The 228,286-nt window shown below is 38.9% G+C and overlaps 3 protein-coding genes across 15 annotated transcripts; 2 read left to right on the top strand and 1 right to left on the bottom strand.

Annotated features, from left to right (window-relative positions):
• The first annotated feature begins 7,291 nt into the window (after positions 1–7,291).
• On the top strand, positions 7,292–135,941 carry LRCH3 (leucine rich repeats and calponin homology domain containing 3). Of its 9 annotated transcripts, XM_037033733.1 has the most exons (22): positions 7,292–7,593; positions 58,913–59,057; positions 61,211–61,337; positions 65,758–65,863; positions 71,763–71,899; positions 73,235–73,344; positions 87,691–87,784; positions 88,693–88,813; positions 91,563–91,711; positions 95,202–95,278; positions 101,749–101,797; positions 102,799–102,948; positions 105,841–105,888; positions 106,828–106,881; positions 114,255–114,326; positions 122,568–122,616; positions 123,259–123,366; positions 124,824–124,942; positions 127,279–127,416; positions 128,320–128,397; positions 131,887–131,943; positions 134,872–135,941. In XM_037033733.1, the coding sequence occupies exons 1-22, from the start codon at positions 7,332–7,334 to the stop codon at positions 134,992–134,994; spliced, it is 2,373 nt and encodes a 790-aa protein (XP_036889628.1). In that variant the 5' UTR covers positions 7,292–7,331; the 3' UTR covers positions 134,995–135,941. The 9 variants fall into 9 exon arrangements, with proteins under 9 accessions (XP_036889628.1, XP_036889620.1, XP_036889621.1 ...); XM_037033725.1 differs by lacking the exon at positions 134,872–135,941 and having other exon boundaries at positions 131,887–134,702; XM_037033728.1 differs by lacking the exon at positions 131,887–131,943 and having other exon boundaries at positions 7,293–7,593.
• Positions 135,942–139,135: 3,194 nt separating this feature from the next.
• DRC9 (dynein regulatory complex subunit 9) lies at positions 139,136–219,962 on the bottom strand. Of its 4 annotated transcripts, XM_037033664.1 has the most exons (11): positions 219,580–219,750; positions 213,545–213,615; positions 212,381–212,645; positions 194,103–194,338; positions 190,812–190,940; positions 174,584–174,665; positions 156,028–156,189; positions 154,711–154,785; positions 141,763–141,894; positions 140,694–140,795; positions 139,136–139,341 (listed from the first exon to the last, which is right to left on the bottom strand). In XM_037033664.1, the coding sequence occupies exons 2-11, from the start codon at positions 213,550–213,552 to the stop codon at positions 139,213–139,215; spliced, it is 1,320 nt and encodes a 439-aa protein (XP_036889559.1). In that variant the 5' UTR covers positions 213,553–213,615; positions 219,580–219,750; the 3' UTR covers positions 139,136–139,212. The 4 variants fall into 4 exon arrangements, with proteins under 4 accessions (XP_036889559.1, XP_036889562.1, XP_036889561.1 ...); XM_037033667.1 differs by lacking the exon at positions 213,545–213,615 and having other exon boundaries at positions 219,740–219,962; XM_037033666.1 differs by lacking the exon at positions 190,812–190,940.
• Positions 219,963–220,032: 70 nt separating this feature from the next.
• On the top strand, positions 220,033–223,411 carry RPL35A (ribosomal protein L35a). Of its 2 annotated transcripts, XM_037033669.1 has the most exons (5): positions 220,043–220,073; positions 220,830–220,873; positions 221,088–221,240; positions 222,048–222,192; positions 223,159–223,411. In XM_037033669.1, the coding sequence occupies exons 2-5, from the start codon at positions 220,863–220,865 to the stop codon at positions 223,180–223,182; spliced, it is 333 nt and encodes a 110-aa protein (XP_036889564.1). In that variant the 5' UTR covers positions 220,043–220,073; positions 220,830–220,862; the 3' UTR covers positions 223,183–223,411. The 2 variants fall into 2 exon arrangements, with proteins under 2 accessions (XP_036889563.1, XP_036889564.1); XM_037033668.1 differs by lacking the exon at positions 223,159–223,411 and having other exon boundaries at positions 220,033–220,073; positions 222,048–222,492.
• Positions 223,412–228,286: the final 4,875 nt, after the last annotated feature.

The following is a 228,286-nucleotide window of genomic DNA, read 5'->3' as shown; positions in this document are numbered from 1 at the left end:
ATCTTAGTTAAGTGATATCCATCATTCTAAGATGCGTGTGCAGAATCTTTTTGAGGTTAGATCTTATTTTAAAGTATATTTTATTGATTATACAATTACAGTTGTCCCATTTTTTTCTCCCCTTTATTCTACTCTGCCCTGTACCACTCCTCCCATCAGCATTCCCCCCCACCCCAGCCTTAGTTCATGTCCATGTGTCGTACATAAAAGTTCTTTGGCTTCTCCATTTCCCATACTATTAACCTCCCCCTGTCTGTTTTATGCCTACCAATTATGCTTCTTATTCCTTGTATCTTTTCCCCCATCCACCTGTCTTCCCCTTCCCTGCTGATAACCCTCCATGTGATCTCCATTTCTGTGATTCTGTTCTTGTTCCAATTGTTTGCTTAGCTTGTTTTTGTTTTTTAGGTTCAGTTGTTGATAGTTCTGAGTTTTTTGTTATTTAACTGTTCATAGTTTTGATCTTGTTTTTCTTAGGTAAGTCCCTTAAATTTATCCAGTAAGGGCTTAATGTTGATGAACTTTTTTAACTTGACTTTATCATGGAAGCACTTTATCTGCCCTTCCTTTCTAACTGATAGCTTTGCTGAATAGAGTAATCTTGAATGTAGGTCCTTGCCTTTCATGACTTTGAGTACTTCTTTCTGGCACCTTCTTGCCTGCAAGGTTTCTTTTGAGAAATCAGCTGATAGTCTTATGGGAACTCCTTTATGGGTATCTCTCTCCTTTACTCTTGCTGCTTTTAAGATTTTCTCTTTATCTTTAATCTTGGGTAATTTAATTATAATGTGTCTTGGTGTGTTCCTCCTTGGGTCCAACTTCTTTGGGACTGTCTGAGCTTCCTGGACTTCCTGGAAGACTATTTCCTTTTCCAGATTGGGGAAGTTCTCCTTCATTATTTCTTCAAATACGTTTTCAGTTTCTTGCTCTTCCTCTTCTTCTGGCACCCTTTTTATTCGGATGTTGGAACCTTTAAAGTCCCAGAGGTTCCTAAGCCTCTCATTTTTTTTTTCTTCGTTCTGTTCTAGTTGAATGTTTATTTCTTTCTTCTCTAAATTGTTGATTTGAGTTCCGGTTTCCTTCCCTTCACTGTTGGTTCCCTTTATGTTTTTATTTATTTCACTTTGCATAGCCTTCACATCTTCCTTTATTTTGCAGCCATACTCAACTGTTGCTGTAAGCATCCTGATTACCATTGTTTTGTACTCTGCATCTTGGTTATTTCTTTGTCACTTAGTTGTTTTTCTTGATTTTTTAATATATTCTTTCATTTGGGCCATATTTCTTGTCTCAGCTAGCCTTAGGGATTCGCTGGGGTAGGGCAACCCACATTGCTGTGTGGTGGTGCTGTGTGTATGGGAGGGTTCAGAGAGGGAATATTGTTGCTTGCTGGGCCCTTGCCCTTTTTTCAGTCACTTCCTCTGCTACCCACAAGCAAATTGGGCCCTTCTGGTGCTGATTCTCAAGTGGGCTTGCATACATTCTAGGACCCTGTGGATTTCTCAAACGGAATCTCCTGTGAGGCCAGGTGTTTCTCCTAGTGCCTCAACCCCCACAGATTTTTATAGCCAGGGTTTTTTGAGACTTTAGTTTTCTAAGCTGGAACCCCGGGTTGCATGGTCTGTCTTGGTGTCTGATTGTTCTTCCTGCTTTATCTGCACTTGAATGTGGGACTGCCCGGTCTGCCAGCCTCCCCCTTGTCTCACATCCTTTCCACCCCTTCTACCAGTCTGGATGAATGTTGCTTAAACTCCTTGTTTGTCTGACTTCCATACAGTTCAATTTTCTGGCAGTTCTGGTGTTTTTTTGTTTTTTAATTGGTTGTCCTTTTTGTTGTATGAGGAAGCAAAGTATATCTACCTATGCCTCCATCCTGGCTGCAAGTCTGAGGTTAGATCTTTAATTCTTAGTTCATAATAAGCTGCTCCTGTGATTTGGACACCCACAGAAAGTAGTGGAATGGTGTGAGGCAGTCAGATATCTAAGAAATGGTAGTGCTTAGCATTTGTGGTATTGTAAGTAAGTCTGCCAGTGGTGATTATAAGACTTCATTACTTTGGTATTCAAGTTATCTTGACAGACTTATTAGAAAAGACTAGTGTTCCCAATCAGACTATGTATTTTTTTCTAATAGGTATAAACTTCACTTTTTTTTTTTAACAAAAGGTAATTTCAGAAGCATAAGAGAACATTTGCTTTTGAACAAGGTGATAAACAGGTGTCTTGTAAGAAAGAAAAGATCACAACATGAACTTTTCCATTCAAATTTTTAAAGCTAATGTAACCTAAGTTGGGCGCTATTGCCTTAGGAAAAGGAAGGGGAATAATGAGGTGGTAAAGGAAGAAACATAGTCAACTCAGTATCACACTGGAAGAAGTAGAGTCAATTCTGCTTAGCCTCAAGTTTACAAATATTCTTAAAAGAAGTTGTTGCACTCAGTGTTGAAATTTATATAACTATAATCCCAATATAGTTCCTGTACTTGAAATGACTGTAGGCTACTGGCTGCTCTGCCCTGGGGTCCAAACTACCTCATCGCAGTTTTCAAATGGTAATTGTATGTTCCTATGTCCGTTCAGATTCCAGGGGAGTTTAGGTTCAGCTCATTGTCTTCCAGAATGTTTACATCACAAGTGGCAAACACAAGGCCCAATCTGGCCCTCCACCTTGTTTTATCCAGTCTGGCAAGGTACCTTGTTTCTACCTGGTAGCAGCACCAAGCTCTTGCTTAACTGATAAGGAGTAGTTATATTTATTCAGCCCTAAAATTACATTTGGCCCTTTGAGGGCAACCTTGAGGCTGGTGTGGCCTCCCAGAGAAAATGAGTTTAACACCCCTGGTTTACATTATTGCCACCACTATGGAGTCAAGCTGACCAACTCGTTTTTGCTCACTTGTATAATTCTAGTCTTCATAAAGTATTTTTCCCACAAATGTGCAGTATTTCTAACAAAGGGGTTTGCTTTTTCTGCATTACTAACAGTAATGAAGATACCTGCATTGGAATCACAAACTATTCCTCAAAAAATATGTCAAAAGTACTAGAAAATGTCATTCAGGCAAATGATTGGAATAGCAATCTTGGGGAGGGGATATTAACTGTGAAACAAAAATATATGAAACATCCAGATGCTGAGCAAAGGGCCTATACTACTAAAAATGTCCAAAAATATCTATTGCATTAAACATTCCAAAAATGCCTCATCTGTTGTTTTAACCTACAGATTCTACTAACTCATATAATTTGATTAATAACCTGTGAAGTTAAAGTCTTAAAAATGGCACAGGCAAACATAGCATCACTTATTAGTATAGAATATCACAATTTTAATTATAAGCAAATCATGAAATACTTCTGAGTATGAAGAAAATAGGCTTCATTGCCCAATGGTTATTTTTTGTTAGAATAGACATGTATATCATATTTTGCTGTCAATAGCTTTACAGTTCACACAAAATACACAGTGTCAGGGCAATTTGTTTTTGGACGGGATGGATTTTTCTGTTTATTTACTATAAGGAAAGAAAAGTGGGGGGAAATTGCTGACTTTGCACTAAAAAGAATTGATAACATACATTCTGAATTCAGGCAGTATTAGGGCAGAAAATGATTTCTTCATTTCTGATCAGTATACCTTTGAACTTTCATCAGAATTACATGATTGCTTTTTGCCACTGTAGAAAAAGAAACGTGATTTAAGCTTTCCTTTAAAGAGAGTTCTTTTTGCATAGATTAATTTGGAATTTGTCCCTTTTTAAAAAAGATACCAATGAGCCCAGGCATTTACAAGAATTTTGGACTATTGTGGACCATTAATAGGGATTTAGAGATTTGCTTGTAAATTGACGACTTCTAATGTTTCTTTTTATTCCCTGCTTTTACAGTTTATTATCTGAAATCTTTTCAACATAAAGTTTGATAAAATACGGAAACGTAATACCATTCTGGGATTGAAATTCCTTGTTCTTAGTGTCTTCAGGCATTTACAGGTGTTTAAAGACGAATAGAAAACTATTTCCTTAGTATATATGTGTTGAATTAATACATCCATTTTTCCCTAGTGAGGAGAAAAATCACATTGTCTAAATTTTGTACAAAGCTTAAAAAAGCCAATTATTAATGCTTACTAAAGGAGTCAGAAAGGGAAGGACCAAACGTTGACTATATTCAACAAACCAATTTCTGTGCTTTACATTTGAAGAGATTAGAATTGACTGAGATTTTAACCCTAGTGCTTTGAGTTTATAAAAGTAGAGCCTTAAAGGAATGACTAATATATTTTTAGTGAGTAGAAAGGGAGAAAGGCTTTATTTCTACATGATGTAAAGCTGGAGAGAACTAGAGATTTGAGTAAAACCTTTGCTCCTCACTTTCAGTCTATAAAACAGGAAGAAGCAGAGGCATTCTCTGTATATTTCTAACATTAAATAACTCCCACTGCCTATTTTTCAACTGCTTCCAGATTACAGAGCAGTGGAATAAATTATAGATCCCTGTAGCCCTTTTGTTCACAGCTTTTTTGCTGCTGTTTCTCATCACTTTTATTTATCACGAGACTGGTGAACTTCCCACAATGCCTCCATTTCTTATATCTTGCTCTTGAAAGATGATCTTGCCACTTGCTTTATGAAGAATACTGAAGGAGTAGAATGAGAATTTCTTCATATTTTACCTGTCCTTTATAAATGAAACCTTAAGTCCTTCAAAGTCTCAAAAGTAAGTCCTTGATCTATCTTCCAGCTTTCTTTACCCAGGACTTACTCTAGTATAATGGTGTATGTATAGCACCTTCATTTTCCTCATCACAGGCCTTTCTTTTGGCCTTCGAATATTTACTTACTTATTTTCTCAAAAGTTGTAAAATTTTTAAACGATTTTACTTATGTATTTGTAGAGAGAGGAAGGGCAGAAGAAAGATCTGGAGAGAAACATCAATTAGTTGGAACAGGATCAAATCTGCAATCCAGGAATGTACTCTAACCAGGAAGTGGACCTGTGACCTTTTGCTTTGCAGAATGCCACCTAAGCAACTGAGTCACGCTGCTCAGGGCTATAATTCTTTTTTCTTTCCTCCCAATCTTCTTTCCTGTATTTCTACATAACCTCTAGTTTGTTAGTACATAACCCACCTTCTGTCTCTGCTTTTTTCTACTATTTTCTAACTCCTGTTAATATGCTCAGCCCTGCCCTGGCTGGTATAGCTCAGTGGATTGAGCGTGTGCCTGTGAACCAAGTGGTAGCGGTTTGATTCCTAGTCGGGGGACATGCCTGGGATACAGGCCATGTCCCCGGCTCGGGGAGGGGGGATGAGGAAGAGGCAACCACAGGTTGATGTTTCTCTCCCTCTTCTTCCCTTCCCTTCTCTCTAAAAATAAACTCTTAAAAAAAGGTTTGCCCTCTTGAAGAAAATATGCTCAGCCCTGAGTTACGAAAGATGGAGTTTAATGTACTAAGGACCTTAACATCTAGTTGAATGGTCAAAAAATCAGTCTATAAAGTTGGGCAGAAATGCAGAGACCACAATTTGTATGGAATGTTGTTATAATGAGATGTACTGGTAAAAAGGAAGAAAGTCATTACAGAGGACTTGTCAGAAGAGTTTAGTGTAAATGTGGAAAGTAATAGGTAAATATAGATGATATGTAGTCCATTTTAGAAAGATCTGGCAACTATTTCTATAGCATTGTAGCATTAGCGTGGAATATATAATTATGCTTTTAGTCATTGTGGTTGAAATACTGCCTCTCTAAATATAAAATGAGAACCTACTCTTAGTTTAAAATCTTTCTAAGAGTAACAAAATTTTAGGAATACCAGAATGAAAACCAATTCATGCATTGGATAAATGTTACTTGCCAGGAATAACAAATATCAATATATTATTTATATTTCAGTGACCCATGTTCATAAAGAACACAGATAATTGAACACAGAACTTGTTGCTGAAGAACCTAATGTATAGTCTTGAGTTCACAGAACTCTGAGTAGTCCTTACTAATTGTCTTTGGCACCAAGATTAAACATTTTGACAATCTCTTCCAATTAGTAGTTGGGGAAAATGCTAATCAAGGTTTCGTGAAGATTGAGGCCTTGAATGATTAGGATTTCCCCGACATTACTTTCATGTTTTCTGACATGATCTTTGGCCCATGGCCCTGATGTTCTCCACATGTACCATTATAAATCATACCTGGTTTTGGTCATGCTGATTTTCCTCACAATCTAACTTTACTCCCACCTTCCAGCCTACCTCATTGAATCCAGATTTGATTCAAAACCTCAGCCGTCCATAATAATAGATTCCTTTCCTCTGAATTCTGATTGATAATCACACCTCACACTTAGGCCTTTTTTGTGTCTTGTTTTCTAATTGTTCTGTCTGGATTCTACAAATACATTATAATCTCCTAGGAAAAGTGCTGTATCTGACAGCCTCTTCTATTTCCCACAGTAAATATTTGATGATTGGTTGAATATTGGGGAAATTTACATGATATAGCAGTAATAGCTTTATTAAAGACACCCCCCTCCAAAAAAAACACCCAAGAACATGCTAGACTGCAATTTAAGTGAAGTCTAATTGGCTTAAAATGTGGTATTTTCCACTTTTTTGAAACTACATAGTTTCTTTTTTTTTTAATCATTTTCTTCAGTTCTACCTTTAATTCTCACATTTAAATTACGGGCAGATTATTTGCTCAATTTTGGTTGCAAACCAAAATTTTAGACCCTAATGCTGTTTATGCTCCCTAAAAGTTTGCCTAAAGGGATAAGTACTATTTAAGACACTCATTTTAGTTTTGTTAAGAACTATTTCATAAAAATAAAGGAGGGCTTACAATATATGTGTGAAACCTGTGGAGTTTGGGAGCCAGTCTAGTTTTTATTTTTCTGTCAGGCAATAGTAGTGAATACATGCGCAAGTCTCCATTTGGATCATTTGGTGTACAGAATAACAGAAGTTGGGAAATGTTTTATGTCACATCCCAGCCAAAGTTTCTGGTAGCAAGTGTTAAAAAACCTTAATGCTCACGCTAATCCAGTACTGAGGGAAGAAAGCTGGTGAGGAGTGCTGTCTGAAAGATTTTTGCAGGGGCATTTTAAAAATGTACCTGGAGCCTAAAGGAGCAGTGGCCGCTCCAGATTTTTGTTTTATTTTCCTTTGAAAACCTAGTGGGCGGAGGCAAGTGACTAGATGCACACAGGGGCACCGCAGCCTGTCCATCAAGGGAACTGTCTGGGGTCTATAAATTTCTTTCCCCGCCCAACCCATCAGGTCTGTCCGCGCATGCGCCGAATCGCAGGGTCTGGTAGTTGTCGTCTGGGAAATGGCGGCAGCGGGCTTGGTCGCTGTGGCTACAGCTGCAGAATATTCTGGCCCAGTAGCGTCGGGAGGTAGCCTTTCCGGTGTTAACTGCGGCCCAAGCTCTGGGGCAGGACCCGGTCCTGGCCCAGGCTCGTGGAGCCGCTCCCTTGATCGAGCGCTGGAGGAGGCGGCGGTAACCGGGGTGCTGAGCCTGAGCGGCCGGAAACTGAGGGAGTTTCCCCGCGGAGCGGCCAACCACGACCTGACGGACACCACTCGGGCGGGTGAGCGGGACTGGGAACATCCCATCTGACGGGAGGCTCTGGGTGCGGCAGGAGGCCACCCAAGCTGGTGGGGACCTCTCGGGTAGTTGCTGCACTCTTCCCATAGCTCCCCGTCAGGACCTGCGTAACGGGAGAAGGCGACTGCCCCAACCACTCCCCAACTCCGCTTCTGGGCCTACGGGCCAGATCCTGAGCCCTGGGAGGGGCGGACAGCAGCATCTTTCAGGGAAGACTGTAGGGGATTGATGGGTGGTGGTTTACTCTCCCAGAAAATGAACTTCAGTCCTTGCCGAGATAGACTCGTGCCCCACCCCGGTTTCTGCTAAGATCAGGGAATCTAGTGCGCTCTTAATTAGATCCGAGTAGCATTGGTCACTGTATGATCAGGAATGTTTCGATCTCAGCCCTGGTGTCTTTTCGAGAGTGGTTTTTAACATGAACCCAAACGTAACTGTGCTTTTGCCACCTTCATCTAGTTGACTTACCGAATGATCTTGTTAGTGTAACTAGAGCCCACCCTCCGACTTCCACTTACTCGTGCCCCCTCTCTCTTCATAACCCCCACAAAAGTAGAAAACTACTTCGAAAAGATAAAGGTTACCTACCATATAAGTATTTCATGCTTTTAAAAAACAAACATTTTGCTTTATACCTACTTTTGAACCCAGGAAAGGGAATAATGAATTACCTTTAGGTTTTCTTCGTTGTATAGAGCTATTGTAGAGAGCAATGTCTGTTAACTGAGGTGTTCACCATAATGTTTCTCTTGTGTTTAAAATACATCTCCTCAGTGTAGATTAAAAACCGAGTTCACCATAATGTTTCTCTTGTGTTTAAAATACATCTCCTCAGTGTAGATTAAAAACCGAGTCTATTCATGTTCTGCGCAAATAAAAGGAAAAAAATTCCTTAAACAAGTTTGAGTAGTATAATTAAATATTTTATTTTCTTATAGTGTTTTTGCAACCAAAGAATGTATAGTGTTTTGTGTTTTAGTTATTCCATTTCTTATTTTAAAATCTTTAACACCATCCTGTGTTTGTACACTGATTAAGGATTGATAAGTAGTATATATGACTCAGTCTTGTTAAACTACTTCAGGAATCTTCTTTCCAAAGAAACTTTTGCTCTAGTGTAAAATGGAAGAAATTAAATGCTTGCTTATTAAATCTAATCACTTTTTGGAAACAGTTGTACTGAATATAGTTTGTATTTTTTAGTGAATGACATTAAAGTTAAACTTTATTGCTAAGGTGAATATGAACAACCATGCACCCTTTGCATGTGTTCTGATAGATTACATCTAAAGTTGTCATTAATACCCCATATTTTTTATTCTCTTCGGGAAATAGCTGTATATTCAGGGGATAGCATAGCAATTTCATATTGGTGTGAATCATTTCATATTACTACATTAAGCCTGAAGCTAAACAACAAGTTGATTGCAGTAGTTTATCTAGTTCATTATCTTACCAGCATTTAAACAGTTGTAAGACCAAAGTGTTTTGCCATTAAGAAATATTAACTAACAAAGAAAACCCACGGGCATTTATGAAGACTTGTAAGTAATCCCAATGAACTTTTTCTTGTGATCTGAATTTTGAATTTGCTATCCATGTTTATTATTTTAATAGTTTATATATAAACCATATTTTTGGTTGGTTGATATTTTATCTGGTCAAAAGGTATAAATGGAAAAAAAGACTACAAAGTATTTTATGACCTATTATGCTAAATTCATTTTAATATGATAGAAATGTCACTTACTAAATATAAGAAGTCTTTGGTGGACCTTGGTAAGTACAAAAACACTGAGTTATTCTCTGAATCATTTTAAACATAATTTGATGTGGATAACATCATTTATTGAGTTTTAACTGTTTGCTATTCAGTGTATTAGATGTTTTAAAATACATTGTCACGTTAAATGTATAACAACCAATGGATTAAATATTATGATCCCCACTTTACATATGAGGAATTACTTAGAATTTACAGTGAGGAATCACTCAGAGAAAGTCCTGTTAACTAGTAGTGGTAGAATTTCAGCCAAGGTCCATCTAATTCTTTTCTCTCCACTATACCTCATAGCTTAGTTTCTTATGTACAGACAGTTATTACCATTCTATTTTTAAAGACAGTGAAACTAAGGCTTGGAGAGAGAAGATAGTTTGCTCAAGGACCTGTAGCTAAATGCCAGGGAAGATGGTTTTAGCTAGTTCTTGAGCCTAATTGGAGGTAGTTCCAAAACCATAGTCTATCTGTTATACTAGGAACTTCTGAAACTGGAAAAGTTGGTAGTTGTGCTGCCTGTCACTACCAGAACCAATAAGTAGAGACAAAGATTAAATCTTGATGGGCACTTTATTCAGATGCCAGCAATCTGAGAAGACAGCGGGTTATGGGCCCTCAAAAACAATCTTAATATATCATCTCAAGCTGACCTTTTTATAAGGAGAAGAAAGGGTAGGTGAGGGGTTTGGAAAAAAGCTTGATTGGATCAGAGTTACAGTCAATTGGTGATTTTCCTAGTACTTCTTTATCTGTTCATCAACCTTTCTTTATCTGTGTTATGGACTTCCTTCTCTGGAACACAGTGGCTCAGATACCATCTCCATTACATGCAGACCCCCTGGGGCGCACCAAGGTTGAATTGCTTGTCTACCTCTTTGGAGTCATGTGGTCATACATTCCAGTTCCTGGAATAGCTTTCCACATGCATTAGTCACTTAAGCCTATCAAGTATTACTGAAGCTAAAATCTGTAACTCTTGAGTTCCTCTGTCATGTTGATGAAGTCAGATCCAATTTATGTTAAAATGTTTTGGTTAAACCCTACAGGAAATTTAAAGCCAAAAAAATTATTTGAAGGTGCATATAACAAATTTGCCACCTATTTTATTCTTTCATAATGTATAGGATGTATCTGGTAGAGCTGGTAGGTATCCTGTAAGAGCTGACATTATAAGAAGCAGCACAGCCCTGGCCTGGTAGCTCTGTTGGTTAGAGCTTCATCCTAATATATCAAGTTTGCAGGTTTGATTCCCAGTCTGGGCACATATAAGACATAACCAAACAAATGAGTGGAACAGTAAATTGATGTGTGTATCTCTCTCTTCCTTCCTCTCTCTTAAAAAAAAAGAAAAGAAACAGTCCATATTATGCATACTGTTTATAATTTGACATGGTTAGAATTCATCATGGAACATTTTCTGGTGGTTTTCCTTTCCTATTTGTTTTAAAAGATAGAGCTTTAGGGAAAACAAAAAGGGAAATACTTGGGAATGAGTGACTTGATTCAGTGGACAAGGAAAATCTTAGGAGAAATCACAGAAGACTTTTGGAGTCAGAAAGGATGTAGCTTTGTTTTGGGTTGGCATAAATGAGAAGGAAAGCCATTCCAGGCTCTGATGGACATGCAAACCATCTTAGAGTATAGGGCACAACAGATAATTTTGCTAATCCATCCCATGCATACCCCTTTCATCTGATAACAATACCGTACACTCCAGTTTTCCTAGGGAATCACCCCTCTCACTTACATGGATTCCACTCTGACACAAGGGTGTACATGTGGTTCAGGCCTAGCCGATCTATGTTGTCCATCCCACTGGCCACAGTGTTTGTTCAGAGAAGGGTGTATTTTCCAATCGGCCCACATGAGTGTTAATTCTGAATTTTTTATTCAAACTGTTGAGAAAAAGGCATGCTTTGAACCCTGGGGTTGCTGAGAGCATAGAATGAAATCCTGGAGCTTGCCAGTAAATGGAAAACAGAGCCAAAAGGAAGAATGAAGCCAAGTTCTAATGATAGCATTTGAGCCTTTGGATCTGTATATACCTTTGAATCAGTAGCCAGTTGATGCTAACCTTGGACTTTCAAATTATGCAGACTAATAAATTCCCTTTTCTGCTTAATTTGAGTAGCATTTTTGGATACAGAATAGGAGTCCTGACTAATACAGTAAGACTACTCTTGATAATGTAGTGAGGCCAATTTGGTCAGAATAAATGGTTGGATTAGGGAATATAAGACATACCATTTGCTTATGAGATAGCTAGATTGATGATAGGTTTGGAGACAGTAAGGCTACTCAACATTGATTCATTCAACAAAAATTTATTTACTAAGGGATTTTGGCAGGTGTAAATATAGTCAGAGGACCAAGACACTCCCTGCTTTCAGAGAACTAAAGGGCCCCTGGCTGGTGTAGTTCAGTGGGTTGAGTGCCAGCCTGAGAAACAAAGGGTCGCTGGTTCGATTCTCAGGGCATATGCCTGGATTGTAGGCCAGGTTCCCCAGAGCCAGGGAAGGCATGAGAGGCAACCACACCTTGATGTTTCTCTCTCTCCCTCTGTTTCTCCCTCCCTTCCCCTCTGTCTAAAAATAAATAAATAAAATCTAAAAGTAAAAAAAACCATAAGGAAGAGTTTACCTGATTTGAGTCAGGAACTCTTCATAAAAAAGAAAGAACTTAAGGGATCAATGGAGGAATAAATAGATGTAAAGATTAGTTGTCTAATAGCAAAATTTGTATGTTAGGCATTATGCTAGGTAATATAGGGGAAACAAAAATAAGAGGTTTCTACCCTTTAAACATGAAATCTAGTAATCTGGTTATGTGGCTATGATAATAGTCCTAAACTATCAGGGAATGAAAAACAGATTGTGCTAGAAAATAAAATATACAAATGCTGATTGGATTTATTTTTTTTAAAAAAGTCAGTATATCAGAGATGACTGAGCTATTGGAACCTGGATGACTAGGAAGGTTGTAATGCTACTGATAACAGTAGCTAACATTTATTGAGCTGTTAGCATATTCCAGATATTGTACGTGAAACTGTGTATTTAAAACATGCACATACAACAACCATATGAGTTATAAGTACTATTTTCAACCCCTTTTTACATACAAAAAAATGAAGACACAATCTGATCAAGTTTTTTCAGCTAATAACTGACAGAACTAGGATTCAAATTCAGGTACATCTGATCATAAAATATGGCTTTGATCACAAGCCATACTAATGAAGAAGTTTGGTACACATATACATAATTTATCTGGTTTGCTTGGTACCTTTAAGAGGCTGGTAGCACATCTAGTTAATCATGTACGGCAAATAAAAATTTAAATTTGGAACTTAAAGAATGAAGTCAGGCCCTGGCTGGTGTAGCTCAGTGGATTGAGCATGGGCCTGTGAAGCAAAGGATTGCGATTTGATTCCCAGTCAGGGCACATGCCTGGGTTGCAGGCCAGGTCCCTAGTAGGGGACACATGAGAGGCAACCACTCATTGATGTTTCTCTTCCACTCTTCTTCCCTTCCTTTCTCTCTAAAAATAAATAAATAAAATATTTTTTAAAAAGAATGAAGTCAGGGATACAGCATAAATTTGAGAGTCACAATGAAGAATTTGAGATGCTTGGAGGAAAAAATGTGGAGAGTGGAAAAGCTGGTCACTGACAACTGTGGAGTACACCAACATTTAAAGGGGCAAGAAGAGGAATCAACCTGAGGAAACAAGTTTCATAACTAGTCCTGTACTATTAATAGAATTCTGAGAATCCTAAAACTGAAGGAACAATAGTAACTACCTGAGTTATTTCACAAATGAGAAGCAGTCTCAAAGAGGTTAAATGATGTGTTTGAGATTATATAGTGTGATGCTTTTTCACAGAAGACAAGTAAGAAATCTCTTCTTAATGGAAGACAAAACAAGAAACCAAGGACTCATCTTGGAAGGAAGCATAAGGGGGAGGCTAACATTGCATACACAAAAAAAAAGAAAAAAAAAATGATATGTAGTGGGTGAGCCAAAGTAATGCAATCCTATTGAAGCCATGAGAATTGAGACTTTCAGTAAATGGATCCTTATTTCCTAGGTAAAGAGTGAGGACTGCTAAAAGACCAGTTAATTTTTCAAGGAAGCAGTTTGCAACCCACAGTTATGGTTTCATTAGTCTTGGAAATATATACTGACTGGAGTGCCAGATCTTAAGTGGAAATATATTTTTCTTCATTCCTATTTAATCAAACACAGTAAATGTACAATGAAATTTTCTAGAGTAGTACTGTCCAATATGGTAGCTACTAGCCTTAGGTGGATATTAAAATAAGTTAAAATTTAGAAATTTGGTTCTTCAATGCACTAGCCACATTTCAAGTGCTCAGTAGCCACCTGTGTTATAGTGGATAAAACATTAGATCTGCTGTCATGTAGGACAGCATAGATAATAGAACCCTCTATCATTTCAGAGAGTTTTATCGAACAGTAATGTTGAGGTATACAGTCTTGAATAGAAATTTTCTTCTATATTATTTTACAAAATACTTCTTTTGGCATTGTTTTTCTATATCCATGAAAAACAAGCCACCATGGGGACTATAGTTGAAAACATTATTAAATAATGGTTGAGAAGACAGAGGCAAAGGGAAGAGGTGGCAGCAAATGGAGGCCCTATCATAATGAAAAGATCCTTGCTAGCGTCTTAGGGTCAGGAATGATACTTAATTTTTTATTTTAGAAATATAGTTAACAGTGATTGCCCTTTAAGCATGTCATCTTTGTTAATAGAGGCATTGACTATATATTTGACACTTTTACCATCCACTGATACTATGTGTTTAAATATAGAAGAATGTTTTAAGAGCATTGGAAATGAGGAAAGACTAGAAAACAAAAACTATTTTGATTACTCAGATTAGTTCAACTTAGTAAACTTTAAAAACTACTCTGATATTAAGAGTTATACACCATCAGTACAGTGTAGAAAGTTGTAAAGAAGACAACTTACCAGAGATAACTAATAGTAAACAATGGGTTGAAGTATTCTAAATTTTTTTCCATGAGTATACACATTCTTATTTAAATTGTAAAAATGGGATCACACAAAGGCTGTTTTATCATCTAATTTTTTTTTTTACTACATGAGAGACAATATCAGGAAGTAGAGATCTGTAGCATTATTTGCAGTAATTTATCCTACTGGTGCCCATTGGGATTTTCAACTTTCACTATTACAAATGGTGTTGCTGAGAATGGTTTAGTATGTATGTCTTTGCAAACTTGTATTTCTTTAGGATAAATTCCTAGAAATATAATTGATTGTTTAAAAGATATGCACAATTGTAATGTGTTTTTATGTTTAATTTTTTAAAAATTATATTTATTGACTATGCTACTACACTTATGCTAATTTCTTCCCCTTACCCCTGTCCACCCAGCACCCCCGACTCCTTCAAGCAATCCCCACACCATTGTTCATGTTCATGGGTCATGCATATAAGTTCTTTGGCTACTCCATCTACTATAGTGTACTTTACATCCCCATAGCTGTCCTGTAAATACCTGGTAGTGGGGCCTAATGTGGTAGGTGTCCTGTAGGGTCCAGTGGCACAGCCTCCCCTATCACCCAAGCTGGGTACTCGAGATGCAACCTCCGTGTAGACTGAGTACACCCTCCTCTTGTAGTTGAGCCTTGGTTGCTATTGGCAGATAAGTGGGAGGGATTTACACAGGCCAGTTAGCTGCTAGTATTGGGAGTGACCACTAACCACCAACTTGCAACCTCTGAGGAGGATCAGCTCTGCAGGGGTAGGATGGGGTGCTCCATCATGGTCTGTAGCTGTCCACTGAGTACACTGGCCCTGAGGTTGCCTGGGTGCTGCAGGCCAAGATCAGCCCCCTGACCTGTGTTTTGTGAAGGGCCACCCTGCCTGAGCTATATAGCAATCTGAGATGTTTCCTACTTGTCCTGGGGTTAGAGATTCCCAGGTGAAGCCACGCTGTGAATCTAGGCTCACTGCTGCTAGTGCTGGACCTGGGACTCACTGAGGCCAGCTGTTGCTTTTTTTGAGAGGAAGATTTAGGAAGTTGTACAGCATGAGCCAAGACCAACCAAGATCAGCCATTCATATGGAAAAGGAGCTTGGGGGGGTAGGCCCATAAGTTCAGTGGGGCAGAGTCTCTGGGGATCTCTATAGCTGATTCAACAGTTTTAGCCAGCTTGATGGAGTCTCAGATATGGCCCCCACTGCTGGATCTCTGGCTCTGTGTGGGGGATGGCTTAGAAAAGGGACAAAGTTTGCAGAGTTTGCAAAGGGACAAAAGGTGCAGAGTTTGAAGTTACCTTAGTGGGGAACTTGAAATTAAGACCTGAAATTTTCTTAGGAATTCCATCCTACAATGGAATTTTCATTCCATTGTTTTTTCAATCGTATTTTCATCCTTGTTTTATGATCCGTGGATTTAAACGACCAGCCATTAGGGAAGATCAAAACCAAATAAGATTCTATAATGTTTATACTGTTGGTTTTCTATAACCCACCCCTATCATGCATATCTTAATATCAGAAGTATGGATAATACTATCTTTAAACAATTTCAAGTTTTTTATTCTTATAGGGTGATGGAGAGAGAAGGAGGGAGAGAAATATCGATATGAGAGAGAAACATTGATCAGTTGCCTCTAGTATTCACTCCTACTGGGGACCAAACTCAAAATCTAGGCATGTGCCCTGACCAGGAATTGAACCAGCAACCAACTGAGTCATACCATTTAGTGTTATAATACTACTTTTTGTGACAAAGTTTCTATGAATATATGCATATTGCATTGAAGTATGGGATGCTAAGAACATATCTCAGGAAACTGCATTTAACTACCTCCCATATTTTCAGCCACATGCTTCTTCCTTTCTCTTATGCCTGAGAAACAGTACAATTCTTACATTGTATTAACACAATAGGAAAGACTTCTGTTACTTATGTCCTTCCCCTCCCCTTCCTGAAATGCGAGTGTGCTTTATAAAGAGAGGCAAAGGCCATGGGAAAGATCATGGCTATTGGGTACAAAGGCGTCTGAAATAAGATTTAAATTTATGTTTCAGATAAAAATCTGAACTTTACTGGCATTGTTTTTAAAAGAGGAAGGGTAAATAGTAGGATGGTGCCTTTAAGAAGGGTGTGAAGATGAGTCAGATGACCACAGACTCAGTGTTGAGATCAGAAGAATGGCAAGTGTTGGTGCCAAGGATTTTCTAGGGTTTATTTCTTTATACATTGGCTGTATTTAGGGGCAGAATGGTTAATATTATCTCATAACATGAAATACTACTTTTAAGTAGTAACATACATGTTTATTTTTCCCCCGTTCACCTATAAAACAGTTATTCATCAAGCATTGAAAAAATACATGGTAAATATGGCAATTCACACAAAGGAACATTATTTTGAATTCCTGAAGTAACCAGCAATATCAAATGCCACTGCTATTAATTTTATAATAAACTAGTCCAAAAAATTTCAGGTAATTCCTTACTCATTTTTAACTTTATTCCTTGCTCTTACAAATTTCTAAATTTTTATTGTCAGGTAGTCTAAAACCAAGCATTTTGACTAGTCTATGATATTTCTTACAAAAAAATAGGTAATAGTGCTCAGGTAGCTCAGTTAGTTAGGGTGTTGTCCTAATACACCAGGGTTGAAAGTTTGATTCCTGGTCAGGGCACATACAAGAAGCAACCAATGAATGCATAAATGAGTAGAACAACAAAGTGATATCTCTCTCTCTCTCTCTCTCTCTCTCTTTCTCTCTTTCTCTCTTTCCCCCACCCCTCTCTCACTCTGTCTCTCCCTTCCTCTCTCTGTAAAATCAATAAGTCTTTTTAAAAAATAGGTAATAGATTTTCTTGGTAAAAACGGGTTTTTGAAAAATGATCTGCACTTCATCATAGAGAGTGAAAAGGTAAGCCACAGAGTAAGATATCCAATAAAAACAACCAACAAATGATATAAAAATATGTATATAATCTACCAACAAGTAAGAAGACAATGCAATAAGGAAGTGAGAAAACACTTGAACCGGAACTTTTAAAAAGGCATATCAGGCCTTGGCTAGTGTGGCTCAGTGGATTGAGTGCCAGCCTGTGAACCAAAGGGTTGCCAGTTCAATTCCCAGTCAGAGCACATCTTGAGTTGCAGGCCAGGTCCCCAGTGGGGGGGTGTGAAAGAGGCAATCACACAATAATGTCTCTGTCCCTTTCTCCTTTCCTTCCCCTCTTTTTAAAAAGAAATAAAATCTTTTTTTAAAAGATTCTTTAAAAAAGAATTCCAAATGACAAAAAAATATGTGAAAAAAAATACTCAACCTTATTAGTAATCAAAGGAATGGAAAGTAAAACCAAACCAATGTACTACTCGAAAAGCTGACAACACCAAGGGCTGCAAAGAAAGTAAGAACGTTGGGGACACTCATCCACTGATAATGGGAGTGTGAATCGATAAATTGATTTCGTAAAATACCTAGTATCATTGAGCCCTGACCGTCTTGGCTCAGTTGGTTGGCCATCATCCCACAGAGCAAAAGGTCACCAGTCCATTCCTGGTCAGGGCACATGGCCTAGATTGTGAGTTCAGTCCCTTGTAGGGGGTATATGAAAGGCAACCGATTGGAGTTGTGTCTCACATCAGTGATCCTCCCCCACTCTTCCTCTCTCCTTTCCTATCTAAAAATTTTAAAAATCTTTTTTTAAAACTCATTTTCTCTTTTTTAAAGACTTTATTTATTTATTTTGAGACAGAGGGAATGGAAAGGAGAAAGGGAGAGAAACCTCAATGTGTGGTTCCCTCTCATGGGCCCCACACTGGGGACCCGACCCGTAACCTAGGCAAGTGCCCTAGACTGGGAATCGAACCAGCCACTCTGCTTCATAGGCAGGCACTCAATCCACTGAGCCACACTAACTAGGGCAGGGGTGTCAAATTCATTTTCACTGGGGGTCACATCAGCCTCCTGGTTGCCTTCAAAGGGCCAAGTGTAATTTTTAGGGCTGTGTGAATGTAACTACTCCTTAACTAGGGGCAAGGAGCTTGGCACTGCCGCCAGGTAGAAATAAGGTGCCAGGCCAGATAAAACAAGATGGAGGTCCAGATTTGGCCTGTGGGCCTTGTATTTGCCACCTATATAAGCTAGAGCAAAAAAATCTTTTTTTTTTTAGATTTTATTTATTTATCTTTAGAGGGGAAGGGAAGGAGAGAGGGAGAGAAATATCAATGTATGGTTGCCTCTTGTGTGTCCCCTGCCAGGAACCAGGAACTGGCCTGCAACCCAGGCATGTGCCCTGACTGGAAATCAAACTGCGATCCTCTGATTTGTAGGCCCGCGCTCAATCCACTGAGCTACACCAGCCAGGGCGCAAAAAAATCTTTAAAAAAGAAAAACACCTAGTAACATTGAGAACACATACTCTATGACCCAGAAATTCCAGACTCTGAGACATCTATCACAACAAAACTTGTGTTTATGTACATGGGATATATGTACAAGAATGTTTTTAGCATTGTTCATTATTTGATAAAATAGAAACGATCTTAATGATCATCAGTAGAGTAGAAAAATCAGTTGTATATTTATTTATATGACTACTGCAGTGAAAATGAATGAGCTACAACTATATGAAATTACATGGATGAACCTTGGAAACTTGTTGAGCAAATGAAGTATGAAGAATAATATGTCATACAAATACATTTAAATAAAGTTCAAAATGCAAAATTGTACATAAGTGCTAAAATTATTAATGGAAAAAAACAAGGAAATTACTAACATTTAAGTCAGAATAATGTTTATCTGTATGGAGGGGAAAATGTTAAAATCTGGAAAGGAGCCCTTGGCCAGGTAGCTCAGTTGGTTGGAGCATCTTTCCAATGTCACGGTTGGGGTTTGATTCCTGGTTGGGGCACATACAAGAATCAACCAGGGAGTATGTGAATGGGTAGAACAATAAATCAATGTCTGTCTGTCACTCTCCTTTTTTCTAAAACCTGTAAATTAAAAAAAAAAACTTGGAAAGTGGGCAGCAGGATAGGGGTGGAAGCGTATTTCAGAAGTACTGGAAATGTTCTGTTCCTTAACCTAGGCTAATCACCTATATGGTTGCTCACTTTATACTTTTTTAAAAATTTTATTTATTTATTAGAGAGAGGGGACAGGAGAAAGAGTGGGAGAGAAACATCAATGTGTGGTTGCCTCTCATGTGTCCTTCACTGGGGACTGGCCTGCAACCCAGTGATGTGCCCTGACTGGGAATCAAACCAGTGACCCTTTGCTTCACAGGCCCGTGCTCAATCCACTGAACTACACTAGCCAGGGCTCACTTTATACTTAAAAAAAAAAAAGATTTTATTTATGTTTTAGAGAGAGGGGAAGGGAGAAAGAAAAAGAGGGAAAGAAACATTTATGTGTGAGAGAAACATCATTTGATTCCCTCTTACACGCCCCCTACTGGGGACCTGGCCCATGACTCAAGCATGTGCTCTGACCAGGAATTGAACCTGCAACCTTTTGGTTTGCAGGACTAAATCCACTGAGACACCCAATCCACAGAGGGGCTATATTTAGGGGCTAAATATAGCCCTACACTAGTAGGGCTATATTTCTTTTTATGAGTTGGACATTTATGATTTATTTATTTTTTAAAAAATATTTTATGTATTTATCTTTAGAGGGGAAGGGAAGGAGAGAGGGAGAGAAATACCAGTGTATCAGTGTATGGTTGCCTCTTGTGCATCCCGTGCTGGGAACTGGCCTGCAACCCAGGCATGTGACCTGACTGGGAATCATCAAGCCGTGGTTGTTTGGTTCACAGGCCTGTGCTCAATCCACTGAGCTAAACCAGCCAGGGCTGATTTATTTACTTTTTAAACGTACTTCTTTGTTTAGGCTTAGTCATTTATTTTTAACTCGTGTATTGTGGTATTTCTTTTTTAGCTTCTCTTTCTTTTTCCTGTTACTACCATCTCCCTTTCCCCAATTGAGTGAGCACTTCTTTTTCTTGCTTCCCTAATACCATGTGTACGTTTTTCTACTGTTACAGTGAATAATACTATTTTTCTCATACTACATTGGGAGCTCCTTGAAGGAGATATGTTAGTTTTCTCTTGCATAGCAAATAATTATAGATTTAGCAGCTTAAAACAACATCCATTTTATGTTACAGTTCTATAGGACAGAAAACTGGATTCAACTGAGTTATCTACTCAGGGTCTCACAAAGCCAAAAATCAGTTTGTTGGCTAGGCTGGGCTCTTATCTGGAGGTTTTGGTGGAGAATTTGCTTCCAGGATCATTTATGTTTTGGCAGAATTCAGTTCTTTGAAGTTATAAAACTGACGTCTTTATTTCCTTGCTGTTGTCAGTTTCTGGCTGCTCTGAGATCCTGGAGGCTACCCACATTGTTTACCACAAGGTCCCCTCCTCCTCAGGGTTGTTAATGTGGAATCTCTGACTTCCTCTTTTGCAAGCAGGCAGAGGGCTCATCTGCTGAGATTGGGTCTAGGCAGGTTATTTAATTCAGAGTCAGTTGATTCGTAACCTTAATTATAGCTGCAAAATCCCTTCTGCCTAAGGAGGAACATAATCAGAATATTATTTCATATTCACAGTCCCAGGGATAAGGGTCAGAAATATTAAAGTGGGAAGACATTTTTGGATTCTTCCTACTAAAGATGGTTCTCTCTTGCTCTCTTTTTATTGTACGACACCTAGTACAATGCCAGTGTCCTTTGAGTGTTTACTGAATGTATGTTATGTACATCCGGTGAATGGGTGAATGAGAAGGCGAAAACAGAAAATGGTGAAGAGCCTATTCACTTTCTTAGCTTTGGAAGTAGAGACAACTGACTTTTGTGTGACTGGGTTTAATGGGGACCCTTGGGGCTTTAATGATGGTAGAATTCAGTCAGAACATTATCAAGGATACCAGTGAATAGGCTTCCCTTTGATGTCAAAAAGTCAGGCATTCAAACCCTTTTTAATTGGTGTCATAGAGGATAAGAGAGATGATTTACATCTACAAAGAGTCAGTTCCCCAAAATGTAACCAGTTGCAATGAGAATTTTTAGGTCTTTGAAAAATTTCAAAATAGGGCCTTGATTTGCTAATAAAAGAAATAAATTTTAAACCTCTCACAGTGAAGTAGGCTTCCTATGTATATTCAGTATTTATAACTATGATAATTTTGAAGGCCTCAGTTGTCTGAGAAATCTTAGCTTGATAACTATGTGGTGCTTTTTCTAGCTTAGTAACATTGTGATTTCTGGTCACTTATTATCAGGTGACAGATGAAGCCTGTAAGTTTTCAAAATTTACTATGCATAAAATCACCTGTGGCACTTTTTTTAAATGTACATTCCTGATTCCAGACCTAGAGAGTCTGACTGGGGAGATCTGGGGCTGGGGGCATAAGCTTCCTTTTTTAAGAAGCAGCCTGATGTGATGGTTCTAGGTACAGGTGGTCTAAGAACCTCCAGTGGGAAATTCTTGCTTAGACTTTTGCTACTTTACTCTAAAATGGAAGACAATTTTACATACCTTAAAAATATCTTGATTAGGTAAGCCAGAGAATTTTATTCAGTTGAAAGTGCATTTTTTAAAATGTAAAGCACATAATTTATTTAGCAAAAGTGGACACTTTGGTATAAACACTTGAAAGTCTGGTTTGTTTGTTTGTTTTAAAGAAGAGTCACTGAAGAACTGTGTTGTTAAAGTGACAAATAGATAACCAGTTTACATGAAAAATAAGGTATGAAAGTTGAGCTTGGTTAGTCAAGGTTCTCAGTTACAAGCAACAGAAACCAGCTGTGGTTGTGAAAAGCCCACAGACATCTCCGGGAGGATTGGAGAACCAGGCTGGAAGGCTAGGTAACCAGGAACAGTGTCCAAAATCATGGGATAGAACTTGTGCTCAAAAGACGCTACTAGAACTGCCACTGGGGATAGACTCCTCACTTGCACCACCAACACCAGTATACTGGACACGACACTCCAGCGCTGGAACCTTAGCCGCCACTTCCTCTGGGAATTGGAGTGTATTGTTACCACTGTGCTTTCAATTCTAGGTTAGGAGAGGGCGTGTCTGCTTTGGGGTATTTAGATTATATGCTTGTGCCCCTCACAAGAGAGGCTGGGAAAGCAGTTATACTGTAAGTGGCATCTTTTTAGCTTCTATTGAGTAAAGAACTCTGTTTCATAAAGTATTGGATTCTCCAAATGTAGGAATAATGTTTACATCCTGGCCAGCCTTAAAAAAATGGCACATGCCCTGGCTGGTATGGCTCAGTGGATTGAGCATGGACCTGTGAACCAAAGGATTGAGGTTCGATTCCTAGTCAGGGCACATGCCTGGGATGCCGGCCAGTTCCCAGCAGTGGGGTGCATGAGAGGCAGCCATACATTGATATTTTTCTCCCTCTCTCCTTCCCTTCCCCTCTAAAGATAAGTAAAATAAAATCTTTTTTAAAAAATGACATGTGTTTATTACAAGTTGTATTTTATACTAAAATCAAGTAACCAAGTAAGTCTTTAGTGGATTGTATGATTTCATAATGCACAGTAAGCAAGCATTAAATGATAGGCAATTTACTGACTGTAATTAGTGTAATTTTTCAACAGCCAAACTTTCCATTTCTTGGTTCAGTAGGGAAAAGGGAAAAAGATATGTTAATTAGACTCCTTTTCCAGGAGTACCTCAGTTTTCCTTTTCTTTCTTTTCTTTTTTAAATTCTGAGAGTACCTCAGTTTCTCTTTAAGATCTGAAGTCTGCATTAATTTGTGGAGAAGAAAAATGAACAGTGTCACCTACCCTCTGGTCCTTCAAGCAGCTGCAGTGTCCCAAACCCAATACCTAGAGATAGTATTCGTTTGTCATTTTAGCCATTTTATTATAGATGATTGTGTATAGTAAAAAATTTTGACAACAGATGTAGTTTATTTACATTACATGCATGTACTAATGTTTTTCTAACAGAGTCCAGTGGATTGTTTTGTATATTCCTTGGACAGTAGGCTCACAATGCTTGCATGGAGACAATTGATTCAGATAGTGGTTAGCATCTTAGTGATCTTTAAGTAGGAGAAAGGGGATTTAATAAGTATTTGAAAGCATTGTACATTATACTTTGAGGCAATATGGGAACTGGGAGACCGTCTAAAGTGTGGAGTTCAAGTATAGAGAGCTATAACCTGTTAAGGAAAAGATATTAGAAGACAAAAAGTGAAGAAATTTCAAGAAGTGCTATAGATATGGAAGATTCCTTATTCAGAATGTAAAAAACAAATTAACATGCATGGGCAGATTGGAGAACCAGCCTGGAAGGATAGGTAACCAGGAGAGGATAGATAACAATTGTAGGATAGTAAAGGTGAGCTATTTCCATGGATTTGATATGAAGGGGTGGGTAGGGGCCATGTTATGTTAGGAGTAAGATGATTTGGATGTTTTAGTCTTGATTCTTTACTATTTAGTTCTTTAACTTAAATCAGTCTTTACTCATTGAAAAAATGGCAGACTGGATTGGAGCTCTTAAGATTTAGAAGGCCTAGAGATTTGGAGCAATCTCCTCAGAGGTTGTGCTTTGCCCGGGTATGAGTTAAATTGTGCCTCTCCCCCAAAATAGCTTCAACTAGAATCATCTTTGATTCTGTGATGTATTCATTTAACAAATAATTTTAGCCATGACCTTGTACCTGAGGTCCAAACATATATTTAGTTGCTTGCTTGATATTTTCATTAGATGTCTAAATAGGCATTTCAAATGTACCTTGAGCAAAAAAAGATTATTGATTTGTTTCCCCTGCTCACTTCCCCCTAAAAAAGAAGTAAAAAAGAAACTAACAAACATTAAAAACCTGTTCTTGTAGTAAATACACTATAATTTTTTGTACTGAACTGGAATGCATCTCCCTTAGTGTTGAATAATTAATGTCACTACTCCACCATCCAGCTACTCAGGCAAGTAGCTCAGGACTCAAAGCTGGAAGTCCTCCTTTATTCTCTGTCATTCCTCCAGTTCTCCTCAGTCTAATAGCAGATCATATCTACTTCAGCGTATCCTAAATCTGTTCACTTCTTTCCGTTTCCCCTGCTAAAACTCTAGCCCAAGCTCCTTGATGTGTTGCTATCAGTTAATGCAGTAGCCTCCTAAGTAATCTTCCTGTTTCTACTCTTACCTACCACTTGTAAGCATTCTTTATATAGCAGCCAAAATAGCATTTCAAAAATCTCAATCAGATCATGTCATGCCCCTTTCAAATCAGACTAACAAAATCCTATAGTACTTATTCACTGCCTTTTTAAATGAAATTTAAATGCCATAACCAGGGATGAAAAAAGTCTGTGTGTGACCTCTACCTACTTCTTAAGCCTTATTAACTGGATTTGTTCTTGGACCTAGCTTATTAAATCTTAGTTCAGTTAAACTTTTCTTCGTTCTAGTCATTAAACATACCAAACATGGTTTTCCTTCATGACCTTTGTACTTCGTATCCTCTATTCATGGAATGCCTTTTCTCCAAATCTTTTTGTGACCATGACTGTGACTGTATGTTTCACATTCTTTATATTTTAGCTCTACTATGAATGAGTACATAAAAAGTACTTAAAGAGCAATTCTTAGCTCATAGTAAACAAATAGTAAACGTCAGCCTCCTCCCACTCAAAACTCACCTCTTTGGAGGGGTCCGTGATACAACCTGGCCAGGTGCCTTGAGCCACTTTAGTGTTCTTCATTTCCTTCATAGTATGTCTCTGTTTGTTGTTTACTCTGTTATACTGTAAGCTTCAGTGGAGTAACAACCTTTTCTGCCTCCATCTCCATAATTTAAAATAGTGGGTGTCATGTAGTATACTCTTAGTAGACTTTTAAAGAAATGAATGAGTGATCTCTTACTCCATGTGTCTATCATAAACCTGACTAGGTCTGCTAGCATTGAATTCTTTTAGAATTGTTGTTTTGATGTTTGAAAATCATTATTTTGCCTTCAATTTCCCACTGGGTATAGCTTCTTGCTTGGCGGGGGTTTGTTTGTTTCTGATTTTCCATTTCAGCACCTTAAAAGTGGTATTACATTGTCTTCTGACTTTCATAATTTCCGTTGAAAAATCAGCCTTCAGGATTCTTTTGTTCATGATGTTCATTTATGTTCTAGTCTGGGCTACCAGCATTTCCTCTCCTTCATACCCAATATAGTCATATTTTATGTACCATGTTATTATATATTATTATATCAAACTATATTTTGAGTTAAAGTACTAGCAAAAGTTTTAGAAGTAACATTAAAATGCCAACTTGTGACTGTTCATTTTCAAGAAATCTCATTTGTGTGATGCTATTGATACCATCCTGAATTAAGCTTCCTCAATATAATTAGAGTAATTTCATGTGTATTCAGCAGATTAATCAAGACCAATTTCACCCAACATTTTCTTTTTTTAATATATTTTATTCATTATGCTATTACAGTTGTCCCATTTTCTCCCCTTCATTCTCCTCCACCATGCATACCCTCTCCCACCCACATTCTCCCCCTTTAATTCATGTCCATGCGTCATAAGTTCTTTAGCTTCTACATTTCCCGTACTATTCTTGCCCTCCCCCTGTCAATTTTCCACTACCATCTATGCTACTTATTCTCTGTACCTTTTCCTCCGTTCTCTCCTCCTCCCACTCCCCTGTTGCTAACCCTCCCTGTGATCTCCATTTCTGTGGATCTGTTCCTGTTCTATTTGTTTGCTTAGTTTGTTTTTGTTTTAAGTGTGGTTGTTAATATTGTTAGTTTGCTGCCATGTTACTGTACATGTTTTTATCTTCTTTTTCTTAGATAAGTCCCTTTAATATTTCATATAATAAGGGCTTGGTGATGATGAACTCCTTGAATTTGATCTTATGTGAGAAGCACTTTATCTGTCCTTCCATTCTAAATGGAAGCTTTGCTGGATAGAGCAATCTTGGTTGTTGGTCTTTGGATTTCGTGACTTGGAATACTTCTTTCCAGCCCCTTCTTGCCTGTAAGGTCTCTTGAGAAATCCCCTGACAGTCTGATGGGAACTCCTTGGTAGGTGACTGTCCCCTTCTCTCTTGCTGCTTCTACGATTCTCTCCTTCATTTTCATCTTGGCTAGTGTAATTCTGATGTGCCTTGGTGTGTTCCTCCTTGGGTCCAACTTCTTTGGAATCTCTGAGNTCAGCCTTCAGGATTCTTTTGTTCATGATGTTCATTTATGTTCTAGTCTGGGCTACCAGCATTTCCTCTCCTTCATACCCAATATAGTCATATTTTATGTACCATGTTATTATATATTATTATATCAAACTATATTTTGAGTTAAAGTACTAGCAAAAGTTTTAGAAGTAACATTAAAATGCCAACTTGTGACTGTTCATTTTCAAGAAATCTCATTTGTGTGATGCTATTGATACCATCCTGAATTAAGCTTCCTCAATATAATTAGAGTAATTTCATGTGTGTTCAGCAGATTAATCAAGACCAATTTCACCCAACATTTTCTTTTTTTAATATATTTTATTCATTATGCTATTACACTTGTCCCATTTTCTCCCCTTCATTCTCCTCCACCCTGCATACCCTCTCCCACCCACATTCTCCCCCTTTAATTCATGTCCATGTGTCATAAGTTCTTTAGCTTCTACATTTCCTGTACTATTCTTGCCCTCCCCCTGTCAATTTTCCACTACCATCTATGCTACTTATTCTCTGTACCTTTTCCTCCTCTCTCTCCTCCTCCCACTCCCCTATTGCTAACCCTCCCTGTGATCTCCATTTCTGTGGTTCTGTTCCTGTTCTATTTGTTTGCTTAGTTTGTTTTTGTTTTAAGTGTGGTTGTTAATATTGTTAGTTTGCTGTCATGTTACTGTACATGTTTTTTATCTTCTTTTTCTTAGATGAGTCCCTTTAACATTTCATAAAATAAGGACTTGGTGATGATGAACTCCTTGAATTTGATCTTATGTGAGAAGCACTTTATCTGTCCTTCCATTCTAAATGGAAGCTTTGCTGTATAGAGCAATCTTGGCTGTTGGTCTTTGGATTTCGTGACTTGGAATACTTCTTTTCAGCCCCTTCTTGCCTGTAAGGTCTCTTGAGAAATCCCCTGACAGTCTGATGGGAACTCCTTGGTAGGTGACTGTCCCCTTCTCTCTTGCTGCTTCTAGGATTCTCTCTTTCATTTTCATCTTGGCTAATGTAATTCTGATGTGCCTTGGTGTGTTCCTCCTTGGGCCCAACTTCTTTGGGACTCTCTGAGCTTCCTGGGCTTCTTGGAAGTCTTACTGCCTTTGCCAGACTGGGGACGTTCTCCTTTATTATTTGTTCAGATACCTTTTCCACTTGTTGCTGTTCCTCTTCCCCTTCTGGTACCCCTATAATTAGGATGTTTGAACATTTAAAGGTATCCTGGAGGTTTCTAAGCCTCTTGTAATTTTTCTGAATTGTTGTTTCTTTATTCCTTTCTGTTTGTTTTTTTCTTTCTTCTTTCTGGTCCACTCCCTTGATTTGAGTCCCAGTTTTCTTTCCATCACTATTGGTTCCCTGTATATTTTTCTTTATTTCACTTAGCATAGCCTTCATTTGTTCATCTAATTTGCGACCAAATTCAACCAGTTCTGGGGGCATCCCGATCACCAGTGCTTTGAATTGCGCGTCTGATAGGTTGGCTATCTCTTTGTCGCTAGTATTTGTTCTGGAGCTTTGATATGGTCTGTCATTTGGGCCAGGTTTTTTTAATTTTCTTTTGTTTTGTCCTGACATGCCTGTTACGTAGTGAGGGGCGGATCCTTAGGTGTTCACCAAAGCGGGCAACCCATGTCTCTGGGTTGTGACAGTATGTGGAGGAGGGGTCAGAGAGGGAACAGTGGCACTTGCTTTGCTTTCTGCTGGATTTCAGTCCCTTCCTCTGCTTCCCAAAGCAAACTGGGCCCTTCTGGTGCTGGTTTCTGTGTGGGTGGGTTTATGTATATTCTCGGACCCTGTGGGTCTCTCCAACGAACTTTTCTGTGAAGCTGGGAGTCTCTCCCGGCACCTCAATCCCCATAGGTATTTTCAGTTGGTGTTTTGAGGCTTTATTTCCCTGAGCTGGGGTCCTGGGTTGTGTGGTCTGTGCCGCTCCCAAGTTTCACCTGATTTATCTGCTGGCAAATGTGTGACCACCTGGGATCTGCAAGCCACCACTTTTTTTTTTGCTGAGACCCCTCTCCTCTGCCCGGTACCCGGACTCCCCCCTTTCTGCCGGTCTGGATGAATGTGTCTGTTTAACTCCTTGGTTGTCGGATGTCCATACAGTTCAGTTTTCTGTCAGTTCTAGCTGTTTTTCTGTTTCTAAATTTTTGTTGTCCTTATTTTGGTTGTGCGAGGAGGCACAGTGTGTCTATCTATACACCGCCATCTTGGCCAGAAGTCCAAGATTTATTTTCTTTATCAAAGGAATGTTTATAGTCCATGTGCATAATGACTTTCTAGCAAAATGTATTTAACATAGTAACTAATATAATAACTATTATTTAAATTTGATATGAAATAATAATATCCAGAATAAATGATACTGAATTATTTCATATAATTATTTCATGCTTCGGTGAGCAATTATGGTTTTTGAAGAATAAAATATATTCCTTGCTGTCTTGTCCAAAAGCAATTTACTTTGCTGGTATGAGTCATACCTTTTGGTTTTTCTTTAACTTTGTTAATATTATTATTAGAACATGTATCAAAAGTTTCAGTTATTTTCATTTTCATATGTTTTCTGGAGTAAGAAACCTTACTGCAGCATACAACTATATCACTGTTGCAACTTCATATTAATTCTTAACTTGCAGTAAATTATTAATAAATGTTAGTCCCCAGCCTCCCTCAAAACTCACCTTTTTGGAGAGGTTCAAGATAACTCCTGTCCAGGTCTCTTGAGCCACTTTTCTTCAGTGTTGTTTTTCATTTCCTTCTTAGTATGTTTTGCTAATGTGGGCACACCACAAACACACAGAGATAATTACAGAATACCAATCTGTTAGCTTCTCCAAGAAAAGCAAAAAATAAAACCTATTTCTCTTGTTTGTAAGCATTCAAATTACTCTCTTGGACTAGAAATCCTAGGCACGCAGTACCAGTGCACAATTCTGTTGGACATACAATTAACTTACCACAGAGCACTGATTCTTTTATCCTCTGTTAGGTTGGAGTTGCTCAAGAAACTGGACAGACACAGCAAGCTAAGAAGAGCAGAGTTTATTAGTGGGGATTAAGGGAAAGGGGAGCCAACTGAGGGAGGTTAAGAGGAAAGTGGGGCCAACCAGAGGAGGTTGGGACTTGTGGGGGAAAGTGGAGCCAAACAAGGGAGGTTGGGACTCGCTCAGTTGTTCTTAGATCAGGGTTTTAAGCCTGCACTTGGGGTATTAGAATCTGATTGGCTAGAGCTGGTTGCTGGGTGAAAGCTGTATCCTGTTATGCTGGATAAGTCGATCCTAGACCCTAATCTTCCTGGGTAGGGTCTGCAGGCAGCTTCCCATAGTGCCATTTTCTCGCCTAGTGTCTTTCATTCCTCCTAGGCCTGCCTAGATCTAACACCCCCTAGTAATTAGTCCTCTTTTTCCCTTGTTATTGAATTTATTGGGTAACACTGGTTAACAAAATTATATAGGTTTCAGGTGTCCAATTCTACAATATATCCTTTATATATTGTATTGTGTGTTCACCAACTCAAGTCAATTCACCGCCCATCACCATTTGTTTGTTCTCCCTATACACTCACGCCTTCAACTTCCTCCACATAGATTACTGATCATAAAGTGTGATTCATAGACCAGTGGCAACAGCATCACCCGAGAAATTGTTAGAAGTACATTTTCTTGGGTCTCACCCATGACCTATGATATCAGAAATTCTGGGGACGGGACCTAGCAATCTGTATTTTAACAAGCCTTCCAGTCAATCTGATACATGCTAACATTTGAAAGGCATTACCATGGAATATAAAAAAGCTAATGATTTACATAGTAATAAAATTTCTCCATCAAATTTAGAACATCGGTTGATTTGAATAGTTGATGAGACTTACAGTTGAGATGGAGGTGGAGGCAAACAAGGCTTACCTCTTTGCACAACCACGTCAAAATTACAACTAAACTGTAGTAAAACCACTACTCACAACTGTCAGAAATTGAGTTGAATGGAAGTTGGACAGCTATAGAACAAAAGAAACCACATCCATCAAGGTAGGAAATGTGGAATGGGCTGGTCCCACACTAATGTGTGGTGGATAAAAATTTGGGAGTGATAGCTTGGGGGCAAGGAGTTCCAACCCCACAAAAGGAACCCTCAGCCCAGAGTTCCAGTACCAGGAAGATATGCCCCCAGAACTTCTGGCTGTAAAAACCAGCAGGATTGGAGTCAATAAAAGAAACTGCTGGAGTCCCAAGCAGTTTTTCTTTTTTTTTTCTTAAGATTTTATTTATTTATCTTTAGAGGGGAAGGGAAGGAGAGAGGGAGAGAAATATTAATGTATGGTTGCCTCTCGTGGTTCCCCTGCCGGGAACTGGCCTTCAACCCAGGCTTGTGCCCTGAGTGGGAATCGAACCACGATCGTCTGGTTTGCAGGCCCGTGCTCAATCCACTGAGCTACACCAGCTAGGGCCCAAGCAGTTTTTCTTAAAGCAACTGCACACACTACTGAGAATCACTCCCTCTGAGGTCCAGCACCAGGGTGGAAGCTTGAAAGATACCTGTGGTATATGGGAAGGAACGGAAGTGTCTGGCATCAGGCCAAGAGCTGGGAGCTAGCTTTCTCCCATACAGAAAGGCAGGCAGAGGTCATTGTCCCTTTTCTCCCACAGAGCCAGCATGCTGGTGCCATATCTGAGACACCATCAACTTAGGTAACACGGTTGGCCCCACCCTGCTGAATCCATGAGGCTCCACCCCAATCAACTTACCTGCCCTTCAAGCTGTTAACAGTGGTTTTTCATATGAATGGCTGGTGTTGGCTCATTCTTCACAACTTCCTAAATCTTGTCAAACAAACAACAACCAGCCTCAGTGAGCCCCTAGATCCCTCTGGCTAAGTGGCTCTAGGCCCAGTACTAGCAGCAGCCAGCTTTAGATCACAATTTGGCTTTATGGGGGAGCCTCCATGCCCAGCACAAGTAGCAGCCATTCCAGCTTGCTTTATAGCTCATGCTGGGTGGCTTGGGACAGAACACAGATGGTGGCTGACCTTGGCCTACACCACCCGGAAAATACCAGAGCCTGTACATCCCGTGGACAGCTACAGACCTCATCAGAGCACAGTCACCCTACCCCTGCACAGCTCATCCTCCACAGAGGGCAGAGTTTGGTGGTCAGTGGTCACAGCCAATCCTTGCAGCTGACTGGCCTGGGTAAATCCCTCTCATTGACCTGCCAACAGCAATCAAGGCTCAACTACAAGAGGAGGGTGTATTGAGCCCACATGGAGCACGCAGCTTGAGCCCCTGGCTTGGGTGGAGGGGGAGCCTCTATAGGACACATTAGGCCTACTACATTAGGCCACACTACCAAGACAGGGTGTCATAGCAGCTCTACCTAACACATAGAAACAAACACAGGGAGGCTGCCAAAATGAGACAGAAACATGGCCCAAATAAAAGAATGGTAAAAACTCTACAAAAAGAACTAAACAAAATGGAGATGAGCAATCTATCAGATGCAGAATTCAAAACATTGGTTATAAGGATGCTCAAGGAATTTAGTGAGGACCTCAACAACATAGAAAAGATCCAAGCAAAAATAAAGGATACAATAATTGAAACAAAACAATACAAGGAATCAACAGTGGAGGGATGAAGCTGAGAATCAAATCAATGATAGAATGTAAGGAAGCAAAATACAACCAATCAGAACAATAAGAAATAAAAATTCCCCCAAATGAGGATAGTGTAAGGAGCCTCTGGGTGCTGTAAGCATACCAACATTTGCATCATAGGGATGCCAAAAGGAAAAAAAAGAGAAGGAGCAAGAAATTGCAAATCTATTTGAAAAAATAATGAAAGAAGCCTTATCTAATTTGGTGAAGTAAATAGACATGTAAGTCCAGGAGGCACAGAGAGTCCCAAACAAGATGGGTGGAAATAGGCCCATTCCAAGACATCATAATTAAAATTCCAGATGTTATAGGTAGAGAATCTTAAAAGCAGCAAGAGAAAAGTAGTTAGTTACCTACAGGGAAGACCCCATAAGACTGTCAGACAATTTCTCAAAAGAAACTTTGCAGACTAGAAGGGATTGGCAGGAAATATTCAAAGTTATGGAAAAGCAGGGACCTACAGTCAAGATTGCTCTACCCAACAAAGCTATCATTTATAATTGAAGTACAGGTAAAGAGCTTCCTAGACAAGAACAAACTAAAGGAATTCATTGTCACCAAACCATTATTATGTGAAATGTTAGAGGGACTTTTTTAAGAAAAGGAAGATCGAAACTATGAACAGTAAAATGGCAGTAAACATGTACTTATCAACAATTATAAACAAACTAAGCAAATAAGAACAGACACAGAATCATGGATATGGAGAGGGTTTTAATGGTTGCCAGATGGGAAGGAGGGTCATGGGAAATGGGTAAAAAGGTGAGGGAATTAACAAGCACAAATTGGTAGTCAAAGATAGCCATAGGGATGTAAAATACAATGTAGGAAATGGAGTAGCCAAAGAACTTACTCATATGGCTCATGGACATAAATAATGGTGTGGGGATTGCCTGAGGGAGTAGGAGGTACTGGGTGGGGGGGCAAGGAAGAAAAATTGGGACAACTGTAACAGCATAATCAATAAAATGTAATAAAAATATTTTCGACTGTTGACAAACTAAGGAATTTATCTAAATTTTTAAGCTCTAATTTTGATTGTCCAATATTTAAAAGATTTTATGGTTACAACTTTGCATTTGGAAATCATAGTATGTTGGTTTCTGCTGTGTGGAAATTTTAAACAACCCATGACACTTTGTTTGTTTTTTTAATGTATTTTATTGATTATGCTATTACACTTGTCCCATTTCCCCCTTCATTCCCCTCCACCCTGTACACCCTCTCCCACCCACATTCCCACCCTTTAGTTCAAGTCCATGTGTCTTAAGTTCTTTAGCTTTTACATTTCCCGTACTATTCTTGCGTTTCCCCTATTTTCTACCTACCATCGATGCTACTTATTCTCTGTACCTTTCCCCACTCTCTCCTCCTCCCACTCTCCTGTTGCTACCCCTTCACGTGATCTCCATTTCTGTGGTTCTGTTCCTGTTCTATTTGTTTGCTTAGTTTGTTTTTGTTTTAAGTGTGGTTGTTAATATTGGTTTGCTGTCATTTTACTGTACATGCTTTTTATCTTCTTTTTCTTAGATAAGTCCCTTTAACATTTCATATAATAAGGGCTTGGTGATGATGAACTCTTTGAACTTTACCTCATCTGAGAGGCACTTTATCTGCCCTTCCATTCTAAATGAAAGCTTTGCTGGATAGAGCAATCTTGGCTGTAGGTCTTTGGATTTCGTGACTTGGAATCCTTCTTTCCAGCCCCTTCTTGCCTGTAAGGTCTCTTTTGAGAAATCCCCTGACAGTCTGATGGGAAGTCCTTGGTAGGTGACTGTCCCCTTCTCTCTTGCTGCTTCTAGGATTCTCTCCTTCATTTTCATCTTGGCTAATGTAATTCTGATGTGCCTTGGTGTGTTCCTCCTTGGGTCCAACTTCCTTGGGACTCTCTGAGCTTCCTGGATTTCCTGGAAGTCTATTTCCTTCACCAGACTGGGGAAGTTCTCCTTTATTATTTGTTCAAATACCTTTTCCACTTGTGGCCGTTCCTCTTCCCCTTCTGGTACCCCTATAATTTGGATATTGGGATGTTTAAAGATGTCCTGGAGGTTCCTAAGCCTCTCCTCATTTTTTTGAATTCTTGTTTCTTCATATTTTTCTGTTTGGTCATTTCTCTTCCTTCTGGTCCACTCCCTTGATTTGAGTCCCAGTTTTCTTTCCATCACTATTGGTTCCCTGTATATTTTTCTTTATTTCACTTAGCATAGCCTTCATTTGTTCCTCTAAATTGTGACTAAAATCAACCAGTTCTGTGAGCATCCTGATCACCAGTATTTTGAACCGTGCATCTGATAGTTTGGCTATCTCTTGGTCGTTTAGATGTATTGGCTCTGGGGCTTTGATCTGCCCTTTTGTTTGAGCCTTTTTTTTTTTGGTCTGGTCGCAACTGTTGCCTATGAGGTAGGGAGCCTTAGGTGTTCACCAGGGCGGGTCAACACAGGTTGCTGGGTTGTGACGCTGTATGTGGGGGCCCGGTACATGAGGGAACAGTGGGGCTTTGCTCCACTCTCTATTGCACCTCAGTCCCTTCAGCTGCTTCTCCCAAGCAAACTGGGCCTTTCTGGTGTCGATTACTGGGTGGGTGGGCTTGTGTGTGTTTTAGGACCCTGTGGGTCTCTCCAGGGAACTCTCCTGTGAGGCTGGGAGTCTCTCCCTGGGCCTCAACTCCCACAGGTATTTTCAATCAGTGTTTTGAGGCTCTATTTCCTGGTGCTAGGACCCTGGGTTGTGTGATTTGTCTCACTCCCCAGTTATCTGTGCACGAATGTGAGACTGCTGCCTGGTCAGCCAGTCTCCTAATGCACAGTGCCCCGCTTCTCAATTGCCGCCTCGCTGGATCTACCCGTTGCCACCCCTTGCCTGGGTTCTGCCAGCCGCCACCTGGGTGCCCAGGGTCTGCCCGGTGATGTCCTGCGCGCTCGAGGTGCCTTGTGCACCCCGTGTCACCGATTCTTGTGCTGGGATCCCTCTCCACTCGTCTGCCGGACTTTGGCCAGCCTACTGGTCTGGATGAATGTGTCTGTTTTATCTCCTTGGTTGTCGGACTTCCATACAGTTCAATATTTTGTCAGTACTGTTTGTTTTCTTGTTTCTAAATTGTTGTTGTCCTTATTTTGGTTGTTTGAGGAGGCACAGTGTGTCTACCTACTTCTCCATCTTGGCCCGGAGTCCCACACTTTGTTTTTAACTGAAAAGCTGCCTTTTGCTTTTTAGGAACCATTGCAACAGTGTGGGATAGAGAGATACTAGTAAAGCTTTGATCACATTATGGAAACATTTTATTAAATGTTTTATTAAATACTTTTTAAAATTATATTAATGTTCCTGCAGGTAGATAAAAGAATAAAAATTCCAGGAGAAAGTGGAAGGTAGGCCAGGCAGCATGAGTAAGACTCAAAAATGTAGCTTCTGTCTCTTCTCACTGTAGGTTTTCAGCCTTCCTATTTTCAGAGTTGAAGAAAAATTCAGTCCAGTGACATGGCACAGTATAAATATATTCATATCATACTTATATAATCTATATCTATGGCTTTTAAAGGTAATATCTGGTGAGAATCTCTGCCTGAAGAATTAATAATGCTGTATAATAACTGTATTACATAGTATCATTTTTAAAGTCCCTGAGTTTTACTAGGCTATTGGAGCTGCCTGTTAATCAGGTACTTACTTTTCAGCATTTTACAATAATAATTTATGGTATAATACCTTTAGTGTAAGTTCACTTGTGCATGAGCTTTGAATTCAGAGAAATCTTTGTCTGAATTTTAGTTCACTTAATAGCTTTGTGATAGGCATGTTTCCTGATTTTCCTAAATGGCAGTTTCCTCATCTGTGCAGTTTCCTCATCTGTGCAATTGATAAGGAAGTTTTATCAATTAAATGCATTGTAGCCATATGGAGCAATTAACAAATGTTCCATTGCTTGTATGTGCTCAGCAAAAAGTACTGGTCAAAAAGTACCTCCCTCCACCAATTAGCTGCTTTTACTTTTTTTCTCCCTTTTCTTCATGTACTACCAAAATTATTTATTTATTGAAAAATGTGTGCTTATATTTTAGACACTGTTCTAGGCATGAGTGTGGCTTCCTAAAGTATCCTTTTAAAATCTAAGGCAACCCTGGCTGGCTCAGTCAATTAATTGGAGCATCGTCCCATGCACCAAAAGGTGGCAGGTTTGATCCCCAGTTGGGGTTCAAGGGAGGGGCAACCATTCGAGGTCTCTCCCCATTACTCTCTCTATAATCAATAAAAACATATTCTTGGGTGAGGATTTTTTTTAAAAAGCTTAAAATCTAAAACCAATTCTTGTTTGCTATAAAATATTTCTATTTTTTTCATATTTTACATTTCATTATGGAATCCTAAAATACATATATACATAACAGTATTAAACTGACTTACTGTACTGCTATAGTTCTAAATTGATATGTCCCCCCCAATATAGAAGGTAAAGATGGTTGAGTTGTTACTATTAGTAGTTGGTATCATGGTTTTTGTTGAATTTTTTTCTGTAATGTATTATTTAGTTTCCTCCTTGAATTATAGTTTAAAAGTTTTGTTTTGCTTTGATTTTTTTGATTATCAATATGACTGTGCACAGGGATCCTGGCAGCTGACCCTTTAGTTCTCTCCACTGATCCACCACCCCCAGGATGTCACACCACTCTAGTTCCCTGTGCCCTCCCTCCACCAGAGTCCAGGGTAAGGGGCTGCAAATGAAGTTTTGTGCGTTGGCCCTTTAGAAGGGTGTCTGAGTCTCCAGCTGTCTTCTTGGTAGACAGAACCTCCACTGTGTTTCATTAGCAGTTGTTATGTGGGCACTTTTCCTGGTTCTCGTGCTCTAGGCTGGGGAACCCTGCTTGGGGTTTAGACCCCACACTTCTCAGAGAAGCTCACTCCCCCAACTCCTAGCTGCTGAGATACCCCTCCGAAACTTTAGCTGTTGCCTGTGGGAGCCCAGCCAACCCTCTGGTGCCCTACACTTCCTATCAGTCTCGATATGGTAATGTGGTTTCTTCCGTAAGGCCTTCCTTATAAGGCTGTTCTCCAGCCTGTCTTCAGTTGGTTATTCAGGATGATTTTTTTAATAGTTTAATTGTAATTCCTGTTTGGTCATTGGTGAAGGTTGGTGTAACTTCCACTTACTCTGTCGCCATCTTGGATCTCATAAAGATTTCATTTAAAACTTCAGGAGCAATTCTTTATTTTAGTTAACCTGTAGGTTTTTTATTATTTAAAGTGAGAAATTATCAAATAATTTTATGTTTGGCAGCACAATTTTTAGTCATTAACAACGCCTTATACTCATGAAGTATCTTTTTCCAAAGAACAGACTTCTCATTCTTTTCAATTACATAACTTTTACCTTTCACAGTGAAGTGATTTTTGTATCATTCAAGTTGCAGCATTTGTCACCAACAAAGCAAGACTAGAACCCAGGTCTTCAGACTACAAGGATAGTTCTCTTAGCTAAACTAGAGTTCTTTGTTTGATTTAATTTTTCATTCCTCTTGTTAAATTTCTTTAATTTTTTCACGACCAGCTTTGGAAATAATGTACTAAATTTTATCAGCCTACATACATTTTTTAGCATCCCACTCTCTTAGGATATGTGGAAAACATAACAGTGAAAAAAAGCTATTTTTTCAAGTTCTTCGTTATACATTGCTTTTCTCAAGCAAATATATGCAAACTGATAAAGCATGGTATGTGGACTTTCTTAGACTTCAGCATTGTTTTTCACATTTTTTCAATTACAGTTTACATTCATTATTATTTTGTATTAGTTCCAGGTGTACAGCATAGTGTTTAGACAATCATGTACTTTACAAAGTGCTTCTCCTGATATTTCCAGTATCCTACATAGTTATTACAATATTATTCACTATATTTCCTATGTTGTGTAGGCTTTAGCATTCTAGTAGCTTTTCTAGTAATTCTTGTTTGTTTGCCTGTTTGTTAGTTAAAGCACCCAGGTGCAAACCTTGACTGCTCCCAGGCACCAGGTAGGTGCAGGCTCCTGGCCAGCAACTCTATGGACAGAAGGTTAATGGAAGGGCAGAAAGGTAGACAGTGCATCATGGTATAACAAAAATGAAACCTTTACTTTGGCAATAGGAATTCACATTTCAAAAGCTGATGGTTGTCAAGCTGATCTAAAAGACTTTATGAGGCTGGAAAAAAAGCTGTTTTTTAAAAAAAACTTAATTTACTAATTCACAATGTGTTTTCTTTTTATGTAGCCTTTCATTAATAAGTGAAGTATGTAGATGATTGTTTTTGGATTGGTTATCTTCTCCAAATTGTGCTGGAAAACAGTGTTCATGAGTACTATTCCAAGCAGGAGACAAAAAGGGCTACTACACTACAAACTACACTACAAAGGGCTGCTACACTACAAAATAGTGTAGATGAAATGAAAATAACCTATATTGCAGTGAAAAATAAAAATCCATTCACCCAGAATTAGCTGTGATGAAAATAGATGGCATTACTTACACTTTGGTCAATCTGTATAACCAAAAAAGAAGAAGAAGCAACTTTAGTCTTTTAATGATAAAGGAACATATAGAAACACTGTATGTTCCTTTTTCAGATTTACCCATGCAAGTAAAATATTAATATTCACAGGTATTTTAAAATGGGAAAACAAGTTGCTTCTAACAAGTTATTTTTCCATGTTAGTATGTTAAAAAAGATTTTGCAGTGCATTCATTTAATCTGGTGATCTTAATTTTAACCTATTAATCATAAATTAAACCTCATTGCAAATCAATTCTTTATAGTATCATGACCAGATTTTCTAATCCTAGTGAAGGCCACAATGAAGTAGCCCAGACATCCACGATTAAAGTTTGTTGTGATGAGATTTTAATAAATTTTCTCAAAGTGTTCATAAAGTTCTAACTTTTAAAATGTTACAGAGAAACATATGGGGGGTATCATTGAACCATTTAAAAATGACTGATTTCTCATCATAAACTATGCTTTTTATTTTCTAACGGATTAAAACTAAGACTTGCTTCATAATGAGGTATATTTGGCATAATGAGGTATATTTCTATAAGTGCTACTACATGAAAGTAAAAATAAGGGGGGAAATGATGCATTCATAGCTTTCATAGAAAAACACATATTTTGAGTCATATCATGTGGTCGTCATTCTGTATGAATTCTAATATTATAAGATTTTTTTAAAGTTTATTTTTAGAGAGCAGGGAGGAGAGAGAGAAAGAGAGAGAAACATCCATGTGAAAAACATCAGATGGATGCCTCCTGTACATGCTTTGACTTGAAACTGAACCCACCACTGAGGCAAGTGCCCTGACTAGGAACGGAACTGGCCACCTTTTGCTTTTTAGGACAGTGTCCAACTAATTGAGCCATACCGGTCAGGACATGAATTCTATCTAGTATTATAAACAAAGTAAGACATTAATGGATTTTTCTCTAATTGCTTTTTTCCAATATTGCTTCAGAACTCAATTATCAGCATCCCTATCATTGAATCCCTGCGTCTTTCTAATTTACATGGTTTCTGACTTTCAAGGTTGTAAACTGTAGGGACTGGATGTTGAAGTATTTGCTTCACTGAAAAGTCAGATAGGTTCATGGCATGTTCTCTTGAAATGTGCCTCTCTCATTTTTTTCTCTTGTTTCAATAATGACACCACAGTTATGGTAGTATTAATTTTCATCTTCTAATGCAGAACACTTAAAATTAACATCAGTTTGAAAATCTGAAAATTTTTTCAGTCTTTGAAATTTTGCAATAAACCCTATATGCTCCCATTATTTTCTTCCTCTAAGGAATCTATGACAGGCAGTTTATCTTTTCTGCCACTCCAAACTACTTGGGAGTGGACAAAGGCCTGTGTCCACTAGTCCTTCTCTGATATCGCACCAGCAGGAAGGTGGAGGGCACCTCTCTACATGGGGGGCCAGGGGGCCACATTACCTTCTGACAGGCTCAAAAGTCCCAGTTTCCTACGTGGCGTTCTTTGACACCACAGCAGTAGTGACTGGAGAGGAGCCATGGAAATGGCCAAGGTACAGCCTTGCAAGGGTGGAAGCTTGGCTCCCCACTCAGCCTTTGCTGGGAAGGATAGGGGGTGAGGCTTCAGTTTCTGAGGTATTTGGCTAGAATAGAGCAGTTATTGTCTAAAAGTTTTCTGGGTTTTTTAAAAGATTTTATTTATTTTATTTTTAGAGAGGGGGAAGGGAAGGAGAGAGGGAGAGAAATAGCAATGTGTGTTTGCCTCCTGTACACCCCCTACTGGGACTTGGCCCACAACCCAGGCATGTACCCTGACTGAGAATCGAACTGGCAACCCTTTGGTTTGCAGATAGGCACTCAATCCACTGAGTCACATTAGCTAAGGCCTAAAGGTTTTCTGTCTTAAGTGGTCCCTTTCCTGGTCCTTTGGCTATAGGGAGTCAGCTTTTGTTGGGGCTGTAGTGTTTTGTTTTATCTCTGCCCATTGGCGTTTCTGGGTTGCCAACTTAGAGTCAACATCTCCAAGTCTAGGATGTGAGAGGCTAGAGGAACCCAGGGAACTGATCACTATGATGTTCCTTGGGTTCTGAAGTCCCTAGTGATCTTCTTACAACACTTTATAGCCTTCTGACATTTGTTTTACATATAATGGCCAGGGTTTTAGTTGTACTTAGCAGGTGGAATAGGAAAAAGTACATCTGCTCCATCTTCCTAGAAGCAGAAGGCACTACTTGGAATTTAAAATTATATAAATTTATTGCCTTTGATGAAAAATTAAACTCTGAAAAGAAAACCTACAATTTACATAAAAATACTGTGACTATAGAATGAAAAACATTAGAAAATGTTCTCATTTCTGACCTCCCTGGGTTACATAATTTTGTTAATAGTTAAAATTATTTTTTTAAAGATTTTATTTAATATTTAGAGGGGAAGGGAAGGAGAGAGGGAGAGAAATGTCAGTGTGTAGTTGCCTCTCGTGAGTCCCCTGATGGGAACTGGCCTGCAACCCAGGCATGTGCCCTGGCTGGGAATCGAACTGCGATCGTGTGGTTTGCAGGCCCAAGGTCAATCCACTGAGCTACACCAGCCAGGGCAAGAAAATTATTTTGATTGCATTCTGTCTCAACAAAATTTTCTGGGGAATGGCACAGCATTGAAAACACAAAGGAGCCCTGGCTGGTGTAGCTCAGTGGATTGAGCGCGGGCCTGCGAACCACACAATCGCGGTTCAATTCCCAGTCAGGGCACATGCCTGGGTTGCAGGCCAGTCCCCAGCAGGGAATGCATGAAAGGCAACCATACATTGATATTTCTCTCCCTCTCTCCTTTCCTTCCCCTCTGAAGATAGATAAATAAAATCTTTAAAAAGAAAACACAAAGGAAATGCCTAAATATAGAGTATGTTTTAAATGTGGCAAATTTAAAGAAAGTTTAAGAGTGTAGCAAACATGTCAGTCATTACAGTATCTTCCCTTAATGGGCAGCTGTTTATATTCTTTCTCCTTGGTATCTGTTAGCTTGTGGGAAGCACCATGAACAGTAATAGTTTTTGAGTCTTACTTAAAATAATTACTTTTATATAGTTCTTTAGGGACTTGAACTTCCCTAAGAATTTTATATATTATTGATTTAATTATCACATATTGAATGTGTTTTAGACATTTTTTTATAATTTGTATTTACCATTTCTTTACATGTTGAAAGATAGTATTCCCATAATATGTTTTTAGAGTTTACCTTGCTCAGTGTAAAAAATCTCTTCTACAGTACATTTATCACAATCTTTGGCCCTTTTAATATTAGTAGTAGTGATTGACCTCATAGAAAGTACTGTATATGTAAAGTACTGTATATATGAGTATTGCATAATGGGCTTTATTTGGTAAGGATGATGTCATTGCGTGGGATGGCCTGAAGGAGTTATTAGAGAAACATAAGACTTTTGACTGCTAGCATTTTTTAATAAATGCCAAACTGTTGAAAACATTAATTTGTGTTTGGACTGGAATGAACCTAGGTTTTCCTGCCTTAGCTCGAGAGATTTGAATAAATTCTACTATCATAATTTCATAGCTGAATAGAATGAAATATTAAACATTTTTCTCAGAAAAAATGTGGAATCAGGAAGAAGTTAATAAATAACTGACATTCTTTGTTACACAGTTTTAAGTCAAACTTTTAAGGTTTGACTTTCAAGAATACTTTTGAGTTTTTGTTTCTGTAACTTATGTATTATTTAGTACTGAAGTGTAAGATATGGTTATTAGAAAAGTCCATAATCTTACAGGGAGATTTTTATAGTGTATATCAATAAGATTACATTTATTTTTTTAATTTGTGTACTACACATTTGATTTTTTAAATTGTGGTAAAATATAGGTAACAGAATTTACTGTTTTAACCATTTTTAAAGTGTAAGTTTAGTGGCATTAAGTAAATTCATATTGTTGTGCAACTGTTAACCCTGTATCCATCTCAGGAACTTTTTCATTATCCCAATAGTAACTCTCCATTAGCTTCTTCACCCACCCTCTGGTAACCATTCTAGTTTCTGACTCTTTAATATACTATTCTAGGAACCTCATGTGGAATCATACAGTATTTGTCCTTTTGTGTCTGGCCTGTTTCACTTACAGCACAGTGATTTCAAGATTCATCCATATTACAGCATATATTAGGATTTCATTACATTTTAAGACTGAATATTATTGTGTTGTATGCCTATACCACATCTTGTTTATTCATCCGTCTGCTAATGGCCATTTGGGTTGTTTCCTTCCACCTTTTGTCTATTGTGAATAATGCTGCTATATATATTGATGTACAAATATCTGTTTAAGTCCTGCATTCAGTTTTTGGGGGTATATACTCAGAAGTATAATTGATGGATTATATGGATTATAAACCTAATTTGATGTTTAATTTTTTTTAAAGAACCATGGTACTCGTTTCTGTAGCAGCTATACCATTTGTATGCTCACCAGCAATGCACAAGGGTCCTGGTTAATCTATATCCTCACCAACACTTGTTATTTTCTGGCTTTAAAAAAATAATAGCCACCCTGGCCAATGTGGCTTATTTGGTGGGGCATCATCCTGCAAACCCAAAGGTTGCCAGTTTGATTCCAGGCCAGGGCATGTGCCTGGGTTGCAGGTTCGGTCCCCAGTTGAGGACATGCAGGAGGCAGCCAATCAGTATTTCTGTCTCAATCAATTTTGTTTCCTCAATTTCTCCCTTCCCCTCCTTCAAGAATCAATATAAGTTTTTAAAAATTTCAATAATAATAGCCATGCTAATTCATGCAAAATGGTATCTCACTGTGGTTTTGAATTGCATTTCCTGGATGATTAGTGATGGTGAGTGTCTTTTCATGTGCCTATTGGCAATTTGTATATCATTGTATGTTTTGTATACTATAGCAAAATATAACCAGAGACATTGAAATTGGGAACAAACTGACAGTAACTGGAGGGGACAGTAAATGGGGGAGAAAGGGGAGAAGGGTTTTCAGGAACATCTATAAAGGACACATGGGCAGAGCCAAAAAGGGTGCGGAGATTGAGGGTAGGAGGTGGGGATGGCTGGGGTGGGGAGAGTGGTGGGGGCAAAATGGAGACAACTGTATTTGAACAACAATAAAAAAAAAACTTGAAAAGGAAAATTGTCTACTCAAGTCCTTGCCCATTATTTAATTGGGCTGTTTGGATTTTTATTATTGAGTTTTAGAGTTTTTAAAAATACATATATATTCCATTATTAGATTACCCATTTTATTTTTAATTTATGTTATAGAGGGTTTGTTAGTGGTATAGGCATAATCCGACCTAGTCTATCGATGTTTCCTACATTTCTTCTACTACTAAGTGTGAATGCTTTCTTATGATTCCCTTCATGGAGCCCATATTTTAAAAATTAATTACCTACCGAATAAACTTTGATTATTCATAAATAATTTCCAATTTAATAAAAAACAGAACATCTAATTAGAGATTTGATCAGCATGAAATATCCAATTTAATACCATGTGTTAATTCTAGCAAATACACTTGACCTTTGATAAGTCAGGTATTGTGTTAGATGCTAAAGACAAAAGCTCTTGGTTTCAGGGAACTTAAAATCTAATGAAGAATTATAGTATTGTGGAAATTACTACAGTAGAGTAATGGAAACACAGTGGGAGAATTCTTTAAGTGTCTAGATAATTCATAGGAAGTATAGTGAGAGTATGCTTGAGATGGCTCTTGAATGATGAGCAGTTTACCAGGATATTAATGTTAGGATGGGCGGGGTAGGACAAAATGGCAGCTGGACTACAACCTGGAAAAGACGGCTGACGTCAAACCAGGGAGCCGAAAGCGTGGGCTTTGCCAAAACGGATATCCTCCGTATAGCAACCTGAGCCCGAGGAAAGTTACCAATAATATGTTGCCGCTTTGTTCAAAGGGGACCAATCCGCAGCTCCCACGAAGAGAGCCGACCAAAATAAAACCCCACCATATTCCCTGCTCGGGCGTGACTGGCCTATCCCCACTCTGGACTGGAGAACCTCGCCTGGGTGCGCAAACCCCAATAAAGCTCTATACTTCCTAACTTTGTGGCTGATTGGCATTTCTTCCTCAGCAGAGCCTAAGAAAACCTTTCAACTAAGACTGAGGAGAACCCAAAGTTCACTGTTACTTCCTTTGAGAGGGTCCCTAGGGTTAAGCAAGAATCACTGATACATATGACTCTGCTGGGAGGGAGAGAAAGCCAGCCCTTGTGAATAAGAAGTTAAGAACATTGTAAGCTGAGCAGATAGCCTAAAAATGTCCTATTGTATATATACTTGTATAATAATAAGCAATACGTGATGGCCAAAACATATTTTTTTTAATTAAAAGATTTGGGAAAGATACCTTTTGGTCCCTTTTCCTTCTGTACTTTAGGTAACCTGCTTATACATAAAAGCTGAAAACACTCAGGGATAATCTGTATAGAACTAAGTTCAAGCTGACTTACTGTGTGTGGTATGGAAAACCTAAAATTCAAAATATTTCTATTAATTAATTTCTATTAATTTTTATCGGTCAAACTGAATTTAACTTATTTTGGTTGTGAATCAGGTGATTACTTTTAATAGAAATGTTACCACATCACCATACTTTGCTGTGTATAATGTGTACTTTTTTGCCCAAATTTTTGAGGGAAAATAAAGTTGCACATTATATGTAGGTGGTATCTGAAATACCTTGTATCTGTTCTTGTGTTTTATAGTTAGTTGTTGCATAAAATTTCTTGCCTCATAATATGTTAAAAAATAAATGCTAAAATTCCTTTATAATACAAAAAAAACTTAATCTAAATATAAACAAATAATTGAATTAAAAAGTTAAAACAAAGGTTTTTTGCCTGAAGGTTTGGGCCAAAAGCGTGGATGTGCATTACACACAGCAAAATACGATATTTCTTCTGATGACTTACATGAAAATAGGGAGAAGAGCAGAGGGGCAGAGGAGAGTATGAGTTAGATAAGAAGGGTCAAAGAAAGCGAGCTCAGGCGGCCATGTCAAAGTCAGACACAGCCTGAGAAAAAGGTTGCTTTCTGGCCGGCTGCTAGAAGAGGTGAGAACAGTGATTATCAGTTTGACCACATCCAGAAGAAAGGGGCAACATTGAACAGACTTTTAAGAGCAAAGAATTTATTGAATCAAACATTGGAAGATTATTTAGAGATGTACAATTAGCTTCTTTTAAGAGATTTAAGTTAATAAATTATTTAAATTATTAACAAGTTTTGTGTTGTACAGAATTAAGGTTTTTCCATTTTTCTTTTTGCCACTTGATGAGAAGTAAGCAATATCACGATATTAAAATAATTATATTCTTTTTCTGGACCTCATGACCTTCACTGAGAAAATTAGCTGGGAGTAAAATGCCATGTCAGTTAAATAAATGTTTTCTGAAAGTTTTTTTCAGGTTTAAGAAGCCACATTACTGTTATTTCCTTGGGCTTCATGTTTGTTCCCCCAAAGTAGGAACCAGCTACTTCTAATTCATAAAATCATAAAGTGGACTTCCGCCAATATGGAGGCATAGGTGGAAACACTGTGCCTTCTCCCACAACCAAGTTTGGATACAACAAAAGTTTTGGAGAACTAAGACACACCCAGAGACCAGAAAACCGAATTATACGGAAGTCCGACACTACGAACCGTTCAACGGGGACAGTAAGAGAGGCAGAGCCAGCAGCGGAGCAGGGTCGGGAAGGACAGACCTAGGAGCGCAGGCAGCCCAGACCTAGTCGGGGTGCGGGGCACATTTGCACACTCAAGGTCGCACATTCGCGCGCAGTGAGACGGACCACGCAGGCCCCAGGGGGTGAACCCAGTGGTGGAGGGCTGACAGCGGTGGCACACTCGAGTGCAGTGGAGCGAGGCGCATGGGCCTGTTGGTGGTGGCTGCAGTGCCGGTGGGGGTAGCGGCAGCAGGCGACAGAGGGAAGCCATTGTCCCTCTTTGACCCTGCCCCCACATACAGTGTCACAACCCAGCGACTGAGTTGCCCTGCTCTGGTGAACACCTAGGGCTCCGATCCTGCTACTTAATAGGCAAGAACAGCCCAAAAGATGGCACAAGAAGAACTCAAAAGTCCCAGAGCCAATAACTCTAAGCAACCAACAGATTGCCAGCCTCTCAGAAGCCCAATTTAAAACACTATTTATCAGGATGCTCACAGAATTGGTAGAGTACAGTCACAAATTAGAGGAACATATGAAGGCTAAACTAATTGAAATGAAGGGAGATGTCCAGGAAACCAATAGCGATGGAAAGGAAACTGGGACTCAAATCAATGGAATGGATCAGAAGGAAGAACGAAACATCGACCAGAAAGGAATGAAGAAATGAGAATTCAAAACAATGAGGAGAGGCTTAGGAACCTCCAGGACATCTTTAAACGTTCCAACATCCGGATTATAGGGGTACCAGAAGGGGGAAAGAAACAGCCACGAGTGGGAAATGTATCTGAACAAATAATAAAGGGGAACTTCCCCAGTCTGGCAAAGGAAATAGACTTCCAGGAAATCCAGGAAGCTCAGAGAGTGCCAAAGAAGTTGGACCCAAGAAGGAACACACCAAGGCACATCATAATTACATTAGCCAAGACTAAAATGAAGGAGAGAATCCTAGAAGCAGCAAGGGATAAGGGGACAGTCACCTACAAAGGAGTACCCATCAGACTGTCAGCGGATTTCTCAAAAGAGACCTTACAGGCAAGAAGGGGCTGGAAAGAAGTATTCCAAGTCATGAAATCCAAAGACCTACAGCCAAGATTGCTTTATCCAGCAAAACTTTCATTTAGAATGGAAGGACAGATAAAGTGCTTCTCAGATAAGGTCAAGTTCAAGGAGTTCATCATCACCAAGCCCTTATTATATGAAATGCTAAAGGGACTTATATAAGAAAAAGAAGATGAAAAATATGAACAGTGAAAGGACAGCAAACACACAGTTATTAACAACCACACCTAAAACAAAAGCAAACCAAGAGGACAGCTAGATCAGGAGTGAAACCATAGAAATGAAGAACACATGGAGGGTTAGAAACGGGGGTGGGAGGAGGAGAAGTGGGGAGAAGGCACAGAAAATAGCATAGATGGTAGGTAGAAAATAGATGGGGGGAGGGCGAGAATAGTGGGGGAAATATAGAATCTAAAGAAGTTGAGACACGTGGTTATAAACTAAGGGAGGAGAAGAGTGGGGGAGGGAGTGTGCGGGTGGAGGGGAATGAAGGGGGGAATAGAACAACTCTAATGGTATAATCAATAAACTATATTTAAAAAAAGAAAAGAAAGAAACAAAAACAATAAAACATAAAGTTATTGAACAGTTAATGGGAGAGACAGACTTAGGAAAAAAGTACCTCTTAGCATGCTTCTTACAGGCCCAAAAAAAAAAGAGTAAAATACAGTCATTGAAAGCATTTCACCTGAAGTGCTAGAAATGGAGATTCTGAAATATTCTAGGAAAGGATGTCCAACCTGTGGCCCAACACAAAATTGTAAATTTACTTAAAACATTATGAGATTGTTTTGTGATTACTTGTTGCAGTGTATTTAATGTGTGGCCAGGACAACTCTTCTTCCAGTGTGGTTTAGAGACACCAAAAGGTTGGACACCCCTGTTAGAGATTAAGAGGGTAAGAAATAGTAAAGTTATTTTGTTCGATTGATCTATGTGTCTGTTTTTATGCCAGTACCATACTGGTTTGACTTCTGGTAAAGATGGCAGCATGTGTAAACATGACTTGCCTTCTCACAGAACCATATCAAAATTACAACTAAACTATAGAATAAGCATTATTCAGAACCACCAGAAATCAAGCTGAATGAAAATCCTACAAATGTGGAACACAACAAGGTAGGTAGGAGTGGTGGACTTATGGAATAGGCTGGTCCCACACCCACAGTAATGGATAAAAATCAGGAGGGATATCTTGGGATCTAGGGTCCTAGCCCCAAATCAGGCCCCCCAGTCCAGGAAGATAAGTCTCCATAATTTCTGGTTGTAAAAACGTAGTGAAGATTGAGGTTGCAGAAGACAGAAACTGCTGAAGTCAGTTATTCCTAAAGGGCCCACACACGGACTTACTCAGACCTGCTTCTGAGCTGCAGTGCAGGGCAGGAGATTGAAAGAGCATCATAGACATACAGGGTGGAACTACAGTGTCTGGCATCAGGGCAAGAGCTGGTGGGGGCAGCTTTTTCTAAGACAGAAGTGCTGGCACAGGCCATTGTTCCTTTTCCGAGCCCATCTCCCACAGAGCCAGCCAGTGGGCACCATATCTGAGACTCTATCAGCCTGGCTCACATTGGTTTACCCTACTCTGGTGATTCCCCAAGACTCTGACCCACCCAATTTTGGGTCCACCCAAACTGTTTCCAGTGGCTTTTCAATATAAAAGGCTTATCTTGGCTCATGCTTCAGATTTCCCTAAATTCTCTCAAACAAGCAGCACCTGGCCTCAGTGAGCCCTGTACCTCTTGCTAAGTGGCCCTAGGCCAGGTACTGGCGGCACCTGGCCTTGGTTCACAGCTTGGCCTTGCTTGGATACCTCTAAGCTTAGAACAAGTAACAACCATCTGCTGATTACATTGTAGCTTCTGTCAGTTGTTTCCAGGCAGAACACAGGTGGTGGTTGACTTTGGCATGTACCTCCTGAAAAGGCCCCAGAGACTGTACACCCTGTGGACAGGTACAGACCATACTGGAGCACCATCACTGAACCACCTCCACAAGCAAAACTCAAGGGGATGGGCTCAGTGGGCAGAACCCTGTTGAGGTAAGTTCTGCTCTGTGGAGTCAGTCCTGCATAGCTGATCCTCCACAGTGGTCAGAGGTTGCTGGTCACTGGTCACAGCCAGTCCTTGCACCTGATCAGCCTGGGAAATCCTTCCCATTGATCTGCCAAAAGCAGTCAAGGCTCACTGCAAGAAGTGGCTATACACAGCCCACACAGAGGCTATACCTTGAGTACTCAGCTTAGGTGATAGTGAAGGGTGTACCACTGGACTCTATGGGGCACCTACTACATTAGGCCGCTCTACCAAGTCTGGGAGTGGTAGCAGTTCTACCTAATACATAGAAGCATAGAAACAAACACAGGGAGGCTGCCGAAATGAGATCAGGGGACATGGCCCAAATGAAAGAACAGAACAAAACTGCAAAAAAGAACTAAAGAAAATAGAGACATGCAATCTGCTAGGTACAGAGTTCAAAACAGTGGTTGTAAGGGTGTTCAGTGAACTTAAAGGAAGAGCAGATGAACTCAGAGGGAACTTCAACAGCATAAAAATGACATGGAAACCCTAAAAAAGAACCAGTCAGAAATGAAGGATACACTAACTGAAAAGAACCATTTACAAGGAATCAACAGTAGAGTGGATGAAGCTGAGAATCAAATCAAAGACTTGGAATATAAGGAGACAAAAACATCCAATCAGAACAGCAAGAAGAAAAATGAATCCAGAAAAATGAGGCTAGTGTGAGGAGCCTCTGGAACAACTTAAAGCACACCAAAATTAGAATCATGGGGGTGCCAGAAGGAGAAGAGAGAGAGCAAGAAGTTGAACATCTATTTGAAAAAGCAATGTCAGAAAAACTTCCCTAACTTGGTGAAGGAAATAGACGTACAAGTCAAGGAAGCACAGAGAATCCCAAACAAGATGAGCCCAGAAAGGCCCATCCCAAGACACATCATAATTAAAATGCCATAGGTTAAAGACAGAGAAATTCCTAAAAGCAGCAAGAGAAAAGCAGTTAGCACAAGGCAGTTCCCATAATACTGCCAGCTGATTTCTCAAAAGAAGCTTTGCAGGCCACAAGGGATTGACAAGAAATATTCAATGTGATGAAAAGCAAGGACCTACAACTAAGACTGTTTTGACCTACAACTAAGACTGTTTTACCCAAAAAGCTATCATTTAGAACCAAAGGACAGATAAAGAGCTTCCCAGACAAGAAAAAGTTAAAGGAGTTCACCACCACCAGACTAGTATTATATCAAATGTTAAAGGGTCTTCTTTAAGAAGAAGATCAAAACTATGAACAGTGAAATGCCAGTAAATACATTATCTATCAATAATTGAATCTAAAATGCAAAAGAAACAAACAAATAAAACAGAAACAGAATCATAGATACAGAGAATGTTGTAATGGATTCCAGATAGGAAAGCTGTCAGGGGAGTGGTCACAAAAGGTGAAAGGATTAAGTACAGTTGGTAGTTTCAGAATAGTTACAGGGATGTAAAGTACAGCATAGGGAATATAGTAGCCAAAGAATATACATGTGTTACCCATGGACATGGACTATGATGTGGGGATTGTTTGAGGACGTGTGGTTCTCAGTGGAGGAGAGCAAAGGTAGAAAATTGGGACAACTGTAATAAACACAACAAAACAGTTCAAATTAAAAAGTAAATTCTAAAATACCACACTGTTTTAATTACTAGAGCTTTGTAATTTAGTTTGAAGTTAAAAATAAATGCCTCTAGTTTTGTTCTTTCTCAGGATTGCTTTGACTCTTCAGAGGGGCTTCTCTTTTTGTTTATTTTTGATTTCATACAAATTTTAGGATTATTCTATGCCTTTGAAAAAAGCCATTGAAATTTTAATTGGGGTTGCATTCAATATATATATTGCTTTAAGTACTGTGAACATTTTAAAAATATTATTTTTTCAATCCATGAACATGAAATATATTCCCATTTATTTGTGTCTTCAGTTTCTTCCATTAATGTCTCACAGTTTTCAATATCATGTATTTCACCTCCTTGGTTAAATTTTTTTTCTGAGTATATTCTTTCTGATGCATTTGTAAACAGGATTGATTTCTCTTTCTGATAGTTCGTTATTAGTGTATAGAAATACAATAGATTTTATGCATTGATTTTGTATCCTGCAACTTTATTGAATTTGTTTACTTTCACAGTTTCCTAATGGAGACCTTAAAGGTTTCCTATATAAAATATTATGTCACCTGGAATTAGTGACTGTTTTTTACTCCTTTCCAATTTGGATACCTTTTCTTGCTTTTTCTTACATAATTGCTGTTTAGGACTTCAGTACTATGTTGAATAAAAGTGGTGAGAGTAGACACCCTCATCTTGTTTCTGATTGTCGAGGAAAGGCTTTCGGCTTTTTACCATGGAGTATGATGTTAGCTGTGGGCTTCTACACATACAACCTTTAGTCAGTTGAGGTATGTTCCCTCTGTACCCTTTGTTGAGATTTTTTAAATCATAAATGGATGTGGAATTTTGTCAAATACTCTTTCAGAATCTATTGATACCATTTGGTTTTTATTCTTCATTTTAATAATGTGTGTATCACATTGACTGGTATGCTGAAGTTGAGCCATCCATGCATCCATGGAATAAATTTCACTTGACCGTGGTTTATAATTCTTCTAATGTGTTATTGAATTTGGTTTCTTAATATTTTGAGGATTTTTACATCTATATTCAGCTGGGATATTGAACTCTAATTTTCTTTAGTTGCAGGTTCCTTGTCTGATTTTGGTATCGGGGTAATGCTGGCCTCTTTAAATGAGTTTGGAAGAGCTTTATCTTCTTTTTGGAAGAATTTGAGGATTGGTATTAATTCTTTCTCAAGTGATAAAATTCATTACTGAAACTGTCAGATTCTGGTCTTTTGTTTCTTGGGAAGTTTTTGATTAGTGATTTAATCTCATAGTAATAGATCTGTTCAGAGTTCTTATTTCATTAAGATTCAGTTATGGTAGATTGTATGTTTCTAGGAGTGTTTTCTTCGAGGTTGGCATGTAATTGTTCATAGTAGTCTCTTGTCATCCTTTGTATTTCTCTAATATTAGTTATAATGTCCTTTTAATTTCTGATTTTAAGTCCTCTCTTTTTACTTACTGAGTCTAGCTAAAAGTCTGTCAATTTTATTCATCTTTTGAAAGAACCAGCTCTTAGTTACATTGATCTTCTTTACTGTCTTTTTAGTCTCTTTTTCATTTGTTGCTGCTTTGATCTTTGTTATCACCTTCCTTCTGCTAATTGTGTAGTTCAGTTGTTCGTTTTTTAAGTTCCTTGAGGTATAAAGCTGTGTTGTTGATTTGAGACTTTTCTTGTTTCTTAAGGTAGACACTTATAACTTCTTTCTTAGAAATGCTTTTGCTGCATCTCACAGATTTGGTATGTTATATTCCCATTTTTGTTTGTCTCAAAGTATTTTTTTAATTTTTATTTTTTAATTAAAATTTGTTAGGGATGACTGGTTGGTTAATGAGATTATATAGGTTTCAAGTGTACATTTCTGTGATACATGATCTATATATTGCATTGTGTGCCTACCACCCAAAGTCAAATCATCTCAAAGTATTTTTTTTATTTCTCTTTTAATTTATTCATCCATTGGTTATTCTGTAGCATGTTATTTGCTCTCCACCACCAAATGTGAGAATTTTCTAGTTTTCTTCATGCTATTTTTGGTTTTATATCATTGTTGTTGGAAAAAACACTTGATATAATTTCAGTCCTTTTAAATTTATAAGACTTGTTTTGTGGCCTAATGATCTGTCCTGTTAAATAAATGTTCTAAATGCACTTGAGAATAATGTGTGTTCTATCGATTTTGAATGGAATATTCAGTATATATCTTTTAAGACATATGTTTTAACAGAAGACAGATGTTTTCTGCCCTGGCTGGTGTTGCTCATTGGCTGGTGTCGCTCATTGGATAGAGCACCAGCCTGTGAAACAAGGGGTTGCTGATTCAATTCCCAGTTAGGACACGTGCCTGGGTTGCAGGCCAGGTCCCCAGTGGGGGGGGGGGGGGGGGGCGGTGTGAGAGGCCACAACACATTGCTGTTTCTCTCCCTCTCTTTCTCCTTTCCTTCCCCTCTCCTTAAAAATAATTAATAAATAAAATGGCTTTTAAAAAGACCAGTGTTTTCTTACTGATTTTCTATCTGGATATTTCCATTGATATAAGTGGGATATTAAAATCTCCTAATATTATATTTATTTCTATTTCTCCCTTTAACTCTGTTAATATTTGCTTTATAATTTAGATGATTCTATATGGGATGCACAAATGCTTACAAATGTTATATTCTCTTGTTCGTTAACCCTATTATCATTATATAACACCCATCTTTGTTTGTTATTACAGTCTTTGTTTCTAATTGGTCTTTGTTTTAAAGTCTATTTTGTCTTTTATAAATATAGCCACTCTAGCTTTCTTTTGGTTTCCATTTGCATGGAATATTATTTTTCATCCCTTCCCTTTAAGTCTGTGTGTCCTTGCATCTAAAATGAGTCTCTTGCCCTGGCTGGCATTGCTCAGTGGTGGGAGTGTCATCCAGTACACCAAGAGGTTGGGGGTTTGATTCCCAGTCAGAGCACGTACCTAGGTTTCTAGTTCAGTCCTAGGCTGGCACACCTATGGTAGACAACTAATAGATGTTTCTCTCTCTGAAATCAATAAACATATTTTTAAAATAATAAAGTGAGTCTCCCGTAGCCCTGACCCACATGGCCCAATTGGTTGGAGAGTTGTCCCATGACCCAAAAGGTCGTAGGTTCTCAGTTAGGGCACAGGCCTAGGTTACAGGTTTAGTTGCCAGTCGGCACATATGAGGGCACTGATTGATGTTTCTCTCTCACATTGGTGTTCATCTCCCTCTCTTTCTCTCCCTTCCCCTGTCTCTAAAATCAATGAGCATGTCCTTGGGCAAAAATTTTAAAAATGTGAATCTCTTGTATACAATGTATAGATGGTGTTATTTTATCTATTCAGCCACTCTGTCTTTTGGTTGGAGAATTTGGTCCATTAACAGATAAAGTAATAATTGATAGGTTTGCATTTGTTGCTATTTCATTAATTGTTTACTGGCTGTTTTTTGTAGTTTTCTATTCCATGTCTTGGTCTCTTGGTTTCATGACCTTCTTTAGTGGTAAACTTACATTCCATTCCCTTTGTTTATTTTGTGTATTTACTATAGGTGGTTGCTTTGTGGTTACCATGGGGCTTATATATAACTACTTATATCTATACCGGTCTATTTGAAGTTGATAACAATTTCAGTTTGATCCCATTCTAAAGCTCAACATTTTTACTTTCCTCCCTACTTTTTTTTGATGTCATACTTTGTATGTTTTTAACCTATGTATCCTTTATTGTTCTAACCATAGTAATTTTTACTGTTGTCATTTAACTTTCTAACTAGCTTTATAAATTATTAATCTACCACCTTTACTATATATATTTACCTTCCTGGTGAGATTTACTTTTCCCAGTGAGATGTTCTGTCATTAATTAGAATTCTTTATTTTCAGCTTAAAGAAGAACCCTTAACATTTCTCAGTCAGTTTAGTGATGATGAACTCTTTTAGCTTTTGCTTCTCTGGAATTTTCTTTATATCTTGTTTAATTCTGATTGATAAGTTTCCAGGATAGAGTATTCATGATCGATATATTTTTTTTGTTGTCATTGTTCCTTTCAGTGCTTTGAATATATCATGTCACTCTCTTCTAGTCTGCAAAGTTACAAAGAAAAAAATCTGCCGATAGCCTTATGGGGGTTTCTTTGTACCTAACAAATTGTTTTTCTCTTGCTACTTTTAATAGTTTCTCTTTGTCTGTAACTTTTGACAATGTAATTTTAATTCATTTTGGTGTTGGGCTCTTCGGGTTCATCTCAGGAACTCTCTGTGCTTCCTTGGACCTGGATGTCTGTTTCCTTCTCCAGGTTAGTGAAGTTTTTTGCCATTATTTTTTCAAAGAAAGTTTTTGCTCCTTTCTCCTTCTTCTTCTTTGCAACCCCAAAATGGAAATATTAGTCTGTTTGGTGCTGTCCCATAAGCCCCTTAATTTATCATCACTTTTTTCATTCTTAGTTCTTTTTGCTGCTGATTGGGTGAGTTCCACTGCCTTGTCTTAGAGTTGACTTATTTTGTATTTTGCTTCATCTCATCTGCTGTTGAACTCCTGTAGTGGAGTTTTTTTTTTTCCAGTTTGGTTATTATATTTTTCATCTCAGTCACTTCTATTTGGTACTTTCTTATTTATAATTTCTATCTCTTTGTTGAATTTGTCACTGTTTGTTCATTCTTTTTCACTAGTTCGTGAGCATCTTTATGACCATTACTTTAAGTTCTTTATCGGGTAAAAATGGCTTAACTCCATTTCATTAAGAATTTTTTATAAAGGTTTTATGTTATTCTTTCATTCGAGACATATTGCTTTATTCCTTCACTTTGTTTGACTCTCTGTGTTGGTTTCTTTACAGTGGATGAAACGGTCTCCTCTCCTAGTTTTGGAGGAATGGTGTCATGTAGGAGGTGAACATTGTCGTTCAACCTTGCTGCAGCCCTGTTGTCTCTTAAACTTTTGTGCTTGTCCAAGCAGCCTATTTTATTTTTAACAGCTCCAAGTAGTTTAGGATGTGCCAAGACCTGTCAGCATCCCCACAGGGACGATCTAAGCACCTAGATTGAACTTCTGTGGAATCCAGACCCATAGGCAGCAGCTTTTAAGAGCATGCAAATATATACAATCCTGTTGGACCACAAGTATAAACCTTACTTGCTAGGTGGTCTGGCAGTGTTTCCTGGGTGGCAGTTGCAAAAACTGGGGCTCCACATGAGTGTATAAGCTCTTTTATGAGAGATACCGGTGAGCTGAAGCAAGGCAGAGAGGGAGCACCAGGATGGTATCCACAGCCTACATTCATGGAAGACAGCTCCATAGTCTACTATATGTATGCCAGACCTGAAGTGTGCCTCTTTGGCCAAAGCTACAGGACAAAGAAGCAAAGAATCTTTCTGTACAGAAAGACTGGGTAAGTGCCTCAGTCTGCTACCTGCATAGTGCCCTGGTGATGGCCACCTGCCGAGAACTCCCTTTCCAATTGCCACAGTCCTGTGGGACCCAGAGCCAGTGATCAAGGGGTGCTGCTGGGTGGCAGCTGCAAAAAGCAGGGCATCAATTGATAAAGCTTCTTTCCAGGAGACACTGGCACTCCGGAGTATGGCCAAGGAAGAGCATGAATGTAATGCCTGCCCTCCAAGGCCTGAGGAAAGAATTATAGTCACACCTTGAATGTGTGTTTAAATTAGAAAGCTACCCTTAAATTAGACCTATGATGATTAGCCATAAGTCTCTTTCACAGAACGACAGAAGCCCTTGGGTCTGTTGCCTCTTGCTGTGTCCTGTGGGTGGGAGCTGTTTAAAAATTATTTTTTAGTCTGCTGCCCATGAGCATTTACCCCACTGTCAGCCAGAGGCAGGCAATATAGAGAGTCCCCTGTTACCAACTGCCAGAATTGGGGCACTAGGCAGAGGTATGAGTTCCTTTCTGAATGACACGATTATTACAGTCCTATGAGACCAGGAATGCAAGCTCCCCTAGTCTCCAGAGCCAAGCAACCGAGAGTCATTCCCTGGGCACTGCTGCAAAGATGGGCCACCAGATGCATGTATAAGCTCCCTTCTAGGAGATATTGGTGCTATGGAGCATGGCAGAGGGAGAGTGCAAAGAAGGCTCACGCCAGTCTCTGTCTCCAGAGAGTATTCCAGCGGAGTCGTACATGTGTATGTTAAATTAGATGCCTGCTCACAGGAAAAGTGATCAGATATGTGCTGAGCTACTCAGTGTGACACCAGAAACTAGAAGGTAGTAAAATAACATTGTACATGTTACTATGAAAAGAACTGCACCTGTTCCTAGCCAAAATATCATTTACTTGCTGTGGTGAAAGCAAGATATGCGGGAATAGGTCCATTATTATAGATAAAGGAAAAGTTCTCAGTAAAGGATTCTCACCAAATAATTCCCAGCAAAGACTTTGAGATAGGGCAGAAGAAGAGAGAAAACAGTAATGAGCAGATGAATTTCACAATATATTTTATTAAATCTAAATGGGTAGTGGTAGAGTGACTGTATTTCAGCCCATTTCTCTGTCCTTTGCATTTCCTGAAAGTTTGCAACTGATCCAGAAGCTTGATTAGACTAGGTCCTTGTCTCTTTAGCAGGACCATAAGTGATGTTCTGTTCTTTTAGTGGGAGGCATATAACTCATGATTGTTTCTTTGTAAAGATAATAGCCATTAATACTCAATTCTAGATCCAGTCATTTATTGAGAGTTGCAAAATGGTTATATTCCACTATTATTTTTCATTTACAGCTAAAACATATATAAATAAATCTCTTTTCTCTTTGGATGCTCAGTAATACATAGAAGAAACACAAAATAGAGGTTTGAATTTTCCCCTTTATCAGTTTACAAAGTAATGAATTGGTTCTCTATTAGCTTTTAGGGGTGGAGAGGGGATGTGTCATTAAATGCTCGTATGATTCAGTATGTGTTATAGTTTTCAATCTATTACAATTATCTTTACTGAAGCTCAGATTGTCTCATTTTTGGCCAGTGGGAGCAAAGGTGGTTCATGAGTTCCTTCACATAACCCTGGTCATCTTGACTGGTAAAGAAAAGAACAGTATTTTTTGTTTGGTTTGGTTTCGCTTTGCTCTTTAAAAAAATCTCGGGATGTTGGCTGCTTCTGTGAAGGCAGGTTTTAGGGATCCATTTGTTTCCTTGGATACTTGGTACTTATATGATCTTTGAAATAATTTGTAAGGCAGATATGCCTTAGAATTTTGTGTTACTTGCAAAGAATAATGTTTTTTTTAATAATTTTATTTATTTATTAGAGGGGAAGGGAAAGACAGGAGAGAAATATCAATGTATGGTTGCCTCTTGTGCATCCCCTGCTGTCAACTGGCCTGCAACCCAGGCATGTGCCCTGACTGGGAATCAAACCACGATCGTCTGGTTCACAGGCCCGCGCTCAATCCACTGAGCTACACCAGCCAGGGCAAGAATAATGTTTTTATTTTGTAGTATATGTGGAGACTCAAAAGGAATCAGCATTTCCCAGCAATAGGTATAGGGGCATGAGTTCAAGTGGTTTATTCAACTAATAAATATTTGAATGTTTATTCTGGATCAATCCTTACAATAGGAGCTCTTGGTAATTCAAACATTCCCCAAACCTGCCTATTTAACGTATTAATATAATAAGTAGCAAGGATTGATTTTAAACTTAATTTATTTTTTCTTTCAGATCTGTCACGGAATCGCCTCTCAGAAATTCCCATAGAAGCATGTCACTTTGTTTCTCTTGAGAATCTCAACTTATATCAAAATTGTATTCGGTATATACCAGAGGCAATCCTAAACCTACAGGCTCTGACATTCTTAAATATTAGGTAAGATGTTGTTTCCTTTTTTTTAACATTTGGTTTTATGTAGCCTTTTCAAATTTCTGTTGCCTTTCACTAAATTTTGTATTACCTATTCATATGAGCAATTTCTGTACATGTTCTTAGGCTAATTTAACGGTATTTCCTGTGTTCCTCTAGTTTTTCCCTCTGTCTTTGAAATCGTGGATAAACTCTAATGGCCATTAGCCTAGTAGGCTTGCAGCAATCTGGTAGCAGGGGTTCTACAATGACATTTTCAGATAAGCTTCATCAAATGAGAATAGTAGACCTGTAATTACTTTGGTTCTTCTGATTATGTGTTTTGTATATTCAGTTCTGAATGTATAAATACATCGACTCATGTATTCCATTTTTTCATATCTTACAAGAATTCTCCTGTTACTTTATTATAAAAGTTATACGTGACTTCCAGCTAAGATGGAGGTGTAGGTCGATACACTTTGCCTCCTCCCACAATGAAAAGAAGGACAATAATAAAATTAAAAACAAAAACAACCAGAACAGCTAGAACTTGAACTGTGTAAAAGTCCAACAACCAAGTAGTTTGAGAAGAAACATTCATCCAGACCTGTAGGAGGGGCGGAGACAGGCAGCCGCAGTGAAGAGGACGTGCAGCAAGGTAGCAGCTGGCAGACCAGGCAGTTCCACATTTACATGGTAATAACCCAGGAGGAATAACTAGGGAGCAAGACAGACTGCACAACCCAGGGTTCCAGCTTGAGGAAAGAAAGCCTCAAAACCTCTGGCTGTAAAAATTGGTGGGGGTTGCAGCAGTAGGAGAAATTCCCAGTCTCATAGGAGAGTTTGTTGGAGAAACCCACGGGGTCGTAGAGCATACACAAACCTACACACCTGGGAATCAGCACCGGAAGGGCCCAATTTGCTTGTGGGAAGTGAGGAAAGTGACTGAAAGCTGGTTCAGAGCTGAGCAAGAGACATTGTTCCCTCTCTGACCCCACCCCCACATTTTGCTCCATAATGCAAGGAAGTAGGTAGCCCTGCCCTGAAAAAATACCTAAGCTACAATGTAGAAAACAGACAGGGGGAGGTTAAGAATTGTATGGGCAATGGAGAAGCCAAAGAACTTACATGTATGACCCATGGACATAAACTAAGGGAGGGATTATAGGAGGGTGGTGTAGAGGGTATAGGGCAGAGGGAAATAAAGGGGAGATTAAATGGGACAATTATAATAGCATAAGCAATAAAATATACTTTAAAAATAAAATAAAAGTTATAAGTTCATTGAAGAAAATTAGCAAATGAAATATCCTTTTTTAAAAAATGTTTTATTGATTATACTATTACAGTTGTCCCATTTCCCCCTTCATTCTCCTCTACCCTACACACCCTCTCCCACCCAAATTCTCCCACTTTAGTTCGTATCCAATGTGTCTTAAGTGTTTTAGCTTTTACATTTCCCATACTACTCTTGCTCTCCCCCTGTCTATTTTCTTCCCACCGTCTATGCTACTTATTCTCTGTACCTTTTCCCCCTCTCCTCCTCCCACTCCCTTGTTGCTAACCCTCCATGGGATCTCCATTTCTGTGGTTCTGTTCCTGTTCTAGTTGTTTGCTTAATTTGTTTTTGTTTTTGTTTTAGGTGTGGTTGTTAATAATTGTGAGTTTGCTGTCATTTTACTATACATGTGAAATACCCTTTTGAAATATTTTTACATGTAATCATTTTATTGTGCAGTAGATTACAAACACTTTTATGTTTATAATTCTTTGGAAAGAAGAGAATGATAGTTATTCACCCTATTTTTAATATATAATTTATATAATATATAAATCATTTTCTTATATAAATGTAACTTCATTAAAATAATATGTTGAGCACTTTATTATTGACAGAGGTGTTTTATCGTAGAAGAGCCCTGTAAGATTAGATAGAGGAGATGCTAAGATTCTTAATTTACCGAAGAGGAATCTGTGTAAGATGCAGGTAGGTTAAATGTTGTGCCTAAAAATTAGAAAGCTGACAAGAAAGGAAATGTAGGCTAGAACTCATCTAAAATTCTGTTTGTTCCTTGTAAGTCTTATATTTGTTATTTTACTGAGTAGAGAATAGCAAAGATGGAATTTTTTTCTTTAGTGAGCCCTGACTCTTCTCTTTTTTTCCTTACCCGTTTTAGTCGGAACCAACTGTCGACACTGCCAGTACATTTGTGTAATTTACCACTGAAAGTCTTAATTGCTAGTAATAACAAATTGGTCTCACTTCCAGAAGAACTTGGACATCTCACACATTTAACAGAACTTGTAAGTTAATATTTTATGTTTTGATTGTCCCACATATATATGTCTATAATCATACCATAATCTTTTATGTGGTGAAGATTTATTATTAAGGTGTGTTTTGAGTTATTTTCAGGTATTCATGATGAAGTTTCACTGATGGACCAGTACGCAGGTGCTTCAGCATAGGATGCTGAAACTGAAAGTTCAAGTCTGTCAGGCTCATATGGCGTGGGCAGAGGTCATTAGAATTAGGTTCTCACTGGTATTAAGTGATTTCCATGTTACTGAACTATTGAGGGATAAGTTAATGAGTCATTTGAACTTTTCAAATAAAATCTTGTTCATAACATCAATATTCCAGTTTTTGGTTAACTCCTATGGGAAATGGAGACTACAGAGGTCAGGCTTATATTTTTTTCTCTTATTTGCTATATACTCTGAAGTAAGCTAGTTTTTACTGTCTTCTATTTCTAATAATCTTAACCTTCCCCTACCACTGCTTATTACTCTTGAGTACTTAACGTTCTGAACATGGCAATAAGACTTTTCTCTTTTAATCACCACAATAACATTATTAATTGAGTACTATAATTATCGTCATATTACAACTGAGGAAACTAGCACTCAGTTGTTATTTGCCCAGGTTGTCATAATTGAAGTAGAAATTGAGACCCAGAGCCTGTGTTCTGTGTTTCTGAAGTGCTTCAATATGATTATGTCCATTGAGATTTGGGAGTATAGTTCCATGTAGGTTTATTAACAAAGATGAACATCATAAAAAATAAATACTGTACACATATAACTTAATTGGATCACTTATTAGCTGACTTTTTAAAGTAAATTATGAATATAAAAGGTAATGTAAAAATTCACAAATACATTAAATCTAGATACTAGACCACTGTTTATTTAGAGCCAGTTAGACGTAGAAAGTAGTTCAAAAATTTATGTTTGTTGGCATTTCTTCAGAGCTTGGGTTAATAACATGAATGAATAGTAAATTATACTCACAATTCAAATTCTGATTTTCAAATTATTAAAATTTTCTCTTTCTACTTATTGAATCTTAAATACTTAAAAGATAGATATGTTTGCAAAAGGTGCTTTTAGCTTGCTTCAAAACAGGTGAATTCATAATCCTCAGTTATGAAAACAGCTAATGGGAGAGTAACAATTAGTAATCCTAAAGCTTCTGGTTCCCACTTGACAGGCTTTCTGCAGTATCTTTGTTACTTTTTTAGTGAAAGTAAACTGCTATTTCAACACACATATTTTCTGAGAGAAATGTTATAGATTGCTATTACCTTCTGGCTCAGGCTCAATTTTCCTACCCTTTTAATTTCTTTTAAAACCCTTTACCTTTGACTTCCGCCAAGATGGAGGTGTAGGTGGAAATACTGTGCTCCTCTCACAACCAAGTTTAAAGTCAACAAAGTTTCAGTAACAAAAACGCAGCCAAAGCACAGAAAATTGAACTATACGGAAGCCCAACAACAACGAACCATTCAGCCAGACCTGTAAGAGGGGCAGAGCCAGCAGCAGAGCAGGGTCAGGCAGGACAGATCTCCTGACCCAGGCATGCAGGCAGCCATGGGTGAATCCCAGGTGTGGGTGAATCCCTGGTGTGGGGTAGCAACAGGTGGACCCAGTGAGGGCCCAAGGCGGCAGGCTGACCGCGGTCACACATTTGCGTGGAGATAAACCAGCGAAGGAGCAAGCAGTGAGACAGACCACACAGGTCCCAGAGGTGGGAAGCAGCAGAGGGGACCGCCATTGCCCCTTTTGGACCCCGTCCCCACATATAGCATCACAACCCAGCAACTGGGTCGCCCCACCCTGGTGAACACCTAGGGCTCTGCTCCTCATGTAACAGGTGTGAACAGACCAAAATATGGCTCAAGAAGAACTTAAAGCCCCAGAGCCAATAACTCTAAGTGACCAAGAAATAGCCAACCTTTCAGATGCACAGTTCAAATTACTGGTGATCAGGATGCTCACAGAACTGGTTGATTTTAGTCACAAATTAGAGGAACAAATGAAGGCTAAACTAATCGAAATGAAGGGAAATGCACAGGAAATCAATAGTGATGGAAAGGAAACTGGGACTCAGATCAAGGGAGTGGACCAGAAGGAAGAAAAAAATGAGCAAACAGAAAAATAATGAAGAAACAAGAATTGAAATAAATGAGGAGAGACTTAGGAATCTTCAGGACATTTTTTAATGTTCCAACATCCAAATTATAGGGGTACCAGAAGGGGAAGAGGAAGAGCGACAAGTGGAAAACTTATTTGAACAAATAATAAAGGAGAACTTCCCCAATCTGGCAAAGGAAACAGACTTCCAGGAAATCCAGGAAGCTCAGAGAGTCCCAAGGAAGTTGGACCCAAGAAGGAACACTCCAAGGCACATCATAATTACATTAGCCAAGATTAAAATGAAGGACAGAATCCTAGAAGCAGCAAGAGATAAGGGGACAGTCACCTACAAAGGAGTACCCATTAGGCTGTCAGCTGATTTCTCAAAAGAGACCTTACAGGCAAGAAGGAGCTGGAAAGAAGTATTCCAAGTCATGAAATCCAAAGACCTAAAGCCAAGATTGCTTTATCCAGCAAAGCTTTCATTTAGAATGGAAGGGCAGATAAAGAGCTTCCCAGATAAGGTCAAGTTGAAGGAGTTCATCATCACCAAGTCCTTATTATAGGAAATGTTAAAGGGACTTATCTAAGAAAAAGAAGATAAAAAAGATGAACAGTGAAAGGATAGCAAACTCACAGTTATTAACAACCACAGCTAAAACAAAAGCAAACTAAGAGGACAGCTAGATCAGGAGCAGAACCATAGAAATGGAGATCACATGGAGGGTTAGAAAGAGGGCAGTGGGAGGAGGAGAAGGGGAGAGAAGGTACAGAAAATCAGTAGCATAGACAGTAGGTAGAAAATAGGGGGGAGGGCAAGAATAGTGGGGGAAATATAGAATCTAAAGAACTTGAGACACGTGGACATAAAAGGGGGAGGTGGTGGGGGAGGGGGTTTGCAGGGTGGGAGGGAATGAAGGGGGGGAATTGGAACAACTGTAATGGCATAATCAATAAAATACATTTTTTAAAAAAAACCTTTACCTTTGATGTCTAGAGCATTACAGGAGGAGTCCAGCCTCTGATTCTACTTCAGTTATTCATAGAAAAAAATAAAAAATAAGATTATTTTCTCTCAAAATATTTTGGGAAAATTTTAAAATAATGTTTGAAGCTCATTGAATTTTTTGATAAGCTATCTTCTCTAATAGTAGGTCTATTAATATTTTCTTTTTACTTCTATATTGGAGGAATTTTAAGTGTTAATATGACACCTTGACACTTGTGATAACATTAGGCAGCTTCCTGCTACTGCACATAGGTTTACAAATCATTCTGGCTGGTCTCAGAATTGTGTAATCCTAGATACCCTGGGGTTGGAACCTAAAGTCAGTCTCTTTTCAAAACTAGTGGAATCAGAGTCAAGCTATTACCAAGATACCAGAACACCTGTGTAATATGTCTTGAAATCAGTTAGATCAGATGCTATAATAAAACAGTTTCTGTTTTTCCCATACCTTTTTTTTTCTTTTAATTTTTGTTTTCTGTTTATTTGTTTTCCTGGAGAATACCCCACGAGCTATTCCCATACCTGTTTGAGTTATGTGTAGTTAATTATTTTCTCCTCACTTTCAGATTGATCAAGAATGATTTATCTTCGGTGTATTTTTTTTAAGATTTTATTTATTTATCTTTAGAGGAGAAAGGAAGGAGAGAAGGAGAGAAATATCAGTGTATGGTTGCCTCTCATGAGTCCCCTGCTGGGAACTGGCCTGCAACCCAGGCATGTGCCCTGACTGGGAATCGAACCACGATCATGTGGTTCACAGGCCCGAGCTCAATCCACTGAGCTACACCAGCCAGGACTATCTTCAGTGCATTTTTATATTATATTTTTGAGCAGCTAAATATGTATTTTGAAAATAGGATATTCTTTTAATTAATTTTATAATAACTTTTATTTTTTCTTTTAGTTTCTTTGGAACAAAATAAAAATATTATCCTAAATAGATGTTTTTATATTTTTCCTATTTTTCTTTTCATCAACATTTTTATTTGATCTGATATTCTGTGCATTCTATGTACCACTTAAGTCATTTAATTTTAATTATCATAAAATTAATGTAGATATATATGAAATGTATAGAATTAGTCAAAAGTCTTTACATTTTTATAATTCAGTGCCACTCACTACAAACTATGGAATTATTCTTGGACACAGTCATAATGTTTTTATAACTAGGAGGAACTGCAAGTATTCAGTTTATCAATAATTATCTTGTTCCACCTTCATTTTATAGATAGTTTAAAGCATGCTGGTTTGGAATTTTAGAATAATTCTTTACTTTGTATCGTTTTGAAATAGGATGTAAGCTGCAATGAAATTCAAACAATACCTTCCCAAATTGGTAATTTGGAGGCCTTAAGAGACCTTAATGTAAGAAGAAATCACTTAGTACGTTTGCCTGAAGGTAAGAAATTGGGATATAATTATTTTATTATTATTTGACTTTTCATTTTAAATATCTCTCCAACTTACGGGCAGAAGACAAAAAAGTATAGGGTTACAGCCAGTGTTAGAAATTTAATGGTCTATTTAGTATTACCTCTTCAGTTGTGAATTTTAAAAGTTAGACTCTTCAATGAAAGGTTCCAATAACTATTGACTACTGATTGTATTTTTAAACCCTGTCAACTGATGTAATTGATAATTCAGGGTCGGGTCTCTGGAGATTTTAGTAAGCATAACTACTTGGGAGAAATATAACATATTTTTGATGAGGGGATAGTTTCATATAATGAAAAACATTCCTACAATTAGCTCTGACTTAAAAGTGGACTTGATTTGAACCTGATAACTCTATCCTTCACTGAAAATGTTCAGATAGAAGCTAAATGGCCATTTATTGGTGATGAATAGATTGAGAGACTATACAAGCTCTAAGCTCCGTTATTTAAATGCTAAAAATGATTAAACAAGTTAATTAAGCATAATTAGCAATCTTTTAAAATACAAATTTATGAAAGAAAAAGGTATAATAGAAAGGGAAAATAAGAACCATTATTTTATTAGATCAGATATTTCTTTAATATTATTATGGAAAATTTCTCATTCGTAAGTGAGAGCACTGAATCACCAGCTACAACAGTCATCAGCTCACCGCAACTCCTGCTTCATCCGCACTCCCATCCACTCTACCTTACCCTGTCCTCTAGATTAGTTTGAGACAACTTACAGAAATTCATCTGCAGACATTTCAGAATGTTTATCAGAAAGATGAGGAATATTTGAAAGGTATTTTCATGACATTGATTCTCTAAGTTCTTTGACAAAACATGACTTCTGTTATATACTAAATATCATGATGCTTTTATTTTACTGTTGAATCCAAATATTTATACCAGTTTAATGCAGTATGATATTTACTGGATATTAAATATCATACATTAGTATGATATTTAGTTCTAACATACCAGTGTAGCTTTGTCATTTTGGATCCAAAGATCTTAGAAAGTGACTTTTCCAGTCCACTTTAATATACTTACTGCAACCACACTACCCTAAATCCTGCATTTCTTTTCTCTCAGCTAGGCTTGTTCGGTTACCCTGCACCTTGTATCTTCAAAGCCTTCCTTATTTTTTCCTATTTCTGCCTTCTGTCACCTCAGGAATGTGAATGAAGGCCTCAACAGAACTGACCAAAATCATAATACAGGGTCTAATATGTTCCTATATTATATTTTGAATGTGTATTACCAAGAAAATTGTGAAGTTACCAAATAGTTTTAAATGTTTTTTTAAAAGATTAATTTGAGAGAGAGAGAGGAAGGGGTAAGGGGCAGATAGACAGACAGACACATCGATTTGTTGTTCTACTTATTTGTGCATTCATTGGTTGCTTCTTTTATGTGTCCTGATCAGTGATGAACACGCAACCTTGGGATATAGGGATGATGTCGTAAATAACCTACCCAGCCAGGGCTCAGATGGTTTTTTAAAATCAGTTTATCTTGTAATCTCAGCATATTCAGTTAAACTGAGATAGCAGGAAAGCTTTATTCCAACAGCTGCACAAGTTAGAGTGGAGGTTCACGTTAATTAATTCAACATTATAATTCAGTAGATAAAAGATTGCATCCTTTGTTATATTGCCATTTGATTTTAAATTAATTATAATGTTTTTCAAATAATATATTATCCAAAAAGCAGATAGTATTGAAAAGCTTAAAATAAATAATAGCATTTCCCCCACCTCAACTATCTCCCTCCCCAATTTCAGTGGCCAGAAATTCCTTGGACACTTTCTTCTGGTATTTGTTGAAATATTTCTGATGAACAATGATGCTTTCACATCATTATTGCTGAATTTACCAACTTTTTGACACTTTATGTCTGTTTTCTTTAACAGTAGATGAGGATTAAACTTTCTTATATGATCACCATCATACCTCTACTTCCCTCTTCACATCTTCCCAGTGTAATTTTATTACACCTTTTAATTAAATTGTTATTCATTGTTTACATTATTACAGCTATACAAATATTGTTCCCTGTGAATTAATGTACTCTAATTTCATTTTCTTCCTTGTACATCTTGTTTTTGTTGTTTTTTTTTTTCTGGAGTTAATAATTTTTTTTAATTTGCTTGGGGTTTTTTAAGTACCTATCGTTAATTCTTCCATTTTTTCCAAGCAGCCTAATTAGTCAAACTAATCAGATCACCTATCATTTTTATATTCCCTGCATACCTCCCTCATTGATCCTTTTTTTCTTTCTCTTTTAGTCTGGGCTACTTGTGCTGTTATTGCTGCCCAATTTTCTTTGTTCTATATTGAATACTCTTATTCCTGGGCTCCATGTCTTTCTCTTTCTTACTTTTTAAAAAAATTTAAGCTTTATTGAGGTACAATTGACAAATAACTTTCTTACCTTACTCCTTCAGTTTGCTAGAGAACATCTTCTAGTAGGAAAACATTTTTTGATACTTCACTTGAAATATCTTTATTCTATGCTCACTCTTTTTTTTTTAATTTTATTTATTTAGAGGCGAAGGGAAGGAGAGAGGGAGAGAAATATCAGTGTATGGTTGCCTCTCATGAGTCCTCTGCTGGGAACTGGCCTGCAACCCAGGCGTGTGCCCTGACTGGAAATTGAACCACGATCATCTGGTTTGCAGGCCTGCACTCAATCCACTGAGCTACACCAGCTAGGGCTCTATGCTCACTTTTGATGAATAATTTATTATATATTCTAGGTTGAAAATTATATTCTTTCAGAATTTTTTAGTCTCTTTTCACTTTTAGCTTTTACTGTTAAAAATTAATGGTTGAAAATTTGATGCCATTCCTCAGGAATCTGTTGTGTTTTTCTCCTTTGATTGTATATATGCTGCCTCCACCACTCCCCGCCTGGGTGGGGGGTGAGGAGGGGGCCACAAGGCCCTGCCTGCTCCACTTTTTCTACCTTGGAACTATAACATAAAAATCATTTGTTCAGTTTTTCAAGGAAAATTAGAAGAAAATTTGATGCTATTCATAATTCCAGTCCATTTTTTGTGACCCATTTTGTTCTTCCAGAAGATTTTAAGATCTTCCCTTTTTTCTTACTGCTCTGAAATTTATGATGATGTGCTTTTAGTTTTTTTGTTTTATTTGTCTTGTTTTGTTTTATTAGAGAGAGGGGCAGAAAGGGGGAAGGAGAGGGAGAGAAATGTCGGTGTGTGAGAGAAATATCAATTGATTGCCTCTTGCACTCCTCCAACAAGGGACCTGACCTGCAACCCAGGCATGTGACTAGGAATCAAGCCAGTGACCTATTGCCCTTTGGGTCAATGCCCAACTCACTGACCCATACCAGTCAGGCATGAGTTGTTTTTTGTTTTGTTTTGTTTTTTTCAAAGATTTTATTTATTTCTTTTTAGGGAGAGGGGAAGGGGGGAAGAGGGAGAGGGAGAGTATCGATGTGTGAGAGAAACATAGATTGGTTGCCTCTCACAGGCACCCCAGTACCTCACTGGGCCCACAATTCAGGCATGTTTCCTTACCAGGAATCAAACCTGCAACCTTTTGCTTTGCTAGACAGCTCTCAGCCAGCTGAGCAATGTGCAGTCAGGGCAGTATGAGTTGTTTTAATTCAGTGTACTAGATACTTGGTGGATCTCTTTTCAAACCAGATATTCACATTCTTCATTCTGGAAAATTGTCTTACATTTCTCTTTTTAAGTACTTTTTTATATTTTAAATTATCATACAGTAAAATTGATTTCCTGAGTGGGAACAATGCAGTTCTATGAATTTTAACTCATTTTTTGTGTAACCACCACCACCACCACAGTCAGGATACCTAAGTATTCCATCACTTCAAAAAAAAAAAACTCCCTTTATAATTACACCCACCCCTTACGTCTTACCTCTGGCAACTGTTGATCTGTTCTTCATATTTATAGCTCGTCTTTTCTAAAATATCAGATAAATGGAATTACATATGCATCTTCCAGTTGACTTCTTTCACCTAATTTAGAACTTCCCCATGTTTAAGGTTTCATTTTCCAGAAAATTTTCTTTCTCCCATACACCTGAAATTGAGCACTGATACCTTTCAGATGATCATACATAGTCATGTTAAACTTCCTAGTTATAAGGAAATTAATAAAATTCCTTGAAGGGTTTTCCCCAGGAGTGAAAAGTGAGATAGGTTGCAGGCTCTTGGTGGTCAGATCTCAGTTTTAATGGGTCTTGGTTCTGTTCCTCAAGGGCATTCAAATGTTTATTCATGTGTTTTAATGATAGAGGAGGTATGGGAGCCATTCTGCCAAAAAGGTCTCGTGCCTTTCCTGCTGAATTATGTCACTGAACTCTGAAGTGATTTTGTTTCATGTTATAAGTCACACATGTCTTCCTAGAGAATGAAGAAAAAAAATGTGTAGTATACGGTAGTTTCCATGCATCTTTCTTTTGCAGTGTGCTTAGTAATATTGCCAGTTCCTCCAGCAACAGGTTTTGATTTGAGTTCTTCAATTTCTTTATCCAATACTGTACATTTTAATTTAGCTTTCTGTATTGGCATCATTTACTTCTTGGCAAACTTGATAATATTTTCCTGGGGCAAAGTTCCAGCCTTCTACTCCTCCTGAAGCCTATAGGTCAAGCATTCTCTCTGCTTTAGACTTCGCGGTTGTAGAGGTGGCTGTTGAAGCCACCCCATCTTGGAGAGGATCATCTCTTCATAGCTGCAGCCTGGCAGCTGAGCAGTCACTGTGACCACACGGGCCCCACAGCTGGCCACTGCCGCCTCCGTATCTCTGACTGTGGGCCACCTCTCCATATATATATGTATGTATGTATGTATGTATTTTTGGTGGTTTTCTGTCTTCTTTTTCCTTTATTCTCTCTTTCTGGATTTTTTATGAGTTGGAAGTTGTAGCACTTTAATTGATCCTGTGAGTTTTCTTATCTTTTTTTGTTTATTTCTTTGTCATTTTCTCTTACGAAGTGGTATACAGTCTGACCATTCACCTGACTTTTTAATTTCTGCCATCATATTTTTCATTTCCACTAATGCTTATCATTGTGATTTTTTTAACCTTTCTTCTTTTAGTGACTCAGTATCTTACCTCTCTGAAATTAGAGTTAATAGTTCCAGGTTTTCAAACTCTTCTGTTTCCTATATATTACCTGTTTCTTCTGAGTTCCTCTTTTCAGTTGGTTTCTGTCTTCCATGTTGGAGGCTTTTGTAGGTGACTGTGGATTATAAATTGTCAGTATAGAACCAGTTAGAAGTTTCAAGCATACTGGGTAGAAATTGTGTAATTGTAATAAAGCAGCAAGGTGGCTCCTTCAGGCAGGGTGGGGACTGCCTACGATCTGAAGGTCTTTTATATTGGACTATATAGATTCTCCAGAGAATGATTTATTTCTTTTATCTTGTTGTGTATATTCCTAATTTCCGGCATTTGAGAGCTGGGGTGGGGATGGGGTTGGGTAGGAAAGTACTAAGGTCTTGCCATTAAGTGTGTAGACATTCACTTAAATTTTCCATTTTAACTAGCAACTCATCCTGACTTTCCATTTTGCCTGGGGTCCCTGAGTTCAGAGCCTTTCAACTCAGTTGCACTAGGGAATAAATTTTTGACTTCATTGGTGATTGGAGACCAATAGGACCCTAGCTGTGAGGAGTGAAACAGCTTGCTTTTCATTAGATTTCCTGTCTGTAAGCATCTAAATTTCGTTTTATACTACCTTGCTGTATCATTTAATTACTAAGAAAGAGTAGAAGTAAATACTTATGTTAAATCCACTAACTAGAGGCTTCTGTTAAAATTGTCTAGTTTTGAAATATTAATTGTTGATTTTCATTTCATGTCTTTGCAGAGCTGGCAGAATTGCCTTTAATACGTTTAGACTTCTCCTGCAATAAAATTACAACAATCCCTGTTTGTTATCGGAACCTAAGGCACCTACAGATGATTGCCCTAGATAACAATCCATTACAGTCTCCTCCTGCACAGGTAAACCATCATTGATCTGAAGTATGTTATGAACTTTTTGAGCAAGGGATGAAACTTTAAGTTATATACATTTATCTTTTTGTTGGAAATTAAGTTCTTTTATGATAAATGCACACACTTAGGCATTCATTAGAAGCTTTGACCAGACAGTGAAAGATACCGTTTCCAGAGTGCTTTTTCCTTTCATGAAATTGACATTTTAAAAAAATTGTAGGATTCTTCCTTAAAGCTTTTTCTAGCTTCCTATATCTCCTCTCTCATTAAAACACATGAATAAACATTTGAATGTCCTTGAACAGAACCAGAACCCATTAAAACTGAGATCTGACCACCAGGAGCCTGCAACCTATCTCACTTTTCACTCTGGGGAAAACCCTTCAAGGCATTTTCTAAATGAGTGCATTTTTTTCTGATGAAACTTGATTGTAGACAATGTAATTGCTAGAGACAAATAAAAATACTTAGCTTTCAAAACTAAAGATTACTAGTACATTTCTTCCAACCATTATTTTTATACCTTCTCATTTTCTAAAATCTCAAGTTTCTGTTTTATTTAGTTTGGTCATTTGTTAGCAATGACTGAAATAAATCTATTTAATAAGTATTTATAAGGTAGTGTTACATATAGATTCTAGATATTATACAATCTGAAAAATAGGTTCAGGCTGTAGCTCTTTTACTCTTCAGAAACCAGTCGATGGTACAGGCCTCTGTATAACTTGATGAGGCAGTTAAACCTCATCACTATAGATGGTTCTCATAATCCTTAAGTATGTTTTGACTTCTGGGACATAAGTCGACATGTAGCAACAAAAATATCTATAGCTTTAACATTTAAACATTTCCTGCTTTTCTCTCTGGCAGAAATTAGGATTGAAAACATAATTGTACATGATTGTTGAATTCCTGAAAGCAAAAGTTGCTGATATAGGCTGGGGTGGGGAAAGTGGAATTAAAGTGATCAAATAAATAAAGAAATAAAATTTTAAAAAAGGAAAAAAGTTGCTAATATAATCCATGTGGGTGCAGTGCTTTAAATTCCTGGCTCTGCCTAATTAATCAGTGTGATAAGTTTACTTGATGTTCTCTTTGTAATCATAAATTATTTTATGCATTACTGAAACTTAGTGTCTGTAAAATAAAACCTATATTTATATCACTTAAATACCTAAAATAAATAATATAATTTGTTTAAATGAGTATTAGATTTTTAATATTACTGTATTTACTTAATAGAAATGCCTTCTATTTCCAGTTTTTTTAAGTAAAAAGCTGATTTTGATTAAAAGGGGACACATTTCAGATGAGTAATAATTTATGTGTTACTTTATTTAGATATGTATAAAAGGCAAAATCCACATATTTAAGTACCTGAACATACAGGCTTGTAAGATTGCTCCAGATCTGCCAGATTATGATAGGAGACCCTTGGGTTTTGGCTCCTGGTGAGTACGTTCTATCATTTGTTTGTCTGTTTGTTTGCTTATCATATTCCAGCTCACGAGAATCAAGTACATTAGAACCTTATATCTGCCTGAAGATTTTACTAAAGGGAAATAACCTATTTTGACAGTATTTTTCTCAGAATCCTCATATTAAGTAAAATGTTGATGACTTAGATGTGGAAAAGTGTAATTCTAATCGGGGTTTCTCAGCCTCGACACTGCTTATTATTTTGGACCTGGTAATTCTCTGTTGTGAGGAGTTGTCCTGTACATGGAAGGTATTTAGCAGCATCCCTGCCTTCTGTTGCACTCTCCCAGTAAGACAGACAAAAATACTAATATCTCCAGACACTGCCAAGTACCCCCTGGGGAGTTCTGCAGTCCAAAACCACTGGTCTGATTGACTTGGATGCTGACCTTGGCTGTGCTGTTAACTAGGAAACTTTGCTTCATTTTTCCCGTAGGGGGTGAAGAGGTTAGGTTTGATGACTCTGGAGGTCACTTTAGGATCCTTTTGGCTGTTAGTTCCTCAACTCTGTAATACCTGACTTATAAGGTTATCTACTTGGCATTCCCAACCATCTGGAACAATCTTAAATAGCAGTAATTAAATTCAGAAGGCTTTAAACAGGCAAAATTGATGTATCAGTGAAGGTGAAATAACATTCATAGACCTTACTCAAAGGAGAACCTGTACTAACTTCCCTTACAGCTTGTCACATTTCCCACAAAAGCACAGTCCTAATAAGCTTGCTTCTTGTTATCTTAACAAATTTATGTTTTAGTAGAATTTGGCAGGCATATGAAAAATATAAAAAGTAATCTGAGGGAAAAAATAAAACTGTAAACAGGAGATATATATTAAGTGAAAAATTCAAGTTAGTGGTTAACTCTGAGAGGAAGGAAGATTAAGTGTGAAAGGTGTTGAGGAGTCTTTAAAGGTATTAATCATGTCTTATGTTTTAAAAGCTATGTCTGTTATATTCTTTTTTATCTCTGATACATTTCATAATTTTAATGAGATATTTGAAAACAGTGAAGCTATAAAACCAGTAATTTGGCACCATTTGGAATATTTGCAAAGAACCTTCCATATTTTAAGTTATTACTACATTTTAGCACAGTATTCATGCTCATTAGGAAAATGCTGCCCTGGCTGGTGCGGCTCAGTGGATAGAGTGCCAGCCTGCGAACCAAAGGGTCACTGATTCGATTCCCAGTGTAGGGTACATGCCTGGGTTGTGGGTTGGATCTCCGGTTGGGGGCGGTCACATGTGAGAGGCAACCACACATTGGGGTTTCTCTCCCTCTCTTTCTCCTTCCCTCCCCCTCTTTCTAAAAATAAATAAATAAATAATTTTAGATAAAGAAGATACGAATGTTTATTAAGGTCTATCACTTTCACTAAAGAGAAATATGCCTTAAAAGTTTATTTAACCAGAAATTACTAGAATTAAATATTTAAATATTTATGGTATAAATGGATAATCTCAAGCTATTTGAAAATTATACTTACATAGAACATGATTTCTCAAGTATGTTGAGTATTCCTCCAAATGGGTTTGATTTCTGTGCTTTGCCACAAACTATGCCTTTCATACTCATCCCTAGCACAGCTAAATGTTTGGCACACACAGGGGATACTCAACAATGTTTACTGAGTGAGTGAACAGTCAGTTTGGTTGCGTAAATGTTAATTCCCTCCCAGCTTTCCTCTCCTTTAAAGTTATCAGAAACAACTTGGTGATGACATTCTGAGTTTTTTAGTATAGCTATTAGATTGAATTTGCTTACATACTATAAAGGATATTTAAAACACTCACTCTAATGTGGTTGTAAAAGCATATGGTAATACAGGTTTTAGTATTTATACAAAAACAAAAGGAATCATTAAAACCACAATAAAATGGACTTCTAGTCAAGATGATGACATTGGTACACACGGCTCACCTCCCTGTACAATCACATCAAAACTAAAACTAAACTATAGAATAGCTATCATTCAGGGCGATCACAAATGGAGTTGAATGGAAGTCTGAACACTACAGAATTAAAGAAACCAAGTCCATCCAGATTGGTAGGAGGGGCAAAGACCCTGAACAGGCTGGTCCCAAATCCACGTGTGGTATATAAAAATATTAAGGGATGTCTCAGGAGTGAGGAATTATAGCCCCATACCAGGCACCCCAGCCCAACATTCCACTTCCAGAAAGATAAGTCCCCATAACTTCTGACTGCAGAAATCAGCATGGGTTGAGTCAGTGGAAGAAACTTCTGTGTCCTGAGCAGTTCTGCTTAACCAGTCCACACACAGACTTATTCAGGCTATCTCGTTATCTCTGAGCTCCAGCACCAAGGTGGCAGTTTGAATGGCACCTGTGCTATACAAGGAGAAACTCAAGTGTCTGGTGTCAAGACAAGAACTGGGGGAGAGAAAGGCCGGCAGAGGCCATTGTCCCTTTTCTGAACCCTCCACTGACACACAGAGCCACAGAACTAACAGGTAGGTGCCATATCTGAGACTCCATCAACCTGGCTAGCACTATTTATCCTGCTCTGAAGATCCCCTGAGACTCAGTCCCACCCAGGGAAACCCAAACTGTTCACCTTGACTTTTCCATGTGAAAGGCTGGTCTTGGCTCATGCTTCACAACTCCCCTAAGGCCTAATTAAATAAGCAATAGTAGGTCTCAGTGAACTCCTAGCACCCTCCTCTTGCTAAGTGGCCCCAGGCCCAGTACCAGATCACAGCCTAGATTCACAGCTTGACATCACCTGGGAGCCCAGCTCAAGTAGTTGCCATGTCAAGTTGCCTTATAGCTCATGCAGGGTGGCCCTGGGCAGAACACAGGTAGGGGCTGAACTTGGCCTGCACCACCCGGAAAACCCTAGGGCCTTTGTACCCAGTGGAGAGATTACCATCCTCCTGTGCCCCTGCCCAGGTGATCCTCCACAGAGGGTAGAAGTTGGTGGTCAGTGCTCACAGCCAGTTCCTGAAGTCCCTCCCATTGACCTGTCCACAGCAACCAAGGCTCAAACACAAGAAGAAGGTATACTCAGCCCATATGAAGGGCATAACTCAAGTTCCCAGCTTGAATGATATGGGACGCTGTGCCACTGGACCACAGAACACCTACCACATTAGTCCACTCTACCAAGACAGGGTCATAGCAGCTCTACCCAATACATAGAAACAAACACAGGGAGGCTGCCAAAAGGAAGAGACACAGAAACATGGCACAGATGAAAGAACATCAAAACTCTAGAAAAAGAGCTAAACAAAATGGAGATAAGCAAACTATCAGTTGCAGAGTTCAAAACACTGGTTATAAGAATTCTCTAGGCACTTAGTGAGGACCTCAGTGGCATAAAAAAAAATTTAGTCAGAAACGAAGAATACTTTAATTGAAATAAAGCACAATATTTTCAAATATATTTGAAAATAGAAGGTTTCTATTAGTGAGAAAAACCTTCACTAATTTGGTGAAGTAAATAGATATACAAGTTCAAGATATGCAGAGACTCCCAAACAAGATGGATGCGAAGAGGCCCACTTCAAGACACATCATAATTAAAATGCCAAAGGTTAAAAATGAAGAGAGAACCTTAAAAACATCAGAGAAAAGCAGTTAGTTACCTGCAGGGGAGTTCCACAAGACTGTCAGCTGATATCTCAAATTAAGCTTTGCATGCTAGAATGTATAGGAAAGAAATACTCAATGTCATGAAAAGCAGGGACCTACAGCCAAGATTGCTCTACCCAGCAAAGCCATCATTTAGAATTACAGGGCAGATAAAATGCATGAGACAAGAAAAACTAAAGGAGTTCATCATCATTTATATATTTGTATAGGGTATATAAAATATTTCCTTCAATTCCCCATGCACTAGTGAATAACTTCTGTCTTCCTCAATGTGGTACAGATTAGTGAAATTGAATTATAGTTGGCAATAAATTTGTTTAAAATGCCATCATGGAATCAGAAAATTTTGGTTCTAGCTGTGAATCTCATACTTTTGGGGAGTTCACTTAATCTCTTCAAGACTCAGTTTCTTCTATATGATCTTTACTCTGTTTATACCCTAACAGTAGTTCTGAGGATCAAATGACCTGTGTGTGAAAGTGCTCTACTGATCAGAAAGCCTTATAGAAATGGAAATATAGTCGTTATAATTTTAGGTGTGTGCTGTGATCCAGAACCAATTTAGTCTTCAGTGTCCTGTTTTACTAAAGAGAATTTTTATTAATTCTCTAGCTCTTCAGGTATCCAACACAAATCAGGTGCTGTGGTACTTTTAGTCCTTATATGTAACTTTCTAAATATTTTTGTGTAGCCCTGGCTAGTGTAGCTCAGTGGATTGAGTGCGGGCCTGCGAACCACACGATCGCGGTTCGATTCCCAGTCAGGGCACATGCCTGGGTTGCAGGCCAGTTCCCAGCAGGGGACTCATGAGAGGCAACCAAACATTGTTATTTCTCTCCTTCCCTTCCCCTCTAAAGATAAACAAATAAATCTTTAAAAAAATAAATAAAAATAAATATTTTTGTGTAGTATAAAATGAACATACAGTCTTCCCTAAATAATTTTTTGAAGATCACAAATGTTTTACTCGTTTCCAGGTGTAAATGTTTCCAACCCCTTTCACAATTGGCATTGCTGTGATAACGTTTTCATTTTATACAGTGGCACACATATTTCTCAATAGTGAACTCCAGTGACCTGTGCTTTTTTGTTAAGATGATTTTAAGCAGATTTGTATTATAGACCAAATATATTTATTTATGAGGTCATGACAGTGAAAGAGAACTGAAGAAACACTAAGCTGTTGATAAGAAAAGTCCTGACTCTGTACCCCCAGTAATGAAATTAATTCTCTACAACAAGCCTGGGCTAGTAAAAACAATGACCATCACATTTGTATTCTTAGCATCTGGAACACTGCCTTGCATTCAGTAAATGTGTAGTGAACTAACTCAAATGAAGCTTTAGTGACTTGTTATAACAGGAAATGTTCTTTATTAAAAGTGCATTCTTGCCATGGCTGGTGTAGCTCATTGGATTGAGTGGGGGTCTGTGAACCAAAGGGCCACTGGTTTGGTTTTCAGTCAGGACACATGTGTGGGTTGTGGGCCAGGTCCCCACTGGGGACATGTGAGGCAACTACATACTGATGTTTCTCTTCCTCTCTTTCTCTCTCCCTTCCCTTCTCTCTAAAAATAAATACATAAAATCTTTTTTTTAAAGTGCATTCTTCATAGATTGATAACTAACTTTTAATTAATGCTTTGTGCCAATCTGGGTTTTTGGAAGTCCTTAACTTATATTTTCTCAATTACTCTTATTTATTGAGATTTCATTAATTTATTTTTAGAGAAAGGGGAAGGAAGGGAGAAAGAGGGGGAGAGAAACATCATTGTGCGGTTGTCTCTCATGCATTCCCTACTGGGGACCCACCCCGCAACCCAGGCATGTGCCCTGACTGGGAATTGAACTGGCAACCCTTTGGTTCACAGGCCAGTCCTCTATCCACTGAGCCACACCAGCCAGACTCAGTTACTCTTTACAGCAACTCTGCAAGGGAAAGTGTTGTTAACCTTTTTCTTTTTGTTAATTTATGAGAAAACAGAAGTTGTGATAAGTTAAACAAGGTAAAATCATATGGCTAGTGAATGATGGTACCAAGTTGTTAGTTTAGGTCTGTTGAACTATTTTAAAAGTCATGTTTGAAACTCCTCACTGCACTATACTGATTTCACAGTTTATCTTCCTGGTCCAGAGAAATCACTTATGTATTTGAATCAAGGTAGTTTATTAGAGAGATAGGACTTTCTGACAGGGCACAGCTGGGGCCTGGCTGGCAGAACTCAGGGTGGCCCCCTAAAGGGCATAATTATATGTAGGGTGACCATCTGTTCTGCTCTGCATGGGACTAAGGGGTTTTCTGGGCATAGGAATTACAGTGCTAAAATCAGGAATATCCTGACCTGATTATTATCCAAACCTGGAAAATTAGTAAACCTGTATATCTTACTTTAATCTTATTAGTTTAATCTTTGAGCAAGAGCAAATATGTAGAGAACTGGTCACTGAATAAAATAAAATAGCTTAATGAAAAGAATGTATTAATTTTATTTATGCTACCCACTGAGAAATACCACAGTAAAGTTAGGCTTATTTTGATTGGCCACTTGATAGAAAATACATTACACTGTATAAACAGTATCCTCTAGAACTCTGAATATCTTTACTTGAAAAACTTAGAGCAATTCTCGAAATACACATATTTCTTTTGGCAGCTGCAGAAAAGAATTTTTAATTATGTGTAAATACATATTTCATTGGAAAGCTTTTAAAATTGTATACCTTGGCCTGACTTTGCTGTGATTAAAACACTCATAGCTCCTGTCGTTAAGATCTGGATTCTAAAACAAGCATATGAGCAGATGTATCATATCAGCATGTTTAGTACATTGGATACATAGGTCTGTATATTGTCACATACAAAGTAAGATTTTTTTTTTAAGATTTTATTTATTTATTTATCTTTAGAGGGGAAGGAGAGAGGGAGAGAAACACCATGTATGGTTGCTTTTCGTGCATCCCCTGCTGGGAGTGGGCCTGCAGGGAACCAGCCTGCAACCCAGTCATGTGCCCTGACTGGGAATTGAACCGCGATCCTCTGGTTCGCAGGCCCGCGCTCAATCCACTGAGCTAAGATTTTTTTTTAATGTTCAGTTTTTTACTTTTATTTTTAAATCTTTATTTATTTATCTTTAGAGGGAACAGGAAGGAGAGAAATATCAATGTATGGTTGCCTCTTGTGTGTCCCCTGCCGGGAACCAGCCTGCAACCCAGGCATGTGCCCTGACTGGGAATCGAACCGCTATTCTCTGGTTCGCAGGCCCATGCTCAATCCACTGAGCTACATCAGCCAGGCCAGTAAGATCTTTTTTAAAACCCTGATGTTAAACTTTCCCAAGTGCTTTTTTTCTTTTTTTTTAAAGATTTTATTTATTTCTTTTTAGAGGGGAAGGGAGGGAGAACAAAAGGGACAGAAACATCAACGTGAGAGAGAAACATTGATCAGTTGCCTCTCTTACACACGCCGACCCAGGACAGACCCGCCAGCCTTTCACTTTGCAGGATAACACTCAACCAAGTGAGCCACCCTGGTCAGGGCCAAAGTAAGATCTTTATCAGTAAAATAATTGACAAGTTATAAAAACTGTCTTGTAGTCACATAAGGCTTTTTTTCTTTTGTTTTTAAGTTGACATAAAGCTTTTGCTTTATATGAAAAGCATGTGATTAGATTTGGTAACTTTGTTTTATAAAGATTAAGTGACTTCTTTGTGCTGATAGTTTCTAAGTAGTAAAATTGATACCTTTTCTGTGAAATCTAAGTGCATGGCTCTTTCCCTGTACCTTAAATTCTAAATTATTGTGACAACATGACATAATAAATTTTTAAAGTTATGTACACGAACTATGTAAGAATATACAGATTACAAAATTGAATACCAGAAGAACACTTTTGAATTTGTACATTGCAAGGTATTTTTCAACCTAGGCAGGCTTATTAAATAAAATGCTAATAGACCATTGAAAAGTAGACTTCATTATGTTTTAGGTTTCTAATTAAGCTAACTTTTTAAAAATATATTTTGACTATGCTATTACACTTGTCCCCGTCCCCCCCTTATTCCCCTCCACTCTGCACAATCCTTCTCACCGACATTCCCCACCGTTAATTCATGTTCATGGATCGTACATATAAGTTCTCTGGCTTCTACACTTCCTATACTATTCTTAACCGCCCCCATCTATTTTCTGCCTTCCATTTATGCTACTTATTCTCTATAACTTTTCCCCCTCCATGTCATCTCCATTTCTGTGATTCTGTTCCTGTTCTAGGTGTTTGCTTAGTTTGTTTTAGTTTTTATCTTTATTTAGGTTCAGTTAATAACTGTGAGTTTGTTGTCCTTTTACTGTTCATAGTTTTTTATCTTTTTCTACGTAAGTCCCTTTCACATTTCATATAATAAAGGCTTGGTGATGATGAACTCCTTTAACTTGACATTATCTGGGGAGCACTTTATCTGCTCTTCCATTCTAAATTATAGCTTTGCTCACCCTGGCTGGTGTAGCTCAGTGGATTGAGCACGGACCTGTGAAGCAAAGGTTCATTGGTTTGATTTCCAGTCAGGGCACATGCCTGGGTTGCAGGTCAGGTCCCCAGTAGGGGAAGCATGAGAGGCAATCACACATTGATGTTTCTCTCCCTCTGTTTCTCCTTCCCTTCCCCTCTCTCTAAAAATAAATAAAATATAAAAAAAATAAATGATAGCTTTGCTGGATAGAGTAATCTTGGATGTAGATTCTTGCCTTTCATGACTTTGAATACTTCAAAGTATTAAGAGTCTTGCCTGCCAGGTTTCTTTGGAGAAATCAGCTGACAGTCTTATGGGCACTCCTTTGTAAGTAAGTGTCTCCTTTTCTCTTGCTGCTTTTAAGATTCTCTCCTTATCTGTAATCTTGGCTAATGTAATTAGGATGTGCCTTGGTGAGGTCCTCCTTGGGTCCAGCTTCTTTGGTACTCTCTGAGCTTTCTGGACTTCCCGGAAGTCTGCTTCCTTTGCGAGATCGGAGAATTTCTCCTTCATTATTTGTTCAAATAATTTTTCAACTTTTTACTCTTCCTCTTCTGCTTCTGGCACCCCTATGATTCGGATGTTGGAACATTTAAAGATGTCCCAGAGGTTCCTAAGCCTCTCCTCATTTTTTTGAATTCTTGTTTCTTTCTGTTCTGATTGAATGTTTCTTTCTTCCTTCTGCTCCAAACTGTTGATCTGAGTCCTGGTTTCCTTTCCTTCATTGTTGGTTCCCTATACATTTTCCTTTATTTCACTTAGCATAGCCTTCATTTTTCCCTCCAATTTGCAACCATATTTAACCAATTTTGTAAGCATCCTGATTACCAGTGCTTTGAATTATGCATCTGATAGCTTGAATATCTCTTCATCACTTAGTTGTATTTTTTTCTGGAGCTTTGACCTGTTCTTTCTTAAAAAAAAAATATATATATATATATATATATATATATATATATATATAATTGGTTATGCTACTACAGTTTGTCCCATTCACCCCTTCACTCCCCTCCACCCTGCACACCCCTCCCCCACCATTTCCCCCCCTTTCATTCATGTGTCACCAGTTCTTTAGATTCTGTATTTCCCATAGTACTACTGCCCTCCCCACATGTCTGTTTTCTACCTACCGTCTATGCTTATTCTCTGTACCTTCTCCCTCCCTTCTCCTCCTCCCACTCTCCTGTTGCTAACCCTCCATGTGATCTCCATTTCTATGGTTCTGCTCCTGATCTAGCTGTCCTCTTAGTTTGCTTTTGTTTTAGATGTGGTTGTTAATAACTGTGAGTTTGCTGTCCTTTCACTGTTTATATTTTTTATCTTCTTTTTCTTAGATAAGTCCCTTTAACATTTCCTTTAATAAGGGCTTGGTGCCCTGGCTGGTGTAGCTCATTGGATTGAGCGCGGGCCTGCGAACCACACGATCGCGGTTCGATTCCCAGTCAGGGCACATGCCTGGGTTGCAGGCCAGTTCCTAGCACGGGGACTCACAAGAGACAACCATACATTGATATTTCTCTCCTTCTCTCCTTCCTTTCCCCTCTAAAGATAAATAAATAAAATTGTTTAAACAAAAATAAGGGCTTGGTGATGATGAACTCCCTGAACTTAACCTTCTGTGAGAAGTACTTTATCTGCCCTTCCATTCTAAATGGAAGCTTTGCTGGATAGAGGAATCTTGGCTGTAGGTCTTTGTATTTCATGACTTGGAATACTTCTTTCCAGCCCCTTCTTGCCTGTAAGGTCTCTTTTGAGAAATCTGCTGACAGTCTGATGGGAACTCCTTTTGTAAATGACTGTCCCCTTATCTCTTGAATTCTACTGCTTCAAGAATTCTGTCCTTCATTTTAATCTTGGCTAATGTAATTATGATGTGCCTTGGTATGTTCCTTCTTGGGTCCAACTTCTTTGGGACTCTCTGAGCTTCCTGGATTTCCTGGAAGTCTGTTTTCTTTGCCAGACTGGTGAAGTTCTCCTTTATTATTTGTTCAAATAAGTTTTCCACTCATGGCTGTTTCTCCTATCCTTCTGGTACCCCCATAATTTGGATGTTGGAATGTTTAAAGATGTCTTGTAGGTTCATAAGCCTCTCCTCATTTTTTTTAATTCTTGTTTCTTCATTCTTTTCTGTTTGCTCATTTTTTTCTTCCTTCTGGTCCACTCCCTTGATTTGAGTCCCAGTTTCCTTTCCATCACTATTGGTTTCCTATGCATTTCCCTTCATTTCAATTAGTTTAGCCTTCATTTGTTCCTCTAATTTGTGGCTAAACTCAACCAATTCTGTGAGTATCTTGATCACCAGTATTTTGAACTGTGTATCTGAAAGGTTGCCTATTTCCTGGTCACTTAGAATTATAGGCTCTGGGGCTTTGAGCTGTTCTTGAGCCATAATGTTTTGGTCTGGTCGCAACTGTTGCCTATGAGGTGGGGAGCCTTAGGTGTTCACCAGGGCAGGTCAACCCAAGTTGTTGGGTTGTGACGCTGTACTTGGGGGTGGGGTCAGACAGGAAAAAAAAATGGCACTTTGCTCCGCTCTCTTTCAGATTTCTGCCCCCTCTGCAGCTTCCCACAAGAAAATTGGGCCCCTCTGGTGCTGGTTCCTGGGTCTGTGGGCCCTTGTACTCTCCAGGACCCTGTGGGTCTCTCCAGTGAGCTCTCTCTGAGCCTGGGAGCCTCTCCCGGCCCCTAACCCTGAGAAAGTCTTTCCAAATGGCGCTTTCAGGCTCTAATTCCTGTCACTTGGGCCCTAGCCTGAGTGGTCTGTCTCACTGTTCGCTCCTTCACTTGGTTTATCTGCACGTGAATGTGTGACTGCGGTCAGCCAGCCTGCCCTGCACCCTCGCTGGGTCCACCAGTCACCACCCCATACCTGGGATCCACCGACCGCTGCCGCCTACGCTCCTGGGTCGGTGGGACCAACAATCTTTCCTGCCCGGCCTGCTCCGCCGCTGACTGCACCTCTCTTACCAGTCTGGCTCAATGGTTCATTGTTGTCAGACTTCCGTACAGTTCAATTTTCTGTGTTTTGGCTGCGTTTTTGTTACTAAAACTTTGTTGTCTTTAAACTTAGTTGTGCGAGGAGGCACAGTGTTTCCACCTATGCCTCCATCTTGGCCAAAAGTCCTGACCAGTTCTTTCATTTGGGCCATTGTTTTTCTGTCGGTGTGCCTGTTACATAGTAAGGGGTGGAGCCGTAGGTGTTCACTGGTCAGGGAAACCCACATTGCTGGGTTGTAACGGGGTATGTGGGGCAGGGTCCGAGAGGGAACAGTGTTGCTTTCTCTGCTCTCTGCTGGTTTTCAGTCACTTCCCCTGCTACCCAAAAGCAAATTGGGCCCTTTTGGTCCTGATTCCTGGGTGGGTGGGTGGGTTTATATTCCTTCTAAGACCCTGTGGGTCTCTCCAGTGAATTCTCCTTTGAGGCAGGGAATTTCTCCCAGTGCTGCCTCAACCCCCACAGGTGTTTTCAGTCAGAGGCTTTGAGGCTTTATTTCCCCGTACTGGAACCCTGGGTTTTGCTGTCTGTCTTGCTCCCAGTTATTTCTCCCTGTTTATCTGTACGTGAATGTGAGACTGCTCAGTCTGCAAGCCACTGCTTCTCCCAGTCTCAGCTGCTGCCTGGACGCAAGTCCTCTCCACCTGGCTGCCTGTCTCCGCCCCTCCTACCAGTCTGTATGAGTGTTTCTTCTTCAACTCCATGGTTATCAGACTTCCATACAGTTCGATTTTTTATCAGTTCTGGTTGTATTTTGTTTTTAAATTTGTTGTTGTCCTTTTGGTTGTGCAAGGAGGCACAGTGTGTCTACCTATGCCTCCGTCTTGGCCAGAAGTCTAAGCTAACTTTTTATAGTATGTTTAAGAACAAGTGAAAACTAAAGCTATAAAACTTTGACTTGGAATAGGCAGTTGTTTCTGATGACACAAAGCAATAACCATAAAAAAATGAAATGTGAGATTTCATTAAAACTCTTTAGATACATAAATAAAAATAAAAGCATCTATCATGAAAAGAAAATACTAAGAAAATGAACAGGTAGTTCAGACCAGTGTGGCTCGGTCGGTTGGTTGGGCATTGTCTTACAAAGCTAAAGGTTGCTGGTTTGATTCCCAGTCAGAGCATGTGCCTAGATGTTTCTCTCCTTTTTTCTCCCTCTCTTACCCTCTCTCTAAGATCAAATAAGTAAACTACTCAAATAAAAAAAAAAGAAAATGAACACAAAAACCACAGATTGGGAGAAAATATCTGTTAAATATATATACAAGAAGGACTTGTTCCCAGTCTAAATTAATGTTTAGACAAATTAATGGTTGAAAGACCAACAACCCAATTAAATAATGGACAAAAGACTTGAACAGACACTTCACAAATAAAGATATGTAAATGACCAATGAGCACACGTGGAAATGCAAAATAAGTTACCCCTAGTAGAATATCTGAAATTAAGACTGACAACATAAAATGTCAGTGAGTTTGTGGAGCACTGGCGCTTTGTCACATGTGGCGTCTGCTTTGGCAAAACTGACTTGGCATATTTTTTAATACAGCTCTACTGAGATATAATTTTCAAATAATAAAATACCCATTTTTAGGTGTGCAGTTCAATTAGTCTTAGTAAATCGATACAGCCATGAAACTAGCAATACACTCAAGATATGTAATATTTCCATCACTTAAGTCTTGCCCATTTGTGTAGTAAGTTTTTCCCCTTCCCCTTTGCCTCAGACAACTACTGGTCTTTCTGTCTGTGTAGTTTTACCTTTTCTAGAATTTCATATAAAGGAAATACAATATTATGTACTGTTTTGTGTCTGGCTTCTTTTACTTAGCAAAAATATTTTTTAAAGTTTATGGATAACCGCATTTAAAAATGGACAAAAGATTTAAACGTTTTACACAAAAAAGGTAAACAAATGACTAATAAGCACACAAGAGGATAGTCAGTGTCACTAGTCATGAGAAAAATATAAATTAAAGCCACAGTTAGATAATACTTTACCCTCATCAGAACAGCTAAAATTGAAGACTGAGAATACAAGTGTTGGCCACTTGAACTCAAATACACTGTTGGTGAGAATGCAAAATGTAACTACTGAAAACAGATTGGCAGTTTTTTTTAAAGTTAAATCTATATTTACCATATTATTCATTCATTCATTCAGTGCATGGTATTAAAAACCTCAAGGCTTTCACGAACATGATGTTGAATTTAAAAAAGAGTACATATAATTCTATATTTATGATTTCTTTAATAAGTAAAACTAATTGTATTACTTTTCTGTGGCTGCCATAACAAACTACCAAAACCTTGGAGGTTTAAACAAGGCAAATTTATTATCATACAGTTCTGTGGGTCAGAAGTATAAATCCTGGTCTCAGTAAGATGCTGGCAAAGCTAGATGCATTTCAGTGCCTTTTTCAGCTTCTAGAGGCTGTTGCATTACTGGCAGTTGGTCCCCTTCCTCCATCTTCAAGTGAGCATGGCATCACAATGACCTCTTCTGGTTCCCTCTTCAAGTCTTAAGGACCCTTGTGATTACAATGAGCCCATTCAAATAATTCAAGATAATCTCCCTATTTTAAGATCATCTGATTAGCAACTTTATTTCTATCTGCAACCCTAATTCTCCTTTGCCACGTGAAGTAACATGTTTACAGGTTCTAGGGATAAGGTCTTTGGCATTTTGGGGGACCATTATTCTACCTTCCATACTAATGTAACGTGGAGATTGCCTCCTAGGAGCACACAGTGGCCAGGTGAGGAAAATTGAGTGGGAAAGGATGGATATGTAGGAATTTTCTGGCAAAGTAGAAATATCCTGTATCATGGTAGAGGTATATGTTATTACAAGGGTATCTTTATTTGGGGTGAGTGCATTTCCGTGTATGTGAGAGTACTGTTAAAAACAAATGAGAGGGACATTGGGAGTAGGTGGAAGAACAGATGAAACAAAAATGGCAGACTGTTAGTTTTGAAGCTGGGAATAAGTACCTGGGAGCTCATTATACTATTCTGTTTATTCTGTTTTAATTTGGAACTTCTCATATTCAAAAATGAAAAGAATGCTCATTTAATTCTAAATAGTTAAGTCTCTAAATGCCATGAAAATATCTGTTTATAAAATTGAATCTAATTTGTTTTAAATGTTAATTTTAATATCAAACTTTGCAGTACTAACTAACATCTCTTCTTGGCAGCCACGAAGAACTGTACTCAGGTCGCCCTTACGGAGCTCTGGATTCAGGTTTCAATAGTGTTGACAGTGGTGATAAGAGATGGTCAGGGAATGAAGTAAGTGTGACTGTCTTCTGCACTTTATAACTCCTAATTAAGAGAAAATAAAATGATGAAAATGAAAAGTTCCATAATTGGACTCAGTTTTCTGTATTCCATAAAATACAGAAAAGCCAAGATAATAGTAAAAATCCCACAGAGTCATACCATCCAAAAATGGTATTTTTTTACCATCTTTTTACCATGTGTGTTTTGCATCTTTATTACCTCATTGTGTTGTAGAAATAGTTTTATATCCTAAAAACCTAAGCGGGAACTGAGTCAGTAACAACTAATGGGTAATGAGGTGGGAACCTTAGTGAAGGATATCCACATGCTCAAGATAAACAAATTTCTTGGCTCATTGTATCATATTTCTCTTTTATTTAGTTATTAGTATTATGTTTTCTCTTTTCAAAAATTACTAACATACAATATTTTAACTATAGATTGGTTTAAATGATTAAATAAACTCTTTTTTAGGAAGATTTACTATTCATAACATTGTTTCATTGGGAGTCCAAAGCAATTTCAGACAACCGCCAATTTGGAATTTGGAATTGCTTCTATATTTGTGTGGGTTGGTGTCTTCATAATTGTGGCTGTATCCATACAGGTACATAGATGTACCTGTACTTTAAGTTCATGTACATATGTATACATACTCATAGAGTCATATATGCTCTTCTATTCCTTCTTTTAAATTGTGGTCAAATACACATAAAATTTATCATTTTAATGTGCCTATTTTAGTGGCATCAAGTACATTAACATTGTTAAGAAATTGTCACCATTGTGCATAAGCAGAACTTTTCCGCTGTAACTTAAGTATAAATTTTAATGAGTTTATGTTCTATCCGTGCTTTTAAATACTTTATTGTGTAAAATTTAGGGTGATGTTTTTTAATGTTTCTGCCTTTTTTAAGCCTACAGATGAATTTTCAGATTTACCTCTTCGAGTAGCGGAAATTACTAAAGAACAAAGACTACGAAGAGAAAACCAGTACCAAGAGAATCGCAGCAGTTTAGTAGTAACAAATGGTGGAGGTAAACAGTTCCTGATTGACATCTGAAGTCTTTATAATGACTCTAGTTTTTTTTAAGTTTTATTTTTTTAATCTTCACCTGAGGATATGGATTTGAGGGCAAGAAACATGGATGTGAGAGAAAAACATCCATTGGTTGCCTCCTGTATTCACCTCAACTGGGAACCTAACCCATAACCTTTTTGGTGTACCTGATGATATTTCAACGAACCAAGCCACCCAGCCAGGGCCAGTATAACTCTTTCAAGTGGTCTTTTCCACACCTACTCCTTTGGTTTGTGTATCTGTAGATTCTTCAGCTCTTAAAAGGCTTTCTCTTCTTGCCCTGGCTAGTGTGGCTCAGTGGATTGAGTGCTGGCCTGTGAACCAAAGGGTCGCCAGTTCGATTCTCACTCAGGGCACATGCCTGTGTTGCGGGTCAGTTTCCCCAGTGAGAGGGGTGTGTGAGAGGCAACCACACATTGATGTTTCTCTCCCTTTCTTTGTCCTTCCCTTCCCCTCTCTCTAAAAATAAATTAATAAAGCATTTTTAAAAACAAACAAGACTTTCTCTTATCGTATGATTGCGAGAAAATTGTTTTCTATTGGGATTAAACTTGGATTTCTCTGTGTTCAGGCTCTCAGTTAAAATACAGTGTTTCTTTCTTGTTTTTATTTTGGGAGGAAACTTTATTAATGACGGTTTACCTGGACTAGACCTTTGTTAACTTTGATTTAACCTGGATCTTCTTTTGGAGTACTATTCTCCTATTAAAAGACTTTTTTTGTGTATGGTCATCATTTGACCTCCTTTAGGAATTCAGTGCTGTTCTTCATTACGTTTTCTTTCATCTGGAATTGTGCTTTTCCAGGGCATCTGAATCTGAGTTTTCCTTATTCTGATATTTAAAAATTTGTGATTTAATTATTTTTCATTTTTAATTGTTTTTATAGCTCATTAACAGACTTTTTTGCTTCTTTGTGCTTTTGAGGTAGACTCTTGATTGTATTGTTCTATTTAATATTGCTTTAGTTTGAATTATCAAATCCTAGTTAAAATTTGAGGGTTAGCTATAAGGGAGAAATGACTTTGATTTTCCAGAAATCCATTATATTATCTGAGAAGAGCTTTCATCTCTGAATCATGATTTCAAAATCAGTGGTTTGCCGACATTTTTTCTTACCATATTATATTCTTTTTTTTTATTCCTGTCATTATTTTATTCATATATCAGTAGTTTTCTTTTTAATCTTGCTTGTATGAGGTATCTTTCTCATTGGTTCATTTCTGACTTTAAAATAATGTCTGTATCTGTGATGTCCAGTATGGTAGACACTAGCCACATGAGATTATTGGGCGTTTGGAATGTGGCTTTTCTGAATGGAGATGTACTGTAAGTATAAAGCTTCAGATTTTGAAGATTTTGCATGAAAAAGGAATGTAAAATATTAGTTATGTTTTATATTGATTATATGTAGTAATGATAATATTTTAGATATATTTGACAAAATAAAATATATTATAAAATCACTTTTTCTTTTGACTTTTTAAAAACGTGGCTACTAGTTAATCCAAAATTACATTTGTGGTCCACTTTTATGGCTTACATTCTATTTCTCTTGAAATGAAAACATGATGTTGCTTTCTTTAGAATTAGTCATAACAAAATGAATTATTTATTTAGCCATGCAAGTTTTAGCACACTGGAAAAAATGCATTTCTGTACCTGGTTTCTAATGTGGGTGTACTTATTAATATTAATAATTCTGGTAACTCAAAATTTATTTTTGTATTAACTGCAGTCATGGAATTTTCCAGACACCACAACGTATAGGCATTCTGTAGACCATCATACAATAGTAACTGGGGTTTAATACATCTCTGAAGAAACTATCAAGGAACTAGCAAGTTTTTTTTCCTAGTGTGCTATTTTAATAGGCTTTTTAAAATGGTTACTTTCTAAATTTAAAAATAATGGGGCTTTCCCACACTTAATGATGTGGTTAAATCTTATTTATATGCTTTTCCTCACCCCAAAACATTTTGAGAAGGAAAAATTTCCCAAACGATTTTCTTCTATTCATAAACTATCTAAAATATCTATAGTGTGGACTTCTAGAAAATCATTTTTTAATATATTTTATTGATTATACCATTATAGTTGTCCCATTTCCCCCACTTCATTCCCTCCACCCTGCACATCCCCTTCCCACTAGAAAATAATTTTTAAAATAGAAAACTTTTGTTCTGGTTATGGACACCAGGTTTTATAGGAAGGGAAACAGCAGTCAGTATCTATTTCTTCATCCTCAAGTTTGCTTTCCTCCCATTCTTTCTCTTTTCTTTTGAGTTGATTGTGTTAGGTTTCACGCCTTCCACCTTTTCAAAGAGAGAGATGTTTACACCCCAAATCTAAAATGTGGTGAAAGAACCTAAAAGATGTACCTTTTGATGTTTAAAGTTATTCTTCCTTTATTTGTGTCACAAACTCAGGATTGTCTTATTTAAAACAGTAAAGAGCTATCCTAAGGAAAAAGACATTATCAGAGGTCTGTATTCCAATAATTACCCTTTAGTGCCCTAGGGCTAAGATTTGTCTGGAGCCTATTTTTGTGAGTGGTCATGGGCTAAGTAATGAAGGCATTACATAATGTAAATTCATTCTGCTTTCAGAATAGAAAATGTTAGGGAAGAGGAAAGAATGCAATTTAATATCTTGCACTAGCTCTCTAATGTGAATGTTTTTTTCCGGTGTGTGTGCTGTGGACAGTGGAGCACGATCTGGACCAGATTGACTACATTGACAGCTGTGCCGCAGAGGATGACGAGGACGAGGCGAGGCAGCCCAGGGGCCTGGACTCAGGCAGCCTCAGTTCACAGTTCATGGCCTACATTGAGCAACGGCGAATCTCTCATGAGGTAGTACACACATTTAAGCCTACCGGTGTTGCTGTCCCCTAGTAAAAGTAACTTATGGAGGTATAAATTTCTGTCATAGTAGTGATTTGTTGGTTTAGGCTTGATTATTTGTTTGGTTTTCAGTTCCAATTTCATTACTAATTTTTTTTCAGATTCACTTTTTAAAAAAATCAGACAGTAGTCTCAAATAGGGTTTAAATTTATTTTTCAAATAAAAGGATTTTAGAATTTTGAAAAAGGAATTGAAGGTGTCCTAATAATATCCTATGCGTTTGAAGAAAATGCAAAGGAATATGATGCTTTTCACTGTTCTTATTGCTGTTTTTAATAATAGTTTTTATTATTATATTTTTTCCATTACCATTTATCCCCCTTATGCCCTCTTTCATACCCATCCACCTCTCCCTGGAAGCACCACATTGTCGTCTGTGTCCATGAGTCCTTTTTCTTTTTTTCTTGATCCTCCACTCTTTAATCCTGCCTCCAGCTGTCATCCTTCTATCTATGAGTCTGTCTCTATTTTGCTTGTTAGTTCAGTTCATTAGATTCCACATGTGAATGAAATCATATGGTGTTTGTTTTTCTCTGACTGGATTACTTCACATAGCATAATGTTCTCTAGGTCAATCTGCTGTCAAAAAGAGTAATTTTTCTTTTTTATGGCTGAGTAGTATTCCATTGTATAAATGTCTTATAGTTATTTTATCTACTGGTGGGCACTTGGGCTACTTCCAAATCTTGACAATTGCAAATAACGCTGCAGTGAACGTAGGGGTGCTTATATTCTTTCAAATCAGTGTTTCAGGTTCCTTCAGATAAATTCCCAGAAGTGGAATCACTGGGTCAAAAAGCAGATCTATTTTTGATTTTTTGAGATATCTCCTTACTGCTTTCCACAGTGGCTGCACCAGTCTGCATTCCCACCAACAGTATAGACAGGTTCCCCTTTCTCCACATCCTCACCAGCACTTGTTTGTTGATTTATTGATGATGGCCATTCTGATAGGTGTATTATTACTAACTGATAAATCATGCTTTGATCAGTAATTAAGAATTGTACCAAACCGATGACTTTTAGAGCAACATACAAACTTAACTATAGAATTTTTTTTTGTCAGTTTACCCTCCCCGCAAATCTGATTACTTGGGGTTGGATTTTCGGAAGCTGGGGGCACGAGTTGTATGTTTGGAATGGGGAGTTTTCTGTCCCTGATGGGAGAGTCCAAACATCAAAAAGTAAAAAGAATGCCCCTGGATTGTTTGTTGTGTGCTTCATTCTAATCCATTTTGAGTCAAGTTGCTTCTTGGTACTGGGTCAGTTACTTTGCTAACTTGCCTGTTTCTCACACTTTGTTCTGGATGATTATAGCCATTATTCTATTGTCTTAATAGGTACAAATAGAGATCTAGATCATAAAACCTTTCCATTTTCTGAATAATTTACACAGTACACACCTTTGTAGACCAGATAGCAGTGGGTCCTCCTGACCTTCTACGATGGTGAGACTGCAAGTCAATCCGCAAGTGGGGTAGGGGAGGAATAGTTTGATGAGGCATTTCATTGGGCCAGAAGTGGCCAGACCCATGGAATTTTTATAATGAGCTTAATTATATTGGAGCTTTTATGCTCAGTCAGAGAGACTATGAATTGTTTTCCATTAAAATTCTTGGGTGTCTCTTAGAGTGGAGCATTGAGTTGCCTTATGAAACAAATGAGTGTTCAGTCCACTGCAGACTCTCTGCCAATTCCCCAAGGGTCTCAAGTAGAAACAGCATTCTTCAGTGTATCTAGTCAGCGTAATAAAATGGCTCCATTCGTGTGTGTGTGTGTGTGTGTGTGTGTGTGTTGCTGATGTCTGGAGTCAGTCCCAGGCTCTGAGCAGGGGTTGTTGAGAAACACTTGGGCCTTTTTTGAGAATCAGGAAATAGAGAATAATCACTTCAAATGGGGCATGTTATGGAGTGGTATTATCATTCTTTTAAAAAATCCTTTGGGTTTCCTGTCTGAAGGTGAAGACACTCATATTTAAAGTTGGATGAAGTTACATAAACCAAAGTCCTGCAACCCAAAGATAGTAGTGTGTAATAGGTGATTAATGAACCCACTGTGGTTCAGGCTATAAACATCCCTGTAAGAGCAACTAATTCACAATAAAGTGAAAATTAGGAATGCACACTATAATTTTAAAGGGAATCTTTTTTCTTGTGGTCTTTCTCTTTGATCACTCTATGGTTAATTAGGCTATATAAATGAGGTATTTCTACTCAAACTGGGTATAATACCTCTCACATACATAGAAGTACTATGATAAAATAGGGTATGATTTGCACTTATAGAATATGACATCTTTTAAAAAAAATTAAACCAGTGTCACATTCATTTTGTTGTGAAAATTCCATCTACCTCTTGGCAATACTTTCAGATAACTGTAGTGTACAACGGGATGATAAGTCACTGGTGGTTACACACTAGGAGAGATTTTTGCTTATTTTTTAAAAAGCCATACTGACTGAAATTAGAATAATAATTTTCTCATCAGAATTCTAAAATTGTAACTCATTTTGTATGATTCTCATACCCAGACAGCTTTAGTGCTTTGCAGTAACTCACCAAAGATTTTCTAGTTATATGTGATGTACCTGCTTTTTGGAGCTAGACCATAACTAGCTTTACATTTGATTTTTAGATACACTCTTTAGATAAGTTGTTTTCTTTTTATTCAAGAATACGCATTTTGATGATTATTTTTAGTGTTAAAATAAGATTGCATTGTTTCTATAAATTTTCATTTGACAAAATACATGCTGTGATAACCTTCAAGTTTCTTTGATTTATAATTTTATTTTTCAGTATGTGGTCCATATCACTTAAGTCAGTTTAATTTTCCTCAGTGATGTTTTTTGAAATGACCTTTACCCTTTAGTTTATAAATAAATTACCAGTATTTCTCATTAACTAATATTTTACCATCAAAAGAAATGACTTTTTTTTCCTTATCTTGCTATTTCACCAACATCCCAGGACTGTATGTATGACTAATATAAGTAACAATTTGTGATGATGAAGAAAAAATGTGATCTGCCCAGTGAACTCCCTATTACTGGGAGGGTAGGTAGGAATTTCTCTTCTAGGTGGAAGTTTGTACTAGGTGATCTCTAAGATCCTTTTCAACTCAAATATCTTATCTTGCATTCATACTGTATGACCACTGTAATTTACATAATGCAGTGTGAAGGAAACCTACTTTTTTGAAAATAAAATAAACATTTTTGTATTATGAGTAGTTTTGTGTTTACCAAAACAGTAAGATCGCCTATAATGCTTTAAACATAAAAATTTACATTTGAAGGTTCTGTTTATAATATTTTTAGTGTAATATACATGCCTCTAAATGCCAAGTTGAATGTGCATTGTGTAATCACAGCATTCTGGGTACATATGTGAAATTGATTTCTTTTGGGTTTGTTTTTGTTTTGTTTTTTGGTGTAGGGTTCACCAGTAAAGCCAGTACCCGTGAGGGAGTTTCATAAAACAGAAGACATGAGAAGATATTTACATCAAAACAGGTTTGAAAAACCAATTCTATTCATTTGTTTCTGTCGTAAAACTCAATAAAAAATATGAAATGATTTTGGTTTTATATAGATCTAGGTAGAACAAAGATCCTGTGCATTTTAGATACTGTGTATTTAGAGCTGAGTGATAATGTGCCTTTCAGCTCACGTAACAACAAAACTGATTTATTGATTCTAAATTCAGATCACCTAAAGCATTACCTAAAGGATTATTTGATTTGAAAATACTTTATAACAATGAGGTTTTTATGGTGCTGTGTCTGCACAAATACAGCTAAATGAAATTTCCAGTGTTTGCTCTTTGCTTCCTCTCTGTTGTTACGATCTCTTTAAAGCAGCAGCCTTGACATGCCTGTTCTTAAACAGTGGTAAATTTCCTCTGTGGAAGCGTCATGCGTAGTGCTTTACTTATACTTGACAGGGTATTGTGGTTGTCTAGGTCACTGAGCCATAGCTGGATATAGAAAATGGAGAGAATAATTAAAGAAATTCATAACTTGTGAATTTCCTTTTATAGTCATATCAGTCAGTTCATAGCAATTTAGTTAAATTTTATATTTTTGGAATTTATCTCAAAGTGGTTTTTGAGTTGCCAGGTCTACTTATACTGAGGGTATGGTCTTCTGAGAATCCAATTTGATGCAGGGATTTTCTGTTACACATTTCCACATTGGGTGGGCGTAGGCTCTACCTCCATCCCTCTTAGTTCCTACATTCATCTTCAGTAAAGCTCAAGATCTCCAGAATTTAGGAGAAACCCTCAAGGTGAAAGCCTGCTGTTTTTTGCTCAGTTGCCTTATGTATTAGTTTTATAATGCTAATGTAATAAATTATCACAAATTTAACAGCTTAAAACACACTCATTTATTATATCACAATTCTGTTGGATAGAAATCTTGACAGGATTTTCTTGGTTCTCTGCCTGAAGTCAAGGTTTTGTCTGGCCTGGATTCTTATCTAGAGACCCTTGGGGAGAATCCACATCCAGGCTTGTATAGGTTTTCGGAAAAATTCAGTTCCCTGCAGTCCTAGACTAAAGTCCCGTTTACCTTGTTGGCTATCAGCTGGGAGTTATTTTCAGCTTCTGGAGTCCACCCACATTCATTGGTTCATGGCTCCTTCTGTATCAAGCCAGCAATGGTGAGCCAAATTCTTCTCACATTTTGAATCTCTTTGGTTTCCCTTTCTGCTGCATCTTATGAACTCTCTTGCCTTCCTTTTCTTTTAAGGGCCCGCCGTGTGATATTAGACCCACCTGGTAATCTCATTTTAAAGTCAGCTGCTGAGTAACCTTAATTTCATCTGCAAAGTCCTTTTGACATGTAGTGTATTTATTGGAATAACACCAGGTGAGGAGATCATAGGGGCCAAAAATCTGCCTATCAAACCTTAATCCAGAGTTCCTATTTTTAAAAGAATCCACAGTTCTTTTTAAGAATCTGTGTGTTCTTTATTTTTAATGGCACTTCAGCAGGATTTTGAAAATTATTTTATTCAACATTTTCTTTTTTTTCTCTGGATCCCAGCTCTTTTTTCCTTTTTTTTTTAAAGATTTTATTTATATATCTTTAGAGGGGAAGGAAAGGAGAGAGGGAGAGAAATATCAATGTATGGTTGCCTTTCATGCATCCTCTGCTGGGAACTGGCCTGCAACCCAGGCATGTGTCCTGACTGGGAATCTAACCACCATCATCTGATTTGCAGGCCCGCACTCAATCCACTGAGCTACACAAGCCAGGGCTTATTCAACATTTTCATTGAAAGAGTCATTCAATGTGTCTAGTCCGACATAGTGCAGCAAACTGAAGCCATGATTATAGTCATCCTTCATTATCCAGAGGGGTCAGTCCCAGGACCACTTCTGACTCCACAGTGCGCCAGTCCTAGTTGGCTCTCTGTATCTCCAGGTTCTGCACTGGGGTTCTAGCCAACCAGGGATTGAAAATGGTTGGATCCTGGTGCAGAACCCAGAGATGCAGAGGGCTGACTGTGCTTTTAACTGAGTGTTTGAAATCACTAGACCTTAGTACAGTTTCTGGACAGGAGCTCAGTGGTTTATCTAAATAACCAGTTTAAGCTCTCAGATCAATGCATACAGCTGACCCTTAAAAAACATAGGTTTGAACTGCATGGGTCCACTTATATATGGATTTTTTTCAATAAATACTTGTTCTGTTTTTGATTTACAATTGGGAGTTCACAGATGTGGAAGGCCAACTTCATGCACTGATCTATGCCATTTTATGTAGGTGACATGAGCATCTGCTGATATTGGTATCAGCTGGGGAGGGCTGGGGGGTGGAACCAGTTTCCCACAGATACTGAGGGATAACCAAGTTTTGGCGGTGTCAAAAGTTATAGGTGGATTTTTTCGCCCTGGCTGGTGTAGCTCAGTGGATTGAGCGCGGGCCTGCGAACCAGAGGATCGCAGTTCGATTCCCAGCCAGGGCACATGCCTGGGTTGCAGGCTGGTTCCCTGCAGGCCAACTCCCAGCAGGGGACACATGAAAGGCAACCATACATTGATATTTCTCTCCCTCTCTCCTTCCTCTCTGAAGATAAATAAATAAAATCAAAATAAAAAAAGTTATAGGTGGATTTTTGACTGCAAGTGAAGGGGGTTGGTGCTCCTAACCCTCACATTGTTTAAGTGTCACCTGTGCTTCACTTAATTAGTTAGGTATTTGCTCAATATCTTATGTGCTACTCTGTGTGCCAAGTACTTTTCCAGGTATTGGGAAATAAATATGAACTGTAGTCCAAAAGTTCCCATCCTCCTAGAGCTTATATTCAAATGGAATTACATTAATTAGAACCTAGAAAAACAGCCCTGGGTGGTGTAGCTCAGTNAGCCAGCTGTTTTTTGCTCAGTTGCCTTATGTATTAGTTTTATAATGCTAATGTAATAAATTATCACAAATTTAACAGCTTAAAACACACTCATTTATTATATCACAATTCTGTTGGATAGAAATCTTGACAGGATTTTTTTGGTTCTCTGCCTGAAGTCAAGGTTTTGTCTGGCCTGGATTCTTATCTGGAGACCCTTGGGGAGAATCCACATCCAGGCTTGTATAGGTTTTTGGAAAAATTCAGTTCCCTGCAGTCGTAGACTAAAGTCCCGTTTACCTTGTTGGCTATCAGCTGGGAGTTATTTTCAGCTTCTGTACTCCACCCACATTCATTGGTTCATGGCTCCTTCTGTATCAAGCCAGCAATGGTGAGCCAAATCCTTCTCACATTTTGAATCTCTTTGGTTTCCCTTTCTGCTGCATCTTATGAACTCTCTTGGCTTCCTTTTCTTTTAAGGGCCCGCCGTGTGATATTAGACCCACCTGGTAATCTCATTTTAAAGTCAGCTGCTGAGTAACCTTAATTTCATCTGCAAAGTCCTTTTGACATGTAGTGTATTTATTGGAATAACACCAGGTGAGGAGATCATAGGGGCCAAAACTCTGCCTATCAAACCTTAATCCAGAGTTCTTATTCTTAAAAGAATCCGCAGTTCTTTTTAAGAATCTATGTGTTCTTTATTTTTCATGGCACTTCAGCGGGATTTTGAAAATTATTCAACATTTTCTTTTCTTTTTTTCTGGATCCCAGCTCTTTTTTCTTTTTTTAAAGATTTTATTTATATATCTTTAGAGGGGAAGGAAAGGAGAGAGGGAGAGAAATATCAATGTATGGTTGCCTTTCATGCATCCTCTGCTGGGAACTGGCCTGCAACCCAGGCATGTGTCCTGACTGGGAATCTAACCACCATCATCTGATTTGCAGGCCCGAACTCAATCCACTGAGCTACACCAGCCAGGGCTTATTCAACATTTTCATTGAAAGAGTCATTCAATGTGTCTAGTCCGACACAGTGCAGCAAACTGAAGCCATGATTATAGTTGTCCTTCATTATCCAGAGGGGTCAGTCCCAGGACCACTTCTGACTCCACAGTGCGTGAGTCCTAGTTGGCTTTCTGTATCTCCAGGTTCTGCACTGGGGTTCTAGCCAACCAGGGATTGAAAATGGTTGGATCCTGGTGCAGAACCCAGAGATGCAGAGGGCTGACTGTGCTTTTAACTGGGTGTTTCAAATCACTAGACCTTAGTACAGTTTCTGGACAGGAGCTCAGTGGTTTATCTAAATAACCAGTTTAAGCTCTCAGATCAATGCGTACAGCTGACCCTTAAAAAACATAGGTTTGAACTGCATGGGTCCACTTATATATGGATTTTTTTCAATAAATACTTGTTCTGTTTTTGATTTGCAATTGGGAGTTCACAGATGTGGAAGGCCAACTTCATGCACTGATCTATGCCATTTTATGTAGGTGACATGAGCATCTGTTGATATTGGTATCAGCTGGGGAGGGCTGGGGGGTGGAACCAGTTTCCCACAGATATTGAGGGATAACTAAGTTTTGGCGGTGTCAAAAGTTATAGGTGGATTTTTGACTGCAAGCGAAGGGGGTTGGTGCTCCTAACCCTCACATTGCTTAAGTGTCACCTGTGCTTCACTTATTTAGTTAGGTATTTGCTCAATATCTTATGTGCTACTCTGTGTGCCAAGTACTTTTCCAGGTATTAGGAAATAAATATGAACTGTAGTCCAAAAGTTTCCATCCTCCTAGAGCTTATATTCAAATGGAATTACATTAATTAGAACCTAGAAAAACAGCCCTGGGTGGTGTAGCTCAGTGGATTGAGCATGAGCTGTAAACCAAAGGGCCACCAGTTCGACTCCCAGTCAGAGCACATGCCTAGATTTCCAGCCAGGTCCCCAGGAGGGGCCACCTGAGAGGCAACCACACATTGATGTTTCTCTCCCTCTATTTCTCCCTTGCCCTCTCTCTCTAAAAATAAAAATAAATAAAATCTCAAAAAAGAAAGAAAGAAAATACTAAGAATGTTCTCACACACACACACACAAAGAATCTAGAAAGACAAAATTACTTTGAAATGACTGGAACTCTCAGACTATCAACACCTGTCTTAACCCCCCAAAATCTTATCAGTCTTCCAATTACAAATACTAAAAGGAATCGAGGCAATTTAACACACTGCTACTTGCCCATTAGTCGTTGCTGAAAAGAAAGTTGCTCAGTTTTTCGTCTTAATTCTCTTTTCCTTCCTTCACCCACTACGTACATTGCTTCCTACTTTCCCCTTCCTTATACACATAGATACCTGCCTGCAGGATAATAAAGGTAAGGAGATAAATTATGATAAATTGCTAGTTATTTGCCAAGGTGAATTAAATAAATATAAAGTTAAAACTAACAAATATTATCATTTTTAAAAAAGGGTTTACTTATTTGAATGGCATCTCAGGAGAGATGATAGTATCAGGCTAGGTCTTGTAAAGTTTATTAATTTCTATGAGAAGCAATATAGAATTAAAAAACATTTGGCTAATAATCATAGTTTAAATTTCCATGTCCTAAATGTCAAAAAGTTACTGTTGCAACATTGTTAGTTTTAAAAACATACATGAGTAACAGAAACTAGAAACACTAAATCCAGTTTAGGAAAAAAATAAATATGAAACTATAGGAATTAACACTGACAAAACCAGACTAGTTTTATTATTTCTTAAGTATCAAATCCGGTTTCATCTTTTTTCTTAAGAATAAAAACTGCCCTGGCTGGTGTAGCTCAGTGGATTGAGCGCGGGCCTGCGAACCACACTATCGTGGTTCGATTCCCAGTCAGGGCACATGCCTGGGTTGCAGGCCAGTTCCCAGCAGGGGANGTAGCTCAGTGGATTGAGCGCGGGCCTGCGAACCACACGATCATGGTTCGATTCCCAGTCAGGGCACATGCCTGGGTTGCAGGCCAGTTCCCGGTTCCTGGCAGGGGACGCACGAGAAGCAACCATACATTGATATTTCTCTCTCTCTCTCCTTCCCATCCCCTCTAAGATAAATGAATAAAATCTTAAAAAAAAAAAAAAAACCTTACAGAACCTTTACTTTTGTTATTAAAATTTCTTCATCAATTAAAAATGGGAGGAGGAATACTTTACAAGTACAATTACCGGGTTCTGTAGTAATCCAGATTTCTGTTGATAAATGACTTTCTATATAAAACAATCTCCATTTACATATATCTTGTTTCAGTCATGGTAGTAAAGGAGACAATAGTTATTTGTGCTATAAAGAAATGATAGTGTTTGAAAAGTGATCTCAAATGACTGTTGTCAGCGCTGGCTGATCACAGACAGTTGTTAGCTGTCTGCACCTCGGTCAGTGATACCGTCCTGTGAAATGTGAGTTGGAGACATCAGGTAGTTCTGTAGCTTCATTAGTGACTTGGGCTCAAGTTTACAAAAAATTCATTTAGTCTTTCAGTGCTGACTAGACAGTTTGCGTACTGATTAATAGAAAGCTACATTAACAATGAAGTTTCACTTGTCTTTTATATCTGTTTCTCTTATCAAAGAGTTTTTTCTTTTTCTTTTTTTGGGTCAGGGTTCCAGTTGAGCCATCTCTCTTGTCACTATCACCAAGTCCCAATCAGGTAAAATTCATATTCTCTGTTAGTTTTTATAATTTTTAAAAAACTTTTATTAGTATTTATTTTATGCTGAACTTACTCCCAGGTCATAAGCTTTTGTTTCTTCAGTTACTTCCGAGATATCTTTTTCTTCTGTCCAACTTCCTCTTCTGTTTGAGGAACAGTCTTTACTTTTTCAGGAAGGACCGTCTCCGTGTGGCAGAGAAAGCTCACGTGGGGGTTAGTTCGCCCTTGAGCTCTGAAAGTTCTTGGGAGCTTTGTTTGCCTGGATATGCTCAAGGACCAGAGAATCTCCATCTAAACCCTTAAGTTCAGCCTTACTCTGCACTTTTAAGCACGTGCGGCAAAAATTCAGCACTCTTTTTGCGCCACCAACCTTGTGTCCGTGCCCACTGTTTGGCCCCGGGCACACCTACCAGTTCCACCATTGTAGTGACGGAATGACATACACTGCATCTTCAAAGTGACGTCTTTCAGATTGTTGGTGTCTTTTTGAATATGCATGCCCTTGGTGGCCTGGTAGATTCACAAATGTTCTTAAAGCGAACATAAAGACTTGAACCTCTTGATTGGTGTGATTTTGTAGGGTTTTCTGGGTCAGTGAATAGCAAACTATTTTTAGAGGTTATCTCTGGTCACTTTTGGGAAGAGCAGTTTTGATCTTTTTTAACAAAGATGGTTTTCTTCTTTTATGATTCTTAAATTACTATTAGTTGTTAGATATCTATGAACTTCACTACCCTCCTTTTCAGTCATATAGTTAGTATAACATGTACCCCTGGTACTTGCTAACAATGTTTTAGATACCAGACAAAATAAATCTTTACCCACATGATGGCTTTATAGTACATATAAGAACATAGTGCAAAAATGAGGAAAAATTTGCAGTAAACCCATTTAAAGAAATGCTAGATGACTACAAAATAAAAGTTGGGTCAGTAGTAGTTCCCTAAATTGATGAGTTGATACTTATCCTCACTTGCACATGCAAACTTTTGTTTCAGCCATCACATACAGACTTCGAACTTCATCGGAGGAGAGAACAATTAGTGGAGCGTGCTCGGAGAGAGGCACAGCTCGCCGCCTTACAGTATGAAGAGGAGAAAATAAGGACCAAGCAGATTCAGAGAGATGCTGTCTTGGACTTTGTCAAGGTGAGTCCTTTGAATTCATTTAATAATATTCCTTCTCAGTCAGGGCACATGCCTGGGTTGCAGGCCGGTTCCTTGCAGGCTAACTACCAGCAGGGGATGCACAAAAGGCAACCATACATTGATGTTTCTCTCCCTCTCTCCTTCCCCTCTAAAGATAAATAAATAAATAAAATTTAAAAAATCAATAATAATAATATTCCTAAAGTTTCTTAGAAGTGCTTATTTGTTTTGCTGAGGCCATCATTACTTATTGTCTTAATTAAAATGTCAACTTTTATCCCCTCATATAAGGAATCTTGAGTAAATAGTGTAATCTTGTCCTACTTATGATTAGATTACTTGTCCTCATGTAGATAGGCCTGAGGACAATTAGACGGGATGCTGTAGCTCTTAGGACAATAGTCTCTTCCTCGTAGTTAGGGATCACTTTACTGTCCAGCTGCCATTTTCTCAATCTCTAGCGCATTAGTAGAGATCAGTAATATGCAAATGAAAGTGTCATGCCTATGTAAAGCATCGTTAGCTAACCTATCTCTAACTTCTTCAATCTGCCCAATACCAGAAATTTGTAAGACTCACGGGCCTTTAGAGTCATCTTTGATTCTTTCCTTTCTGTTCTCTCTCCATGCTTAAACTCAGTTATCAACTCCTGTTAATACTTTTTCTTTTTTTAACATTTACAACCTTTATAGTTGCATCTAAATTTGTTGTGGTTTTTTTTTTTTGCCTGAATTGCTTATGTCATTCTGTTCTGAAATTATCTTGGACTTTTCCTTCATAATTAAATAATTATTTGTATTCTTGTTTGTTTAATATCTGTTTCATTTATCTGTGAACTTAGTGAAGGCAGGGACCATGCCTGTCTTGTTTATTCACTGCAGTGTCCCTAGATATTATCCAGTCTTAGCTGAGAGTAAAGCTCAATAAATGTTTGATACATGAAGGAATCACTCATGTCCTCCACTTTCCCTCCTGTGTTTCTTAATTCTAGCCAAAGACCATCTTATTTAAGTACCATACACATGAAAAGTTCTGTTTTTTCCCAAGGTATCAGAGAGGATGATAATTTGCTTAAGGTTAAATACTTAGCTAATAAGTGGCAAAGCAAGGATTCTAATCAAGACAGACTGAACAGAAAATGGAAATAAGGTTGATGGAAAAGAAATAGTTTCTTTAAAAGAAAAAAAAAAAAGGCTGGCTCCGAACCCTACACCGTGACCATAACGCTATACTAACTGGCAGTAAATAATAATGGCTACCTCATACTGTGTTCTACGTGCTGTTCTGTGCATTTTATATAAACTCACTTAGTTTGCCTTCTGGAGAAGTCATAGCTACTAAGACATAATCACATTATAGATAGTCTTGATTAAATGTCAAATTAGAGTTTAATCTTGATCTGTTAGGCAGAAAAAAATTGTAAGTACTTAAGCAGAAAAAAAACCCAGGAAAGATACTTCTGAAAACCTAATGTATTGGTATTGAATATGTTAGAGACTAAGAAAGGAGGAAATTGAAATGGATAATAAGTATAATAATTAGACTAGGGTGCAAATTAAAGGCATAAAACTACATGATTTCTAAGTTTCTAAGAAGAAACGGTGTTGCATAGCAGTAAGAGCTTAAAACCAGAAGTATTTGAGTTTGAATCCAGCTTCGCTCCTTAGTATATGCTTCACTTTTATAAAGTTACTAAACCATTCTGCACCTTTAGTGACTATTTCAGAATTATTATGGTACATCTAATATTTTTACTAGTATGATGAGTGCTACACACCCACAACAATAACAGATTTTAAAAACTGAAGGAGAGATTTCAAGAGAAACATCATCATTTCCTGTATATAGATGTGTAGTGAATGTTGACTAACTCATTGAAGATGATGGTGGGGAGTGGAGTCCCAAAGCAGGACTTTTTCCTTACCCTCACCTGAAGGCCTTCCTTCACTGCTTTCAGAGGGAGAGGAAAGGAGAAGGAAGAACATTGATGAGAGAGAGAAGCATCAATAGGTTGCTTCCCATACATTTTCAGACCAGGGATCAAACCCACAACTTTTTGTTTACAAGACAAAGCTCCAACCAACTGAGCCACAACAGCCAGGGCAAGATTTTGAGGCAAAAAAAAAAAATTGGTTTTAATAAGAATCTAGAGTCAGAAGACATGGGTGCAAATCTCAGTTATGCTATTTACCAACTTTGCAATCTTGCACATATCACATAACCCCTCTTGTCCTTAATTTTCTCATCTTTAAGTGATGATGATGTTTCTCTCACAGAGTAAGAGGAAGAATCACTTGAGATACTGTATGTGAGAACACATTGTAAAGCACTGACTATACAGATGGTATAATATTGTTTTTTAACATAATAACAAATTAGCAAATTGGGGAAAAGAGCCCATTGGTTTTGAAAATGGTAAATTGTGTTGGACGTGTTGAACATGAGGTAAGAGTGGAGTTTCCAAGTAGAGTGTTTCCACAGGCAGTTGAAGTGCAAATGTGAAATTTGGCTGATAGATGAGAGCTGAAGCTCTTAGCATTCGGCTGGTGCTTGAAGTCATTAGAGAGAGAACAATTTCACTGAGAGACTATAGTGAGAGTTCACCACTTTGTGAATTTGTTTGTATGCATGTATATATAAAATAGATTTATAAATGTCTTTTTGTAAATGCTTATAGACATAAACATACTGTTTGTCATTTTACTGCCTTGCCTCATTTCAACTGTAAGCTACTTAAGGAAAAGAGCAATATTTTTTAACTAGTAAGTGAAGAAAAATGTTATGCACAAGAGATACAGAAATTAGTACAATTATTTTAGTAAATAGAAGTTATCATTTCTAGTGTTAAAGATTCTAATCAACTTCCCTTTTTGGGGGGCTGGGGGTCTATAGCAAAAAGCAGCACACAGTCCACAAAAACAGCCCCCCTTCGATGGCGAGGTAAGTCCATACAATCACCATTACTTTGGAATTTTTTATTTCAGTGGAAATGAAATGTTTGGCTTGTGATTATCATGTGTTTTCAATGATCTAAATATTGCTATTTTCTCTTTTCTCCTCACAAAATTCTGTTTATTAAGGGGAAGAAGACACAGGCCAGGGAGTTTATCAGAATCTGTAGATCAGGGATTTTTTAAAGTATACACTTCCATCTGGAGAGTATTTCCCTTCCTTCCCCACCAGAGGTATCATCTCCCTCGTCCATTTTGGAAGTCTATCACATAGTGAGAACTAGTCCTGAGAGAGAGGCGTATCCAGCACAGGGGGATGGTGTCAGTATTTTTAAAAAACTCTACATAGTATTTTCAATTTCATCACTCATTCCCTAAGTGTAAGTGTTGTTGATTATACTTGTCCACACTGGTTAATGCGCTCTTCCTTTTTTACCCCATATTTCCTTCTTGATGGTAATTCTGGAGAATTCGTTATCTAAAAATGAAAGCTTCTCAGGAAAACAACAATTCTAAAATTTTCAGTTATACTCTTGTTTTGTCCAAGAAAGGTAATCAAGAGATGCATAGACTAGAAATCATGTCTCTTGAATTCATTGTTTTTATTTGTCATTGGCTCACTAAATAACAGATTCTGGCTTTCTCTTCTGTGAACAAAGAATAATTAATTCCTGTTCCCACTTTGGTTTAGAAAGTTTTTAGGCAATAAGATCATACTTGAAATTGTTCAGGCTCTTTGGAAGAAAATCATTACTTAGAACCAACTTATTAGCTATTGTGGTATATGAATTTCAAATTATATTCCATGTGGTCCTGTATGTTAGCATCTTCACAAGTATGTCTTAATATGTCTCTTTGTGTATTTGTGAACTATGTCATGTGTGTGCAGTTTATTTTTGACATTGCTTCATTTTCTCCACCTCTCCAGTGTCCCTTCCCATCCAGAAGGTCTCAACACACTGATGATAGTGCCTTGTTAGTGGTAAGAACCTTGCACAAAATGGAGTTTTAAATTGCTGTGTCTAGAGATTGGAGAATAGCTATTGTATTTCTCATTCAAAAGTGATCTAAATAGCATAAAACATGATGGGCATCATTACTAAATGCTTTATACAAAATGGCTAGAACTATTTTCCTCCATTACTACTCATGATTTACGCAGTGACCCAGTGTCCTGAAGCTATGGCTGAAATATCTTTGTTAATGTTTTCAAAAGTAAAATATTTGCATTGAGAACCATATTGACTTTGTATGTGTGTTGCGAGTTTTTTACATGTCATTTCTAATTCCAGGTGCACTTATTTTACTAATCATTAATTCAGCTAATGAGTCACATGTGTTAAATGGGTTTCTTTACTCTGTGATGCTAATTATATAACTGTGTATTTGGCATCCTATTTTGTCATCTATCTTATGCTACTGAAAATCTCAAACTTTAAAAAATGACTTACTTAATCTCAAGATTATCCCTCCATGCCTATTTTTAAACTCTGGGAAACATTAACTTTTGGAATGCTATCTACTGATCATTTTTAACACTGGTTTACTTTTATTCCCTGTTTATCAGCTGAAAATCAGTATAACATGAGAACTTTATCAATAGTTTTATTTTTATCAGGCTTGAAAGATAATTCTAACCATTTATATAATTTTTCTATCATGTCGGGGGCGGGGGGGTTCACAGTAGTATTGAAAATTAGCAGTTCAATAGTCTGCTCTCCCTGTCAGCTCCTCTCTTATGTGCTAGTAACTGCCTCCGTTGTGTGTGCTGCTGCATGAACTGTGTACTTAAGCATGAGATTCCTATTATGTAAACTTCCATTGTCTGTTCACATTTCTGTGTTCTGAGATCATCATTTCCTTTGAAATAGGAAAAGCACATTTTAACTGGGCAGTCTTCCAGATGAATGAAGCCAGCAGCTTCTGGAGTTTCAGTGGAAGTTAATTGACATGAGAGGCAGCTAGTTTAAATTAATGCAGGAAAATATTGAGTGCCTGTGGTGATTTGGACACGTTAGCAGAGTTACCTGATTCACTCCTCACAGCAACTTAAGGTTAAGCTTATCATTGCTTTATAGATGATTACTGAGGCACAGAATGTCTTGTCCAGAATGTAGCTACTAAGTGCTAGGCTGGGTTTAAATCTCAATCTGGCTGACAAAAACCTTCATTAAACACCACGCTGTATTCCCTCCCACACTATAATGGAAAATTAGGGAACCTAAGACAAGGTTTAATAACACATATAGTAGGTAATATAAGTCTGAGTTTCCAGACTTTTTATGTCGAGGAAAAAGTGGAAGTTGGAAAAACAGCAAAATCCCCTTCAACCATTTCAAAACACATGCACTTGTCCTTTAGTTATCAGCATTCCTGTGTCACCTGAAGTAGATGGTCTTTACTCTTTCTGCCATCTTGGAGTCTGAGAGGGCCTGCTGGGAACAGGACTTCTATAATGACAAATACATCTGGAAAGGTGTGGTCAGGGACATTTTTGCTGGCAGTATTCGAGGTCTCTGTACCAGAGGGAACACATACAGCTTTTCTTAAAATTGAAGGAGTTAATGGTCAAGGAGAAACTGAATTCTCTCTAGGTTAGGGATGTGCTTATGTATATGCAGCAAAGAACAGCACAGTGACTCCTGGCAGCAAACCAAACAAAACCAGAGTAATCTGGGAGAAGGTAACTCGTGCTCATGGAATCAGTGGCATGGTTCGTGCTAAATTCTGAAGCAACTTTCCTGCTATAAGGCCATTGGACACAGAATCTGTGTAATGTTGTACCTCTCAGGGACTTAAACTTATTGAAAACTAAATAACCCTGGCTGTTGTGGCTCAGTGGATTGAGTACCAGCCTGCGGACTGAGAGGTTGCTGGTTCCATTTCCAGTCGGGGCACATGCCTGGGTTGCAGGCCAGGTCCCCAGTTGGGAGCATTTGAGAGGCAGCTGATTGATATTTTTCTCACACATTGATGTTTCTCTTCCTCTCTTTCTCCCTCTCTCTAAAAATAAATAAACATTTTAAAAAGAAAAGAAATAGTGCTGGCTGGTGAGCCAAAGGATGGCCAGTTCAATTCTCAGTCATGGCACATACCTGGGTTGCAGGTCAGGGCCCCAGTAGGGGGTGCCTGAGAGACAACCACACATTGATGTTTCTCTTCCTCTCTCCCTCCCTTCCACTCTCAAAAAATAAAATAAAGTTTTTAAGAAAGAAAATGGATTTGTTTTCTTGTAAAAAAATGCAAGGTCCATGTCACATATTTTTGAGTGCAAACTAGTGTCCAACACTGCAAAAAAAGTCATATTTTAAATCCTACCTTTGATCTTTTCAAAATTACTCTTCGGGTGGCTTCACACAGTAAGATAAAGTCCATATTTCTTAATATGGCCTCCAAGTTTCTTAGACTAAAATCCAAACTTCTTAACATGGCCTGTAAATTCTTGCATATTCTGACTACTGTCTACCTCACCTCTGCGTTCATGCTATGCCAGTAGTTTCCAGCTTTCCAAATCCAGCAAGCCCTTCCCTACCTACCTTTGCACATGCTATTTCCTCTGCTTGGAATGCCTCTTCCACCCAGCATTTACCCCATGGTTAATTCTTTCTCATCTATCTGGTATCAGCTCAAATGTCACATCTTTAAAATGGCTTTTCTGCAACTCTCCACCCTCAAGTCAAGTTTATGTCTCTATTATTAATTTTTATAGCACTTTTAGATAGGTGTTTATTCTTATTCATCTCTCCCTTGTTAGACTACAAGACTATAAGCTTCATGGGCCCAGGGATATTCTTTGTTGCATTTACATGTGTATATTCAATCTGTATCATAGCTGTTGGGATATATTATGTGCTCAATTAGTATTTCCTAAATGAACCCGTAAATGCTATGCATCTAATAATCCTCATTAAATTGTTTCATGATGAAAAGGTCTGCTGATAAAGCAAGGTAAATGTTGAATTTGAATAATTATAACAATAAATGTATTGAAATTTAAATAACTTGAAATACAGAATTTGAAATAAGTATTAGTAATAGTTAATATCAGTTATTCTAACATATTCTCTTTGGGCTGCTCTTCAAGTTTCTCTGGCTTTCTTCTATGTCCCGTCTGCATCGGTATTCCATCTCTGCCTACTTTCTCTTCCCTCCACTCCCTTTTTCCTTCTTTGCCAACATAGTGGCTTTTATCCTTTTTATATTTGAAATTGACAGTAATTCTGGTACATTTGATTATAAGGAGGCCCAGGAAGTCTCAACAGGTAACATATACACATTGTATTGCTGCCATCACATCTTGCTCTTTGGTATATTTCTTCATTTTTTTCTGGCTTAAGGTAGGTTATGTTGCAGTGTATATTCCATACATGGGGTGTGGGGAGACATTGCTGTATGTCATCTCTCATTAAAAGTAGTTGTATTTATTTTATTGATCACCTACACACCTTTTTTCTAAATACTTACATATGTTTTTGTTCATCTAGCCCATAATTTATATATTTGTGACCCTAAGTTAAATTTCTCAAAATTATTTAACTAAGAAAGCCTTTATTATCATTAAGCTGTTGAAATTTTGTTGTCTTTTAATAAGTACAATCTTATCCAACACCCTTGGTGAAAGTCCTGTTTTCTCTGATTTCCATTCCCCACCAAATGAAAAAAATTATCATGTTTTGAGCAGCTTTTATCTGTAAATCAAAATTGTGTACAACAAATACTAATACTTACTCTGATGTATCTAGCTAGTTGTTTGCAGGTTGGTGATTGGATAAAGGAAAAGGAGAATTCTACTTAACCTCCTGTAGGTAATTTGGACTTTCTCAGAGGCAGAAATAATATGCCTTAAGGGGTGATACAGAATTCTAATGTTTCGTCTTTTAACATCAGAGCTATTAAATTGAATTTGGATTAATACTGAAAAAATATTGTTCTTCATACTAGTTTTACTCAGCTAAAATGACCTTTTTGAGTCAAAAAAAGAGATGGATGTAAAGAGGACCACATCAAGAAACATCATAATTAAATATCAACATTAAAGATAAAGAGAAAACCTTAAAAGCTCCAAGAGAAAAGCAGTTATCTATGAAGGAGTTCCCATAAGATTGTCAGCTGATTTCTCAAAATAAACATTGCAGGAAAGAAGGGACTGGCAAGAAGTATTCATAGTGATGCAAAGTAGTCTAAAACCCAGATTACTATGTCCAGCACAGCTATCATTTAGAATCAAAGGGTAAAGTGCTTCCTAGACAAGGTAAAGCTAAAGGAGTTCATCATCACCAAACCATTATTAAATGAAATGTTGAAGGCACTGACAAAATTATGAACATTAAAATGGCAATAAATATATAACTCTCAGCAACTGAATTTTTAAAAATACCCAAAGAAACTTCCAGTCAAGATGGAGGCACAGGTAAACACAGCTCACAACTGCAGCAAAAATTACTACTAGACTACAAAATAAATATCACTCAGAATCATAAAATCGAGTTTATGGAAGTCTAATAACCAAGGAAATGAAAAAGCCTCATTTATCCAGATGGGTGGAGACACAAAGATGTAAAGAGGTGCAGAGATGTGAAACAGGCTGGTCCCACACCCGTGTGTGGTGGATAAAAATCAGGAGGGATACCTCAGGAGCAAGGGATCCCAGCCCCACACCAGACCACCCAGTCCAGAGTTACAGCATCAGGAAGATAAGACCTTATAAATGTCTGGCTGTAAAAACCAATGTGGACTGGGATGGTGGAAGAAATCGGAATTCTCAGGACTGTCCTCTAAGGTCTGCAACAGACTTAGGACTTAATGCAAACTCACTTCCTCTGGGGTTCAACACCAGGGCAAGAGCTTTAAGGGCAGCAGTATAATATGGGAGAAGTTACAATGACTGGCATAAGGGCGAGTTCAGGTGACAGCTTCCTGCTGGACAAAAGTCCAGAGCCCAGGGGGGCAGTGTTGTCCCATATGAGCCCTTCCCCACACAGAGTCACAGAGTGGTGACACGGCTTGCCCCACCCTGATGATTACCTATGGTTCTGCCACCCGCAGGTTACCAGTGCGCTTTTCTACAATAAGCCACACAACTAAGACAGGAAGGATGCCAAAATGAAGAGATAAACATAGCCCAAAGGGAAGAACAAAAGTCCCCCCAAAAGAACTAAACAAAATGGAGATAAGCAACCTCTCAGATGCACAGTTCAAAATACTGATTATAAGGATACTCAAGGAACTCATGGGGTACTTCAATGGTGGGAAAAAGACCCAGGCAGAAATGAAGGGTACACTAAGTGAAATGAACAATTTACAGGGAAACAACAATAAAGTGGATGAAGCCAAGAATCAAATAAATGATTTGGAACATAAGGAAGAAAAAAACAACCAATCAGAGCAACAAGAAGAAAAAAGAATTTAAAAAAAAAATGAGGACAGTCTAAGGAGCCTCTGGGACATCTTCACATGTGCCAACATCCNCCAAAATGAAGAGATAAATAAAGCCCAAAGGGAAGAACAAAAGTCCCCCCAAAAGAACTAAACAAAATGGAGATAAGCAACCTCTCAGATGCACAGTTCAAAATACTGATTATAAGGATACTCAAGGAACTCATGGGGTACTTCAATGGTGGGAAAAAGACCCAGGCAGAAATGAAGGGTACACTAAGTGAAATGAACAATTTACAGGGAAACAACAATAAAGTGGATGAAGCTAAGAATCAAATAAATGATTTGGAACATAAGGAAGAAAAAACAACCAATCAGAGCAACAAGAAGAAAAAAATTAAAAAAAAAATGAGGACAGTCTAAGGAGCCTCTGGGACATCTTCACATGTGCCAACATCCAAACCATAGGAGTGCCAGAAGGAGGAAGAGCAAGAAATTGAAAACTTACTTGAAAAAAATAACAAAAGAAAACTCCCCCGTATTTGGTGAAGGAAATAGACATGCAAGGCCAGGATGCACAGACAGTCCAAACAAGATGGATGCAAAGACACACACTCCAAGACACATCATAATTTAAATGCCAAAAGTTAAAGAGAGAAACTTAAAAGCAGCAAGAAAAAAGCAGTTAGTTCCCCACAGGGGAGTTCCCATAAGACTAAGCTGATTTCTCAAAAGAAACTTTGCAGGCAAGAAGGGATTGGCAAGAAATATTCAAAGTCATGCACAGCTGTCATTTAAAATCGAAGGACAGAGTGCTTCCTAGACATAGTAAAACTAAAGAAGTTCATCATTACTAAACCATTATTATATGAAATTGTTAGCGACATATTTAAGAAAAAGATCAAAACTATGAAAATTGAAATGGCAAATTCACAACTATCAACAATTGAATCTAAGAAACTAAGCAAACAAGCAGGACAGAAACAGAATCAGATACAGAAATCATTTGGAGAGTTAGCAGTTGGGAGGGGAAGAGGGAGAATGGGAGAAAAGGTTCAGGGATTAAAGAACACAAGTTGGTAGGTGCAGAATAGACAGGGGGATATTAAGAACAGTGTAGGAGATGGAGCAGCCAAAAAACTTATATGCATGATCTGTGAACATGAACTAAGGGGGAAGATTGCTGGAGGGAATAGGAAGTACCTGGTGGAGGGGAATAAAGGGGAAGAAAAAAATGGGACAACTGTAATAGCATAAACAAAATATATTTTTAAAAAACTTAAGCAAGCAATGGAACCGAAACAATCATAGATATGGAGAACATTGGGATGGTGGCCAGGGTAAGGGTGGTCTGGGGAAATGGGGGAAGAAGGTGACGGGATTAAGAATTACAAATAGGTAGTTACAGAATAGGCAAGGGGATGAAGAGCAAGTATGGGAGTGGAGTTGCCATAGAACTTGTATACAGGACCTACAGACATGAACAAAGTAGGGGGGATCGCTGGAGGGAGTGGAGAGTGCTGGGAGGGGTTCGTAAGGGGTATAAATCAAGACAACTGAAATAGCATAATCAATTTTAAAAAGCCTGTTAGACATGAAAAAATAAAATGAGCTCTTTGGATTTTTCTCTTATGTCATAGATACAGCACAGGACTCATTAGTTTCAAGGCTTTTTTACTAAAAAAAAATTGATGTTTCTTGTTTTATTTCTGTGTAGAATTGTTTTTAACATCATGCTTTTCATTTCTTGATGTGGTATAGGGTATTGAAATAGTTTGAATTATACAAGTGGAAAACTATTTTATAAGTTATGTCCCCACCCCCACAAATATTCTCCCTGCCCTAATATCTTGGTAAACCATTTGAAAGTTTGTCAACTTTTCCTTTTATAATTTTACTGACCAAATCTGCCTGCCTCCTTGCCTGATGTTTTGCTGACAAAAATTCTGCCTTCTGTTCTCTTTCTCTTTTGAAATGTAGTCGCTGTCAGGGTTGAATCAGGTGGGCTGTGCTGCTACCCTGACTCATTCGTCTGCCTTCACACCTGTTAAGGTATCTTTTGTTACTGTGATTCACCAGGAACTCGGGAGGGGTTACAGACTGCAGGTCTTAACTTTTCCAATGGATTGGTCTAATAGTAAGCAGTCTGAAATCTAGGATTGCATGAAATACATTAAGCTTATAAAACTGTTTGAGTTTAACATTAATTCACTTGAAACTTTTTGAAAGTTTTATCATGCCAGAGATAGTCATAAAGACTTAATTCTTTATATTTTGATTCTAATTGAAATGTCATTCTAGTTTTCCTATCAATGGTTATTCTTTTGTCATGAGTCATTTTATTTTGGCTTTGATGTCTAATGTACCTGTAAAATATTTTGAGTCCTAGTCTCCAAAACTATTTAAACTGCCAACACCCTCTACAGTTGGGGTCAATAAGCTCTGACCCCTAGGACATCTGTTTTGGTAAACGGTTTTACTGAATCCCAGTTATTCCCTTGTTTATGTGTATTATCTGTGGCTGCTTTTGTGATTAGCCACAAATCTGCAATAGTTGTGCCAGGGATCTTACAGTGTAGAGGCCTGAATAAGGACCCGTAGTATATTATTTTTTTTGAAGGCTTCGAGGGACAGTAATTTCATATGTGTTACCGTATGATACATAAGAAGTGATTAATTGTCCTCACTGTCAAGATCTTATCCTTTTTTAATTCCTGTCTCCTCTTTTTTTTACACTTGATTCTTCCTTCCTTTCCAGTGTGGAGATTTTCTAGTAAATAGTAGTCTTTATGTAAGAATCCTTCTATAGGCCCAGCAGAAGTAACGCCTGCTTGAGTGTGGTTGGGAGGGTAATGATATGGATGTAGTAATTTAGTTTTAATTTGAACATTTCACCTAAAATATTCTAGAGTGTGCTTGATTGTGATATTGTTATGATGTAGAATTACATGCAGCTTTTGTATTAAAAGATTTTGTAGTGACGGAGGGGCATTACTTGTGCCAGACCCTATTTGAAAACTATTACAATGCTACCCTTGTCTGATCCCTAAATAAACTCTGATCCTTTTACATGTCTTTCCCAGCCTGTCATTCCTTAGGAACTTTCACAAGTCTCTGTCTCCCAGTTTGGCTCCACAGTCCCCAACTACAAGTATGTCCATCTTTAGAGTTTGCCTGGTGCTGAGCATGAAACGAGGGTCTTTCACGTGTCTTACTAAGCATTACATTGGCTTTTTCTGTTTTGATACTCATTTTGCTCTGTGTCTACTATAATTCTCAAATGTTTTAGTAATATACCTAAATGACAGTTTATTTCCACATCTTGTATTTTTTTGTTTTCCAGAATACTTAATTTTGCTTTTGAACACTTTTACTTCTCTAATTTACCAGAGTACCTTAAAATTCTACTTCATGTCCTTCTGAATGCTGACTCCAGCTTTATAACATCTGTAAACTTTATAAAACCTTTCTTTGATGCTACAGGTACACGAATCACTGGCGAAGAAACTCTGTAATTCTCTTCTGTGTTAACCCTTTGCTAGTCTGCCTCCATTAGGTTTCTCATTTGAGCAGCAACAGAGAAAATTATTTGAGGGACTTTTTCAAGATTCTTTCAAGGAAGTTATATAAGTTAGTAGCATTCTAATTGTGGAGGAGAGAAGTGAAATTCATTATACTCAATGGATACCTGAGGGCATTTGGGCTTATTCTACTGAGAATCATAGTTGAGAAAGGCCAGATGTCAGTGAGCTGAAAATTGTGTGATGGTCTACCGTTCTGTCTGACCTGCTGCACTGTGAAGTGATTAGTTTAAAAACATTTAGTCTTTATTTGTTGATACCCCACAAACTTTACAGCAGGTATACGCTATATTTAGGAATAATTTTATTTCTTTTGTTGCTTAACAAGTCATAAAAGTTGGCTTCATATTAATTTCCCTTTTTCCTCTTCATTTTACAATAGTTCTCCAATTTAGTCAATGGCTTAGAAGTGATTTGAATGAATTATTTTAGTATCCTAGAATGCAAGTCACTGAGATTTATAGTTTTAATAAAAGTACATTTTTAAGTCATTTTAAAAGTTGCCTCTATTCTGACTTTGTTTTTAATTTTAAGTATATTTTATTGATTATACTATTACAGTTGTTCCTATTATTCCACCTTAGCCCCACTCCATCAGGCGATCCCTACACTATTGTTCATGCCTATGGGTCATGCATATAAGTTCCTTGGCTACTCTGTTTCATATACTGTACTTTACATCCCCATGGCTATTCTATAGCTACCCGTTTGTACCTCTTAATCTCCTCACCTCTTCACCCAGTCCCCCACACCCCTTCCCATCTCGCAACCATCAAAACACTCTCCATATCCATGATTTTGTCTCTGTTCTTCTTTTATGCTTAGTTTCTTTTTTAGATTCAATTGTTGATAGAAACATGTTTAGTGCCACTTATCATTCATAGTTTTTATCTTATTTTTCTTAAGTCCCCTTGACATTTCATGTAATAATGGTTTGGCGATGATGAAGTCCTTTATTTTTTCTCTTGTGTGGGAAGCACTTTATCTGTCCTTCCATTCTTAATGATACCTTTGCTGGATAGAGTAATCTTGGATGTAGATCTTTGCCTTTCATGACTTTGAAAGCTTCTTTCCAGCCCCTTCCTTGCCTTCCAGGTTTCGTTTGAGAAATCAGCTAACAGTTTTATGGGCACTCCTTTGTAAGCAACTGTCTCCTTTTCTCTTGCTGCTTTTAAGATTCTCTCCTTATCTTTAATCTTGGCTAATGTAATTATGATGTGCCTTGGTGTGTGCTTCCTTGGGTCCAGCTTCTTTGGGACTCTCTGAGCTTCCTGGACTTCCTGAAAGCCTATTTCCTTTGTCAGATTGGGGAAGTTCTCCTTCATTATTTGTTCAAATAAGTTTTCCACTTGTTGCTCTTCCTCTTCCCCTTCTGGTACCCCTATAATTCGGATGTTGGAATGTTTAAAGATGTCCTGGAGGTTCCTAAGCCTCTCTTCCTTTTTTCTGAATTCTTGTTTCTTCATTATTTTCTCTTTGGTTCTTTCTTTCTTCCTTCTGCTCCAAACTGTTGATTTGAGTCCTGGTTTCCTTCCCTTCATTGTTGGTTCCCTGTACATTTTCTTTTATTTCACATAGCATAGTCTTCATTTTTCCCTCCAATTTGCAACCATATTTAACCAATTTTGTGAGCATCCTGATTACTAGTGCTTTGAATTGTGTATCTGATAAGTTGACCGTCTCTTTGTCACTTAACTGTATTTTTTCTGGAGCTTTGAGCTGTTTTTTTCATTTGGACCATTTTTATTGTCTCGGAGCACCTATTACATAGTAAGAGGTGAAGCCTTAGGCGCTCACCAAGGTGAGGAAACCAATATTCTGTGTTGTGATGCTGTATGGGGGAGGGCGGCGGTCCGAGAGGGAACAGTGATGCTTTCTCTGCTCTCTGTTGGTTTTCAGTCACTTCCCCTGCTACCCACAAGCAAATTGGGCCCTTTTGGTACTGATTCCTGGGTGGGCGGGTTCATGTACCTTCTAAGACCTCGTGGGTCTCTCCAATGAACTCTCCTGTGAGGCTAGGAGTTTCTCCCACTGCCGCCTCAATCCCCACAGGTGTTTTCAGTCAGAGGCTTTGAGGCTGTCTGTCTTGCTCCACAGTTGTTCCTCCCGGTTTATTTGCACAAGAATGTGGGACTGCTCAGTCTGCAAGCCACTGCTTCTTCTGGTCCTCCAGCTGCTGCCTGGCTGCAAGCCTTCTCCACCCCGGCTGCCTGTCTCCGCCTCTCTTACCAGTCTGGATGAATGTTTCTTCTTTAATTCCTTGGTTGTCAGACTTTCATACAGTATGATTTTCTGTCAGCCCTGGCTGTTTTTTATTCAGTTTGTTCCTGTACTTTTTTGGTTGTGCAAGGAGGCACAGGGTATCTATCTACGCCTCCATCTTGGCTGGAAGTTTAAGCTAACTTTTTATAGTATGTTTAAGAACAAGCGAAAACTAAAGCTATAATACTTTGACTTGGAGCCCTGGCTGGTGTAGCTCAGTGGATAGAGCACAGGCCTGCAAACCAGAGGATCATGGTTTGCTTCCCAGTCAGAGCACATGCCTGGGTTGCAGGCCAGTTCCCAGCAGGGGATGCACAAAAGGCAACCATGCATTGATGTTTATCTCCCTCTCTCCTTCCCCTCTAAAGATAAATAAATAAATAAAATCTTTTTTAAAAAAACTTTGACTTGGAATAGGCAGTTGTTTCTGAGGACACAAAGCAATAACCATAAAAAATGAAATGAGAGATTTTATCAAAACTTTTTAGATAAATAAAAGTAAAAGCATCTATCATGAAAAAAATACTAAGAAAATTAACAGGTAGTTCAGTTGGTTGGGCATTGTCTTACAAAGCTAAAGGTTGCTGGTTTGATTCCTAGTCAGAGCACATGCCTAGATGTTTCTCTCCCTGTTTTGAAGGGAAACACTTTATCTGCCCTTCAATCCTAAATGATAACTTTGCAGGATAGAGTAATCTTGGCTCTAGGTCCCTGCTTTTCATGACTTTGAATATTTATTGCCAATCCCTTCTTGCCTGCAAAGTTTCTTTTGAGAAATCAGCTTATAGTTTTATAGGAACTCCCCTGTAGGGAACTAACTGCTTTTTTTCTTGCTGCTTTTAAGTTTCTCTCTTTATCTTTAATTTTGGCATTTAAATTAATGATGTGTCATGGAGTGGGTGTCTTTGCATCCATCTTGTTTGGGACTGTCTGTGCATCCTGGCCTTGCATGTCTATTTCCTTCACCAAATATGGGGGAGTTTTCTTTTGTTATTTTTTCAAGTAAGTTTTCAATTTCTTGCTCTTCCTCTTCTCCTTCTGGCACTCCTATGGTTTGGATGTTGGCATATGTGAAGATGTCCCAGAGGCTCCTTAGACTGTCCTCATTTTTTTAAATTTTTTCTTCTTGTTGCTCTGATTGGTTGTTTTTTTCTTCATTATGTTCCAAATCATTTATTTGATTCTTGGCTTCATCCACTTTATTGTTGTTTCCCTGTAAATTGTTCTTTATTTCAATTAGTGTATCCTTCATTTCTGACTGGATCTCTTTTATGCTGTTGAGCTTCTTAAGTTTCTAGAGATCCTTATAACTGATGTTTTGAACTCTGAATCTGATAGATTGCTTATCTCCCCTTTGTTTAGTTCTTTTTCTGGAGTTTTGATCTGTTCTTTCATCTGGGCCATGTTTTTTTGTCTCATTTTGGCAGCCTCCCTGTGTTTGTTTCTATGTATTGGGTGGATCTGTTTTGACTCACTGTCCTCGTAGCCTTGCCTAATGTAGTAATTGTACTGTGGGGTCCAGTAGCATAGCCTCCCAGATCACTCAAGCTGGGTACTTAAGGTATGTCCTTCATGTGGGCTGCATACACCATCCTCTTGTAGTTGATCCTAGACTATTGAAAGCAGGCCAGTGGAAGGGATTTACCCAGGCCAATCAGCTGGAACGACTGGCTATGACCATTGATCACCAACCCCCACCCTCCATAGAGGATGAGCTGCCCAGGGGCAGGGCAGTGGTGCTTCATTGTAGTCCATAGCTGTCCACTGGGTGAACTGGCTCTGGGGTTTCCCTACGTGGTGCAAGCCAATGTCAGCCCCCCACCTGTGTTTTGTCTGGGACCACTCTGCATGAGCTATAAAGCAATCGGACATCGCTGCTACTTGTGCTGGGCTTGGAGATTTCCAGGTGAAGCAAGGCTGTGTGTGAATCTAGGCTGGCTGCTGCTAGTACCAGGCCTGGAGCCACTTAGGAGAGGTAAGGGGGCTGGGGGGAGGCTCACTGATGCCAGCTGTTGCTTGTTTGAGAGGATTTAGGAAGTTGTAAAGCATGAGCCAAGAGCAGTCATTCATATGGAAAAGTCAAGGTTAACAGCTGGGTGGGCCTGTAAGTTGGGTGGGATGGAGTCTTGGGATATTCAGGGCAGGACAGTGTTAGCCAGGTTGATGGTGTCTGGGATATGGCCCCCACCTGCTGGGTCTATGGCTGTGTGGAGGACAGCTTAGAAAAGAGACAATGACCTCTGCTGGCCTTTCTTTTTGGGAGAAAGCTGTCCCCCCAGTTCCCACCTTGATGCCAGACACTTCAGTTCCTCTCTGTATGCCACTGGTGTCTTTAAAGCTGCTGCCTTGATGCTGGAGCTCAGAGGGAATAAGTCTCAGTAAGTTTGTGTGTGGGTTATTGAAGGGGAAATGCTTGGAACTCTAGAATTTTTTTCCATCCACTCAGTGTTCTTTGCAGCCAGAACTTATGGGGAATTACCTTCCTGGCACTGGCCAGGAAGGGGGGCCAGTGCTAGGGTGGGAGGCCTGGTGTGGGGCTGGGACTCCTCATTCCCTAGATACCTCTGCTGAATTTTCCCGTTCCAAGTTTCTGCCCCTGCCAATCTGGTTGGACATGGTCTTTAATTCTGTAGTTGGCAGACTTCCATTCCACTCAATTTCTGACTGTTGAGTGATGGCTCTATATTTTAGGTGTAATTTTGATGTGGTTGTAGAAGGCAAGCTGTATTTACCTTTGCTGCCATTTATTGGGACATCTAGTTTTGGTTTTCATTACTCCCATGTTTTGTAAGTAGAGAACATTTTCTACTATTCAGTGGAATTATTTTCAACTCTTCTCTCATCTGAGAGTTGCTTATTAATGTTTTCCCTTAATTCCTTAGCCTAACTCCTACTAATAATAAATATTTTTAATATTTTAAAAATATTCTTATTCTATATTGGAATAATCTTCACTTTTTTTCTGTTTGTGCCATTGGTCCTGGAACACATCCTTGTTTAGCTGACTAGCGTTCTCCTTCCTGTCTCATATTCTTAGAACAGAAGGATAGTCTTTTCCTTATAAAGACATCCAGGTTTGGCCCTGGCTGGTGTAGCTCAGTGGATTGAGCACGGGCCTGTGAAGCAAAGGGTTGCCGGTTCGATTCCCAATCAGGGCACATACCTGGGTTGCAGGCCAAGTCCCCAGTAGGGGATACATATGAGGCAACCACATGCTGATGTTTCTCTCCCACTTTCTCCTTCCCTTCCCCTCTCTCTAAAAATAAATAAAATATTTGTTTTAAAGGCATCCAGGTTTGCTTCATTGCCTTCATTACTTTCACTAGTTCTGTTGTTTTTTAAATTTATTTAAATTTCCATTTCATCACAGCATTCTAAATTTAGTGTATTGCTGTCTATAGACTTGATGAATGTGTTTTTTAACTAATGAAGAAGCAATACATTGCTTCACTAAAAAATGCAGCTTGCTCTTTAAGTCATAATTCTCAACCTCAGATTATCAAACCAAGGAATAGTTACCACAAAACTGTCTTTCAGATCAGTCCAAGAATTTACTTAACTGTATGGCTTCTTTCATTCATTCATTCATTTTAGTGGTTAAAATTCCCTGTCAGTAATTTCATCAGACTGATCTCCAATTAGATATAAAAGATTTCTGTAAATATTGAAACCAGAAAAGAGAAAAAACATGGGAGCAGATATGTGTGTATATTTTAAAGTCATTTTGTTAGTTCAAGAATGCGTTGTAGTTATTATGAAGTTATATTTAAATTGAGTATAATTAGATGTAAGACCTGAAAAATTGTTATTCCAGCTTTTCTTGACTCTGTTCCCCTGCCAAGTCTGCAACATCTGTAACCCAACCAACTGGCACTTCTTTTTAAATTAACTTAACTACATTTTGGTTTTTTAAGGTAAACTTTATACCAGTTTACCTAGCTCTTCTTCCTTTGTTCAGTGAATTTAAAACATCTTGGACTCAAGTACTAGTCTGGGAATACAGCTATCTATAACACCTTATTTCCCAAGTGAAACGAAGAAACCTTCATCACTCCTTAACACATTAAATTTTATTCTCTAGAGGAGGGTGGGGGAATACTTTAGAAATTATACCAGAAAAAATACCGTAAAATAAAATTTTATTCTTTCCTGTACATTTATTTCCCAGTAAAGTTTTCTGCCTTACGGTGATCTTTTTTTACAAGCACAGGAAAGGCTATTACATAATAGGATTGTCTTTAGGGGCTGCAATACAGAGACCTTGTGTTCTATAGAACTAAGTTAAAAATTTGGCCTTTGAACAAACAGAATTCATACATTAGGCCAAATCATCATTTCTAGACTTAATTTTGAAGGAGAGTTGCATGGATTTTTTTTATAATCCCAAAGTTTTCATTAATACAGAGAGTAGCTCTTCTCGAATAACAACTAGTTTTCTATTTCTCCACAGAATGATGACAGACCTAGTGCTGTATCAAGTTCACCTACAACAGAAACAGGTAATGGACACAAAGGTGCAATTCACCACATCATGATTATAATTCTTTACCAGAATTTTCCTGATAAAGTACTTTTTTTTTCAATTACAATTTACATTCAGTATTATTTTGTATTAGTTTCAGGTGTACTACATAGTGACTAGACAATCAGATATTTACAAAGTTATTTCCCTCCCAATATTTCAAGTACCCACTTAGCTGACAAATCACCTATCATACCTGTGGCTTCCTTTCCTGAGATGAGAAATCAGATGCAAAATTGGGAACTTTCTGCACATTGTCAACTTTTTAATTCAGCCAGTTGTTCAACCATTCAGCAGTCTGACATGAGCAAATGCCGGTGAGCTAGTGGGGCTGTAGGTCTGTCTGCAGGAGACCACGTTCAGTGCGGTAACACTCATTCTGCCTTTCCTGATACACCAAAAATAACATGACAGTTAAAAATACACACAGGCAGCCTTCCTGCTGACAGGGTTGCTTTCTGTACCCCATTTTGTATTAACAAAATTATCTTTTTATATCATTGCCGTGTTTGATTTTATTTTTTATTTTCCATTTATTGAACTTGGGTGCAATGTGTCTGTTACATATTTAATGATTTTCTATTTCTGTTTATCTAATTTTCTTTCTTTGTCAATTTAGTTCATCATTTCCCTGCATATCCTTTTCCTGCTGCTATGCAGAGAAACCAACCCCAGCGCCCTGAGAGCTTCCTTTTCCGATCAGCTGTCAGAGCGGAAACAAATAAAGGTGGGAGCTTGTGACTCAGAGCTGTCACTTTGGCAAAGCTTTAAACTCTGCACTTATCTGCACTCTCACTGACGTCAACTTGGGAGACTTCTTTGAATTTGTTTTAATTAGAAAGTTTCTTTGTATCATCTAAAAGCAGGTTATAGTGTTTTAACAAATAAAATTCTTTCCAGCCTTTAGAGAATGTTCGTCCTCTCTATAATGAGCTCCATTTCAGATTTTTCTGTTAATAAAATCTGTTTTCTGTGTTCTTAAATAAATGAATCAGTAATTTTTTTTACATCTACTTGGCCCGATTTTTTTTTTACTTAGTATGACAAATTTCTGCCCCACCCCAAAAGAAGTTGTCTGAAATTAAAAACATAGATTTTACATCTAAAACTACTTTTAATGTAACTATATTAAATGCACTTGCAGTGAGATGTAAAAATCAAACCAGAGACCTACTGCTGATGGGATTGTAAATTAGTATGGAAAACTTTTTACATTACCTACTAATGTTAAACATTTGTATATGCTATGACTAGCAATTTTGCTTTCTGAAATATGTACACATGTATACTAAAAGATACATACAAAATATTCATAACAACATTATTCATAATAGCCCCAAACTGAACATCTATCGATGATAGAATGTATAAAAAATTGTGGTATATTTATGCATTGGATACCATATGAAAATGAGCAAATTAATATATATAACATGGACAAATCTTATAAACATAATGTTGATCAAAAGAAGCAGACACAAAAGCATGCATACATAAATACAGTTGCATTTATAAAAAGTTTAAGCCCTGGCTGGCATAGCTCAGTGGATTGAGCGCAGGCCTGCAAACCACACGATCGCGGTTCGATTCCCAGTCAGGGCACATGCCTGGGTTGCAGGTCAGTTCCCAGCAGGGGACTCACGAGAGGGAACCATACGTTGATACTTCTCTCCTTCTCTTCCCCTCTAAAGATAAATAAATAAAATCTTAAAAAAAAAAAAAAGGTTTAAAAATGGACAAAACTGACCTGGTGTTCGAAGTCAGGAAGTACACAAGTTACCTTTAGGTACTGATGGGTAGGGAGCTTGAGAGGAGCTTCTAGATGTTGGTAACGTTGCATTTATTGACCTGGTTGTGTTCACTTTGAGAAGACAATTTATTGTGCTTCTCCCTTAGGATTTATGTGTGATTTTCTATGTGAATGTTATTTTTCAATAAAAACATTATCAGTGGATGTAATAAAACAAAAGTGGTTGAGCCAAATGCATAATGGACATTTGTTAGGGTTTCTTTTTATACTGTTTTCACTTTGATTTTGTATATTTGAAAATTAGCATAATTAAAACCTTTTAAACAGCATGAATCCTGAAGTAGAAAGTGCTGTACTTGCAAGGAAAGTGTGATCAGGTGGATCAGAGTATTTTTCTGACACTGGCAAATCACCTACATGTTAATGTTCCTTAGGTCATGCTTCACCCCTTCTTTCGTCTTCTGCACCTACTACAGATTCTACAGATCCCATAACGAGACAGAATTCAAGGCAGAGAGAAGAAGAACTGGAATCGATAGATCAGCTACGGAAAGTGTGTATATTACCTTCACATTAGTTTTTCTTTTTTTAAAAATATATTTTATTGATTATACCATTAGTTGTTCTATTCCCCCCCCTTCAATCCCCTCCACCCGCACCCTCCCTCCCCCACCATTCTCCCCCCCTTAGTTTATAACCACGTGTCTCACGTTCTTTGGATTCTATATTTCCCCCACTATTCTCGCCCTCCCCCCTATTTTCTACCTACCATCTATGCTATTTTCTGTGCCTTCTCCCCCCTTCTCCCCCTCCCACCCCCCTGTTTCTAACCCTCCATGTGTTCTTCATTTCTATGGTTCCACTCCTGATCTAGCTGTCCTCTTGGTTTGCCTTTGTTTTAGGTGTGGTTGTTAATAACTGTGTGTTTGCTGTCCTTTCACTGTTCATATTTTTTATCTTTTTCTTATATAAGTCCCTTTAGCATTTCATATAATAAGGGCTTGGTGATGATGAACTCCTTGAACTTGACCTTATCTGAGAAGCACTTTATCTGTCCTTCCATTCTAAATGAAAGTTTTGCTGGATAAAGCAATCTTGGCTGTAGGTCTTTGGATTTCATGACTTGGAATACTTCTTTCCAGCCCCTTCTTGCCTGTAAGGTGTCTTTTGAGAAATCCGCTGACAGTCTGATGGGTACTCCTTTGTAGGTGACTGTCCCCTTATCCCTTGATGCTTCTAGGATTCTCTCCTTCATTTTGGTCTTGGCTAATGTAATTATGATGTGCCTTGGTGTGTTCCTTCTTGGGTCCAACTTCTTTGGCACTCTCTGAGCTTCCTGGATTTCCTGGAAGTCTATTTCCTTTGCCAGACTGGGGAAGTTCTCCTTTATTATTTGTTCAAATAAGTTTTCCACTCGTGGCTGTTTCTTTCCCCCTTCTGGTACCCCTATAATTCGGATGTTGGAACGTTTAAAAATGTCCTGGAGGTTCCTAAGCCTCTCCTCATTGTTTTGAATTCTCATTTCTTCATTCCTTTCTGGTGGGATGTTTTGTTCTTCCTTCTGGTCCATTCCATTGATTTGTGTCCCCGTTTCCTTTCCATCACTATTGGTTTCCTGTGCGTCTCCCTTCATTTCAATTAGTTTAGCCTTCATATGTTCCTCTAATTTGTGACTTTGTTCCTCTAATTTGTGACTATAATCTACCAGTTCTGTGAGCATCCTGATAAATAGTGTCCTGAATTGTGCTTCTGAGAGGCTGGCAATTTCTCGGTCACTTAGAGTTATTGGCTCTGGGACTTTGAGTTCTTCTTGCGCCATCTTTCGGGTTGTTCGTGCCTGTTCCATAGCAGGATCAGAGCCCTAAAGGGTTCAGTAGAACAGAGCAACTAAGTCGCTGGGTTGTGACGTTGTATGTGGGGGCGGGGTCAAAGAGGGACTATGGCGTCCTGTGTGCCACCTGCCGCCCCGGCCCTCACCGGTGCCGCAGTTGCCGCCATCACCGGGCCCACGTGTTTAGTCCCACTGCACGCAAGTGTACCACCGCCGTCAGCCCTCGCCCCCTGGGGCCTGCGTGGTCTGTCTCACTGTGCGCGAATATGCGCCCGCGGTCTGCCCCGCACTCCAGCTGGTTCCCGTCTGCCTGCGCGCCTGGTTCGGGGGCCCTGTCCTGCCCGACCCTGCTCGCTGCTGGCTCCGCCCCTCTTACCGTCCCCGTTGAACGGTTAGATGTAGTCGGACTTCCGTATAATTCAATTTTCTGTCCTTTGGTTGTGTCTTTGTTTCTCCAAACCTTTGTTGTATTCAAACTTGGTTGTGGGAGAAGGCACAGTGTTTCCACCTATGCCTCCATCTTGGCGGAAGTCCTGCATTAGTTTTTCATTGATATTGCTATAGTCCATAATCTTGCAATCACTTGTTTACATGTCTTATAATTTCTAATAGAATTAAGAAGTGCCCTTTGTGTGATGAATATAAAAGAAATTTTGCTGTTAAGGAAATTCCTTTCAGCTCTTTACTAGGAAAATGAGATGGGTTATTCTATAAAGCTTAATCCTTGGTCCTACTCATTTGATAAGTATTTTGTCTCATGTATAGAATTCTTATAAGAGTACCAGTAATTTATATGTATGTGCTCATATACATATTATACATCATATATAGTGTTTTTTTATTTTGGAGTTGAAAGACAGTCTAGTTTTTTTTTTTAACAGAAAATTGTAAATGGATTCCTCATTGTATTTTGCACCACTATGACCTGATTGCCACACGTGTAATTGTTCTCCTTAACCTGTTGACTTAGATAAAAGGCTAAAACAGGGACTATCAACTTGGTATTTGCATTTTATCTTGATTTCTAATGCAATATATTACATGTTCTGTTCTTTTAGCATATTGAGTACCGGCTGAAAGTATCTCTGCCTTGTGATCTTGGAGCGGCTCTGACTGATGGTGTTGTTCTTTGCCATTTGGCCAATCACGTGCGGCCTCGATCTGTCCCGAGTATTCACGTTCCCTCACCAGCTGTAGTAAGTGTGTAACATTACAAATGGTGGCTTATTACGTATGACGGCAGGCATTGTGCAGAATGCTAGAGATACAGATACGAGTAGTGCAGTCCCTGCCTTCCCTTCACTTCTACTAGAGAAAAAAGGGCCCATAAATAATGACCAATAGCAGTGTGGTAAATGTAACAAGGTGGGTGTATAAGAGGTTGCTATAGGAATACAAGAAATGGGCCACTTAATTCTGCCTGAAGAGTTCAGAAAAGCCTTCCCAGAAAAGGTGAAATTGTAGGAATTCTGACATAGTATTGCTAAATTTGAAAGAAAAGATCATGGCATATTCAAGGAATTTTAAAGTTGTTCAGAACAGATCATACACAATGTGTGGGTGCAAATGGCAGGAGATGTAGTTAGAGAGGTAAGCCTAAGGCCAACACCTATATTTGTAAATAAAGTTTTATTGGAACACGGTCCCGTTTATTTGTTTATATATCATCTCTGTTGCTTTCAGGTTCTTAGCAGAATGGAGTAGTTGCAACAGATCATATGCCCCCCCCCCAAGATTTAAATACTTATTATCTGATATTTTAAGAGAAAATTTGCTACCCTGGCCAGATAGCTTGGTTGGCTGGAGTGTCATCCTAACACACCAGGGTTGCAGGTTCGCTCTCTGGTCAGGGCACGTGTAAGGAGCAACCAGTGAAAGCATGAATGAGTAGGACAACAAATGGATGTTTCTCTCTCTCCGCCTCCTCTTGTTCCCTTTCTCTCTCTCTAAAATCATTTTTTAAAAAATAGAAAAAGCTTGAGTTTGCCAACTGTGTGATCTAGAACTTTGACTTTATAAAGCAATTGGCAAGAATATTTTTAAAGTTAGCAAAATTTTTAAGACTTTGCTAGTAACACCACGTTTTTCTTGCTTTGTAGCCTAAATTAACAATGGCAAAATGCAGGCGAAATGTGGAGAATTTCCTAGAAGCTTGCAGAAAAATTGGTGTACCTCAGGTAATAAATTTATCATGTTTTATATAAACTGCCTAAATGGACTTGGGTGTTATTTTCCTAAAATATTTCAGAAATGCAACATGATTTTGTGTTATTAGATTCAATCAATGTACTTTTGAGCAGTTTTCATAATTATTTGCAAGGACCAAGCAAAGAAACCATACACATATAAATTTAAATACATTGTAATAATTCATGCTAAGTAATCAAAATAGATATTCTGATGTTTTCTGAAATACCCCTACATACTATTTGACTTGTAAGAATATATCTTTATATATAGTAGAGTCTGTGCTTCAAAATAAGTGCATCTCAGATTGAGAATGCTTCAGTTGGTTTCAGAATTTTTAACACTTGCTTTAATACTTTTTTTTACCTGTTTACTTTGAAATAATTTTACACTTAGAGAAATTTTTGCAAGAATATAACAGAGGCCCTGACTGGTACATCATCCCACAAACCAGAGGGTCACCAGTTCTATCCTGGGTCAGGGCACATGCCCGGGTTGCGGGCATGTGAGAGGCAACTGATAGATGTTTCTCTCCCTCTCTTTCTACCTCCTTTCTCCTGTCTCTAAAAATAAATAAATAAAATATTAAAAAATATATATCACAGAGAATTATTGTCTGCACTTCACCCAGGTTCCTCTACTGTTAACACTGACATGAAGATAGTGTTTTGTCCAAACTTGCAAACACTGGGACGATTCTGTTAACTAAATAGCTGAACGTGCTCAGATATCCCCAGTATTCCCACCAAGCTCTAATACTTTGGAACTTACCACCCAAGAGGCCATTTCTAGGCACTTGTCCTGCTGTTGGGATCTATTTCCTCCAGCTCCTTCCGTTACAGCTTTACTGCCCTTTAGTAGTACAAAACATTACACTTTGTAGATGTGATTAAGGGACATGAACTTGATACACTTTCTATTCATTTAGCCTTTTTAAAAAACAATTCTGTTAAACCAACCAAGCATGGTACTTTTGGTATTCTTAAGAAATACTATATTTAATGAAATCAACTTTAGAGAAATAAATAATTTGCTGACATTTGATACTTTTTTCATTAATCACAACCATTACAGTTCCTGTCATCATATTTTGTCCAACCTTCAAGAAGAACATGATTCTTCTACCTTCTTAATTAGCTGTCAGAAACGTAGTTCTGACCCTGCACCCAACAACTACTGCACTGTTTCCCCTGAAGCGAAGCCCTGTCCTAATAGCTGTCACAGCGGTGTCGCCGCTCTCTTTATCCCGTTCACCACTGCTGTCTCGTAACTGACCGTGAGTGAGGAGGTCAGAGCCCCGTAAGACCAGTGAGTAGTTTCTCCTTCAGCGCTCTCACATGCTGCAAGAAAGAAAGAGCCCAGTCCACAGAACATCTTCATTAGACAGTGTAAATTCTCGGGGATTTTTTTCTCCTTTTATTAAATAGATCATGATTCTACTACTTACTTTTCACTTTTGTGTTTTTTAACTGAATTATAAAAAGCATTGAAGTTTACATTCAGTAGTAGTTAGCAAGGACCTTTATTGTTCCTATGAACAAATTCAAATTTTTTTCTCATTTTTATATCATATAGTTTTCTAAAGGCTCTTTTTAGAAAGCCTCTCTTTAGAAAGGCTCTTTTTTTCATCTCTTTTAGAACAATTTTTAAACATATAGCCAGTAAAAGAGCATTAATAAATTGTCTAAACAAATAGCATGCATTTTCTCCATATTAACAAGCAAGTTCTAATATTTGTGTGTACGTATTATATTAACATGCCGTTGTCCCCTTCTACCTACTGAAGATGCTCACTCCTACCTGGTCATCACGTTACGCTGGTAATGGCAACTAGAAAAAAGATATGAGTGAATGAAAAGAGTCACTGCATCTGTAGAGGGAAGAGTGCTAAACGTAGCCCCAAACAGCAAGACGTGGGAGCAGAATTAACCTTTGTGAAACTGGTTTAAAGTACTGTTTACCAGTGTTTCTTGTCTTGGTGCCTGTACTCTAGGCTTTACAGAACCATCTTCTGTCCCAGATTTAAAGTCCATACACTGGAACTCTTTCAGAATGTATTTGCCAAGCAGTGGTTAACAGTATGTATTATGGGCCAAGCTTGCCCCTGTTCCTATCTGACTTGTGCTATTTGAAGGCAGGAGAAAAAAAAAAAAAAAGACCGTGTGGGTAGATGGGGGTTCTTGACACATCCTTCCTCCTTCCCCCCACTCCCCACTAGAAAGGGGAAATGGACGCGCCACACAGGCCGCCTCTTCCTCTCCTGCCTTCCACCCTCGTCTCTCCCACCACCACCACTGCCGCCTCTTGTCAAGGGGTTCCTGTTAGGCTGCTACTTCTACAAAAATTAGTCAAAGCAGAGTGAGGGAAAATGAACAAATACACAAACTCATAGGTTCAAACTAGCATTCTCAGGTCCCTCTGCTACGGGAAGAAAGGGAAAATCTATGCCTTTTCTCCCTTTGTTCTCCCCTGCTTCTGAGTATTCTAAATTACCCCCAAATCACCAACCACTCTTTCTGTCTGACTTGTAAAGAAAATCAAATGGTGGATGTAAAATTTAATATTGTAAATACCAGATTCTGTGTATAAAGGCAAACAATTTCCTTTCTCAGTGTGACTTCTAGAGTGTTTACAAGGTAACTATGAATGAAATATTAAAAAAGTTGACTTAAAAACCTTTGATGAGGTTGGACATATGGCTATTCTCTTTATTATGATGCTTTTATTAAATGTTACATTTAAAAAAACTATAGTGGGGGATAAAAATTTCTAGGTGAGATCAGTATCTTATGTCCTAAAATAATTTGTTATGTGCTGAATATTTTCCCATTGTCAAGTCCAATAATGTATTTATTTATTTATTTATTTATTTATTTATTTATTTATTTAATAAGCTGTGACCCGGAGGGTTTGGGTGATTATCTGTAGAGCCCCTGGTGGCTGTAGGTTCATCTGGACGTGTTAATGCACTGGACGTGGTTCAGATGGGTCTGCCGTGATTCCTGGAGGGATGCCAAGCCATCTAGTACACCTTACTTCCAGCTAGGAAATTTCTCTGATCATTAGGCTTTCCTCCTTTTTGAGCCATTTCAATTTATCTGGCTTTGAAAACCTCCCTCTCAGCCTGCACCCAGGTTTTTTCCTTGCTTTCTGAAAAAAAGGAGCAAGAATTGAGAAAGAGGTCCGCTCCTGCAGACCTCACTGTTCTCGGGCTTCACAAGATCCTCAGCCGGCATCCAATGCTGTTCGCTGTGTCCCAAGTGTTCACACTGGTCACCAACCAGCCAGTTTTATTCAGCTGTTTTGTACACGGAGAGTTCTTTGTAATTTTTTCAGCATTTTAATTCATCATAGTAAAAAATGTTATATGTTTTTTTGAGTATGATTGAGATGATCTATTGAATTCTATATTCAAATCTGTATTTCTGATCCACTGACTTTGTTTTTCTGTTTTCCTTTCCTGCTCACACTTTGGACAGGACAGTCTTTGTTCCCCTTCTGACATCCTTCAGCTAAACCTCAGCGTTAAGAGAACTGTTGAAACACTACTTTCTCTTGGGGCACATTCCGAAGAATCCAGTTTTGTCTCTCTGTCTCTCCAGCTTTTGGGTTTTGTGGCATTTTATTGTACTTTAATGCTGACTCTCTGTATGCTTTATTACGGCATCTTCCCCCTCTAGCAGAAAGATTGCATTCCCATGGTTTTCTACCTCATTCCTGGGCTTGGTAAAGGAGGTTTGTTTCTTTGTTCAGAAATATCTACATAGGTGCTTTTTTCCTGGCCATCAGAGAACAAACTAATAAAGTAGATTAATATTTTCCTCATATGTCCAGGTGAGCAGCCCATCACATTAGTTAGTGAGCATTTATGAGCACTAACAAAGAGTAAAAGACCAGCATTTTTTCTCCTGGTGATTCACCTATTCTCCCGGCCTCTGGTGGTGTTTCCATGAAGTGCTGAAGCATTCCTATTAATACCATCCTGAGCCTGTTCTTAGAATATGACTAAGAACTTTATTTTCACATTACATAATAAAATTCCCATCTGGCCATTTTTCCATGCCTGAACACCCCTTAAGCGTTGAAATTGTAAGTCGCTGAACATTTTCAACAGCTGCTCATAAGGAAAAGAATCGTACCCTTTCTGGTTTGCAGGGCATTTGGTCACCTAAATCCCTGCATTGAACTGTGCCTGGAAATCTCCCTTTTGGCTTTCTGGGCATCTGGAAGGCACTAGTCATTTAATTTTTAAAATTTTAATTTGGTCCCAAGGTCATATAGGTTCTCTATCTCAATGGCTATTCCGAGCCTGACGTGCACATTTCAGTACACGACAAGCAAATGGGCTGGAGCTGCCTTTGCAGGGGTGGGCACCTGTCCAGATTTACTGTGTGTTTTTCTTTAACTAAACTTCACTTCTAGAATCCTATTGAGAATTTAAAATCGTAATGTATGTCATTGCCAGTACATTTGAACCATCTTAATAGGTGAACTTGTATTTCATAGGCTGTTGAGGAGATTATGGCAACAGTAGTAAGGAAAGTGTTAGGCAGCGGTCTGTGTTCTGTGCCCAAGGCAGTGAAAATTGTCACTTCACACTGCTGGTTAATATATTAGCTGCTAGCCTTGATGCTTGAAACTACTTTATAATTGCACATTCTAGTTCTCGTGAATAGTGTTTCTGAACATTCAGGGCCCTGAACTCTGTATCAAAGTTGGCCAACCGAACACAAGTATGAAAGGGATATAACATGCTGTTGCAGGAGCCAGCCTGATTGCTTCCATTTTCTTCCAAATTAAATGAAACAGTTACCACATTAAAAAAAGTGTTTACTGCTAAGCTAAAATATTGAACACTGTGTTGAAAACTTTAGTTTTATACAGTAATAATGCCTTTCAGGGTTGGGGAGGGGATCATGTTTTTAACATGTTTCTGAGTCAGGGATCATTCAGTTTTGTAGACTCGTTTCCCTTTAAAAAAACACCTGATAAAAAATACATCGTCTTGTGTGTGGTTTTGCGGGAGTAACTGTGCATTCTTTTCAAAATACACAGGTTCCCTCTAAGCAGCTGAAGGTAACCCTACATCTGGAGAGCATGGCCTCTGAGGACATGTCTCGGTCACAGGCCACACAGGCCGCAGGGCCACCGCCGAGAACTAGGTCTCTGCCAGGAACAGAGCACCCTGACCGTCCATGTACATGTAGTTAACCCTTACTCGCAGTCACACTCAAAGTATTTATACAAAGTTGATAGTTTTATAAGAGCAAAAGACAGCAGTTACCTTGTTTTATCAGATAAATATTTTTAAAAGAAATAAGCTTAAGGACCAATAACTGCTCAGAATAAAATACTTGGTATATTTTTTTTATCGCAACTTATTTTGTAAGTCTTCCTGCTAATATAGTAAGTGCCAATGAAAAGCTGAGAAAAATCCAGTTATCTTATTTAATATGTACAAGTTTTTTTAAATGAAACCAGAATTCCTGTGTCCTTTGTGAGAGCAATCTCTTCTTTCTGAATGTTTAGTGTTAATAGAAAAACCAGTGGTAGGTGTTATTCTTAACATATGCCTTTTTCTCTTACAAGAAGGATTGACCAAACAAATTAATCAGAGAAACAAGATAGAAGTATTTCACTTCCTTAAGCAAACATGTAAATGGTTTTAAAATACATGGTAATTAAGTTATTCCTGACTAAGCTCACATAATTCTCCAGTATAATTTATTTCATTAAATACCAGCAGGATATGAAATACTTTATTTTTTCAAATACAGTTTCTTTTTTTTTTTTAATTTTATAATTTAGACTTTCAACTAATTCAGCTAATTCAAATGCAGTCCTTCCATGCATTACCCAAGGTAGGGGAAAGTTTCTCAAATAAACCTTAAGGGTACACTTCAGTTTCTTCCCACGATCCCTGCCCAGTGCGGGGGCTCTGAGTGGGAGAGCCCTGCTTTCGGTCACAGAGCAGGGCCTCCCTGCCCCGTGCAGTGTGGGGATGGCATGAAACAGGCTTGCATTCCTAGGGCATGTGGCTTCCAAAGTGCTTTCTCCTACCATGTTATATCTTTGCAGGCTGGAGCCATCTATCTGGAATAATGTGTAACTTTTCCTATTTTCACCATACTGATCTGCATTGCTTGTATTTATCAGGAATGAAGAATGTTGCTTTCGCTCCATAGTATTCTGTTTATCCTCTGTTGTATATGTAAGTGTATCTAACCCATCCATTTTCCACTTTTCAAAATCGTCTGTATGTACTTTCGGTTATGTTAATAAAGTGATACTGTCAGACTCTGTGTAGTTCATATGAACAGAGGTCAGTTTCCCAGGTACTGACTTTTCATATCTCAGTTGATTATTATGAGGGGGGAAAGAGATGCTTATTTTTTCTTTTCAGTTCTGTGATGTTCATCCTATTTTCTCTTGTGTTTGTTTTATGTCACATTGTACCATTTCAGGAGCAATTATGTTTGCCTCTCCACATTTTAGAAGAGAAAGGTTTGAGCCAGGTTGCAGTGACGGTCCAGGCTCTCCTGGAACTCGCCCCACCCAAGCCGCAGCCGCAGCAGTCTGCCGTGTGAGGACCTCCCGCACACTGGGCACTGACTGGCCAGAACAGAGCAGGACAACGTGATTGCTGCTGCCCACCATCTGGGTAAAGGGACTGTTTCCATGATTCCTAACAGGAATATTTTGCTTTATTTCTCCATTTTAGGGGAGGTTATATCCATTTCCATTGAATTGTTTTGAAGACATGGTTTTCACAAATAAAACTGAGTGCTGTCATTACTGAGAACCTAACACTGAGGCCCACATGGGCAGTGCTTTCCCAGAGAGTAGGCTTTTCCCCATGTACCAGAAAGATCTTCTCAGAAGGCTATTTAGCTCTCTTGAAGGCACAAATATGCTATTCTGTTTGCCTGTTTCCAATACCTATAGGGTCAACTGGTGTCTAAACTTGATTGTTCAATAGAATGTCCTGGAGCATTTGTTAAAATACAGCTTCTCATTCAGTAGGGCTCAGAGTGAAGCCTGGTTGTCTGCGTTTTCCACAGACATTCCAGGTATTTCACAGAATGGAGAGCACTGTTCCAAACTAGATGTTTGTATGATTTGGGGGAGTAACGACTCCACTGTGTTTTTCAGACACATTCAAAATCAAAAACTGTATTATGACTACTTGGGCAGTTCTGTCCCAGGCAAAACAATAACAGAGAACTGGGGGTTTTTGAACAAAAAATCTTTTGTCCAGGGTAAAACAAAAACAATGTAGAAGGTCTAGATTTTGCATAATAAAACAGTGAAACAAATACAGTTGTATTTAAGGCCAGTGTCCTAACCCCCCACTGCAACCCCAGCCTACCACACTTAGGTGTGGTTCCACACCCTCAGGCTAGTGGAAGGCACTGCTCAGCATCATGGGCGTGGGCTTCATTGAGCCCCACCCCCCTCACCCCAAGCCGCTCCCAGGATACCTGGACCTGTCAATACCTTCCAATCAGCCGTGCACTTCCAGCTCCCTAACTAATGGGAGATTATAAAAGCAAAAGTAATAAAGGAAAAGCCAAGTTCCTGTGGCTGAATTAAAGCACTTGTGGCATCTTAAAAATGGCTTGCTGTCTTCTCATCTAGCCCCACCACTAGCGTGTTTACTCAACTGTGGGTGGCATAAAAGGGCCCAAGGTCCCCCACAACACAAGACACAAAGCCAGGGGCCTTTATCCAAGCCATGTGGGGAGACAAAAAGTTCAGGCCCCTTGGATCTTTCTTCCCTTGTATTTTGAGCCCCTTTCAGCTGTCAGTGATGTGTTTTGGTGCTCACTGCCTTTATAAACCAAGTGAGTAGGGTTAGTGAAGATACTAGTTATCTAGGTTTTTTTCTGTTAACTGTTCTGGGTTTCCTTTACCAACACATGCATTTGAGCATAATGTTCTCACTCTTTTTATCATGTAGATGTAGCATCTAAAAGTAACTGTAGATAAAAGTTGAGTATCTGGTTAAAATAATATTCTCTCCTTGTTCTCACAAGGAAACAAGTTCATCACAACATTGCCACTTGTCCAAATTTAAAATTCTGTAACACAAAACATCTGCACTCAAAACCCAATGCTTCAGGGTCCTCACAGAAGTAAAGTGTCTTTTAAAGTGTCAGACTCTAAGCCAGTCTGACTGGCTCTAGAGTCAGACTCGTTGTATTTACAGTTTCAAACACATCCACTAATCACAGGCTTGTTTACAATTTACTGTGTGTATTTTTAAACTATAGGTATTTTCCCTTCTGGTCAGCATTAAACTTCAGTACAGTCTCCAAATTACAGAGGGCTATTTGAATGAAACTGAGCAAAGGACAGGACTGTCATGAAGTGTGCAAGGAATAATCCCAGAAGACATATATAACACAACATTCAGAACATTTGCAACTAATTTTCCTAGAGGAGTAAATGGAAATTTCAACTTATTTCACATTTTACATATAGCATGAAACTTCATTAATGAATTTTTATCAGACTAATTCATATTTACATTTGAATTGCTAGAAAAAATTGTGTGCAGTTTTGGTTGGTGATGAAAATATTGAATATATTGAATTTGTCAAGATGCAAAAACAAGTCATGGTTTTGTTGGAAATTTTTTTGTATTCAGTGTTTGTACCTTTGGGTTTTTTTTATTTTTTTAACTTTATTGAGGTATAATTTATATGTCAACAAAAATCAGTTGCCTTTAGTAATGTTCAACTTTTTAAGTTGTACCTTCGTTTAACTGAAAAGAAGGTCTAACATTTAGCCTTGCTAGACTCCACTGTGAGATGAAGATGACTCCACCCAACATTTATGGAAGAGCCTCCTGCTGAACAGCAGCCTTCCCCGTGCTGCTGGGAGGGTGAACGAAGACAAGGCTGCGCGCTCGCCTGCCAGGGCCCCTGCCTGCCAGCTGCAGAGACAGGGAGTAAGTCAGCAGGTTTCCAGGCTTTCAGACTCATTCCACTCCAAACCTTTTGTCTCTGGAAACAACTCCTGGGAGGAGGGGCCTTTGTGTTTGGCTAGAACAGAACAGGAGGCTTCTTGGTAGGTCACTTACTTTAATAGCTTTTTGAAATACAGCCTGAGGCCTAATCAAGGAATCTCATTTCTTTTACTTGCTTGGCAGTGACTAATGATGTGTGACTATGCTGATGAGTGTGATGAATTTTTAAAACCCGAGCACTTAAATGGTTATAGAAATGAAGGAAAACATGGATATTTACAGGCCTTGCTACATAACACATTGCAGTGAAATGGTTTACAGCAGATTCATTTTATTTCTGAAAATGTTGTAAACATGTAATTAGTAAATGATTTGTAAAACGTCCTGTGTTTGTATGTCTGTAAATATGATACATAAGTTGTAAGTATAAATATGTCAATATCATGTATGTTATTTTAAATTGCCTTTTTGCCACCTTACACTTGACATTAAAATAAAAGCCAACACTTCAATAGCATGAAATAAAGCCTGGTTTGAAAATGTTCATATTTAAAGCATGGTTTTCTTGGGGAAAATGAAAGAGTATCTAATTCCCCAAAGGAGCATCAGATCAGCAGAAACTGAGTCCTCATAATAAGCGCTTGATCAAAATGTTCTTTTTAAAAGAAGTACAGCTGTCCGTAGTGCCCTGTATTGGAGTTAGATGTAAGGCTTACGAGTACGTGAAATATGTGTGACACTTTTGGACAGTTTTCCTCTCAGAAACTATCAGTTGTGCCATTGGAAAAGCTTTAGCATCCCAAGATACTCTGTTTTGATTAAGTAAAGCAAGAAAGACCCAGCAGGCACATTCTTTTATAAGGGGATGGGGAGAAGAACGGACCGTCAGGCACAGGCTGGGTATTTTCACATGCTGCATCACTTTTACTCAGTACCCCCCATAAGGTGAGAACTGTTGAGTAAGCAAAGCAGGTACAGACCCTAGTGTCTCGTTTTCCAAAGTATTTCCAACTCTGACGTGTGTGGTTCTGTGGGTTGGGTGTTGCCCTGCAAACCAAAGGGTCCCCAGTTGGGAACAATGAAAGGCAGCTGATCAATGTTGCCCTCCCTCTCTCTCTCCCTTTCCCTCTCCCTGGAAATAAATTACGTCTTTAACAGAAAATCTCCAAACTAGTCTTCCAGTGGACCAGTGTCCCTATGGTTACCATGTGTGGATTATCCTGAAATCTCATTTCTATCTTGTATTTATAATTTATATTCCTACCTATTTCCCAGAAAAGGAGCTGACGCAGCTCATAAGGTATACATTCCATGCCACCACCAATCCCCGGTAAAAACTCTAAAATGATGATCTAAGATAGGAAAGAACCAACCTTTAATAAAACTTCACTATCTAAGTATAATTACACTGGACACTTTATAAATGTCATCTTGTACTTCCTACTGGACACTTGACTTTTGTTCAGAAGTTTTTTCCCTGTTGACCAAATGAAATCAGAATCAGAGACGTATTATAGGAATTACAGAAGCTTTAATGTGTCACTGTTATAAACTTTTTTTTTGTAAGAAAGGGCAGGAGGAATCTTTACAAGGCTCCTAGAAATACTTCTTCCCAGCAAAATTTTTTTAAAATATGAAAAAGCCCTTAATCATATAATCCTAATTTGGGGTCTGAAAATTAATATGATGGGCAAAGTGAAATAACAAGGCCACACCTGGGACTATCCAAATAAGAAACGACCTATAGATAAGAAAACTGATGATGAAAGATGTCTCATTCCATTCAAATCCTTCCTATCCTCGGAATACCAGAGGAAAAGAAAATACTTGGTCTCTATTTCTTGCCTCTCCGCTTGTCCTTGTCTTTACCTTTTGGATCCTTGCTATCATCTCTCTCCTTCCTAGGCAGACTGAAACTGCCAATTTCATTCCGTATGACGGTGCCTCGCCACCAGGCCTGGAGCTGGAAGAGAAAGGGAGTGAGTACAGATTCTAGTGTGCCTGCCTGACAAGCTGCATTCTTTCTACGGAAGGGAATTGGTTTCTAACAAAGTCACTTCTTTCCAAAGAATGGGCTGACACGTGGTAGCAGCACGCTCTCCCTACGGCAGTGTTCGAAGTTGTGCGGGCTTAAACCTTGGTGGATTCTGAAGTTTTCAGGAAACAGCAAAAAAGGAACCATTTTTTATACTTAGAAGCCCGACTCCCTTGTACTTCTGCTCTTTATGAACGTCCTTTCCTGTATCTAACAACCAGTGGGTCCAACAGAGGTGTGAGTTTCCCTGGATTCGGTCAAAACTGCGCAGATGATCTGGGTTACTTCAACACCCTTCCTGATGCACATCATATCTTTAGTGATTGATTAAAGGATCAATACTCCTATTTTCAAAAAGCAAGTTTGTAATAGCTACCTTGGAAATCTTAGTCATTAGACACAATTGTTCTGAATACAGCCGGGGCTACTTTAAAATCACACTAAGCCCTAAAGACTAGAAGCAAACCCACTATGAAAAGGAAAGAAAGGTAGTCCTCAGTGCTTAGATTTTTGCTCTCAGTCAAGGCATCCCGGCAAACAGAAAACACCAGAGGAGTTCAATAAATACTAACTATATCTGCCTCTCCTAATGGCGAGCTCAAGTTTGGATCTGAATATCTGTCCTGAGTGTACTTCAAAGCTTACTTTCTCAATCTACCCCTAATAAACATCCCAAACCAAACTACAGTCTGCATACATTTGATCTCAGCAGATCTCTTTCAGAGATAAAGACAATCCTGTCTCTGTTTAGTTGGTGTTATTTTTGCTTGATAGTTCCTAGAATCTGACCTGCCAGGTCAATAATCAATTACATATAGAAGTTAATGTAAAACTAAACTACCTCTTTTCTAAATTTATCCCTTCTACCTTTTTTTTTTTTCAAATGGCTTTTATTAGAATCTAGCATATAGGCTAAGCTGACTTTTATGTTGTACTTTCAAAAGCAGTAGGATATCAGAACTCCTTCCAGAGCTATTTTGGTTAAAAACAGTATCCTTAAATTTGACTTCTGGGCACAAACTCTATGTTTTGCTTCCACTGCTAGTCACCGCTTTCCCGCCCCCAGGATTAAGAGTGGGGGGCATGTCTTCTTCTGTTACCTGTCTGCACCACCAGACTGTGTTGGCAAATTCCAGTAATAACAAAGGGCATGTTTGTTAATAATGATCACAGATCTCCTGTTCTGTATTTGATAATAAATGAGAGGTACTTTGCATTCCTCAGTGTTACACCAGCTGTAGAATCAAAGGGGCCCCAAGATGCCAATCACGGCTTTCTACCTTTATGGCGCTCTTTAATTCCAGGAGAGCCTGTTCTACATTCTTCCTGTTCTTCTCCTTTTCCATACGATCTTCAATGATGACCTGTTCATACTCTCGTATCTGCAAAAGTAGACATTAATTGTGTTAAAGGACTCTCTTGGCTAAGCTGTGACCAGCCAGCACTGCAGTTTTAATCAAAATGTTAAAATAAAACACACCAAATCGAAAGATAAACCACAGGAAAAAAAGGACTGGATTCCTATGTTATAAATATTCATGTACTGATTTTGGAATTGTTCCCAAGTTTGTTTCCATTTAAATAATTCAAATTTGCTTTAAAATATTTCATAAAGCCCTGAGTGGTGTGGCTCAGCTGATTGGGTGCCACTCCACAAAGCAGAGGGTCACCGGTTGGATTTCAGGGCGCATGCCTGGGTTGCAGGTTCCGGCCCTGGTCAGGGTGCATGTGAGAAGCAGCCAATCAGTGATTCTCTCTCACATCGGTGTTTCTCTCCCTCTTTTTCTCTATCCCTTCCCTTTCTCTATAAAAATAAATAAAATCTTTTAAAATATTTCATAAAAATAAAATACGAATTAATGCTGTGATTAATGACCTCAAAATAATGTAGTTTTTTTAGATGCCGTGATAGAATGTACACATCAGATAGTAGCCATCTTTTAAAAAAGAAATTTGGGAAATCCTGCATTCTGGGATAAAGCCATAATCAGAAGCATTTGGGAAATTTTAATTTACTAATCGTCTTCAGAGACCATAAAGTAGAAATTATAACAGTATCTGTCTCAAGAGGCTGCTGTGAAGGTTGAAGAACTTGTACATGTGAAATACTAATTAAGCGGCTGTATAGAGTGAGCACTACCCAAGTGTTGGCTACTGCCGTTACTGTCCCCACCAGATGTTGCTGTCGTCCTCATTACCATCGGCATCATGATCATCAAAACAGAATCCCACTGGTTGACAGGCAAACCTCCACCCTGTGATCAAAAACAGCCTTACCCAGCTACTTCAGCTTAGCTACCACCCACTCCTCAGTGCTGAGCCTTACGCGTTGAAACACTGCCTCCTTACCATCTTTGCAAGGTCTTGGAGGTGTGCCAAGTCACTGGCCTTCGCAGATTTGAGAGCATTCAGTTCATTCTGTTTCATTTCTGTGTCCTTGTCAAATTTCTCCATCCAGAACTCTAGCTTCTCCTCAAGTTTCTATTTGAAAAGAATATTAAATATGGCTTCTGCCAGACACAAAACAGTAAATGCTGTATAAAATCATTTATATAAAGTTCAAGAACAGGCGAAACTTTCCTATAGTGATTTAAGTCAGAACTGTGGCTACTTTTGGAGGGAGGATTAGTTTATTGACTGGCAATGGGGCATGAGGGGACTTCCGGTGTTCCGTAAATGTGCGCTCTCTCTCTCTAGGTGCTGGGTCTAGGGGCATAGATACATAAATGCTCATTAAACTATATACTTAAATGTGTACTTTATGTGATTCAATTTAAAAATGGAGAAGACAGTCTCTTCTGTCTGATAAGAGAAGTTGCACTGAAGAGGAAAGGAATAGAGTCAGTAGGAAATTCTAAAGGATAAGGAACAGCTTCAGACATCTCCTTGACTGATAACACTAAATACTAGTTGAGAAGGGTGCAATGTCTTCAAAACTCTAAAAGGTAGTAAATGTGATTCTAAGATTCTATACCTAGCCAAACTAGCATGTGAATGTAAGTGAAGAATATACTTAGTCTTTCTGGAATAGTGACTCAAGAATGTACCTTAGCACAACAAAATGAAAGCTTTATGTATAAGAAATGGGAGAAAAACCAGTAAAATATTTACTTAAGTGGTTTCATATACTTTTTAATAATAAATCAAAATCTGGGATTAAACTCTCCAATTGGGCCGTAAAGTCTAATGGAAAGAGCAGAAACAAGGTCTGCAAGTAGACTGCCTACGTTTAACTCCCAAATGTGGCACTCAAATATATTCACTTAAATTCTCTAAACCTCGGTCTCCTCATCTATAAAATGGAAAAATATAATGAATGGTTTCAATATGCAATAAAGGGGAGGAAGAGAAGTAGTAAGTGAAAGCTTTCCCCTAATAAATGTAAGAAGATATAGATATTAACTCTACACTTAAGAGAAAGAACCAAGTACAAATGTGTATGTTAAAAATATGGGGAACTTCCAGCCAAGATGGAGGCATAGGTAGATCCACTTTGAGCATGATCACAAAACAGAGGAAATTGTGAAGGCTATGAAAAGTGAAATAAAGGAAAACGTTCAGGGAACCAACAGTGAAGAGAAAGAAACGAGGACTCAAATTAACAATTTGGAGCAGGAAGAAGAAATAAACATTTAACCAGGATAGAATGAAGAAACAAGAATTCAAAAGAATGAGGAGAGGCTTAGGAACCTCCAGGACAATATTAAATGTTCCAACACATTTGTTCCAAACAATTGTTCCATATGATTCCAATGAATCACAGGGGTGCCAGAAGGAGAAGAGGAAGAGCAAGAAATTGAAAGCTTATTTGAACAAATAATGAAGGAAAACTTCCCCAATCTGGCAAAGGAAATAGACTTCCAGGAAGTCCAGGAAGCCCAGAGAGTCCCAAAGAAGTCGGACTTAAGGAAATCACACATCAGGATACATCATAATTACATTAGACAAGAATGAAGACAAGGACAGAATCTTAAAAGCAGCAAGAGATAAGGGGACAGTCGCCTACAAAGGAGTGCCCATCAGACTGTCAGCTGATTTCTCAAAAGAGACCTTGCAGGCAAGAAGGGGCTGGAAAGTATTCCAAGTCATGAAAGGCAAGGACCTACATCCAAGATTACTCTATCCAGCACAGCTACCATTTAGAATGGAAGGGCAGATAAAGTGCTTCCCAGATAAGGTCAAGTTCAAGGAGTTCATCATCACCAAGTCCATATTATATGAAATGTTAAAGGGACTTATCTAAGAAAAAGAAGATCAAGCCCTGGCTGGCGTAGCTCAGTGGATTGAGTGCGGGCCTGCAAACCACACGATTGCGGTTCGATTCCCAGTCAGGGCACATGCCTGGGTTGCAGGCCAGGTTCCAGCAGGGGACTCATGAAAGGCAACCATACATTGATACTTCTCTCCTTCCCTTCCCCTCTAAAGATAAATAAATAAAATCTTTTTTAAAAAAAAGAATTGAAGTTTTTAATTTTAAAAAAAGATCAAAACTATGAGCAGTAAAATGACAATAAATTCATAGGTATTAACAACTGAACCTAAAAACAAAAACAAACTAAGCAAACAACTAGAACAGGAACAGAATTACAGAAATGGAGATCACATGGGGGGGTTCTCAGCTGCAAGGGAGAGGAAGGATAATGAAAGAAAAGGTACAGGGAATAAGAAGCATAAATGGTAGGTACAAAATAGGCAGAGGGAGGTTAAGAATAGTATGGGAATTGGAGAAGCCAAAGAACTTATATTTGTGACTCATGGACATGAACTAAAGTGGGGGAATGCAGGTGGGTTGGGGTATTCAGGGTGGAAGGGAATAAAGGTGGGAAAATGAGAAGACAACTGTAACAGCATAATCTATAAAATATATTTAAAAAATAAAAAGATGAAATACTGCCATTTACAGCAACATGGATGGATTTTGAGAGTATTATACTAAGTGAAATAAGTCAGACAGAAAAGGACAAAAGCCATATAATTTCACTCATAGAATATAAAACAAAAAGTCACAAACTACCAAAACAAAATGAAAACTTTACATACAGAGAGCAGGATGGGGGTTATGAGAGGGGAAGGGGCTGGGGAGAGGGTGAAATGGGTAAAGGGCGTCAAATACATGGTAATGGAAGGAAACTAGACTTTCGGGATAAGAATACAACAATGCACAGATAATGAAATATAAAATTGTACACCTGAAATTTATATAGTGCTATTAAATGATGTTACCTCAATTTTTTATATTTTTATTTTTATTTCTTTGGATTTTATCTATTTTTTAGAGAGAGATGAAGGGAGGAAGAAAGAGAGGGAGAGAGAAAATGATATGCGATGATACACGTACTCCCCCACCTGGGGACCCAGCCCGAAATCCAGGTATGTACCCTGACCAAGATATGAACTGGCGACCTTTCGGTTCACAGGCTAGTGCTCAGCCCACTGAGACACGCTACCCAGAGCTTACCTCAATTTTTAAAAGGCACAAATAAGAATTCAACAAATCCCAACAAGCATAAATCTTACATTTCACAATCTGAGACCACAGTGGAAGACAGCAATGGTATAAACCCCAAATGGTGGCTGTGAGGTTAACAGCAGAAACATCCCAGGGTCATTATGGGCAAAAGACAGACTCCGTTCTTCCCACTGTTCAAAGACACATGAGAAACACTTGTTCAAATTACTCCTGGGTAAAAAGGAAGCAACTTGTAAACTACACGTTATGATGCCTACAATTTACCGTTAAAGCCATGAAAAAGATGAAGGATTAATGGAAGAAGAACATATAGATATGTGATAAAGCAAAAATAATAAAATGTTAATGGCAGAATCTACAACTAGAGGGTGGGTATATGAGTGTTCAATGTAAGATTCTTTCAACTTTGTATATTTAGAAACATTCATAATAAAATTCTGGGGGAAAACAAAAAAATGACAAGCTATTTGGAAAAGAAAGACAATGTAGCATTTTGTAGCAAAACCTGTAGATTATAGCCAAACACTACTTGGAAAATGTTGGTTTACATACATTTACTAGAAAATGATAAAATTTGAAAATAAATGAATTGAGCATTTAAGAAATTAGACTATGACCTGGCTGGTGTAGCTCAGTGGATTGAGCGCGGGCCTGCGAACCAGAGGATCGCAGTTCGATTCCCAGTCAGGGCACATGCCTGGGTTGTAGTCCAGTTCCCTGCAGGCCAACTCCCAGCAGGGGACGCACAAAAGGCAACCATACATTGATGTTTCTCTCCCTCTCTCCTTCCCCTCTAAAGATAAATAAATAAATAAAATATTTTTAAAAAATAAAAAAAAGGAAATTAGACTACGATTTGCAACATAAGCTTAAAGAAGGTACAAAATTTAACTACTCAAAATTAATTAAAAAACAGTATAATTTCCAGTAAAGATGGTGGCATAGGCAGACATGGCCTGCCTCTTGACAAAACCACATGAAAATTACAACCATCACTCAGAACCATCAGAAACCAAGTTGAATGGAAGTCTCACAACTATAGAATTAAAGAAACTACATCCATCCAGACTGGTAGGAGGGGCGCAGACATATAACAGGCTGATCTCACACTCACGTGAGGTGGATAAAAATTCAGGAGGGATATCTCAGGAGCAAGGAGTCCCGGCCCCACATCAGACCCCACTACCCTATGGCCCCAGTGTCAGGAAGATAAGTCCCCACAACTTCTGGCTGCAAAAATCTGTGGCGACTGAGTCGGTGGAAGAAACTTCTGGAATCTCAAGCAGATAGACTTAAAAACCCACACACATGGACTCCCCTACTCAGACTTACTCCATCTGAACTCTGGCACCAGGGTAGCATCTTGGAAGGCACCACTGGCATATGGGGAGGAAATGTATCTGGCATCAAGATTAGCAGAGGCCATTATCCCTTTCCTGAGCCCTCCCCCAACACAGCCATGGAGCTGATAAGCTGGTTCCAGATTTGAGACTTCTTCAACCTGGCTAAAACTGTTTGACCCACCTATGAGATCCCCAAAGCCTCTACCCCACTTAATTTACAGGCCCACCCAGGCTGCTTTTCCATATGAATGACTGGTCTTGGCTCATGTTGCACAACTTCCTAAATCCTATCAAGCAACAGCCACTTGCCTCAGTGAGCCTTGCACCTAGCACTAGCAGCAGGCAGTCTAGATTCACCACTTGGCTTCGCTTGGGAATCTCCAAGCCTGGTACACATAGCAACTACCTCAGACTACTTTATAGCTCAGGCAAGGTGGCCCTGGGCAAAACACAGGTGGAGGCTGACCTTGGCCTGCACACCTGGGAAACCACAGGCCACGCACCCAGTGGACCGCTACTGACCACGTGGGAGCACCATCACCCTGCCCCTGCACAGCTGATCCTCCATGGAAGGTGGAGGTTGATGGCAAATAGTCACAGCCAATTCCTGAGCTGAGTGACCTGGGTGAATCCCTCCCATTGATCTGCCAACAGCAACCAAGTCTCAACTACAAGAGAAGGGTGTACCCAACCCACATGAAGGGCTCACCTTGAGTACCCAGCTTGGATGATAGGGGAGGCTGTACCATTGTACCTTTGAGGACACTCACTATATTAGGATACAACACCAAGATAGGGAGTCAAAGCAGCGCTACCTAATACATAGAAACAAATACACAGAAGCTGCCAAAAAGAGGAGACAAAACTACAGGGCCTAGATGAAAGAACAGATCAAAACTCCAAAAAAAGCTGAATGAGATGGAGATAAGCAATCTATCAGATGCAAAGTTCAAACGTGGCTATAAGGATGCTCAAGGAACTTAGTGAAGACCTCAACAGCATAAAAAAGATCCAGTCAGAAAAGAAGGATACACTAATTGAAATAAAGAATAAGTCATATGGAAGCAACCGTATAGTGGATGGGCCAAAAATCAAATCAGGAATTTGGAACATAAGGAAGAAAAAAAACCAACCAATGACCTTTTGGCTTTTAGGCTAGCATTCAATCCACCAAGCCACACCAGCCAGGGTAGAAGTTCCCTTATTTGATAAAGTTTATCTACCATAAATCTACAGAGCAAACCTCACTTAATCCCCATTTGTGTCAATATCAATTTATTGCCTCTCAACTCCAAATTCATTCTTCAATGGATAGTGTAGGGAAATTGGGTGCTTGCTCTAAATGTTGCTCTTTTGCCAGCTGGAGCAATGTTAAGTTTTGTCAGCAGAGGGCACTGGAGGGAAGTGACAGGAGAGCTTCTCTCCCTGGTTCCAGGGTGCTGCTGCTTTTGTGCCTGGAACACGGCTGACAGGGGAATGGCTGACAGTGGCATGTGTGTGGGACAGTCATGACACTTTTTCACTTAGTTCTGCTGACACAAGAGCGTTCTTGCTTGCCAAACACAATCCACAGTTCCCTGATTGCTAGCTTTGTCTCACTAGCTGTGAACCAGCTCTGACCCAGGACAACAAAGCAAACCTCTCTGTTTATTCCTTCCTTGGATACTGGCCTTCAGCCATAAGGTGTTCTTTAGATTCTTTTATTCTTTCTTTGTAGCCAGTCTCTCATTATCAATTTAATGATTCTTTTGCCACAGGTTCCCTGCTCAAATTACTGGTCTGGTTTATGTCACCTAAGTAGACCATAATGATACAGAACTGGTACCAAAAATAGAGTTTATTTCCCGCCTTCTAATGCACGTATGCCTTACTGGGGCATCTAAAATTCTTGCTACTTCCTGTTCATCACAATCAACAAAGTGCCGAGGACTAGGAGGATGTTTTGTGGAAAGTCAAAGCAAGCAATTTCTCTACAGACCACGTTATGTGGAGACCAGGACTCACATAATAATAGCCCTGATGTCAGAATATGAGGGTGTACTGTTGGCCTTGCCAGGTACAAGCAAACTACTTCTGGAGGTTTTTCTCAAACTGGTGTGGACACAGGGGCTTCAGTCAGGTTAACAACTGCCTACCAAATGACAGTGGTTGTTAACATTTTCCCTAGTAAAGATAATAACCACCTGCTTACATTATTTAGAAGAGTCCAGTCAATCTTCAAGATCATTCAACTGCAAAGGTCAAACAGCCAAATTAAATGTAGATGTGATAAGTATCACTACCTCCACTTCCCTCAAGTTTGATGTTGGCACTGATTTCTGCAGTTACAGCAGGGAAGCAGCATACTTATGATTTATGATCTTGGTAGGGAGGGAGTGTTCCAGAGACTTCTACTTGGTCATAACTACCATAATGTCCTTCACTCCATGAATCAGAGAGAAATTCTGTCTCTTGCCAAGTATGTCTATTGCAATTATATATTCAGTAACTGAGGAAATAACCAAAGGGTGGGTCCATAGAATAAGTGGTTCCAGAATAAATCAGACTAAAGACTCCGTCTAGCCCTGGCCAGTGTGGCTCAATTGGTTGGAGCATAATTCCATACACCATAAGGTTGCAGGTTCAATTCCCAGTCAGGGCACATACCGAGATTGTGGGCTTGATCCCCAGTAAAGGCATGTACGAGAGCAACCAATTAATGTTTCCCCCTCTATCTCTCAAAAAAAATCTTGAATGAATAATCTGAACAATAGAATTTTCTACCTTAGTAAACTACAAAAAAGCCCTGCCTGGCATGGCTTATTTAGTTGATCTCATCCCACAAACTGAAAGATTGCTGGTTTGACTCCTGGTCAGGGCACATGCCTAGGTTGTGCGTTCAATCCTTGGTCAAGGCACATACAGGAGGCAATCAATCAATGTTTCATCAATGTTTCTCTCCCTCTCTTTCTCCCTCCCTTCCTCTCTCTTTAAAATAAACAAAGAAAATACTTTAAAAAAATAGAAACTACAAAAAAGTCACGGCTGAGTAGCTCAGTTGCTTAAAGTGTCATCCCAATATACAAGGTTACGGGTTCAATCCCTGGTCAAAGCACATACAAGAATCCACCAATGAATGCATAAATTCAGTGGAACAACAAACTGACATTTCTCTCTCTCTCTCTCCCCTTTCCTGTCTCTCTAAAATAAATTAATGAATAAATGAATGAAGTGAAAAAGAAACCACACACACACAAAGACTCCATCTATCACCCGACCATTTTGAGTAGAGGTCACAGTGCTGTCTTGGGTCCCCAGGAATTTGCATCAATTTGGAGCCAATGTTGAGTGATCTCAGAAGGTCTGGATATTTTCTTCCTTTCCAGTGCACAGACACTCTACTTACAGTCACAGATCCCTTTGGGTAAATCTTAGAGGAAAAGTCACAATATAAACTTGCAGCAATCCTACAGAATTCATCCTCAGAGGAATGTGTCCCTTCAGTCAAGAGACTCTGGGTCCATGAACTGACTTAGTTCTGGAAACTGGGTGAGAGACCATGACTCTTCGTTGTGGTGACTTCGAATCAGGTTTTTGGCTACTAGACTTCAACTTTTTTTCTGTTACGTGGATCAAGTAATGCTTTATCAGGCTGACATTTATTTTGTTTCTTGGGATACCATAACTAATTAGCCACTGTCAAACATCCCAATGGGCAAAGGCATTTTGATAATAGGTACATCCTGCTGCCCTTTGTGGTAAATGTGTCCGCCTTGTCTTCAGCAGCTCAGGGCGGCAACTTGTGCTCTGGCATGTAGGACCCCGTCATCCCCCCTGAAATCAGGGAGCTCATATCAGTGATGATTTCACCCATGATCTTACCTGGTCTGCATGGAAAGGAAATTGCAGAGCTTTGGAAGGATGATAATATGCTCCTCTTCCAGTGTATTTCTCAGTGGCTTTAGTAAAGGAATGTCTTCTAGGAAGAAGTGTCTCACAGTAATTAGTTAGAGGTGAGTGTTTGGTGGCAGACTGGTAGACAAATAAGATTGGTAGATTCACTCTGAGAGGACTCTCAGAGTCCTCTGGATCTCTCCAGATCTCTGGATTCTCTCCTCATGACACAGCAGGAAAGTTCTGGCATCTCCACTTCACTAAATGTGGGCCACTGTTGAGTCCAAGTTTTGGTTACCCAACCAAACAAACGGAGTCACTTCGAGATGCACAAGCTAACACATTAAATCCAGAATCTCTAGTAAGTATACCATTATCAGTGACCTCAACCCAATCTGGTGTTATTCCACCTCTTTGGTCTAACACCCTTAGAATCCATCCCCACATCTCCCAGGTTTTTGCCAATGTATGTTAGCAAGGTCTTGTATTTCTTCTGGTGGGTAAGCGATTTCCTTCTGATTTACAGTTATTTGGGTTACCTGTTCTCCCCAGAACTTGCTGAGATATTACCCTAGTTACGGATCCAGGGACAACAGGGATAACTGTGCTAGGTCGTGAGAGGGAGCATTCTTTTCAAAGCATCAGATGAAGTCATTGTTACAAGGAAAGGAAGACTGCTCTTCAGACACAGGGGGGCAGCCTAATTCCACCGGCAAGTCAGAGACTAAGGGGTTCAATACTGTCAGTTATATCTGAGTGCAACCAGATATTCCCATTCCAGGTTTCAAGGTCCCATTCTTTCCCAGTGAAAGCCCTAACTTGTACATGAAAAACCTGACATGACTATCAACTCATGTAACTGAACTACCATTAAAACCAATAATAGAAAAATGGGGCTGCATTATCACTACTATTAATTAACAATGCATTTGACATTCTATCTATAATATAAACCACCAAATGGAGATAGATATATAAATAATGAAAAGGACAATATAATATTGTTACTACTTGCAATCAGTAAGATTTTCTACCTAGAAAACCCAAATGAATCAACTGAAAAACCATTAAAACTGATATGAGGGGGCATAAAGATTCTAGAACAATATAAAAAAGTGTACAGTCTTTTCATATACCTTGCAACATGTCCAAGACACATGTCCAAGAATGTTTAGCACTGTTTTAACAGAAAAACTCAGAAACAACTAAATGTCCACTGACAGGAGAATGGTCAAGTAAATGTTGGCATATACTTATGAGATATTATACAGCAGCTGTACTGACAAAGAAAACATTAAAAAGGCAAATAAGGGACTTCCAGCCAAGATGGAAGCATGGGTAGCCACACTGTGCTTCCTTGTACAACCAAAAGAAGGACAACAATCAATTTAAAAACAAAAACCAACCAGAACTGACAGAAAATCAAACTGTATGAAAGTCTGACAATGAAGGAGTTAAAGAAGAAACATTCCCCCAAACTGTCAGGAGGGATGGAGACAGGCAGCCAGGGTGGAGATGACTTGCAGCAAGGTGGCAGCTGGTGGACCAGGCAAGGCGGTGACTGCCAGACAGGGTGGTCGCACATTTGTGTGTGGATAAACCGGGAGGAACAACTGGGGAGCAAGACAGACCAAGCAACCCAGGGTTCCAGTAAGGGGAAATAAAGCCTCAAAACCTGTGGCTATAAAACTCTGTGGGGTTGCAGCGGTGGAAGGAACTCCCACCCTCACAGGAGAGTTTGTTGGAGACACTCACAGGGTCCTAGAACATACAGAAGCCCACGCACATGGGAATCATTACCAGAAGGGCCCAATTTGCTTCTGTGTAGCTGGGGAAGTGACTGGAAACCAGCAGAGAGCACAGCAAGCAGCATTGTTCCCTCTGAAACCCGTCCCCCACATACAGAGTCACAACACAGCAACAGGGGTTGCCCCGCTCTGGTGAACAACTAAGGCTCCACCCCATACTATGTAACAGCTGCTTTGAGACAAAAACAATGGCCCAAATGAAAGAAAAGATCAAAGCTCCAGAAAAAATACAACTAAGCAACAAAGAGATAGCCAACCTATCAGAGGCACAGTTCAAAACACTGGTAATCGGTAATCACAGAATTAATTGAATATGGTTGCAAACTAGAGGAAAAAAATAAAGGCTATGCTAAGTAAATAAAAGAAAATGTACAGGACACCAATAGTGACAGGAAGGAAACCAGGACTCAAATCAACAGTTTGGAGCAGAAGGAAGAAAAAACATCCAACCAGAACAGAATGAAGAAACAAGAATTCAAAAAAATAAAGAGAGGCTTAGGAATCTCTGGGACAACTTTAAACATTCCAACATCTGAATCACAGGGGTGCCAGAAAGAGAAGAGGAGTAAGAAACTGAAAACTTATTCAAACAAGTAATGCAGGAGAACTTCCTCCATATGGCAAAGAAAATAGACTTTTAGAAAGTCCAGGAAGCTCAGAGAGTCCCAAAGAAGTTGGACCCAAAGAAGCACACAACAAGGCACATCATAATTATGTACCCAAGATTAAAGATAAGGAGAGAATCTTCAAAACAGCAAGAGAAAGGGAGACAGTTCACCTACAAGGCTATTGTAGAGTTCCTATAAGGCTATCAGCTGATTTCTCCAAAGAAACCTTCAGGCAAGAAGGGGCTGGAAAGAAGTATTCCAAGTCACGAAAGGCAAGGACCTATGTCCAAGATTGCTCTATCCAGCAAAGTTGTCATTTAGAATGGAAGGGCAGATAAAGTGCTTCCCAGATAAGGTCAAGTTAGTTCATCCTCACCAAGCCCTTATTATATGAAATGTTAAAAGGATTTATCTAAGAAAAAGAAAATCAAAACTATGAACAGTGAAATAACAACAAACTCCCAGCTATTAACAACTGAACCTAAAACAAAAACAAAAACAAAATAAGCAAACAACTGGAACAGGAACAGAGTCATAGGAATGGTATCACATGGTTATCAGCGGGGCAGTGGGAGGGGGAGAGAGGGGGGAAGGTACAGAGAGTAAGTAGCATAGATGGTAGGTACAAAATAGACAGGGGGAGGGTAAGAACAGTATAGGAAATGGAGAAGTTAAAGAACTTATGTACGACCCATGGACATGAACTAAAGTGGGGGAATGCGGGGGGCAGGGTGTAGGGTGGAGTGGAATAAAAGGGGGAAAATGGGACGACTATATTAGCATAATCAATAAAATATATTTTTAAAAGGTAAATTAAACAGGGTCTGCAACAATATATAACACGATCTCATTTACTTGGAAAACAAATATAAATACTAAAACCATGTAAGTAGGTAATATAGAAGTATGTATATTGAAAAAAACGTGAAAAAATCTTTTTTAAAAGGGAGCAATTAAGAGAGCTTTCAATTTTTAAAAGTTACATATTTCTGTACTTTTCAAATTTTCACATAAGTATTTGCATATTGCTTGTGCGCTGGGCTGAAGATCTGAGAAACACTGACTTTCTCGACTTTCTAGCCCACCATTCGCTGAATCTGCCAGTTCATCTGACTGTTTTCAAACACCTGCTGTGTCTTAACACTTGACTCAGGTAAAATGATACATAATTCTTAAATTGCAGGTTACAGGCCCCTGATTCTACTAGCCTACCAGACATTTTCTTCAGCAAATGTCTACAAGATAGGATTTAAAATTCTTTTCTTTAACTACAAATTTGGAATTGTTTACTGAAAATTCATTTTTTCCTTATTCACCCAACAGGGATATTTTGAAATCTCACCTTGGTTTGCTGTTAGTATTAGAAATACTAATTAAAAACCATATAATTCACACAAGAAGAAATAAAATGAGTAAATAAATATATGGAAAAGTGGTCACATCTCTTAGTTAGCAAAAAATGCAAAATAAAGAGTCATTAAGTCTGCAGACTTAATATCTGAAATGGCTAGTGCTGTTGAGGATACTTGAAAGCAGTGCCCGTACACACCGCTGATGGCAGTGCGAGTTTGAAAGCACTAACAACACTAGCAACTCACAAAACACCAGTCTCTCTGGCCTCATAATCTCGTGCTTGAGGTTTACTTTGGGTAAATAACTGCAATGACGAAAAACAGTTACTTGGCAAAGCTTTCATTACAGCATTATTTATAATGAAACTTTGGAAATAACCTAAATATCTAAAATAAAGAGGTTTACTTGTTAGTAAACCACGGTATAACCAAATTATAAAACCATTTAAATTTTTTTATGAAGAGACTGATTACATGGAAAATCTGAGTAAAAAAGTGATTGACAATTTAAAAAAAACTTCCCTCAACCAAGAATGTTATTTTTATAATTTAGCAAAGTCATATTTTAAAATTATGATGATGAGGGCAATAAAAGAACAAGAAAAGTTTTCTATATAATGCTACATGATAAAGGCAAAAGACAAAATTTTTTCTCTACTCAAATTACACCTTTATAAAATATTTATTCAGATGAATAACTTTAAAAGAAAACATGGGCCACAGCTCATTCGTTAGGCTGATAGAATTAAGATTGATTTTTCTTTCCCTAAAAAAAATGGTTTCGCTGTCCTTGTTAAAAGTTGAATATACGCATCAGAGGATAAAAAAGTTTAGGTGACTCACCTGCTGCTCCTTTCGAAGGAATATTTCAATCGCTATATGAATCTGGTTCTCTTCTTCGGTTTTCAACCTCAGTTTCTGTGAGAACGATAGCCAACATCAGGACTTCTTCCCACGGGAGTTGGAGATGAGCACGGCTCAAGGTCAGAGCGGCTGCGACAGCCGCCCAGGTTCTCTCCGCCTGCGGGAATCCCCGGAGCTCCGCGCGCTGCTCCACAGCCGCAGGTCTGCTCCCCCCCTCAGTGCTCACAAACAGCGCTGAGCTGGGCCGGGCACCCTGCTAAATGCATGCAGTTGCCCAGAATAGGAAGGACCAAAATCCTGTTGCCTGGAAAGTGCTACAAATTTAAGGAGAGAAACAATGCTTCCCAGGGACAGTTTCTTAGGCCTCTAAAAAGAAATTCCAGGGTGCAAGAAAAAAGTTTGCTGTCAGTCTTAAACCACACCTGGGGATTGAGCTCCAAAGAAGTAGAAAGCCCAAAGAAAAAAAAAAAAGGAGTCCTGCGCAGACAAACTACTGAGTTTGCTCCTGATCGCCTCCCTATTGTTCTTTTAGCCATTGTTAGCTTTCATCCTCTAATGAGGATCTAACTACTTCTTTGGAGCTCAGTCCCCAGGTGTGGCTTAAGACTTGTTTCTTTGTCCTGGTATTTTTCACTGTGATTTCTCATTTCTATAAATGTAGGTTTGAGTGAGGTTCAGCTCTCTAGATTTTGTATTTCTTAGTGGCAGGATAAAAGACACTGGTTGAGTAAGGAAAGCAGCAACAATACCCTGCAGTTACTACCTATCTTATTTTGCTCTCTTCCTATAATTTCCAGGACAAATGACAAGCGGTTTTACAAAATAAAGTGACCAAAGGAAGAAAGTACAACCAGTTTTCCAAAAACAAGAGATTCAGGCTATATAGCCCATCAGAATCTCTGGTTACAAATATGCAAGTCCTCCTTCCACTCTTTTTTTTTTAATTTTTTTATTTATTTATCTTTAGAGGGGAAGGGAAGGAGAGAGGGAGAGAAATACCAATGTATGGTTGCCTTTCGTGCATCCCCTGCCAGGAACTGGCCTCCAACCCTGGCATGTGCCCTGGACTGGGAATCGAACCACAATCCTCTAGTTCGTAGGCCCGCGCTCAATCCACTGAGCCACACCAGCCTGGGCCCATTCTTATTTTTAAACTCAGATGTTAGGGCGGCAGGAGAGGTAAAGCAAAGATGGTGAAACTCTCCCTCTCCCCCCTCCTTCGTTAGCTGAGGCAATGTCAGCAGTGACAGTTCACATGCCACCCATCTGGCTCATTTCTAATGTAGCAGTGATTACCTCAATTTCTTCTAGCAAGAGCTCCTCTGTTTTGTTACATTTTTTCTGGGTCTGAGAAATCTGCAGCTCAGCGTTTCTCTTCATATAGTGATTTTCCATGTTAGTTTTTGCCTTCAGCTCTTGCAACTGGTCCTTGAGGTGAGCAATGTATTCATTCTGATGCTGCAGAGGTGAAGCCAGATTTCTAAGTTAAAATACATTTTACCTCCATGCAGTTCAGCCAGTGGTTTAAGCTTAGCTTTCGTACGTATATATCAACAAGGAACTGAATCTATTTTTCTGCTATCACGTTATGGGAAATTTAGCCAGTAATGATCACAGATAGAATAAATGAAGATGAAAGATAAGTAGTTCTAAGCATCTGGACTGTGAGATTCTTTCCTAGGCACACCATTTGGCTACTCCGTATCCACAAGAATTTCCTATTGCGATCTCTTTCTAGTAGAAAGAACACTGGTCTAATGACCAAAAGACTCAACACTTCACACCCAAGCACCACTAGCTATGTGACCTTGACCAAGTCAGGCAAACTCTCCAAGTCTTACCTTCTATAAAATAGAAAATTAATATCTCCCCTGCCTGAAGAAATACCTCAGAAGTGATTATAAGGATTAAGAATAAGTGTGAAAACTCTTTGCAGGTTACAAAGTAGTTAGCAATTTTACGGCCTCAATAATTATTTAAAAATATTTATTCAGTTGCATGCTAGGTAAATAGTAGAGATCTAACTAGACATAGTCCTTGGCCTCATGAAGTTCATGATTTAGTGGTAAACAAGTGGTTAAAAGGAAACAAACAAATATGTGCAAACGATTTCAAAGACGCAAAATGATATGAAAGGACAGGGCAACCAGCTAAGGGAGAAGCCAACAATGGAGCCCCATCAGGATGGTTTACACAGGGTTCTCTGCAAAGGTCTAAATACGACACCTGAAGGATAAGTGTGGCTGTCACATGGACAGTGGCAACAAGGAGAACTCTGAGGAAAAGGAAATACGTGTGCCAAAGTCCCCAGGCAGCGAACACCTGGATATAATCCAGGGACCAAAACAAAACTCTGGAGGCTCTAGCACACTGGTGGCTGACAATCAGAAAAGTTGAGATTGGAGAGGTAGGTGAAAATAAAACATGCAGAACCTTGGAGGCACTGATTAAGAAGTTTGAATTGTCCTGGTTTGTGTGGCTCAGTGGACTGAGCACCTGACTGCAAAGCAAAGGGTTGCCGGTTCAATTCCCAGTCGGGGCACATGCCTGGTTGCAGGCCAGATCCCCAGTGAGGGGCACGTGAGAGGCAACCACACAATGATATTTCTCTCCTTCCCTTCTCCTCTCTCTCTAAATAAATAAATCAATTAAATAAAATCTTAAAAAGAAATAAGCACATGAAAGGCCTCACTTGTTTAAACAAATAGAAGAAGTTTGAATTGTATTCCATGTGCCCCTGGAAGCCTTGGAAGAATTTTAGTCAGGGCAGTATCATCCGGTTGTTTAAAAAGAATCAAAGAGTGAGTAATTTCAAGGAATTAGCTGACAGCACAACAAGTAAACACAACTAGTAACAAAAATACATGGCTCTAATCACTGGTTTATGTTTCTCCAAATATCAACCAACTTTAACTTACAATGTAAACTGAGCAGAATTGGTTCTAAGTGAGTATTAGAAGAAATAAAGTAGAAATTGGTTATGATAATCCATAATAAAAAGACAACCCACTTTAAAGAATCATAGATCCCTAAAATTAGGCAGAAAGGAATTCTTCCAGTCATTCTGTCTAACTTCTTGGTGTAACTCTATGGAATCACTCCAACTGTACAGCACTTACTGCAACTATATTATGGCCATTCCAAAGAGACATGCAGCTCTGGCAGAGAACACGCTACAGGCCCCAGTCAATAATACATGTCATAGTATTTCATAGGCTTTTACACTCCATAGGGTTGTGGGCAAATTACTTAACCTCTCTAAGACTATTTTCTCTTCTGTAAAATCCTGCCAGTGCCTGGCACAACTTAGATGCTCAATAAATGCTCATTAAATCAATGGTAAGACATGATTTGGGGGCTCACTTTTTCCCTTCCCTTCCACTTTCCCCTTTTCTCCACACTCCTACATTTCCCTTCTCTCCTCTCTTCTAGTTCCAACTGGGATGGCCGTCGGTGACGACGTCTGAATCTCCAGGCGACCTGAGTTAGAGTGAAATGTGATGCTTTCACGTCTTCATCAGCTACAACCATTTTACCTATTTAGTCATTTAGACTTTCTTCCAGGTCCTGCTTATATATCACTTAAATCCGTAAAATCTTTTTCCAGAAAACCTCAGCCCACATAGATAATTGTAGATTTGGGTTTTTTTGTTTGTTCTTATCAGAACCTAATAGTGTTAAACAGCTAGGTATTCTTTAAACAGTTTCCACATAAAAATACACTTTCAAAAACCCAAGACAATGTTCTGGTCAGGTGTTTTTTTTAAAATCAAATGGAATACTAAGTCTTTCAGAGTAACAATATGAAGATCAGAAATACAGAGTTAAAACTCTAGAAGTTTGTCTATGGCAAACAGAAGGCATTACATTACGTAACTGTTAACAAGGCCACACAACATTGGTCCACAATCACACTGTCCCAAGTCAAAGGCATCTGGTTTTCATGTTATTACCATAGGCCTCTGATTACCCTGAGTTCCCCTCTATATTTCTGTCCTACACAAAGTTATGGCCTTCGATGGCAACAGTGTGGAAACAGAAGAGCACTTAAGTACTGACAGGCTAGTGATGGTAAAATCATAATCAAGGCAGACAAATAAATGAACTGAAGTATGATTCTACTTCTTCATCTTCCCAGTGTGCACAAAAGAGAAGAAACGGGTTACATACAGGCCAAGTGTCTTGACTTGTATGCATTCCTTTAAGATTTTCACTATGAAAAGATCTGCCTTCACCACCGGCCACTATCACAACCCTGGTCGTCCACAGTACCTGGAGCTTTCCCCATGAGCAAGGTCTGTGGACTGCGCAGCACACCCACGGGGTTTTGTAGCAGACCAAACTTGACTTCCAGATCCCAAAATTGCCTTTGGACATGGACTTCTGGAGTCGTTACTTGAATTCAAAGAGGGATGATTTAGCAGTCAACCAATTAAAGTTAATAAGGCTCTGATGGCTGCCATATTATTGTGAACCACAGGATTTTAATGAATAGTGTCTGTTTTCAAAATTGAACACAAAGTAGGGACAAGAGCACTGGCTCCTGGAATTTTTGGAAACTACTGTCTGGAGAAGTTGGAACTTGTCTTGCCCTCTTTGGTTGGATAGAAAAAGGAAAATGGGAATGTGGTTTATTGAAGTGATAACAGTCACAGGAAAAAACACAGTTCTGTATTAAATTAACATTTGTATTTGTCTATGTTACTAGAAATACTGGCTGATTCTGTAAGAATCTATGAATAAAGTCTGAGCTAAACAGAGTCTCTCATTCTGAGATGCAGATTAAACGTCATCAAGACCAAATTTCTAAAGCTTCAGACTCTAATTCCACCCACCGCTTTCATTTCCTTTTGAATTATTCTCTTTCCAATAGTGCCAATTCCTCTTTTTTTTCCTTTTGTAAGAAAGTTTCCACACATCTCACTGTTGGCTGATCTCTTCTGAGTAAACTCCTTTCGAAATGTGATGCCTAAAACTGGACGCATTCTCATGGCTTCCATCTAACCACAACAGAGGATAGGGGAGTGTTTTTTCCCTGTAATACCAACACTACACAAATTTCCATAATCACAACAAAGAGAGAGTACTCCAAATGTTTTCACAATGTACGGTAATATGTTGTCATATTGTTAACACTGACGACAAGCCACTAGAAGAAGAAAACACTATGAACGGACGACTCTGAGAGGTTTAAAGAAGACAGGAGGGCACACACCTTTTAAAAATGCTGCTGCTGCAACAACCCGTGGTGGAGCGAGGCCTAAACCCGGGTATTAGGATCTGGCTAAATCTCTAATGAAACCGTTGAAGGCAAGTTAGGTCTTCACAATTCTTAACTTACAAGGTTCTAGCGACTCTAGTTTCACCTTCGCTTCTTTTTGGAGCCACTTCCAAGTTTTAACAATCAACAGCATTTTGAGTTCCAGTGTCCATTATTTATCACATGCCAGCTTTGAGTTGCTCGCAAATTTAACAAACACGCTTTCTATGTCTTCATTTAATTCTTGAATCCATTTTGAACCATAGAGATGATCATGGTCATCGAGCTCATTCTTTTTGGTTCTATCTACCTGGCTCGCCCGAAAGAAATCAGAGTCATCACAGACCACAAATGGCCGAGGGGCCAGAGTGAAGAAAAGAACCAGGTAACGTGCACAGTAGTAATAGAGTGGCCAGAGAAAAAATGAAGTATGGCTTGGAAGGTAGAGTAATTCAGGCCTGTTTTAAGGTATCATGAAAAGCTTCTAGGACAGCGCTAAGCTTTCCAAAGTACAGTCACTGACCAAGGATGGCAATGGGGTTGCTGAATGAAGAACAAAAGCATGAGGAATTAGCGGTGCTGCCATTGGCTTACGGCCACCCACAATCTAGACATTCACATGAACCCAATTCTAAGGAAGAAATATCCATGATTAGCCCCTGCTGAGGAGGAGGTACAAAATGCTCTTGCATCAAGCAGTAGACCTCAAGGAGGGCACTGGAAGAGTCAAAGTTCAAGAGATTGTATTCTGTTTCAAAACCTGTAGTGTTTTCAGAACAAAGAACCAACAAACAAATTTTGGGATAACTATAGCCACAGTATTTTCAATAAGTATAAAAAAAAGAAAGAAAACTTCGGGACTTCCACCAAGATGGAGGCGTAGGTGGAAACATTGTGCCTTCTCCCACAACCAAGTTTGAAAACAACAAAGGTTTAGTAAACAATGACGCAGCCAAAGAATAGAAAATTGAACTATACGGAAGTCCAACAACAACGAACCATTCAACCAGACCAGTAAGAGGGGCAGAGCCAGAAGCGGAGCAGGGTCGGGCAGGAAAGATCCCCCGACCCAGGCACGCAGGCAGCCGGGGTAGCAGCGCGAACCCAGTGAGGGTGCAGGGCAGACTGATCACAGTCACACATTCGCGTGCAGATAAACCAGCAGAGTGAGCAGTGAGACAGACCACACAGGCCCCAGCGGGTGAACCCAGCCACGGAGGGCTGACCGTGGTTGCACATTCGCGCATAGTGGGATGGAACACGCCGGCCCTGGTGACAGCGGCAGGGCAGCAGTGGCGGCAGCGGGAGGTGGCAGACAAGACCGCCATTGCTCCTCTTTGGCCCCACCCCCACATACAGCATCACAACCCAGTGACCTGGGTTGCCTGGCCCTGGTGAACACCTAGGGCTCCGCTCCTCCTACGTAACAGGCACGAACAGTATAAAATGTGGCTCAGGAAGAACTCAAAGCCCCAGAGTCCATAACTCTAAGCGACCAGGAAATAGTGAACATCTCAGATGCACAATTCAAGACACTGGTGATTAGGATGCTCAGAACTGGTTCATTTTAGCCACAAATTAGGGGAACATATGAAGGCTAAACTAATTGAAATGAAGGGAAAGGCACAGGAAACCAATAGTGATGGAAAGGAAACTGGGACTCAGATCAAGGGAGTGGACCAGAAGGAAGAAACAACCAAACAGAAAAGAATAAACAAAAAAGAATTCAAAAAAACGAGGAGAGGATTAGGAACCTTCAGGACATCTTTAAACGTTCCAACATCCGAATTATAGGGGTACCAGAAGGGGGAAAGAAACAGCCATGAGTGGAAAACATATTAGAACAAATAATAAAGGAGAACTTCCCCAGTCTGGCAAAGGAAATAGACTTCCAGGAAATCCAGGAAGCTCAGAGCGTTCCAAAAAAGTTGGACCCAAGAAGGAACACACCAAGGCACATCAGAATTACATTAGCCAAGATTAAAATGAAGGAGAGAATCCTAGAAGCAGCAAGAGATAAGGAGACAGTCACCTACAAAGGAGTACCAATCAGACTGTCAGCGGATTTCTCAAAAGACACCTTACAGGCAAGAAGGGGCTGGAAAGAAGTATTCCAAGTCATGAAATCCAAAGACCTACATTCAACATTGCTTTATCCAGCAAAGCTTTCATTTAGAATGGAAGGACAGATAAAGTGCTTCTCAGATAAGATCAAGTTCAAAGAGTTCATCATCACCAAGCCCTTATTATATGAAATGTTAAAGGGACTTATCTAAGAAAAAGAAGATAAAAAAGATGAACAGTGAAAGGACAGCAAACTCACAGTTATTAACAACCACACCTAAAACAAAAGCAAACTAAGAGGACAGCTAGGTCAGGAGTGGAACCACAGAAATGAAGAACACATGGAGGGTTAGAAAGAGGAGAGTGGGAGGAGGAGAAGGGGGGAGAAGGTACAGAAAATAGCATAGACAGTAGGTAGAAAATAGATCTGGAGGAGGGCAAGAATAGTGGGGGAAATATAGAATCTAAAGAACTTGAGACACGTGGTCATAAACTAAAGGGGGGGAAATGGTAGGGGAGGGGGTGTGCAGGGTGGAGGGGAATGAAGGGGGAAATAGAAGAACTGTAATGGTATAATCAATAAAATATATATATATAAAATTTTTTTTAAAAAAGAAAACTTCAGACTCTGTGTATAAACTGTATCCAAACCTTTGGCTGATTCCTGAACCATAGAGGTGCTAGGAATAAGGCAGCAATTTTGCTATGAAACAAACTGAACTGACATTTGAGTTACTACCCACTGTAAGAGTTTTTAGCTTGAGCCCTGACTGGTCTGGTTCAGTAGTTTGGGCGTCATCCCACAAAGCTAAGGCAAGGGTCATTGGTGCCATTCCTGGGTCAGGTCCCTAGTTGGGGTGCGCAAGAGGCAGCCTATAGATGTTTCTCTTACACATCAATGTTTCTCTCCCTCTTTTTCTCCCTCTCTTCCCCTCTCTAAAAATAAGTAAATAAAATCTTTTTTAAAAAGCTTTTAGTTTGAAAATCTCAGATATTCCATACAGCAACATTTTCACTGATATGTCCCCTAGAGCAAGGGACACAAAGAAAAGGATAAACAAATGGGATCTCATCAAAGTAAAAAGCTTCTGCATGGCTGAAGAAAACATCAGCAAAATGAAAAGAGAACTCACTGTATGGGAAAATATATTTGCCAATGATATCTCAGACAAGGGTTTGATCTCCAAAATATATAAAGAACTCAAATGACTCCACTCCAGGAAGACAAACAATCCAATTAAAAAATGGGCAAAGGACCTGAACAGACACTTCTCCAAGGAAGACATACAGAAGGCCCAGAGACATATGAAAGGATGCTCAGAATCACTAGCCATCAGAGAGATGCAAATTAAAACCACAATGAGATAACACTTCACTCTGGTCAGAATGGCCATCATAAGCAAATCAACAAACCATCAGCACTGGAGAGGCTGTGGAGAAAAGGAAACCCTAGAACACTGTTGGCGGGAATGCAGACTGGTACAGCCACTGTGGAAGCAGTATGGAATTTCCTCAAAAAAGTAAAAATGAAACTGCCTTTGACCCAACAACTCCACTGCTGGGATTATACTCCAGGAATTCTGAAACACCAATTCAAAAGAACCTATGCACCCCAATGTTCATAGCAGCACAATTTACAATAGCCAAGTACTAGAAGCAACGTAGGTGCCTATCAGTAAATGAATGGATCAAAAAAACTATGGTACATTTACACAATGGAATTCTATGCAGCAGAAAGAAAGAAGGAGCTTCTACCTTTTGTGACAGCATGGATGGAACTGGAGAGCATTATGTTAAGTGAAGGAAGCCAGGCTGTGAAAGACATATGCCATATGATTTTATCTATAAATGGAACCTAATCAACAAAACAAAAAAATGAGCAAAATATAGCCAGAGACATTGAAATAAAGAACAAACTGACAGTAACCAGAGTGGAGGGGAAGCAATATAACAGGGCAAAGAAGGGAAAGGGTTCTCAAGGAACATGTATAAAGCATCCACAACAAAGCTAAAGGCACGTAGTGTTGAGGGTGGGAGGTGGGTATGGGTGGAGCAGGAGAAAATGGTGGTGGGAAAATGGAGACAACTGTTTTCAAACAACAAAAAGTGATTTTAAAAAGTTTTTAGTTTGAATTGAACCAAGTCAACTGACTATTAAAACAAAAATATCAATATGCTTTAGAAATAAAACAGAAATTCCCAGCCCGGACCAGTGTGGCTCAGTTGGTTGGAAGATCATTCTGCAAAGCACAGGGTCACTGGTTTGACTGCTGGTCAGGGAACATGCCTGAGTCGCGTGCTCAGTCCTCAGTCACACGCATGAGAGAGGGAGCCCCAATCAATGTTTCTCTCCCACATGAATGTTTCTCTCCCTTTCTCCCTCCCTCCCTCCCTTTCCCTCTCTCTAACATCAGTAAGTGTGTCCTTGGGTGAGGATTTTTTAAACATGCCCGTATGTTGAAATTAGCAGCCAAGGAGTTTAGACAAAGCTCAATAAATGAAACAGAAATACCCTAACAATAAATAAAAAGATAAAAAGTAAGGAGAAGTTCCGGCCAAGATGAAGACATAAGTAGAAACCCTTCACTTCCTCACACAATCAAGAGGTGGATAACAACCAATATAAAATCAATAAACAACCAGAAGTGCCAGAAAATCAAACTGCATGGAACTCAAACAACCAAGGAATTAAAGAAACAGTCAACCAGAACAAGCAGACCAGTAAGAACCTGGGTCAAGGTTGGCTGAAGGGGAAATTGAGACTCGGAGCTGGCTAAAGACTACAGCGGTTGCTGCAGCAACAGAAACTCCCAGTCTCACATGAGTTCTTTGGCAAGTGGGCTAGAGATGAGCCCCTCTCTGGCCCCTCCCCCACAGGCAGCAGCACAGTGCAGCAAGGATGGTTGCCCTACTCTGGCAAATATCTAAGGCCCCACCCTCTTACAACTTACCAGATGTGCCAAGACAAAGAAATATGGACCAAATGAAAGAACAGAGCAAAACTGCAGAAAGAGAGCTAAGCAACTGGGGATAGACAACCTATCTGATGGAGAATTTAAAGCTCAAAGAGCTGGTAATCAAAATGCTCACAGAGCTGATTGAACTTGGTGGAAAAATGAAAAAACAAATGAAAGATAACCAAAATGAAATAAAGCAAAATAATCAGGAAACCAACAGTGACAGGAAAGAATCCAGGACTCAGCAATGATTTGGAATAAAAGGGGAAAATAAACATCCAATCGGAACAGAATGAAGAAACAAGAATTCAAAAAGTGAAGAGACTTACGAACCTCTGCAACAGCCTGAAACACTCCAATATACAAATTATAGGGGTGCCAGAAGAAGAACAACAACAGGAAGAAATTGAAAACTTATTTGAACAGATAATGAAGGAAAACTTCCCTAATCTGATGAAGGAAACAAACTTCCAAGAAGTCCAGGAAGCCCAGAGAGTCCCAAAGAAGTGGGACCCAAAGAGGAACACACCAAGGCAAATCATCGTGAATTTACCCAAGATTAAAGATAAGGAGAGAATCCTAAAAGCAGCAAGAGATAAGGGGACAGTCACCTACAAAGGACTTCCCATCAAACTGTCAGCTGATTTCTCAAAAGAGACCTTACAGGCAAGAAGGGACTGGAAAGAAGTATTCCAAGTCTTGAAATGCAAGGACCTACATCCAAGACTGCTCTATCCAGAAAAGCTTTCATTTAGAATGGAAGGGCAGATAAAGTGCTTCTCAGGTTAGGTCAAGTTCAAGGAGTTCATCATCACCAAGCCCTTATTATATGAAATGTTAAAAGGACTTATCTAAGAAAAAGAAGATAAAAAAGATGAACAGTGAAAAGACAGCAAACTCACAGTTATTAACAACCACACCTAAAACAAAAGCAAACTAAGAGGACAGCTAGATCAGGAGCAGAGCCACAGAAATGGAGATCACATGGAGGGTTAGCAAAGGGGAGTGGGAGGAGAAGGGGGGAGAAGGTACAGAGAATAAGTAGCATAGACAGTGGGGAGAAAATATAGACAGGGGGGAGGGCAAGAATAGTATGGGAAATATAGAATCTAAAGAACTTGTGATACATGGACATGAACTAAAGGGGGAAAATGTGAGTGGGAGGGGGTGTGCAGGGGGGAGGGGAATGAAGGAGGGGACAACTGTAATGGCATAATCAATAAAATATATATTTTTTAAAAGTGAATGACTAGAAACAGATCCAAGAAAATATACTTTAAGTCAAATGGTATTACCACACACACAAAAGGAGTCAATTATAATGATAAAAGGGTCAATTCATCAGAAAACATAATAATAAAGTCTTCAAACATGTTTTTCTTTCTTCTGCTTAAAATATTCTCCTCCTCCTCTTCACCCGGCTAACTTGTAGACATCCTTTAAGCTTCATCTTAAGTATATTTACTATAGGGTGTCCATCCTTGATTCACTACCCTTATTAAAGCTCCTTCCTCTCTCTCTGCATCCATAACTCCCTGTACTATGCCCTAACACAAAACACACATGCAGTTACTTTTCTCTGTTGAATACAGAACATACGTTAAAAAAAGGTGCAAAAAACCCCTGTGTGTCTCAGTTATCACAAAGAGAATTTCACATAACACTCCCAGGATAAGAAACAAGATTGAGATGAGCCCTGGCTGGTCTAACTCAGTGGATTGAGCATGGGCCTGTGAAGCAAAGGGTCGCCAGTTCAATTCCCAGTCAGGGCACATGCCTGGGTTGCAGGCCAAGTCCCCAGTAGGGGATACATAAGAAGCAACCACACACTGATGGTCTCTCCCACTTTCTCCTTCCCTTCCCCTCTCTCTAAAAATAAATAAATAAAATATTTTTTAAAAAGATTGAGATGAAATTCTCATTATATCTTTCCTTAATCACTACTCTCCCACAAAAGTATCTATTATTCTTAATTTTATGTTAATTTTCATCTTAGTCCCATAATCTAATCATTTGTCCTTAAAAACTAGTTTAGTTTTTATGAACTTTCTAAAAATAGAATCATACACTATGCCTTTTTCATTCCTCAACTATTCTCCTGCACATTAAGCTTCTGATGTAGTACCTATAAGTTCATTCATTTCAAGTTTAGTATTCCACTGAATGAACATACAATGTATGATAATCATTTGTTTATATTTATAACTACCAGAAATAATGCTGTATTGGTCATTTCTGTGCATGATTCCAAATGCACAGATTCTGTTGGGTAGAACTGTTGGATCACAGGGTATGCTTATTTTAACTTTGATAATGCTAAACTTTTTCCACAGTGGTAGTACCAATATAAGTGCTCAGTATTAGTGCACTAGAATTCCCATTACTCTACACTGTCAGCATTTGGTATTATAAATTAATACCAGCCCTGGCTGGTGTGGCTCAGTGATTGAGCACCCGTCTGAGGATCCAAAGGTAGCTGGTTCCATTCTCAGTCAGAGTCCATGTCTGGGTTATGGGCCAGGTCCCCAGTAGCAGGTGTGTGAGAGTCAATCACACATTGATGTTTCTCTCTATCTCTCTCTCCCTTCCTTCCCCTCTCTCTAAAAATAAATAAATAAAATCTTTAAAAAATTAATTAATACCAAATATAATGCTAATATAATACAATTATAACTAATCTGATGGGAAGATAATTGTCTTGGTGGTTTCAATTTGCATTTCCTTGACAATTGAGTTGAACTCACTTTCATATGTTTAATGGCCAGCTGGATATCCTCTTTTTGACGTGCTTCTTTATCCTCACGTTTGTTTTCCCATTAGGTGTCTGTCCTTTTTTTATTAATTTGTATATGTTGGCCAAAATGTTTGTGTGTTTTTTCCCCATAAAATAAAAGATGTATTTTTCATTTTCAACAATAACTTTATTGGCTTGGATATTTTAAGTATGTAGGCTATCTCCCATGTGGTATAACACTGATTGTTCTCAATTAATGTTTCAATTTGATCGTTATCAACTTCAAATGGTCTACCCAATCATGGAGCATTATTAGCCTCGAGAAATTTCCAGCACAAAATTTCTCAGACCACTTTTGACATGTTCAGTCAGAGCACCTTCTCCATACACTGCACAAATCTTTTTTTGCATTTCAGTTGCAAAATAATAAATAACAATTAATAATAATAAATAATAAATTATTTCAAAAATTATTTATTATTGAAATAATAAAGCATAACATGCCAAAATGTTGCATATTTTTTCCATCTTCAATATTTAAATGGCTACACAAAAATTCACTAATCTTGATACTTTTTAAAAAATGTATGCTGATATGACAGCAATTTTATTATAATCTAATAAAATTGTTTTGAGTGAAGTTGAAGACAACTAAGCACTACTAGAGCCATCTTACGGAAAAAACCAAATGCACTTTTTGGCCAACCCAATAGAACTTCTCTATATATTCTGGATATAAGCCCTTTGTTGGTTAGGTGTGACTTGCTCTTTCTCTCTTATTGGTGTCTCTTTCTCTTGATGAAAAGAACGTTCTACTTTCAATGTAATCAAATTTATCAACCTTTTGTTTTGTAACTTTACCTTTAGTGACCTGCATAAGAAATCTTTTCCTAAAATCAGGATTGTTTTCAAGACCCAAGATTCAGTATTTTTTAACACAAACATTCATTTAGGATGTGGCAACTGAGTCGAGTAAGCTATAATTGTTAAACAACTTTTAGTTTTTCTCTTTAGTTCTATTGTAGGATGTACTTAGGTAATAAGTATATTTAGGTCAAAGTAGTTTAATTATGTTAAATGTTGCTCTTATACCACATTATACTGAACACTGGATGCATATTGGAAAACATGCTTCTTTTACAAAACAATATAGAAGCTGTGTCTATTAAAAGGCAAACATTTAGCATGTTTGTTAACTCTAATTTCATTTAATAACTTCTAAAGGCATGTAAGTTTAAGCTTTTTTAAAAGTTAATAGGGAAAATTTGAGGCACAATGGTAATACTTTAGGATTTTGGTCTTGGTGTGTATGAAATTCTGAGGCTTAATTTAAATCTTTCATTGTATTTTGATTTCCTTTTGGGCATGTTGTGCAAACTAAAACATGTTAAATAACACTTTTTTTAATGCAAAAACAAACAAAAACCCCTTTCCCTACCCCAAGTCAAGATAATAGTCTCCTACATATCTAGAAATATTATGCTTTAGCCTTTTACATTTAGAGTTATAATCACATGGAACGGATTTTTGTGTACAGTGCCAGATCAGAGTAAAGCTTAACTTTTTTCCATATAGGTACCCAATTCCTTCAGCATCATCTACTAAAAACACCACTACTCTATGGTGCCACCCTTCTCATAAATGTTTCCCTCTATGTTCTGCTCCATTGCTATTTTTCAATCATTTGTACCAATATATACTATTTTTTAAAAGATTTTATTTATTTATCTTTAGAGGGGAAGGGAAGGAGAGAAGGAGAGAAAGATCAATGTATGGTTGCCTCTCGTGAGTCCCCTGCTGGGAACTGGCCTGCAACCCAGGCATGTGCCCTGACTGGGAATCGAACCGCGATCATGTGGTTTGCAGGCCCACACTCAATCCACTGAGCCACTAGCCAGGACAATATATACTATTTTAATTCAAAAAAGCAAGTTTGTTCACTTTGTTCCTCTTCAGTACCGTCTAGACTATTTTTGATCCTTGCCATTTCAATGTAAATTTTAGATTCAGCTTCACAAAATATGAATAAATTAAATAAAATCCAATCAGGATTCTAATTGGGATTGAATTCAATGTATCAATTTTGGAAGAACTGACATCTTTATAATTTTGAGTCTTCCAACCATAAACATATTATATCCCTTCACTTATTTACGTATTATTTATTTTTTCAAAACCATTTTATAGTTTTCAAAGAAATACTGCACATTTTGCAGTTGTTGAATTCACTGTTATTATTTTATATTTTTGATGCAACTGCAAATAATATATATATATATATTTCTTCAATTTCCTTGTCTAAGTCTGAGGCTGATGTGTGTGAAAGATAACCTGATTTTAATATACTGACTCTGGTTCTCTCTTTTCCCCAGTAATTTTATGAACATGCTGCTCCACGGCTGTCTTACGTTGTGTGCGCATATTCAGAAGTCTGACAACAGCCTGATTTTTTCTTTCTTTGGGACTTTTTCATTTTGCCTGGGGACACAATAGGAAGCTTCATAGTTAATGCACTGATTACCTCCTCACCTTCTTTCACACACACAAACATGACCTCAAAATTGCTGGCATCATTTTCTGACCCACAGGTGGGTAGTATCCATGTACCATCTAACTGTCTTCTTATATTCCAACCTTGACAGGACCACTAGTTTTTTAGTAACTGGGGTTTAACTGGATTACATCTTTTTAACAATACTTTATTTCTCCAATTTTAATATATTTTCTTGATTATGCTATTACAGTTATCCTCCTTTTTCTACCCTTTATTCCCCTCTGCTCTGTACCCATCCTCCCACCAGCATCCCCCACTCCCCCTAGTTCATATTCATGGGTCACACATATAAGTTCTTTGGCTTCTCCATTTCCCATACTATTCTTACCCTCCCCCTGTCTATTTTGTACCTCCCATTTATGCTACTTATTTCCTGTACCTTTTCCCCCATTCTCCTCCTTCCCCCTCCCCACTGAAAACCCTCCATGTGCTCTCCGTTTCTGTAAATCTGTTCCTGTTCTAGTTGTTTGATTACTTCATTTTAGGTTTTTTCTTTCTTTCTTTCTTTTTTTATCTCATTTTAGTTTTTGTCTTTGTTTTTTTAGGTTTGGTTGTTGATAGTTGTGAGTTTGTTGTCATTTTACTGTTTGTATTTTTTATCTTCTTTTTTTCTTAGTTAAGTCCCTATAACATTTCATATAATAAGGGCTTGGTGATGATGAACTCCTTTAATTTGACCTTATCTGGGAAGCACCTAATCTGCCTTTTCATTCTAAATAATACCTTTGCTGGATAGAGTAATCTTGCATATAGGTCCTTGCTCTTCATGAGTTGGAATACTTCTTTCTAGCCCCTTCTTGCCTGAAAGGTTTCTTTTGAGAAATCAGCTGATGGTCTAGTAGGAAGCCCTTTGTAGGTAACTGTCTCCTTTTCTCTTGGTGCTTTTAGGATTCTTTCCTTATCTTTAACCTTGGGTAATGTAATTATGATGTGCCTTGGTGTGCTCCTCCTTGGGTCCAACTTTTTGGGGACTCTCTGAGCTTTCTGGACTTCCTGGAAGTCTATTTCCTTTACCAGATTGGGGAAGTTCTGCATTGTTTTCAAATAAGCTTCAATTTCTTGCTCTTCCCTTCTCCTTCTGGCACCCTTATTATTCAGATGTTAGAACGTTTAGTGTTGTCCCAGAGGTTCCTAAACCTCTCCTCATTTTTTTAAATTCTTGTCTCTTTATTCTGTTCTGGTTGAATGTTTATGTCTTCTTTCTGCTCTAAATTATTGATTTGAGTCCCAGTTTCTTTCCCTTCACTGTTGGTTCCATGTACATTTTCCTTTATTTCACTTTTTGTAGCCTTCACTTTTTCCTCACTTTTGTGACCATACTCAGTCAGTTTTGTGAGCATCCTGATTACCAGTGTTTTGAATTCTGCATCTGATAGGTTGGCTATCTCTTCATCACTTAGTTGCATTTTTTTCTGGAGCTTTGAACCATTCTTTCATTTGGATCATATATTTTTTTGTCTTGTCGTGCCTCTTAGTTAGTAAGGAGTGGAGCTTTAGGTATTTGCCACAGCAGGGCAACCCAAGTCACCGTGTTGTGATGCTGTATGTGGGGAAGGGGTTCAAGAGAAAACAATGCCACTTGCTCAGCTCTCTGGCTCTCAGTCATTTCCCCACTACCCATAGGCAAATTGGGCCCTTCTGGTGCTGATTCCCAGGTCGGTGGTTTTCTGTACATTTTAGGACCCTGCGGGTCTCTCCAATAAACTCTTCTGTGGGGCTGGGAGTTTCTCCTGGCTCCTCAACCCCCACAGATTTTTTAAGTCAGAGGTTTTGAGGCTTTATTTCCCTGTGCTGAAACCGTGGTTTACGCTGTCTGTCTCACTCCCCAGTTGTCCTTCCTGGTTTATCCACAGGCGAATGTGGAACCACCTTACCCACCAGTTGCCACCTTGCTGTGAGTTCTCTCTGCTCTGGCTGCCTGTCTCTGCCCCTCCTACTCATCTGGAGGAATGTTTCTTCTTTAATTCCTTGGTTGTCCAACTTCTCTACAGTTTGATTTTCTGGTGGTTATGGTTATTTTTGTTTTTAAATTTGTTGTCCTTTTGGTTGTGTGAGGAGGCAAAGTGTATCTACCTATGCCTCCATCTTGGCCAGAAGTGCAGATTTTATTTATTTATTTTTAGTGAGAGGAAAAGGGAGGGAGAAAGAAAAGTAGAGAAACATTGATGATGTGCAAGAGAAATGCAAATTGTTTGCCTCTGGCACACCCGCAACTGGGGACCTGGCCTGCAACCCAGACATGTGCCCTGACCAGGAATCCAACCAGTGACCATTTTGTTCATAGGCCAGCACTCAATCCACCGAGCCACACCAGTCAGGGTTCATTACATCTTGGTACCTGTTTTTTATTCAAAGGTTTGCCTTGGCGCTTCAACTTCAGGTTCATCTATTCCTCTTCTGATGATCAAAATATCTGAATGATTTGTGCTTTAGTTTTACTTTATGTAAATGTAATTTAAATGTCTGGGAATGTAATAAAAGAGGTTAAGTTTCACAAGCAAATGTTAGCTGTTGTCTGGAAAACTCTATTTTCAACAGGTGTTTAAAGAAAGAGAAAAAAACCATGGTCCTGATAGTAGCATAGGGGAATTAACTGGCAGAGTGCCAAACCTGAAGTTTCCTTTCATACTGTTTGGCTTAGAGGCTTAAAGAGAAATTAATATTCATAGTTTCTATTTTAACAGTCAAGGAAGCTAAAGGAATTTTCAAATAATTGGAGAGTTTTTCAGCAAAAAAGGCTAAGAAACCTCAGAAGTCTACTCAGTATAGAGAAAGCCTAAGCACACACCAGTTTTTGTGAAACCTTTCAGAGAAGAAAAATGGTTTTCAAATATGTAAGCTATAAACAGAGGTTAATAGTAATAATGATGTAAAAATCAATACCAAAATAAAAATCAAAGTTACTTTATAATTAGTAAATAGAAAATAAGAGAGAATGGGAAGCAATATGTTCAGAAGACCTAAAGATAATACCTTGGAATAAAGGCTAGTGAACTTTTTTAGATAATTCTTCCAAATGTATTTTCAAATTTTCTTCTAAATTCCATGTAGGGAATAATAAAGATTCCACGATCTGAAGTATAAGCTTATCCAAATAGCTAAGTAATGATAAACTGATATTAGGCCTTATTTTGTAACTTTCTAAACTGCCAATAATATAAGTCATTCTGATAGAACTAATTTCTAACTGCCTAGGTTGTAGCCCAAACATTGTTCTGCAAGTCAATTGCTTAAAACTTGGATGCATTTTCTTTTTTAAAAGATTTTGTTTACAAATGGTAATGGGAAAAAATACAATACAACTTTCTAAAAATAAAGATTTTATTTGCTTATTTTTAGAGAGAGGGGAAGGTAGAAAGAAAGAGAGGGAGAGAAACATCGATGTGAGAAACACTGATAGGTTGGCTCTTGCACAACTAGTGACCAGCCAGTAACCCAGGCATGTGCCCTCACAGGAATCAAATGGTGGCCTTTCACTTTGCTGGGCAACATATGACCAACTGAGCCACACCAGTCAGGGCATTTTCTTATAGATGTAAACTAGATATAATTTTAGGTCCTAATAACTATAAAAACTCAGTATATCCACTCTGTATTTAAAATGTAATACAAATGGCCTGGCTGATGTGGCTCAGGTGGTTGGAGCATTGTCCAGTAAACTAAGGGTTATGGGTTTAATTACTAGTCAGGGCACGTACCTAGGTTGCAGGTTCAGCCCCTGGACTGAGCCCATGCAATCCCTAGTCAGGGCGCATATGGGAGACAACTAGTCGATGCTTCTTTCTCACACCAATGTTTCTTTCTCTCCTTTCCTCTCTCCTTCCCCCTCTCTCTAAAAAGCAATAAAAAAATTTCACTGGGTGAGGATAAAAAACAATTTAAATACAATTCAAATGACATTATTAACTCTAACCATCATGTATAAGAAGCTTTATAATGAATGTGCTTAATGTCCTACCAAAGACTATAGTCTCCCATCTGGATGGAATGCCTGAGATAAGGTGTCCTGTAGGGAAGGAAAGGGTAGTGTGGTTTGGTGGGATGGGAGGGGTAAGAACTAAGGGCTCCAAAGGGTAGGAGTCTCCCAGAGTTCTATTCTGGACATATATATACTGGTACATATCAGACCAACTCTCTGGTTACTCTTTTTTTCCATACTAAAGGCACCCCAGAATAAATGACAATCTTTCATATGCAACTATTTTTTTTTGGCTTAAGAAAAAATGGTCTCTATATCACTATTTTAGGTTAGTAACTTTTGATATTGCCCAGGAAATTCTTACCTGTACTTCAACCTGCCGTTCTCTTTTGACATTAAGAAGCTGTTTTTGAAGATATTTTATTTGTTTTCTTCCATTTTCTTCTCTAGAAGAAATAGGAACAATCTGTGTTTAGGGCAGTATTTCTCAAACTTCGGCATGCACAAAAATCACCTGGATGTTGACAAACACATTCCTGGGCTCTCCCCTGAGTTTCTGGTTCAGTAGGTCTGGATAGGGCCCTGGAATTTGCCGCTCTCCCAGGTGATGTTCACAGTACTGGGCCATGGAGCATACTTTGTGACATTTTTTAAGACTGATTTGTTTTAATAAATTGAAGGAGGATTTTTGTGGTTTTTCAGTGTTGTATCCAAACTTGCTGCTGTTGAATTACTTATGCTAAGGTCAAGCTCTTGGTTAAACTGGTTATCATTATATCTCTCTATTGTACATTTTCCCCTTTGTAATAATGTGTGGGCTCTTACTGTGACACTGTGCAAATATCTTGTTCCCTAAGCACCTTTTACCTAATGTTTTTAGTAGCACTGTTAACTCTTGATTAAATCATTATCTACTGTAAAAAGTTGCAAAATGGTGAATTTATAATTCTATCATTCTGTCTACGTTTATGAACTGGCATTCTTCTGTTTAAAAATAAAAAGCTTCCCTTTTTCTTCCCCACCCTCCAAAAATAAAATAAAATAGCTGCTGCTAAAAAAAAAAGTAAGGGAGAAAGTACAGGAAGAGGAAAAAAAGCCCTGGCTGGTGTAGGTCAGTGGATTGAGCACGAGCCTGTGAATCAAAGGATCGCAGTTTGATTCCCAGTCAGGGCACATGCCTGTGTTGCAGGCCAGTTCCCACCAGGGAACACATGAGAGGCAACCATACACTGCTATTTCTCTCCCTCTCTCCTTCCCTTCCACTCTAAAGATAAATAAATAAAATCTTAAAAAAAAAAAAAAGAGATGAGACCTGAGACTTCTGGCCAAGATGGAGGCATAGGAGGAAACAATGCCTCCTCGCACAACCAAGGTTAAAGACAACAAAGTTTCAGTAAGAAAAACACAACCAAAACACAGAAGATTGAACTATACAGAAGTCCGACAACAACGAACCATTCAGCCAGACAGGTGAGAGAGGCGGAGCCAGCAGCGGAGCAGGATCAGGCAGGAAAGATCCACGGACTGACCCAGGTGCGCAGGCAGCTGTTGGCGGATCCCAGGTGTGGGGTAGAAACAGGCGGACCCAGCGAGGGAGTAAGGCGGCAGGCTGACTGAGGTCACACATTCGCGCGAAGATAAACCAGGTGAAGGAGCGAGCAGTGAGACAGAACACGCAGGCCCCAGCAGCAGGAAGCAGCAGAGGGCACTACCATTGCCCCTCTTTGACCCCACCCCCACATACAGCGTCACAACCCAGCAACTGAGTTGCCCCGCCCTGGTGAACACCTAGGGCTCCGATCCTGATACGTAACAGGCACGAACAGACCAAAACATTATGGCTCAAGAACTCAAAGCCCCAGAGCCAATACATCTAAGCAACCAAGAGATAGCCAACCTATCAGTTGCACAGTTCAAAATACTGGTGATGAGGATGCTCACAGAACTGGGCGATTTTAGTCACAAATTAGAGGAACAAATGAAGCTAAATTAAGTGAAATGAAGGGAAATACACAGGAAACCAATAGTGATGGAAAGGAAACTGGGACTCAAATCAAGGGAGTGGACCAGAAGGAAGAAAAATAATGACCAAACAGAAAAGTATGAAGAAACAAGAATTCGAAAAAATGAGGAGAGGATTAGGAACCTCCAGGACGTCTTTAAACGTTCCAACATCTGAATTATAAGGGTATCATAAGAGGAAGAGGAAGAGAACTGGAAAACTTACTTGAACAAATAATAAAGGAGAACTTCCCCAATCTGGCAAAGGAAATAGACTTCCAGGAAATCCAGGAAGCTCAGAGAGTGCCAAAGAAGTTGGACCCAAGAAGGAACACACCAAGGCACATCATAATTACATTAGCCAAGATTAAAATGAAGGAGAGAATCCTAGAAATAGAAAGAGATAAGGGGACCGTCACCTACCCAGGAGTTCCCATCAGACTGTCAGCTGATTTCTCAGAGACCTTCCAGGCAAGAAGGGGCTGGAAAGAAGTATTNTTTAAACGTTCCAACATCTGAATTATAAGGGTATCATAAGAGGAAGAGGAAGAGAAGTGGAAAACTTACTTGAACAAATAATAAAGGAGAACTTCGCCAATCTGGCAAAGGAAATAGACTTCCAGGAAATCCAGGAAGCTCAGAGAGTCCCAAAGAAGTTGGACCCAAGAAGGAACACACCAAGGCACATCATCATTACATTAGCCAAGACTAAAATGAAGGAGAGAATCCTAGAAATAGAAAGAGATAAGGGGACAGTCACCTACCAAGGAGTTCCCATCAGACTGTCAGCTGATTTCTCAGAGACCTCACAGGCAAGAAGGGGCTGGAAAGAAGTATTCCAAGTCATGAAATCCAAAGACTTACATCAAAGATTGCTCTATCCAGCAAAGCTTTTATTTAGAATGGAAGGGCAGATAAAGTGCTTTTCAGATAAGGTTAAGTTCAAGGAGTTCATCATCACCAAGCCCTTATTAAATGAAATGTTAAGGGGACTTATCTAAGAAAAAGAAGATAAAAAAGATGAACAGTGAAAGGACAGCAAACTCACAGTTATTGACAACCACACCTAAAACAAAAGCAAACCAAGAGGACAGCTAGATCAGGAGTGGAACCATAGAAATGAAGATCACATGGAGGGTTAGCAACAGGGGAGTGGAAGGAGGAGAAGAGGGGAGAAGGTACAAAGAATAAGTAGCATGGACAGTAGGTAGAAAATAGACAGAGGGAGGGCAAGAATAGTGTGGGAAATATAGTATCTAAACTTGAGACACATGGACATAAACTAAAGGGGGGGAAATGGTAGGGGAGGGGGTGTGCAGGGTAGAGGGGAATGAAGGGGGGGAAATGGGACAACTGTAATGGCATAATCAATAAAATATATTTTTAAAAAAAGAAGAAGAGGAAATAAAGAATCACTTCTATTCTGAGCACTTCACATATTCTTACCTCATGATAACCTTATGAGGTAATCTCTATCACTATCCCTATTTCACAAATGAGGAAAATAGAGAGCTGAGGTAATTTGCTGTGGTGGAGAATGTGCCTCATGATCCTTCCACTACAGGGAGTATAAACAAACAAGGGTTTTAGCTCAAGGCTCTGAAATCCATTACTGTGTGTGTCCTAAGGCCTCACATCCCACTGACTGCACCCAGCCAGTTCTTGAGTGTGGCAGGAATACTAAGGCAGGCTCCTTCTGAGACCATTTTTCTGATGGTTTACTTTGGCCCAGGGGCTTCCTGATGACCTTGCTGAACCATTCTTACACTGCTGAGCACAACTTTCCCTCTCCTGCATTTGGGGACAGTCCAGCATTGGGTGTGAAGTCTCCTTTCCACGTTCTGTCACACAGGTGTTTCTAATCTCATCTGTGTCAGCAGACACAGACCTATCACACTCGCCATGATCATGCAAACAGTGAATGGCACAGCAGGATTCAAACTCAGTGCTGTTTGAATGAGAACTTTATTACTTTATGTTATTGTTTCTGTTTGCTCTCAGAAAGAGAATTCTGTTTATCTCTAGCAATCCCATTACTTAAGTTTAAAACAAACAAAATAAAATGACATAAAGAAAAAACGAAACAACTGTCTTAGGTGGGCTGCTGTAACAAAAATATCAGGGGATCCTGATTAGTTCGGTCATACAACTAATACCATGCAAATCATCCTTTTAAACAGTACACTTTAGTTGTTTTGGTTTATTCACAGTTGTGCAACCGTCATCACTATTTAATTCCAGAACATTTTCATCAGCCACCAAAAGAAATCCTATACTCATTTCTACTCACTCTCCATCCCTCTTCCCTCAGGCCTCTATTTATGAAACTTCTCTTGGATGAGTAGTGGGGGCATGTGGGGAAGGTCAAGGTCTAATAGAAAAGAAGGCTCTGTATAGAGGAGCCTTCTGTATATAAGGGTGCTCCCTCACCCCTACATCCTTGCTGGGCCTGTGTAACCCGGTCTTAGCAAAGAATCCTGCAAAGTCACTTGAGACAGTATCCCCCACTGTTGATATCTGATCACCCTGGATATTTGATTGAATACCTCATTTCCCACCCTTGATGTCTAAGCCCTTGGCCTACCTCAGCAAGAACTTTGTTAATTAGTTTAGCAAGAATCCTCTACCCTTATGTTTCCCTTTAGTAGTTTTCCATCCACTAAATCCCTCACTGCTGTAATCCCCAGCTGCCTTTGCTGAATTTGAAGGTGAGCCTGATCTCTCTCCCCTATTGTGATAGTTTTGACACCTGTTAAAGTAGTTCTGAACAAAGTCATCCTTACCATTTTAACAAGTGTCAGAATAACTTTTTTTCCCTGCCTGACTCACATTCTTTTTTTTTAAATATAGTTTATTGATTATACCATTACAGTTGTTCTATTCCCCCTTCATTCCCCTCCACCCGCACACTCCCTCCCCCACCATTCTCCCCCCTTAGTTTATAACCACGTGTCTCAACTTCTTTAGATTCTATATTTCCCCCACTATTCTCGCCCTCCCCCCTATCTATTTTCTACCTACCATCTATGCTATTTTCTGTGCCTTCTCCCCCCTTCTCCTCCTCCCACCCCCCTGTTTCTAACCCTCCATGTGTTCTTCATTTCTATGGTTCCACTCCTGATCTAGCTGTCCTCTTGGTTTGCTTTTGTTTTAGGTGTGGTTGTTAATAACTGTGTGTTTGCTGTCCTTTCACTGTTCATATTTTTCATCTTCTTTTTCTTATATAAGTCCCTTTAGCATTTCATATAATAAGGGCTTGGTGATGATGAACTCCTTGAACTTGACCTTATCTGAGAAGCACTTTATCTGTCCTTCCATTCTAAATGAAAGTTTTGCTGGATAAAGCAATCTTGGCTGTAGGTCTTTGGATTTCATGACTTGGAATACTTCTTTCCAGCCCCTTCTTGCCTGTAAGGTCTCTTTTGAGAAATCCGCTGACAGTCTGATGGGTACTCCTTTGTAGGTGACTGTCCCCTTATCCCTTGCTGCTTCTAGGATTCTCTCCTTCATTTTAGTCTTGGCTAATGTAATTATGATGTGCCTTGGTGTGTTCCTTCTTGGGTCCAACTTCTTTGGGACTCTCTGAGCTTCCTGGATTTCCTGGAAGTCTATTTCCTTTGCCAGACTGGGGAAGTTCTCCTTTATTATTTGTTCAAATAAGTTTTCCACTCGTGGCTGTTTCTTTCCCCCTTCTGGTACCCCTATAATCCGGATGTTGGAACGTTTAAAGATGTCCTGGAGGTTCCTAAGCCTCTCCTCATTTTTTTGAATTCTCATTTCTTCATTCCTTTCTGGTGGGATGTTTTGTTCTTCCTTCTGGTCCATTCCATTGATTTGAGTCCCAGTTTCCTTTCCATCGCTATTGGTTTCCTGGACATCTCCCTTCATTTCAATTAGTTTAGCCTTCATATGTTCCTCTAATTTGTGACTAAGATCCTCTAATTTGTGACTGTACTCTACCAATTCTGTGAGCATCCTGATAAATAGTGTTTTAAATTGGGCTTCTGAGAGGCTGGCAATCTGTTGGTTGCTTAGTTATTGGCTCTGGGACTTTGAGTTCTTCTTGAGACATCTTTTGAACTGTTTGTGCCAGTTACATATCAGGATCGGAGCCCTAGGTGTTCACCAGAGCAGGGCAACTCAGTCGCTGGGTTGTGACACTGTATGTGGGGGCGGGGTCAAAGAGGGACAATGGCTTCCCTCCGGCGCCCGCCTCCGCGACCCCCACCAGCACCGCAGCCACCACCGTCACCAGGGCTACGCGCCCCGCTCCACTGCACGAGAGTGTGCCACCGCTGTCAGCCCTCCACCACTGGGTTCGCCCCCTGGGGCCTGCATGGTCCGTCTCACTGTGCACGAATGTGCGACCTTGGTCAGTCTGCCCTGCACCCCGACTAGGTCCGGGCTGCCTGCACTCCTAGGTCTGTCCTTCCCGACCCTGCTCCACTGCTGGCTCTGCCTCTCTTACGGTCCATGTTGAACGGTTCATAGCTGTCAGACTTCCGTATAATTCGGTTTTCTGGTCTCTGGGTGTGTCTTAGTTCTCCAAAACTTCTGTTGTATCCAAACTTCGTTGTGGGAGAAGGCACAGTGTTTCCACCTATGCCTCCATCTTGGCGGAAGTCCTCTTCATTCTTTTCTGATTGGATGTTTCCTTCTTCCTTCTGGTCCATTCCATTGATTTGAGTTCCAGTTTCCTTCCCATCACTATTGGTTCTCTGTACATTTTTCTTTATTTCACTTAGCATAGCCTTCATTTGTTCCTCTAATTTGTGACCCAATTCAACCAATTCTGTGAGCATCCTGATCACCAGTATTTTGAACTGTGCCTCTGATAGTTTGGCTATCTCTTCGTCGCTTACATGTTATTTTTTCCGAAGCTTTAATCTGTTCTTTCGTTTGGGCCATTTTTTTTTGTCTTGGTGCCCCTGTTAGGTAGTGATGGATGGAGCCTTAGGTGTTCATCAGGGTGGGTCAACCTACTACTATGCAGGATTGTGACGCTGTGTGTGGGAAAGGGTCTGAGAGGGAACAATGGTGCTTGCTCAGCCCTCTGCTGGATATCAGTCACTTCCCACAAGCAAATTGGGCCCTTCTGGTGCTGATTCCTGTGTGGCTAGGTTTGTGTATGTCTAGGACCCTGTGGGTCTCCCCACAGGTGTTTTCAATCAGTCATTTGAGGGTTTATTTCTTTGAGCAGGGAACCCGGGTTGTGCTGTCCATCTGCTCCCCCTTTGTTTTGCTAGGTTTATCTGCATGTGAATGTGGGACCGCCCAGTCCACCAGCCGCTGCCTTGCCGGCCACTTCAGCTTTGCACGCCCAATTCCACAATCCACGGCCTGGCTGGGTCTGCCAGCTGTCAGCTTGTGTTCCCTAGTCCTCCAGCTACCACCTTGCTTCAAGTCCTCTCCACCCAGTTGTGTTCTCCGCCCCTCCTACCAGTCTGGATGACTGTGTCTTTAACTCCTTGGTTGTCAGACTTCCATAAAGTTCCTGCCAGTTCTGGTTGTTTTTTGTTTTTAAATTATTGTTGTCTTTCTTTTGATTGTGGAAGGAGGCACAGTGTGTCTACCTATACCTCGATCTTGGCCAGAAGTATTGGGTGAATATTTCTTTAACTCCTTGGTTGTCAGACTTCAGTGCAGTTCAATTTTCTGGCAGTCCTCATTGCTTTTTGTTTTTAAATTGTTTTTTATCCTTTTTTTGGTTGCACAAGAAAGCAAAGCATTTCTACCTACACCTCCATCTTGGCTGGAAGTCCATTGGTTGATTTTGTATATGCCCTGACCAAGGATCAAACCCACAACGTGGGTGTATTGGGATGATGCTGTAATCAACTTAACTGCCCAGCCAAGGCCTGTAAGCAATATCAATTTTAACAGTTGCATAATATTACTCATTGAACTATAGACTTTTTGATTCTATAATGCCACATATAGTGACTCAACCTCCTCTGGTCAGGGAATGATAGATTGAGACATACACTGATGGATATTTATATACAAAGATGTACTCAGACACATTATTTGCTATAGCAAACATTTGGAAAAAAAGTTCAGAGAATGATTAAGTTAATTATGGAATAGTACATTTGTACTATTAAATATAAAATTAAAATTAGGTATATATATTTTCACTTTCATAAATAAATCATTTTTCAAAAAGTGAAAAATTTTCTCCCACCAGCAATGTACAAAACTGCTCATTTTATTGATTCCTTGCCAACAATAAATATGTTTTCAATAATAGCTATTATTTTTACTAGGCACTACTTACTATGTACCAGGAATTACCCAAAAAGATTTACATGTGTAAATAAACTGAATCTTCATAATAATTCTAGTACAGAATTTATTATCAATACTAAGGTATACAGGAAGAGTAATAAATTCAAGGAAAAGTAATTCTACCTATGGAGATAAAAATCAACATTTTCTCATTCTGAGCCCTCAGGGTTCACATAAAGAAATTTTATCTTGGTCCCAACACATTTTGATTGTGTTCAATTTTGTAAAGCATGAAAATCTTTAGAATTAGTTGAAAGGCTCAGGCAAGGAAAACTTCCATCAGCATGTTTCTTATTATCATTGTTACTATTCAGAAATTTTCAGTGAACTTAGTCTTAAGAAAGATTACTTAAGGGATGCCAGAAAGCAGAGGAGTAAATAGAAGCTACACTAACCTCCTCCCAGGACCAATCTGCAATTACAACTTAATTGTAGAGAAATCATCCAGAATAACCAACTGAACCTTAGCTGGAGAGAAGACTTATAACCATGAGCAGACTGAAGAAACCACTTCACCACAACATTACTGGTTGGGAGGGTGGAGGAGGCATGAGAGGCCTGACTGGGCCCCCACAAGTGGCAGCTGAAGTCCAGAAAGAATATGTCAGTGGCTGAGGGTTGTCCTTGTGAACCCCAAGCTGGCCTCCCCAGCCTACAGCAACAGAGTCAGAAAGGAACCCAGATAACACTTAGCTCTGAAGAGCAGCAGGGTTTCTGTTTGCCAAAGAGAAATGGCTAGGGAGGCAGAGAGCCTCTTAAAGGGCCAACACAAAAAATTTCCTTTGTAGCCACTTACCATGAGCCCTGGCAGAGGGAGGACAGAGTAAACTAGAGACTCTTGAGGAAACCTGGGATTGGTGGCTCCAGGGAGAGAATTGAAGGAAAAGCTGCCAGGATCCCTGTGTTGAGTCACCCCCATACTGCGGGAGCCATTCTCCTCAGGCAGAGCACTCCCCTCCAAGTGGCATCAACCTGAGGGAAAGCAATAGCTCCGCCCACAGGAATCACTCTGCCCTACCCTGTGGTGCTTAAGCTGGGCTACAGATTACAGTTTGATTACATTAAAATATTAGTTTAACAGCTGATTAGTTTAATGACTAATTTGAAAAATACAGAGAAGCAGCCAAAATGGGAAGACAAAGAAACAGACACCAAATGAAAGAACAAGAGAATTCTCCAGAAGAAATGGAAGTAAGCAATTTATCAGATAGAGAGTTTAAGGTAGTGATTATATGGATACTCAAAAGCATGAAAAAAGACATAGAAACCATAAAAATGAATGAGTCAGAAATAAAAAATTCAATATCTGAAATTATACACTGGAAGGAATGAATAGATTAGATGAAGCCGAAGATTGAATCAATGTTTTAGAAGACAAGGTAGAAAAAAACACTCAAGCAGAGCAGCAAAAAGAAGTAAGAATTGTAAAAAGTAAGGAGAGTTAAGAAACATTTGGGACAACATGAATATCATGAATATCATAACAACATCCATATCATGGGAATATCAGAGTGAGCAAGGGATCAAGAACCTATTTGAAGAAATAATGACCAAAAACTTCCCTATTCTGGCAAAGGAAAAAGTCACACCAGTCCAGGAAGCACAGAATCCCAAACAGGTTGGACCCTAAGAGGCTACACCAAGACATATATTATTAAAATGATAAGGCTTAAAGATAAGGAGAGAATCCTAAAAGCCCCAAAAGAAGAGCAGGTAGTAACCTACAAGGGAGCACCAATTAGATTGGCATCTGATTACTCCACAAAAACATTTCAGGCCACAAGGGAGTGATGTGATATATTCAAGGTGATGAAAAGCAAGGACCTACAATGAAGGCTACTTTACCGAGCAAGGCTATCATTTAGATTATCAAGAATTATCATTTAGTTATTTAGATTCTATATTTCCCATACTATTCTTGCCCTTCCCCCTATTTTCTACCTACTGTCTATGCTATTTATTCTCTGTACCTTCTCCCCCCTTCTCCTCCTCCCATTCCCGTTGCTAACCCTCCTTGTCCATTTCTATGGTTCCGCTCCTGATCTAGCTGTCCTCTTGCTTTGCTTTTGTTTTAGGTGTGGTGGTTAGTAACTGTGAGTTTGTTGTCCGTTCACTGTTCATATTTTTCATCTTCTTTTTCTTAGATAAGTCCCTTTAACATGTCATATAATAAGGGCTTGGTGATAATGAACTCCTTTAACTTGATCTTATCTGAAAAGCACTTTATCTGTCCTTCCATTCTAAATGAAAACTTTGCTGGATAGAGCAATCTTAGATGTAGGTCTTTGGATTTCCTGACTTGGAAGACTTCTTTCCAACCCCTTCTTGCCTGTAAGGTCTCTTTTGAGAAATCAGCTGACAGTTTGACGGGAACTCCTTTGTAGGTGACTGTCCCCTTATCTCTTGCTGCTTCTAGGATTCTCTCCTTCATTTTAATCTTGGATAATGTAATTATGAGGTGCCTGGGTGTGTTCCTTCTTGGGTCCAACTTCTTTGGGACTCTCTGAGCTTCCTGGATTTCCTGGAAATCTATTTCCTTCACCAGATTGGGGAAGATTCTTTATTATTTGTTCAAATAATTTTTCCACTTGCTGCAGATGTCCTGGAGGTTCCTAAGCCTCTCTTCATTTTTTTGAATTCTTGTTTCTTCATTCTTTTCTGTTTGGTCATTTTTTTTTTCCTGCTGGTCCACTCCATTGATTTGATTCCCAGATTCCTTCCCATCACTATTGGTTTCCCATGCACTTCCCTTCATTTCACTTAGCATAGCCTTCATTTGTTCATCTAATTTGTGGCCAAATCCAACCGATTCTGTGAGCATCCTGATCACCAGTATTTTGAACTGTGCATCTGATAGGTTGGCTATCCCTTGGTTGCTTAAAAGTATTGGCTCTGGGGCTTTGGGCTGTTCTTCTTCTTGAGCCATAATGTTTCAGTCTGTTTGTGCCTGTTATTTATGAGGAGTGAAGTCTTAGGTGTTCACCAGGGTGGGGCGACCCAGTTGCTGGGTTGTGATGCTGTATGTGGAGGCAGGGTCAGAGAGGGGCAATGGCATTTGCTCTGCTCTCTCTGGGATTTTAGTCCCCTCTGCTGCTTCCCGCAAGCAAACTGGGGCCCCCTGGTGCTGGCTCTGGGGTGTGTGGGCCTCTCCAACAAAACTCTCTGTGAGCCCGGGAGCTTCTTCCAGCACCTCAACCCGAAAAGTTTTTCCATTTGGTGCTTTCAGGCTTTAATTCCTGTCGCTGGGGCCCTAGCCTGTGCAGTCTGTCTCACTGCTTGCTCCTTCACCTGGTTTATCTGAGTGTGAATGTGTGACCGTAGTCACCCAGCCACCTTACGCCCTCACTGGGTCTGCCCGTTGCCACCCCATGCCTGGGATCTGCAAACCTCTGCCTGTGTGCCTGGGTAGGTCCAGCCACTTTTTCCTGTGCAACCCTACTCAGCCAGCCGCTGACTCCGCCCCTCTTACCAGTCTGGCTGAATGGTTCATTGCTGTCAGACTTCTGTACAGTTCAATTTTCTGTCTGTTTTGGTTGTGTTTTTGTTACTAAATCTTTGTTGTCTTTAAACCTGGTTGTGCGAGGAGGCACAGTGTTTCCACCTATGCCTCCATCTTGGCTGGAAGTCCTAGTTGCGGATTTTAACACCCCATGGACTTCAATGGATACATCTTTTAGGCAGAAAATCAACAAGGAGACAGCAACCTTAAACCATACACTAAATTAAATGGATTTAATTGATATCTTCAGAGCATTTCACCCCAAAGCAGCAAAATATACATACTTTCCAAGTGTACATGGAACATTTTCTAGGATAGACCACATGTTGGGACACAAAACAACTCCCAATAAATTTACGAAGACTGAAATCATATCAAGCAAATTCTATGTCCATAATGCTATGAAACTGAGAATTAATCACAAGAAGGACACTGAGAAGCACACAAAGACATGGAATCTAAATAACATGTTATTAAACAGTAAAACAAGATCAAGGAAGAAATCAAAAGAAATAACCCAAAATCAGTGGGACACTGGGAGTGAAATCCTAAGAGGAAAATTCATAGCATTACAGGCCTATCTCAAAAAACAGTAAAAAGTTTAACTAAATAATCTAACTTCACACTTAAAGGAACTTGAAAAAAACAACAAATAATACCAAAAGTTAGTAAGAGAAAGGAAATAATAAAGATCAGAGGAGAAATAAATGAAATAGAGTTGCCCTAAGAAAAAATAGAAAAATCAATGAATCTGAGAACTGGTTCTTTGAAAAGATAAACAAGATTGACAAACCTTTAACTAGTCTCATCAAGAAAAAAAAGAAAAAGTACCCAAATTAATAAAATCAGATATGAAAGAGAAGAAATAACAACTGACATTAAAGAAACACAAAGGATTGTAAGAAAATAGTATAAACAATTATATGCCAACAAACTGCACATCTGGACAAAATGGATAAATTCCTAGACTTACAATTGTCCCAAAATAAATCAGGAAGATTCAGAAAATCTGAACAGACAGATTATACCTAAATAAATTGAAGCAGTAACAAAAAACTCCTAACAAATAAAAGCCCTGGACCAGATGGCTTCACAGGTGAATTTTAGCAAACATTCCAAGAACTAACACTTCTCCTTCTCAAACTATTTCATAAAATTCAAGAGGAGAGAAGGCTCCCAAACTCATTTTAGAAGGTCAACATTATCCTAATTCCAAACTCAGGTAAAGATACTATAAAGAAAGAAAATTGTAGTACAATATTGCTGATGGACATAAATGCTAAAATCCTCAACAAAATGTTAGCAAACCAAATACAGAAATGCACTGAAAAGATCATACACCATGATCAAGTGGGATTTGTTCCAGAAATACAAAGTTGGTATAGCATTTGCAAATCAATAAATGTGATTCAGCACATAAACAAAAAGGACAATAAAACACATGGTCATATCAATAGATGCAGACAAAGCTTTTGATAAAATCCAGCACCCATTTATGGTAAAAACTCTCAGCAAGGTGGGAATAGAAAGAACATATGTGAACATATGTAAACATATGAAGGCCATATATGACAAACCCACTGCCAGCATCATACTCAATGGGCAGAAACTACAAGCATTCCCCCTTAAGATCGGGAATAAGACACGGATATCTGCTTTCACCTCACTTAATCAACACAGTCCTGGAAGTCCTAGCCACAGCAATCAGACAAGAAGAAGAAACGAAAGGCATCCAAATGGAAAGGAGGAAGTAAAACTGTCTTTATTTGCAGGTGACATGAATACTATACACAGATAACTACAAAGATTCCACCAAGAAACTACTAGAACGGATCAATGAATTCAGCAAAGTAGTAGGATACAAAATTAATATCCAGAAATCAGCTGCATATTTACATGCCAATAATGAACTAACATAAAAGGAAATTAAGAAAATAATGCCATTCACAATTGCTCCAAAAAGATTAAAATACCTAGGAATAAACCTAACCAAGGAAGTAAAAGACCTGTACATGGAAAATTATAAGACACGAAAGAAAGAAATTGAAGAAGATACAAATAAGTGGAAGCACATGCTGTGTTCATGGATAGGAAGAATTCACATTATTAAAATGTTCGTACTACCCAAAGCAATCTATAGATTCAACATAATTCCTATCAAGATTTTAATGACATATTTCACAGAACTAGAATATTCCAAAAATTTATATAAAACCACAAAAGGCCCTGCATAGCAACACTGACCTTGAGAGAGAAGAACACAGTTGGAAGAATCATGCTACCTAATATGAAACTACACTATAAGACTATAGTTATCAAAACAGTATGGTACTGGCATAAACACAGACACATAGACCAATGGAATATAGGGAACCATTTCACATGGCGTGGAAATGTAGCTCAGCCTCCATGTGGAAAATCAGTGTGGAGAGAGTGGCACACAAGACCACGCCCACAGAGAAGTTTTCCTGTGGAAAATCAGGCCTGCATTGTACCTACGCTGCTATGAGACTTACTTCTGCTAAAACTCCCTCACCCTGAATTGAGGCAGCAAGGGCTTACTGTAACTTCCTAAAGTCTGTGCTAAACCTCCCACATATGGAGTGTGACTGGTTCAACCACTTTTGTCCTTGGTCTGCAACATCCTTCTCTTTCAAGTAATTAGTAGCATTCTTTCCTTTGTTATCTGTAAAAGGTAGTCCCCTGCAGTGAACCTGTGCATAGTAAATGAGGACTACCCTCCGTGTAATGTACCCAGAAAAACAATAAAAGCTTATTCAAGCAGGGGCCAGGTCTCAGTCTCTCTGTCTCTCTGTCTCTCTCTCTCTGTCTCTCTCAGAGAGTGGCCATGCCATCCCTTTTTCTCCACAGAATTTCTGTAGTCTCTGTGTGTATCTGTCTTGAAACCACAACACACAGACCCACAGATCCTGCAGGCCAGGATCCACATCAATGAAACAGAATAGAGAACCCAGAAATAAACCTTTATGGTCAATTAATATTTGACAGAGGAAGCAAATACATACAATGGGCTAAAGAGAGTTTATTCAGTCAATGGTGTTGGAAAAATTGGACAGACATGTGCAGAAAAATTAAACTAGACCACCTTGTTACACCACACAAGAATAAATTCAGAGGGGTGGGCTGGGATGTGGGTAAATGGCAGAAAACTGTACTTGAACAACGATTCAAAAAAAGAATAAATTCAAAATGGATCAAAGATTTAAATGTTAAACCTGAAACCATAAGAATAATAGAAAAAAACATAAGCAGCAAAATCCTGGACATTGCTCATAGCAATTTTTATGGGATATATCTTCACAGGCAAGGGAAACAAAAGAAAAAATAAATAAATGGGACTACATCAATCTAAAAATGTTTGCACAACAAAGGAAATGATCAACAAAATAAAAAGACCACCCACAGAATGGAAGAACATATTTGTCAATACATCTGATAAGGGGTTAATATCCAAAATTTATAAAGTACTTACAAAACTCAACACCAAAAAAAACAATCCAACCAAAAATGGGCAAAGGAACTGTATAGTCACTTCTCCAAAGAGGGCATACAGAGGGCCAAGAGACATATAAAAAGATGTTCAACATCACTAATCCCCAGAGTAATGCAAATTAAAACCACAATGAGATACCATTTCATGCCTGTCAGAATGGCTATCATCAACAAATCCACAAGTGCTGGTGAGGACGTGGAGAAAGAGGAATGCTTTTGCAACTGCTGGTGGGAATGCAGATTGGTGCAGCCACTGTGGAAAGCCATATGAAGATATCTCAAAAAATTAAAAATGGCCCCGGCTGGTGTAGCTCAGTGGATTGCATGCTGGCCTGTGAACCAAAGGGTTGCCCGTTTGATTCTCAGTCAGGGCACATGCCTGGGTTGCAGGCCAGGCCTCCAGTTGAGGACGCTGAATAAACAACCACACATGGATGTTTCTCTCCCTCTCTTTCTCCCTCTCTTCTCTTTTCTCTAGAAATAAATAAAATCTTTTTAAAAATTACAAATGGATCTTCCTTTTGGTCTAGTGATCCCACTTGTGGGAATGTATCTGAAAGAACCCAAAACACTAATTTGAAAGAACATAAGCACCTCTGTGTTCACTGCAGCGTTATTTACAATTGCCAAGAAATGGAAGCAGCCCAAGTGTCTATCAATAGACAAGTGGATAAAACAACTAGGGGACATTTACACAATGGAATTCTATTCAGCTATAAAAAAGAATAGAATGTTACCCTTTACAACAGCATGGGTGGACCTGGAGAACATTATGCTGAGTGCAATTAGCCAGTCAGAGAAAGACAAATACCATACGATTTCACTCATAGGTCGAATCTAATGAACAAATTGATCTAACAAGCAAAACAAAGACAGACTCACAGAAGGGAAACAGGATGACAGCTAAGGGAAGGGATGGTGAGAGGTGGAACAATTGAGCAAAAGGGAAAAAAGAGTATAGACATGGGCAACAGTTTAGTGATTGCTGGGGGAAGGGTGGTACAAAGGTCTAAATGGTAATGGAAAAAATACAATGAAGATTAAATTAAAAAAAGAAGAAATGAAAGATTACTGTGGGATATTCTTGATATATTGTACATACCAATCACTGATGCCTAGAAATCTGAATTATTGTCCGAACAGAACTAGGAATATAGCCTGCATTTCTAACTTCTAGTTATCTTCCCTGGGAAGCACAAATTTTATTTGATTTAGAAATCAAGGATTTCTGGTAAGAGTTTTATAACACTTTAAAACACAACAAAGAAAATAAACCTAATATTACTCTGACCTGGCAATGATATCGTAGAAATGCGTTTTGTTTTCCCTCTCTTCACTTAAAGACTTCAGGAGATTGGTGAAAGTGCCTGAATTTTGCAACTCCTGCATGGTATCTGTAATCACATCACTGAGAAACTGCCTGTGAGGAGAAAAAAGATAAGTGAATGATACACGTATTTCCCTACATTCACAAAGAGCTACAGAAGTCAGACAAGTGAAGAACCAGAAGAAATAACAAGTCGGAATTATTTCTGGAACACCAGAATAGTTTAGGATCAGAAAATCTATGACAGAATTCATCACACTAGTACAGGCAAAAGGAGAAAAGCCATATGATCTTTGTAATAATTGTAGAAAAAGCATTTGGCAAAATTCAACACACTGATTTGTAAACAAAAAGCTCTTAAAATACTAGAAATAAAAGACAACTTTCTTAACCCAAAAAAGTCTACATACCAAGGACTGACAAACACTGAATATACAGTATGATTATATATATATATACACACACAACATTTAAAAACATGTAAAACTATAGGTATTGTTTAACTAATACACATACATACCTAAGAAAAGTGTCAGAATTTGCAAAAGAATAATTCTGAAGAGTTTATCTTTGGGGGAAGAATAAGGGGACAGGGACCAGAGGTTTCAATTGTATCTGAAGTTATTTTATTAAAAAAATATTGGGCCCTGACTGGTGTGGCTCAGTGGATTGAATGGCAGTCTGTGAACTGAAAGGTTGCCTGTTCAAATTCCAGTCAGGGCACATGCCTGAGTAATGGGCCAGGTCCCCAGCTGGGGGCATGTGAGAAGCAACCAATGGATGTATCTCTCACATATTGATGTTTCTCTCCCTCTCTTTCTCCTTCTCTTCCCATCTCTCTAAAAGTAAATAAATAAAATCTTTAAAAAAAATAAAAATATTGGGTTAGCCAAAAAGTTCATTTGTTTTTTTCCATAAGATGGCTTTAACAGTGCTTAGTTGTCTTTAACTTCATTTGAAATAATTTTGTTAGATTGTATTCTGACAACTGTCATACCAGCACACATTTAAAAATAACATCAAAACTGGTAAATTTTTGTATAGACATTTTAATATTGAAGGTGAAAGAAAATATATCACATTTTAGCATGTTATGCTTTATTATTTCACGAAAGGTAAAAATACAACTGAAACACAAAGAAAGATTTGTGCAGTGTAAGAAAAGTTGCTATAACTAAGCAAACATATCAAAAGTGGTTTGCCAAGTCTCGTGTTGGGGAGTTCTTGCTAGATGGCAGTCATGGTCAGGTAGACCAGTTGAAGTTGATAGCAATCAAACTGAGACATTAATTGAGAACAGTCAATGTTATATCACATGGGAGATAGCCTATACACTCAAAATATCCAAATCAATAAAGTTATTGGTGAAAATGAAAAATATGCTTTTTATTTTATGGGAAAAGCCATATGGATCGTTTGGCTAACCCAAAAGGAAGCACAAGCAATCATAATGTTAAGATTTGGTGGTTACATTGATATATATTCATTATTTTATTCTTTATATTTTTCATCATTTTTGAAATAGGTCATAATTTTTTAAAATTATTTTTTATCTATTTGATTTCAATTTTGAGGCAAACCTCTGCACAGTCTTTTTTTAAAAGATTTTATTTATTTGTATTTTTAGAAAGAGGGGAAGGGAAGGAAAAAAAAGAGAAACATCAATGTGTAGTTGCCTGTTGCACGCCCCCTACTGGGGACCTGGCCCACAACCCAGGCATGTTCCCTGACTGGGAATCAAACCGGCAACCCTTTGGTTCACAGGCCAGCATGCAATCCACTGAGCCACAGCATCTAGGGCTTAAGTGCAAAACTTTAAAACTGCTATTTAATGTTCTGATATAGAGTCAGCAAGAATTACACTTACTATGTTACATCGTAATTTATAAGTAACAACTCATTCAAAATTCAATAATTTTTTCTTAATAATTAAGTATATTAAAATCAAGAAACTGAACATCTATGAGCCGCACACTAAGAATGAAAAGGCCATTAACTAGATCAGGCAGTTTATAAAGCAGTACACCTTTCTGTCATATCAGTAAATACGGCCCAGACTGATTTTAACAAGAGACATTTATCTTCTTTCTACTGCAGAGGTCTACAAACACTTTCTGTAATGGGACAAACAGTATATATTTTTGGCTTTGAAGGCCATAAATTCTCTCTTGCAACTACTCACCTCTGCTGTTGTAGTATGAAAACAACAATACACAATACGTAAACAAATGGGCAATTATAAATTCCAATACAATTTATTTTCAAAAACTGACTACAGGCTGGGTTTGCCTAGTGGCCCTAGGTAATTACTATAAGCTCTCATTTACCAAAAATCCTTATCATATGTTATACCCTCTTTTAAACTTAACAGAATTTTTGTTAGCAAGTCAGCTGACAACAACACAACAAAATGAATGAGACAGTGGAAATTTAGACTGCCTTCTTTTTAAATATTTTATCTATTCATTTTTACAGAGAGGTAAAGAGAGCAGAGCGAAACAGACTGGTTATCGGTTGCCTCCCTCAGGCCACCATCGGGGAACTGGTCCAGACTTGGTGATGTTTCATTTTGTAGGATGACGCCCAACCCATTGAGCCCAGCCACTCCAGTCAGGACAAGACTGTTTAAAAATCCATCAGGATTATAACTGAAATAAGCCAGTCAATGAAAGACAAATACCACATGATCACACATAAAACTGGAATCTAATGAACAAAATAAACTAATAAATAGAATCAGAGGCACAGAAATATGGAACAGACTTGGCAGCTATAAGAGGGGAGAGGGAAGGTGGGGACTGGTTGAAAGAAGGTGAAGGGATTAGACCAAGAACATATATACATGACCCTTGGACATGAACAACGGTGTGGGGCATGACTGTCGGAATGTGGGGAGGGGGACAAGGAGGGAAACTGAGACAACTGTAATAGTATAAACATTTTAAAAAATCAGGATTAAAACATAGCTTGAAATTTGTCTACTTGAAATTTATGGGTAAAGCATCACAATAGCTACCAATTTGTGCCACAATAATATTGCAAAGTTGCTACTATTCTCTCAATACTTGCTCCCTTACTTTCAATTGTATCACACTTCCTCTATGCAGTGGTTACCTAACGGTAACATCAGCAGCCACTTTGGATGTAAGGGCGAATCTATAAGAGAAGAGAACAGCCAGCCACCCTTGCACCCACCCACTCTTTATCCATCTAAAAATATACTGTTACAATTCCAAATATGTTCTCCTTTCTTACCTGTCAATTTGAATTTTCTTCAGTGTCTCTGTAGTAGTTATGGTCTGCTTTGTAGGTTTTTGGAGGACAAAATCTTGCGTTTTGTTAAATCCGCTGGCAAATTGGCCTCCTTGTCTGATTTCTGGCAGCTTGGGTTCTTCTTTAGGTGAGAATGCACTGGTTATTTTTGAGGTTCCTGAGACCAATGAAGGTTTTTCCAAACTTTTTTCTTCTAAATTCATTTCATTGTTTTTCTTCTAAAAATAATCAATGATGTTCTATGTAAGATAGCTTTTAAAGAGTTAAAAAAACCCCAAAGCTATAAGAGGGTCTCTCCCCACACCTTTCAACCTCATTTTCTTCCACTTGTACTCTATACCAGAAGAGAATTACCCTTTTCTTCAGCCACACCAAACCACATGTGCTGCTGTTTGTATCTTCCTGACTTCAGAAAATATTCCCAACTTATCACCTGGTAAACTTTCAGACTATAACCAAAGGTAAGATTCTTTATAAAATCTATTAGAAACCACTTACCATATTGTAATTACTTGTATAAATATCTCCATTAGATTATAAATTCTACTGCCAAAGCAAAAGTGTCTTAGAGTATTGGTTCACCTTAAATTATTTTTGGTATAAGATTAGATATTAAATAACTGGTCATCTTTATAACTCAATTATTTAGATCAATGCCTAGGGTATAGTAGAGACTTAAAAATCCATTGAACACATATGAATTTGAAATATAAAGAATGAAGTTAGGAGAGGAGAGGAGATGGCGGTGGAGTAGGACAAAGGATTTCGCTTCCCCCACGCGCTGGAGAAAAACCGGGCTGATCTGCAGAGGAACGCAGCAGATAGCCAACAAGGGACCCAGCATATAGGAAGGTAGGACTCCAGAAAGTATAGCAGACACTGAATGACCAGAGGTTGAGGAGAAGAGACTGCAGGTCAACAAGGTAGGAGGGAAAAGTGCAGAGGCTGCAGGCCCTCCACTGGGCCACACCAAGGCCCGGGTGGTCCACCTTGGTCTGTGGGAGCTGAGGGCCGGCAGCAAGGATCCTGGGAGAGAGCCAGTCACCAACCCCCTCCCTACCCAGCCAGGAGCAGATTGAAAAATGCCAGGAGAGATCTGTTTGCTTGGAGAGTCAAAGAGGAGTGGGCATTAGGAAGCAAACCAAAGAGCTCTGATCACCCATGGAATCAGTCTGTGCTGACCAGCCTGGGAGAATTCAGAGACACCCGTGCGTTACCTGTTGCACTGGGCCTGGGCCAGGTCTGCCAGCTCTGCCTCGGACTCAGGGAGCCAAAGGCTGGCAGCAAGGTCTTTGGGAGAGAGCCAGTCATCAGCTACCTCCCTACCTGGCCAGGCGCAGACTGAAAAACGCCAGGAGAGATCGGTTTGCTTGGAGTGTCAGAGAGAGGAATGGGCATTAGGAAGCACACCAGAGAGCTCTGATCACCCGTGGTCGCCAGGGGAGAACTGAGTCAACCCGTGTATTCCACCATAGCACTGGGAAAGGTTCGAACCCAAGCCTTCGAGACCAGGGAAGCCTGGCCAGGAGGGCACCCACACCCTAGACCAGGACTGTAAATACTGAGGAAAATCTGCTCTCAGTGGGGCGCTGGGGAGGGGTGCCAGTCTGGATCTTGGGAGGGCACTGGTGAGACGGGCTGAGTTCACTGAGAAGGGAGGAAGGCCACACTAATCACCTCTCAGACTGCTGCAGCCAGTTTGACCAGCAGAAAATGTTTGATCAGCTGGAAACCAACAAGAGGTTTTTTTTGGGGGGGGGCGTGTTTTTTAAAAATAATCTTTTATTTCTTTATTATTGTTTTATCTTGCAATACTTTTACCCTCTCTTCATCTTTCTTGTTTTATTCCTTCTTCCTTTCTTTCCAAACCTACCTCTTTTCCCTCCCATCTGCTGCTTTTTCTTTTGAACCCTCCCCCAGAAGTGAGACAAAAGACGTGGAATGGCAAAAAGACCAGAGTTAGACTCAAACAGGGGCATCCCAACAGTAGAGACAGAGAGACAAAATTCACTTTGCCATACCAGAAAAACAACAAGTTCCTGCATATTTGTAGCTCTTTAATTATTTTGTCATTATTTTTACATCTTTTATTTTAATAGTATCTCTGTATTCCTCCTCTTTCTGCATAGTCTTCTTTACCTTGACTGGATAATATTGTATCACTTGACAGGTTTCCTCTGTCCCCTTAATCATAGTGTATTGCTAATTTACTGTCCTTTACTTCCCCTTGCCCAGTTAGCACACTACTGAAGGTCCAATACTTTCCAATCTTGGTATATCAGATTCTGTCACACGATTGTTGCTCTAATATTATTGTAAATAATAGCTGTTACATACTATTGTAAAGACTACACAACACCCGCCCCCCAGATCTTAGCCCACTTCATTGTTGCCTGAACTATAATACTGTAGTGGTTAACTCTATTCTCTCTCACACTACACCTAGTTACCATCCTTTATTAGTACCTTACCTCAGAATCTGACCTTCCTCAACCTCACTCCTTTCTAGATCCAAATCACAAACCTTCCATCCCCAATAAGAGACTTATCTTCCTTCCATCCTTTCTAAAAAGTGGCTAGTTGTGTTGAAGATTACAGTTATTGCTGTACATAGTCAGTGGATCCCCTATCCCTTCTCTACCGGCTGCTACTGTAAATATCACAGAATACGCTCCTGCTGTCATAAACCAGTTTGCCTCCCACTCCAACTGATCACACACACACAAACAGAGTAGGTGAAAGTGGTGAACACCTGGATACCCAAAGGAAGAGGAAAACCAACAACAAAGGAACCACCAACAGATAACAACAGAGGAAGGTGAAGGAGGGAACAGAAACCACACAAACCACAACCCAAGACCTATCTGGAAATACAACTAAACAGCAGAGAAACTACCCAGGGCAAACAACTGAACAAGAGCAAGAGAGAATCGTCAAAACCTGTACACGTAGAAGAACTAGCTTCAACGCAACCTGCCCTCACCAGCACAGCAATTTAAAACAGGTAGTGGACAGAGGGACCATCACTTCATCAGCTGGTGGGAAGGATCCACACACACAAAAAAACCAGAAACAACAAAAACCCAAAGACAAACTCAGAGCCAACGTAAAGGACAGCCCAAGACCAGCGAGCTGAGGAAATCAAGGAGACTAGACCACTGAGTCTCACAGATATTATATCACAGAAGTTCACACCATAAACCCAGGAAGCCAGAACAAATCAATTTAAGAAGCTGAAGCTAACCAGAGGAGTCTCAAGAACAATGGGATCACAAAGAAACAACCCCAATGAAAAGAAAGGAGGAAGAAGACTTCCGCCAAGATGGAGGCATAGGTGGAACCACTGTGCCTTCTCCCACGATCAAGTTTGAATACAACAAAGGTTTGGAGAACAAAGACACAGCCAAAGACCGGAAAATTGAATTATACAGAAGTCCCACAACGACGAACCGTTCAACGGGGATGGTAAGAGGGGCGGAGCGAGCAGCGGAGCAGGGTCAGGCAGGACAGATCTCCCGACCTAGGCGCTCAGGCAGCCCAGAACCAGTCGGGGTGTGGGGCAGACTGACCGTGGTCACACATTCGCGCACAGTGAGACGGACCACGCAGGCCCCAGGGGGCGAGGGCTGACGGCGGTGGCACACTCACGTACAGTGGAACGAAACGTGGGCCTGGTGATGGTGGCAGCTGCAGCACCTGTGCGGGCCGCGGCAGGAGGTGGCAGACGGGATGGCATAGTTCCTCGTTGACCCCGCCCCCACATACATTGTCACAACCCAGCAACTGAGCTGCCCTGCTCTCATGAACGCCTAGGGATCGGATCCTGCTTCATAACAGGCACGAAAAGCCCAAAAGATGGTGCAAGAAGAACTCAAAGTCCCAGAGCCAATAACTCTCAGGGACCGAGAAATTGCCAGTCTCTCAGAAGCACAATTCAAGACACTGTTTATCAGGATGCTCACAGAATTGCTTGATTATAGTCACAAATTAGAGGAACATATGAAGGCTAAACTAATTGAAATGAAGGGAGATGTCCAGGAAACCAATAGCAATGGAAAGGAAACTGGGACTCAAATCAATGGAATGGACCAGAAGGAAGAACGAAACATCCAACCAGAAAGGAATGAAGAAATGAGAATTCAAAAAAATGAGGAGAGGCTTAGGAACCTCCAGGACATCTTTAAACGTTCCAACATCCGGATTATAGGGGTACCAGAAGGGGGAAAGAAACAGCCACGAGTGGAAAACTTATTTGAACAAATAATAAAGGAGAACTTCCCCAGTCTGGCAAAGGAAATAGACTTCCAGGAAATCCAGGAAGCTCAGAGAGTCCCAAAGAAGTTGGACCCAAGAAGGAACACACCAAGGCACATCATAATTACATTAGCCAAGACTAAAATGAAGGAGAGAATCCTAGAAGCAGCAAGGGATAAGGGGACAGTCACCTACAAAGGAGTACCCATCAGACTGTCAGCGGATTTCTCAAAAGAGACCTTACAGGCAAGAAGGGGCTGGAAAGAAGTATTCCAAGTCATGAAATCCAAAGACCTACAGCCAAGATTGCTTTATCCAGCAAAACTTTCATTTAGAATGGAAGGACAGATAAAGTGCTTCTCAGACAAGGTCAAGTTCAAGGAGTTCATCATCACCAAGCCCTTATTATATGAAATGCTAAAGGGACTTATATAAGAAAAAGAAGATGAAAAATATTAACAGTGAAAGGACAGCAAACACACAGTTATTACCAAACACACCTAAAACAAAAGCAAACCAAGAGGACAGCTAGATCAGGAGTGGAACCATAGAAATGAAGAACACATGGAGGGTTAGCAACAGGGAAGAGGGAGTGGGAGAAGGGGAGAGAAGGCACAGAAAACAGCATAGAGGGTAGGTAGAAAATAGATAGGGGGGAGGGCAAGAATAGTGGGGGAAATATAGAATCTAAAGAACTTGAGACACGTGGTTATAAACTAAGGGGGGGAGAATGGTGGGGGAGGGAGTGTGCGGGTGGAGGGGAATGAAGGGGGGGAATAGAACAACTGTAATGGTATAATCAATAAAATATATTTTAAAAAAAAGAAAGGAGGAAAACTCAGAAAGAATGCTAGATGAAATAGAGGCAAGTCAGCTATCAGATATTGAATTCAAAGCACTGCTTATCAGGAAGTTCAAAGAGCCCAAAATGAGCTACCAGAAACTACAAGGGAGCTACAATGAACTCACTGCAACCAATATCAACATGAAAAAGGAAATAGAAACTATCAGCGAGGGCCAAGAGGAAATGAAGAATACAATTTCGGAGCTAAAGAACACAGTAGAAGGAATCAAAAGCAGGATCGATGAGGCAGAAGATCAGATCAGTGTGTTGGAGGACAAAGTAGAAAAAAACTCACAGAAAGAGCAAGAAAAGGAAAAGAGGCTCAGAAAGAATGAAGAGGGATTAAGAGAAATGCAAGACAATATGAAATGTAATAATATCCGAATAATAGGGATACCAGAAGGAATCCGAATAGGGATACCAGGAGAAGAAGAGCAAGGAATAGAAAATCTGTTTGAAAGAGTAATGATGGAAAATTTCCCTAATTTGATGAGAGAAAAATTCACACAAATCCAGGACTCACAGAGAGTCCCAATCAAGAGGAACCCAAAGAGGCCTACTTCAAGACACATCATCATTAAAATGGCAAAATTCCAAGACAAAGAGAGAATCTTAAAGGCAGCAAGGGAGAAAAAGGAAGTAACATAAAAGGGAGCCCCAATAAGGTTAGCTGCTGACTTCTCAATGGAAACACTCCAAGCAAGAAGAGAATGGCAAGAAATATTTGAAGTAATGAGAACCAGAGGCCTTCAACCAAGGCTACTTTACCCAGCAAGGCTCTCAATCAAGATAGAAGGCCAAATAAAGAGCTTCCAAGACTAAAGAAGTTTAAAAGAATACGCCTCCACCAAACCAGCTCTGCAAGAAATAGTAAAAGGCCTGCTTTAAGGAAAAGAAGAAAAAGAGAGAGACGGTGAGAAGCATAGGTATAAAAGTAACAATGAATAAGTACCTATCAATAATAACCCTAAATGTAAATGGATTAAATGCTCTAATCAAAAGACATAGAATAGCTGAATGGATAAGAAAGCATGACCCACACATTTGCTGCCTAAAAGAGACCCACCTCAGGACAAAAGACCAACACAGGCTAAAAGTGAGGGGCTGGAAACAAATTTTCCAAGCAAACAGCCTGGAAAAAAAGCCGGGATAGCAATACTCATATCAGACAAAATAGACTTCAAAAAAAGGGCCATAAAAAGAGACCCAGAAGGTCACTTCATAATACTCAAGGGAAGAATCCACCAAGGAGACATAAACATTGTAAATATATATGCACCCAACATAGGAGCACCCAAATATATAAAGAAAATCTTAGAGGGCTTCAAGAAAGATATTGAGAGCAACACAATTATAGTAGGGGATTTTAACACCCCACTGTCAAAAATGGACAGATCTTCCAAACAAAATATCAACAAAGATATTGTGGAACTGAACATCCTAGATGAAATGGACTTAACTGATATATATAGAGCCCTTCATCCCAAAGAAGCTAAATACATACTTTTCAAATGCGCATGGAACATTTTCAAAAATAGACCACATGATATGTCACAAAACAAGCCTCAACAAATTTTAGAAAATTGAAATTATCCCAAGCATTTTCACCAATCACAAGGGACTGAAACTGGAAACCAACCCCAAGAGAAAAGAACCAAAACATTCAAAAATCATGGATACTGAATAGCATGCTATTAAACAATAAATGGGTCAAGAATGAAATTAGGGAAGAAATTTAAAAGTTTCTGGAAAAAAATGAAAATGAACTCACGCCAACCCAAAACTTATCGGACACAGAGAAGGCAGTCCTGAGAGGGAAGTTCATAGCAATACAGGCCTACCTAAAAAAGATAGAAACATTTCAAACAAACAACGTAACCCTACGCCTACAAGAACTTGAGGAACAACAACAAAGACAGCCCAGAGCAAGTAGAAGGAAGGAAATAACCAAGATCAGAGCAGAATTAAATGTCACAGAGACTAAAAGCACAATTCTAAAAATCAATGAATCCAGGAGCTGGTTTTTTGAAAAGATAAACAAAATAGACAAGCCTTTAAGTAGGCTCATCAAAAAAAAAAAAAGAGAGAACCCAAATAAACACAGTCAGAAATGAAAGAGAAGAGATTACAACTGACCTCACAGAAATAGAAAGGATTTTAAGAAATTACTATGAAGAACTGTATGCCAAGAAATTTGAAAACTTAGGTGAAATGGACAAATTTCTAGAAAAATATAATCTCCCAAAACTCAATGAAGAAGCAGCAGAAAACCTAAATAGACCAATAATAGCAAATGAAATTGAAGCAGTAATCAAAAATCTCCCAAAGCACAAAAGCACTAGACCAAATGGTTTCACAGGAGAATTCTACAAAGCATTTAAAGAAGAGCTAACTCCCACTCTTCACAGATTATTCCAAAAAATCCAAAATGATGGAAGACTCCCAAACTCTTTTTATGAAGCCAGCATCATCCTAATTCTAAAACCAGATAAAGATACAACAAAGAAAGAAAACTTCAGGCCAATATCGCTGATCAACATAGACTCTAAAATCCTCAACAAAATATTGGCAAACTGTATCCAACAATACATTAAAAAGATCATTCACCATGACCAAGTGGGATTCATCCCAGGGATGCCAGGATGGTTCAATATTCGCAAATCAGTAAATGTAATACATCATATAAACAAAAGCAAAGACAAAAATCACATGATCATATCAATAGATGCAGAAAAAGCTTTTGATTAGGTACAACACCCATTTATGATAAAAACACTCAGCAAAGTGGGAATAGAAGGAACATTCCTCAATATAATAAAGGCTATAAATGAGAGACCTACAGCCACCATCATACTCAGTGGGCAAAAACTAAAATCTTTTCCACTAAAATCAGGAACAAGACAAGGCTTTCCACTTTCACCACTTCTATTCAATATAGTATTGGAAGTTTTAGCCACAGCGATCAGACAAGAGGAAATAAAAGGCATCCAAATTGGAAAGGAGGAAACAAAACTGTCACTGTTTGCAGATGACATGATAGTGTACAAGGAAAATCCTATAAACTCTACTCAAAAGCTACTCAACCTAACAAACGAATTTGGCAAAACAGCAGGATACAAAGTCAGTATCCAGAAATCAAAGGCATTTTTGTATACCAACAATGAAAAAGCAGAAGCAGAAATCAAGAAAAAAATCCTGTTCAATATAGCAAAAAGAAAAATAAAACACCTAGGAATAAACTTAACCAAGGATGTAAAAGACTTGTATGCAGAAAGCCACACAACACTGGAGAGAGAAATCAAGGAAGACACAAACAAATGGAAACATACACCGTGTTCGTGGATTGGAAGAATTAACATCATGAAAATGTCCATACTACTACTCAAAGCAATTTACAGATTCAATACAATACCTATTAAAGTACCAATGGGATATTTCACAGACATAGAACAAACACTTCAAAAATTGATATGGAACCATAAATGACCCCGAATAGCAGCTGCAATTTTGAGAAAGATGAACAAAGTCAGAGGGATCACAATACCTGATATCAAAGTGTATTACAAGGCCACTGTAATCAAAACAGGCACATAGACCAATGGAATAGAACCGAGCGGCCAGAAATAAACCCAAATCTCTACAGTCAATTAATATTCGACAAAGGGGGCACCAACATAAAATGGAGTAGTAATAGCCTCTTCAACAAATGGTGTTGGGAGAACTGGACAGCTACATGCAAAAAAAATGAAACTTGAGCACCAACTTACACCATACACTAAAATAAATTCAAGGTGGATAAAAGACTTAAGCCGTGACACGATTAAAGTCCTAGAGGAGAACATTGGCAGGAAAATCTCAGATATTTCATGCAGCAACTTTTTTACTGATATATCCTCTAGAGCAAGGGACATAAAGGAAAGAATAAACAAATGGGATCTCACCAAAATTAAAAGCTTTGCACGGCTAAAGAAAACAGTATTAAAATAAAAAGAGAACCAACTGTATGGGAAAACATATTTGCCAATGATACCTCAGACAAGGGTTTAATCTCCAAAATATACAAAGAACTTACACGACTCCACTCAAAGAAGACAAGCAACCCAATTAAAAAGTGGGCAAAGGACTTAAACAGACACTTCTCCAAGGAGGACACACAGAGGATCCAGAGACACATGAAAAGATGCTCGGTACCGCTAGCTATCAGAAAGATGCAAATTAAAACCACAATGAGATACTACCTTACACTGGTTAGAATGGCCATCATAAACAAAGCAACAAACAAGTGTTGGAGAGTGTGTGGAGAAGAGGGGACCCTAATCCACTGGTGGGATTGCAGACTGGTACAATCACTATGGAAAACAAGTATGGAATTTTCTAACTAAAAATGGACCTGCCTATTGACCCAGCAATTGCCCTGCTAAGATTATATCCTAAGAACCCTAAAACACCAATCCAAAAGAACCTCTGCACCCCAATGCTCATAGCAGCACAATTTCCAATAGCGAAGAGCTAGAAGCAACCTAGGTGCCCGTCAGTAAATGAATGGATCAAAAAATTATGGTACATATACACAATGGAATTGTATAAAGCAGAAAGAAGGAGCTACTACCCTTTGCAACAGGATGGATGGAACTGGAAAGCATTATGCCGAGTGAAATAAGCCAGGTGGTGAAAAACAAATACCATATGATCTCACCTTTAACTAGCAACAAAACAAACAAGCAAGCAAACTATGACCAAAGACACTGAAATAGAGAACAGGGGGACAGTGACTAGAGGGGAGAGGGGAGGGAATTTCAGGGGAAAAGGGGGTTTACAGGAACTAGTATTAAGGACACATGGACAACAACTAAGGGGGGGTGGAAATGGGAGGGAGGTGGGGAGCACTGGGAGGGTGGGCTGTGATGGGAGTAAAAGACAGAAAACTGTACTTGAACAATAATTAAATTTTTTTTTAAATTAGGACTTTTTTAAAAAAAGATTTTATTTATTTATTTATCTTTAGAGGGGAAGGAGAGAGGGAGAGAAACATCAATGTATGGTTGCCTTTTGTGCATCCCCTGCTGGGAGTTGGCCTGCAGGGAACTGGACTGCAACCCAGGCATGTGCCCTGACTGGGAATTGAACCACGATCCTCTGGTTCGCAGGCCCGTGCTCAATCCACTGAGCTACACCAGCCAGGGCTGAACAATAATTAAATTTTAAAAAACTATTTGAGAAAAAAAGAATGAAGTCATACCAAAAATCAGAAGTTGATACCATATTTAGTGGTGTACATTTCAAAGGTCATGTGGGAAAAAGCTAAAGTAATTTAATTTCTTAAAAATTTTGATTTTAGACAGAGGGAGGAACATCAATTTGTTGGTTGATTCTCTAAAATACTTTTTTATTGATTATGCTATTAGTTTTCCCAATTTTATCCCCCCAACCCTCCACCCTGCACCCCCAACCATCCAGCATTCCCCCCCTTAGGTCACATCCATGGGTTTTACATATATGTTGAGTTCTCTGTTTCCTATACCATTTTTTATCTCTCCCCATCTATTTTATGACTACTAATTGTTTCTTCTTCCCTGTACCTTCCCCTGCCATTCCTCCCCTCCCCACTGAAATCTCTCCATGTGATGTCCATTTCTCTAATTCTGTTCCTGTTCTGGTTGTTTGCTTAGTAGTTTTCATCTTGTCTTTTCTTTTAGATTCATTTGTTGATAGTTGTGAGTTCATTGTCATTTTACTGTTCATATTTTTTTATCTTCTTTTACTTAGATAAGTCCCTTTTACCTTTCATATAATATTGGCTTGGTGATGATCAACTCATTTAACTTGACTTTATCTGGGAACTACTTTATCTGCCCTTCCATTCTAAATGATAGCTTTGCTGGACAGATCAATCTTGGGTGTAGGTCCTTGCATTTCATGACTTGGAATACTTCTTTCCAGCCTCTTCTTGCCTGTAAAGTCTCTTTTGAGAAATCAGCTGCCAGTCTGATGGGAAGTCCTTTGTAGGTGACTGTCCCCTTATCTCTTGCTGCTTTTAGGATTCTCTCCTTATCTTTAATCTTGGGTAACTTCATGATGATGTGCCTTGGTGTGTTTCTCTGAGTCCCACTTCTTTGGGACTCTCTGGGCTTCCTGGACATCTGTTTCCTTCATCAGATTAGGGAAGTTTTCCTTCATTATTTGTTCAAATAAGTTTTCAATTTCTTCCTGTTGTTCTTTCTGGCACTCCTATAATTTGGATATTGGAGCATTTCAGGCTGTCATAGAGGTTCGTTAAGTCTCTCTTCACTTTTTTGAATTCTTGTTTCTTCACTCTGTTTGGGTTGGATGTTTATTTTCCCCTGTCAATCCCAATCATTGCTTTGAGTCCTGGTTTCTTTCCTGTCACTGTTGATTCCCTGAATATATTGCTGTATTTCATTTTGGGTGCTTTCATTTGTTTTTTTTTCACTTTTCCACCAAGTTCAATCAGCTCTGTGAGCATTTTGATTACCAGCTCTTTGAGCTTTAAATTCTCCATCAGATAGGTTGTCTATCCCCAGTTGCTTAGCTCTCTTTCTGCAGTTTTGCTCTGTTCTTTCATTTGGGCCCTATTTCTTCGTCTCAGCATACCTGATAAGTTGTAAGGGGATAGGGCAACCTTCCTCACACTCCAGGGCTGCCTGTTGGGGAGGAGCCACAGAGGGAACAATGTAGCCCACTTTCCAAAGAACTCTCATGTGAGACTGGGAGTTCCCCCCGCCTCAGCAACCGCCATAGTCCACAGTCAATTCTGAGTCTCATTTTCACCTTCAGCCAGCCCCACCCGCATCACCATATTTTCCTCAGCTGACCCCACCCATGCAGTCTGCCTCCTCGCCTACAGGTCTGGTAGATCTGGTAGACTTTTTAATTTTTTGGTTGTTGGAGTTCCATGCAGTTTGATTTTTCTGGCACTTTTGGTTGTTGATTTTAGACTGGTTGTTATCCTCCTTTTGGTTGAGTGAGGAAGCGAAGGGTTTCTACCTACATCACCATCTTGGCTGGAACCCACTGGTTGATTCTTATATGTGTACTGACTAAGGGATTGAACCCACAACCCTGGCATATCCGGACAATGTTCTAACCATCTGAGCTACCTGGCCTAGGGTCAAAATAATTTATCTTTTATGCAAACTTAAATACAAAGGAGCAAGCATTACCATAGGAACAGCAAATGTCTTTTTACTGATGATTCCTATTTAATCTGTGGCTAAAATCTTAAACTATGAAAAAGCCATATAATATAGTAAATATGCATATGCACTCTGAAACTAGACTTGCTTGTTTGAATATTGGCTCTATCTCTTACTAAACCATATTGATTTTAGGCAACTATTTAGCACCCCTATGCCTCCATTTTCTCATTGGTAAAACTGGTCTAAGAATGGCATTGGCCCTCATAGAATTATCTTGACAGTACAATAAATTAACACACATAAAGGATTTAGAACAGTAAACAGAACTATGTAAATCCTGCATTTGTTATGACTTACTTAAATTCTTGTGCTGATCCCATGCAAAGAAAGGTTTATCTGCATATCAATACAGAAAGCCTAGGCCTTCTTTTTTTTTAAAACTTTTTAAAAATTTTTATTTATTTATCTTTAGAGGGGAAGGGAAAGAGGGATAGAAATATCAATGTATGGTTGCCTTTCATGCGTCCCTTGCTGGGAACTGGCCTGCAACCCAGGCATGTGCCCTGACCGGGAATTGACCTGCACTCAATCCACTGAGCTACACCAGCCAGGGCCAAGCCTAGGCCTTCTTTAGCAGAATTTCAACTAGACTAGAAATGTTTTGTTTTTTTTATCCTTAAAAGATTAGTAAATACAGCCATGGCTGGTGTGGCTCAGTGGATTAAGTGCCATCCCGTGAAACAAAGGGTCGCCCTTTGATTCCTAGTCAGGGTATATGCCAGGGCTGTGGACCAGGCCCCACAGCAGGGGGCATGCAAGAAGCAACCATATATTGATGTTTCTCTCCCTTTCTACCTCCCTCTCCGTCTCTAAAAATAAATATTTTTTAAAAAAGGTTAATAAGTAGACTCAACATCACTCTTTATAATAAACAATAAACAGAGATTCAGATCTGAGGAAAACATTTATAAGCAAGGATAAAACTAATTGCTGCCTTAAATAAGAATTAAATATCAGCCCTGGCTGGTGTGGGTCAGTGGATTGAGTGCAGGCCAGAAAACCAAAGGGTCACTAGCTCCATTCTCAGTCAGAGTGCAGGCCTGGGTTGCGGGCCAGGTCCCTCATAGGGGGTACACCAGAGGCAACCACACATTGATGTTTCTCTCCCTCTCCTTCCCTTCCCCTCTTTCTAAAATATTCCTTTAAATTAAAATTGATTTGATTGACTACAAAGAGAAGCAACAGAATTTCAGCAATTAGACTGAAATTTGTCTGGACATAAGGAAAACTTCCAATACATGGATGGTTATTATTTTAGATTTTTTTGTCGAGGACAGAAAGGGGAAATGTAAGGCCTAGGAAGCTCTGTTTTTTTGACTGCCCTAACCATTTTTCCTCTACCTCTATGCTTAAGCATCTGGAAAAGGAAGCAAATGTGTCAAATGTGTCAAATGTGTCAGATTATACAAATGTGTCAAACAGATTTACTGATTAATAGAAATAAATATGAATTTTTAGAAGAAAACTTTAAGGAAGCTAAATGTTCTATCTAGTCCAGCCACTAAAAAGATTTTTATATAGCACACACTATAAACAATATAAAGTATTAAATCCTAAGAGATAAGAAAATGGTATTTCCTTTGAGGAATCTCCTTCCAAACTCAGATCCAATTACTCCCACTTCTGGTACCTGGTATATTAGTATAGTTCCATTATTCCATTACATGATCGTAACAAATTAAAATCTACTTGATGTCTTTAGCTATAAAAATGGCTGCAAAAAAAGGAATAATGCTAACCAACCTTTCATCCCAAAGGTATTATAAGGCTAAACAATATAAAGCCTTTGGAGAAAAAATCCACATACATACTAAGGTTTTAAAATGTATATCCTACATCATGCAGGTTAATGGCATAGTAGAACACCTATGAAGTAAAAACAAAAAATTATCTTAAGAAATCCACAATGTTTTTAAATTATGGAACTAACTTGCATTGAGAAAGAGGTTTTAGGCTGCTCTTAATCAAGGTAAGAGAGCAAGCCTTTATTATTCATACTTCTATAAAATCATAAGCAGAACCTCTACTTGAGAAAATTTTGTGACTAAATACCGTATCATTAAAAATAAAACGGCACAAAAGTTTTGTTCTTTTACTTATTGGAGTGGTGACTGCAGCCAACCGCGGTTTATAAATCTGTGTTTTTCATTCTTTCTTAAATTTCTATAATGGCAAAGTACCATTTTTTATGACTGAAGTGAATATTGATAAGCATTCTAAGACTTCATCTTGTTAACTGAGTATCTTCTCTTTTTATTTTTGATCCTTACTGAAGGAAACAATAGGTAGGAAGGAAACACTGGTTTCTTATATTAATTATCTTAATTTATTAACTAGAGTATTATTTCAAATGCATTGAAAGGCTGAGTTCTTGGGTTTCTAATCTCTTTGCCATTCATAAATTGATAAGGAAATTAATTTTCTGTGAAATTCCTACAATATCCATTAAGGTCATTTTAAAATTACTCCAAAACTCAGAATGTTAGCATTGGAAGTAACCATATAGATAATTCAGTTAAAATTTCATCACATTTTACAAGTGAGAAAACTAAGACCAAGACAGGAAAATGAATCGCTCATAGCACACAACTAAACTGCAAAGGTCTCTTGATTCCAAATCCAGTATTCTATTAAGATCTTGTATAAACTTGGAAAATTTTTTTAAAACTTTGTAAACCCAGATTATACAAATAATAACAATAACTTTTAAATCCTAAGGAGCAATTTAGGATTGCTCTTAAGGCTTTTGTGCTGTTTTATTCTTTTTAGTGATACAGTATTTAGCAATTAAAGGGAAATTTAATTATCTACTCACACAAATATATACTTCTTTTCTGTTAGATGTAGAAAGCAATTTACCCTCTCATTAATGTAGCAATTTTCATTTGTCATAGAATAAGAAATAAGAATACTTTCTGTACAAATTACATAAGGTAATTCCGCTAAACTTAATAAATATGTATTTGGGGACTCTGGGGGGAATCAACTTTGTCACTCTTTATAGACATTGGTCCACTTCCACATGAAAAGTGGAGTGCATCTACTTACACTTAATATTCTACAATGATGCTGTCTTTACTCTATGACACAATCCATGGTAACTTACATAGAGGGAAAAGTTACTGAAATAAAAAGATTTTTATATTCATGCTCCAAGAAGTTCCCCTAAATATTTGTTTTTGTGTGTATGAGAATTTATAACTCCACGAAACTACTTTCTTCTTAGATCAATGTAGTACTTTTAATATTCACACTAGACCATTCAGATTACTGAACTTTCAGAAGAGGTTAAAAAACAGCTATCCTCTGTTAATTAGATGCAATTCCAAATCTAAGCGACTGTATATGCACTTTCAAAGTTTAGGGCTGCTCTCAAATTAAAAACCTTTTCTCTTGTTTCATAGATATTTACATCAAATTAAGANTTGTTTTTGTGTGTATGAGAATTTATAACTCCACGAAACTACTTTCTTCTTAGATCAATGTAGTACTTTTAATATCCACACTAGACCATTCAAATTACTGAACTTTCAGAAGAGGTTAAAAAACAGCTATCCTCTGTTAATTAGATGCAATTCCAAATCTAAGCGACTGTATATGCACTTTCAAAGTTTAGGGCTGCTCTCAAATTAAAAACCTTTTCTCTTGTTTCATAGATATTTACATCAAATTAAGATATTTGCAATGGTTCATAGATATGACAACCCAAATATCATTTTCACCTATCCTGTGCAAGGGAGTTAAACATTCATAAGTTTCTCTAATAAATTAAGCACATTTTCTCAACATAAATAACACAAGCTATTCTAAGTGTTTTATATTTATGTCATTATTTTAAAATACTAAATGGGATGAAATTATAATTAATGGTTATATTATATTTAAACAGATTATGGAATCTATCACACAAATCAATTCATGTCAATGCCATACTTTACTCAAAAACAACTTCACAGGCACACACGAAATAGAAAACAAAATTTGTTTTTAAAAAAATCTAAAGTATGCTATCTACTTGAAATTACATTAAACAATTTATTTTCACAAAACAGACAATTTCCAAACCCGTTTACAAATTTTGGCATTAGGAAAGTTCAATCCATTCAAATCTTCTGTTTTGTCATCCTATAAATGATGCTATCATACCCAGGATCCATATTCCAAATATTGTAAGAGATGATAGTCACAGCCAAGGCCAAGGCGATCATTATCCAAAGTATCATGTTGAAAATCACGGGATACTCAAAATTATACTTATATGCAAGTTTATAAGGACTTGGTGGCCTCTCCTCTTGTTTTGTCTCAAGGATAGTCCTTGTCTTCCTCACAAAGGATGTGTCAAATGATCTGACAGTCACTAGCTCTACCACTGAATTACCATCATAAAGATTATACATGTCATCTGCAAACTTTCCCAGAACATCAAGAAGGACCTTAGAAGCATCTCTGAATTGTTCAGAACCTTCTCCATAATGTTTCCCAATTTCATCCAAACCTGCCAGCTCCAGTACATATAAATCAGGAGAATGATCCTTGGCTAGATGCTTATGTTGAGACAACAAACCTGAAATATCACATAGAACTTGCAGTTCAGAAAAAAAGAGCAGATCAATCTCACTGTTTCCACTTAGAGAATTGAGGGGAAGTGAATTAAGAATAGAGTTTTCTTGAAAGAGGCGATTGTGGAGCTGTGCTAATGTGACTGAAAGATCTTCAAAAACTGAATTTGCCTTCCCCATCATATATACTCTTTCCTCACTGGGAGCCAACTGCAAAACTATAGGTGTTTCTTCAGAAAATAAGGAGTGAATGGAATCTGCAACACTGTCAAGACTAAACGGAACTTCATTCTCCAAAGGATACGAAATGGCACTGCCTGGAGGTAGAGTGAGTTTGTCCATTCCCTTCACTATCACCATAATGGTAGCTTGAGGACGACGAAACAGGTTACCGATGGCAAGTCCTGGCCAAGAAAGCTCTTCTTTCACAGAGAAGCCCATGGCTAACGCAGCCACATCTGGGATTCGCTCTCCTGGTATAGGACAATTTCCATTGCGGAAAACAACATACTCTGGTGATCTTAATATACTAAACTCATTCCCCAACACACCCGCCACTAAGGACAGAAGCACTAGGAGCAGAGCCATGGTTCCACGCAGGCCGTAACAGGGCAGGGCAACAGGCAGCTGGCTGGAGGAAGGTGAGTGGTCACTGCAGCGCCAGCGGGTAACACGCTCCGACTGGTACTGGCTCCATGAGACAGCTCCATCGTCATGGTCACCTCCACTGGGGCAGCTGCCGCTTTTTCCAACAATCTCCAGCTACCAATAAATATGTATTTGTATTTAAAATTTTCATTTTATATATATAACCTAAGTTATTAAAATTAGTAAGTTTAAGAATATATAAAGCTTTGCACACTACCAAGTTGAGTTTTTTGATAATTCAGTAAGTGCTTTGAGAAGTCCATAACATCACTGAAAATGAAATAGCTGAAAGTGTTGTGACGGATATTCAGAAAGGCAGACTGCAGCATATTCTATGACAACAACAAAGTAATTTCTGATTAAAGCAATGTTTAGAGTGTCCAATAGTTCAATTTCCTCCCACTAGTGTCAGTGAGCTTTTAGCAACTGAGAAATACAAACAGACAATTCAGTAATTTGTCTGACCTCAGAGCATATACTGTATTTATACTAATTTAGCTATAGGCCTTTGAATAAAGCCATCATACTGAAAGACAAGGACATTATGATTGGTAATGTACCCTGAGCTATGGATATTTCACTCCATCAACTTAGAGCCCACATTTTAGGTAATTATTACAGCTATTTATCTGAGATAAAGATGCTATTTCCCAAGTTAAACTTAATGACACAGGTACTATAAATGATGGAAAAAGAAAAACAAAAAAAAAGATTAAATAATAGTGAGCATATATATACCATGGGGGCATTTTGTCTTCTTTCATACTGAACTGGCATGATATAGTTTAGAATAGAGAGCTGGTCTACGGTATCCTCCAGAACTGCAGAGACCCTCAGCGTATCTAGAATGGAGAGTGGCTCTATAACTTCTGGGATGGGATCTATGTCTGTTTCTTTGGCTATTTCTTCCTCTTCTACAACAGTAGGTGGTTCGCCTGTCACTGACACAGTCACCTCAGAATGCCAGGTTTTTGGAGGAAGGCTTGAGGCTTCCAGTTGGCCTCTGTGGAAAGAATAAAGAAAAAATAAGTCAGCCACCAAATGTTTTAAAATTACTTAAATTCAAAAGCACAGGCAGCATGTACACTGGTTCCTGTGAAATCAATATTATCATATATTATAATCAAGATAAAGCACAAAAATAGGAGTTTGCATGTGATACTGCTAAATACTTCTCAGTGACATTTTGACCAACCATAGGCAAGCTACTTACTGTTTAATAAAGTAATGTAATCCATGAAATTTGGCTATGCTTAACCAATTTGAACTTAAACCAAAATCAACTTTTTTCCTAGCAACATCTTCAGATGCTAACGAAGTATCTCATGATTAGTGAAAAACAGAATGTGCTAGCTGGTCTCCAAGGCGGCCCACATGATTCTCATCTCCATGCCCTTTTGTAGCCTCCCCCACATTGAACGGGACTAACCTACGTAATGAAATGGATATTGTGGGTGCCAAGGCTAGGTGATAAAAGACACTGAGGCTTCTACCTTACTCTGTCATATCTCTTACTCTGTGGAAAACCAGCTGCCTTATCAAGAGGACAGTGCTGTGGATAGGGTCATGAGGGTGAGGAACAAAGGCCTCTTGCGAACAGCCAGCCAACATGCCGGCTCTATAAATGAGACATCTTGGCAGTGGATCCTCCTGCTCCAAGTCTCCAGATAACTGCAGCCCTGGCCAGCGTTAACCTTATGAGAGACTCCATGCTAAAACCATCATCTAAACTGTTCCCAAATCCTGACCCACAGAAACTCTGAGATAATAAATGTTTATATTTTAAGTAGCTAAGTGGTTGGGGTAATTTGTTACACATCATTAGATAAATAATAACAGAAATTTAACATAAGGGATAATTTAAATAAATATACACAAAATAAACTGAAATTTTGAACATACTCTTCCATTCTTCTTAAGTTAGTTTTGTTAATGTCCAAGGTACATTTATAATCTCACAAAAATGAAATAACCTAAAATGAGAAGAAAACATTGAGATTAGCTTGAGTACTGCATAACATTTAAGTAATTTCTATACTCTTTCATTCAGAGAAAATTAAAGAATTACAAGAGCTGTGGCTTATCTCCTTTTTGCTTATTAGAAAAATCCTAGAGATGGAAGAATCATCTTCTAGTGCAGTTCTATTAAGTTACTGGCTTAATTATTAGTAAATAAATGCAATCTGTGAGTCTCTTCTTAAGGGAAATTAACATATAACATCGTTTTCATATTTTTATTATATTCTGATTTTTTAAATTAGTAATCTCTATATAACGGATTTACTTTTCTGTTGTACTGATTACTAAAATATTTAATTAGGTTACTCTGTTTCCCTGATCTGTCCATAACAGACTTACTCCAGCTGGACTTAAAGAACATTTGAGGTTACACCTAGAAAAACATATTTATCCTGAAAATCAGTTTAATTCATCTATCAAGATACTACCACTCCTCGAGCCTGGTGGTGTAGCTCAGTGGATTGAGTGCCAGCCTGTGAACCAGAGGGTCACTGGTTTGATTCCCAGTCAGGACACATACCTGGGTTGCAGGCCAGGTCCCCAGTAAGGGATGCGTGAGAGGCAACTACACATTGATATTTCTCTCCACCTCTTTCTCCCTCCCTTGCCCTCTCTAAAAATAAATAAATAAAATCTAAAAAAAAAATGTTATCAGCCTGGCTGGTGTAGCTCAGTGGATTGAGCGCAGGCCTGCGAACCACACGATTGCAGTTTGATTCCCAATCAGGGCACATGCCTGGGTTGCAGGCCAGTTCCCAGCAGGGGACTCACGAGAGGCAACCACACATTGATATTTCTCTCCTTCTCTTCCCCTCTAAAGATAAAAAAATAAATGAAAGTTTTAAAAAATGTTATCACTCCTCAATAAAACAAAGTCCTTTCTGCTTAAAAGAGCTTTAAATTCTCTATGGAGAATTTTACTCTACACTGACCAAATAGTAAATGGTAAGTTTTCAGTGTGATTTTATCCACAGTAAATGATCCTGAGAAGGGTGGTAAAAATATGTCTCACACAATGAAAACTTCATATGCAAAAATTCAAACATAAAACAGAATGCTTATGTGAATTGGAAAAAAAAAACCATACTTCAAACTAGCTAAATTTTTTTGTGCGAGGGCAGGAAGGATGTCATGTGATGTTAATAAGATTCTTTTCTTTTCTTGTGTTAGTTTTCCATTTTTTCAGCTTGGGGAATAGGTCAATGTGCTTCACATAGGTAAAATAGGGCTATGTATAGCAGTATCTAGTGCTTTTGTGCTGTTTTAGCTTCTCGCTTCCTCCTTCATCTTGACGTCAACAACCTCCAATCTAAACCATCACCAAGTCCTGTGGATTTTGACTTATATTTCCATATTGCTCAACTCCATGCTGAACCATGTTTCTTGCTTGAACTACTCTAATGATCTTCATAGTTGAGTGATCTTTCAAAAGAAGTGATCTATTAAAAATGAGACTGATCTTTTACAATTGAAAACCTGATCATGTCTCTCCGTAGAACCCATCAATGGTTTCCCATTGTCTTAGAACAAAAATTAAAATTCTTAACTTTGCCCATAGGCCTTCATGATCTGCTCCCCCTCTTTGTTCCTCTCCAGATCCATATGGCACTGTCCTTTTCTTACTGTCATGGCTCCAGCCTCAATGGGCTTCTTCCAGTTCTTCAACATAAAAGAAAAACAACAGCTCTGGCTGGTGTGGCTCAGTGGATTAAGTGCCAGCCTGTGAACTGAAAGGTTGTAGGTTTGATACCCAGTCAGGGTACATGCCTGGGTTGCAGGACTGGCCCCCAGGTGAGGCATGTATAAATCTGATATTTCTCTCCCTTTCTTTCTCCCTCCCTTCCTCTAAAAAAATAAATAAATAAATAAAATCTTTTAAAAGAAAGAAAGAAAAACAACAAAATGAAGTTGATACTGTCAAGAGAGCAATCTAAAAGGGAGCCAGAAGTCCTCTGGGAAGCTGAGTTAACTCATCTCCCTTTATGTGAAAGTGAACTTTTGAACTAGGCTAAAACGAACAGCTACATCCTGATATACTTCCTAGATATGAGTCTGCATCAATGAACTCTCCATTAAAAAAATTAAATTTCATACAAAATTTAACTCATAACAGATCATGGACTTAAATGAAAATATAAAATTATAACACTTTAAGAAAAACATAAAAGCGCATCTTCAGGATCTAGGGCATCCTTTGTTGAAAGGGCTATCATTCCTCTACTGAACTGCTTTGCAATTTTTGTTAAAATGACAACAAACTCACAACTTTCAAAAACTGAACCTAAAAAACAAAAACAAACTAAGCAAATAACTAGGACAGGAACAGAATTACAGAAATGGAGATCACATGGCGGGTTATCAGCTGTGAGAGGGAGGGGGATAATGGGAGAAAAAGGTACAAGGAATAAGAAGCATAAATGGTAGGTACAAAATAGGCAGGGAGAGGTTAAGAATAATATGGGAAATGGAGAAGCTAAAGAACTTTTTATATGACCCATGGACATGAACTAAGGTGGGGGAATGCTGGTGGGAGGTGGGGTACAGGGTGGAGGGGATTAAAGGGGAGAAAAACGGAACTGTAATACCAGAATAAAATACACTTTAAAAAAATAAAATTCACGTAGCAATAGACATAACCAATTAATCATGTATAGCATCATAGTGTCAGTACACTTGCCTGCACCAATCACAGCTTTTTCAAAGGAACTTGTATGATCCCTTTGGAAACCCCTTTTCTGTCTTTACAAACTCTCCCTTTCCTCCCTAGAACATAGATGGGGTTTCTACCCAAAGCCTGTGTCTCCCAGACTATTAACTCCTAAAAAACACCCCCAAATAACGCTTTTGTTTGCCTTGCAGTTCTTATTCAAAACTGGTATAGAACTGCAGGGCAAACAAAAGTCCCACCAGGTGGCAGCTTAAATCATTGGCATTTTGCTAGGTATCTGCCTTTTGCCCCTCTAGATCCATGCCCACCATTGTCTGTGCCCTGAGACTGATCCTTATGAATCAATGGGAGATTCCAAAAGAGATCCAAAATATAAGATTGTAAAGTCAGGTGTTTATTCCCACAGCTCCCTCCCTATCAGACCATCATTTGTTGGCTATGTTTCTCTACCAAAGGCCAAGGTTCTTGTCAAACAATCCTCTCCATATTACTCTCTCAGAGGCTCAGGTAACTTCTTCCCCATGTGCCTACAGACTGCATTATCCCCTATAGTTTCACTCCTGCCTGCACCTTTGTAAGCAAACTCCTTATTAAATTCTCTTCAACTCTGCCAACTCTTCCAAGGCAACATTGACACAATGTCCTACGATGACTGCATACATTTTTATATCCAATATGCAAGATCTATCCAGAAAAAGTCCAACCATTGTTAATATAACAAGAACAGTTTGCCCAACTTCAATGTAACCTGGCAGCCAAGGAGAGAGGACTGGAATGCGTTTCTGTGGACAATGATGACGTCACTGTACTAGTCAGTGGGAGTAGCAGACACCATTGAGTAAGCATGTGTACTGTGTGGTCACTGCACTCAAAATGACTGAGTGAGTAGGGCAATAACTCTGCATCAAATTTTGTGTTACGCTTGCACATTCCTCTGCAGAAACTATTCGGATGATTCAGAAGGCTGCAGCTATGGATAACTGGTGACTGGCAGCTTTATCATGATAACACACAGGCTCGTGCATCATGTCTTATGCAGAGTTTTTTGGTGAAACAGCAAATCACCCAGGTGACTCAGCTCCCTTACAGCCCAGATATGGCACCTTGGGACTTTTCCCAAAACTACAATCACCTTTGAAAAGAAATAGTTTTCAGATAGTCATTGAGATTCAGGAAAATACACCAGTGCAGCTGATGGCAATTAGGATAACTATGTGAGGTCCTAAGGTGTCTACTTTAGAGGTCTGAGGTGTCAGTCCCATGTACAATGTTTTTTGTTTTTTATCTTCTTTAATAAATGTCTCTATTTTTCATATTACATAGCTGGATACCTTCTAAAATGGCCATATATATATACAAATATATAATTTATAAATATATATGTGGATATATACACAGATGAAATTTACCTATAACATGGGTGATATATTCTGGTATTTTGATTCTATCATATTTTGCTTAATCAGGATTATAATCATGATCTACTAATGAGTCACACTACCTGTAGTTTGAAGAATACTTTAACTGACGCTTCTGCAAGTGACACTTTCCCCAACTCATCAGGCTGGATCAGGATTTCTCTGTTCAAGCACTCACTGTACTTACTTTCCTATAGAGCTCTCTTCACAATTTGTAATGTTTATGTCAGTTTCCCCCACTAGACTGTTAATTTCAGTAAGATCAGGAACCATGACAATTATACTATTGTAGCCTAAGTTTCAGGCACTATGCTGAATGAGCAAAGGAATAAAACTCACAATGTGTTATTCTTCCCAGGAGTACTTTCCTAGTACATTTAATAGTGGAATTGCTAGCACATTCTCTAATAGTGGGATTTCTAGTATATTTTTGGGACAGAGAAAATCGATAGGGAGGAGTAGGCTATAAAGGTATGTAAACTCTATCCTAATGTATTTACAAGGAGCTAATTTAAAATGTTTGTTCTGCATCTCTTCTTCCTCATTTCTTATCCATTGGCAAATCTGGTGGATACAGAATGCATTTTAAAATCTGTATTTTAAATACAGATTGTATGGTAAAAATGTATTTTAAATACATTTAGAATATACTCAGAATTCCAGTACTGATCGTCTATGTCTATATCCGTAATTTCTCATCAAGATCTTCACAATACCTTCCAAATGATCTCCATGCTGGTGCCCTTGTTTCCCTTCAGACCCAAAAGTGACTCTGTTAAAATGAAAAGTCAGATTGAGTAATTCCTCTGTCGAGAACTCTCAAGTGGCTTCTCATTTCAGGGTAAAAGACTTTTCTTTTTAAAAATATTTTATTTATTTATTTTTAGATAAAGGAGAAGGGAGAGAATCATGGATCACTTGCCTCTACTAGGGACCATTCCCACAACCCAGGTAGGCGCCCTGACCAGGAACGAACCAGCAATCCTTGGCTTAGCTGAACAATGTCCAACCACCTGAGCCTCACCAGTCAGGGCTAAAAGTCTCCTTTCAGTCCTTCTTGCTTAATTGTTTCCCGTATGGAAAATTTTTCTCACATTACCTTCTAACGTGCCAAATACCTTACTGATTGTCTTGCTCCCCTACTAGAAAGTAAGCTCTATGAGGGTAGAGATTTCTGGGGATTTTTGTTTACTGCACTGTCCTCCAAGCCAACAACAAAGTTTGGGACACGGGAGTCATTCGATAAACTGTTCAATACATGAATGGATCCATTGAGTAACCCAAGTGAATGTGCAACGATTAGGAAAAGTAAGTCTCCAACGCCCATTAATCTACCTCATCATGCTCGTCTCCACAAGTAATTACTCAGGATCTTTTATATGTGTGCAAAGTGCTAAATGGCATGGATAGAGGTAAGAACTTAAGTCATGCATTTTAGGCATGACGCTGGGGGCCCCGACAGTTTGCCCAGTCGTTTTCCTTGTAAAGAAGAAGGCTTGCCCTGACGGGTGTGGCTCAGTTAGTCGGCATCTTCCAGGGCCACCGCTGGATCCCCGGTCAGGGCACCCGCCTCGGTGGCGGTTCGGCTCCCCAGCCGGGACTCCGGACTCGTAGGAGAGGCAGCGAATCCCTCTCCCTCCCTTCCCCTCTCTCTCAATCAATCTTTTTATTTTTTATTTTTAAGGAGTAAGTCCTTTTCAGTACACCCCTTAGTCTCGGGGACAAAACAAAGGACAGAAGAACTCAAGCCATTTCTGCAAAAAGATACGGGAGTAGAAGGAAGGAGTGAGGGAACCGGGGGGAGGGGGAAGGTGAAGAGAAGAGCTCCTCCCTCCGTGCTACCGGCCTTTCCCTTCTAGGCTAGAATCCGAGTCTCAGACCGCCCTACTCCCGTGTGGTGAGAAGGAGAAACACCCCTACGTTGGCGAGTCAAGTCTGGAATACCCGAAACCGGGGGATGTCCCCCACTCCGGCCTCACTCTTTCCACCTACCTTAACTCACGACGAAGGAACCGAAGTGAGGAGTTTCTATAGCAACGCGTAGCTTTGTGGGTCCTTTACGTCACGTCCTTTAGCTGGCTACCACTTTTGCCTTCCTCTCTTCCCAAATAATACACACTGCAGCTTACAAAGATGAAATGTCTTAGGAAAAGATTGTACGAGTGCTCTTGAACGTAGTTTCTTTCAGTCAGAAAACGACTTCTAAGGCTTTTTTTTTGGCGATTGCGGAAGATGCCTAAACTGAGGAAGGGGCGGAGACGTGTTTCTCCCACAAGGCCAAGCGGTGGAAGCCTCGCTTTTCTTTTTCGCCATCTTGAACTCTGTGGTGAGTTGAATTCTTGCTGCTGAACTTTGGGGGGTAAATAACTGGAGTGGGTTCCGCCGCATATCTCGGCGGGGCACTTCTGTGTCACGGAGGCTCTGCCAGGCATTGATTGCTGTGAATTCCAGCCACAGGAAGGACAGGATGGAGGCGATGTAGGACTGATGGTGCTGGTCCCCTGACGTCCCGAAAACGGGTGCTCCCGTAATCGTAGCTGCTTCCTGGGCCCTAAGGGAGTGAAATAGGTGCACTTCACTTCTTCTGCATTTGCCTTTTTGAGGCAGTGGGTGCTTTTGGCTGGGTTTTTTCTGTTTACTTACCCTCCTCCTGGCTTTGCTTGTCCACAGTCTCTTCAGCTTTTCTTTCATTCATTGCTTGAAGGGCTGGGTGCGAACGGAAGGAGAAAACCTCCTTTTGAGTCTTGTTTTCCCGGTGTTCGTCTGACTCGATTTTTTTCTTCTGAGAGATCATGGCATGAAATTTTCTTAGGACTTTTGGGGGTTTCTAGGGGTTTAGTGTACAGTCTGGCCGCTTTCGTTTCATTTTGGAGTTTGCCTAGCTAGCAGGCATTCTGTGAGGTTGGGATGTCTCGCCAGACTGCGATTCGCTGAGGTGTTACAACATGATTACGTTTCCCCACACTCAACGCGAAATGCCCATCAGAAAGTGACGTTACCTAACAGGTTTAAGAAGTGATCAGGGAACTAAGTGGCGAACGTGGCCTTGCAAGACTTTAAACTGATCCTCTTTCTTTTAAAGCCTGCCGGAAACAGGACTTCTGCAGCAACAAATATGTCTGGAAGGTACACGTTTATAATATAATTGCTCTGTTCTTGTAGTTTTTTGTTTATTAGGCCCAGGCCTAATTGAATGTGAGCTTTAAACTAGTGGGGGGAAAAGATGTTTGCTATAGATAACTTTTGGGTAGGGGTCATTACAGGTCAAATCATACTAGTTGTTGAAGTTAAATGGGATAGAATAACAGCTTGTGGGTGATACATATTTTCGGTGTTTCAGGCTGTGGTCCAAGGCCATTTTTGCTGGCTATAAACGGGGTCTCCGGAACCAGAGGGAGCACACAGCTCTTCTTAAAATCGAAGGTGTTTATGCTCGAGATGAAACTGAATTCTATCTAGGAAAGAGATGTGCTTATGTGTACAAAGCAAAGAAGTAAGTTCATAGTACTGTCATGCTTCATTAAGATAATATAAAGCGCTCTTCATGTACCTTTATTTTGTTGATTCCTTGAAATTATATTTCATATACATACTTAAAGTGTTATATCTCTAGAGCATTGATTCTTTATCCTGGTTTTATAAACCCGTTCCAGACCAATTAAAATCTGTAGGTACATGCTTTCATCTTTATCCTCCTTTCCTCCTGCACCCACAGTGATCCTTTAAATTATGTCAGCTGCTCTAACCCCAGCTGAGTCCCATGTCATTTAGTAAAATCCAATGTCATTAAAGACCTTAGGCATTCAGGGCTTCCTATTTCCACTCCTAATCCAGCTCTGATTCACTCCTTGGTCTTTTCTGCCTTTCCCCAAACAAGGGACACCACTTCCTCAGTTCTTGTTTCAGTGTTACCTTCCTGGGTATTTAAAATTTGAAACAAATATTTTCAAATTACTTATCCACCTTTCCTTTTTTTTCCTTTTTTCAATATTGTAGCTCTTATCTTAAATCTATTTTACCTAACATAATACTGAAGGCTATGTACTTTGTTATCCTCTGAAAGAGATTTATATTTTGTAAACTATATTTTACAAAGTTCCCCCCAAATTATATATATAAAGTACCTAGCATAGGTATGGTACCCAAGTATTTGTTGAATGAATGATGCCCCTGGGATTTAAATGGTACCTTAAGTGGTTAACTAGAGTTGAGAGCCACTAGTCCAGATCCAGATATCACTTCGAATTTGTACCACATTCTGGTACTAATTGTTTGGGTTCTTACTCCCTTTTAAAATCAGCAACACAGTGACTCCTGGTGGTAAACCAAACAAAACCAGAGTAATCTGGGGAAAGGTAACTCGTGCTCATGGAAACAGTGGCATGGTTCGTGCTAAATTCCGAAGCAACCTTCCTGCTAAGGCCATTGGACACAGAATCCGTGTAGTAAGTACAATTATTAGCAATATGACACCTTGTTGAGTCAAACTAAGCTCAAGGTGTACTTTGACTTCTAAGAACTATTGGGATTATAAAATGTCACCAGTAAGATTATGCTACAAAATTAGTGGCTCTGTGTAACTGTATTATGGAACATTAGATTCTTGGCATTAGAAGGAAAGTGAATACTGAATTTTCAAATGAATTGTGCTTAGATTTCAGATTTTGCTGAAAGTGGTGTGGGAGGAAAATAGTATTTAAGTGAATAATTTTCTGACAGATATTCATTGGGCACTTGAAGTAGTTGCTCGAAAATTAAAAACATACTGTTTCCTAACATAATTCTTAGTATTATCTCATCTCCTCATCATGACAGTTTTTTAGAATAGGTGATGTTAGTTTTATTTTGTAGGAAAAAACTAATGTTCATTTTTCTAGGTCCCAGGACTTTGGCCCAAGTCTTTGACTGTTGATCCTGTGGTTTTCTAAAATCTCATTTTCTTTAGTTAGGATCAGTTTTTAATAGTCATAGCTATAATCTTGAGGTCATGGGGACCTGGCCCACAACCCAGGCATGTGCCCTGACTGGGAATTGAACCAGGTACCCTTTGGTTTGCAGGCGTCATTCAATCCACTGAGCCACACCAGACAGGGCCATGGCGTACTCTTGAACCTTGCCGAGCAGTTGTGGGCTTTTATCAAAGGAAGTTTCTTACTGCCATTAAACAAAGCAAAAGTAAATGAACTTTCAGTGCTCCCAGAATATTTCTTAATCAAAACACATTCACTTAAAAGCTGAGGGGTATAAAATTTGGTTCCTTGCCCACCTGCATATGTCATTGGATGTCTTTCAGAGATGAGTAATGGGGCAATGGGAGATTTACCCATATTGTGTTAATAACATTTGTATATAACATACAAATTTGTATATAACATGCACCTAATGACAATGTGCTCTTTTCCCTCCTCCAGATGCTGTACCCCTCCAGGATTTAAACTTATTGATAAATAATAACCCTGACTGTGTGGCTCGGTTGGGGGCCCTCTGGCAAAGCGAAGGATTCCAGGTTGGGGGACATGGTTGGGTTGCAGGTTCAGTCCCTGGTCAAGATGCAAAGGGGAGCCAACTAATGAATGTTTCACTCACACGTCTATGGTTCTCATCTTTTTTTCCATCTCCCGTCTCAAATAAGTAAATAAAATCTATTTTAAAGAGTAAATAAAATGGATTTGTTTTATTGTGTTTTTTATTAAGTGACTTAATCACTTTGCCCAAATTCACTTCCTGTGTGCTTAAATGGTGGTAGTTACCAAGTATGAAAGAAGTCAGAGGGTTGTATGTGTGATGAAACTTTGATTGGGGACAGAGTACCTTGGAAGGTTTATAGTGATGGAACACTGACACTTAGCCTCTGGTAAGGATAAGTGGAGACATAACATTTCATGAAGTACAGAGCCATCAATTTTTGCCAGTACAGGTATGTACCATGGATACAGATTGGCATGTCCAAATCTACAACTTCCCTGTAAAAATTTTAACTTTGGTGCTACATTTTATTAACTATCTTGGTAATCCCCTCTTTCATTAGGTTGAGAGTGAAAGAAACTGGTGAATGGAAATGTCCAAATAGTGACTCATACCTCCATAATGTTGGGGGTCCATGACAGTATTGCTTGGTCAGTGTAGCTTTATTTAGCTCCATGTTATAATGTAAAAGTGTAGGATTGAGATATTTTGAATAGGAAATGAAGCAGGGCTGCAGAATACTTTAAACCTCAAAGTGTGTTGAAATAAAAATGGGAACCAAAGTGGTTGTACATGATTGATGCAGTAACAGCTAGTCCTTCCATTAGACACTGACTTTATATGGAAACAGTTTGTCAAACTGATGTATTTGGGTTCTCGAGAAGCATATGCTAAAAAACAATTAGCATGCTAAAAATCCTGGACTGGGGTGTTTGTTGAAAGACCTTTGAAGGAGAGAAAGGTTTGCTCGGTTCAGTAATGAGTCTCAAGCCAAAGTTGCTGTCAGAAAAGAGTTTGTAACACCAGGCTCCTTTGACTATCAGCAGGGCTTAGGAAGTGCAACTTTAAGGCAAAAAGCCCCTTGAGGCTGAGTTGATTATGCTCTTAACCATATTTAAGCCGTGCATTTCAAGGCCACCATGAGACAAGAGTTTGATTTTTAGGGCCGTAAGGGAATTAAACTTGGAATATTTAGGAAGGCATTTCAGGAAAAGGAAATGACGGGTCGTTACGTGAAAGAAGGCATTTGAGGAACCATTCCACTGGGTTATGTAATGTGACTAAAAAATAATTGGAAAGAATTGAAAACTAAGATGAAAAGTATGCAAGTCTTGCATACTGTAACAGGGATTTTAAGACTTATTGTTCTTGTATCTAATAGTGTCATTACAGAACTTGATTAATAGGTTGACCAGATTCATACTTTAGAATCCATTGGCAACCCAGCATAAGCTGAAGAGAAACCCATATAGGGTTTGCAGTGTTAATGGACTTCCTTTTTTGCTTCATTCCTCTCCCTCCCTGCCTCCTTTATTTCTGGTATTTTATTCAAATTTGTTAAATTTTATTTATTTATCTTTAGAGGGGAAGGGAAGGAGAGAGAGAAATATCAATGTATGGTTGCCTCTCATGAGTTCCCCGCTGGGAACTGGCCTGCAACTTAGGCATGTGCCCTGACTGGGAATCAAACCGTGATTGTGTGGTTCCCAGGCCCACTATTTTATTTTTTAAATTACATTTTATTGATAGTGCTACTACAGTTGTCCTGATTTCCCCCCCCTTTGCCCTCCCTCCACCCCAAAGTCCCCACACCCTCAGGCAATCCCCACACCATTGTACATGTCCATGGGTTATGTGTATAAATTCTTTGGCTACTCCATTTCCTATACTACTGTATAAACCCATGGCTATTCTCTAACTACCTATTTGTACTTCTTAATCCCATCTCTTCATCTGTTCCTCCATACACCCCTCCCATTTTGCAACCATCAAAATGCTCTCCATATCCATGATTCTGTCTGATCTTGTTCACTTAGTTTGTTTTTTAGATTCAGTTGCTGACATGTATTTATTGCCATTTTATTGTTCATAGTTTTGGTCTTTTCCTTAAATAAGTTCTGTTAACATTTCATATAATAATGGTTTGGTAATAATGAACTTCAGTCTGGGGGGGTGTTTGTTTTTAAAGATTTTACTTATTTTTAGAGAGAGGGGAAGGGAAGGAGAAGGAGAGAAATATCAATGTGTAGTTCACCTCTCATGCACCCCCTACTGGTGATCTGGCCCGCAATCCAGGCATGTGCCCTGACTGGGAATGGAACCAGCAACCCCTTGGTTCACAGCCTGCTCTCAGTCCACTGAGCTACACCAGCCAAGGCTCCTTTAGTTTTTCTCTCATCTGGGAAGTTTTTTATTTGCCCTTCAATTATAAATGATAGCTTTGCTGGGAACAGTAATATTGGCTGTTGGTCCCTGGTTTTCATAACTTTGAATATTTCTTGCCAATTCCTTCTAGCCTGCCAAATTTCTTTTGAGAAATCAGCTGAGTCTTATAGGAAATACCCTGGAGGTAACTAACTGCTTTTCTCGCTGCTTTTAAAATTCTGTCTTTAATCTTTGGCATTTTAATTATGATGTGTCTTTGAATGGGTCTCTTTGACCACTTGTTTGGGACTCTGCTTTCTGGACTTGCTGTCCATTGTCTTCACCAAATTGGGGAAGTTTTCTTTCATTTTTTTAAAAATAGAGTCCCAATTTTTTCCTCTATTTCTGGCACCCCAATGATGCAAATGTTGGACCTCTTGAAGTTGTCCCAGAGGCAGCTTCTACTATCCCCATTTTTATTTTTATTTTTTGGATTCTCTTTTCATCTTGTTCTGATTGGCTGTGTTTTGCTTCCTTATGTTCCAAATCATTGATTTGATTCTTGTCTTCACTCTATTGTTGTTTCCGTATAACTTGTTCTTTATTTCAATTAGTGTATCCTTCGTTTTTGATTGGATCTTTTTTTATGCTGTTGAGGTCCTCACTAAGTTCTTTGAGCATCCTTATAACCAATGTTTTGATCTTTGCATCTGATAGATTACATATCTCATTTTGTTTCATTCTTTTTATGGAGTTTTGATCTGTTCTTTCATTTGGGCCATGTTTTTTTGTTGCCTCATTTTGGCATCCTCCCTGTGTTTGTTTCTATGTATTAGGTAGAGCTGCTATGACTCCCGGGTCTTGGTAGTGTGGCCTAATGTAGTAGGTGTCCTGGAAGGTCCACTGGACTACCTCCCCTATCACCCAAGCTGAGTACTCAAGGTGCAACCTCCATATGTGCTGAGTACATTTCCTCTTGTAGTTCAGCCTTGGTTGCTGTTAGCAGATCAATGGGAGGGATTTACCCAGGCCAGTCAGCTACGGGGACTGGCTGTGACCACTGACCACCTGACTCCACTGTCCATGGAGAATCAGCTGTGCAGGAGCACAGTGGTGTCTCTCATTGCTCCAATGGTGCCTATAGCTGTACACTGGTGCACTGGTCCTGGGGTCTCGGTGGTGGAAGCCAAGGTCAGCCCCCACCTGTGTTTTGTCCAGGGTCACCCTGCCTCAACTATAAAACAATCTGAGATGGCTGCTACTTGTGCTGGGCTTGGAGATTTCCATGTGAATCCAAGCTGTGAAACTAGGCTGGCTGCTCCTACTGCTGGGTCTGGGGCTCTTTGAGGCCAACTGTTGCTTATTTCAGAGGATTTAGGAAGTAGTGCAGCATGAGCCAAGACCAGCCATTTATATGGAAAAGCAGCCTGGGTGGGTCCATAATTTGGGTGGGGCACAATCTCTGGAGATCTCCAAGGCAGGTCAAACAATGTTAGCCAAGTTGATGGAGTTTCCGATATGGCACCAACTTATTGGTTCAGTCTGGATGGATGTGATTTCTTTAATTCCATAGCTTTCAGATTTCTGTTCAACTAATTTCTGATGGTTCTGAGTGAGGGTTGTTCTACCTTTTAGCTATAATTTTGATGTGGTTGTGCAAAGAGGTGAGCCATATCTGCCTATGGTGCCATTTTGACCAGAAGTTAACTGACTTCTTGAGCACTAAAAGAGAGCAGACTCTATGACATTAACAATTTTAAAAGAAAGTGGAGAACAGTATTCAAAGGCTACACGTTTCCGCCTTTGTTTCCCAGATGGGTAATGCATTTACAAAGTTGGGAGCCAGGAGATGTTTTTTTGGTTTTTGTTTTTTGGTTTTTTTTTTACCTTGGCAAGGGTGGGCAAGCTGTTGAGTTTGAGGAAACTGTAGGATGCTAAGCTGAGAATATGTCAAGGAAGGCAGATGGACATTCACGTTTGGGCAAGTCACAGGAAAGGAAAAGAAATCTCAATGCCTGTCGCCTTTGTAGGAGTCAAATGAATGTGGCATTCTGAGTGGGATAGATGGTGGTAGTGCAATGGGGTGAATACAGAAGAAGCGATAGGCATTTGAGCAAATTAAGGAAAAGAAAGCTGACAATCCTTAGGATAACAAGTAAATGCAGTAGCAAAGGAGACTTGCACGCAAATTCATCCTCTTTTCAACTAATATAATGCAGCACTTGTAAATGAGTGTGCATGCACTTTTCTGTTCTCATAATGAGGTTTGGTCAGTGCAAAGTAGTTCTCAAGCCAAAGTTACCACTGGATGAGTTCCATGTTGTGCAAAAATCAGGCTTGAATGGCTAGGAGCTTTCCTGTTAAACCACTGAAACAGCATCTCCCCATCATGGTGTTACTATTACAACCAGGAACTTGAAGATGACTGGTGTTCTTTGTTGACAGTCCCCAATTTCTTGGTGGTTTTGTAGTGGAAAGAGCACATGTTCTGAAAGTGATACATTTGGTTTGGAATCCAACTTCCACTACTTGTCAGATAATAGACATTATCTGATCAGTCTTGTAAAATGCCCTGCCCCTGCTGTATTATTTATGTACATGGTCTTCACCAACAAAAGATAAAGTTTTAGGGATTTCCTATTCTTCCTACCATGTTTCCTAGTATAGCAATTTACAATATCTACTTCCTGTTAAATGACTGTCCCAGCT

The sequence above is a fragment of the Sturnira hondurensis genome, unplaced genomic scaffold, assembly GCF_014824575.4.
Source record: "Sturnira hondurensis isolate 20B ecotype Veracruz unplaced genomic scaffold, ASM1482457v3 Scaffold0021765, whole genome shotgun sequence".
NCBI classification, from domain to species: Eukaryota; Metazoa; Chordata; class Mammalia; order Chiroptera; family Phyllostomidae; genus Sturnira; species Sturnira hondurensis.
This window is presented reverse-complemented; position numbering and strand designations above follow the sequence as displayed.

Excerpts from the sequence above, each read along its gene's own strand:
- DRC9 (XM_037033663.1), bottom strand. Across the intron at positions 211,757-212,380 it reads GAAGACAAAATGCCCCCATG|CTGGAGATTGTTGGAAAAAG; the intron begins GTATATATATGC and ends ATTTATTGGTAG.
- LRCH3 (XM_037033725.1), top strand. The coding sequence starts at position 7,332 with ATGGCGGCAGCGGGCTTGGTCGCTGTGGCTACAGCTGCAGAATATTCT. Across the intron at positions 61,338-65,757 it reads TCACACATTTAACAGAACTT|GATGTAAGCTGCAATGAAAT; the intron begins GTAAGTTAATAT and ends GTTTTGAAATAG. Across the intron at positions 124,943-127,278 it reads CGATAGATCAGCTACGGAAA|CATATTGAGTACCGGCTGAA; the intron begins GTGTGTATATTA and ends CTGTTCTTTTAG.
- RPL35A (XM_037033668.1), top strand. Across the intron at positions 221,241-222,047 it reads TATGTGTACAAAGCAAAGAA|CAACACAGTGACTCCTGGTG; the intron begins GTAAGTTCATAG and ends TTTTAAAATCAG.